The 232,886-nt window shown below is 42.9% G+C and overlaps 8 protein-coding genes across 16 annotated transcripts in view; 2 read left to right on the top strand and 6 right to left on the bottom strand.

Annotated features, from left to right (window-relative positions):
* grm8a (glutamate receptor, metabotropic 8a) overlaps positions 1 to 46,371 on the bottom strand; it is a 185,157-nt gene extending 138,786 nt beyond the window's left edge. The window contains exon 1 of the mRNA XM_076111791.1: positions 45,829 to 46,371. Within this exon, the coding sequence (XP_075967906.1) occupies positions 45,829 to 46,371 (543 nt within the window). The remainder of the gene's footprint in view (positions 1 to 45,828) is intronic.
* Positions 46,372 to 56,067: 9,696 nt separating this feature from the next.
* On the bottom strand, positions 56,068 to 87,737 carry znf800b (zinc finger protein 800b). The gene is made up of 13 exons (XM_076111586.1): positions 80,415 to 87,737; positions 68,886 to 68,986; positions 66,403 to 66,727; positions 64,290 to 64,385; positions 63,190 to 63,333; positions 61,954 to 62,128; positions 61,578 to 61,755; positions 61,274 to 61,436; positions 60,792 to 61,156; positions 60,449 to 60,628; positions 59,330 to 60,337; positions 59,042 to 59,157; positions 56,068 to 58,363 (listed from the first exon to the last, which is right to left on the bottom strand). The coding sequence occupies exons 2-12, from the start codon at positions 68,943 to 68,945 to the stop codon at positions 59,056 to 59,058; spliced, it is 2,796 nt and encodes a 931-aa protein (XP_075967701.1). The 5' UTR covers positions 68,946 to 68,986; positions 80,415 to 87,737; the 3' UTR covers positions 56,068 to 58,363; positions 59,042 to 59,055.
* A 135-nt stretch (positions 87,738 to 87,872) lies between these two features.
* atxn7l1 (ataxin 7-like 1) lies at positions 87,873 to 108,949 on the bottom strand. Of its 6 annotated transcripts, XM_076111582.1 has the most exons (12): positions 108,776 to 108,949; positions 108,230 to 108,298; positions 104,930 to 105,025; positions 98,246 to 98,432; positions 97,669 to 98,090; positions 95,647 to 95,729; positions 94,353 to 94,621; positions 93,321 to 93,537; positions 92,661 to 92,782; positions 91,585 to 92,115; positions 91,008 to 91,260; positions 87,873 to 90,830 (listed from the first exon to the last, which is right to left on the bottom strand). In XM_076111582.1, the coding sequence occupies exons 1-12, from the start codon at positions 108,870 to 108,872 to the stop codon at positions 90,813 to 90,815; spliced, it is 2,364 nt and encodes a 787-aa protein (XP_075967697.1). In that variant the 5' UTR covers positions 108,873 to 108,949; the 3' UTR covers positions 87,873 to 90,812. The 6 variants fall into 6 exon arrangements, with proteins under 6 accessions (XP_075967697.1, XP_075967693.1, XP_075967691.1 ...); XM_076111578.1 differs by lacking the exons at positions 108,230 to 108,298; positions 108,776 to 108,949 and adding an exon at positions 98,928 to 99,033 and having other exon boundaries at positions 90,963 to 91,260; XM_076111576.1 differs by lacking the exons at positions 108,230 to 108,298; positions 108,776 to 108,949 and adding an exon at positions 98,928 to 99,033.
* A 1,760-nt stretch (positions 108,950 to 110,709) lies between these two features.
* sypl1 (synaptophysin-like 1) lies at positions 110,710 to 119,061 on the bottom strand. 2 transcript variants are annotated; one of them, XM_076111585.1, is made up of 5 exons: positions 117,732 to 119,061; positions 113,949 to 114,067; positions 113,660 to 113,864; positions 113,383 to 113,574; positions 110,710 to 112,916 (listed from the first exon to the last, which is right to left on the bottom strand). In XM_076111585.1, exons 1-5 carry the CDS (start codon positions 117,801 to 117,803, stop codon positions 112,785 to 112,787), a joined length of 720 nt encoding a protein of 239 aa, XP_075967700.1. In that variant the 5' UTR covers positions 117,804 to 119,061; the 3' UTR covers positions 110,710 to 112,784. The 2 variants fall into 2 exon arrangements, with proteins under 2 accessions (XP_075967700.1, XP_075967699.1); XM_076111584.1 differs by having other exon boundaries at positions 113,383 to 113,864.
* A 144-nt stretch (positions 119,062 to 119,205) lies between these two features.
* On the bottom strand, positions 119,206 to 135,164 carry nampt1 (nicotinamide phosphoribosyltransferase 1). The gene is made up of 11 exons (XM_076111583.1): positions 135,006 to 135,164; positions 130,334 to 130,490; positions 128,949 to 129,052; positions 128,326 to 128,454; positions 125,345 to 125,503; positions 124,846 to 124,982; positions 123,008 to 123,233; positions 122,787 to 122,906; positions 122,559 to 122,699; positions 122,342 to 122,476; positions 119,206 to 122,246 (listed from the first exon to the last, which is right to left on the bottom strand). The coding sequence occupies exons 1-11, from the start codon at positions 135,057 to 135,059 to the stop codon at positions 122,136 to 122,138; spliced, it is 1,473 nt and encodes a 490-aa protein (XP_075967698.1). The 5' UTR covers positions 135,060 to 135,164; the 3' UTR covers positions 119,206 to 122,135.
* A 1,234-nt stretch (positions 135,165 to 136,398) lies between these two features.
* On the top strand, positions 136,399 to 165,337 carry gsap (gamma-secretase activating protein). 3 transcript variants are annotated; one of them, XM_076111839.1, is made up of 32 exons: positions 136,401 to 136,698; positions 137,708 to 137,778; positions 138,750 to 138,806; positions 138,913 to 138,982; positions 139,310 to 139,357; positions 139,454 to 139,542; positions 139,924 to 139,993; positions 140,192 to 140,241; positions 140,577 to 140,702; positions 140,831 to 140,887; positions 141,002 to 141,048; positions 141,205 to 141,290; positions 141,622 to 141,699; positions 141,782 to 141,868; positions 142,111 to 142,203; positions 142,413 to 142,581; positions 143,061 to 143,151; positions 144,899 to 144,968; positions 147,064 to 147,143; positions 147,364 to 147,444; positions 147,852 to 147,974; positions 148,188 to 148,243; positions 149,958 to 149,989; positions 152,136 to 152,197; positions 154,044 to 154,139; positions 156,639 to 156,709; positions 157,000 to 157,094; positions 157,859 to 157,978; positions 161,168 to 161,229; positions 162,493 to 162,594; positions 163,316 to 163,412; positions 163,588 to 165,337. In XM_076111839.1, exons 1-32 carry the CDS (start codon positions 136,611 to 136,613, stop codon positions 163,686 to 163,688), a joined length of 2,625 nt encoding a protein of 874 aa, XP_075967954.1. In that variant the 5' UTR covers positions 136,401 to 136,610; the 3' UTR covers positions 163,689 to 165,337. The 3 variants fall into 3 exon arrangements, 1 of the variants encoding a protein (XP_075967954.1); XR_012959343.1 differs by lacking the exons at positions 163,316 to 163,412; positions 163,588 to 165,337 and having other exon boundaries at positions 136,400 to 136,698; positions 156,849 to 157,094; positions 162,493 to 162,569; XR_012959344.1 differs by lacking the exons at positions 156,639 to 156,709; positions 163,316 to 163,412; positions 163,588 to 165,337 and having other exon boundaries at positions 136,399 to 136,698; positions 162,493 to 162,569.
* Positions 165,338 to 166,808: 1,471 nt separating this feature from the next.
* ccdc146 (coiled-coil domain containing 146) lies at positions 166,809 to 190,438 on the bottom strand. The gene is made up of 20 exons (XM_076111840.1): positions 190,395 to 190,438; positions 188,195 to 188,252; positions 186,186 to 186,268; positions 185,815 to 185,908; positions 185,449 to 185,522; positions 184,357 to 184,584; positions 184,150 to 184,239; positions 183,728 to 183,824; positions 182,799 to 182,891; positions 182,405 to 182,572; positions 181,650 to 181,738; positions 180,135 to 180,299; positions 179,775 to 179,850; positions 178,943 to 179,091; positions 178,625 to 178,853; positions 170,810 to 170,920; positions 170,554 to 170,691; positions 169,819 to 169,944; positions 168,286 to 168,408; positions 166,809 to 167,095 (listed from the first exon to the last, which is right to left on the bottom strand). The coding sequence occupies exons 4-20, from the start codon at positions 185,875 to 185,877 to the stop codon at positions 166,895 to 166,897; spliced, it is 2,220 nt and encodes a 739-aa protein (XP_075967955.1). The 5' UTR covers positions 185,878 to 185,908; positions 186,186 to 186,268; positions 188,195 to 188,252; positions 190,395 to 190,438; the 3' UTR covers positions 166,809 to 166,894.
* A 6,300-nt stretch (positions 190,439 to 196,738) lies between these two features.
* fgl2a (fibrinogen-like 2a) lies at positions 196,739 to 206,651 on the top strand. The gene is made up of 5 exons (XM_076111841.1): positions 196,739 to 197,604; positions 198,384 to 198,588; positions 203,161 to 203,380; positions 204,666 to 204,836; positions 204,925 to 206,651. The coding sequence occupies exons 1-5, from the start codon at positions 196,990 to 196,992 to the stop codon at positions 205,238 to 205,240; spliced, it is 1,527 nt and encodes a 508-aa protein (XP_075967956.1). The 5' UTR covers positions 196,739 to 196,989; the 3' UTR covers positions 205,241 to 206,651.
* Positions 206,652 to 232,886: the final 26,235 nt, after the last annotated feature.

Below are 232,886 nucleotides of genomic sequence, written 5' to 3'. Positions count from 1 at the left end.
AGTCATCCCTGGCTGTACCCGACAGGCCCCCAGGCTATCCAGGAATAATCAATGGATCTCAGCCTCATCGATCCAGGACATGGATACCAGCCATGCATAGATTAGGCAGGTGCGATTCTTTCCCCTCCAGTCCAAGCTCACTTGATTTGTAACATTACACTGAGATAACTTATACAAACACACACACACACACACACACAGCTCAAACTTAACAGAAGTAGATCATTTCGACAGCTCCAATCTTGTTCATGAGGGAACATTTACTTTGACAGCATTTTTTGAAACAATATTTGAAACACGGCTCCATGATTGGGAACCTCCTGTTTTATTCCCCCTCCTGCAGTGTCTCTCAACGTTTTCTTCAGGCTGTCCTCAAGCTGAAGAAAGATTATGTGGACTCCAGTGGATCAACTGTCACCTTGATGGATGCTGAACAGCTATTGTAGGAGCGATTTTTAAGCAAAGCACAAATGACTACCGATCTGACTACCGTTAGCAGATTGAGGTAAAATGATATGTCTGTGTACGAGAAGCAGCCCTATAGCACACATTGCATTCTGAGTTGAGGGGACACATGGGATGTGTTTATAAATTACACACATCCTAAAGTTGCCCTGATTTGATCACAGTGCTGCAGATGGTCCTTCCACATTACTGAATATTTGACTTCAACATGGGTTCCCTGCATTTTACATGTAATGTGTCTGTGACGGATGGCTGGGTGCTGATCCCGAGTGCTTCTGTGGGCAGAAACATCTACTGTATTTGACAGTTGTTTTTTTATTCAATGTGAAAAACGACGCCTGTATCCCTTGCGCGCGCACACACACACACACACACACACACACACACACACACACACACACACACACACACACACACACACACACACACACACACACACACACACACACACACACACACACACACACACACACACACACACACACACACACACACACACACACACACACACACACACGGAAATGCCCTTGGGTGAGCATGATGTCAGCCGGACTACCGCCTTCGACGTGTCAGAGAGAGACAAATGTATGTGTGTATGTGTGTCCCTAAAGATAACATCTTCCAGAAAAACACCACAAATGTTCACTTGAAGGCAAAGGAAATCTGTGTTTTCAAGGATTTGAGTGCATGTGTGTGTTTGTGCCCTCGAGGCTACGTCACACTATGCTATACACTGAAGCTACTCCGCATGTGAGGATGCATGTGCATCCTGTGCAAATATTATCTATTTATTTACACCTGTGAGTATCATTATGTTTCTCAAGATATAAAGTATTTATCATCATTAATAGTCACAGCGATCGCTTCACTGCATACTTCAAGATTTGTGCTTAGCCACCATTTAAGAACTGGGGTGGTGTGCCATACTATTTTATCATCCTTACACATTGAAAGTACTTGAACGCAGCATTGCAAGTAACCTTTTCTCTCAGTAATAACCCCTAATGGAACCAATAAGAGGCTTTTACCCCACATCATAAAACAGTCCTATTTGAGAGAGAAGAAGAATCGTGTTACTCAGGATGTTAGCCCGGTACGTTGTCCAACATTATGCAACATTAATTATCCTCTGGAATAAATATTTGTATCCAAGTGTATGTCAGGCTGTTCAGATGTTTGCGAAAATGCCACCGACGGATTCATGTTCAAAGAATGAAAGTATAGCGCTTACTTCCCAATGACAAATAAGATGATGAATTCAAAAACATTAACATAATAAACACGCTGCACCTATGTGCACACACAGTGTGTGTTAAAGGAGTTAGCCTAGGCATACACAACGCCCACATTCATACACACAAGGTGACCTCTTGATGTTTCTGGTAGCTGAAGAAAGAGATGAGATGTATGTGTGCATGTTTGGGTCACACATGGTACACATATCAATGACTACATGTTAGTATGAAGAGCACCTGCATGTGTCTCTGTGTTTGCAGAGACAAGGTGCAGCGGGCCGATAAACGGGGATGAGTCACCTGTGAGACTGACCTTTTAACACACACACAGATGTCCAGTATGTGTGTATCATCCCCAGACTGCTTCTCTGGATCTAGAGTGTGGACAGGAATATGTATTTTTTTTTTTTTGCATGAATGATGGATGCTCGCACAGTCGGCGTGTGTGTGCGCATACAGGTGCATTCCCTCCTGAGCACCAGCACCCATCAGACTGGTGTCTGCCCAGTTTAATGTACCTCGGCAGCTTGGCTCTGCTGGGCACTGAGAAACTTTCTGACGTCTTCTCCGGTGCACCTGCCTCCAGACATGAATATTTATTACAATGCACCGGGAAACCGAAGATACTAATTATAATATTGCGTCGACTCAGCAAACCTGGTTTGCATTCCCACCTGCTATCCTCATCTTGGAAATCTTTTGCCTCACACCAGCTTGGAATCAGGAAGCATCCTCCCGCTGCTTACCATCAATATTCATGCACAAGTTAACACACCAAGGAAACTATTTATTATAATAGTGTGCAGACTATTATATGGTTGCTCTGCTATACAGTAGCTTGTGTCCCCGCTTGAAATGTATCTTCTTGCCAGTTTTAGATCCAGAGATATAGGAATATATAGTACGTTCCCAGTGCAATGTTTTTTAGTGGTCACTGGTGTTTGATTCCATTCCAATAATAGAAAGAGAGAAGTTTGTTTTTTTATCCTAAAAACGAACAAATCCTCTAATCAAATCCACTCCAGCTCTTCCCTAATGATGTAACACATTTGTGCCTTTTGAACCCATTTAAATAAACCAAATGGTACCCACTTGGCTCTAAATAGTTGAGGCCGGTAAAGTAAAGTAAAGTAATAAAGGTCGACAGGTGTAGAACTTAACTCCACGGGGATGCCCATTTTGCTCCGTTTAACTAACATTATGCATTTTCTGATGTGTTTCGACTGCAAAGCATGCGACATCTGACTTTTACTCTCGGTAACACGTAGGGGTTTTTTTTCTCAAGCGAGTGAACAATCTGGCCTGAAGATGCATGAACGCACTCATGTTCAGACCTTAAATGCATTAAAAAAAAAAAAAAAAGGAAACACAAACTTTGTACTTAAGGAAAGAAGATGAAATATGCTGAGAGAATAATGAACATAGCCGAGGAAACCTCATTAAAACAGAACGGATCCCACCTCATATATGAAAAGCATCATGTCCTTCCTACAGGGTGAAACAGACTGCCACGTACAGCAGATGGTAAGAATGCCAAAGTGAGACAACAAAGCTATCAACAAGGTTACATGAAGGCCAAGACAAAGTTCCCGCTCCTTCAGTGTGTTTATCAGCAATGTCGACTATAGCTACTGGACGTGTGCTGATTTTTTCACGTACACCTGCGCATAAATCCACGCTTTGGACACATTCTCACCCACACAAATACACATGCAGGACATGCATATGCAAAACAGTCAAATGCTCTGTATCACACACAGCTAATCAGCATGACTGTGTTATTTTTAGAGAAAATAACAGGGCTTGTCGTGTTTTTTTCATTCTTTTCCCCCAAAGTAGTGAATATTTTGTTGAAGCAAAAGTCCTTCACAAAGGAAAGGAGGAACAGGGGCCTGCGGGAATGCTGAGTACAGTACATCTGACAGACAGATGGTGAGAATGCAAAAATGAGACATGGAGGAAGAGAGGAGAATCAAATGGGAATGGATGCCCAAAGTTGTTTACTAATCCCTGACGTGAACAAACATATCAAATATAAATTCAGAAAAGTGCATATTATTAAAGGAACTGAGTTTTAGAAAGGAGTCAGAATCTGACTCGCTTACTTACCACCATGAGGCAATGTAGGCTTTTGGTTGACTCTCTTATGGATCGACAGAGCAATAGCAAGATGAGCTGCACTATTGTACGTTACAAATTTAGTATGAAAAAGAAAATTTTAAAAAGGGAGCGGAAAGGAGAGAAAACGGGAACAGAAAGAAAACAAGAGTAGCCTGAAGACAAGGAGAAAGAATTCCACTAGTGGAAAAAACAAGTTAAGAAAAACAGCAACGTGGGGAAATAAGTTAAATAAAGAGTCTACAGAAGCTAAAATACGTTATTTATGAGGGCGCTTTGCGAGACAAAACATAACAGACTTGTTGAACTGTTGTTTAAAGCCGCATTTACTCCGCCATTAGCATGCGAGAATTTATAAACATCACTGTGTGCTACTAATAATGATGCTGTCACATTACCAAATCTAACCCTCTAATTCACCAGGTGTTGTTGCTGTTAATGAGGAAGCGAGAGGTGCGACTGTTTTGGAAGTTGCCGCCGAGTGCAGACTTCTTAAAAATTTAATTATCTCCCTCTCTTTGGCAGCTTTGTCACAGCTTGACTGTAAATGTCACCTGCTGTTGTTGTGTACATTTGGAAGTGAGGCCACGTTCACAGGTTTGGAGACAGGCCTGAAACAGACATAATGCATGTCTCATTTTTCGACCCTCCCCCCCGCTGTCAGTGCAACCCCTGAGCTGGTGGCGAGACACAACGTCTCGCTCAAGGACACTTCAGCAGGACCGACACCAGAGGTCAAGGATTTTAGAGGACGCCAGATTTGCATTAAGCATAAGCGATTATTTATTTTCGGTAAGTTTGCTTTTTTTGTAGGTCAATATCAGTCGCTTGAAAGGGGGTTTAGTTTGTCAATGTCAAGATGTACCAGGCTTTTAAGACAGGAGGACTGATTTGGTATCAAGATTGTTTGTTTTTTAAACACGACAGTTCTCAATTTGCTGCCAAATTATATAAAATTCAAAGAACAGCAATAATAATATTAAGGTCGATGCTATATTTTTGTTAAAGCCAATATAATGCAGTGCAGAGTGGATTATCGTACTACAAGTGTCTGTCAACCTAGAACCTTTCTTGGCTAATATAAAACTTCATCACTGCCAAGACCTCGAAAAGCATAGTGATCCCCACACATAAGGAGACTTTTGTTTGACCTCAGGACTTTAAAGACATCTGATCACAGCTCAGTTGACGTGTATTTTGTTTACCAAGGACCCGCACATTAGGTGAGGATGAGAAAAAAAAAAAAAAAAAAGATACCGAGCATCCTTTTGGGATTTTTTGGCCTCAAAACACCTGCGCATTTCTAATAAATGATGACTGCTTGCTACTTTTTGATATTCCTATTCATCTCTTTGAACAATAGCAAGAAGAAAGAAAAAGAGATAAGATGTGTGAAAGCCTCAATAAAACACACACACACACACACACACAATGCAAACACAAACATAAAACCCATGGCACCGTAGTGACACATACTGTAAAACATTTAGATGTGAAATGTGTGAACCATTTTGTGTTTGGTGATGAAAAGAAGATATAATATATGAAGGGCTTTCTTAACTTTTATCTAAACACATTTGTTCTCATGTACATTTCCACAAAAAGGACTACAGTAATAATATATAATTGTACGACATAAAACTGTATACAAAATAAAAATTCATACGACAAACTATTTGTCATATACCATGAAAAGTTATATATTGCCCACCAGTATGTGCTGTATGTCGCTACACTTATAATATCTTATTATATTATTAAATGATTACAAAAAAGGTGACACAGAGGGACAAACTAACAAATATGTCAAGACAGCAGCCTTACAGCATTAAATCCGCTGTCCACTTGTAAGAACGTGTCTCGCTTTCATCAGTTTAAATATCACATGAAACTGCTGCTGTTCAGCCAGAAAAGTCAATAATGCAGATCACCTCACCGTCAGCAGGCCACTCAAAAAAAACAGAAAGAGAAAATATTGAATTCCATCAAAACCCCCGAGCCCAACAGCATTTCCCCAAAGCGTGGTGGCTCAAGAGGAATGTGAAGAGAGAGAGAGAGAGAGAGAGAGAGAGAGAGAGAGATAGCTCAGCTGACACAGCGACATGGTGATTGCTGTGACAAGAGACGGACTCTTTACGAGTCCCACATCCACAAACAACCACGCATGTTTCAAAGCGAAGGCACGCTCCAACCCTACAGACAAACATGCAGTACAGTGCCCCTTCAGGGCTACAGGCGGATCAGAGGTCGCTGTGTCATCAGAGATGAGTGTCACAACAGTGAGAAAAGGAATGTGCATGCAGCAGAAAAAGTGGGAATCAAAGCGAGACGTGGAGAGAATGAAAAAAAATTACTAAAAAAATCACATGAAGCAAAAGCTAGGAAACGTGAGAGATGACTTGCTCAGCGCTATCAACAAGGCCCCCTGATAATGTGCTTATTTTCATGCTGCACCTCCAGATTGTAGCCAAGCAAGCTAAGGTGCAAGGTGGGGTGGACTGGTTTCTGTCCTATTTCTTCAGGCACGCTGAGGATGAAAAAAATCCCTCTTTTCAACGACTGAAACTTTCTGAAAGTGTCTCTCCAACACAAAACCCTCTTACCCTATCTCTGCTACCAAACTTCCAATCTAACCACTTCTGCTGTTCTCTCCTTCTCTCACAGGAATGATGTAACTCCTTCTCTGCTTTCTGTCATCCATCTATCCATCCATCCCTTCTTCCCTCTTAGTTCCCTCCTTCAATCTAGCCATCCGTCCTCTCTCTCCACTTCCCTCTCCCACCCGGCCACCTCTCCGTCCCCTTTTTTGCCTCTCATTGCCCCCTCGCAACCCCTCCTAAGTTACCCTCCCTCTACTCCTCTCAGCCTCTTTCCTCCCTGTCGGGGGCCATTAGTTCAGCCTGGCTGGTGATTTCCCCCCAGCAAAAACCCCTCTAACCCCACTCTGCTCCAGGGAGGAGGCTGGAACACCTTTTAAAAAGCAAAACATCCTTGGCTGGCCCACAACACACTCACACACTGGCGTGTCACACAGGGCTTCTCCGCCTCAACTCGAGTGCTGCTGCTGGATGACCATTTATCTAACTCTGCCTCCTTCCTTCAAGCAAAAGCCAGCATGGGACTTTGAATGAAAGTTTCAAAGTACAATATTGATGCGATAAGTGGAAAAGCAGGGTCGTCCATCAATCAGATGATCGGCGGTTCGAACCCCGGCTCCGCTAGTTGCATGTCGATGTGTCTGAATGTGATAGTGTGATGGGCAGGGGGTATTGTAGCTCCCTCCATCAGTGTGTGAAGGATGACAAGTAGTGTGAAAGCGCTTTGAGTGGTCAGAAAGACGAGAAAAGCGCTATACAAGTACAGTCCATTTACCATTCATTTACAGTAACTAGACACAAATATTCACAATATGAAATCTGTTTGCTACTTAATTACTGGACAATAAAAACACATCAGTATACAGTACTAGTCTCCATTCCCAGATACGTACTTGATGTCCAGAGCTGAGCGCCTTAATGTGCAGCCATTATGAGAAGTCCACAAGGGTTCTGCAGGGCATTCAACCACCATTACCGACCTGTTTGGTTTTCTCATCTCCCACAATCAATACTATCAAACTGAGCAAAATATGTGTTTGAAAGACATAGAGCTGTCAACATCGTCATCATGGTCATCAGTATGACCCATCATGAACTTGTAGAGACAAATGTACATTAAAACAGGAGAATAACATCCCGAACAGACAGCGATGGCCTTACATTGTGTATGTGTTTGTGCATCTGTGTGCTTACGGTCATTAGTGTGCAGAAACAGTCCCGGGAGGTTGCGCTGGGTCGTGGTGGAAACTCCACCGGCAGCATAATGACATGACCTATTGATCTAGAGAGGATTGCAGGTTGTTACGGACCTCTGGAGAGACATGGCAGAGGCTGGAGGAAGGGGTGGGGAGAGTCTGTGGCAAGCGTGTGTGTTTGTGACAGTTTTGTGAGTCGCTGACTGCAAAAGTAAGCGCATTAAGAGATGTCGATGAGTGATGAAGGGAGCCGATTGGCCTCAAATTTCCTATATTTCTTGCTGGTCACGCCGGCACACAGTGGCACGGACAGTAACGTCTCAGCCCCACACACACACACACACACCATGTCGTTGGTGCAGAAGTTCTTGAGTGTGGGTGACGAAGACATGAAGCTCAGAATAAGCCGCGGAGGAACAATTCACTTAGTCAAACACTTTTATTGTAACTCATTCCCGCGCATGCTGCTCAGAGTGATCGCATTGACCGGCTCGCCTGCTGACTGCGCCAGGGTTTCTCCCTGGCACAGTCCCGACATTCCCAACAGCTGACATTACCAGAGGTTGCATTGACTTGCATTATGATGCGTTCAAGCTCTGTTCAGTAAAACAATTGTTGCTCTGAGCAGCTTATAAAACATTTGTAAAACCAGTAATGCCAAGACTTATTTTCTGTTAATCATAGCAATTATTTAAAATGAAATGCAATAATTAATTGCCTAATCATTTGAATTGTATATTCTTTATGCATATAACCACTATAGATGGCAATAGCAAAGTAAAAGGATAACATTTAGACATTTAAAACACTAAATGTGACAAACAATGATTAGGACCCACACATCCAAATCATATACAGTGTACTCATCCCCCATCACTACTGCCTGACCTAATGACAATAAATTCAAGAACTAACAATAAAGTCTCTGATGGGGGTGTGTGACACCAAATCAACCAAAATTGTACTCGAGTTGCGTGGGAGTATTTAATTCAGGCTTCTGTGATGCTTGTTGAATGGCCTCCGAGGAGGAGGAGCATGTCTCAGAGTAAACGGCCGGCGGAGTCTGATCAATAAGCGTGTTGTCTCAGCTAATTGAAGCCGACACTCATAATTGGGAGAGCCAACAGTAACACGCCCGCTCCGCTGATACCTTTATTGACGCAAAGGCCAACGGCAAAACGCCGTATACTCACTTTGATAGGAGGTAACGGCAGTATGCAGCAGTCATTTTGTTTGATGAGGTCAATCCGGGTAAATGTCATTATCCCTTATTGATTTCCATTAGAACGGTCAATCTATATCAGCTACCAATTAGGAGAAGTAGATAAAGACATCCAGATGACTTACAGGATATTCCGGGGAGAGGCCACAGCTCAAAATCACATTTGGATACGTAGGACATTCATTGAAAATAAGTATACGTTATACGTTTGGATACTGTTACCGGTTGCTAAAGGGCTAAGGCTATAGATGCTGTCAGGATGGAAAGGAGGAACAGTGAGTAAAGATGGATTCAGTGCCAGGAGAGACAGAAAAGGGTAGATAAAAGAGATGCATATGGCGGTGAAGAGATGGAAGGAGGGATAAAGGGGCAGAGACAGCAGATTAACAGATGCGTCTGTGGAGAGTTAGGCTAAGCCGGCGGCCAGCACACAGTGTTATGATAGAGTACAAAATAACACCTCCTGTCCCCTGCATTGCCTGTGTGTGGTGTGGTGTGTGTGTGTGTGTGTGTGTGTGTACTTCTCTCTTTCATCATCCATCTCTTTCTGTGTCTCCTCCCCTTCTCCTCTCCTCTCTCTGACTCCACCCCCACTTGCATCTTATTACATCTTATCCTCTAATGGCCTTTTCTTTTTTATTGCCTCGACCTTAACAGGCAAACTGCAGCAGTGCATTATTGATCAAAATAGAAAAGTTCACATCGAGAGCTATTAGGAGGAAGAGCTGATGAACAGAAATGAAATGAGTCGGGGAAGCTTTTCTGTGTGACGATTAGAGCTACGTATGACTAGAGCCCTGAATAATCCGTGCTGCCGTAAGGTCTTACACATCTCAAGGATATCACCTTGCCCACTTACAGTTTGATCTTGGCATTCGAAGTGTAATCCCCAAACCGAAGGAAAGAAGTCTGCCGCTGGCACAACACGTTATTACCACTCGGTGATGTGTGCACTGACGGGGCCTGTCTCATTGTAACCTCGGAGGGTCGCTATTTTTGGATTACTCAGCCTTATTTGAGTGTTTTATCTTGAACCCTAATCTGTGGGGAGGTAAGTGCACAAAAATGTGGTGTAGGCATTTCACAAGATAATCTGGCCAACATATACTGTACTTAGGACGGTGGAAACACAAAGTAGGCAGAAAAGTAAGACAGTAAAATATGTACGAGATATGAGACTATGCAAATTTTGAAAGAAGAGATATTTACTGACTACATAACAAATGACTCGTATCTACTTGTACTACTGTTAAGCAATGTTGTGGCTTTTACTATGACACATTTTTAAGGGTAGGTTTAGAAAAACTGAAAAAATACCAGACAATTTTCTACAGCCCAAGGTGATGTCATCGAATAACAAATTTGGCCTGAGCACTGGTCTGAATGACAAAAAATATCAATTTACAACAAGGAAAATTGTCCTATTTGAACCTAGAACTATCAAATGTTTGCTCAACAAGTCTAGTCTCTCTGTGGAAACACAAAGAGGGATTTTGTTCTAGAAATACTGTAACTTTTGGGTCGATTTGGCAAACAACTGCAAACAACTGATACTAGCTTAAGCTGACCTTCTGGATGCATTTTGCACGGACTGGGGATGCAAGTTTTGCATTAAGTGCGTACAAAGCATTTTTTTTCATTTGTTACCCTGGAGAAAGCAATTGTCACGCTTTCCCTTCTCCATTTAGCTTTTCTTTTCAACCATCTCTGTTATCTCACACCTTTCTGCTCATTACCTCCTCTTCCTCTTTCCATCCCTCACTTTCAGGATGCGTTCCTCCTTTTCTTTAAACAGCTCCCCAATCCTCTTGACCTCCTTCCTGGTCTTTATTCCACTTCCCCCCACCTGTTTTCCTTCTACTGATATCTCTTACCCTCTCTCTCTCTCTCTCTCTCTCTCTCTCTCTCTTTCAATATCTCTCCTAGCAGCATCTCTCTCCTCCACCAGCACTTCTATCCGACCATCACTCATCTCCCCGAGAGCACAGCCACTGATGCCTGCCGCCACGCTGAGGAAAAAAACACATTTTCTGTCATATTGCCATGTCAGTGAAATTTAGGAGCTGCGTGTGTGTATGTGTGTGCTAGCGCGCGTGCGTGCATGAGTGTGCGCGCGCGTCTCCGCTTCAAGGGTACTTTCATCATCAAATTCCATTTCCTTTGTAGACAAACACTTCTGCCGGCAGGCTGGCAGACAAGAGGGAATGAGAGAGCGAATGAGTGTGTGTGTGTGTGTGTGTGTGTGTGTGTGTGTGTGTGTGGGGGTGTGTGTGTGTGTGTGTGTATGTATGAGTTGGCTACTCAGGGCAGGCATTAGGATGCATTGGCACTTGCTTTTATTTGTTTGTTTTCCCCTCCTACAGCTGAAGAGGACGGTATTGAAGACGATATACGAATTGGATTTTTCTCTTATTTAAAATTGCTGTGAAGAGGTTTTACATGAGGGGGACGCACTGCATGCACACACACACACACACACACACACACACACAGGCTCAAAGGATAGTACACTTATTGGAAAGACAACTACAGTACAATGTGGCAGTATAGTGGATAAATTCTCGCAATCACAGATACATACTATGACTACACAACAACCGCACTGCAGTATGACAAAACCACAGTGCTTCCCCAACCACAAACACACCCACACATGTATGGCACATATTTATCCCTACAGCACAGGGCGGAAATCTCCTCTTCACGAGCTTCATCCGGCACCACTGAGTGCGTTTGTCCTTTCTGCACGCCCTATGGCTTTTGTGGTTGTTGTGCGTGTGCACGTGCGCGTGCGTGTGCGTGTCCTGCAAATTCAGGTACAACCCTGTGTTGAATGACCAATAACTGACTGGTCACCGAGCTGGCAAAGGCTGGATATCCCCTTGGCACGCTGCCCTCATTGTGTGACACAGGATGTACAGAGCTGATACATGGGGAACACCACGGAGAGCAGACAGTTGGCTCTCAGTGATGCACGGACACACATAGGAAATATAAATATGTTCACAAAATGTTACTAAGCTGACTTTTTCAATGATTCGAAAAAAATAACTATTAGGCAGTGAAGCAAGGGATGAGTTGAAAAGTATCAGCAAGCCTTATGAAGATCATCTTATTTGAACGAGATAAGACTCGTGCCATGCCACGTATTCAAATGCACAACCACCCACCAGCAGAGGAGGGTCTTTCTGGATCACGCAGAGGAGCCCTGCGGAGCTCTGTACAACAGAACACCTGAGAATCACCAGAGAGAATCTTAATCACCTGGCGGAGAGAGGAGCCTGGGCGGTGGTGGGCTCCCTCGAGACAAAGCGGCACAAAGAACGAGGGAAATTAATGAGATTGTGAATGGGAAGAGGTGCAACGCTAAATCAGAGCTGAAGCGCTGCTTGGGCGAATGAGACGACGAGGATTATGGGAGGTCAGAACGGGGAGTCTGATCCAGCTGGTGTATAGTTTACATCTAAATGAGTAACTGGAGTGATTTGTTCTTGCTTCAAATTGGAGATATGGACCATTTTTATTAGAATGCCATAAAGGTCAACTTAAGCTGCCACCACATGTTCCCTCCACCTCCACCTCCACTCTCAATTTAACTATTTTCTTCCTGTTCAAAGGAAAAACATAGATTTTAATATCTCAAACACATCTTGCCAAGATGCAGGAAATAAAACTACATTCTCAAAATAAGATGGGAAAGAAGGAGCAAATGATCTGCTTCTGGGAAAGGTATGGAGATTGTAGAGGGGGGGGAGGCAAAGGGTAACACATATTGGCACTAAAGAGAAGAACATATTTTCTTGAGCAAAATCGTGGGAAGTGAAAAAGCAAAACAAATTTCATGAGTCCACAGAGAGATCATAGACAAATGAGGCTGGCAACGCTAGCCCAACACTGAGTTACACACTTGCCAGTGCTGGGTCTGACAGCCAATAACAAACCGTCCTAATTGTATATTGTATAAAATACAATCATATAAAGTACAAAAAAAAAAAACAAAGTTGTTCACAGGGATAGCAAATGGGAGGGGATTGCGAAAGATTGGCACCGACGTGCTGGCACTGGAGAGCCAGCAAACAGTTGGCAGCGGTGTGCCTGTATAAACACATCTAAATGCATATTGGATAAAGCAAAAAATAATATACAGTTGGAAACACGAACATAGTTTCATAGCGAGGGACACGCAGGCAAGAATAACAAGGACTGGCACTGAAAATTGGCAAACATTGTGGAGTAGTAGTTCTACCAGCATTCAAGCACTTCTAATTGATTTTTTTTTTTTTTTTTGAGGAAGAAAACTAATAAAATGTGAAATAAATGATTCCTCGCATCCAGGGATATATTAATGAAATTGCAGGCACACGGGTGGAAAACAGTTCACTTTGTTGTCTGCGGGCATCTAATAAGTGTTTTAATTAGAATAAAATCAAGTGAGGAAAGGCTTTGTTTAGAAACGGATAATGCAGCAGTGAGACGCTGAAATAAAGTGTCATTCAAATTGAGCTGCTGCTATTGCATCAGCAGCCAGTCTGCTATAGCTATGCTTTATTTGATCTACTTTAATATAATAAAGGCCTTCCATTGTAGAGAGTGAATATAAACGAAGGGTATGAAAGGAAGATGGTTGGAAAGCTGCCGGGGGGGGATATACGTGGGCGCATCTCACATTTCTAAACGCAATGCAATCGTTCGATTTGTTTACAAGTGAAATAACTTTGCATTAAAAAAAAACATATCTTCATGCAATGGATTTAAATAGTCAGTACATTACCCAAAAAGGTGCTTTTACTACACTGTAAGATCAACCATCATACTCCTACGCAGAGAGATGCATGTGGGAACACAATGCTGAAAGGTAAAAACTGATTTGGCACTAAAATGGTCGTGGGTCAGTTTGTGGGCATGTGATGTCTCCAGAACTGCATTCATATTTGATGGCGGGTAATGAAATATGAATGTGAGAAAGTGAGAGGATTACATGCTCAAACGCTGGAACGGGGAACCTTTATTTAACCAGACAGCTTTAGCAGGAAGCCTGGCGATGTTTGAGGTCTTCCCCCGGCTCCTCTGGGCATTTCGGTGCTTTGCTCAATAGCACTGAAACAGCATACTGGGAATCAGATGTTTCACATGAGGGGAAAGTTCTTCTATGATTGGCAATGCTGTTAGGATATAAACATCAACAGTGCCTCTTACTTCTGGTGCTTCAGCCTGGATCACAAAAACCACGTACAACCTGGTTCTTTTCTAACCTTCGGTGGATTTGATTTATTTCAGATCGTTTTACAAACCTAAACTGAAAAAAGAGAAATTCACATTTAAACTGTGTTTAGAACACAGTGAAGGAACAAGCTCATACACATTTTAGAGAGGGAATAGATCATAGAGCATGTTCAGTTGGCTCAACAGACCAGAATGCAACAGCAAGACCTGCTGTGTTTTGGCTCAACGGGACAAAGAGGTTTTTGACTTGCTCCAGAAAAACAACAACTGTTGCACTTTTGCTTCAACTTTGATGTTTCTACCATTCTCTGGAGACAGGGAATTAATTCTGGGATCTGTAGAAAGTACAAAAAAAAAATTGATTTATGATAAAATGACTCATTGGATGCATTAAATTAGCCCTGAATTATTAGCCCTTTTTCAAAAAATAATTCCTGCAGAGAATAGCAGAACAAAAACACGTTCAACGTTCTTTACAAAGTATACGAGCACATATTCAGTGCATGCGGCACGTGCACACAGACCCAGGTGCTGCTGTTTACCCTGCTCTCAGTTTGAGTTTGCATCATTAAACTGACAAAAGTGAGTGCACACCTTTGAAGATAGAGAGCAAAGGAAACTCCCGCTGCTATAATCCGGGGACACAGTTCCTTGTGTCCTCAAAACATCGTGTCATTCAGAAGTCTTTCCATGCACCCTCTCAAATCTTGATTATCACTGAAATTTGACTGAAAGACCTTTTAAGTGTTAATTAATATTAAAAAAACAGATATCATCTGCTCTTGCCAGCATATTTGGGTGCTGTATACTTGCAGCTGTGACTCTCCACGTACTGTATGAAAATATTAGTTTCCTCTCAAGAGAAGCTCTGCCCGAAACCCATCATTACCAAATGGTCAGTGCATCATGGGGGGGGGGGGGGGGAGCACTGCTTTTAAAAAGTGCCGATGTGGTACACTGATAATGCAGCTAATGGATTCCACCTAATCCCACACTGTCTCTGTGTGCAGCCACAAAAATATGTGTGATCCAGAAACATTGTGTTATGCATCACTTTCTCATTTTCTCTCTCTCTCACACACACACACACACACCTATACACACACACACATACATGTGCAACCTCCTGCAGACTGAAGCAGGGTCCCCGAGCTCTGTGACTGAGATAACCGGGGTCAATGTCTTCCTGTGAAGATATGGATCATGTGGGTAATAATAGAAACATATGGATTGCTAACAATGGGTGTGCAGGAAAGTGTGTGTGGTTGTGTGTGTGTTGTTTGCAAGCAATGCCGAAGCTCCGGCATTTTGACTCTGGTATAGTCGATGGATTTGTGTCGAATATTTAAATAAAGAATTGAAAATCTCAAACTGAAAAAGTCACGAGACTTTGAGCAACGTTTTGCTCCTGAATATGCAAAAGCAAGCTGTTTCACACAGACACAGATGTGTGTACACACACACACACACACACACACACACACACACACACACACACACACACACACACACACACACACACACACACACACACACACACACACACACACACACACACACACACACACACACACACACACACACACACACACACACACACACACACACACACACACACACACACACACACACTGCAGTCCCTCTCCCACAGCTGACCCTCAGAGTCGGTATCCGTCTCCCAGGGAGAATAACTAAGAGAAAGAAGAGAATGTTCTTTTTATTGGGAAAACAATCTGTCCTAATCTGCAGAGAGATGCTTCTCATCACCCCCTCTATTCATTCACTCCCATCCCTTGTTCCCATCAGCAGAGCTCACTACCCACCCACTCACTCACTCACACATACACACACACACACACACTCTCTCTTCCGGATACTTAGACAGAGATACTCTTTTATCTGTCTCTCCACGCTCCTGGGGGTAGGTAGATGTGAATGCTTTCACTGTGTCACCAAACAGGAAGGAGGAAGTTCCCTCCGGCAGCTTTTATATCATGTCTGCAGTCGGAAAAAAAAAACAGCACCACGGAAAATCTGTATCGGTTGGTTTCACTAAAGAACACAAGTAATGCCAACAAGCCATTTTAGAGATACTGAGGGAAAAACATTGTCCCTTCCGAGCAAATGCGGCAATACTCTCAGTGGCAGAAATTTCAAAATAGAACAAAGACCCACTGAAGACGTGCATCCCACGGGGACTCAGTCAGGACAACAGGCTAAATTTTGATTCCATTGGGGATTTAAAAATAAATTTAAATAGGATGGCTTGTCTCCCTCATCTTAAAGCTGTAGTATATTATGGTAGTGTCACGCTGCAATGAGGGCAGTAGGGTGGCCTTGAGCAAGTTACTAACAACTTCAACTCTCTTGTTCTGCTTTTCACTCCAACTTTACTTTGTGGGAGAAAGTCTGCAAACGTAGTATTTCTATTTGTCAGGGGGAAGTTTTGCGTCACATTAATACAATACCATAAATGCACAGCAGGTGGCTTGTCTGCTATGATTGTTGACCACTGTAGGTGTTGAACTGAGCAGGAGTATGCCTTTAAAATGGATGACACGCTGTCTGATTTCCTCACCCATATTTTCACCAGATGGTCTTCGGATTCAGGCTGTTGCTCGTTAAGTGGTTTTATTTGAAAAGTTCATTCACAAGTTTGAATGAACACTTCCTATTTTGGGGGTTGAATGAGTCACCGAGAATGTGAACGTCCAGACTGTGTGGTTAGTGTTGTGCAAAGTGATGGAAATGGAATGATTGTTTTCATGCATCCTTGCCCGTTATCAGTAGAATGTTACAAGATGCAGACAAACGCCATGATTCGCAAATAAACAAGAGCTGAAATCTATCTGTAGGAACAGAGACACACACACACACACACACACACACACACACTGGGCTTGCTTCCATCTCACCGTCAACGTCCAAAATCCCAGAAATCTGTCTCCTCCGCTACACACACACACGGGCACAACATCACCATCTCCCTGTGGCCAGTCGCGATAGATTTCCAAGCGCTTCCTATCTCAGGTAACCAGACAATCAATGAGCTATGTTCAATTAGCCGAGCCCCGGCACCCGGTATAGCTCAGCTCCAAGATGGGGTATGTGTGTGGCTGAGTGTGTGTGAGTGTGAGTGGCAGGGTGATGGGATGTGTGTTTCTCTGCCTCTGCGTTACCTGATAGGTGCTCTTAGGGCAGAGCTCAAGCCCCGGATCTGATGTATGACCAAGCTAATTGAATGGCCTCTGCACACACACACACACACACACACACACACGCACACACACACCTTTTTGAATTTCCTGCACATCTGCTCACTTCTCTTGGCTAAAGTCTCCAGCACTAATTCAGAGATAGACATATAGACACATTCCCACACAGTCAATCCAGCACACACAAACACAGATGTCCAGAGACGCTGGATGATAGATAGATAGATAGAGAGACAGTGCAGCTGTGCAACAGATATCCGTAATATTCGACCTGTAATTGCTGTTCGCACCAATTATTTTGGGGAATACACTGATAGAGGAGCTCTCAGTCATTCCACACTGCTAAAATACCTTTCACACATACTTCGGAGTTCGTTTTTGAGGTAAAGGTCTGTTCAGAAATGGCCAGAAAGATTTGCAGGCGAGTTTGAAGATTAAAATCCTGACAGATCCATAAAACTGAAATACAGCACAAAAAGAGAGGCGGCAGAAACACGATACTTAACCTTTTCCTGAACATGTGCGTTCATCACCACCTTTGTTAAGCTCTCGACCTTTTCAAAATCCTGTAAACGTGACTGAAACAGCCGTTGTTATTCAGTTTGATTCGGAATCAAAGGCCACCAATTCTGCACCGATCAATTGAGGAGACTAGATGGCGTGGCTGTGAACAGCTATAAAAGCTAAGATGGCATGCGCGGCCATCGGCAAAGATTGTTGATGCAAGACTGCGCTGCATCAGCACTGCCGGACATCAAAAGGAGAGAAAAGGAAGCAGAAGCCAGTGCTGCATCATCATCATTTAATTGAAACATCTTTTTCCATCAACCATCTTAGCCAACCACTATTTAGGCCATTTTGGTCAGTTCTGGCGTTCCTACTCGGTTCTCTTGTGTGCAAATCCACAAAATTGTCTTGATAAGAAGTCCTGAGTAATGCTTAGAAACCAGCACAATCATTAGAATCGCCAACATGTTCTGAACAGACACATTACAAACGCTAACAAAAAAGTAACATTCACATTTTAGAACATAAAACCAGCAAGCTTAAACGACGCAGTTGGGGCACTAGGCAGGCATGATGGGAAATGTGGGCCGTCTCTATTCCTACAGTACTCTCAGCACTGGCAGAGCGTGCGTCACAGCTGAGCAGACGGTGGTGCCGAGTCAAGCGGTGTCTTCACAGCAAAGTGCTAACTAGTTTGCAAAATACATTGCCGGGAAAGTGATTAAACAATGACCATGCACTCTGTTAGCGAGGTAGCTAACCAGCTATAGCTCGTCAATACAGTCACTCGGGCCTGTCGGGGGTCTTGCTCGTGCCCAGACTGTGGACAGGTTGCACATTGTGCCTGACTTCCATGAACACACTTACAGCGCCACAAGGGTAATAAAAACTCTGGATCACAGGCGCCGCCGCCTCCAACGCTGTATCCAGTTCTCTTTATACTCATGCTCTCGCTTCTTTTTTCGGTGCATCTCTAATTCCCTCTGAAGTTTGCACTGATATCGTTTTGGATGATAAAATGTACAGCTAAACTGTAAAATATCCTGCCACACATATTTGAGGGATCATTGCAAAAAAAAAAAATGTGTTTCATTTTTTACTCCCCAATATCAGTATTGGCAACAATAATCCACCATCAGTCAGGTTCTTATGATAAGGAGATATGTGTACCAGCAGGCTTGATGATGGAAATTGAGGGACCTCTTTTCCTCTCAACCACAGATCAGAGCAATTAACAGTCCCAAAAATAACCAACTTCATGTTGTTTATTTCACTGCATGAGAAAAGACTACATTTCGGCATATTCTGTATTTTATAAAAATGGACAGCTGTTATCAGGTGTTTGTTTTTTAATGACTTAGTGGCTGTTTACATATAGCTATGATGAATTGGGACAGAAGTACTGTCACTTCTGAACAGTCAGCAACTTACTGAAAAGTTAGAAACTAAAACAAGGCAATTCTATTTGACGGACAGGTCGGCAAAATGAGATCAGCTACAACAGATGGATGAATATGATCAACAACCCGGTTGCGACAAAGAGGAGTCAGAAAAGCCAGAAATATAAATGAATGTATTGAAAAAGCGACAACTGAGGAGGCACGGAGCAGATTGTGTCTGCAAAACAAAAGAACATCTGCAAACCAAAATGAGCCGGGAGATAGAACGTATATCTATAGAGAGTGGGCAGACACCAAGTCAGTGATGGACAGCACGAATTGCTATTAAGACAGACACAAATGTTTTGACAACATTTGTCAAAAGTAGTCACTTGACTTGCAGGTAGAAAACACAGGCTGACAGTTGACGGATCCCTCCTTTCAAAACGCACACAAATTTACCGTCAGAGTCAGTCCCATCCTGCGCACACACACACACACACACACACACACACACACACACACACACACACACACACACACACACACACACACACACACACACACACACACACACACACACACACACACACACACACACACACACACACACACACACACACGCTTAAAACTCTCACTTTTATTCTTAGGGTGTGGAAAATGACTCAGAAATAACTTCTTTTTTTTTTTCATTCACACACATGTACTCACACACATGTACACACACACACACACACTCAAAGAGGTGTAGCCAAACCAATTAAAGGCAAGCAGTACTGAAGAGAATTAAAGACAGGCGACAATATTTATAGCTTCAAAGTCTTTTGTGACGACATGACTTTGATATGACGATATGATGATATGACTCTCTTTCAGCTTGGACTACAACAGACTGTGGGATGTTTCATAAGAAACGGGCACAGTAATGCACGCACACACACACACACGCAGACAATCAAAGAGATAGACAGGAGAGAGAGCGATCGTGGTAGCAGTGCAAAGATGAAAGAGATATTAAAGAAATGGAGAGGATATATTAGTGCAAAGAAGGTACAGAAGTGAGCAAGAAATTGGAGAGATGTGAGGAAGACATCAGGAAGAATAAATCTGCAAGTATACCTACTGCATGAATTCATTTTGGCTCGACTGCACAAACCATTGTGGCGGGGGGGGTGACCGGTGTGTGGCCTCCACAGCGAGATATCGTCTGCTCTAACATATCACAATTTCTTTTGTTGCCTTGTGGAACAGAATCTCTGTTTCCTTTTTCTGGCTGACCGCCTCTCTTTGCCCCTCTGCGTTTGCACCGTGTTAGATAAATCTTTATCAACGCCAAGTGGTGTGGAGAGTCGGGGAAACAAACAATACAAAGCCGCAGCAGGTACGCACACAGCATTTGTATGCGGTGACGAGAGTGTTTTTGACTGGTTGGCACATCCCTACAGGCACGCCGCCGCCTCCAGCGACAGGAGGAAAGAGAGGAAGAAAGAAATATTGGATCCAAAAGGATTTTACAAATGCCAACATGTAGAAGTGCGACACTCAAATCCATAACTGTCAAGCAGGGTATCATTAACATTTTACGAACTAGTTCCAAGACATTACCCGAGTTTCTGTACTCATACCAAAATCACCCTTTTTTTTTAATATACTTTGAACTGTATTCACCTTTTCAAAACGTACCTAAAGAATGCAAAAATGATAAATCCGGTTTAAATGCAAGCAACTGAACAAGATCACAAAAATAAAGTCATCAAGACAACGAATCTGAATTCAAGAAGCGAGGCCAGCTCTGTCAGTCAACTGATATGCACACACTTGTGCAAGAACACACACACACACACACACACACACAAATGAACAAATCCCATCTAATGTGCTGGCAGATAAACCTTTCCACTTTCCATGGACCCTGTGTGTGTGTGTGTGTGTGTGTGTGTGTGTGTGTGTGTGTGTGTGTGTGTGTGTACACTAGTGATTAATCCAGTGTTACTTGTCGGAGGTGGTGATACCCTGAGGCTGTACTTTCCTCTGATGAGATCTTGACAGCTAAGGTTTATGCCCCGTGCATCTCTCTCTCTCTCAATTTCAACTCCTTGACTGCTTTCTATTCCAGCTCCCTCATTCTTTCTTCTTTTGTCTTCCTTCAATTGCTCTCTCTTTCTCTCTCTCTCTCTCTCTCTATCTACAGCTCTCCCCAGTTCTTGTCTTTCAGTTTAGTGCTCTTCCCTCCATCCTATCTTAACTCCCTACCCCCTCATATAAATAAATCTCTTACCATCCTAGCACTAAATATAGAGAAATACACTACACCTGAAATCTTAAGTAAATCTTTCTAAATAAAAAGGAAGTTCAGATTTATCTGCCTGCTTGTACTAATTGATTAAAAAGATGCATAAATACAGACAACTGAGGATGCGCTACATTGAGATGCAACAAGAATTGTTGCGCATTTGAATTTTTGACAGGTGAAACGTAATTGAATCATATCGTGAGTCCAGTGAAGAGTCACACCTCTATTCTCTGTGTTGTATTTACGCCTTCTATCTCTCTTCTTCATCCTCCTCCCTCCATCTCATTATCTCTCTCCCTCTCTGCAGGTGTTTAGCAGTGTAGAGGTCGAAACATGTGAACCAGTGAAATGAAAAGCGCTACTTCTAACCCAGCAGTGGGCGTGCAAATATGCACATGCACTTACTCTCTCACACACACACATACACATGCAATGAGGACAAATAACTGTATGCTGCTTTCTTCCACTTTTCCCCAAGCAAAATCTGTAATCTTCACAGTGCACCATCTCTCGAACAAAGCAATTAAAGAACAATGTGATAGACACCAACATCAGGCCACAGTCACAGTCTACAGTCATATTAGAGCCTGTTCATCGTACAAAAGATATATAAATCCATATCCAGCCGATGTGACATTTTTAAAAGGTCACGTTTTATGTTGATAGATGTATACAGCCTCGGAGCCGAATGCAGCGTGGATGGTTCAAAGCATGAGCACACTCAAGTGTGACCGACTCATTTGTTTGGTAATTCTGTGAGCAGAGGCCCCCCCCCCCCCCCCCCAAGCACAGAATGGGATTGAATGAGGAGGATCAAATCGTGGGTGTATTGATCGGTATCAGTTTGGGAGGCACCGATACCGGTTTTCTTCAGACCAAGTACAAGTACTTACATTTGTGGACTTGCCCATATACCAAGTACTGATATGAGTACTTAATAACACCATGGCAATTCTCACAATGACTTTGAAATCGTGTTTTATTTTCATCAGATCTTCCTAACCTTTTGACTTAAACTAACTAACAGACAACACGATGCTGTTGCTGACACCTTAACATCGTGTCCTGCTGATAGAGACTCAGTGCGGGACTTTTCAACTAAATTTGTTGACTCCATCCTTCTGGTTCACGCTAGCTATAAATACTAAATACTATACAACACTAACAATTATATATGTTCTGAATAATTTCATTGCTGGTCTCTGTACAGGCCAATCAGAAGAGCTGATCAGATGATGCATCGATTCTGAATTCCTCGCACTGAGGACAGACCACCCTGCAGGGAGAGAGGGCCCGGCGAGCATTAAGTCCACGGACCTGGGAAGCGGCAAAGGTCGAGTCGGAGCCGCGAGCCGAAGACAAGACAGACGTGGTTTTACGACGTTGCACGTGACTAGTGGGCAGGCCCAGCGCTGCAGAGCTCCCCTTCAGTGATAGTTTCATCGCTGATCTTCTTTTTTTTTTTTTTGCTGTGAGGAAATCTGGGCAAGAAAACATACTGATAAGTCTTAGAACAGTTTAAGCTTATTTGATTTATCTTTGTGGGTGGGTAAAAGCCTTTAAAAATGTGCACAGTAAAACAGATTTGTTCAAACACTCTGCCTCGCACGCTCTCGCCTCTCACGTACTCAACATCCCAAGTCAAAATTACAATCGTGCATAATGATGAGTTCTTCATTTCTCATCTCTCTCTCTCTCTCTCTCTCCTCTCTCTCTCTCTCTCTCCTCTCTCTCTCTCTCTCTCTCTCTCTCTCTCTCTCTCTCTCTCTTCTCTCTCTCCTCTCTCTCTCCTCTCTCTCTCTCTCTCTCTCTCTCTCTCTCTCTCTCTCTCTCTCTCTCTCTCTCTCTCTCTCTCTCTCTCTCTCTCTCTCTCTCTCTCTCTCTCTCTCTCTCTCTCTCTCTCTCTCTCTCTCTCTCTCTCCTCTCTCTCTCTCACACACACACACACATGCGCCTGTCTGTCATACTCTCCACCACATACACGGACATAACCGTACGGTACATAGTGGCCAAACTATGGTATTAGAACTTGCTAACTGCATGTGATGGATCGTCTTGCATGGCCAGAGGTGTAAAGTGCAATGTGGACTTGTGCGCCTTTTGGGTACATTTCAAGTGCCCTTCTGGTGTTTCCAAGTGGCCGTCTACTTGCCCGAGTGCCCCTCCACTTAAGGACCTCTGTACCCAAGTTCCCTTCTGGTACACCCTAGTGCACCTGTAGTACGCCTGAGAGTCCCTCTAGCACGCCCCCAAATGGCCCTCTGGTATCCGCTCTGATCTCAGCATATTTCCAAACCCTAAGTCCTTCAACTCAACTCGTCTCATTACTTCCTCAAGAATACCATTCCTCTCTCCTTTCCCTCCTGTGTTCTCTCTCCATATTTCTCTCTCTTTCTCCATTTCAAATTGATTAGCCACAACAAAAAGAGGGAACACAAACCATTCATGCTCTGAATGAAAAAAAAACAAGGAGCGGGAACTCTCATTTGCCAAAACAAGAAATAAAAGACGGGTGAAGGGAGAGAGACACAGACAAAGTATGAGATATAGATGATGACATTAGAGGAGAAAATGATGTAGAAGAAGAAGAACATTTTTTTTTTTATTTCTTGTTCTTCCAAAATTAATTTCAAGGCTCATCTACTCTGGTTGATGTTGGCGTTCACAGCCTAACAGCCTCAGATAAATACGGACTCAGGAGGACAACCAGCCATCATCATCCGTTAGATGGACATAGACAGACAGAGCGCTGGAGAGGGGAAGACGGACTGAAGAGAGAAATAAGGAGAAGGAGAGAAAAAATTGGTTAAAGGAGAAGGGAAGTGAGTGGATTACAGCACAGAGTGTGAGACAAGCATGGAGAAAGAGAAGAGAGGGATGAAGATAGAAGTTGTAATAAATTTAGACTTTAAACATTTTACAAAATCAGGACCTCCTCAGGTAAAACCAATCCCTTCAGAATAGTACATTTAGTTTCATGTTTTTAGATGGTTGGACAAAGAAATACATCGACTGAGATCGGCTACGCCTCCTATTTTACACCTTTTTGATTTCAATCATTTATGACTCTTCCTTCCCATTATCTCATAAAAGCTCATATCAGACACAGATGGTTTCAGAGACAGAAGGTAAAGTTTATTGCTCAATCTACTAACCCTTCTAAAGCTTAACTATAATGTCTGGGGCTACAATAAAGACGGAGCGAAGACACCGGAAAGCTGATAGGACTCAATTGCCTGAAGGTTGGCGGCTCAATGTCACACTCGCCGAGGGAGTTAGTGAAGCGGGCATGTGCGTGTCGAAATCTGTTCGAGAGAAAACGGCAATATCGCGGGGCCAAAGTCAAATTATGTGAGCGTGTGCGCGTCTGCAGATGCATGCCAGCTGTACTTGCACATCTGTCGTAAAGCCTGTTCTTGGAGTGGAATATAAAATCATCGTCCAATTTATTGTTGACTCATAGACGGAGAGTGTTTGAGTGGTACGTGTGTGTGTGGGGTCTAGTGTTTGTGGGACTGTGTGTTTTGTCTGTTTGTGTGTTGGCCTCGGTGGTGCCAGTCAGCCATGTCGGGGGGGGAGAGAGAATTAAAAGCCGTGGGCAACGATAGACCTTCTCACATACCAACTGGGGGGTGGAGGGAGGTGTTCGTGTGTGCGTCTGCAGAGAGTGACCTTCTCTACAGACTACTGTCACAGACGGTTGGTGTTGGTACCAGCCCCCCCTTTGGCTTCATGGTGGCCTATGGGCGACGTCTACTACCGTCTGGGAGTGAGTTTAAATGTGAGAATGTGCTCATGCAGGATTGTGTTTGCTTGGGCGCACGCCAGCTGTATTACAACAAGCTCTTCGCTCTTCCCTCACCAGACCACCCACACGTGGTTCACTCTCTTGCTAGCTCACTTCAACAAAAGTTTCCCTACTTTCATTTTTCTACAACATGGTCAACTGTCTTGAATTGCTGTTCAAGGATATAATTATTAAAACTGGTAACATGTCTGCACACCAGTGAGTGGATGAACAAGTAAGGGGAAAGGGATTGTAGCTTGTGAAAGCCTTGTAAAATAAGACACTTGAGGTTAACTGTACTTGGGAGCGACTTGTGAATTTTTCAAATGGATGTCTACTCTATTCCCTCCTTCCTTCCTTCCCACGTGTGACATTTTCCCTCGTCCAACAACCCGTCCATCCACTCATCCACCATGTCGTCTATAAATAGTGGTCAACTGGAGAACATTTGGGCAAAGCTAGAGGCTGTGAATCACTTTTATAAGGGTAACTATGTTCATTAATTGGCACTGGTCTGCGCCAATCAATGAACAGGGACGAATTTGAAGTCAGGGACGCATTTGTGAAAGCCACTTTAAATATCTGTGTTTCATACATGTCATCTAGTTATAAACACTCTGCTATTTCATTCGTCAAGCTTACCAGATAATTAGCAAGTACTCACAGTACAGTCGGCTATTTATTGCTTATAGTCTGCTCGTTCGATCTCGTGCTGAATATGCAGATTTGAATGTAAGACACTTCTTTGTTTGAAACAAACACTGTGGTTGTGAGCCGCCTTTGCTTTGTATTCAGCTCAAGTCATGCACAACCTCTTCAACATGCAGAAGCACTGACACACTCGGAGTCCTCTCTCCTCTCCTCTCTCTCTCAGAGCCTCTATAGGCCCAATTAAACAGCCATAATTACTGCCAGACAGGAATGAGAGGCTGGAACGGAAAACAGCATCCATTTTTTAACCCGGGCTAGATATTTCATTACATTACTGTCCCTGAACATGACAGGAGAGGAGTGTAGACAAGAGGCACGAGAGCAGAGGAGTAGGAAATGGAGGGAGAAGAAAGAAGAAAGAGGGGGACTAAATTAGAAATGTGTGTGAGAGAGATGGAGGGAGAAACAGAGTGTTGTGGAGGAGGCGGACGATATTAATAAAGGGGTGTTTATGTTGCGGAAGAAATACATTTAGCAAAAGCAACTCGTAAAATGTGTGTAACTTCTGAAATGTATGCACCAAAAAATGGAAATATTATGACTCATCCTTCAAACCTCGAGACGCATACGAGTAGAGTCACATTATGAGTTATTGGACACACTATAATGGATACAGGCATAGCTGGCACTGGGTCTTACTGCACATCTCTACAGGAAAACACCACATTTGGATGAAGGAAAGGAGTCCGCAGTAAATACTCTTGCTAGAATGTTACCTCATACTGAGCAAAAGAGTGATTTAAAGGGACAGTGTGTAGGATTTGGTGGCTAGCGATGTGGTTGCAGATTGCAGAAGCTATCCATACCATAATAACATTACTTTGGGAACAACAGATGTCAGACAGTGGCTGGCAGTACCACGGTTACCTTTACACTACAGCCCGGTCTCATTCCAAGGGCTTCGCAATGCAAAAACAAACAAAGTCATGTAAACACTGTGAACATTTTCTTTATCTGTTATGTGTTAAACAACTTGGCAGACCAGTTAGGTGGTCGGATTGACAGCCCTGAAGCTGTAGATTCATAGATTAACCACTCAGATGGTCAATGTTTTTATCAGTAGCTGGAAATTCTGTCAAAGAGTCCTTGAGCAAGACACATTTTAGGCAATTAGCACTTTGACATTCCAGCTCCTCTGACCTATAAAAAAGTCCAAGTCATCCTGTCACCTTGAATGTAGGATGCGACGGTATTTCTACTGCGACTCTGATGGCTCACCCTCTCCAGACCCATCAACATGTCTGAAAGACTTTCAATTGCCTGGAACATTTGGGAATTTAAGAGCCACTTGGTTTATACGCAGGGATTATTATTTTTGGATTTCATTTTTACTTCTTATTCAATTTAAGGAATTAATCACGTGATTTTTTTTTACAAATAAACAGTTGAAAATATTTGAAAAAAATAAAAATAAGACTTAAGCCTGTGTGTATACTTGTTTTAATTACTTGGAGGGCCCATGGCTGCAGCATAAGCAGCAGCTCAGTTGTGTTTTCTTGACAGTGTTTATTCTGAACAGTGTCATTAAGGAGGGTGGGGGGGGGGGCATACCTAGAGTCTGTGGTTGCTTCATATAGCTTGTTATCCCGTATGTGCCACTGTGTATATGAGAGGTTGCCATGTCAAACTCTACTGTTAAATAATGCAGAAGAACGATGCCCTTCCTCATACCACTCTGATGTAGTATGAGAACTGTTTTCTGAATGCTATTAGTTTAGTTTGGTTTAGTTTAGTTTATCAGGAATTATATTTCAAACACAGCTGTAAAAAATAAAAGCACATGATTTATTGTCCGGAATATAACACGACAAAGTCCAGGACTTATTTTCATCGTGGTGCCGGTTGGTTCATCCTTGCCACAACAAGATGGAGACAGCTGTGCAAAGTCAGCACAAAGGTCCACTTGCAGATAAATATGCAAATTAAAGAAAACAATTGTATATTGTATTTGTTTTGCTTTTTGTTTTTAAAAATACTAATATTTTGACAAAGAAAAAAAAAGTGAATTTAAATTGTAGTTATAGTAAATGGGTTTAATTGAACTTAGTTGAACTGAAATTAATCAACACTGAATTATACTCAAAGAGATGGAGCTCGGAGAATGTCCTTGTTTTATATTCTCTCTCTCTTTTTTGAAATATGATAACTTTCACTGTCACAGTGGTGAGTCTGAGGTGGCAGCTAATTCTGTACGTGCAATGAGATATGTTGGTTATGGCAATTCGCTGCACCTAGTGCTAAACCACACATTCACACACACACACACACACACTCCATCAAACACACACACACTCAACACTTGCCGTCTCTAGCTGCCAGAAACCTGCTAGAGCTGCAGAAACCTGACAAGGACTCAACTTGACACGTCTTCCTCTCATTTTCTCTATTTCTCGTTTTCTCTGTTGTTTACAATGTCTCTCTCAAAAGGAGTCTACACACACGAATAGTGCACTGCCAACCAAAAGGTAGGTGTGTGTCTATCTCTTTCAATGTTTCACTCTCCCCCAATTTATATAGTGTATATATAAGCACACATGTTGCTGTATCTGGCCCCAATTATTGTTTGTTTATGTAAGAGCACATTTCATAAGCCTGAATTAGTGTGTGTGTGTGTGTGTGTGTGTGTGTGTGTGTCCTACCCAGAGAGTCATATCTCAAGGCAGTGTTATTGCCAATCGCCTTCTAAATGAATCAGTACCCCTCGGGCCTCTTGACCAGACCCGACACACACACACACACACACACACACACACACACACACACACACACACACACACACACACACACACACACACACACACACACACACACACACACACACACACACACACACACACACACACACACACACACACACACACACACACACACACACACACACACACACACACAAACACGCACAAACACGCACCAGTCATATGGTCATATGCTTCGCAATTTTTGGCAAAACGCATCACTCATTGAGTCAAACAGGCCCAACAGCACCCCACGGAGAAATACTGAGACCAGGTGAGAGATATAGAACGCACACGCTCACACACACAAATACACAAACAAACACACAGCAACAAGCCAGGAATGAGGCGGAACCATCCTGATCATGTGCAAACATGTGCATGTGGGCAAACACTTTTTACAAGCAACATATTTAAGGAATAATACTATGTTTGAAGTCTGGGTCAAAGTAATCACTATTAGATATATTTATTAAAATTGTGTCTATAATGTGGATTCGATATTAAATGTAATTTTCCGTAATAGTCCCGTATAGGGCAGGGCGATAATTCAATATGATCATTTAATATCTTTCAATGGAATGATATCGTGATGAAATCATATATCGAGGTATCGTGATGCACAATTACGCCGTCTAAATTGATAATAACAAGCACACACTGGCTCAAATGTCTCAGAAAATCTGATGTGAAATATTTAAGGAATATCATTTGATGAATGCACTTTTGCTTTTACATCACGCTTTACACTACCACTCGTTGAATCTGATTAACAAACGGTGTTTATATGGTAATATTCATTTTGATCTTTATAATTTCACAAATTTTGAGATAATACTTTCCATTTGTCAAGTGTTTAATTCACACAGGAGTATACATATATATAGGTTTACCCATGTGGCTAGAACCACACATAGGGTACATGAGTACATGGGAGAATAGACACTTAAAAGTATTATATAATTGCTATGCAGTGTTGACAAGAGGAAAAAAAGAACTATACCTATATCATCACACTATACTGCAAAATATGCAAGTGAGTATGGACTTAACCTGCAATTTTTGTATTCTTGTGTGAGTGATATGCGTGTGTCTGTGTGCAGAACAGAAGTGCATGTCACTAGGTTAGTTATGAATACATTACCACTGCTGCCGGCACACAGCCAGGAGGAAATTACTGTGGAATCCCTGTGTGTGTGTGTAGGAGTGTGCGAGTGTCCAATTCACATTTCCATAATGGCCCCACCAACTGAGGAAAGCCTGCTCAGTTTCTCACTCTCTCTCTCTCTCTCTCTCTCCAACACACACACACAAGTGTGCAGATATATGACCACACATACATATATATTTCCCCCCCAAAGACCCAAAACCTATTTGAACATCCTCCTTCTCGTAAAGTACTTTGTTCGATATCACATATACACATAAAACACCTACAGTCCCAAAACACACACAATCACTGTGAGAAAAAGGCAGAGGAGAAATTCTACTTCTTTGTTTTGTTTGTCAGGCAGGACCCTTAACAAATATATAAAAAAAGGGTACACTTGAATGGTTGTTATGAATATAAAACTATCACACTGCATGACATTCATTCACAGTTGTGTGTTTCTGGGCACATGAGCAATTCAAGCCCGATACTCCCTCCTCTCCCCTCTCCACCCGCTGCTAACTGTCAGTTGGTCAAAATGTGTGCCTTTAGTTGTTAAAAATACTTCGTACAGAGATATGGTTTTAATAAGAGGTGGCAAGGTCTACTGTCCAATGTGATGGTACTTCCCACTCCAATACATTTTAGAGGGAATTATTGTACTTTTTACAACTACATTATTTGCATTGTTATAGAGTTAAGTATTGCATTGATTATATACTTACATACTCTAACTTAAACTTTACACTACAACCATCCATACGTCAGACTATATGGGTGAAGAGGTTTGTCCATTATAAGATGTGCAGCTTTCCAGACTGTTAAAGCTACACCATAATTCTCCTTCAAGGTACCGACTATGATAATAGCTCATCAATGCTCAGACTGTTCGTATAACCGTATGGTGAGAAGGTTGACTGAGCTACTTGTCCAGTAGCACATATACACCAGCATGTGACTGAAAATACTAGTGTGTCTGCATCTTTTCAAGATAAGCTTCTATTTTCCTCTTAGCAGTTTTAAATAGGACACGTAAGCTGACACTGAGCTGTACCCTGAAACCTCCAAAACCAGAATTTATTTAACTTTTTAGATTATTTCTGTAGAAATTTGGTTTTGTGTGTCAATTTGTGTCTCTTGCGATTTTCACACCCATTTTTTTAAACATTTAGGCACGCTACCGACAAATATAAATCTGCTTTCACCCTCAAAATAAATCCCGTTAAGTCGACAGCATTCAGGGCAGCATCACAGTCTTGTGATGAAAAAAGAAAACGAGAAGCCACCAAAATATAACTGTCGGTTCAAGTTATGTTGTTTAAAAAAAAAAAAAAAAAAACATCTTTCTCTCAGGTTTAATTATAAGCTTTAAGTTTTTGTACCTCCATCTCTGCTAACTTTTCATCCAGTGTTGTTTTTTTGTGCTGTATTTCTGAGCATGTTTTAGCATCATAAAAAGCCCGTATCTGTGAGATAGCGCTGGACATTTAACTATGACTGAATTACGTTCATGGCTCCTCTTTCTAAGTGTTCATCTTTCTTCAGTCCTGAGCTGCAGTTTTAAAACAGCGGATGATGAAAAACAGATCATTTATTTTCAGAATTCAGGCTGTAAGGACCTTTTTGCAGCGTGGACGTTTGCATTTTGATCTATTTTTCACGTTAAAAACGTTCGCACCAAGGCCGGAAAGTTTTGGATACGGTGTGGATACGCCCATAGAGACAGATGCAGCTGTAATATTTAGCATTAAATTCTGTCTCCATCTGCAGTAATCCTGACACTAAACAAAAAAAATCAGTGGGAAACTTTTTGCTAAATGCATGCCAGGACTTCTTGGTTTAGATTACAGGGTGAACCGTCAAACAATAAACCTGGTGAAGACTCTGGCGCAGCACCAAAAGGTCTCATGTCTCTCTAAAACCCTCTCCTCACCACAACCAAACAGCAACAGTGTGAATGTGACTCTGTGCAGTGTGTGTGTCTCCCTGCCTAAGCGTGCATCTCAGTGAGTACGTGTGTGTGTGTGTGTGTGTGTGTGTATTCATTTGTCTATGCATAAACCTTGGCAGGTGTCCAGCTCCAGTTGGACGGAGCTCAGTGAGAGAAGGGAAAGACTTGTCTTGTCTTAGCAGTTAAATCCCCTCTGAGACGGCAAGGGAAACGTACTCGGTGAGTTTTATGTATTGTTGCTTTTTATGGAGTTAAGCAGTGGTAAGCACCCTCCAGGGCTTCCTCAATCGCCTCGCCAACAGGTATTATGATACACAGGCTTCGGTTCACTGACGGACCTTCAGAAGAAGCTATGTCATCCGTTTCCAGAGGATTAGGCAAATACCTTTAAACTAAATTATGTGCACTACATAAGAACACGTTGGGGGAAAAAAATGATTAACCTATTCCTCCATCTTCAGGCAGTATGCAAATCCAATTATTGGCATTATATTCTGTACATTTCAATTCCTATTAAGTAGATGTTAAGGTTACTTTGTCAGAATCACTGACCTCACCCCTTTCAAACTTGATTTTTTCCTACATGTTACCTTCATGAGAGAGTGTTAGAAAGTGGTTTGATTAACCAGAAAGACTTATTGAAAAGCCCAAACACTGCTCATTATAGAAAACATCTGGTTACAGATCCTCTTCCCTTCATTCTGCTACTGCAGCACAAAGTAAGTCTGCCGCTTCTTTCCTAAAATAAATTTTTTAAAAGTTAGCAAAAAGCTACCAAAAGGCATGCATCCAAAATGGCTTAAAGGGTCTATTTTGTTATTTATGACTAAGTAGCTGATGACATGGCGATCTGTGTTTTAAACTTCAAAGCACTAAAGTAAAAGCGTACAAGGAGTGTGTGCAAACAGCAAGACTCTACCAGCAGATTCCCAGAGGGGGGACTAGTGACTGTGAGGCAGTGAAGTAACAGTTGAACATATTGTTTGACTTCAGAAGACTACATGCTGCACATTTTGAGACGCATAAAAGTGCATTTACAAAATGGCGGCTGTTAAATTCTACCATAAAAAGAGCAAACGTTTGCGCGCCAGTAGGTCGACAGGTGCGTAGGACAATAGACAACATAGAACAAAAACTCCTGCACACTGTTTTCTTCACGTGCATCCAGAGATATGTAGTGACAGTCTAAATACGACCACGAATAAATGAATCGCTAACTCTTCTATGATATTAATTATTACACTCCTGCAGCATGTTGGAGCATAGCTCGCTCTCTCCGCAGATGTACGCTCTCGCATTGCTCGGGGGAAAGCAACTTTGTCGTGGCAGGTGTATCGCTTAGGACCCAAGGAACACGCGCGTTTTGGACGGGCACTGCACTAGGAGTTGAAATGGTTGCCTGTACGTTGTATCGCTGGTTTGGATAACGGTCTTTAGCTCATTTAATTCAAATTAGAATGCACGGAGTACCCGTCTTGGTTGACAGGAGGATATTTATGAGCGCTTAATCATTTTGTATTGTCAAAACACTGCATAATCAATCATGGTAAATGGTTGATTAATCACCTGCTAAACATTGGGCAATTAGGCACATAAAAGTGATGTCACTGGAATGACTGGTGGACATTCTGGAGCAGCCAAAGCAAAGCACGGCCGCCATGGAGAGGAAGCACTTTTTGTCTCCGTGTTCCTTTCTTCGTGCTCCCTGACAGACGAGGGGAAACACATCAAAGCTTTTTTCTAAATGTCATCCCAATTATCAGAGACGTCGCGTCGAAATATCAAAAACATACCAAAATACCAAAGCCTCAAGGGTTTCTCTCATTATGTAACCCCTCAATTTTAGCTTCAGCTCTCAAAGCCCTATCAGCACCGGAGAGGAGTCAACAGTGGAGTCAGGCGCTGTGCATGACTCACCGTGAGTCACATCTTGACAGGCCGGCGGCGGTGATGAAGCCAAAAGTCAACTTTGCTGACTTCCAAGAACAGGCTACTTCTAGGAGTACTTGTACAAGTAATATATATACACACCACTACAAATAAGACGAGTTGGCTTGCTTCTAGCATTGCAATCATACAGCTACTACTAAATCTTTAATCTGCGACACAAACAAAAGTTCAGTTTCGACATCAAATTCAAAACAAGGCATTTCAATTAGAATTATTATACCCCATATTGCGGACTCTAATTATTCCACAAAGCATCAATTGATGGTCACTAGCCGGATGCTAACTACCATCAAGAGCAGAGATGGCAAATTTAGAGGATACTGGATGAGAGTTATGGAAGGAGTATTGTCTTAAATTGTTATTTTTGATTTGAGTCACGTAGAAAAAGCAAACAACCAAAAAAACGAAACATTTCAGACAATCCTCAGGTCACACGATATACAGTGCACTATATAGTGCTCAACATAGAAGTCCCAACGTTTTGGATTTGTAAAAAGATTAGGACTCATTAGGAAGGAAGAAGACTGCGATGGAAGTGTGAAAGGTATCGATTCCTTCATACACATGTGCTCTTATTGATATAGCTGTGCACCGTTAAACAGCTTTTTGTCTTGATGAAAAATAATAGCATACTTAAAATAATAGCCCTGTGTCACTGGCTGCTCCGCACAGTTAAATGCACCACCCGCCAGCTCAATATCTGACCTTCCCTGAGACTGTGTAGGCAGGAAAACACACTGGACTTTCATGGATGCTGTTGGATACACTGGTGATGAAACTGGCCTTTAAGTGTGCATGAAAACACACACATGTACGTCCTTTTACGTTCATGGGATGCTCCAAATTCTCAGACTTATAGAAGTTCCAGCTACTTCAAAAAATGTCCATGATGCTAACCAATAGTCTAAAGGTTTAGCCACGTCCGTCCTTCACTTTGTCCATCTCTGTCTGTCTTTTGCTCCCTATCTCTTAACGTCCTCCCCCTTTTCTCTTTCTTCACCCCTCCTTGCCTCCAGCACTCCGTTACCAAAGCTTAACTTTTCGGGAGGTGGAAAGAGAGAGTGAGATGAAGAGGTTGAAAAAGTAAAATAGGGAATGTGGAGAGAGAGAGAGAGAGAGAGAGAGAGAGAGAGAGAGAGAGAGAGAGAGAGAGAGTTGAGGACCGAGAGGAGTATTACGTTTTGGGGGAGAAAAGAGGGAGCGAGGGATGTAAAAAGGGAGAGATAGAGACAGATTTTGAAGAAGAGGTGATGAAATAGCGAGACAGAGAAGAAAGGGAGCCCTGGAGAGGAAGAGAGAGATGAAGGGATGCAGGGTGTGGAGGTGAAGTCAGATCCAGGGATGGAGAGAGATAAAATGAGGGCTTGGTGGAGGGAGGTGAGAGGTCGCACTCTCCTCTCCTCTGTCAGAGCTGTGATTATTCAAAAATACACATCCCTTTCTCTCTCTCTCTCATTCCATCTTTTTCACTCTCCCGGCATGTTTTCTTTTTTCATCCTCAATGATCTTGCATCCCCGTTCGTCTTTTATCCTCATCTTTTGTTACATTTCATACCATCTCTCTCTCTCTCTCTCTCTCTCCTGTCCCTCTCTCTTTTCTCTCACTCACCCTCTATGCATAATTCAAGCTGAGATTCCAGCATGACGAGCGTGGCCATTAAAAATACATGGGGACGCTGCGCCGACGCCGTTTAGCGCCGCCTTACCTCCGAGGAGGAGCGCTACCGGCTAGGGCAGCGAGGGCAGAGAGAGGGAGGACAGAGAGGAAGGAGGGAGGGAGGTGAGAGAGGAGCAGGAGGGGTGGTGAGATGAAGAAGCTGGAGTACAAGAGCAAAATCAAATAGGCATGAGGTATAGGAATGGGGAAAAGACACTTTCATTCAGAGAATCATTTCTCTTCCATTCTCTTTATAACAAAGGGTACACAGGACAAAGAAATTCAAGTGTTGCTTGTTTTGGTGCAATCCTCATCCGACTCTTATTCCCCATTGTTCAGCTTTGACTGTGCAGATGTGGCCAATAGAAACACGGCCGCAGTGACTTATAATACCATGAGACAGAAAATTACAACTCTTGAAGTTATCAACACTTATTTCATCATCTGTGTGGACAATAGTGAGGCAAGCAGTAGAATTACACCATCAATCCTTGTACGTATGTGACTGGGCCAATGCGGCACATTGCTGGATATTGTTGCATTGCCTTGTGGCTCTTCTTCTTCTTTCTTTTTTCACACAATGCTAATGTCGGTCTGAGCACGACCTTAGGGATGCTGGAGGCAGGAGGGAGGGAGAGTGATGAGGAGGAGGAGGCTGTTACTGGCAGGCAATGAATGCGGATTAAAGAGGAAAAAAAGAAAGATGTTTTCCGTCTCCGTCCTCCTTGACCTCCAGCTTAAGGGGGGTAATTGGCAAAACCCTGCAAGTAATTCTCTCTCTCTCTCTCTCTTCCTCACACACACACTCACACAAACGAGCACACATGCTATTGCTCCCAACTCTGAGCAAACCGATATCACACTTATATACCAGCCCAATACATAAATTAACTCTCCCATTTTATTCCTTTCATCCATCACTTCCATTTATATAGACGAACAAATAGAGGGGATAGAAATACAAATGTGTGTGTGTGTGTGTGTGTGTGTGTGTGTGTGTAAAAGAGAGAGAGAATGAGTGAGAGAAAGACTGTCATATCCAGCATATGTCATGTTCTATATAAATCTCCAAAGGAGAAAAAAAAATGTGTTTTTTTTTTGGCATGAGGATCAATGGCTTTCTGCTAATGTTCTTTCCATGTCTTCTGGCCTTGCTTTCATAAATAATACGCCGCAGCTATTAACACGGTCAGAGGAGGAAGAGCAGGAGAGCAGACAAGAAAAGCAGCCGCTGAAGAAGAAAGATGGATTGAGGCACGCCAAGAGCAGGAAACGCCAAACACTTTAACCTCTTTTTTTTTTTTTTTTTTTATTCTTCTTCCTCCCACCTGCTTTCTCTGATCTGATGCAACATCGCTGCGAGATGTAAAAACACCTCCCGCAACCCGTCTCTTTCCCTCGAGCCTTCAGCTGCTCTTTTACTGAACTTCTTTTCCTCTGACGATAACCGCCTTACTGCCCTTCCATCTCCTTATCTACCACCTTTACTGCCCTGCTTCTTTCCTGCGTATATCGCTGTTGGCCTCGCCTGCCTTTTTTTAGGGGATGGAAAAGAATATGGATGAGAGAAAAACAAGAAAATGACAGTACTGTGGAGGGAAAACAGATTAAAGAGGTTAATCTGACTAGTAAAGTGGAGAAAAGAAGCAAGGATTTATTTTTTAAAAGCTGCCATTTTCTCTCCAGAACTTGTTTTATATCTGCTTCTTTCATTGCCAAACATCATGAACCTCCCCAGCTGGTAATCATCGCTCCATATCAAACATACACTTTTGAGTTTTAGCTTTATACCAGCAGACACTTATCACAAAACGCTCTGCACCTCATTTCAGAGAGAATCTCCCCCCCGTCTAATTTTCTCTCCTCTGTCCTACTTTCACTCACATTTATTAAAATTAAGTCATACTGGGATGTGTTTTCAAATCTGTGAAGTATTCGGGGTGCTCTTGTTTCAACTTCCCAGCCGCCTCAACATGGGGAACGCTGCTTGAAAGATAAGGCAGATTTAATGAAGCGCTTGCGTCTCTCACTCCGCTCTCCAAAAATATTAAAAATGTATTCCTTCCCGTCTACGCCCCCCCAGTAAGAGACTTGAGAAACAATCCGTGAGTTCACATGTCGTTCTATTACAAAGACTTTCTATGAGAAACAAGTTTGAAATTTAATGACTATTATTGTCTCCACCCATGTTGAACTTATCACCCAGGTGTCACTTACGACGGTAGCAAACACAAGTCATACGACGCGACCGTTTAGCACACCCACACTCATCGATTACGGTGACACAAGCAAGCAGCCAATCAGATATAACGTGAGGTATTACAAAAGCAGTTTAAAGAGCAGTCGTCCAGCACAGATTGCGTTCTTGTTATTCCAATAAATGACAAATGCTGTAACAACCAACAAGAGCGTTTGGTCTTTTTCTTTTCAAAAAAACAGACAAAACACATCTAGCAAACACAACAGCAAGTCTTGGACTTGAGCTCTGTTTTCCCATTTCAAACACCTTGCAATTATCAGTCTGCCACCAAATTTCACGCCTGTATAGCAGCTCAATTACACTTGTGTGTGTGTGTGTAGGCTATTTTACAGGACTGAAAGATTACCCAAATAGTTTTGTAAGATGTAACACAAATATGACACACTCCCCTTACTCACGACGTGATCACGAGTTTGTGTTCTGAGACCAGTCTATAAGGATGCTATCCGTCCGTCTCCAGTGCCTCGATATGCAATGGAGGAAATAAATATAAAATACTAAGAAACACACGCATAAACAGATCTTCCCGCACCTGTCAGATGTGCACAGTTCTTATCAGCTCACTACTAAACCACAGGGGCCACTGGGGCCACTGACACAGTTTACAAATCAGGATTGTTTCAGCACCGCTCCATTGTTACAATGAACCACATATTCTAGTGAACTTTAGGATGACACTATGATTTTACATTCACATGAAATAGAAAGAAAGCACAAGTCGTAGATAAATCACACGTTTCTTATGCACCTTCTAAGCATTCATAAATATATATATATATAGCACTACTCTGCAGCAAAAAATAGAAATAAATAAAATCGGTTTGTGTCTTGTTTTGTAGGAGTCAGTCCAAAACACAAAGGCATTTCTGTTACAATGACATAAAATGGAGAAGACCAGCTAATATTTGGCATTTTTGGTTGATTAAACAACGATTATATCTCTAATCAAAAGAGTTGCATCACAATTAAATTTCTGTTGATTGATAAATCTATTCATAACAATATTTCTGGCCCGGTTCCATGTCGGTGGGACACAGCCCTGGTACCGTGCACGCTGCTGGCGAATGTTTTCAATTTGATTAATTACATTTGATTAATTACACCTGCGTGCAGCCTGTTTGCGTGTCGAAGCGGCTGCTTTGTGCAAACATATGACATCCACAGACTTCAGCTGCTGTAAACATCAACAAGTATAGCAGCGCGTGCATCAGACACATACTATATGTGCGCGAGCCAACTTAAAAAACACAACAGCTTCAGTGAGCAGCAGACAGAACGAGGCACAGACGCAGCGCATCACATTACCTTCACAGCACAAGCAGCTAAACAGCGAGGAGTCCAAATGCGCACGCACACAACCACAGAGAGGCGTTAACTTATTGTGTTGACTCACGTTATTTGACGTGGAAGTTCTCCTTTCTTTCTTTCACGGGGATGTGGTTCATCTAATATCAAGCAATGTCCAATGATGCTTCTCGTTGCAGTCCGAGTCATTTTGTTTGCACGTTGCCAGATCTATAGTCTACCTCATCTTAAACACACAAAGGTTGTGTGGTATCGTTAGGGGGCGCTATATACCTCATTTGAGGAAACGCAATGAAAAGGACTCCTGACGTGGCCAAGACAACAAAATGAGTCACTGTAATCTGTAAAATATGTTTTATTAAAAGTGACAGTTCTCTTCGAGCACATATTTTACACAAAAACTGAAATCATTTAATTAGCTTTAATCAAGTTTAGTTCATAAGATGGCAAATACCTCTCTTAAAATGATAACTCGTCAGCTCGAGTTTCCACTCTGCAAACTTCTCCCTCATTGTCTGTCCTTGTCGAGTTAATTCATTTCGAATGAGCAAAGCCATTACCGCTGCATCGTTCCAATGCATCTGCGCTGTCTTCCAAAGCGAGCGTTGGAATCGTGCAGGCTGAACACATTTGCAACTAGAAGTTCATGTTGGAAAGACAAGTTGCGATTCATCCAAGTGTTGCAACCATCGCACCCTTACATAGAACTCGGCACGCCGTTTGCATGATGGTTATTTAACGTGCGCGTTATGATGCGTATAGGCAACACACAGTGGGGGGAAACCCCAAAAAATGTAACATTTGTATTAAATTGAATTAAGAACATTTACGTGAGTAATCTACATGTTTGTGCTGTTCTCGCCAAAGAGCTCTTCCTCCCAACGGACATGTTATACCAATACCACAAACAAGCTGTGTGTGCCAGGATTCCGGTAATTGTGCGCGCTGGCTCGCTTGGCACGGCTTCACACCTGAACGAGGATGGACGTTGGCTGAGCGGTTCGCATTGGCATCTCGTACAAACCCCCCAAATCCCACCAGAGTTTTAATGCAGTTTGCAAATAATCCCCACGCAAACATGAGTTTCCTCGTATACCACAAACAAATAAATACACGATGCATGTTGTGTATCACTGCACCCATGGACCATGGCTGCCAACTCCTACCTTATTCGTCAGAACGGATCAAAGTAGAGAAAATGTTACCTGACAACAACAAAAAATGGCCTTTAATTCTCCAAGTCGAATTCATGACTTTGCATCACAGGGAAAGCACAGGTGTAACTAATCGCATTAACGTTGGTTTCGTTCCATTTTAGATGTGTCGTGGAATATATTTTGACATCGTTAGTGTGTTTGACAAGTTGAAATTTCCATTGTGAGAAAAGGTCTGTGACGTCATTGTGACAGAGGAGCCATTAATGTCATTAGTTACAACTATGCTTTTTCCTGCTTTGACAAGTCAAAATGGTCGGCTTTGTCCGGCTTGTGGTGTGTGAAAGCGTCGCCTGTGTGTAATAGGTTCACTTATCCCTTATCTGAGCTTCTATTCAGGCACCCAACCTGATGAAAGGAAGAGGAGAGATAGGATCTCATCCCACTCTAATGTACTCTATACACACCGGTCCTCTCCATACATGCACTAGCAGATAATACTCGCAGGCAGTCGCTATCTCTTTTACTCTTTCCATCTCCCTCACAAACACAGATTCCATGAATGCCTTTTTTTTTTTTTTAGGAAACCCTCTGTCCCACACACACACACATTGACGGTGAAGTCACAAATAAATCCACACATTAACACACACACACACACACAGTTTCATGAAACACATTTGTATTAACCTCTTGGTTCTTATCAGAGAACTTCATTCAACTTTAAATTACACTATTTCATCGCTGTACACAAGTGTTTATATGTGGTGATTGGGATCGTGTGCAGTTCAAGTTCAGTCTGCTGAACACACTAATGGTTTCAGTTGAATTTCAGTGATTTCGTCCCTTTGCACCAAAATGTTTCGTGTCGCAAAAGAACATTGATCGCCATGTACGTTAAAAGTTTGCACAGATCTGACTTGTTCAGTCTCGATACCAGTGTTTGATTGATGAAGCTGTTTGCCTCGCTGTGTGAAAGTGAGTGGGATCATTCTTTTATGTGTGAGATAATATCAAGCTTGACTTAATTAATCCTTAGTTTTCCTAACTTGGTAAAACAAAATGTAACAAATAAATATCCACAGATATCTGAATGGTGTCCAGATCAGCCCGTCCTCACAGATCCAGCTATCTGAGTCAGTATCAGACTTATACGATATCAAGATGTATTGTTGCATGTCTCAGTTAGAGAGCTCCTCTTTCAATGGAAATACTTCAGGTAAAAGGAAATCAATGAAAAATGGGGAGAAAAGGGTGAAAACAAACAGATATGCGCAAAAACCCTCCGAGTAAATAACAAACCACACACATAAATGTCTTTATTTTTGCATAAAAACAGAAAAAGGTAACCACTGGATTGTCTGGTGTCACTAATACTACTTATATTCTGTCATATTCTTCATATACAGCATTGCATTTACCTAATATTCCCATTCCCTTTCTACATAACTAACTAGTTATATGTATAGATGCCATATACAGAAAATGGCATCTAAGGAAAATAGTTAGTTAAGTTAGCTCTGTCTGCATAAGAGATCCTTCAAGGTATTTCCCCTGTTTCAGTGTTTTTGGCACCATTGAGCTGCAAACAAATCCAATTGCATCTGCGTTCACCCATTAGGCCTACATATGGCTCTACTAAATGAATCATCCCCGAGCAACACTCAACAAATGGAAAGTAATAAATAATTTCAGAAGGACAATTAAGTCCCCCTTCATTAACCATTTGCTCATTAAGGCTGCCTTCGTTAGGAGAGGTTGGATGATCGCGGTCCTGCTCGTCTGGAGCGGACCGCGATGTTTTTCCCGCTTCAGCAGCACTTCACAAGCACGAGTTGACACAAACCCGAGACCCACTCTCGTCCTAATGAGGTTTCCTGCTCGCTGTTCTAGTGTGCTCTGTGTGGCGTCATTACCATCACCCTCTCAATGCATAATGCCTCCGTGGAAGAAATCAACACCACATCATTACGCTCTCGAGGGTGCCCCGGTCTCCCCTGCTCACTTCGTCTTTTGTTTGGTCATTTTTCCCGTTTTGTCTCGTCTCTTCTGCATGTTCGTCTGCATCCTTTCTCTTTCGTCTTATTCTGTCTTTCCTCGGCCAGTCTTCTTCGTACTCTTTCTTTCTTATATCATCAAACACTCTTCATGGATTAGGACGAGACTGTAACGGCAAACTGTTTCTGACCTTGTGAATAATAGCACATCTGTCAGGGATTGCGTCTGAATTGGCATCTGAATAGAAAGGGGGGGGGAAAACCGCCTTTAATTGCATTTTTAATGCAGCTGTTGTCAGCCTTGTGAAGCCCCAGCCTGGTGTAACGTTCCAAGGGTTTGAGCAAACATTTGCTCTCGCTAATTTGCAGCAGAAAGTGTGTGATTTCATTCTCACGTGCAAACGCGAGCACTCTGTTTGGAGACACACACACACACGGAAAATGTAATTTTGTACATGTACCTGTAGATGTATAGATACTTTATACTCATTCAAGTGCCTCCTGGGAGTGGGGGATGTCACACAATGCGTGGTTCAGAAATACACCTCAAACAGTGAGAGCAGTGCTCAGGGAAAGCAATCATTGCAGTGGTAATACGCAGGCAGATGAATATATCAGCAATATCACACGGTGCGGCAGTTAATTCCCCAGACAGACGGAGAGGAAAGGAGGCCGCGGCTGAATTATGGAAGCAATTGGCGTGCTCGTCTGTAGCTATTGGTCCCCCCCCTCACGCAAGCGGTCACATAGATATACGCATATGTAAGACATACTTTACCAAGATGCGAACCTTGAGTAAAGGACCGCACAACGGCTCACACACCGGCTCACGCACGGAGTGTTGTATGCAAGTGTGTGTGTCGTGTGTGTTTCCTGAATTCCCTGAGGCAAATTTATCTCATGTGTTCTCACCAGGGGAGAGCCCCCACTTATCAACTCAGGAATTGAATTTATTTTCTTCTTTTTTTAGCTTCCAATGCACAGCACACACACACAGTCCATTATGATGTGAGGGCAGCTATCAGATCCTCGCTCTTTAAAAGACGTACACATTGTCAGGGTTATTGATAGAGATGACCCACAGTTTTTGGTGTTTATAAGTGAAGTATCAGCGTTTCCTGTGCAAACATTAGCGGGTTAAAATCGTTCAGCTATGGCCGAGGTTTGCCTCAAGAGGTGACCAAAATCGTCAGGGGTCAGCCGATCCATAATGCTGCTGTAATTACCAGCCACGCACGTGCAAAATCAATATCCTAAGATGAAGCAGTTATACTCTTTGAGGATGAGCGCTCATAGGGAAAAATTAAAGACAAAATGCGAGAGTGAAAATAAATATGATGTTTTTGACGAGAGGAGCAGAGGCGGGGCGGCAAACTGGAAACAAGTGGCAGGTGTAGTGATGGAGAGGATGTTCCAGGTATGTGCCCTCCATATTTAACTCAGAGCAGCACCTGTATATGACACAATAGTATCCTCATTAATTCAATTCCCCATAGAAGCACGAAACAATGCACACTGGAAACAAAACAGGGCTTAGGGTTTGAGAACTCACCAGACACGAGTCCAGGTGCTGTTCCACACACCTGTTCATGCAGTATCTATGAATGAGATTGTACTCATCATGTTAGTTAATCAGATCTGGGAATGTGGCAAGAAAAAAAGCACCGCTGGGCAGGGAACTCAAACAGATCTGACGATCAAACTGATTTTTTTTTTTACACAAACCCAAACCATGTCTATTCTGTGATCTATACATTTCCTTTTAATGTAGTGTTGAAATAGCCAGCTTAGAGCATTTAAATGACCCCCATTTGCGGCGTTCTTTTTACTAAATTCCTTTGGAATTTCCTCGGAGATATGCTGCTGCGCCGGCCCGGTTCCCCACGAGGATTAGCAAAGTTTCATCGTATTATATCTTATGTCATCCCCTCTCTCCGCCCCGTATCATCCCACAAAGCAGAAACGGTTACAGATAATCTTCAAAAGAGGAACCAGCGACAAAAGACACCAACAACTTTTGTGCGACTTGATTTTCTCTGCGACTGTCAGCACGCGGTTCCCTCCGTGTGCTGAGCGCGGTGGAAACAAACAAAAAAAGTCTGTTTTCCTGAGGATTTGGATGTGATATTTCTCACACAATCTGTTGTTTGAATCTCTTTTGTCTGCTGCTAGATTTAAAAGACACACACACACACGCACACACACACACACACGCACGCACGCACTCTCTCTCTCTCAGCTTTCTGAGCCCCTTGTGTTGAGTGGGCGACTAGCTGTGACTGGCACTGTCAGATTAGCCCAGTTAAAAAAGACATATGTTTATTGCACAATGTTGTGTGTGTCCTCCATACTATTTTCAGACTGTGACACATGCTGCATTATTCATGTTAAACCAAGCAGAGAAAGATACAGTCTTGTGTCATATAATACCACTGCCACGGGCACTCACTCACACACACACAGGTTTACCAAATACTTAAGACTTTCTCTCTCACACACACACACACACACACAAACAATCGCTGGCACGCTTAAATACTGACATACAATACACACGCATGTACGCAGACGCACTAAATCGTATTAGGCAAATGAGAAGGAGGCAGTGCGGAGCCAGAAAGGCGCTCTGTTCGAGTGCTGTTGCTGTGACAGATCCTGGCATAAATCATGTTTAGTTGTTGTTGTTGTTTAATATGCAAATCTTCCATTCAAAGCACGAGTTGGTTTGTTAACAAGTGCGTTCAAACACACACACACACACGCAGTCATACAATCCCGTGTGCTCTCGCACACTTTAAGGATTACCAAAGGAAGGGATGCGCAAAAATGTGCGGCTGCAAACACACACACACGTACAGACACACACTTGCTATGAGAGTGCATGGGATCGATGTGGATGTGAAATGCCATGGGCGTCATTACAGGACTCATATTTCATAATCATACGGCCATCCATCAGCCCTGTTCGGCTAATGATGACAACGCCAACACACACACTCACACATAAGCGCACTCATCCAATTGCACACCTAGAGAAACACGAGTGGCACAGATATATGCGGAGCTTCATGCAAGGACACAAACAAGAGCAGCATAAAGGGAGGAAAAAACTGCATGCATACACATGAGCACTCGTAAGCATGCTCAATTAGGCCCACACGTGTACTAGAAAACATACTAACACAAAGAGATGTCCCAACACACACACACACGTACTTTGCATTGAATGAAGTGGCTGTTGACAGATTTCAGCAGTAATTGATACCCGTGTTTGGCAGCCATTTTCATTTGGCCCAAGCACAAACCAGGAATGATCTAAGCTGTGCAGTACAAACACGCACGCACGCACGCACACACACACACACACACACACACACACACACACACATTTGAGCCGAAGAGATTAAATCTCACTAGGCTTCTAAAGGCAAATGCACAGGCTAAAAAAAAAAGTATACCCTCCATATATGTGCAGGAAGAAGTGGCACTGCTTTCGCTGCTGCTGAAACCTCCAGGAAGACTGACTACATTTTAATTGGTTGTCATCACTGAACTTTATCTTGTCAGTGATGATGAGTGAGGGTAAGTGTGCAAGCGGCCTAGACAGAAATGTACACACACACACACACACACACACACACACACACACACACACACAGAAGAGAGGAGATGAGAAGAAGAGAGTAGAGAAAATGATTCAATTTTTACAGTTAACTCTTACCTTAAACAGGCGCAAGATGTTGGCCACCATGATGGACACCGAGCTGGCCGCGGCTCCTATCACCCCTACGATTTTATCTGGCTTGGTGAAGATGGGAGGGTCCCCGTTGGCGCAGCGGACGTCGGAGCCGTCCCTCTCAATCAAGGCCTGCACAAAAGTCAGGGACTGCTCCAGAGCGTACGTGTCCCTGGAGCAGGTATCCAAGATGCGGGCCCCCAGCGTGATGTTGGGCAGCAGCTCGGGGTCCTTGTTGATCAGGTCTATGGCGAACATCATGGCCTCCAAACGGTGGATGCCCTTCTCCTTTTTCAGCTCCCCGCAGGGCGTGCCGCGGTCCCCCCGCGAGTGCACGGGAAATAATCCGCCGAGGATGATGTCGCCGTCCAGTCGGATGGAGTGGGCGTACTCAGGCGCCGCCTGGGGGTCTATTAGGATCCGCTGAGGGGCGGCGACGGGAAGGAGCCAAGTGTAGGAAGTAGCCATGAGCAGGAAGACGACAGAGGGAGACTGCGGACAGGAAGTCGGGTTCCACTGTGGTTCCATGATCAAGGATTGATTACCAAACAAGAGCCAAGTCTTACAATGGGGCTTTCTGATGGATATTCCAAAACTGAGGATGTGTTTTTGGGAATACTAAAAAGTAGGGCCTTCCTATTGGTCAAAGGGGGAGGAGTAGAGGACCCCAGGGGTGGAGCTAGCCGAGCCCCATGAGCGAATCATATTCCAGAATGGACCAGTGTGATAAAGAGCGAAGCTTAGAAACGTGGCGGCGGTGCAGTAGAAATATAGAGTTGGGGATGTTGAGCCTGTAATCCACGAGTCACATCTTCAGTAGAGCCTGCAGAAGAGAGACAGGGAGAGGATTTCTAAGTAGCAGTGTGGTGTGAACTTCAAGCTGCTGCGGGGATGAACGGTCCACCTGACAAACATGTGTAAAACCACCTCATGGGCAATGAGAAAATGCAGTCAGGCATACCCAAAAACAAGTTAAAAATACACACAACGCTCCTTCGCCTGCGCACGCTCACATGGGTACAGGCTTTTCCAGCAGACCTGTCAAAATGTGCACTGCCATTCTATAATTGAAAACCCAAAGTCTGTCGGTTTGTAATCACCTCTACACACACACACACGCGCGCGCACACGTGCACACACACACACACTTGTCTCTTGGCATATCGATGAGTGAAACAGCTGTTAAAATGACAGGAGAGAGAACCTTGGCAAGCTCCTTGGGGCTATTCGCAGGAAGGCGCAAACTCTCCGCTGCAGTGGAGGTGAGGAAGAGCGACGGAGAGAAGAGCGGAGCGAGGTTGAGGAAGAGGTGGAGGAGAAGGAGGAGGACGCAGCGAGACGGGGAGGGGGGGAGACAGAGGAAAACCACGTGAGAGAGGGTGAGAGAAACCGAAGACAGCAGAGAAAAGAGTGAGAGAGAGAGAGAGAGCGAGTGCCTCGGAGCCTCATTCAAACACCTGCTGTTTCTGCTGCAGCTAAATGAACACATTACATCCAGCAGCACCCTGGAGCTTGAAATCACAACAGGTAGATGTAATGTTGAAAGTTTTTTCCAAACAATAGACATGTTCCTGTTGCACCTCTATCCCTGGCAGTAATGCATATTAAGCAGCCGTATCCTTGAGAAAGTGATAGAACTTGGTTTGGGCAGGGAATTAAAAAATTGGTCTTGACAAAATTTCTGATTTTTCTTTTTTCATTTTCCATGGAGACTGTTGAGAGCGAGGAAGCAATTTTTTCCTGAAATCTTTACTTAAACTAAGAGAGCATTCATTATATGTCTAACAAGGGATATGCAGCTCTTGGTAACGATGCAATGCTCCTATGAATTAAAATATTAATTATGCTTCTGACGTGGCCTTTTTTCACACAATTTAGCCTTTTAATTAGCCCTGTAGTTCATTCCATTACTTATCTTCCCTTAAATAACAATCTATCAGCACAAATAGACTACTGAGCTGCATCCTAATGTTAAAACAATAGTTTGACACTTTAGGACATATTATTCACTTTCTTGCCGATAGATGAGAATTTGGTACCACGATAATGTTACGCCAGTAGAGGCTTAAAGGCTCCATTTTGCAATGGCAGCCGCTGGTGGGTTAATCCGGCCCTGCCAAAATCACGCCAAATGAGATCCGACTGATCATATAGGATAATCTGGGATCAAATCCTACACTTTCATTGCAAAGAGCTTTCCCGCTTAACTTAAAGAAGAAGAAGAAAAAAACAGGAAACGATTCCTAAAGCAAAGCATCATTCACATGACTTGAACTTTAAATATTCAGCGAGCCAGCCTAATTTCACCCACAAGGGCCCCCTAACAGGTTTCAGGCTCAGATCTGAGCAGCGTGAGCCGCTCTCTCGATGAATCCATTTATAACTCAATTCTGTCCCAATTAATGCATCAGCTCCTCTCCACTCTGAATGGAATTAGGTCAAAGCCACTCATACTCAGCCCCAGCTATGATTAAAAACCTGGCTCCTTTATATAGGTTAGCCGCTATTGTACTCGCCGCAATACTTGCTTATTCAACACTTTTTCCTCGGCTCCACTTGGCCCAGAGAGGGCCGGAGCCCCCCCGTTATCAATTCATTACACATAATCAAACAACTGCAATTAAATGTAATCTAACAGGATCCACTGTAGCTCACAGATTCAGCTCACTACACTGCTTTTCATTATTCCGGCTCTTAACATTTGGCATTAATCGGATTTTCCCAAACAGGGAGCCACCACGAGGACTTAAGGGACGTTTTATTCAGTCCAGGGAGCCGCTCTAACATTCATGTTATAAAAAGTTGGCGGAGATAATGCGTCAGGGCTTGTGTGTGTGTGCGTGCATGTGTCTATCTGTCTGTCTGTCCACGGCTAATCTTACACACTGCTGGACCCATCAGCCTAAAAAAGTTTCGGCATTTAGGACTGGATGAATTTCTGACAATCGGCTAAAAACACACCTTGCCCTGGCCTGTTGCAAAGCCACATTTCGGCATTTGTCGTGGCTCAAAAAAAACAACACCCGTTAAAAAAAGGTTTTGGTCTCATTTTGAACCACACGAGATCACTAAATCACTGTTTTTGCCGTCGACGCTGCCGTCTGGACTGTAAGGGAGAGCCAGAGAGGGACAATTGAGTGTGACTCTGCTCTTTTATATTTGGGAGGGAAGAGGGAGACACATCGGGGGCCGGATATCCGCAAACTACCGAGTGCACTTTTCAAGTTCAAGATGTAACTACATGCAAACGTCTCGAGAGGGGCACCGAAAAGTCAGATCAGTGCAACGTGTGAATGTTTCATGACGGAGCTGAGGCCCTGAGGTTATTAAAAGTTTCATTTACCCTCATTGGTTATTTCAAAAGAGGGTGAAAAGTCTCACACTACTTCACCTTGTCTGTATGTGACAGTAATGCACGCCTGCTATTCTTCATAACCTGATTGTGGCTATTGCTCTTCGAGTCCCATGTCTTTGTCTTTTATGACGCTTTACAAAAGTAAAACAACAACAACAGATATCTTCTCCTGTGTGGCAGCCTAAAGGAAGGAGGAGGACCTCCTGAAGAAGGAGGTTTCCTCCGCTGTGGTGATTAGTGGCTCGCAGATGAAGAGGTTTAAAAGCCCAAGAGGCTGCAGCTCATCACTCTCTTTAATTTACACCCACGGCTGGCTGTCTGGATGAGTGTTGCCCACTCGCACTGTGGTTTTTTTTCCTTCTATATCTGGCCTCCTTTTCTGTTTAATTCCAGCTGCTTCCTCTTCACTCCACACCTGACCTCCGTGCAATCTCCCTACTACCCCTCCACTCCTTCACCTCCCGCAGTTTCTTCATGTTTCCCTCTCTCCTCCACCTTGTCTCCCTTTCTAATTCACCCTCGTTTTAATTTATCCTTCTCTTCCACCGTCTCCTCCTTCTCTCTCCTCTATCGTCTTCTGCAGGCCTCCTCATTCCTCTGGGGGGCTTGCTGCTCTTTTCAGAAAGAGATAGCATTCCTGCCTCTCTCTCTCTCTCTCTAAAACGGTGTCTCATTCAACAATTGCTGCCTGTCTCTGTCACCATCTCCTCGGTCTCGTCTCATTCATACCTGACTTTTTTCCCTGTGTATACCTGTCACACTTTCTAGCAGCAAAATGATTTTAGCAAGATCGTGGGTCAATGAGGCAGTCAATACACCCTGTCCTCTCACTCACACACACACACACACACACACACACCTTCGTGGATCCCCCCCCCCCCCCCCCCCCCCCCATTCATTACAGGCTTACCCACAAATTATAATATAATAAATACATTAATATTAAGTTAAATGCATATATTAGGCATATCCATACATGTAATGACATCCATTTTAATGCAATATATTTCATATAACACTAAGACAATCTGTGTTTTCGAGCCATCTATACTAAATCCAGCATATTTTCCCATTCACGTTCTCTACAAGTGAAAACACATTTGCTATATTCTAATTGTTTCCATATATGGATAAACACGTAAAATCCCAGCTTCCAAGAGACAGAGTTAAGCTCACGCATGATCGTTGAAACGGATGCCTGTGACATGATGAGGTCATGTGTCTGGAGATAAAACGCGGCCCACAGGTTCAGAAATGTGAGAGATCAAAGTGTTGAGGGTGTATATGCTCATATGCAGCCCCGCGTGGCTGCTACAGCAGTGGTGGCATTCTGATTGCACCCTAATTAAGACAGTGAAAGCAGAGAAGCACCATTGCAATGGTGTAATTATGGAGATCGATGGTTCGTGTCTTCTTTTTTTTTTCAATACGCAAAACCCACGCAATTTTTGAGTGACTAATTGAAACATATATCTTCTACGTGCTGGGAAGACATTTACTCACCTGACCACTATATTGCACAGAATCCATGTGAAAATGAAAATGAGCAAAAATCAATAAAATCCCATAACACATCGGCAGCAAGACAAATTGAAACAATAAGAGAGTCTGCCCGAAATACACTGAGGAATGTCAGGATGAATGCCCCCAAAAGAGAGAAAACACCCACAGCAAAAAGAAGAGGGGAAAAAAAGAGGCAACAGCATTTGGTCAGAAGGGAGGGAGGAAAAAATGGAAATGATAGCATATGAGATACCTCAGAAAATCTAATTGATCCGACAGCGTGTGAAGGGTGAGAAGCACCGTCTCCAGACTCCTCCGCGGACTCCTGCTTGGGGTCCCTGTCCGCCTCAGGCAACTTCCTTGCGGAGCTCAGCAGTTTTCCCCACAAATATCAGCCCTCCTGGAGTGAGATTCTCCCCCCCCCCCCCCCCCCCCCTCATACACCAGCAAAGACAATTATACCATCCACAAGATGAAGACACGAAGAAGAAGAAAGAAAAAAAAGAAGATATATATATATACAGCCGATATTTAAAAGTGCTCCGTCGTGATCAGCAGAGCTGATTTTAGGGGTGAAAATGCAATTATTAACCCCGCACTTGTTTAAGGTGGCAGCAGAGGGAGGCTGCCTGTAATGAAGTCAATACCCAAGAATGAGTCTCAGATACAGAGAGAGGGAGAGAGCGAGAGACGGGGGGAGAGAAAGAGAGAGAGAGAGAGAGAGAGAGAGAGAGAGAGAGAGAGAGAGAGCAGAGGAATTCCTCATACACGGAATATGACAGCCATGATCAATAATGTTGGCAAAACGCACCTGATTTGTATCCATGGTCCTCGCTAAGCTCCCCGCACTTTTGCGCACGTAAAACCCTTTCCGCGAAAGTCCGCGCGCGCTCACTCCTCTCCAGCTCCTCCGGTCGTCGGTGCTGAAAGGGACAGCGCACGACTCTCCACAGCCGGAATGGAGACCAACCCCCCCCCCCCACATACACACACTACATGGAACATATGTATCCCAGGCATCGAGTCCAGCCCACCCGCAACAACTCATCGTCTAATTGCACCCACTGTCGTCCAGCGGAGTCCACACATTCAATCAAGTGTATTACCAATCCATCGGATCGATAGTTTCCACAGTAGAGGGCTTTGGTTATTTGAACACATTAATAAGTCATCAAAAATATGCTCACACAGGCGTTGCGCCACACTCTTTAATTGCCTGAACTTAAATCCATTTTTACTGCGCCCATTGACCCCCCCCCCCCCCCTTGTAAAACCATAGCGCCGTGGCCCTTTGTGGTGAATGGAATTAAATAAATGAACCGCATCCCATCTGCTGTGTAATAACAATTTGATAAGCTGTGTGGTGTGAGAAACCAAGCAATCGAAACAGACCCGGGTGTTCTCTCGTGTGACAACGGGGGAAGATGTGCGCAACACGTCCAATTTGGGGCTTCGCCGCTGCGGCGGATGGAGGAAGGGGGGAGGCACGCGGAGCAATGGCGCCATCTCGCGGCAATAATTGCGTTATTGCAACAGAAGAAAAAAAACAACACCCAACCCACCTTTGTGGCACGTCAGATAATTTGGAATCTTTTCTTTTTTACGAACAGGTAAATCGGCGGTTGAAGAATGTAACTTATACATGTACTGTAGTACAGTTTGGAGGTACTTGTACTCTAAGTCAGGGGTTCTTAACCTTTTTGACCTCGGGGCCCAACTTTTCAAGTACAAAGTGTCCCGGGGCCCATTCAAATATTAACACTATTAGTTTAACTAATTGATCTCACTCTTGGTTTGATTTGTATTCAATAACTATATTGTTACCTGTTCAACTCCACCCCTATTTTGGAGCAAAACCGCCTAAAATGACATACCCAAATTAAAATGGCTGTAGCTTCTGAACCACTGTGACTATATGCATTAAAAGTGTCAGAAAACCTGTAGGTCATATAGAAACAGAGCAGTGGGAAACAGATTTTTGTCCACATAAAATAAAAAAGTATCTTTCAGTATAAATAACTGCCTGTGGCTGTATCTGTACAGATAAATGACAGTATAGGGCTGTAACTACACTATCAGTGAACAACTGCCTCAAATTTGAAGAAGATTGGACAAAGTATGACGATTCTACAGTGTTTCTTCCATGAAGAGATCCAGGCGGAGCTCTAAAAGGATATTTGGAGACCCAAATGGACACATGGTAACCAAATGATATTCTGACACACTAAAGGTGTTTCTCCCTTTATATTTTGATATTATAATATTTTCCTTTTATTTTTAGCCTTTGCAAATTGCAAAACTATATATATATGGTCGAAGAAGTGGTATGTAAGTAGCGGACTTACTGTGCGTAATGGCTGCGACTGAGCGCACGATCGAGTATGAGGGTAGCTCAGTTACGCAAAGTTATACGTTGGTTGACAGCTTATAGAAGAGGAAGATAAGGTTTGTACTTTAAGTACTAGCGTTTTCTGAAGCTACTAGCTCCATGGTATCATCCGCTAGCACATTGTTGGGTCTGTAATGTGTCTTTTTCCGTCGTCGAAATGCTGCAAGATCCGACTTCCAGCGGTTATGGCGACTTTGGACAGTGTGTGTTTGGGCTCCTTTTGTGAAAAATCCATAAGAAATGAAAGACAATCGATGATTTCTTTGCAAAGATGAGGGTTTTGGGCATGCTGGGATACCAAACACGGCCATGTTTTGTGACGTAGTTTGCGCAAGCAAGCCGTAGGAACGGAACGGAAGGGGAGGGGATCGAGGACGCCGGCGTCCTCGCGGAGTTGAACAGGCAAAACCCTTGTCAAATAAATGAGATGATACAATGTGATGATCACAAAGACATTTATTTATCATGTGTATGTAAACCTGCATACACAACAAGAAGCCCAACAGGCTTTCCCACGAGCGTTGGATGTTTCGTCGCTAGGTGTCGCTTTATTTTTGAAGGCTTCAGTGCTTCGTTTGATAGCATTAGCCCACATTCCACACACTGAAAGTGTTAAGAAAGTCAGGATTGTACTTGCGCACACATTTAGACTTTTTGGGGGGGGGGGGGGGGTATGGCACCACTGTCGTCTTCATTTTTTCTAAATCGTGTAATGTTTATTTCTCATTCAATGATTTAACACTGCTGCCCTCTAGTGGTTAAATCGTGTAATGTTTATGACTCATTCAATGATTTAACACTGCTGCCCTCTAGTGGTTAAATCGTGTAATGTTTATGACTCATTCAATGATTTAACACTGCTGCCCTCTAGTGGTTAAATCCTGTAATGTTTATGACTCATTCAATGATTTAACACTGCTGCCCTCTAGTGGTTAAATCGTGTAATGTTTATGACTCATTCAATGATTTAACACTGCTGCCCTCTAGTGGTTAAATCGTGTAATGTTTATGAGTCATTCAATGATTTAACACTGCTGCCCTCTAGTGGTTAAATCGTGTAATGTTTATGAGTCATTCAATGATTTAACACTGCTGCCCTCTGGTGGTTAAATCGTGTAATGTTTATGAGTCATTCAATGATTTAACACTGCTGCCCTCTGGTGGTTAAATCGTGTAATGTTTATGAGTCATTCAATGATTTAACACTGCTGCCCTCTAGTGGTTAAATCGTGTAATGTTTATGACTCATTCAATGATTTAACACTGCTGCCCTCTAGTGGTTAAATCGTGTAATGTTTATGACTCATTCAATGATTTAACACTGCTGCCCTCTAGTGGTTAAATCGTGTAATGTTTATGACTCATTCAATGATTTAACACTGCTGCCCTCTGGTGGTTAAATCGTGTAATGTTTATGACTCATTCAATGATTTAACACTGCTGCCCTCTGGTGGTTAAATCGTGTAATGTTTATGACTCATTCAATGATTTAACACTGCTGCCCTCTGGTGGTTAAATCGTGTAATGTTTATGAGTCATTCAATGATTTAACACTGCTGCCCTCTGGTGGTTAAATCGTGTAATGTTCATGAGTCATTCAATGATTTAACACTGCTGCCCTCTAGTGGTTGAATCGTGTAATGTTGATGACTCATTCAATGATTTAACACTGCTGCCCTCTAGTGGTTGAATCATATAATGTTGATGACTCATTCAATGATTTAACACTGCTGCCCTCTAGTGGTTGAATCATATAATGTTTATGATTAATTAAATGATGTAACACTGATGTAACACTGCTCCGGTCTGTTCATCCTGCATCGCTCTGTTCTGTTCTTTAATGTAACGTTACTGGAGCTGTTAGCAGACTGTTGTGCTAGCAAGCAGGCTCGCGAGCGAGCTGTACCCAGCATGCAGTTCGGCGGTGAAATTTTATAAATGTACAATTATTAGTGTTACAAATTGTTTATGTCACAGACTGTTGATTGCTGTTGTGTTTTTCTCTGTTAAAGAGCATTAGTTGTAGGTTGTTAATTGTTGTGTTATAAAGTTATGACCATGCCTAGGGTTCCCTCTCAATACATATAAGACAACTAGCGCTGACCGCTGTACATTAGCAATAAAGAATACATTTAGCTGCCTGTTGAAAGCAGACAGCAGTTGTTTTAGCTATGCACCGGTATAATGGTGTGTGAAGAATTCATATCATACGGGAAATTAAAACCAGTATACTGCCCAGCTCTAGTCTTTATTATAGTTTGGACAATTTTGTACCAATATTTGACGGGCCGGATTAAAAAGCCCAACGGCCGTAGTTTGCCCATGCCTGTGCTAGCGGCTAGCTGAGTGTCTTCTTCTGCTTATTGTAGCTTGTTAAACAACTGACTGACGCATTACCGCCACCAGGTGGTGGGAAGCTATATTGTAACTGAGCGTCTCATGGAGAACAGTAATATCTCTGGTGTCTTCAATTGATAACCTATGCGGTCCCGCGGCCCTCGCGGCCCACAGGTGCAAAACTGAAGTTTTTTTGCGGCCCTCTAGGTGGCGTTCGCGGCCCCATCGTGGGCCGCGCCCCATGGTTAAGAATCACTGCTCTAAGTACTTCCACTTAATGCTACCTAATAGTACTTCTACTTCACTACATTTCAGAGGGAAATTGTGTACATTTTTTTTTACTGCTTTATCTGACAGTTTAATAATTCATAATTTACAAAAACACTAAAATATGATCAGTTCATAATAACAATCATTACAATGTGATGAATTATATCAAACTACAGCATACAGGCTGTATAGCACTTTGTGTGGACCATCACGGGTCAGCGGGTTCACAACTTATTTTTGGGGATGTGAAATTAAAAATCTCAGAAAAAATAATTCCTGAGAAGGCAAATGAAATCCCCTCTCTGCACAAGCAGTAAACAAACATGATCGATTGAAGTATATGACTCGTACAAAAACAAAAACTCCCCGGTGAGGTTTGAAGCAGTACATATTTATTCATTGAGTGGTTGCTTTTCAACATTCTTGTCACATCTGAAAGGCTTCTCTAGAAGGTGAGCTTAAGAACACATTACAGCTGATGAGGAAAAGAAATGACGAGATTTAAAAACAAAACAAAGAGTCTCCTACGGTTTGAATTCTCTTCGCACGTTCCAACAACAAAAAAAACCTCCTTGAAAAAAAAGGGAATGCGACGCAAACAAAGACAACTAATCGTGGAACGACGCAAACCTGCCTCGGCATTAACCGGCGGCGGAGCATCAACTAGTCGGACACGTCAGAAGCATATGGGTAACCGACAGTTAAGTACAAGTCAATAACTAGTGTGACTATTAGAACTATTATTTATAATCCATATATACATGTTCTCAAGACCGTGTCGCAGTAGCGCTTTCACTTATAAAAAATAAAGTTTGGTCTTTCCTTTCCTTTTTCTGCTTTTGTTCCATTTCATGGCTTTTCTCTTTGAACATTAAGACATATCTACATTTGGTCTTCCTCGATCACGCTTGTGCCAGTGTTTCAAAGACTACCTCGGGGTACCCGTCGCTGTCATCAAACAAATGCAGCCCCCACCCCCCCCTCCTCCCCCCCTTTTAAGTTTGAGTACAATTGTTGTGAATGGAACAAAGAAGTTTAATGTAAACTTTTACCTTTTGATAACATAACTGTTGAGCTTAGCAGGGCCTCGTGTGACAGCCTCCCTGCTGTTTTGGCCCTTTGTAAATAAGGAGGATTAGCACCCGAACACCTGCTGCTCATAGGCACTACAGCGGAGAGACGTGTCGCCTCGGGGTCAGCTTCCTGCTTCGTGACAAGCAAGATGACTGCGGTCGATATTTTGTTGAACAGAGAAAACAAATACTTCCAGTTAATGGTTTCCGCGGATGTTACTGCAACACCAACAGCAACCCGACCGCGAAAAAATATGCATTCAAACACAGATTACTAATTGATATTTTTGTGCAATCCCATATTTTCTGCTCCCTGTCAATTAGAGTCTCACACATTAACACATCTCTGCATGTGGGGGGGGGGGGGGGGGGGGGGGGTAATAATGGTGCTAATTTGATAGTGTGAATGTTTTGACCCTGTTAGTGCACCTTAGAGGTAGCAGTCAAACTGAGCTGTTATATTATAAGATAATATAATTAATGTGATTTCATCTACTGAGCATTTGTAAAAATGTTAAATCATAACTGTGTGGCCTTGATTTGTTTCATACCTTCATACTTTATGCCATCTGTTAATATAAAACAGGGTCGATCAGAGGATTTCTTTCTAAGCGAACACACCATTTTTAAGGGAAAAATATACTTTGGGGTTTCCCTTAACTCAACTACTCCCTGTAAATAATAAACTATTCACTCCAGTTGCTTTTGGTCACTACAGAGCAGATATAACAAAATCAGACTATTGACTGCAGGCATGAAGAATATTACAAGTGGACTTTTGATCAGTTTGCTTCTCAGTAGAAACACACGAGAAGATAATGGCGAGCAGCCTTCTGAAGCCGTAGAGGTGGAAACACTGACAGCAGATCACAACTGTCCTCTGACTGTCAGCGGGAAATGAAGGAGGGGAAAAAACATATTATCTGTTGATCAAACATAATGTTGAGCAAGTGGTCTTGAATGTATCCCTAACACCCTAAAAACACTATAGAAGTTATGAACATACAGAAAAGTGGCCAAGGACCCACATATGGTTTGTGTATCTGTTTCAGAATGCAACGGTCCAATCGAGTTCTGCTTTCTCCAATAAAAAGAAAAAAAATTCAACAATTAGGTTTCCAGTCGATTTTCTGTGGAGGTCACGATCCAGTTCTGATCCCACACTCACTCACTCACTCACACTCACACACACACACAGACACAGACACAGAGACACAGACACAGACACAGACACACACACAGTACAAATCAGCCACCTGCCTTTGGATCGATACACATGCCGTCGTAGGTAAATATACTGTATACAGTAGCAGTGAGTCTTCTATTCACAACAGTCTCTCTGTGGATAGCAGCGCCACCGTCCAGCAAGCTGGCTGGCTGCAAAATTAAACTATACAAAAAAAAATAAAATGTCCGATACCAACAATATATTTGGTTCTGAAGCAAAAGGTGGAAATCCGTTGTACTTCACTCCTGTATCGTACTCCTTCTGTTTGTTTCTTTCATCTCTGCTCTGTGCTCCTTCCGTTCGTCCGTCAGTTTTGATTGGCTTCTTCATTGTTAGAGGCTCGCTGGTCCATTATCCCCAGCTGACTGTGAGCAGAGAGAGAGAGAGAAGAAGAAGAAGAGTGATGAGGAAAGAGAAGAACAAGAGGAAGAATAGAGTCGAGAGTAAGGGGAAAGATCAAGAGAGAAAAAGAAGGGAGGAAAGATCCAGGAAAAAAAGAGCAACAATTAGAAAAGAGGAAGATCTCTTGTGAGCAGTGTGATACACGGAAAAGTAAAGCGAGAGGGAGAACGTAGGAAACAGCTGCTCAACGTGCTCAGTGGTCAATTAAAGCCTGCAGAATGATTGTGGTGTCTTATCTTTGCCCAAGGGAATGGTCTTCTACACAAACATACACACGCCTCTCTTGTAACAAGCGCACACACACACACACACACACACACACACACACACACACACACACACACACACACACACACACACACACACACACACACACACACACACACACACACACACACACACACACACACACACACACACACACACACACACACACACACACACACACACACACACACACACAAAGTTGCTCAAATACACACCACACAGCCGCCTCGCTTTGTGGTTTGTGACTACACAGCAGCAGAGAGAAAACAAGACGGGAAGAAATCCAGTGCGACTCGAGAGAAAACAGAGAGCAAAATGAGAGGAGGACGAGTAGACAGCGTTCCCGTACAGCAGGTACACCTGTGTGTTCTTACGGTGTGTGTGTGCTTCACCAGACCAGGGATTTGGAGCGGGTGCTGACTCCCTTCCTCCTGCTGGCGGCCGCCGTCACCGCGTTGCGATGACTTCGCTTGTGAGACTCCAGGTACAGCTGAGAGAACGAGTGGAAGACAAGAGCGGTACTTTAAATAAATCCACACAGTGCACAGATACACGCTGCAGTTCATTATATGGATCAAACTAGCAGCTGAGACATCTTTAATGTAACATGTGTGCAGAATGCAGACAATGAGAAGGTCGTCAGTAATTGAAAAATCAAATACCTTCTTGGCAAAGGCCCGTCCACACTGGTCGCAGGCGTGGAGGGAGAAATTCTTGGTGACTCGGACTTCCGTGGAGGACGACGACCCCGTGCCGCTACTCTCTGACGGGGCGTCGTGCCGCCGGGTGTGTGGGGTGTGGCTGCTGGGCGGGACGGTGGAGGAGGAGTTGCGTTGGTGTGTGTGTTTCTCACTGCGGCGGGTCAGCGGGGGGCTGAGGGGGCGAGGCTGGTGGGTCTGCTGCCTCTCCTGCTTACGGGTGACAGGAGGGGACGGGGCCAACGCTGGCGATGAGACGTCCTGCTGCTTCCGAATGACGGGGGCAGGAGGCTGGACGGAGGAAGATGAAGTGGAGGAGGAGGAAGAGGAGGAGGAAGCTGACGAGGTGGTGGGCGCCGCTGTGGAGCACTCTTGCTTGCGAGTGACAGGAGGCGAAGGAGGGGAGGAGGACGACGAAGAAGCGTGACGCCCGTTCACTTCCTCTTTGACGCCGCCTGGCCTCTTGTTGGGGGTCGGAGTGCTGAGGACGACCTCGGCTAACCTCTTCACCGCCCGGCTCTCCAGTTTGGGCATGATCTTGCCGAGGTACGCGGACGACTTCTTGTGGACCACCGTCACGTGACGCAGGACGTCGCGTTTGCGGCGTGACTCGTAGCGACAGAGGGGGCAGCGGTAGAACTTAATGAAGATGTCGTTGCCGTCCGTGTGCAGCTCGATGTGCTTGGTTAGGTTCTGGCGGGAGCTGAACTGCCGCTTGCACAGTTTGCAGAAGAGCTGCTTGAAGTCGAAACCCACCGACAGTTTGGTTGTTTTGGCGAGCCCGCCCCCGGCGGACGTGTTGCTGCCACGCAAGGAGGATGAAGGTACGGACGGCGTCATCTTTGGGCTCAACGGGGCCTCATCTACCTTCACCTTCGGGGCGGTCTGTGCCACGGGAACAGCTTTAGCCGGCACGGGGCTCTCGCTAGGAGACGGGGCCGGACTGCTGTCGGCCTCCTCTTCCTCTTCTTCCTCCTCCTCCTCTTCCTCCTCTTCTTCTTCCTCCTCCTCCTCCTCCTCCTCCTCCTCCTCCTCCTCCTCCTCCTTCTCCTCCTCCTCCTCCTCCTCCTCCTTCTCCTCCTCGTCTTCATCTGAGGGTTCAACTGCCTCCTCTTTCACACGGACATTGTTGCTTGGGCCTACGCTAGCGTCGCTACTGCTAGGAGTGGCTGCCGGAGTAGAGGGGGCTGGCGTGGTCGCGGGCTTGTTACTTTTCATGCTGAATATTTTGTGGACAATACGCATGTGCCTCTTCAACATGAGCTGAAATACACACAAGAATTTGAAAAATGAATACATTTTCCTCCACAATCATTACAACCAATTTAAGATGTTAAATAGAACATCTCTTCCTGCTTGCACCTGAGACTTTTAAGACAGCAAAAGCTAGAAAGGTTTGAGGCTGCCAGTAGGACAACAGACCAACCTGAGAGCTGTAGTTCCTCTTGCAGACCGTGCAGCGACACGAGGCCGAGGTCGCCTGGGGAGAGGCAGGGGGCTGACTCTGCGCTTTGGACGGGGTTTGGTTCGAAGGCGTTGTCTTAGGGGTCACGGGGGTGGTCTTGGAGTTGCTGCCGCGTGTTGGAGAGGAATTGTTGCTCTTCCTGGGGGGTGTGGCCTCCAGAGAGAAGGGCTGGCCAGGCCGTGAGGCGATGTTGGGTGTGATGGCGTCCCTCCGTAGGCCGCGATGCACCTCGTCGAAATGACGACGTACGTTGGCTTTGGTGGCGAAGGATTTGAAACACACCGGGCAGGACTTTCCAGTGGGGGTGCTCAGAGTCCTCGGCCGGCCTTCAGCAGCAACAACAACAACAACAACGTTTGTCGTTAGTTTAATATGTCAACCTCTTTGTTATGGTGGGTTCCTAAATCACCACTTTCAATCTTTGTCTTTGAATGAACTCTTACCTTTCACCATAGAGAGCAGGCTTGTGGGAACTGTGCGCGTCTCTGTGAACTTCCGGAGCTCTTCGAGTTTGCTCTGGTGCATTTTGCGGCAGTGACGTCGGATGCTGCGGCGCGAGTTAAAGTCCTGACCGCAGAGACAACAGGAGATCGTCACATCCTCAACCTGGACAGGAGGGAGAGAACCAAGAGGAGAGAGATTGACTGAGTGTGATAAACAAGGCAATGTGGGAAACTAGATCAACCTTTAGCATCTGAGAACGCATCATGTTTCGGCAAAGACAGGTATTTCTATCCAGTCACCTACCCCACTCGTGGACGCCTCGTCCTCAGGCTGTGGCTGCTCCTCGTTGGCCTCCTCCTCGGCCTCCCCTTTCTTCTGTCCCGGGCTGCTGTGGCTCTCTGGCCCTCCGAGCTGGCTCGGCTGGTTGTTGTCCACGCCCTCCGCCGATTCTCCTTCCCACGCTACCGGACTCTCTCTGGCACTGTGAAGGATGTCGAGACTAAACAGTCAGAGACACGGGACGGCTGGGAGAAGCCTAAAAACCCCCGCTTGCGTGGTGAGAGCTTTAGATGACAAGAAGTCGGGTCCATAGAGACCACATTGCACAAACTGGATTTGTGTTCATGACGAGTGTTGTGCTCCTCTATGGAAAAACTAACCAAATTGGCATAGCACCTACCTGGGTGTGTGCGATGGGAATCTAGCCAGCTCCTCCTCTGTGGAGAGGTACTGGAACACGGCCTTGTTGGTGGTCTGAATGGGCTCCAGGCGGACCACGTAGTCCGGGACTCTGGGATATATGGCTTCCAATAAATCCTTCATGGCTGCGCTCTGTCTGTCATCCCCCGATGAACCTGTCAAATGAGAAACAATCAAAAATAAATAAATGAGAACATTTAAAACAAGCATTAAAGTAACGAGTAAAAATTAAGTTACGTCCTTATAAATTATAAATAATAATGTGTTTACTCGTACAAAACTAGGGCCAGAACAAGCCTCTCTAAAGCTTCCTTTATGTGGACATTCCTCTTTGTTTACAGCAGGATGAAGAGAGAATGGAAAGAGAGGAACTGTATTTTTCAGGCACTTTAAAAATGGACCACCAATCCTCGCTGGAGTCTGCACTGTCGGGGCTCGATTATTAGTAACCACACAATTGATGCCCAGCGTCTCAATGCTGAAAAACAGACACCAATTCACCAAGTCATTTATCAAAATAACATTACGCTACACTTTCAGTCACTGGAAATGGACTCTTGATTGAGAATAATTAAGCCGATGGACAACTTAATTAAACACGCAAGCAGGTGGAATGAATTCATTTTTTTACAACGACAATCGCGAAAGTGGATAAAACGGTGCGAAAATATAATTGACCGTTTGTGTTGACATTGATTTCTCTTTTAGGAGGAGAGGAGAGTTAGAAGAGAGAAGAGTCTACCAACACTTCTGAGCAGCACAGAATAGAGGTGTGGACACATTTGGTGGCTAATAAGAAGTAGATAAAAACACACATGCTGCCACATCAAAGCCAATTCCCTTCGTGATACGTGGAGAGTGAGCGAAACGACTGATGGATTGAACATGTTACAGTGTGCATGTGAGCTTGTGTGCAAAGGAATAAAAAAAGAGTGCTGTGTGCAGACAGAGGGGATAAGAGGAGAGTAATGAGTAGGCGACAGATGGAGAGGAAGAATATGAAAGTAAAATGTGGAGAAGCCTGAGGAGATGTGAAAGTAATCAATGATTCTGTATATAGGTGTGTGTGTGTGAGGGCTGAGCTCAAGTCAGTTTGATTCCTGCCGTGTTCAAGGAGTCTCTGTTTGTCTGTTTGATGTGATCGGTACAAATCTGCATGTGCATGTTCTCAGCATGCACACAGGTTCTGGCCTTGGCTCAGTGCTGTATCACTAACCGTCGGGCTCAGGCAGCTGTGACAGGCAGTAGTACTCTTTGTGAGTGATGAGGTTGGGCAGGCCTCTGAACAGACTGCGACACAGTTTGCACTCAAAGATGGTGTCCACCTCCTTCAGCAGCATGTGCTTCAGCTGGCTGGTGCCTGCGAGAGAAAAGAGAAAAGCAGCGACAACTACCTTTAGTGATTCCAGGGAGAATTATAGGACATATTATTATTATATCACATACAGACTATCGCACAATTCATTGCAAAAAAAAAAAAAAAATCGAAATCTCCATATTTCCAGTGTTGAGCATGTGAGGAAAACAAAGGTGTTTTTCACAAATTCAAGGTAACACAGGCTGAGTAATTGATATATACGAATGATCATTCTGGGGGTGAAGTATTCCTTTAAACAGAGAGGAGATGATCAATTCCAGTCTGTATAAAATGCCCAAAAGGTACATTTTCCTGAACCTCTCTCACTGACATTTTAAAGGAGCCAGATGATGATTGCATCACTGCTGTCATCACCTTCCCTTTGTTCCGGTGTTGTTGTGAGCATGCCGACACGTTTCATGCAAAATCACTGAGTAAACACCGTTAGGGTGACTCACACAGCTGTCCGTACCTTCGTGATGTCACACACAAAATGCACAAAACGCACATTGTTATGTCCTCCCGCGTCTGTATATCTTTTTTTTTTTTTCTCTTTCAGAAGTGTGTGTCCTTGGCATCTATTGCTCTTTTGCCACTGGCGCAATAAGGATGACAGCAGGAGATAATCACGCTAACCCACAAAATGTTGGCTCTGCCTGGGAGCAGTGGCAACCAATGAGTGCCTCAACCCTTGGTCATCGCGCTAAAACTCAACTCGGCTGGCTCACAACATGCGACGCGTGGACGACGAGAGAATAAGATGCTTTGCGTACTTCGAGAGCTCAGGAATCGGAGCTGTTGGAGCTGCTGTTATAGAACGAATGGGTCTGCATCTTGGTGGTTCAGTTTTAGACGCTGCCAAATATAAAGACTGAGATCATTTCTGTCATTGGCAAAAACACTTGGGCCGGGTCTGCATCATAAATAATAATAAATACAAAAAACACACAGACACGAACCTGAGCGGAAGCATTCAATTATCTGCTGAATGCCAGATTTGGAGGTCTGTAGCGGCTGCTGGAGCAGAGGAGGATCTCCGGGCTCCACACAGAGACCTGGAGAGAGAGAAACAGATTGCTTTTTTTATCAAAGCCGGCGTATAATTACATGAGAGGATGACAGACCTGGAGAAACACACACACCGTCACCTGGGGATATGGGGGACCTGGTAGGACACAAAGTATACTGCAGAGGGGGGGGGGGTCCAACAGTGTTCAGAGTCTGTGTAGTGTTTGATACGACCTAAACAGTAATGTGACCAGGAGGAAGTGTACTGATGTGTATTGGAAAATGTTTTGCTTTGGCTCAACCTCAATCATCAGAGAGGGCGGGGTCAGCAGCACCGCGGTCCTGGTGCTGCACGGGATTTCATTTGATTCACTGACCCGCTTTTACGCCATCTTCACTTTTGATCCTTCGATTGCCACAATAACACAGTGAGGTCATCACGTTTCACCCTTCATGTTTCTGGTTCCTTGTACACTCTGTTGATCTAGGGTTGCACTCCCTGCAACCCGTACTAGTCCATAACAGGCCGAAAATAAAAAATAAAATAATCTAGCATTTTAACGGCCAACATTTACATTTATCCTTTGGACGAAACATTTAAAATAAAATAGCAGGCTTGGGTCCTGGTGCAAGCTGACTGTGTCTCCATGATGCACACACTGGGATCACCGGGTGGGGAGGTAAAGTGCTCTCATTCTACCCGTTCTCATGCATTTTCTTTGATTCAGCGTCAATGCTATGTTAACATGTCATGGCAACGGGCTAACAAACAGAGACGTAAACAGCAAGAGCAGACCGATTACACTCACACACATCACCACAGACCTCACGTAGCTACGTCTAGTTTCTAACATTATATTGATGTAAGAGAAGGTAACCGGGAGAACATAATTTAAGCTGCAACAAAAAGAGCATTTTGTAACAGAGATGTCGGGGACATTTTCGGACCTAGCACCTTGAATTAACGCCAACATAAATATTTGATGACTTATTTCTAATCAAAGATTAAATTACTTCTCGAGACTGGTGCACTTTTAGAGCCTTGTTGGCCCCATATCTGCTTAAAAGAACACAAACCCACACTACAGGGTAAACAGTGCAACATGACAGAGTGTGTGTGTCTGTGACTGAAGAAAAAAAACAGCAGACAGACTGACACACCCACTAAGACGCAGACAGAAAGAGAGCTGGAAGTGTGAATGACAACTGTGTGAGTGGGTGTGTCAGAGAGAGAGATGTAGATTATGTATGAATGTGTGGCAGAATGTCCCCCCCCCCCCCACACCTCTCCTCGGCTATAATCCGAGCGGGGCAGGTCAACGACCCGCCGACCTCTCCCCCCCCCCCCTCTGCCAGAAGGTCAAAGATCAGCCAATCAGAAACACCGGTCCACACAAACAGCTTCCTTTTACTATGAGTGGCGCCTTCCTTTAGCAGCACTGTTAGATTTGCATGTGAATCAAGACATCTGCATCTGTTTTTAGAGGAAAGCTACGGTGAAGGAAAAGCAGAGAGGAATATGGGTAAGCCAGGCCAAAAGGAAGGAAGGAAGGAAACATGTCAGCATTCAGGAGAAAACGTTACATTGTCAAAAATGTAGCTTTAATAGCCATGTAGTAGATTTTATAATCCAATATCAATGGGATAGCTCGGCTTCAGGGTCAGGAAACACACGAGCTGTCAACTGAGGGAATAAATCAAAGCGGGCGGCGCAGACAGCCTGTAGTCTCAAGACAAGATCAACCTCAGCAACATTTCTATGGATGAAGTGGTTACACCCCGGATAGCAATGTATCCATTCATTCAAGCAATATCGTTTAAGAATCTTCTTTTCTTTTTCTAATTCAAATTTTACGTTATTTTCATTATGTTTGACATGTTAGGCCAAGCAGCAGTGCACGCTGAACGCAGAGCCTCCTCCGGTTTCCATTTCCTCACACACACACACACACACCATGTGATGTCATCCGGTGAAGCTCCACTAGAGGCTGACAGACAGTTTTAGCGAGGACGGGGATGAATCAAAAGCAGCAGGAAGTCCAGTGGGAGGAAAACTTCACCCACCTGTGTTATGACCGCCACTGGCCTCGGTCTGGCAGATCTGGTCCCTGGTCGTGCCGGTGCCGCTCCCGTGCGACTCGGGCAGCAGAGGGGGGATGGGCTTCCACAGAGGCTTGGCCTGGAGCTGGGCCGCGGTGTCGTCCTTGTCCTGGACTTCCATCGTAGTCTCCGTCTGGTCCGAATTCTCCGACGGCGCCTCAGCCGGAGCGGAGGTCTGGAGCTGGGCTTGATCGGAGGACTGCTCTCCTCCTCGGGGCTCCTCCGGTGGTGGGTGCTGGGGGCCTGGCTGGAGCGGGCCTTCCTCCATCTCTGTCTGACCAGCAGCCCTCTGTGGGACCAGAAGCAGACATGAGGATATGAGCTACAGAGAAAGCATGGTGCAGATCCAGACACAAGGAGGAAAAGGACTCAAAGTAATGCCATTATAGTGTCTTTGTAGAACAACATGTTGCATCTAAAAACTGGAAAATGCCAGCTGTGCTAATTTCATCCCCTTTTTTTTAATCATCCAAGGTGCTTGAGACGTTGCGCTCCTGTTGCACCTACCGTTACTAAGCAACCCTAACCTGCGTGCTGTGATTGCGGTGATGATGAAGCTGTAGCAATAAGCCTCACTGACTAAACTAAACAAAGTCAGAACAAAGATGAATGGATTCGTAGCACTGTGAATCCCTCACAGTAGCTTTACTGCTCGATTTGGATGAACTTTCAACCAGATGTTGAGACGTCCTGTGTCCATGGGACGGATTGTAAATGTCGAGGTAGTACTGCACTAAAACGATGAACTTGAAACAAAAGAAAGGCGCTTGGGAAAGTTTGCGTGCTACGTCTAGGTGGACAACAACGTATTATCTTTCAGACGATAATCTCAGATGTGTCGGTGGTGAGGGAAGCAGCAGACATTGCTGTCTGCCACAGTGAATAGTTTCCTCACACTGCCACTAGGAGGCGCCAAAGTCAGAAATGTTCAAAGTCAACACATAGCGTGTTTAAGAAAGAGAGACGCTAACAATCTCGTTCAAATGACTAATAGATAAAACACACACACACAAATGGATCATGAATAAATAAAGAAACACTGGCATGAACCCAAGGGAGGACAGAGTGCCCATCTTAGATGAAATTAATCTACACCCTTTGCTGGAAAAACAAAATCCATATCGTTGGGCAGAATGAGGTGTCACAGTGTGTAAGTGTGTGTGTCTGTGTGTGTTGTCATGTCTCCTGTGCACCCACAGACTTTGTAGGGGGACATTAACCTTGTCACACAGAGCCACCCTTACATCCGTCTTTGCGAGTGTGTTGTCCGTGTGTGTGTGTGTGTGTGTGTGTGTGTGTGTGTGTGTGTGTGTGTGTGTGTGTGTGTGTGTGTGTGTGTGTGTGTGTGTGTGTAGCTGTGTCTCTTGACCAGACCTCCCCGGTCTTTTCTCCCTTCCCACCCACCGATTTATCCTCATTTTCTCTCCGTGTCCGTCTCCCTCACCCCTCGCGTCCCCCGCTGCCCTTGAAGAGGGATAAATGACTCCGCCGCTCGGACGCGTTACAGCACATCAGCGAGGACAAGTGGGCCACTTGGACACAAACGCACTGTGCATACCGCGGCGTAATCAAATGACCATTAAATAGCTGAACGGTGTGTTACGCTCAGCGAACCCATCCGTGCAACACACACGAACCATCACAGCCACTGAACACAAACACTGCTTACCAGTGGATCGTGTGGAATGAAACCTATTTCATTCAAATCTAAAACGTCTGTGTTACTATGGCAAGAAAAACAAATCTTCAACATCTTGACTGTCAATCAACTATTCATGCCTCATGTTATTGTTCATTGAGAGGGGCTGAGCATGAAGCATGACAAGGGCACTGATTAGTAGGTGGACTCACCATTAACTTCCACTTACTGCTCAATAAAACCACGAGGTGGAACAAAGAACACAGTGCTGAGACCTGCAGTAAACAGGGTGGATATTCTCAACTATTATTCAGTATTCACATATGTTCATATCAAATGGAATATACCTTATATCAAAGTATAATCTCATCTGATGTTTTCATTATGATCCTGGAAACAAATACTATCTGACAGACTGTAATGAATCCTTTCTGAACAAAGTGCATTACATTAAATGAGCAACAGCTGTCTCTGAGGTGCTTCCTAGAAGGGGAGTATGTGGATGCATCTCAATACTGTGACTTTCATCGTATTCTCTGGTGTTTGAGCCCAAACTGTAAACCCCTCGTGGAGGTAAAGGCTGTGGTATAAACAGAGCATGCTGTAATTCCCCTAAGAACAACAAAAAGTATTAAGACATGAATAAATAAAGAAACAAAAGTATTTGCATACAGAGCTGAGGGTTAATGACCCGGGAGGTCGAGTCGGACATGTACATGTTGGAAGTATGTTTTCCACAGGCTGACAGTGAAGGGAGTGACACTAGACAATAACATCCAGGCATTGTAGTCGGGTTTGTTTCCAGTACCTCCAGTCTGCGGAGACAGTGGGCGCTCTTCCTCCTGGTGGACTTCTGGACCTTCACCATGTCTCCAAGAGGGGCCTTCTGCTCCAGCACACTGCTGCAGCCTGCAACAACAACAACCCACATGAGCCAAGGACATCCACACTTCATGAAGCACTACTGCTGCTGGGTGTAGGGCTAACATATATGAAATAGTTGTTCATGTCTATACCTGAGCTTCTCAAAATATAGAAATAGATACACTTATGTATAGATTAACACCAAATGGCTAGCCGTTACCTGTCTGTGTGTACATATGTACGTGTATCTGCAGTACAACTACACACAGAGCACCTGTTGCATTATTGTAAGGACAAGAAGATAAAGCAGTAGTTATATACAACATTATTGGAGCCCCACAGGTTATAGAAGCAGTGAAAATGTTAACATGTCTTCATTCTCTTAACACTATTAGTGAAAAGAAACTCGGTACATGAACAGCTCATTTTGAGGTACTTGTACTTTACATGAGTATTTCCATTTTATGAAGTTGTTCAAAATAAGTCCACCTTGACCAACAACATTAAAGTACCGCTTACATATTAATACATCAATAATTCAATAGCTTATCACCGACAGTAGCCACTCTGCATTATTATAATGGAGTATTGTTATACTACATTGTTACTTTGATTGTAAATGAGCCAAACCTCTCACACATCTGTAAGACATCACAAAGTGAGAGTCCTGGCAGGTTAGTGAGCAGCATGTCATTATATATTCTTATGTATCACAACGCAGTAAAGATACTCTGCTTACTGAGGGTGTGTTTTACTTTGATATATTCTCACATCCACAGATGCACCAACCAGATCCCCTTCAGTTCAAACTATTTTACAAGTTAACGAAGTAGATTTAATCCTAGAATCAACGACAACGTTTCACTTCTGTTGCACAACTGTACGACACATTTCTGTGCAGATACGTCGTGTGAAAACATGTAGAATGCATCAGAAAAAACTCTCTCATAAGAACATAATTAAGTATTTTAAAAAGGTCACAGTAATTGTTACCCAGAATGCTAATTAGGCTGCTTGTCATATTGCTGACAGGACAATTAAACCCATGTTACACCCCCACCCCCCCCCACCCTTACTGTGTTTGAGGCACACTAGGGAGTACTCTGGCTTTACCAACAAACACTAATGGTATCTGGGTTTGTCCCAGGGGACCTTACAATGCTAGGAGCACTATTCCTGTATTGGGGATCTGCATTAAAAACCAATATACGAACAAGTACTGTTGTAGCCAGCATGCATAAATATGCATACATGTATATATGAAGCACATGAGTCACTTCTGCTGCTTCTGAATTATGTGCTGGGATTTGGGGTCAACATATAGCCTCCTTAGTTCTGCTTTATTACTCAGGAATATAACCAATGTCAGGATGGATATTTACATTTATAGTTATATATATGTTCTCATTATGTTGTATCCTCAGTAGAGTCTACTGGGCAACACATTCAAGACAGTGTTCATATGTAAAGCAGTCTATGAGCCCCCTTTATTATAATTACGTATCACTATTGAACCCTAACCTCCGACTTCATTAGAATCGATTTCTAGCACAACATCACCGGTGATGTAGTGTTTGATGCTGCCCTCTAATGGCTGTCTATGTTACAACAGCTTGGTCTGACAGCCACATGCACCTGACACTGCACTAGTTCAACATGATTTAGTAGCACGACGTCATGCTGAGCGGCACACGGCCATCATTATCTGTCACCAGGGTCAGCGGACCAACTGATAACTGAAAGAGAGAGAGGTGCTTCATGCAGTTTGTGTATAAACACCACAGGTGTCCTAAACTTATGGACATCTGGAATAAGCAGAGAAGCAAGACAACAAACAACTGTGCAGAATATCAGGGAAGCACTGATCTTTGATAATATCTCGTTTTCCAACTATGGGGAAACTTAGATTACAAAGTGAACTGGAGCGCGTGCAGCCTACAGTGAAGACACACTGACACACCACGATACAGCCAAACGTCTTCTGCACAGGCAGGCCTCCACTCGGGTCTATTTGTAGTCCCGCCTGATCTCCAGCAGAGGGAGACAAAGAGCACACTTCAAATGTTTTTTTCTAAAAGTTTTGTAGTCTGCTGATGACTCCAAAAAGACGAGACAGAGAGAGAACATGGGAACACAGGCAAGGGGCCACAGAGGGGGTTACCCCCAACGTATGTCTCACTACAATACAGCTGAACTGTTTCAATAACACGTGCACAGTCAGTACATGGGGCTCTGCTTGGTGAAGCAAAGAGGAGCAGGTCAGATGAACAAATTATCTTCCAGAACGCTGCCAACACAAAGACACCGCGTGCATGAAAAGACAGACGGACAGATCGCTCGTATTGCCTTGTGATGGGAAATGAAACACTTTGCAAGGTAACAGCTGTGTAACTCATGTACACAGGTACGCTCCTGAATAAAGAGGCATCGTGTGATTAGGAAGAGTTTATGCACAGAATTAAAACCACTCAAAGCGTGTAGTTTGTCCCTGAATTTAGAAAAAAAGCGTAAAGTGAAAGACTAATTAAGAACGGTGCAATAAAATAACAGCAGCGGCTACTTGCAGTGATGGAGACGCACACAGTTGGAGCAGAGCATCGCGTGGAGAGCAGACAGTGGAACGTTCAAAACAAATGTGGGGGATGAACGTAGCTCTTGGCTTGTTGCGCACTACATTCAGTAGATTATATTCTACATAAAGTGTGGCAGGATCTGACGCCGAGCACCACAAACCACAGTTGCATCAAACTATAAGGTGAAGACACCGGAGAGATGCTACAGGTGGAGGATGTGTTTGAGGTTTAACTGAAATCTAGACACAATTAATTTAAGAGGAACCATTAGATCAAAATAATTCAAATTCTAGAAAAATGAAGAGGAGGGATATTAATGCATTATGCGCCTTTCCAGGTTCTATTTATATCAGGGAGGGAGATTAACACTAGCCATTAGCTATAATGGGAAATTAAGTGTGTCGACCCTACCGACCACTGAAGTCAGGAAAGGTTTTACTTCCTCATCTAACAGAAATAACAGACCATTTGAGTTGGAATAAGACTTTGGAGTGGACTCATCCCTCGGTTAGCCCTCTCCTCTCACAGCAAAGATCTACCTCGGTAGATCTCTGAGGGGTCTGCATGCTCTCCTCATGTCTCATGTCCACTGTCTAAAGACATGGAGCTCTGCTGAACACTTAGCTTAAATTGTGAGCTTCAGTGGAATCGATGCTCTCATGTGTTAGCCTGTTAGCCTGTTAGCCCTGTGGCCCCTGATGACCTGTTGATGGTGTTGATCAGCGGTTCACCTAAAGCAGGCATGTCCAAAGTCCGGCCCGCGGGCCAATCACGGCCCGAGGTCAGATTTTATATGACCCGCACCTTCTGTCTTAAAATGCATTATTTATGGCCCGCCAGCACAGTCAAAACGGAATGAATAAATCATAAAAATTCAACATGCAATTCCTCTTTTTACCTCATGGTGGCAGCACCACTCTGTAACTGTCTGGCTGTTTGAAATTGGCTCTGACCCTTGAACTGTCATGTTACGGCAAGTAAAAAAAGGAAAGTCGATAATGAGGGCCGCCGCTTCCAGGAGAGATGGAGATCGCAATATTTTTTTCACCGAAAACCGAAACAACTGTGTCTGCCTAATTTGTCATGAGACTGTTGCCTTGTTTAAGGAATATAATGTAAAGAGACACTACGACACCAAACATGCTAATGCTACAACAAGCTATCAGAGAGCGACCGAGCTAGAAAAGTGAAGCAACTCCAAGATAACTTGGCCTCACAGCAGCGGTCCTTTTCACATGAAAACATCATCAAAGTAAGCTACCAAGTGGCCATGGTAATTGCTAAACATGACAAACCTTTTACGGAAGGTGAGTTTATCAAAGACTGTGTTATGAAAATAGCAGAAAACATAATTGCCCTGAGAAGAAGACAGAGTTTGCTAATGTTTGCCTGGCTCGTAACACTGAAGAGCTATCATCAGATACTAAGAGACAACTTGATTTTTTTCGTGAGCCTGTTTCATGTGTGTTGAACTTAAATGTGAGACAACTTTTCATTACCCTCACTAAGTCATATTTAAGATTGTCTTGAGGTGAGAACATTGATCGGTTTCTATGTAATTAGCTTTTAGATGGCTTGTTCTTTGTGTTATCTGACTTTCAAGATGTGAAAGAAAGGCAGAATAGTTGTTGAGATGTGGTCACACATGAATGCTTACATTTGGTTACATTGCTATTTGCTGTCATTGAAAACAAAATGATTAAATAACAATGTATGTATAGGCTACTTGTATTGTTTAAAATAATGTCAGCAGGGACTGTTGACCCTTGGGCATTTTCACATTATCAAATCTGGCCCTCTTTGAAAAAGTTTGGACACCCCTGTGGTAAAATAACAATGTCAGGAAGTAAAGTGACATTTTTTTATCAACCTGACAAAATTACGTTCTTGTGGGAAAAAAAGAAAAGAAAAGGCAACAATGTAACTTCTTTACATTGTAATAGAATATAAATAAGTTACATTGTATCAGAATGTAACTTCTTTACATTCTAATAGAATGTAAAGAAGCTACAGTGTATAGAATGATTCTATTGAAGTTATTCCTTTTTTAAATGTTTTAGACGAGTCACTAATCACTTAAAAATAGTGATTATAGCTGCTTACATTTGGTTACATTGCTATTTGCTGTCATTGAAAATAAAATGATTAAATAACAATGTATGTATAGGCTACTTGTATTGTTCAAAATAATGTCAGCAGGGACTGTTGGCCCTTGGGCATTTTCACATGATCAAATCTGGCCCTCTTTGAAAAAAGTTTGGACACCCCTGACCTAAAGCGTGCTGAGATACAATCCAGCACCCTGTCAAACTCATGAGCAGGTACTAGAGATACATAATGATCACAGATCAGATGAGTTGAAAATGAAGACCTCTATGCATCAATAGAACTGGTCTTTGACAGAAATCAATAAGCCTCGTGCAAGATAGTGTTTGACTTCTCAGCCTAAACCTCTCTCACGTGTTCCTGTGAGTTTTGCTCATAGGAGCGTTCCAACTCGTGTTCACCAAACTGTCCTGAACAAACTGGTCACCTGTTCATGACTCAGTGTGAACTTATGAGATTTGGTCATTATCATAAATCAAAAACATTACCCAGCAGTGAAAGGAAGAGTTACTGCTCCAATGCAAGTATCTCGGGTCATTGGTATAAATATTTTAAATTAATTAGAATTTCAGAATCAAACTCTAAATTCACTCAGGTTGAGGTGTTTAAAGTCAGACAAGTGTGTTTCCCTTGTGAAGAAAATACACATCTTCTGCACTTGGCTGCACAGCTTCATGCCGAAGAGAACATTCAGAGAATGCGGAGAAATTGGTGAATGCCACAGATTCTCTTAAATCACTTGTACATGCCATTTAAGAACAAATGTGACAGAATAAGAAATGTCAAAAGAGTGCTTTTGTTTACATCCACGGTGCCCTTTTACACGGTAATCAACTGCTGTGATTGTCCTGGGATACTTATTGGGAGTCTTATTTAATTGTGCAATGGCACCAAGAAGGTTGCAAATCCCAACCCAAGACCAACCGTCTAATTACTTTGCTGAGAAGGTGTTTCATAAAAACCTGACAGGTGCTGATCGGGGCTTAAAAAGCCCAGCGTGGACAACCGTCTGACCACATACACAACCCTTCCAGAGAGACTATATGTGCTACAAAAGGTTCAGAGCAAACACATTTAGACACACAAATGCGCCGATAATACGCTCGCACACTAACACGAGGGACTCTCCGGTTTCCGTAGCAACAGACAGCCGTGGTTGTGAAGTGGTGACTCCTGTTCGGACTCAGATAATGAGATCCAAGGGGTCCCGGGCTCAAACCCAGGATGGTGTTCATCCACAGTGCAGCCCCTCACTCTGCCGAACACTTCAGACGGGATGCTTTCTAATGATTTATTCTGTGATAGAATCTGAATTGTAAGTCGCTTTGGATAAAAGCGTCTGCTAAATGACTGTAATGTAATGTAATTCTATTTCTGTAACGTTGAACATCCATCTTATTCCGCTCCAAACGTATACTGTTGATTAGGTGTGGAATACTTGGAAAGCAGTGACTATTGATGTCCTGACCTTTGACTTTTAGGAATCAAACACATCCAAACAACAGCGGCAGAAAGAAATACATTGTTCTGGATGTCAACGGATGTGCTGTGGAAATATGAGGAAGAAAATACTTCGCTGTTCTACACGAGCTGAGAGACCAACTTCATAGAGATCAATGAAAACAGCTGATTTTATTTGAAAATTAACCTTCCTTCCTCCCCTTTGTAGTACTTGATGGACAACTGTTGATGAGCAAGGTAACACGGGAACAATGGCTAAAAGATGAATAATATGAGCCTGTATGAAATTAATGGGCGAGATGTGACTGAATGCCTGAGGCAATAAAATAAAAACATCTGAGACTGACGATCCTAAAAACTAATTATTTAAGGCTAAACAATGAGGCATCATCCTCTTCTCAGCGATACACAGCTATCACCCTGAACAGCCTGGTAACTGACCCGGCTTCATGGCTGAATTCAATCTATAATTTCCCAATTTAAATATTTGATCGTCCAAACAAGTTTATTTTCACACACTGAGCCTTCTTAGCAACAACGCTACTTCCTGAGCTCAGTAGTTCACAAATACACCCGATGACATCTTCTCCAATGTCACATACTTCATGAGCAAATATGTTTAAATTCCATCTCCACTGATAATCCAGAATGAATTTTATTTATGCCAACCAGAAATCAATTTGTCAAAGCGCTTCCCTTTTGGGAACGCCTCTTATTTTAGGAGGAAATTCGGAACAGCACAACTTCCTCCTCTCTGGAGCCTCAAGGAACCATGAGCCTGTCATGTTTCATCATGTAAGAGGGTGCATAATATATATATATACATATACTGTATGCTTTTATGCATGTTTGCTTTACATGTTTGTGTGGATCGAGAGCCAATAGATTGCCTGCAATCACCGCTGCCTCCTCCTAGTTATTTCCGATGGCAGCGTGGCGGTGGTCTGACGGGACTTCCTCCTAATGGAGGGACAACACAACACTCACTGACGTGATGCTGATTACTGGCAGACGCACCAGCAGCACCACCTGACCACGAGGTAGGATGTGAACGACTGTGCGGCCTGCTGACAGAGTTCCCCCGCGCATCGTATTACTGAATGGTACAGTCCGTGTTCTGTTTACTTCTGGTTCTCCTAAAGTTGGAAATCTAGGATATGATGACGCTGCTGTACTCGGGTCGCCTTTTCATTGTCGGCGTATCAAGTTAGACTTGACAAAAACAACAACGTATATATAAAAGATAGATGGCATATGTTCTGAAAGCTGAACGACCACCACATGTTTTCCCGAGGTATCACTATCCGAGTCCTCCAACAAGACTTTATCCTCACCCGGTGAGTCTGGCTGGTTGTAGTTTACCGCGTGTGTCAAATAGCACCTGAGGATGCTAGACATGCTGAACTGAGCTGACTGATGCACTTGACAATTGTAAAAATACATTAAACATAAATAAAATGCCACTGACTTCAGGAAGTGGTCACCCTGTATTTGTCTAATCGTACTGCGGGTGACGGTAATGTCCCATGTGACAACATTAACACAACAACAACACGTGATCTCATGTGCAAACACACACACCAGTTGTGCGCGATATTGCGAGTGTGGGAATATCACACCACTGTATTTGGAGAACTCACAAATAATAATCACTGTGGCGACAAATCGTTCTCTGCACAGATTTCTTTTGCAAATAGAGAATTACCTGTGGTGGTGCACATACACACCCACACATATGCAGAGGTGTGTGTGATGCATACACCAAGATTATACAAACACCAATTCAGCCTCCAAAAGAGCAACTTTCAGTATCTACAAAAATGAAGTGCTCAACGAAGTTGAAACAGATTGAAACATAAGCTGTTCTGAGGTCTGCAATAAGCTCCATCAGCTTGATTTACTGTGATGTACAAAGATTATTTTGAAAAAGCGAGCGACTGGAAATCTCTCACTGTACTAACCCTAACCATCAAAGAGTATGACGGCAGCGTGCTGACTGACAGATAACATACAGTAGTTGACTTCCTTATTGACTGGCTGGACACCTTAACGTCCGTCCCCTCTGTTTACCTCCATGAGCGGCAGGTTAATGGGTTTGTTGACCGACTTAACTTAGCACACTGGTTTGATGAGATGACTCAGTGACGTGAACACAACAATACATCATTACACTGACTGAATCATGCGGTGACATCATTGAACTGTTGCAGTCAGCAGCCGCTCTGGTACAAAGCGATGGTACCTGGGAAACTTTCATCAGGAGAGAGAGACGAGGACAAACTCAGGTTACTAAAAACCCACGAGTCTCATGAGGTGACCGGAGGCCAGCTGAGGTCAAAAGAACGCTAACAACATTGTAAATATGGAGCAACATATATAAAAGTATTTAAAATATAGAGGCCAGTGCTGGTAACTTCGGGCCAATCTGTCTTTCCATTATATTTGTGTTCCTTATAACCTACTTTGTTATCTCCACTCATGTCCTAGTTACCCATTCATACTCCTCCTCAAGGTTAGACTGGCCATCTTTGCTGTGTCAGAAGTACGAACTGATTAAATAACTTGTCAACACATGTACAGTAGAGCCATCTCTACATTTGAATTTAGTCTGAGCCAGGTTCTCTGTCAATGTGCAATGCAAATCAAGTTTCATCAAACAATCATATCCTAAAATAACAGCCACATGCAGGCTCCAAGTTGCACCAATGAACCTTGAATTGAGCCGTACATTATCATAGATTGTTTTATATGAATCTCTACCTTTGAGAAGATATTTTCAAGGTGTGGGTATTAATCTGTATTCCTTGATTTGGTTTTAACTGCACCTGGAACATTAGTGGAGACACTGCCTGACTGAATCTTCAGACTTTTTTATCAAAGCACAGGAAGTGGATACTGTCACCTAGATGCAAATATATAGCTGAGCCACATACAACAGCATTAGGCAAGATTACAATAAGGTCCAATTAAATGAAATTGCACAGATTAAAATACTGCAGTTTAACATATTCAAACAGTTCAGTCATATTCTCTTAAAGCCAGATAATATATTTGAATGCTTACCATAGAATGCTTTATATCAAGAAGTGTGAGTGTTACCAACCAACCGGTACAACTGATCATATATGAATAACATCTTTCCCCTCAACATAACCCTATACATGTTGTGCTTGCTGGCTGAATCTGCTCTTTGTAGTTCTGAGAATTTCGGGACTTTCTGCCTCGTGAGTAAGTTCTCTGAGCTGTGGTGGATGAAACCATGCGCAGTGCCCAAAAGCGCAACAGCAACAAATAAAACGTCCCTGGATATAAACGCCCTGCTCATCTCCATACGAGTAACGCGTGGCGCGCTGTGGATGCAACAACAACGACTTTCCAGTGTCCGAGACGTAATCCAGCCGTATTCTCTGCGCTGTTAGTGAAGGTTTTACGGTCACATCACGGTCCAGCGGAAAGACGTTTATCCACACTCGAGCGACTCCACGATAGCCACATGCACCGAGCGCCATGAGGGAGAGCCGGGCGGATATACTCAACTGTAGCGGGTTTAGCCAGCGTGTGTACGCATCCACTTACGCATCGCGGGCAGGGCGAGGAAACGTAACCATCCCGAGGAAACCGCGCGATCTTCCGCGTTAACACAGAATCCCAAATCGGAGCACAATTGGAGAGTGGAAGCGCACGGCGATCGTTGCCGCCCGGGTCTGTGTCTATTGGTTTCCTTTCAGCTGGGGCAGCGTCAGCACACGCACACACACACACACACGGTCTCCATTTGCAACTCCATCGCCCCCCATGGGCGTGCGAGGCCGCGGGCTGTGACGCAAATGGCACTGGGTGATTTGCAAATGACATATCTTCGTAATTCCGCGTCGCCGCCGCGGGGACTAGTCCAAATCACGAGATATTACACACGAACATCCATCCGGTGGTGGGTAACGGGTAAATAAAGGCGGATGAGCGGTTCGCTCTACGGGGATGCGGTTGCATAACTCAGGAAACTTAATAAAAATGTGCTCGGGTCGAGCGATGTGCAGCCTCCCCGGCTGATGTTTTGTCGGATTGTTTCGGTTTGATCGCGATGGCCCGCGCCGTGACACTCGGCACGCGATCGGCCCTCGACTTTAGGTCACAGGAGGAACCAAGCGGAGCGTACACACGGGGAACCGAGTGGCCTCGCTATGGTGGATGTGTGGCCAGTGCTAGGACGCATGCACGTAGCTGACGGGGGACGACAGGACAGCCGGTGTGGGACTTAGGACCGCATTCACAGGCCATAAAGGGCCCGCATGAATACTATTGTGCTCTTTTATCCAAGAGTCCCCAACTATTTACAAAAGGTTGGCCAACACGCGCGCACACACACACACACACACACACACACACACACACACACACACAAATATCGCGGCGAAATGGTGGCGGCGGTTACAGCAGCTGCTGCCACTGTGCCCTGCGCAAAAGCAGCGAGCACAATCATTGCGCAGCGCCGGACTTCCCCAGTTTTGTGCAAACTATGTGATTCGTCCAAAATACTTTTATTTTTTTATCTCATTCAGGCTGTCCTCGTCTGGCGGGCAGCGAACCAGAGCGCAGGGCAGTCGCCATTCTCATGGCACGATTTGCATCGCCCCCATTATTCCCGAAAATCTCTTTTTACACGGTTATATTGTCCGCTTAAAAACCACTATTTTGAGCCACAATGGGACAGCTTGACTTGATCAAAGGAAAAGCCAAGTACAAAATGTAGCTTTCGAGCCGTAACAGTGAGGCCCCTCGTACGGATTGCAGCATGGCAGGGGAGTGCGGCGTAAAAATGAGCTAACCCGAATAAAATACACACAAAGACAAGGTGCAGTGCTCCCACAAAGACGTCCATCGCCACCCTGGTATTAACACCAAAGCACCCGTGGTCATGTGAGTGAGCCTGGAGCCGGCGAGGATGGCGTTATTAGGAATATAAAACGCTGCGTTTTGCGGCTCCGTGCCACCTTTTCCAAGAAGCAGCTTGGCGCACAGGACCGGTGACCCTTCCATCTTTGCGCGTCCTTCTACCGAGCGAAACCACCAACTATCTCGCGTTTTGACGGTTTACTGTTGAATATAACACACTGCAGTAGGTGATTTCATCTTTGAGGGGGTAAACGCGACGTGTAAAGGCTGCTACAAGTCTCCGAAACTATCCCTCTCCCCGCCGCGGCCAGGCAGAAACAAGAGGGCGATGACGCCATTTTCTGCAAAAACAACCACGCTCGGGAAGCCAACGCGAAGGAGGTTTAACCCGCTCCGCAGCCCTCTAGTCCCGCTGAAACGTATTCAAAACAAGTCCTTACCTTGTGAACGTTGGATGGGTGGTGGGATCGTGTGTTTGACGAGGTGAAACTACGCGGTCGCGGCTACTTCGTGTCCGGAGGTTTGTTTATTTCGCCTCCCAGCGTCCCCGGTTCACTCTGAACAAGTTCGTCTGCGAGCCGCTGTCTTTGTGCACCCAGAGGAGCCTCTCAGCATTGAAACCGGTCTCTGCGCAAAGGTGCACCCTCTACGTCCAATTCCAGCTAGAAATGTCGGTACTTCAGGGCGACACTGCGAAGAAAGGAAGGGTTTGACATCTTTCAATTGAGAAAAGTTCAAGTATTTTCAAGGTTTTAATCAAAGGCCACGGTTGTAGCGCCGATTTGTCCCCCCTCGCCCCCCAAACGCGCAACCTTTGAGGACACAGAGCTCTCCACAAGAGTCCACGACGCAGACGCAAAGATAACACCGGGGTGGATACACCCTTCCCAAAACTTCATAGGCTACAAAAGCTGAAATACTTTAAATCACCAATTAAATAAATACTCATTCGCCAGAGTAACAATTAGATGCATCGACCAAAAGTGACGTTCAGAACTTTGTGGGCAAAAGTAAATGGCATCTACACGTAAAAAATATAGGCCGACACATTTGGTATATTGTATAGTCCAGGGCATCACTATTATCTCCAAAACATCATTCACGAGCAAAGGACACATTCAATATTGAAATATGATATTTGAACGTCCTGTCCACTTGATGTGGAAGCAGCTGTTGATGAACTATCCCTCATTAGTGTTCTCTGCAGACCTTCCACGAGGCCCTTGACAAAACCTTTGCAGCTAAATTAATCACAATACTGATTCCAGTTGTTGTTGTTTTTGTCTCTAAGCCAATACAAATAACATCGCCACTGAGTCTATCAATAGTTAAACCAAACACACTCATTTTTGGCCAATTGAGAATACCATTAACTGTTATTGACTATTTGTTTTTAAAGTATGCCTAACACACAACTCGAGACCGTAATATTAATAAACCTAAGTGGATTCTGAGCTAACGCTAACTATAGTAACGAGTCACGGATAGCCATGCTGCTAATGTAAAGCTAGCTACATTCATTTAGCAGTAGCAGAAGTAACGTTAGTTGTAACGTGAGCTAACTTAAGTTATTTATGTCGGATAACGGTCACTGTTTAGCCTCACTCCCTCATGACTTTCCCTTTCGTATAACCGACCCCAGAAAACCCAAACCACGATGATGTTTAGTGGTGTTTAGATGAATAAAATGACAGGTGTTTTGGGATATTTTCGCTGTAATTAAAATCACCTTAGAGCCATTTCACACCAAAGCTAACGTCAGCTAGCTTAAGTTCAAGAGCCAAGCAACAGCTACAAACGTAACAAAGCGATGTTGTTTTTACACTGAGAGGTGGCACTGCCTTTTATCAATGTTTTTAAGATATAATAACTATACTTTGTAATCTCATTCCAGTAATTGTGGACACTAAACTAAATGTAATACCATGCCTAAAACACCAATTGCCTTACCTTGTTTCCAGGTGACTGAACAGAAAGGTTTATGTTATGTCGTTTGCCTCACTTCTTGTTTGCAGAAAGATAAAGGACATTTAAAATATGTCCAAGAGATGCACAACTTTGACAGCAACTTAGCTGAATACTAATTCACTTTCAAAAGTAAAAAAAAAGCTCCATTGGAACCAAAATATTGAGCTAAAGTTAGCTAGCTAATGTATTGACTAACCAACAGGTGTACTTTTTAATGAGAATAATTAGGGGCAGCTGGCTCAAACATTGTACATGTAACATTTAGGTAAAAGATGGTTCAGCTGAGTTTATGCAGGTGTGGTGAGGTTATTCTGGGCTGGTGATGGAGATAAGGATGAAGGGGTATAAGCAGTATTTGCAGTGACTTGATGAAAGTTTTGTAGGAAAGGGAAACATATGGAGTGAACAGAAGACTGCGGTCAAATAATATGACTTATACAACCTTAATAGTATTAGCTGTGTTACCACACTTTTATAGAAGCAATATGTCATTTCCCTCAAAACATGGCATCTCATGGACTACTGTTAGTAAACTAAAACTAAATAATTAGGCCACTGAGAGTAATATAAATTGTTACACAAGTAGGCCTACTAAATATTTACTTAAGTATCATAGTGCTGAATGGTGATACAACAGAGTAATATAATTGTACACGGTAATAGTACTTTAACAAAAGCATTATAGTCTAGATCCATCATACATGGGAGTTCACTGTGTAGCATAGTTTGTAGAAACAAAAAGTTGTGTTAACCATTGGAGTACTTTAGCCTACCACTATGTATATCATACTGTGGAAGTTATGCAACTTACTGTGTTTTAGTAAAATCAGAAAGTATAGTACTAGGCCTATAGTGTAGTAGAAGAATGACATAAGGTATAATGTACTAAGTCAAGTATAGTTGTGCAGTATTTTAAAAGTCTTGATGGCGTGAATCCAAACAAAACCACTATGACCGTTAATAAATACCAGATTATTTTCAATGGTATTTCTTTTATAGTAAGGGTTATTAACTTTTTAGTATATTTGTATATAATGCTATGCTTTTTGATTTAGTACCTCAATGGTATGCACTTATCATTAGTGATCGAGGACAGCAGGCTTTCCTCAAGCTGTTTGCGGGATCTGAGGTAAGATGTGTTCAAACCAACCAATGAGCAAGAGAGTCAAACTCATTTGAATGAACAAACTGCATTATCTAAGTGAACTCAAGATGCTAACGGTAAACACAGTACACAAACCCATTAAACTGTAATTGGAACTTTACGGTTCGAGATTGAATTAGAGTATAGTTAAGAAAAGTGTTCCGCTTAAACAAAGCAGCTACTTTAACCAGAACAAGAAGGACATTTTGATTTGGACCCATTGTGAACAAATTGATGTGTTTCACCTGTTGTAAAAGATCTTTCTTCAACATCTTGAGCTACTCATAAAAAAATATATATTTTATCCAGCCACCAGGTTAGGCAGATTTTGACATGTGTAAAATAATACAAACATGCTCTACCTATCCTGAATACATCCTACAAGTCTAATTTCCAATAAAGAAAAACACTCAACTCATTGAATGCAAAGTGAGTAGAAAGTGGGGGGATTTGAGAAGTTCTATAAGAGTTATAATCCCTGCCAGCTCTTTCCTTTGGGCTCATGAGAGCTCACAACAAAAGGTGCCCACCACTATCGCCTATGCACAATTAACTAAAGCACCAGCATTATTCCATTATCATAAGAATGCTGTTTGCAATGGGGGGAGAAACTCCTCGGCATTCATGGACGTTCGACCGAATAGAGCCCAGAGCTTTTATCTTCTCAATTACATGCAGGCTGCATTTATCACAAAACCTAGTGACATGTTTTGGACACTTTTTGTGCATGACAAATAATTAGTTGATGCTGGTAATTTAAATAGCCTGTTTATAATTACAACGTGGACTACAAGTGGGCCAGGAGGGACCGGTGAAGATGCGGGGGTGTAGAATACAACTTGATTCCAGTGGGATCCCCTTTTGTAAAAGACAAACAAGATGAACTGATTTAACTGGGGGGAAAAAAATGTTGTTATCGTCTATTAGGCTTTCCAAAAGTAACACGTTATATTAAATATCATGATTGACAAATTTGTAAATGTAATGAGAATGTTCAACTTTCTTACAATTTGTGGAAATAAGTAATATTTCATTAAAAAACGTGATACATTTCCTTGGATGTGTGAGTTTCTGACATCCTCGGCAGTCGGCGTGGTGGCTCCCGTGATTATGAATTCAGAGGACGACCTGTGCAGTAATTGTTCCTCCCAGCAGGAGCCTCGGAATAAATGAAGACTAAATAAGGGTCGTCCCTTACTTTGAGGTTAACATCATTTGTTCTGCATTGCATGTCTTCCTGAGTGCTTTTGATCTGATACGTGGCTGATGAGATTTGGGGTCGTCTTGGAGTTAACTGACCACAAGGTGTCAATGTTGTTAATAATGTGTTTTTCTCTCATCTCGGTCCCCCTAATGTAAGAAGCAGAGTGAAGCAGGGGGTAGAAAATGCCTGCTGGATGTCATGCTCAAATTAATCTAATTGGATGTAGCGATTTGTCTGGAGAGCAGTAAAAGATGGCAGTAGAGCCATCTGTACATGTAGCCACAGTTACACAGGCCTCTGTATTTCAGACTTTACACATACATAACCTCTGTGACGACATTCTAAAACTACCATGATGGTGACATAATGAAATATATACAGTGTGTTGAAAGCTGAATCTTTCCTCTTAAAAGAACAATGATGTTTGGAAAGGGTGCAGGCATATATGAGCGACATCGTAGCGTGCTGTGCAGAACAGGGATCATGAAAAAAGAATGCAGCAGCTCCTTTTGTGGAGAAAACCTCATAAACTCCAGCCTCAGATGCAAACGTCGCAGCACGTCTGTGGGGCTACACACACATTCAGCACCGCTCCTCCTGACCATGCAGTGTTGTACGTTTGGGCCACGGTTTCCTTCTCTTTCATGTGTGATTTTAACTTTTCTTCCCTCCAACTTAGATTCTGTTTCATTCTGACCTTTGTCACATGCTATCTCCATTTCTCAGAAAAGATAATTACCATTCAAAAAGGGCCAAACGGGTGTCTGTCTAGACTCACTTGAACTATACGGGAACTTATGAACGACTTGACTGTTCTATCAATCAAACGGCTCGTAGTTTGCGGCCTACAATTGACCCTTTTCACATAATCCCCAACCTGGACTCTCACAAGCCAGAAAAAAAACATCAACATATGGGTTGATGAGAGACTGTAATCATCAGATTCATCTGTTGGGCCTGTTCCAAGAAGGTTTAATAAATGATCAGGATAACTTTTTGGACTAGTTTAAAGAGACCTTTTTGGTTCTCAGTAAAGTCAGACATACAGTAAATTCCATTGAGGTTAAATTGACTGACACTTTAAATCAGGCTACAGTATATTTATAGATAGCTGAACAGCAGAGTCTTGGGTCAGGGGCTGCTCCAAACAACCCCCTATACAGATGTTCTGAAAATCACACAATCTTACATTTAGAAATGAAAAGTTGAATTGATAAGCAATAAAATGCAGTCTGACTCACAGAGCTTTTGCTGTTATAGTCTTACTGACCACTAGCTTACAAGTGCTAACGTTATCATGTGACAGTAAACTTCAGGTAGATGTTGTTTAATCTGTCACTCCCTGTGACTTCCTTTTGGACGCTGCAGCAAAAGTTAAATAATCTTGCTTTAAAGTTTATTACAAGTATTATTAGTGCTAAAATGCGGGAACAGTCATTTCCAATCTCTCCACGCGGATCATGTTTCTTTTCTTGCTTTTCTAACTCCGTCTCTAGTCACTACTCTCTGGGGGTCTACAGTCAGACTTGGGGACAAATTGGTTGTTCTCCACAACAAGAGGCACTTGCAAAAGCTGAACAGACGACAATTCTCAGTCATCGCTGTTGGAAAAATGTTGACAAAGATGCATAATGACAGTTAGTGTTAACGAATCTGGGCTACTACAATAATCATTATTTTTACAGTACATGTATGCAATAACTGATCTCCATCATTCCAGGGATGGTGATAAAGACTGGACTTTGACAAAACAAAAATGGCTGAGCAGATAAATCCAGATAAATGCTGTGCTCCCTTTCTGAATCAATCTAATGTGCATTAAACGTAGCAGACGGGAAATGAAGCGGGTAAATATTACAACATTTACTTAATCAGCAAAATTATCAAAAACTAGCTCCTTTGTAAGGTTGATTTTAAATGTAGTTGATTTTTTCCCTTTAGTTAATTCGTTATAAATGATATGCGGGTTCTACCCCAAGACACACATTTCTTTATCTAGAAAAAATGGCGAATAACTGCGGCACAGTCTGTAAATAAACATGAACAGAAGGAATGTGTTGCTGAAATTCTGACGAGACAGTCACTGTTCAATATCATAACAAAAACGCACTATTTTCCTTTTTCCTGACTTCTTTTCAAAAAGATTCACAGGTAAGGACAGGCAGAAACCCACAGGAGTGTGTCAATGGTCGGCGTTGTGCTCATGTCTGATTACTGCCCGCAGTGTCCTTTCATTTTGCTCAATGACCGACCAGAGCAGAGATCTCAGTTGTCCAGCTCTCTCCACTGTAAACAATAACAACATAACATCAGTGCTACAAAGAGAGAACGGCAGTCAAATGGGAACCACAGAACAATGTGGTTCCCATTTTCACAGTACATTAGAAAATCATTATCGACAATTTGATCCATGTTGGAAGTTGCATCATCAAAGAGTTGCCAAATGCCGGAGCGAAATTATCTCACCACCTTCATTGGAGGTCAAAAGTGACGGGCGACGTCACTAATGGGGTCTGGTCTGGGAATCAACATCATGCTCCAAAACGTTGAATGTGCACCAAGACAGAGGATTAAAATACTGTATTTAAAACTAAGAAGTTGGTCGCTAATAAGCAGTGTTAAAAAGCACTAAGATCACTAGTTATGCAAATAATTATGTGGTGCAAAAAAAAATTTGTTTTTGGTTTCGCTTCCTTGCCAACATGTGATTTCGTGGTGAGCAATATGTCTTTAGAGCTGAACCATAACCTGATAAGTCATCCTGCTGTGGAGGAAAAGTAAATTAAATATCCTCTTTCCCTTTGTTGTTGATCAAGCAGGATTCTGGTTACACAAAAATACAATACTGCATACTGTGTGTGCACCGATTAGTAAACATGCTTCTCTTTAGCAACTATAGATATTAACCATGTTCATCATGTTAGTTTAGCGTGTTAGCATTCTGCTACTTAGCACGAAACACAAACTACCGGAGGGTCTGACGGGGACGTCTACAGTATTGGACAAATTGGATTGTTGAGCTGATGATTGTGCTACACGAAGCATCGGGGGAATCTCCAAAAGTCATGAATATTTGTACCAAATGTTATGGCAATCCATCCAATATTTGACAAGCTATTTCACGAAAAGCCTCAAAAATGTCAACCTGCTGGTGGCGCTAGTCAGTAGAATGGATCCTCTTCATCCAATAGTTTCCGTCTGGACCAAGGTAGTGGACTGACTGATCGACATCTCCATCACCGGAGCCAGGATGCTGAGGGGTGGGGGTGGGGGGGAGGATGTTGCATGTTCTCTCAGATTATAGCATGGAAGCAGACAGCGCTCATTAGTGTGTTCAAGAATAAAAAGGGCAGTTAAAGATGCATCTGGTAAAAATGTAAGCATAAAATACATAATTGAAGCTCCTTTTTTTTGAAACCCTGAGAACCACAGAAGTCTTATTTGCTCTGCTTCAATAACACGAACATTTCATGTCTCCCGTCAAGGATCACTCAACACATGCAGAACAAACACTCATCATCTGTGGGACCTTCCCCTCCAATTCAAAAGCTTACATCTTTGATTTACAAATAAAACGACATCCACCTTCATTCATTTAATAAAAGCTTGGATATAAGACATTTTTTTTGTATACAGCAAGTGTTCAGTTGTTTCGATGGGAAATCCATTTTCTGATCCAGTGATGCAGTGAGAGTGAATACACCGCGACTGTTACACGGCATTTCTTCAGACATTCAACACAGTTTGGATCAAACGGTGCGCTGGTTCAGAGGCCGGACTCACCGGGGGGAATATACTCTTCACCTTCTTTTACTGTAGTTGCCAGAAACACTTTTTTTTACAAATATATAGATATAGATTTGCTTTTAATATCTCAAATATTTATATAAATAGAAGTTAAAGATTAAAGATCTGGGGCATTATGACAAAGTGCAAAAAGATGTAAGGGGGAGGCTTTAAAAAAAAACAAAAAAAAAACTGTTAATACCTCCATAAAATTCAACAGCAAAAGATAATATACAACTGCTCTGAAATTCATGAACTTAATTGTAGCTGCAACAGACTGTAACTTCCCGTTTCTATTACTACAAACAGTAAGTCAGGGTGGGACTCCCCACAAAACATCTCAGCTTTAAGATCGTCCTCCTTGATCCGTAGATACACGCGAGAAGATACTGAGTGGAAACAAATCTTTAATTCCCACCCAAACCACGGTTCTCCACCATTAAACCCACACAAACCATCTATATTGTGTTGGTATGTTGCGTTAAAACAGAGAAAAAAAACCAACTGTATGGTGTAATTGCAGGCATGTTAACGAGTTAACTGTACACCGCGGGTACCTGGATAAACCACGTGTCCGCCGTACAATAAAGACCACCGAGCCGGTATCACCGAACCGATCCAAGAGTACTTTAGACGATCGCACACGTTGATGAATAAAGTGTCATCATGGGAAGCACTTGGGAAACGCGCAACACGAAACACAACTGATTATGTACAATTCATTCATCATTAGTGCGTAGAGGCTTTTGAGACTAATTCAAAAGACACATTTTGAAGTAGCTGGCGAGTACCAGGTGCTTCGCTGCTCTCCACCACATCGAAATGCTCTCAGTTACTTTGGCTTCATCAGCAAAACACCAGACCAACTAGAACTGGAAATTACATGCGTTTGTTTTGGACACCTGATGCTACAGGTATGCATGTTTTAAAGGTATTTCAAAGACAATCAAACGCTGCGGAAAGAAACGGTACCGAGCTTGAAGGGTGCAGCAGTAAGTGAAAGCATTTTGACCTGGCCTTGATTTGTACACACACACAAACAACCAAGAGTAATCACACTGAGACGAGACAAAATGCCTACTGGAAGATAAACACTTAAAAATAGAGCTATAGTTTTGAACATTGGTAGACGTATGAAAAGGGGCGGGACTGCAGGCAAACAGGTGTGTGGGGCCCTTTCTATGAGAATACTAAACCATGGCCTGGTGTCACAAAATCAACCATTGTTCATCACATGATAAGAGCGTGAAGGCTCGACCAAAATGTGTTTAACTGATGGTCCAGTAACTAGCCCCCTTCCTCATGTGATGAGCCGACTCCAAGGCAGAGGAGTGATCCCCCTGCTAGTGAAGGCTGTGGCTACGTCCCAATTTTAAAGTACTCCGACAGGTTTAGAGTATTTAGTGTATTCTCACTGGGAAAGTGACGATTCAGTAGACTTAAAAGAAGTCAGCGGGCACATTAAATTCCTAAAATGAAATACTTTTTTTTTTTCGGTTCCGTTGATGGACCTTTACAGCGCAGAATAAAATAATTTTTTTAGAACTGACCACAGGTTGTTGTTACCTTCGTGTTTAGCTGTGTTTGAGTATTAACTGGTATTACTTGAAACACTCTGTAATGAACAGATTCTGCAAGATTTGGAGAAACCAGGCCAATCTCATCAGTAAACACAGACCTGGGTAGGAGGGCAAAACACTCTGTTGAGCTCCTATTGAGTAAAAAGGGACAATTATTAATAAATACAAAAATAATAACAGATATGTACACAATTTCAACAATATGATCTCTCATAATACTTTCAGCATTTCTTCAAAATGCCATAGAAATGAAATGTTTTGCTCAAAAAGTCTCTGTAGCTCAAACATCCAGGGTCAGTTAGAAAACAAACATTTAAGAACGATAAATTATTGTACAAAAAAAAAAAGATCCAACACCGTAGTAATCATTCCTTTTTGGATGCAAGTCCTGACACACACACACACACACACACAAGTTCGTGTGTCAGCTTGTTTCTTGCAACATTTAAAACAATCTTCAAATAATATCGGATTTCTTCCTAACTTAAAATACAATGCATTGACGTGGCATCGTTGGTAACACAAACGTTTCTTTTTTCCTTCCATTGTGTGAACAGGTCCTTGTGTGGCTCTCCTCGAGACTGCTCTGGAGTCAGTGAAGAAGGAGGCGAGGGCAGTAAGGGCACTTTGAACACAGGCATGCTGGAGTGGAAAGAGGGGGCATATATAAGAATTGTAGAGAGAATTGTGGAGATGTTGACAAAACTCTTCTCTCTTCATCTCTTCCATCTTTGAGGGAAAAGCTGAAATCAAGCGTAAAACAGAGAAAGTGATGGGGGGGGGGGGGCAGTTGAGGTGGTATAGATGAAGGCTGAGTCCTACAGTAGTCGTATCAGTAGGTCCTTCAACCATCTAACTCCCAAAAACAATCTCCGTCCCCATCAGCTGACCAGGCACAGCAACCAGGAAAATGGTCAGCACAACCAGTTTAAAAAAAGTTTTCCCCCAAAGATTGTACAGTGGTGGTATTATTAAGAATGCCTTCTAAAACTTTGCGAGGCCAACTGTGGGCAAAGTCATTGGATGAATAGGGGGTGACATCGCCCGAGATAAAGCCGTCTGATTGGTGCCGGCAGTGGAAGAGTGGTGAGGTCAAAGGTCACAAACGGTGGTGGTCTGCACAGCTGCCCAACATTCTGTCCGTGAGACAGGTCTGTCAGTGATGCAACTTGGTCTGTGGGCAGAAGAAGACAAGCGATTTATTAGCTGCTTTTCATTTATTATTATTTACTGTATGCAATGCAACTTCTAACAACTTTGAAAAAATATATGTAAAAATTAGCAGAGAGCAACAAATTCCACGTGCCTTTGGAAGCCTTGTTTACAGTCTTTTTCTTTATGTAACACCTACCTGTCTCGGGGACTCGGGCCCCGAAGACAGTATTCCCACGGTGTCGCTCCCATTCCCAAAGAGGCTCTCCAACCCGCCCGGCCTACTCAGCTTGCTGGCCTTCCCTCTGTAAGAGCCGGAACTCCTCCTCTTCCTCCCCTCTGCTCCTCCCCCATAAGCCAAGGGTCCGGAGGGGGAGGCCAGGGGCTGATGGGGGGCGGAGGCCGGCTCCCTGCTGGGTGAATACGGTATACTGGTCGTTCCAAGCTCGCGACTGGAGACCAGAGGAGGATGGCCATTAATGAGATATATATATATATATATATATATATATATCATCACAGCAGATTTCACAGTGCTGTATATTTTAGAGGAAAGATAAACACCCGTCATCACAGCCTTTGCACTGCTGGCACTGTCCTCTCTGTTTACACACGGCTCTCCTTTTAATAAATCACCCGCTCATGTGTGTCTCTACACCATCTCTATTATGTCGCGTTGAGCTGAGCCGGCATTGTCCGGACTTTTTTTTAAGATCAAATTTAGGATCAAATGCATTTCTATGACTGTCCAAACTTTAAAACAGCCCTGTACCCACCTGTTCTGCGAGCTGTGACTTTGAGACCCATCGGCACCGGACAACCAGAGTTCTCCGCCGCTCCAAAGCCCACTTCCCTCGCCCTTTTTCCTGCCTGGGTTTGCTGCTGTCCCCCCCGAACCTTGTAACGCCGGATGATAGCTGCTACCGTTCCTCCTACCGTTATCCACAGTCGGAAACAAGGAAGAAGGAGAGAAGGAGGAGGAGGAGGGGTGGGAAGAGTTTTTTCTCCTCTTAGCTCCCACTGCAGAGTCCTCCATGTCTTTGGATGGCCGGCTGGCTTTATGCGTGCCGTTACGGGCTTTACCCGGCGCGGAAACTGGGGCGACGGGCCGCGGAGCATCTCGAATGCTGAACATCCCCGCCACGGATGCAGACTGAGGAAATGTGGCGGGGTGGGAGAGGGAGTTGGAGGGGGCCGAGAGGTGAGAAGAAGCGGCGGAGGAGGGAGAGGGGGTCTGTTGTGAAGCGGCGGGGGAGGTACCAGAGGAGGAGAGGGAGACGAGGCTGCCGGCCGCCAGAGGCACCTTCCTAAAACAGGAGGAGGATATTTCAGAGGATAAGAAATGTACCACTTAAGTTGCTTCATTGCTAATATGGATTCAGAGTACTAAACCTGAGGTACCGATCAATATGTTGTGTTTTACTGAACAATGGTCTTCTGTGTTGACATGAAATAGGATTTTCTTGCATCTTTAACATATTTGCACAGTTGCTCCTCTCATGATTTTATCTCTATAATAAAACTATTCCTTTCCCAAACTTTTTTTTTCACTCATGATTCCTCACACACCTATTTTTAAACTTAAATTTACACAAGAAACTTAAACAAACACTTCCTGCCGTCTCACTAAAGTGTATTTCTCACCTCTCATAAAACAGGATATCAAACACGTCACTTCCTTTCTAGTTACACCTGTTCAGTGACAGTAAATCTGGTGTAATCAAATCACAGTTATACCTGTGTATAAAGTAGCTGGGAAATAAATTCCATGTGTGTCGAGTACATTTAAACATGGACTTTTACGTAAAAAAAAAAAACAGTTTACCTCGAGTGTACGTTCTTGCACACTCACCTCCACATCTGTGCGTTGAGGTGTTTCTCCACCATGTTCTGGAGCGCCAGCCTCATCCTGTCCCATCGCCTGTCGAACACGTAGTGACCCCGGCCCATGAGCCTGCTGCTGAATACGCAGAACTGGAAGGAGAAAGAAGAGGGAGTGTAAAGGGGAATCGGGGGCCAGGCATGGAGAGAGATGTTGAGAAAGAGGAGAAGGCACGTGAGAAAAGGAATGAGGAAAAGACGAGCAGATGAATGAAGAGGATGGGATGGATGAATGACAAAAGATGTAGAGAACGAAAGACAAGTGAGAGAAAGAGGAAGGAAGTGAGAGGTGGGTCGACAGAAAAGGATGTGGAGGGAAAGAGGCATCAAAAGAAACGCGAGAGATTGATGGAAAAGATCAGATGACCAAGAAAGAGCAGATGGAAAACTACCAAAATAAAGACAATATTTTAATTTATTATTTTAAATATTAGAATGTGCAATATAGTTAAGACAGGAAATGGATATCCTTCCTGTGATCACTTTTTTGGTCTTGACCCAGATTCTGAACAAAAGCTTCTTTCCTCTTTCTTTTGTGTTGCATTGAAAGCGCTTTATCAGAGCCGAGTCTGAACACCAACAAAACTAAGTCCTTTAAATGGCATCTAAAAACAGACCTCAAACTACTCACCCCTGAAGGCTGCGGGTGGCGATTGGAGTAGTGAAAGGCAGGTCTGACGGTGCCCTCTGGAGTCTCTGCGTCTCCCTCGTCACTGGAAAGTCGACCTCCGTCTCCTGCCGCCGCCACCCCCGAACTGTGGGGAGAAGGCTCTGGGTTGGGGGCCGGGGCAGGTGCTGCTGCTGCTGGGGGCAGAGGGCCGAAGGTGGAGGTGGTGGAGCCTGGAACCCTGGGAAGGAGAGGTGAGGGGAGCAAGGGGAAAGGGACAGAAATGGAAAGGGGAGACGGAGGGGAATGGAAATGAGGAGAAGAGGAAGGGGGAGAAAATGAAATGGGATGGAGAAGCAAAGAAGAGATTGGAAGAGAGAAGGGACCAAATGGTAAACAGAGAGCATCTTCTAAATAGAAAGAGGAAATCAGTTTCTAGTAAGACTTTCATGAGGGCAGACAGCTACTGTGTCTCCATTCTAGCACTGTTGTTGTTTACAGCATCCCCTGGTGGGACAAACATGAACAGACAAGGATGTCCCGTGCATCTGTGCAGGTCCAGAACAGTTAAACTCCAGTGATGTGAGAGAGTATGAAAAGTCATATTTAAGTAAGAGTAAAGATTGATTGCTGAAAAAAAGTGAAAGTTATAAATCATTGGGTATATTGTGTGCTAAAGTATCCCAAAATGTATTGATGAATAAAAAAAGTGTTTCTAAGTACAGCTTAAACTTAAAAAAAACGTATAATGCAAAACCAGTTGGAAAACTAATCAATTGTTTGACTTATTGGTAATAAATATTTTCCAAAAACTTTTTTTTTGGGGGATTTATGAGGATTGAAAGTTTTGTACCACGGTTACTTCTTCTCCTCATATGCTAGGAAGATCAGACACATGGATCACATGACTGACAGAACATTTAAAGGGATAGTCCTGATTGGACCAAGGAAGGATCTCATCCATCCTTGGCAGCCTGGATGGTCAGGTTGTTCTACACACGCATAGTGAATACCGTATGTGTGTGTGTGTATGTGTGTGTGTTTTCTCTGTCCTACCTGGGTATGTGTGCATTTGCCAGCCTGAGCTTCAGCCTGGACAGAGGTCGTCCGTTCGGACAGTGAGGCTTGCTGGGACTTGAGGTCTCTTGTGGCGCGATACTCTGGCTGCCGCCTTCCTTCCCTCCCTGCGATCCGTCCCTGTCTTTCTCCTTCTCCTTCTCCTTGGCTCCCTCGTTGAGCTTCGCCCGCCCCTTGTGTTCGGCCAGGAGGATGTCGAAGTGTTTCGTTCGGCCGGAGACGGCTCGGCGGTGGGTTAAGGAGTGAGTCTGCGGCAGACAAAAAACAAACAAAACAACACAAAAGGTTATTTTACAGAAAGACTTTGTCAATGAAAGTATTGATACGTGGAGCTAATTCAGCAGGGCTGAGGGGTTGCATTCCCAGGGGCTTCAATCGTGGCTCTCTGGTTTCAGGAAAGTTCCCATAATCGCTGCACCATACTGCTGCCCACGTCACACCACACTAACATGGGTAAATATTGCCTGTTCGTGGTGAGCTAGTCTACCCTTCCGACTACTTTGGAAGGGAACCAGCTATCAAACATTTGGTTTTCCAACAGTCCTCTAAAGGATGTGAGTGTGAGGCTGATGAAATACTGGTTAAATAATAGGTAGTGTGTTTCCTGTACTCATTTAAAGGAAACATGTAGGGTAGAGGCCTCTGAAAATGCTTTAAGACCTGACGGATCATTTCAAATTGAAGACGCTTTTGGTAAACAAGGAGTCATTTTCTTTATCTTGTGGTGAAAACAAACACATAGAACATATGATACAGCACAAGACAAGCCGGAGAACTAGACTCAAAGTAACCGAAAAAAAGAGTAAGCTACAAAAGGGGCCAGTGGATCAGTGGATGGGTTTTTAAATGGGAAATATGAAGATAAATATACGACTAAATAAATAACATACTGATTAAATCGTTGTTCTCATTGGGACTGCCCGTATTAATAGAGACATCAACATTGAAAAACAACCAAAAAATAATGAAAACACCATCACCCCAGCCACTCCGAACAATATCAACACACGAGCGCGATACAGCGCTAATTACTTAATAACCAGATTGAAGTGATTAGTAACGCTTGCTAGAAGTAATTAAAGGGCAGTAAAACACGAGTTTTACAGCTGAAAGATGTTGCAGCCTCATCCAACATCTATAATTACCTCATTAAGGGAAAAGTGTGGGCCCTATAATGCCTCCGCACTGCTACCTTTGCGTTGACTGAGGAAGGGGAAGTGCAGACGGAGCAGAGAGACGGACGGGGAAGTGCGAGTGATCGTATTTGTGTTACCTTGCAGGTGAGAGACCTCGTGCAGGGTCGCTTCGTTTCGGGGTCCTGGACTCCACAGTGCTTGTTCGGATCAAAGACTCTCCCTGTAAAAACATGTATACCCATACACGCATTAGACTGGCACTTAAGGACATAATTTTTGTCATTTCTTCCCTCCTTCTTTCAAGTATCTAATCATATTTGCTGGGAGTGGGAGCCTCGCAGTACCACAAGTGCATTAATGCGTCTCTTTTAAGAAAGCATTTTGGCTCACTGACATTTGTCGCTTCACATATTCCTTTGATCATTCAGACATTCAGCTGTGGTTTAAGGCTCCTGTAGTCCAATAGTACGATTCTGTGTTACACTATTAGAAGTGTTTCCAGTTTTCCCAGCGGCTAAACTGGAAAGATCCCCGCAAGCTGTAACAAATCACGGTTGACAGGACAGACTGGCAGCGGGACCAGAGTCAACTGTGACCGACGGGCCCCGGGAAACTCTCTCCTGCTTTAATGAATAGCGAATTTGATTTTGTTTGATGACGAAATGCAGCCATTCACTTTTATGTGCCGGTTTGCAGCCAAAGTCTCTGATGTCCATCGTAAAGATCTGCTCCTTGGGCAAAATGTTTAGAAGATCCTGGAACATTCTCATGATGAACTTACAACCTCAGTCAGCTTCTTACGGAGAGCGATGGGATTTGGTAAAACAACAACAACAACCTCCAGTCAGCAGGTTATCTTAAATAGTGTTGCTGTCAGAGGGCTGTAATCTAGTGTCGACCTTACCCATAATCCCTGTAATCGGTGTAGACCGACAAACACACACACACACGCATGTGCGTCAGCGACGTACAAGCACTCTCACAAATAAACAAACTCATGCTCACTCGCACACAACCTTAAAAAAAGGAAGTTGAGATGAGTTAGTGTGAACACGGACTGAAGGAAGACACTGAAAAAAGCAGAAGAGCAAGACGGAGAGAAAACACCAACAAAGAGGAGGAAACGGGAGTGTGTGAAAGAACAAAAAAATGAGGCCAGACCATGTGTGTGTGTGTGTGCAAGAGAGGCACGATGGAGGTCGAGGCAGGAGGTGGAGAGTGAGAGGATGAAAAAAAATATAGAGACACAGGAGGTGGGGGAAATCGCTCAAGAAGACGAGCAGCTTTTTTGGCAGCGGGAGCTCGTGAATTAGACGGTGTAAATCAGAGGAGCGGAGCACGAAGGAAGAGGGAAGATGAGGGGAGAAGAGGAAAAAGCTGGATAGAGTCATGACAACAACCAGAAGTGTACATCAAAACCTTTTAACTTTATCACTGTGCATGTTTTTACCTTTCTTACTTTGAGATGACCACGAGAATAAGTGAGGGGATGGAGAAGAGAACACTCAGTGTAACCCCATCACTGTCTGCAGCCAAACATTCACAGGAGTGTTTGTAGCCTCAGTTTTGAGACGTATAGGTTGATGAAAACCCAGCCATGAATATGCAGACATTAGAAATGATTCAACCATTTAACCCTCAGGACCTCAATCAGTTTCGGGGCGTTTTTTGCTTCTGTGTGCTTTGTTTTTTACTGCAGAATATAAGTTCTGCACCTCTATGGAAACGGCACAATCATGGCTAGAAGAGGAGAGAACTTAAAAATGGCTTTTGTGCAGTATAACACAGTTACTATGACATTAATCAAAAAAAAATAAAATAAAAAGTTAAAGTTATATGTTTGCAAGTGTTATTAATGTTGGAAAAAAAAGGATGAAAATCTGACAATAATAACGTTTGTTACAGCTTCTGGTTCTGACAGACGGTGTAGTTTTGGTGATTGTTGAAAGAAAACATGCTTTTCGATCCCGCCGGCAGGTTGTGGGGTTCAGAGGGTTAATGTTCTTCAACACACATTTCGACTCCAACTGCACCCATTGGTCAGGACTGTGTATTCACTGTTGCGCTGAAGATAACATGAGAGTCACTGTGAAACATGATGCATGCATGCACAAGGATGTCATCTGGATCAATGCAGAAATATAATCGGAGAGGCTGACCTGAAAGTCTTCTCTGCGACCTGGAGGAAGTCTTAGTCCCGTTTTGCTGCTTCTTCTCCAATGGCGACGACGACGGCGGCAGCAGAGCGCCGTGTCGTTGAGAGGGGGAAGGCGACGGGGAGGGTTTCCGGTCCAGCGTGGAGGGAGAAGGAGTTGACGGCAGCCGCCGGTCCAGTGGAGAGCGTGCCGGACTGGGCCGCCGGTCCAGAGAGGATGGAGAGGTGGTGGAGCGCGGTGTGGTCGGCCCGCCGGTGCCGCGGCCGTTCATGAGCTTCTCGCTGGACCGTTGGGAGGCCGGGGGAGTGAGGGAGGGAGGTTTAAGGGAGGAGGGAGAGGAGAAGGTGGTGAGGCGCACATGTGATGCAGAGTCGGCATGGCTGAGGCAGGCCATCTTCTCCAGGCTCACGACAGGAAGCGATACACTGCAGAGGGGAAGAGTGGAGTTAAAACACTGTACGACTCAATGTTCTGGAATCAGCAAAAGCAGCATTTTATGAAACATTTTTTCTGAAAAAAAAATGTAGCGGGAATATGTGTAAGAAAGTCATCATATTCAAAAAAAGAAGTATGTGCCCACCACGGCTTGATCCGGGCCCCCTTTGGTGGGTAGACCGCAAGAGGGGCCTTACTGAAGCGTGAGTGAGGGAAATCTTTAGGGACCCTGAATGTCAGCGTGTCCCCAGGACCGGGGGCCACCGCAGGTGCTTTGGGCTTCATGGGGACCAGGAGGCTCCTGGAGGGAGCGGGGGAGCCGTGGCGCTTCTCTGGAACAGGTCGAGACAGAGACAAAGTGTGTGAGGTCACATAGATGTGTGAGAGCTGAAGACACACTCCTACTATCAAGACCATGCTAGTGGGTACTGTTTGGATCTGGTTTTCACCAGGCTAGAAGTTATTAGTGTGGTGTAGCATTTACACCAACTTGTTTCTCTTTTTCTACCCGGTTTAGGTGCCAGATGGCCGTGTTGTGACACAGGAGAGACGAATCTGTGCCAGAACCTTTTCCACAAAGAAAAGAAGCGTCTACAAATCAATTTAAAGTACTTTTCTCTAATTAGCAACATGCCTGACACCATCTGAAGTGTCCTTGTCTGATTAACTCCACCAGTTTGTTATCATGTGCAGCTCGAACAAAACAAGAACCAACAATTATAAATACTTTTGACCCAGATCTGATCAGAATGCACAAGTGAAAGGGTGCTGAGACACAGAAAGAGAGGGGAGTAAATAACAAGGCTGGGGTGGGGGCTCACACTTACGGTTTTTGCTATGCATGTCTTTGTGGGAGGAGGGTGGGGAGGGGGTGTGGTCCAGGACTGTTTGTCTCTCTCTGACTGCCTCACAGGGAAACTACACCCCAGCTACCTGAGTGAAAGCAGAGGGGTGAACATGTCATAAAACACAAGAGAAAGGAGGCGAGAACACACCGCACACACAGTAACACAGTGTCTTGAGTCGGTGTATTTCAAAATATACGTAACATTTAGCTCTAAAATGTCATTATGGTCATAATTCAAAACAAAGTTATGTAAATCTAGCAGCTGCTTCAGGAAGTAAATAACCAACATCTGCCAGATCGACCAAGATTAAGTTGACAGATAAATAAGTTATTTTTTTTTAAAGAGACCAGCCCGTGTGTTTAGCTGAATTTCCTGTCTGCTGATAAGATGCAAATCTAAAACTGAAGAGAGCAGTGACATGATGAGAGCCGCTCAGGTAGAATATGGAACTGCTAAATGTCACTCTGAAGCTTTGGTAGCTATTTAAAATACTTGACAGAGAGTAGAAGTAGAAGCCAAGGTCAAGCTAAAACAACTCAATAATACAACTGTATTCTCACGCGCACGCACGCACGCACGCACGCACACACACTAACAGGGTCAGGCAGACTAAATAGTAGTTCTATGAGCATGTGGATGCCCTCTACCAGCTTCCGTATATGTAAACACTGAGGTGAAGGCCGATAGGGATGTGATGTAGTCCCAGCTGAGCCCAAATCTTTACATGCATACAGAAACTCGGCCCGACTCGGCAAAAAGGCCAGGTCACTGTGCACTGCACGCCTGGGGGTCCCACAGCCTAAGCACATGCCTCAAGTTTAATATGTGAATCCCAACAGGACGGTGCTCCCACAGACTTCGTATTTCCCTGAGGTATGACGGCACAAAAATGTAGAGACGGGAGCCTGCGAAGAAGCCAGGCAATGTCTCCCATTGGCTTGTAATTGTGCAAAATTGCACCGCACGACCGACAACTAGCCACCGAGCCATTAGATAAGCACTCTCTGCACCCGAGAGTGCTTATCTACCCATGCCGGACGAAGATTTTACCCCAAAAACCTGGAGCATCTGAGGGCACGTACAGGACACGGAGCAACGGGACCTCTAACCATCATCCAGTGTGATGAGGGGGATAATCCAACTCTGACGAGAGTTAGATTAGAAGACTGATCCACTCTCATGTCTGTAGGGGGAATGTGTGTCCACCGCCAGCAGCTGGTTAGCTTCCCTTTGCACAGAGACTGAACGCAAGAGGAAACAGCTAGCCTGGCCAAGAAACAGGCACACAAACACAGCGAATAAGTGCCTTTCCCAAAAAGACAAACTATCCCTTTAAAGCAATGCGAAAGCCTCACAGAGGTGTCTGTATCCGTTTGGTGCCTAAGTGCAAAAACAAAAGCCTGGAGTATAATTTTAGAAAGGGTTTCCTTAGTGTACAAACCTCAGTAGGCAGCATCAGGGTGTTTGTGTGTGTGTGTGTGTGTCACAATGTTGTACAACCCGGTTAATGGGTGTAGTAGTAGTAGTCTCCCAACAGCAGCAGCACGTTGGAACAATAAGAGCAGGGCAGACAGAGGGACTGACCCGGTGTGTTTGCTCAGAGTGCACATGAAAGTGTGCTGCAGGTGACTGAGGGGGAGAGTGTGTGTGTATGTGTGTGTGTGTGCAATGCGTGCGCAAAGTGTGTCTGTGTGTATCGAAGAGATTAACCACTGCATGCATGAGTACAACAGGTGTGCGTGTAGGTATACGACACCGCATTGGGAACTTATATACTGCCAGTGTATGCGTGTTTTTGTCCAAAGTATAGGCTATATGTAGTTTGTATGCATAGCGAGTACGTATAAGCATACTTTGCAAGAGCATAATTAGCATATGTGAGAATGTGTGTGTGTGTGTGAGTGTGAGACAGGTGTGTAAATAGGCCAGTGGAAGCAGAGGTGCAGGGAGGCAGCTGTATTCAGAGGAGCAGGACCAAAGTCCAGAGCCACATTTGCAGGTATGCGGCTACAACAGTCGTGATTTCACACTTTAAATCACACAGAATTTGTAGTCAGCTCAACTGTCCAGTTCAATGAAGGTGTACAGTTGAGCATATAAACAAAATCAACCCAGAATGAGATGTATTTTGCTTTGTAACAGAGCTCATCCTGTGAGAAAACCGTGCTAACCGCACTGATCTACAATACATGGACGGCTGCCCAGGCAAGGTCACTAAGCCACTCGACCACAAGGGCACCCTCGCTACTACGCTCTCCTGCCTGCCTGCCTGTCGTTATGGCAATGCTGAGAGCCCAGCTGGTTGCCGATTGGCTGCTGGCTCATCCTGTGGGTGGAGCCATTGCACAACGAGGAAGCAGGAGGCTCTCAGCAGCTCAGCTGGGTTTGTTTACATTGAGCAAGACGAGTCAGAGAGAGATCGACATGAGAAAAGCATCGATGAAGATTGTCAGTGATTCAGGTTTTCTAGAAACGCTGAGTCAAAGGCAACTAGGTTTATATTAGAAAACAGTGTTTAGTTGTACACTTTCTACTGGCAATCTATAAGACAGTATGTTTATGTCTTTTGTAAATTTAGGTGAACAATACGACAACTCCCTACATTAAAAACAAGGAAACATTTACATGAACCATAATGTATACTGTGTATGTGTATATAGATATTATATTCTGTCATCATATCTTAGAAAACAAACTAAAATCAGACAGTAAGGCAGATGAAGAGGTTAAAAAAGTTGTGAGCCTTTGATCTCTTGGATAAATACTATTATGCATTTACTATTAAGCAATCTAGAAAATAAATATATAAATAAATCATCATCATAGAAGATTACAATGATTTCTGAGCAATGTCTCCCCTGGAATGAGGTTTTTTTTTTGATGCCATGCACTTTGCATTTCTGAACACCGTACAAATGTGTAAGTGCAAAGCAACCACGTCTGATGTGAAGCAGCAGCAGCTGGAGTTTTAATTGTCCCGGGCCTCGGTTCACGCGCAGCCAAGCTGCAATAACCGTAACACAACAACGGAATGAGCAACACTGTGGTTACGGGGCAAAACTCTCCAAAAAAAAAAAAACAGACAAACGTCACACTTCAGCTCAACAAACTCAGACACGGGAAGCAGCGGGCTGCACACACACACACACACACACACACACACACACACACACACACACACACACACACACACACACACACACACACACACACACACACACACACACACACACACACACACACACACACACACACACACACACACACACACTTGTTAAGGAGCGAAAGGAAACAGGATATTATTGTTTTTGACCTGCCTCAGAGCTCAATTAATCCACCACTACACAGACAAAGTTGGAGGTGAGTAGAGACAGAGAGACACTTAAACAGCAACAACAACTTTATCGTGCACTCTGCTTCCACACAGCAGGGCCACCAGCAGAAGAGACGGACTGAGAGAGTGGAGAGAAGAAACAGCGATACATCGGAAAACACAGCGGGAAGCTCTGATTTATCCAAACACACAGCTTCAAAAGCACGACTCACTCACACACACGCACACACATCTGAAATATTGAATTGTCCAGTATGTCATGGTGTTCAGGGCTGAACAATGACTTCAAAATGTAGCCCAATGTAGCCTGCAGTAATGTTCAATTTGTAAAAGGCGACGCGTGTATCAAAATAAATATTGTTGTTCTGCAGAGATGTTCTGGCCTACAGACTTAACAAAGCATCTTTGTTTGGTTGAGATCCCCACAAAAAACATCCCATAATCATGTTTTTCAATGAAAATGACAATAATGATGTAAAAATGATCATTCCCTCTAATATCACAATTGACATACCGGTACAAGTCAAAAATGATCGCAACTATTCAGGGCCCAAATGTCCTGTCATACAAAATGCTATTGAAATACCCTCATTCTCATTATACTAGCCCTTAGAAAACACATAAATATGAGGTAAGTTTCAATAATCCTCCCACGTTGCTTCAAAAAAAAAAAAAAAGAGTGGTGAAATCAAATATGTCTTTATAACATCCTGTTCTGTCCAAAATAAGCTTTGGAGGTTCAACCACGAGCATTAAAAACTATTTCTCTGCACGTTTCCTCTCTACGAGCTCATAGGAGAGAGAGAGAGAGAGAGAGAGAGAGAGAGAGAGAGAGAGAGAGAGAGAGAGAGAGAGAGAGAGAGAGAGAGAGAGAGAGAGAGAGAGAGAGAGAGAGAGCACGGTACGAACGCTGCCACTGTGAGGGGTTTATCCCACCGGGGCTACTTATGCTAAGAATATACGCGCTTGCGTTCCTCTGAGGACATCTAAACGAACACGTCCACGACATGGAGCAGGTCTCCGACATATAACATACAGTTAAACCTTCTTGAACACGTGACGTGGTAAATATTAAACGTCCACGCAGCGCAGGGCCCGAGCTTAAGTTGTGACCACTCTCTTCGTCACACACGGCAACGCTTGAGCAGCAAACTGGGCGTGTATAACTCCGAGCCGCTGACCCCTGAGGCAGCCAACCCCCTCCTCCTCTGTGTGTGTGTGTGCGTGCATTTCTGTATATCCAAGGCCTCAGTGCCGATTCGACACACAGGTCAAGCATGAAAGCAGATCCCGTGATGGATACACACAAATACAGGGCCATTGCAGGGAATAGAAATGCACAACATTTAATTTAGAATCCCCCAGCAGGACACTATACTTGTGAGGACATTACAGTAAGATGAGAAATAAAGCGACAACGGGAGGAAATGCATAAAACATCGTAAGAACATCTTGACGGGGCCAGTTCAAATTTAAGAATGAATGGACGCTGGACAGTTTGACTGAATTACAATGAATATGAGTTTTTAAAGTATATGGTGAACCTCGATGAAAGTGACTCACACATGCTGCTTTTCTACTTGTCAGCATGTGACTTGGCCTGCTGGCCCACCACAACGCCAGCTTGTTAAAATACTGTGGCCCGAGGATAGCTTTGTTTTATGAGGAGCTCTCAGGAGATTCCCACTCCTGACGGTGTGTGTGTGTGTGTGTGTGTGTGTGTGTGTCCGTGCGCATGAGCATGTTTTAGACCTGTTGTTACCCGACCCTGTGTGTGCGCATCAGCAAGCAAAAAAACACCAGCGTCTGCCAGGAGACTGTGTCTTACAATACCACTGACCTCCTTCTGCTGAGAAACAGAAAGTGAGAAATGTGTGAGCATGCAACTCCACTGGCCTCTTTCCTCTCAGGGAGAAGTGTGTGTGTGTGCTCATTAAGCGTGACCATGTCCCCCCACCCCACCCTCTCCCCGCCCAAACAGACGGCTATGGCTGGTGCACGTGCCGCCAACAGAAGGAAGCAGCAGCTCGCGGGGCAGATGCGAGCGCGCTCAGTGGAGCCCTGGTCAAAAACAAACAAAGAGGTAGACGGACGGGCCGGAGGGCCAATGGGAGCCGGGATCAAGTGCTTAAACGACAAACACTCTTAAAAAGGTGAGATTTAACAGATGCATGTGGATTACATTTTTATTTTTATTTTTTTTAAATCAACTCATCGGCCTGTCGAATCTTCCTTTTGCTTCCACATTTTTTCCGGAGTACAAGAATATTATTTTAATGGTTATTTCTCTAACAAAATACACGGGCACAATGCTACATCAGGTCCACTTCTCTGTAAATTATTTAGTGTTTTCCAGTTGTATCAGCCTGCTGAGTATTAGACAGTATAAACAAGTGGTGTGTGTTAGTTTGGACTGGAGGATAAGTTGTAGATAGACTATGTTTCAAAAAGCCCTGCAGGGATAAATAGAGATGATTGTGTTGATCTGGCTGCTCTGCGTGTGTGTGTGTGTGTGTATGTTCTGTGCCTCCATGTGACAACTGGAGATGCCGCGAGGTATGGCCTGAGGTTTTCATGTGTGCCTCTGGCCTGTGGGGTCGCTGTGTGTGTGTGTGTGTGTGTGTGTGTGTGTGTGTGTGTGTCTTACCATAGTGTGAGAGGATGCCCTGAGGAGTGACCACCTGATCGCAGACATGGCAGACAACAAGACAAAAATCCTCCAGTGCTCTGTAGCCAAGCATCTCTGAGAAAGACATGAAGAAGATAAACAACTGAGAACCGTATAGAACAAGAGAAGAAGAGCTAGAAAATAAACAAAAGTAAAATACATTGTGTGTTTAAATTAAACTAAAATCTGAAAAACAAACCTGCCAGACAGAAGCTTACAATGCTCAACATGTTCATTTAGCTTTGGAGCTGCTTTTACAAAAAAAATGACAGTTCCAGATAACGTGTGTCCCAATCACTAAATAGGCATAAAAGACAGAAAGGACAGACAATCCTTTCAAGAAAGCAAACAGCAACAACACTGTGCCACTAAACAAAAACTGATTCATAGAAATAAAGAGAAAAACTAATTTCTCCTCATGGAAATTAGCCAATATCTGTTTTGACTAAGCTTTAAGAGCCTGATCTTCCTGTAACCAAACAAGCTCCGCTGACAGAAATCGCAGCACTTCTTAGCTCGGGGCTTAAGCCAGACTCACTGAGGGGAGGTGGGGGCGTGTACGGATGGATGTGTGTATGTGTGTTTGGGAAAAATTGAGAGAATGTGTGTGTGTCTGACGGTGTGCCGCGGCGTCGGGACCTCGCATTGCTGGGGAGTTTTGTTGTCATTTGGGAAGTCAAAGAGAGCGTCAGTCATGCCTCGTGCACATCAGTGTGTGTGCAGGAAAAGGATCTGCGAAGGTTACTGAAGGTCTAAGTCACATCACACAACCGTGTAGACAACGAGAGCTGAGGGTGTGCATGTGTGTGTGTACACACTGCAAAAGGTCAGAGTGGGTTTCATTACGCATGCAAGAAGTGTTCAAGGACACAAACAAAAACACTGAGGTTGTCGTGATCGCTGGCAGGAATATTTCTTTACTTTTGAGTTATGTTAATACTGATTGAAGACTGAATCAAAACGAAGGGCAAGAGAGTAATACCAACGCGGTGAAATAAACTGTTATTAGAGGAAGTGGCTTTCTCGTCAGGCCGACGGTTGGTTTCAGAGTAAAGCTGCACTGAGAGGCAGTTATAGCGGGAAGATGCTTTGCACAAGTTCCCCTCGTCAACACAGAAGAGGAGATTATCTCTCGCTCTTTTTTCCCCCCATTATTTCTAAACATGCTGCTGGATTTAAGCCACAATTCAAACTCTCGGATTCCAGTGTTTGCTGACTAAAAACTGCTTTCCCTCACAAGCAAATAAAGCGTGTTTGTTTTTGACTTAACCGAAAAAGGGGGGGGTGGGGGGTGTAATAATACACAAATAGAAAGTTTTGGCTGCGTGTGGAGAAGCAGCTTTTGAATGTGGTCATATTTAGTGAACGGCTTGTTAGGCGGTTAATAACATTGTAATGTGAGCAGTGAGACGCCGCTGCAGGTTAGCTCGACCTGCAGAGGGCTCAACAACTTCAGCAGTTTGCGTCCCGGCCAAAACAAAATATGCAAAGGACTGTTAGTGGGAGTGAGTAAGAATGCAATTTCCTCTGCATCTGCCAAGTCAAATGCAGACTAAGTGCGTCGTCTATTTCTGACAGGCCTGAAAATGAACTACAAAAACAATCAGTCACTGGCGAACAAACGTGTTTGGAGCTACTAATGACAATAAATCATCGGACGTAATTACAGATTTAAAAACTCAACTAGTCTCTCCAGTTTTTTTTCACAAAACTGCCAAAGATACAATTCCAGCATCTTGAATGAAGACACTCCCTCGTCCTTTTTTTTTTTACTGAAATAAGAGAGCGAGACTTTCGGTCGGCGTCCAGAAATAGGCGTCAGGTCTTATTTCTAGGAGGCAAACTGTTTGCAGGAGTAACTAAACTGGAAAGACAGCGTGTCACAGGGAGAAACCCAACAGGTGTGCTGGGTTATGAACAGGAAAAAAAAGTTTAAACCTAAAAATAATTCCACAGTCAAAAGGATTTAAATAGAGGAAACGGTTCATGTAGAGACATCTTCATCAGAATATACTCTAAGAATGCTAATACATACTACATTATCACCTAAAGCGTCACAACAACAACGTGATGGCTCCCATCCCCACTAAAGACAGTGGTGGACACACTAAATAGAAGCATTACATCACCGCCTATTTCCAGTGAGGTGATGACACCCGCTGTCAGTCCAGCCCGACAAAGTTGCTGCTGGTTGTCATCATCTCCACTGTGTGTGAGAGTGACAAATAGACATAGATACCAATCACTACACACACACACACCAATTACTACCAACCTGGCCTCCCCATCTACAAATACGTTTACACTGAAGTGGCAAAGTGAGTCTGACTCTACGACAACGAGCCACGCTACTCAAACGTACAAATAAAGCTTTTAAGACGTGCTTCCCCGCGTGTCTGTGAGGCTTACGGGTGTCTGTTTTTAGTGTCATGTTGCCAACGGATCAGCAATTCTGGAAACACAGCTGGAGTTTGGCTCGGAGAGAGGAAGATGAGGTGTGTGTGTGCGTGTGTGTGTTTCGGTATTTGACCAGTGAGAGTGAGAAGACGTTCCCCGCCTCGGTGTGTGTGTGTGTGTCGGTGTGTTTGTAGGAGGGCTGCTGCAAACTTTTCAGGGATGACTCAAGTGTGTGTAAATGTGTAGCGCGTGCTCCTGGGGGTATTTATACATCGTCGGATATGGAGGAACTCCCCAGGGCTCTGTCCCTGAAGGGGGTTGGGGGTTGGGGGGGGGGGGGGGGGGGGGGGAGGGGGGCACCCACACACTGCTTAGGGGCACCCCACAACCCCCTCCACAAATAAATATATATTTATATATAAATAATTTATTTTGCCAAAAAGAAAACATAATTAAGACAATAAATAAGACAGACTTTCAGCCCTACGGGTAATACTGAAAAACACATGGGAACCCCTGCTCTCCGGCTACTGTATATTCATTTATTTCCAACAGTGCAAAGGCTTAGCTGGATTTTTTTTTTGATTTTTTGCCATTTTATGGGCATAAAGATTAATCGTTTAATGGAGAAAATAATCATTAGTTACAGGATACTTACTGTATGACAGTTGGGTTATTCAGACACTAACATCAATATGTCCCTCCTCATATCTCAACTAAAGTATGCATTTAAAAAGTGCATGATGCCCGTTAATGGCGGTTTTCTGTATATCAACATGTCGGCATCATTCGATGCTGCAGAGCATGTACAAACAAAACAATAACAAACATCACCGTGCGAGTGACAGCGTATCTGAGTATCTGTCGGTGCAACTTCCTCACCTCCTTTGCCGAGCCTCGCGGCTTCACCGAGGCAGTAAAGCTGTTTGTCGCGGTTATCCAGGGACGAGTCTGCGTCACAACAAGCACAAACAGCCGCTTACAAACACTCGGCAGCAGTCACAACAAAACTTTGGGGGGGCCACGCGCGGAGCCACGCTGGTCCGAGGTTGCAATGCTACCATGGTTAGCATTAGCTCGCTAGCAGCAGCGCGAGCTGGCTTTTAGTAAAAGCAAAGTGAAGCTGTCAGAAAGCTAACAAAACTTACAGCTGTGGGCGCGCAGGATATGCATTACTGCACGCGCCAGTGGTACAAACTCTGCAGCGTAAGGGGTTATAAGCTTTTGCTCACGCGCCCCGTGCACGACTATTAAAGCGACCTATTAATATTGCATTTGGTTGTAATATTTTTTTGACAGTTACTTTGCTGCGCTTTGACAGACCCTGCATTGTGGGGGCTTGCTCAACTCAATCACAGACAGTTGGAGCACGCACTTCCCGACAGTTTGTCCGTGAAAACAACAACGGCTACCGACGTGCGAACTTACTGTCAACAAAACGTAATTTAGCCGCACTGACGAAGGAAGACCAAGGCTCGCAAAGGAACGTATCCGGACTTGGTATTTGGCGATCCAGTGTCGCCATTGCTCTTCCTTCTTGTTGCTTTGCTGAGAGACGGGTTTCCCCCCCCCCGTCTCTCCTTCGCACGCAGCAGGCAGAAAAACGAAAGAACGAGATATGCTGACGTCGTTGTCGCTGGGCTTCGGCTTGGTTCGGCTTCTGTCGGACGGTTTAGGGGTTGAGACGCTGAGCGACAGACAGCGGAGCGAACGTTACTCACGAGTTGAAAAGTTCAGCAGCCTATGGAGGTGGCCTATAGCATGATAACATCCCTCTCACTGTAGGACCGTTACACGGTGATGTTGCAAGGGAAACATTAGGTAATTGGTCAGGCCCTAGAAGGCCGAATAATAACACAGGGAAACCTTCATATACAAGGGATCTATGCTACATAGATCCCTATAATTAAATATAATTTAAAATGGTGGCAATTAGGTATTTTGCAACCTAAAACAAGTGTCGGCTATGATATCAGCCCTGGCAGGAAAGACCATGTGGATGAACTAGATACCGCTTTATGCTTTACTGTAGGTTGAGGCTGGAAATATAAGCCACGGGTCGTTGTACCAACGCTAGATTTAAATCTTCTCTCAGCTTCATTACAAGAAATTAGAGTACTATGAGCTCTTGCCAGGCAGTTGCAAAGTAATGGGTGTAATGTATTTTGAAAAGAGAAGGTCAGAACTATGAATAACATTATGGCGTTAGTAGATCAGATTATATTGGTTACAGCTGCAGTTTAATTTCGTGCATATAGTGAAACGTTTAATTATTGGCTTCACCGCAACCTTGTGCAGGTTAGGGTCAGAGGTGAGACTCCACTGCAAATAAAACACCAACAACAGCAACATAAATCATTTTATTTTAATAGTAGTCTATGTTGCAATTTGTTATATAATGGCTCAGCTTTTACAGTAACAACAAAGCACTGTAAATGGGGTCAGATAGACACTGGTCAAAAGCAGTGATTTTTATTTAATTTAATGCGGGACATCATTAATTAAATATATGAATTATCGAGCCATTGAAACAAACTGCGCCAGGATGTTGAGATTGTCAAAGTGGCTCAGTAGGTCACGCACGTGGCACTACATTGACCTCCTGTGGCTGAAAACAGAACCTGCATTTCAAGTGCAAAGTGAGGCGAGATGACAGTCAAGACACTTTCAAGTGGATCACAACTCCTCTTCCATCACGATGATACTGAACAAACTGGTCACTTGAGTCCAGCTTTAATGCAACACAGAGCAGCTCTTTTGGTACAGCTGCGTGATGTTTACATCTCGTGGGTTTAAAACCTGACAAAAGGAAGAAGAATCCAGAAGCTACACGCCTGCGTCTCAGATGACGCAGCAAGAAGTCAAGTGTTTCAGCTGAATCAGAGGGAGAGCGAGTGAGACAGAAGAGGGTGGAGATACAGAGGAAACGAGGGCAAAGGAAACGACTTTGATTAGTTTGTACTGATGTGTCAAAGCCACACACACTTCATGTGGTTGAATGCAATCCTTGCTGTCTTTCCCTCACACACACACACACGCACACACTTCTCTATTCTCTCCTTTGTCTCTCTCACTCACACACAGACAAACACACCATTTGTTCTCTTTTTTTTCACATGAGCAGTTGAATTCAAACAATTTCATACTTTTTGTTCTCCAAGATGTTTAAACCTAATCTGTAAAATCTCCTATTTCACACATGACCAGGGAGGAAATGTGAAGTGAAACTAAAGTTGAATGGATGTTTTTGTAAAAATGTTTGGCTTCCATATAAAGGCCTGACAGAAAAGTGCCAGACAAACACACCCACAGGCGGAGTGCATGTTGTGCACTGAACACATACAAACACACAAAGAGATTAATGACAAAAAAATCATTCATTTTTTATTGAAAAAACAAAGGTACATTGAAATTGTGCATGTCACAGAGTGAATGTATGTCTCTCTTGAAGAAGACCGTTTGGCAGGTTAAATGCTTTGGAATCATTGACAAAGCTACACAGCTATGGTCGGATGATGATTACGAGAGTGCAGAGGCATAACCAGTACACCACACACGCTTTAATCCAACTCTGTCTTGCAGCAGAGTTGTATGAATTCATCATCACTTACATTTTTATGATATCAAAAGGCAATAGATAAAAAAGAAAATCAGAAATTCCTTCAAAGAAAATCATCTACGAATAGTTCAAATGAAAAATAAGACAAAGAAGTGACATGAGGTTTATTAAACACAACACCAGCTCACTGTTCGGTGTCTCATTAATGATTTATAAAAAAACTAGACAATCAAAAGACAGCTGTTTTGACAACAACAAAATAACTGACTTAACATCATATAGAGATAAGGAATACGCTTAAAAAGGAGTAAAAACGAGAGCTTTGGCAGAGTTGTTTCTGTTTAACAGTAATGCAAAAAAATGAAAAAGTCACTTCGACATTCAAAGTGATAAAAAAACAACACTATCAAAGAAGGATTTAACCTTCATCTGGTACCGGAGTTGAGACCAAATAAATCAAAGTCTTCGGACGCAGAGGAATTTAAGGATTACACACTTTGGTGCTGCAACATTTTAATGAAGTAATTAAGTCGCCAACTTTCAGTCAAGTTTTCTTTATGGACTCACACCTCTCATGGTACACCATAAAACCACAGTCAGCACCACGTGAGTGCACTGTGCATGTTGTGATAAGAACGCCGCGTGTGAACTAGTCTCCTGATATTTGGGTCGGAGGCCATTTTACACAGTGGTCAGGTTTCATACATCTAACCTGTCTCCTTGTCCGCACAGACTTAGCTTCCTGAGGAAAATCAGTGACGGATAATGACTTTATCGTGGAGTCACCTCATCAGTGCGCTTCATGAAAAGAGTACCTCTCAACACTAAATTTCAATTTATAAATTTATCATCCTAGATTTAGCTTTGTCCAGACATTTTAATACCTGCTAGCCACCACTAGAGGGCATATGAATGAAATAATGAATGAATATATGAGTGAGTCATTTTACAGATACACAAGGGGCTTTGAATCTAAAGAAAAATATATGAAAGAAGTCAACACATTCAACACAGATGCAAATATATTGCTCAATGTCAAGGCCAATATTAAATGCAATATACTGTGTGCCAATAAATGACAATGAAGGTCATTTTCTGATAAGGTAATATGGTATATAGAGTATTATGCTTCATATTGCACCACAGACAACTGTCTTTTGTTATCCGTTACCCTGAAAACCTTGATCACATTATCCTTATTGCGGCAAACTAATTAAATCTTGTATTTTACACTCATCGGTACACGATAGAGCATGATGAACCAGCCGTTACCCCAAAACAAGTAAGAAAACCTATCTTCCTGTAACGTTCGGTCATTGTCTGTGCATGTATCTGCTTACTAAAGCATAAGAAACCGTATAGGAGCTATGAAAAAACACGTTTAATTGCACCATCGCATTGGTGTTGCGATAGTATATCAAACAGGTAAGAAATATAAAGTTACAAAGACTAATCTACACATGAAACCGTAGTTAGAACACGTTTTCCCTCCCCCCAGCCTCCTACTGCTGCAGAAGAAATCTTTTTGGGAAATTGACATTGCTTTTTGAAGTGTTCTCAGTTCAAGTTAAGCCATGAATGTGCAAGGAATTATATGACATGTTGGGTTACAAAACGCAAATTCGTCTCTGTGTACCTATACAGCTGCTAGCGTGTTGATAAAAGTCAAAATCTAATACAGAATCCATCAGTTTTTCAACTGGCCATCTATCAAAATATCCTTCATTTAGTCTCCCTTCGTCACCTTCTCAAAGCTTTTTTTTTTTGTACGCGTAATAACATCTGCACACGTGTGCTCAAATTGTGTCTGTCTGTGAGCGCTCTGTGGGTGGTGTGCACGTATGTGACGGTGGGGTTTGTGTTGCTCCGTATTGCGTGTTAGATGGGTGCAGGGACCTGCTGCCTTGCAGGTGCGGGCTGAGAAGAGAACTTCTGGGAGTGCCAACGGGTCTCCTTATACACAAACCAGGCGTTGCCCGCCCACACTAACATGTTGAGGAAGCCAAACACCTGGAAGAAAAACAAAAAACATACATATATAATACAGGAGGTTTCTTATAACATACTGTGAATCTGTGAAATGTTATGTGATGACACAAACAAATTACATTTTATGGGTTTTATATCGATCACAAAGCGCCACATTTGCTTTAGACCTGTGACGCAGGTCCACAGCAACAGTGCCTGAGGTAAAATGAAAGTGTTACTGCTCACTGTCTCATGACTGTGAGTCAGGCCGCTTAATGTTTCTGCTCCGGTCTTCTGAAGTCGTATTATATAAACATGCAGGGAGGGGACACTGCCACAATCAGTGACTCTAATCGGTCTAGAAATAGCCTCTCTATTGGCCAAGGATTTGGATTTCATCCTGGAAAAGAATGACAGCCGAGGAAGTGGACGCTGACTGAGATCGGTGAGCGAGTGTGCCCGAAAACCTTCTCGTTTATATAAAGCCGCTCTGCATTTTCTTCCTCACCACAGAGATGTTGAGGGTCCTCATGCTGGCGAACTCTGTGACCTCGCAGGTGACGTTGCTCCCCTTGCAGAGTGCCAGCGTGGCGCCGATGCCCGCCGTGTCCGTGGCGTCCTTCACATTCTGCAGGCCCTTCGCCCAGGCGGACGAACACACCAGCCACAGGAAGACCAGGATGGCCGTGATCACAAAGTCCTGCAGACGAGGACAAGTCTCTCATTTGCAGAGTTGGTTTAAGGTGAACTATCGGCAAAACGGACCAAAAGAGATCAATACTCACGAAAATGGGTCCAAAGTCAGAGTCCTTGTAGACGTGCATGTAGCCTAAATACACCAACAGAGCCACCATGCTGTACAGGAAGCAGACGACGGCGATGCCCACAAAGAACTCCGCTGAGGAGGCCGAGTCTCCCACCATGTGCGTCGCCGTGACGGAGCGGTTGCAAAGAGTGGCGTTCACCTCGACGAGCGGGACCTGGCTTAACCTGGCCACGATACAAGATGGAGAGGTTTTATTTTGTCGTCCTTTTGAAATTGATTTACGTGTAATAATGTGTCGTGAATCTCACCTAAATGGGTAGTGAAAGTTGGCATCGAGAGTCTCATTCCTGCCGTCGCCGCAGAAGAGAGATACGATGTTCTTCCCCGAGTATCCGCCGCAGCATCCAAAAGCAAATATGGCCGTGAGCTGTTTAGGACGGACAAGAGAGAGCGAATGATTAGGGAGATGCTTGAGACTGATGTTAGGAAAACTCTGTTCTACTTTTGGGGGAACTATCGGAGATTTGTTCAAGCGGAAGGGAGGATGTTCTTTCTAATAGACCTGCAATGCCAAAAACACCAACTATGACACATTGACTGGAACATGAACGCCATAACCAATCATAATTTGAATGTGACCCTCCCTACATGCTTGTATTATTGGGCAATGAGCGTAACGTCACCAGAACCTCAAACTTAGAAGAAAGTCGGCAACCTAAAACCGCGTCAGCAGTAAAGAGCCAGAGGGAGTACCATATGGCCAGCAGTTTACTCTAACAAACAGCTGAAAATAAAACTCACGACTCAACAATTTTTACAAGCTCATTTTTTATTTTTTTCAAGCTTCTTACATTTGTTTGTCTCTCATGAAAATGCCTAATCTAAACCATAGACCTTCCTCTCACAAACGAAATATAATGTGATTTGCATGGCCGCACTAATGCTGCCATTCAGCTCTTGAATTCTTTCTTGCAGGGGCAGAAAGCATCTGATTCAGCGTGGAGGCCATGTGACACTAATACTCTCCTTAAAACCAACACATACTAAATTCTTTTAGTCAGGCTGGCTGCTCCTTAGCTTAACCCTCAAACTGCAGCAGGCAGATCACATTATTTAAGGGGGGGGGGGGGGGGGGGGTTGAGCTCCTTCACTGGTATCGCCATGGATCTCATTTGTTCTGCTCAAAGTGTGTTGCTAACAGTTTTCCCACATTCTCAACATGCATGTCATCGTCACACATTCTCACTGAGCGGCCGGCAGCACAACAGACAGCTGTGTATCACAGATGGGAGCTAAATAGCCGTCGTAACAACAACTTTAAAAAGTTGATTTGGTGAACATGCAAACGGTGGCTTATTTGCACATCTAGCAGACACGGGGCAACAGTAGCATTCATTTAGAGTTGTGTTTCTGGCCCCGTGTTGAATGTAAGTTTATATACATATCCCCTCCTTTTATCACCGTTTTGGTCTCCACCGTCTCTCTTCTGGGAAATATTTGCCTCTTTATCTGATGCTCCACTATGTTCACCAGCCAGTCGCTAACTATGTCTGTATGTCAAGATGACCTTTTGTCCCCTTTGTACTGCGACTCCACAGGCTGACATGTGGCCCACAACACATCAGAAGCAGCGCCTTTCATCAACCGTAAGATCACCAAAATGGTGATGAAAAAAAGAAAACGAAGATTATGTAAATGAACACTTGAAGGCATTTATTTTGTAGTAGACAGCATGCAGTGGACAGGAAGTGTATTATGACAAAGTAATGATTTGATTCACAGCTCCCACTGCAAGGTAATGACATGCATCGGTCTGTTCATCTATCAGGGAATTAACAAACACACTTTTATCTGAACTTAAACTCGGTTTCATAGCACCTCAACTTTTAGCCTTTAGCGTCACACCACAACACCCACATGCACACCCACATTTACTGTACATGATCCACACACAGACACACGCACACACACCTCGAGGCCCCTCTCCAGATGTTTCTCCAGATGTCACTGGCAACCACTTCCTGTTTTTCGGGCTACACACCACCATTAGCTCCTTCTTTCACATTCTTGTTTGGCTGATTCTGTCACTCTCCCACTACAAGGTCATGGAGCCTCAGAATGAATGGAGCATATCAACCATGAATGCAACCGCTCACAATGTGTGATAGGAGTTCAGTTACAGGTTCCTGCATGTGATGCAAACAATGACAAAAGAGGACATGTAGGACAAAGAAAGAGTGCTTCTCGTGGGAAGGACCCTCTAGCTGTAAAACAAATATAACTCATAAATCTGAAATATCTTGTTAGGAATAATCAGCAATGTTCTTACACAAAGGTCGTTGAGTCCAGATCAGTTCGAACAAAAAGCCACTGGAGCGTGTGCTCATTTTGAATGTGGGTTTCCTTCAGACGCCCATGAAACCTGTTTCTCCCTCTTTTGGCAGCGAGACCTGCCATCTTTATCATCAGTATTCAGCATGTTGAGTGAATGGGGGGCTGCATTGTAGCATTTGTTACTCCAAACCCTCCTTCCTGTTTACTACTGCGTGGCAGATAACATCGAGCGAGGTATGAGTGTTTACGCTGAACAACTCTTGTGCCAAGTAAACAACTTTTTCTTAAATTTAGAACGCTCAAGAGGATTACAGGTTAAATGGACAGTGGGCAAAATGTTGCTCTTTACAGGAGGCGACCTGAAGCATCTGTCAGAGCTCAAAAAAATATATCATTTTTATTTAACTGCTGTGTTAAATTTATGTCCAAAATCTGTTGGCCAAACACGTACTCACTGCAGCTGCCCAGAAGTAACTGATACATTATTCTCCATGCATTGTTTTAATAGTCATGTTATTTATTAATGGAAGGCTTGACACCGCATCTATGCACCAGCTTTGTGTTCAAATGTGCTCTAAATGTCAGAGATTTGAGTCATGTTGTCGACCAGAATTTAATAGTTAGCTGTTCCGAAAAAAAGCGCAGCTAACTATTTTCATTATCTATTAATCTGCTAATTATTTTCTCCATTTATTCGAAGAACATCAGAATAGTAGTGACACAATTCCTGTCACGGTTCCCTAAAGCCAAGGGTGACATCTTCAAATACTTTGTTTTTTTCAAACCAACTGCCTGAAATAAAAAGATATTCATGTACTATCACATAAGACAAAACATAATAGTAAATCCTCACAACTGAGAACTGAAAACAAGCGCATGTTTGGCATATTCGCATATGGGCTGGGATGCGCACAGGACATTCCCAGCATTAAAGGCGGGAAATATGCACAGGCAATTTACCATCCGGACCCTTGTGAATCACAAAATATGCGGTACGGTTAGGTCAGGGTTCCATAAGGCCAACAACAGTGAAAACACACTCACACGGCCTCCTCCTGAGTCAGATGACTGGGTGTAACTGCGGCTCTATAGCTCTGTATGCGTTATGAGAAAATAGAACAGCTGAGCTGCATTAACCAGCACTGGATTCCTCTGACCCACTTCTGAAGAGCAGAACTGATGACTGGACGTTCACATGAGAAACTGTTGCAAGTCTCTCATGATACAAAAAAAAAAAGGGCGTGTGCTCGAGTGCATGAGTAGCCAACCGTGTGCACAGTTATGTGTGCACTGGACATAACTCAGCTTAACTCCCATTAGCCAAGTTTTCTTCGTCAAACCCACACTTTTATTCTATGTATGACAATTCAAATGAAATAGAACATATTTTTAAGAAAGGTTTATTGCGACAACAGGCATTTTATTGTGTATAAGCGTGTTTATACAAGTGTACATTTGAAGTTGTACTTATTAAATCACATAACTGCATGCATTTTTTTCATTCTTATAGATGTGAAAACTCAAAGTTTGATAAATGCAGAAAGAGTCATGTTCATGCTTTATGTATAAACATTTTCTGCCATCTGCATTTTTAACAAATTCCCCCTAAAACTGTTTACTTAAGGTTTTTTTTTTTCGCCGGGAAAAGGGAAAATCCAAGAAAGGGACTGGACCTCCCCGTCTTCTGGGTATGAAATGCACACGAACATGCGCGCACACATATACACACGCACATTCAGTAGAGGCATCTAACTTACCCACTCCACCAGTTTGACGAAGCCCAGAGGCTCCTTCAGCGGCGTAAAGTTTAGTCGAAATCCGGTCATCATGATTTGCGTCTCCGATCCCAAAAACCTTATCCAGTCGCTCCCAAACTGGGGATGTTGGTCCAACAGGGAGGGAAAGGGGAGTTGTTTGGCACAATGACGTGGGTTTTTACTGCCGACGCTGCAAAAGATGACCGGCCCAAGTTGTTTAAAGTTTTTTTACAACCCGACTTTGCGACCGAATCAAATTTCTGCCACGGAGGCGAGAACAGTCTACCCACTGAAAATGCTGTTTTACGCGTTTCAGGAACTTTTAACAACAAATATCAATGGAAAAGAAAAACATCATTCGTTCAAGCGGATATTTTTTTGCAGTGTAGTTTGAAAAACGAGTGCCCGCCGCTCCACTTGGTGATGCGCAAAATACGCAGGCGTAAAGTGCGTAAAGGGTGCCAAATTACGCTCCGCTTTTTGGTGAGAAAGCGTCGCGTGTATTTAGTTACAGGAAACGGATGCTAAAGGAAAACGTGTGACCCTGTCTGATGGGGTCCACACTGTTGTCAAAAAAGGTTGCTCTTCTACTGGGCTGGGGGAAAAAAAATCTCCAACTACCAAACGATCATTCTAGAACATCCCACAAAGACAACTTCATACACACGCAGCTAGTCGATAAGTTACAAAAGTACCAAAAGACTTCAGAAGTGTCCTACTTAGTTTTTTTATTGGATCCATCCGCAGGCTGCCTCCTCCTCCTCCTCGCTGAGTTTGCAGTTACTGTGAAACGCCTGTTCAGTGCTGACTAGGTCATATGACTCTCAGAGCAAACCACAGACTCCCCAAATTCTTCAACCAAAGAAGAAGAAAACCTCAGAGACCAGCTACAACCAACTGCGTTAACACAAGATGAGGATCCTACATGTCAAACATAAGGCGGTTTGAACTTGAAACTCCTGTTAAAGGGGGAGCTCCACCGGCTTTACATGTTAGGATAGGTCCATCATCATAAGACTGACTTACACGTTACTGTCTGCCACTAATCTACAGTGTTATGATGAGACAGAGATGAGATTTATTCCTCAAAAAATAGCATTTTTATTATAGGGGAAAAGAAATATGTGCTCTCTGTTAATGGAGAAAGTTCGGGATGCGTCTTAAAACAAAAGCATACAAATATTAAGTAGATATGAGGACAGAATGATTAAGAAGTTAAAGACTCAAAGTGTTACCTAAATGTCATTTAGGTAACACTTTGACAATTTTGTACAAGTGTATCATTTTTGTTATGTTTACATTTTGTAGACTGGACTCTCAGAAATATGTTTATTTGGCAAAATGCGGCTCTTAAAGATGAGCGGCTGATGACAGACGAGCTAACTGAACTGAACACGTGATTTCTAAACAAGTGAAATAAAATTTCAAATCAACCCAAATACAAAAGTAGGCAAAATAAATCGACCATTCCAAATTGACAGGGTGGCATCTTTAATCAATGTATTGTTGACAATATAGCAAGTTATGTTCGTTAAAATATCAGTTGTGTTGGGAGAGAATTTGGGACAACCAACATATACATATGCGTAAAACAACAACAGAAAGAAAGAAAAAAAGTATTCACAAACAGTTTTGCATCCATAACAAACAAGACATTCACACACACTCACACACACACACACAGAAGCTAACAGCTTGACAGTCACACTGCAGTTCAGTCAAGCAGGTTTGGATAGTCCTATTTGTACAAAAAAAACCCGGTTGTTTCGACAAGATTAATAATATTACCATCTACTGTGGTCGTCTTCCTAACCTGCCTCCAGTCAAACTAGTTCTTGTATGTACAAGTGAGAAGGCAGTATGGCCACATCGTTTGTAAACAAAGTTATTTACTGCAATGTTTTCTGGCATTTTCTTTTTCTCCTTTGTCATACAAAATAATATTTCTCTGAGGTAAGAACCGAGACAATATCAAAACAGTCAAATTAGACTTCAATGCACCCCATCATTGGAAACAAAAGAACTGTACTGTTGTGTAGTAACTCCAGAATCGGATAACTAAGTATCTAACAAATGGTGACAAAAGGGAAAATAAAGAAAACACACACGACTAGCTGTGTTGTTTAGCTGCTCGGCTGTGCTCGGGCTGGTTGGTCTGGGCCAGAGGAGAGAAACGGGAGTCAGTGAGATCACAGGGCTTTCTTTCAAGGTCTCTCCTGAAACCACAGAAAAGACTAGCAGGGTCAGAGCCCATGATCTAGACGTAGTAGAGCTGCGGGGGGGGCAAACACTGCGGTAGCCGCCTCCAAGGTGAGAATATGTGAAGCTTTTTGAATGTGAAGCAGCTGAACGTCTGAAAAAGAGTGAGCAGGCAGAGAACATACTAATACCTGGAGTTTTAAACGTCTTAGCAAGACACTCTGCAGCTATGCTAGCAGCTCTGAGAGACTACACTTTGAGCTAAATGCTAACGCCAGCATGCTAACGTCTTAAGTTTTAGCATGTTAGCATGCTAAAACTTTGCTAATTAAATGCGCAAACAGGGGGATTTTTGTTAATTTTTGCAGGTATTTAGTCATAGACCAGAAATGTAGACACATTCAAATTTAGATAGGCAGGAAGGGACACTGTCTGACCTTAAAATATTTAGTCAAATATTTAGTTTCTAGTCTTAAACTATTTGTTTTTCTGTGATGTCACCAGCTCTCAGCACCTCCTAAATCCTTCATCCCTCAGCGATGTGACTAAACACACCGTCACACACTGAGATGCTCTGAGCGGGAAGATAATCAACTCCAAAAGGCTTTATCAGCAACACCCCGTTTCTACCTGGGCAATAAATCCAAACATCACTGGGCACATTTAAGCTTCTCCAAAAACAACAACAACACAGCTGCTTTATACGAGTTAAGGCAGTGATACCAAGGGCAACGTTTTGCTTGATCAGCAACTCTGCACCACCAACGTGCCAAAGCACGGGCGGTACAGCGCTGTCACAAAGTTATTCCTGATCCCGAGTCTCACTTTTCTGCCTCTTGGTTGCTTTTTCTACAAAACACACTCACTACTGTATCGCCACCTGTTTGTCACAACTCTGTGTCCTTTCAGAATACAAGGCCGGCGAAAAGGAAAAGGAAGTGTTCTCTATTCCCCCTGTCAACGAGAAGATTTGCATAAAGGAATACTACACAATCCTTTAAAGGAAGAGAATGGCAGCACACACACACACACACACACACAAGCACACACACACAGGTCCAAGCACACATACAGCAGAAACAACATTTAACGTTTCAGGAGCCACAGAATCTTTCATAAACACAGTTAGATCATCTTCATTCCAGTGAAAACAATGTCCGTTAATTTTTTTTTTTTTTTTTTTTTTTTTTTACATCAACTCTTTGTCTTATCAGCAAAAGTTTCCAGAGCATTCGCCATCGTGAAGACCCAATCGGAAACGTTTGTAACTTTGGAAAGATTTTAGGGCTTTTAAAAATTATTTTAACAAATGCTGGAGCAGTACACATACGTGAACAATCTGAAATTCAAAACAAACATTAAAAATTAATCACATTGAGGCTAAATCCACGTGAGCAGACTTTGCGGTGTGGTTGGACCTTCACGATGTGAATGCTCTGTGGCCAACATAACGGCAAGTAGATGATCATTAATATACCTTCAGTGATGCACCCAGAATATGGTATTTGGCAGAGTAACGGTACAAAATATTCAGGTAGTACTCGCTAGATGTTTATAGTTTGGGCCCTGACCTCTGATTAAAAGCCGGAACATTGGGGGAAATAAATTCTTTCATCCTCTATAATTACAGCCGGAGTATACCATCCTTCACATAAGAGACAAAGCTAAGTAGATTCAGAAATGTAGTTTTTTTTCCCTTCATTTTTTTTAAACAGTACTGTGCACAATACAAGGGGGGGGGGGGGGGGGGGGGGGGGGCGCGGTCAGTGGCGTGGGCGTGGCTCTCCATCATCATCATTCTCACTTTGACTCGCCGTGGGTTCACTCCGCATGGAATCAGCAGCCAATCACGTTCTAACGTTACGATATGTCGGGGCTCTGTCGGTGCAACACGGCGAAGTTCTATTTGGGCACATGGGAGTGAACGCACGGCTCGTCTTCATATTCGCAACCTCTACCCCTCTGTCGCTTACTGGACCTCCCCCCCCCCTGCCCCCTTTGGAATTTGACGCGGAAGAATCATGGGTTTTAAGGGGGTCTCACGGTTTTTTAGGAACGTTTCGGGGGGGAATCTCAAGCTTTGGAAGTGGGGATCTATTACCAGTGCACACCGCCTCCATTTTCTGAGGTGGGCGTCGGAGGCCAAAAGGTGAAGGGTTGAGGGGAGCGGGGTTATTTTTTGGGGGGGGGGGGGGGGGGGGGGGGTTAGTACCATACTTCCAGCTCGCTCTCTTTGACCTGAGCATTTTCTCTGACTTCGTCGAACGTGTACGTCTTCACGATCTTCCCGTTCTGAAAGACCGTGTGCAGCAGGTCCTGGAGGTGAATAGAGAAACGAGCGTGTCTTTAGACTGGAAAACACATCTGTGCACCAAAGTGTCTGCGTGCTGCACTGTAGGCATTGAACTCACCGCGCCGTACTCCTCCAGGTCACCCTTGCCCTCCTCCAGGGTGACAAAGTCACCGCTCTGCGTCCGGTGCAGAGACAGGCGGCCTTTCTTTGACCTCTTGTTGGGGTCGGCCACCGGGTCCTTGAACACATTCACCTTTTACAGACAAACAGAAAAAAACGGTTACAAAACGGACAACGAAACACAAATAACTACGTTCTAACGCATCGGTACTCACCCCCAGTCCGTTAGTGACCACATAGCTACATTTGAAGGAGCAGTTGAGCAGATCTCTGGTCAGTTTCTGCAGAAGAGCCCCTCCGGACCCGAAAGAAATGTTCTCAATGGACCACTTGTGCTGCTTCATGCCCTCCACTATCTGTGGAAAAAGCACACGGAGAAACATCATGCATGCGACCTAGTGTTCTCCTTGTACGTCGCATCAATACGTGGCACGCGTCTCTACCTCCTGCAGCGTGTTGATATCGACTCCGTCTCCTTGTATGACTCTGATGTAAGGAGGCAGCACCTTGTAACCTTTGGAGTTCTCAACTGGAGGGAACTTCTTACCCAGGATCTCCAAAACCTGACGGGAGGGAAATGAGAGAGGAAGGGTGGCACAGAGACGTTAGTGTCCCGGCTTCGATTCTAGTCGAATAAAAGGCAAGCCGTCCAACGTGAACGCACCTTCAGAACCGTGTCGAGCGGGTCCCCCGAGTCGGGTCGGACCACCAGCGGGGCGTCTGCACTGCGCGACACGATCAGCGCCCGCAGGTCCTCTCCCCAGATCTTCTCGCAGGCGTTGTAGATGTCGTAGCTGTCGCTGACGATGGATACGGGCACGTTGGGAAACTGCTTGATGATGTGCTCGAAGGCGTCCTTTTCATGGTCCTTCCCCCACGCTGTGATGGTACTGCAGAGGGAACAGCAGATAACATCATTATGCTCCGCCTACAGTCAATTCTTCACAGGCTAATAGCACAGATCGTCCAGAAGAGGGCAGTGCACTCCAGGCTTTAGTCTCACATGAAACCAGACCTGGGCCAAATTGTATTTCCTTAAGTTAAAAACGGTCTGTTGAAGCTATCTTAGATACCAGAAGAAGTGTTGAAAAATAGTGGAAAACTGTTCATTTCTGCACATTTATTTAATGCATGTTTGCTGAATGTTGTGATAAATTGCTGGTGTTTCCTTCCTTACTTTTGAGGGTTTGTTGCATGTGAGACAACGACAGTTCTCTGCATCTACTGGAGTAAAAATGTCGCCACACTATCGATATTTTTGCTCTCTCTGCCTACACTACTAGTCTCTGAAACTAGCATCTCTCTATTTGAATGTACATTTCTGTACAGCGTATTTGTAAAAGTATTGTATTTCTCTTCACAGGGTATTTCTGTTCCATTGAGAGTTCACAGTAAACAACGGAGGATAATCAAAGTTTGTCCTGACAGCGCTTTGGAGGCGACGCACCTCTGCTCTAAAACACCCGCCCGTCCCTTTCCTTCAGCACCGACACACGTCAAAGTGGAATTTCACTGCGACTCCTCCCTCTGAGGTAGAAACCAAACCAACTTTAGGAAGGGGGGGCATTACATAATGGGTTACCATGGCAACTTCTGCCACCATCCCACAATGCACTGGTGCGAGGAAGAAGGGTGCACCGGAGCGGCAGTAAGTACCCTGGTGGCAAGGAAGAAGCGCCCGAGTGCATGGGAGCGAAAGAGAGAAAGTGTGTGTGTGTGTGTATATATATATATATATATATATGTGTGTGTGTGTGTGTGCAGGATAAATGGATCAGAGCCATAAAACAACAACAGAGACATGTGAGAGGCATGTGTGCGTCAGGGCAGCAGCCAATCACAGCCATCACCTCCAGCCAATCACAGCCCCCGTTAACGGGAAGCAAATTAACACCAGACTCAGCCAAACGATGAGAACCTTTTTGAATTTCAAATCAACAGCTTTCGGCAGATGAGCCGCTGCTATATGAACGTTTATCTAATTTGAAAATCTATTTAGCTCGTGGGTGAGAAGGTTTGCTCACCCCGAACCTGGCTCTTAGTCAAAATGTGGCCTCTCACCGGAGATGAACAGAGCCCGAGACCGTGCCTCCTGTGCCCCGGTGCGTTCTGGGAATATGCTGATCACTGGCATTGTTCACAGGGATTCAGCAAACCTTCCAGAGGCTAAATGTCCTGCATAAAAACATTTCGGAGAACCTCGACCTACGAACGGCCGTAACATTTCCCCAGTCTTTTTTTGCTGTGTAATCTGCCTCCAAAGACCTTCTAAATACAACACATTTGTACGTCGTGACTGTGAGTAAAAAAAGGAGCGTTGAGCACGTTGGCAGTCGTCCATGATTACTTGGAATTGTTTCAGACCACAGGTTCAATGATTTAAGTGAGGGGTGAACCTCTGCCCTACATCACAGTAGAAGAGCCAGGAAACATCCCGTCTCTACGCAGGGACTAAGCTCCATGAGCAACATGAAAATGGAGCGTGTGTGTGTGTGTGTCTACCTGTGCTCTGCAGCAGGCACTGAGAAGCCCGGCACGGGGTCCTTGGTGCCGTAGTACTTCTTAATGACTCCGATGCCGGCAACCGTGTCTGTGCCCTTGAAGTTGACCAGATGGGCGGAGGCCCCGATGCCCGCAGTCTGCAAAATAAGAGGGGGAGGGGGCGTTATGGGAAATAAAAGGCAAAGACGTCCCAATATACGCAATTTTTATTTGATACATTTTTTATGCCTAGAAGCGTTACATTTCTGACAAAACAGTCCCAGCTCATGGTCCACTTACTAGCTTTTTGCAGAGCTTTCATTCGTACCATACTGTGTGATATGGTTGAAAGGTCCGGGAAAACAAAAGCGAGTAAGTGGACCATGAGTTGGGACTGTTTTGTCAAACCTGTTTCCAAGGTTGGGAATTCCCTTTCAAGCCTCCTGTTTGTAAAAAGGTTGCGTTTCCACCATTGTGTACAACTTCCCCCTCAGCACCAGCTACTGATGTATACGTGTACCTCTTGTGAGGAGACGCCCCTGTAGCCGAAGTCATGCAGTTTATAAGACAGTCCCTCCAAGTTCCCAGAGGTCTCCAAGAGGTACTTGGCGATGATCTTCTTCTGCTCCCTGGAGTTGGTCGCCACAGTGATGGGGTACCAGATCTGAACTAGAATGGTCTGATGGAGGGGAGAAAGAGGTATTTGAAGTCCAGGGCGTCACAACATTTCACCGCAACGGTTAATTCCTTCTAATGTCCCACGTGCACCTTGTTTTCAAAGCCTATTGAAACAAGAATTCCAATGTGAACATTGAGTCAAAGTCAAACAAAAACAGCAGAAGTTGCTGCCAAAGCGGGTTTTTTTCTTAGCACTGAACTGACCGATGAATGTTTGGTTGAATATTCCTGCTTTCTCAGCAGTCAACTGGTATTAAAACCCAAAACCAACTCTCAGAGCGATCAAAATACATTCCTCGATGCTTTAATGTCAACTCCGGACCAGAGTCTCAATGTCAAAACAAGCGGCTTATCTGTACTCGCCGCCACCTAGGAAACCTCATGAATACACACGTTCTACCATCAGAAGTGTACAATACGCACGTGTGTACATATGGACACATATATAGGCATTCCATATATATATTGTATATAATATTTTATACTTTTTTTCTTCTCCTGTTTTTCCTTTTTTGATTTTAATTTTTAATGTTTCTTGTAAAAATAACTTAAATGTTAATGCAAATGCCATTTTAGCTGCTTTGTATATATATATATATATATATATATATAAATAAAATAAAAATAAAAAATAAAAAATCAATCAAATATGGTGAATACTACAACATGAAGCTGATACTACTAGTATGCAATTAACACATTTTATGAGTATATGGACTTGTAAACTGTGTATAATATAATAGCTAGGTGCATGTGTCAAACCAGAGAGCAAGCATGACAAACATGTCAAAGAGCCGACAGTGACACAGCTGATTCCTCACTTGACTTTGTTAATACGATGCATGCAGCGTTTGTTTTCACCCGACAGCCCCGACCAATCACATGCAACCTCAGACGAATCATCATCTAAACCATAATATGGACTCATGTGACACACACACACGGTTGTGTGACCTCTGCCTTGAAGACCTTTAAATGAGGAATCTATATGCATTTAATATTAATAATAGGAACTAGAGCAAATAACTGTACTTGTGGATTGTATTATAGTATTATATATATATATATATATATATATATATATATATATATATATATATATATATATATATATATATATATATATATATATCTATAATACAATCCACAAGTACAGTTATTTGCTCTAGTTCCTAGTTTAAAAAAAAAAGATCATGAAACTATAACACATGTAACTGTGTTTTGTGTGAAATGAATTACTCTTATAACTAAGATGATTGCAACATTTCCATAAAACATCGTGTGATCATCGTGTGTCTCTAAAATACAACACACACGCACACACACGCACACAACTTCTCGGTCAATGTCCCAGAACAAAATGGAGGGAGATAAGGAAGGAAAGAAGGGGGGTGTGGCTTATCCAAATTTATCAGGACAGTGTGTGTGTGTGTGTGTTCATAAGTGTGTTGAGACTGCGCTCCTGGCTGTGGGTGACCTATGTCCAAGCACTGCTCCCTTTCATTGCTGTATCTGTCATTATAGTTGAGGGGAAAGCGTATGAAGTTATAGATATATATACAAATATCCAAATCTAGTCAACATTCAGGAAGCAGTGGACTTGGAAAAACCTGCTGCGATAATGAAACAAAAGCTTTTCTTTTTGCATCAATGGATCAAAACAAACACAGCTTGTTGTTTTATGCGGCACGATTCCGTGGTGGCAGAGGTGAAACGGCGTATTCACGAACGCGGGCCGACACGGTGAAGAAGAGCCGGAGAGAGCATCAGTGAGAGAGAGCAGAGAGAGAGAGAGAGAGAGAGAGAGACTGAAGACATCGCTCATGCAAAATGAATTTAGTTCTGCCGAGTCATTGAGGACAGTCTGTTCATGCGGCATTAAGTGCAGGAGATGGTCCTTGTCCCGGGAGGACTCGCGCATTAGCTCAGCGTAATAAACGCGGCACCGAGGAGGCCGAGACACCAGACCGCCTGCTTCAAACCACAATAATATACCTCACCCCCACTGTACTTCTTCCTCACAAAAACAACAACAACACAAACCATTACATTTGGGGCGATTGTGGCTAAGTGGATAGCAGGGCCGTCTTTCAATCAGAGGGTTGGCGGTTCGAACCCCGGCTCCGGCTCCGCTAGTCGCATGTCGATGTGTCCTTGAGCAAGACACTTTACCCCAAAATTGCTCCCGTAGCTGTGCCTACGGTGTAGAAATGTGATAGACTGTAAGTCGCTTTGGATAAAAGCGTCTGCTAAAAATGACTGTAATGTAATGTAATTTGTGTGTTTTAAACATGCTTTGACACGACAGACAATCAAGGAATAGTTTTTAGGAAATATGCTTATATACCAAACAAGGGTTTCTCTAGTACCTGGCTCTCTCTTCTTCTCAGCCAACCTGTATGAATGACTCTTTTTTTATTTTCAGTCACAGCACATCTGTGAGCAGTGATTAAGCAATAAGCCATGACACGGCCGTAATTCTGTGAGATTTAAAGCAGAGATAAGAGGCGTAGTGAGGAGTGCTGCCAAGATAAATAGTTAATGGCTTTTATAAAACCGTTAACTCTCCATTGAAAAAAAAAAAAAAAAAAAGGGGCATAAATGTCATGAGTATATTTTGTAATCAATAATCAAATAAAGCTAGCCATTAAAGCTCAGAATTAGCTTTCATTGCGATACGAGTAGCACATTAGAATCTGAAGCGTTAGACGAGGGCGTACGGGGGACTTTGGAGCAGCTGAGGCCGCGATTCGCTCACCTTTTCGTCCCGTGTGGGGCCAGCTAAAAAACAACAACACACATTTGCACACAAAACAAACGTACCTCCACCCAGTTGGTGAGCCAGTAGCACTCCGGGTCCGTGCTCTCCACCGTGAACAGGACATTGCCTCGGGGAATGACGCTGCCCTCTGGCACCGCCTTGATTTCAATAGGCAGGTGTCCATTGTGTTTCTGCAAAACACACACACACACACACACACACAAATATATCCCACTCAAGAGAATATACACATACAGAATTCCAGCTCGGGAGCTCATTCAGCAATGTGGTCGGAGATGGCACAGCTAAAAAGCGATTAGCAATAAGAGTTTATTATTTTCACCTGAGGAAATACTTTGGCAGTGGAGAGCGCTGTGCTCTCTCCAAGGTGCTGAAACAGCACCTCTCAATAACACAACTATTGCATGCACATCTTCTTGGCTACAGAAGACGACTGTGATTCATTTTTAGTAGCTGAAACTGAATTTTAAGAATGTGACCCGTATGACTTATCAGAAGCTTGCCCTGTTGCACTATTTGTACGTATTGCATGTTCCTGAGCACGTCTCTCTCAGCATGTTCTGGCACCTGTGAGTAATATGTACACCTGTATACCTCCCACCAGCTTTTTCCTCAATAAACCCATTCTAGAAGAAAAAAAAAAGAAAAGTGTTTTCCAAAATACCTCCAAAATGTAATTCCAGCCCTTCTCGTTGAAGACGTCATCCTGGAAGTGTTCTCTGTATACCTCCTTGGCCTCCTGGATCTTCTCCGGGGTCACGACCTTTCCTAAAGAGGAGGAAGGGACCCAAAATTGTAAGCGTTGATTGTTTTTACACTTCAGTTTTTTGTGTGATTTAAAACAAACAAGATATACGGTGTTAAGTCTGTGAGCTTTGAAGCTGCTGGTAGGAGGATTCTGTTACCCTTGGACAGAGCCAGGCTAGCGGTTTCCCCCTGTTTTCAGTCTTTGTGCTAAGCTAAGCTAACATGCTGCTGGCTCCACCTTCAGATTTTGCCATACCGATAGGAGAGTGATATACATTTTCCAAAACACAAAACTATTCCTTTGACTTCTTGGTATAGAACACTCTCCATATAGGGAGAACAAATGACAGAGCGTGTCGCTTTAATGCCAAACGTTAAAACTCCCAGTCGTGAAGTTTCTTTTGAAACCTAATATGGTGATATATATATGCTTTCACTTTGACTCTTCCTTTGCTGCACCTCTCCCTCGACGAAAGTACAGTCGGAGAGATTAGAGTTCACTCCCTGACCCGATGTAGAACACTCATGACGCACACTTTATGGTTTGATGAGCCGGAGGACCGCGGATGCGTCTCTAATAGTCGGGCTAATCATTGAGCGCTGACGGACGCTCTGCGCGGACAGCTGGTCTTTCTCCCTCATACGGTGAAAGAGCAGCTGTGCTTTTGTCTCTCCCCCCCCCGGCACCTCTGCTCCCGCACCATGAAATCCTCTTAAGAGACAGGAGGGAGATGCTTTCTCTCTCTCTCTCTCTCTCATGCCCCTCAGGATCACACTGGCAAACTTAAACATTCACCTTTTACAAACTTGAGTTAATTAAAGCATAAAAGTTGAATGCATTATACTTTGCCTCATTTCAGCCTTTTCTCCTTCTTAACCTGCTGGCTTTGTGTTATTCTCTGCACAGTCTAATCAATGTGAAGCACATTGAAACCTTCTGTTTTGTTTTTTTAAGTGCGTATAAGGACTGTTAAAAAAAAAAGCACCTGCCCTGAATCTTGAGCCAGCTCCAGGCATGCACTTCTGCATCTGACCCAGCACTACTCTGACCTTGTCCCGGATGGGGGGGAGGGGGCTCCAACGGGGACCAACAATGCATCACAATAAGCTTTTGGTATGCACCCTGATTGCAAGCTGTACTGGGCAGCTCCCACAGAATGTTGGTGAAAGCATTATGTGCAGAGTGGATTTGGTTATGTTCCCCTTATATAATCAGCTGACTGGAAACACATTTACATCAACACAAACAGGAAGAATTGGTAACAGCGTTGGTGGCTTCATAGGGGAAAAACCAGGACTCACCTTTCAGGTATTTGTTGAGGATGTACTGGAGGCCGTAGAAGACGGTCTTGTCATATTTTACTTTTCTGTTTTTGGTGGGGTCGGTCCTCCTCTCGCGGCACTCGAAGTAGGAGTACACTTTACTCGTGTTGGGGGGGTACTGTTTGTAATGCGTCACCTGCAGGGAACACGAGACACGATTAAACACGATAAGCACGGCGAATTTAAAATTTAATTTTCTGCCCTGAAACCTAAAAAAACAAACCATCGTCAATGAGCAAATGTTTGAGCTTACTGAGGAGGTAAGAAAATAAATAAGCTCATAGTATAAAAATACTGGATTGACCCGCCCTTCAGAGGAACTGACGAAAGCTTTTATGTAAACACTGAAACACCTTTAACATTGCACAGTATCGCTAGAACGTTGATTACAAGTCCGATCACGCACAGTTTTTTGGACGCAAATGCAACTAAACATATGCCAAAGCAAATCAAATTTGAATTCAGAAGCTCACTGCCAACAGACACGGTCCCGAGAGCTATTCGGGGTCACAACTCAAAGATTACGGAGCGCTGCCAATGTGGTGATTATCTGAGATTAGAGCAAACATTCCAGTTCAACAAAAGACCCATCAATCAATCTATTGTATTGGACCAAATAATACAGTGCTAAGATGTCACAACCGGGGCGAGAGTTTTCCCCACACGTGCACGCTCTCCATTATTCTGTATTATTCAGAAAATGAGAGCTTCCTGTGATCTTCTTATCCACTAAACGGACTGATCCCTTAAACATCTGACATTTAAAATCAAATGTGTGTCATCAAATAGTGCGTGAGACGTGTGTCCAGGCATGTTTCTCTCTCTCTCACACACACACAAAGAATAAACTGTTTCAGAGGAGCTATATCTTAAAGATACAAACGCGTACAAAAAATCCCGGCAGAAACGAAAAAAGATGTGTCAGCTGTCATCAGTTAAATCCAAAAATGAGGGATTTCCACAGAGCACACTGGAGCAACTCCCACAAATAAAGTTAAAAGTCGACACGATGGTAACAGCTACCGCTCACTCTGCCATTTTGTAATCCGATATTTGCTTTCAGGCTGATCTGCTTTCAATATCCAGACGAAATGTAGATTAAAAACAATTAACGGCAACGCATTTACAACCACAGGAGTCTAGAGACGCCAAATGGGTTTAATCTCGCTGCGTAATAAGCTGCACTCACTGAATATCAATGGCGAAACATTGCAGGTCTACCAGTTGCCTTCAGGGGACACTATTGTAAGAGGAAAGAGAAGGTCATCGTGGGCCTTGTCCTTCTTTTGAACACAACCTTGGGGGAAACACTTTCTTACTGTTGTAAATACATAAAAGTTTATGTTGGAGCCACAGATATAAGCCTGTGAAAATGGTCTAGAGGAACATAGAAGAAGGCATTATTCAAAGCGACTCCTGGCCGTTCACAGTTTGTGGAGAGGAGAAGACATAAATGTCAATGACCTACTCAGTTTCTTTGACCCCTGCCTCTGTCCTTTCCTCTGGGCCTTTGAGGACTCAAAATAGAGTCAAGACACACAACATGACACTAGGCCTGGCCACGTGTGTGTGTGTGTGTGTGCAACATTCACTGGACCGCATGCCAATGTATACACACAAACAAATGTAACAGTGTTGTTTGCAAGGCGCAGACACTAGCCAGGCCTCTTTGTGTATTATCTAATGCAGTTATTCACTTATTATCTGATATAGTAGTATAATGACGAGTAATAAAATGGAAACCTTCACATTATAAATCAGACGATGTAGCCTCTGTGATTTGCGAGTTTTGATGTAAGGAGATCTGGCATATTTCAACGTGCCAGCCATTAAAGCTGCACAAATCGATATGAATTATATTATCAATGGGTAAAATAACTACGTGCATTCTGAAAAGGAGTTGTTTAGTGACAAACCCGCTGAGGTTCATCACCAAAACTCTGCAGTTCCCTTCGGCTTTAAGCATCTTTAAGCTTTTACGACCCTCGACTTTGCGGTTTTGGTCCTTTCCAGGGAAAGATGCTCGGAATGACTTTAAATTAGAAACACCTAAAGCTGCAATGATAAGACAATTTTCAGGCGATTAATCGAGAAAAAAAAGAAATCAGCAGCCTAATCGATAATGAAAATCACCGTTAGTTACAGCTCTAGACAACTGAAAAGCTGACTGTCTGAACTTTATGGTGGTGAGGTAATTAAGAATGCAACATCACCCAAATTACTAAGTTATACTGACTGAAATAGAGACACACACAGTACACAACAGTATAGAAAGTCCAGGTGGAGTCAGTCATCTTCTGTTATTTTAAAACATGCTAATTATTTCACTGTGGCCCTTGTATGATTTACTGCTATGTCTTGAACATGAGAAGAGAAAGAAATCCTGATCTGACCACCAGAAGGGATTTCTCTCAGGTGCATCTGAAGCAGTAGCAGCTGTTCCTGTGGAATAAAGCCTAATGGGACCGCCCCTTTACCTAAATGTCACAGCTTTAACCCTCACTGTAGCCATCCTGCTCTGTGAAAATGTGTCCTCCACCCCCCCCCTACCTACTTACTCACTGTAATTCTCTCGGGATTTAAGAGTCACAAAAAACGCCATGTTACATAAATGTGGTCACATGCAAAAAAAAAACAACAACACAATGATACTTGTGTATCCAGACAAAAGCTTGGCTTTTGGGGCTGAGCCATAGGGCATTCAGGTGCAACTAGTTTTCACGTCCTGTGGACAAAGTGTGTGCACCTCTGGTTGTCAACTGATCTTTCTCTCTCTACAAATGGTATCACAAAGTCATGCACAGACAACATACCGTAATTAAGGCACACCCAAACGCGTGGTTAACTACAGGTGAATTTAGCACACTATATGGAGGACTCCTGTCCTGAGACAGCTGGGCCTAAACGACACACATACCTGGTATCTACAGGGAGCAAATGCAGCCTGCTTACCGCTCGAGAAAGAGCACTTTGGGAGAAGTGTGTTTCCTGAAGCGCTATGAAAAGCCATTGAGGGGTAAAGAAAAGCGATGTAGACCATCCCAATTTCTATGAGGGAAAAAAAAAATAATAGATGTTTTGATAAATCATTGTTCTTTTAATTGCTTTTGGTAGGAAGATTGTGACTGTGACACCTTCAGAAGGAGTTAACGGGGAAAGTCTCTTTTCCTAAGCAACTTCTCAAGACTAATCAGCAACCTTGACATTCTTTATGGAGATAAGCTAATATATCTGAAAAACCATGAAAATGAAACCAAGACGGGACATTTCCAAGAAATAGAAACCGAAAGTGTAACTGCACCTTGTTAATAATAACTAAGTACATATCCTAGAATTGGAGTCCAGGCTACACAAATATGTATTACCATTCCAACGGCAACGCTACTCACCTACAATAAAGAGTTTCCTTTATGAATCTAAGAGCTTGTAAAAAATGTTAGACTATATCTTAATGGTGGAAGGAGATCTTAGGGGAAAGCAATAGCTCCATTACACGATAAAGCACCCGTTTTAAATGACCAAAACCTCAGACACTCTCAGAGCCTGGCTGAGAACCAAAAAGAGTGCATTACAGGTTCATTAACATACACTTGTTCATCACTCTGTTAGAGAGAGATATTATAGAAAAGACACAGCTTTCAACGCAGTAAATGTGCATGCATTTAGTTACATCAGACTATATTCAAAAGTTCATTCTGCATTCATGCAGTTGTTATGTGATCTTATTCTGGACCTTTCAGTTTTGAATGTGTTTGTCGCTTGTACTTTGTCCTTTAAACTCAACCTCTGCCGGTGTCCCTTCCTTCTCTTTCGTTTCTGCCCTCCTGTCCCATCAACACCGTCGCTGATTACTGTCGCGTGACTACTTTACATGGAAACAGTCCCGCGCCCCCACCACCATGCTACGTGCGATGGTACAAGTGCATTTGTTGCCCGGCTTTCATTGTTATTTAGCAGTAGGACTTATTGCACTTTAACGTTACCCACTGTTATATTCGCCATTCATGCTTTAAAAGGCCTGCAGTCGTCTTAAAATATCGTTTGAGTCCATTCGCCTGAGTCACACAAGCACATATAACCTTAAGTTACGTGAACACTGACTCCTTGACTTTCGGTTTTGATTTACTGGAAGTGAAGCATTGCCACTTTTTGCGGCTAACCACATGCCATCGGCTAACATTACGCCTCGGCTGGGCTCTTGAATGAGACTTTATCCGTGTGCAGTTCACCTTGCTATCACCCAGCACTTGCTAGCCAGTCGCTAATATTAGCTCTTTTTTAAATATCAATCCCTTTGCGCTCCCGGTGAGCTTAGCAAGCTAGCTAATACAGCTAGCTTGACACCGCTATGAGTAGCACAGCCGATGGCGAAGTGTCCTCGCAATAACCTGATATACTTATTTTAGATATAAGCTAGCGTTAGCTCAAAGGGGGATGCCAGCCTTTTGAATTTGGTACCCGAACTCTCCTCCTTTTCCTCCTGCCCATTCGGCCTGATGTGATCCGACGGAGACCCGGCCACAGAGAGCGGTTTGATGGCCTTGGGACCGTTGATGAAACCACCTTGACTTTATACATTTTCATCCATCAGCCGCTCCTCTCACCCCGGCCTCCCTCCGTCTAAAACCGTCGCCGAGTATGCCAACATTACCTTGTATGAATCGGTCGCTAGCAATATGCTGAAGTCGGTGTCTCTGTGCTCCATCTTTTCCCCTCCTCGGTTGTGAGTCAGTCGCAGCTGTCAGTGTGTTGCGTGCGGTGCTGCCGGGGACTCCTCCAGCCTGCTAGTGTAGCTGTGTGTTGGGGGGAAGCAGGAGAAAGGGAAGGACGAGCCGAGAGAACCGGGCGGGGGAAAGGGCGGGCGGACTGTGTCGTCACAAAAAAATCCGGCATCACTCGGCTATATTCGGTTATACTCGGGCCAACCCAGTTCAACCAAAGACTGTTAATACTTAAGATGATCCCTCACCCATGAATGCAAGACACCCAAGGGTAAATAAGATATTATTTATTTTTCATATCATCCCATCATAAAGAAACTGTACACTTAAATAAACGAATCAGTCTTCAATATATGACTATTTTCATCGACAAAGGGTATACATTTTGGAATTTTCTTTATTCTCAAGCAACACAGCATTTAGGAGACTTTGTATATTAGAAGAAAAAATGACAGCTATGTATCTACTGGAAATAATGCACCAGTTGTGGGTTTCTTAGTGGATTATTCATATTATTCTATGTAAATGTAACTAACGCAATAATATAATAATATAATTAAAAAATGTAATAGTGACAAGTACAACATATACAATTACAACCGTTCCAAAATAAATTCATTTTGAAACATTATTTATTACAACTTTCAAATTGTGTGCCACCAGATGGGATCGTGTGGGGAAACTGAAGAACATAAAATCAGCTAAGTAGCTAATAAAATAAGTAAACACCTTTTGCTTTGGCACCTTTGGATATGAATGACTTCTCCCAAAAACAGATTAAAAAAACAATATTCAGTTTGTTTAGAGCACGGTGAGAAAGTAGAGCAGAAGGGGGCAGTGTTGGTCATCAAATACTGTACAATACCAGAAAGTACATTATAAACCTCCCTTGGGGTATCTTTTTTATGTGTCATATCTATATCATAGTGTCGAGGTAAAAATACACTGAAATTGGCTTTTTTTTCTACATATATTTCTACTGTATGCATAAAATCTATATTTGTGGCACTAACGAGCTTTTCACCAAAAACCACAAAACATACACACACTTTCCATACTTTTATTGTAAAGCTCAAACTGTCAGGCTTCCAGTGAATTACATATATCAACAGCTAGTCCCCCGTCTGTCAGATGCCAACCACTGTGCACACCCAACGTGAAGTGCCTGGCTGAGTCCCGCACCCATTTAGCGGGACGGTGACAGATTCCATCCCGCTGGACCGACCCTTTCCTCGGCCTGCGGGCAGCGACTCTCCCGACCGTCTGCTCCCTGAGAAGGGAGGAGCTAACTGCGGGACAACGTGACATTTCCGCATGTCAATTAAAAAAAAACACAAGAGGAAGAAGTGGATATGTGCTGCAGTGCTTTCAGTTGTACAAGTGCCCAAAGTTTAACATGTAGTTTCGGTCACATGATGCCAAGCCTGAACAGACACCGTGCAAGGTGCCACCTCTTCTCAAGGAAAACTCACTCCGGAGTGTTTTTTAAAGCTTTTTGAGCTGGAAGCAAAAGGAGAAGACAGAAGGTGTAAACAATGCTGAAATTTAAGCCAACATTTGAGCTGCAGAGAGATGTGGTGTCTGACATCTTCAGGAAGGAGGCGTCGGTGTGCAGGGTGAAAGGTGAGGCGTTCAGGTGTCCACGGTCAGATATCTGCCTTTTCCGTGTCAAACTGTTTTCTAAATATTGTGATAGTTTGTATCGCTTTGACCAATAGGTAGCTAACAATGCTAACAAGAAGTGTCTTGGTTTAAGTCCGACCTGCCACTGTTATTACAGAGTCTACAGCGACTCTGACTGTGTTATACATTTGTGTCAATTGTGCGAAATTGCATCACAAATATCTCGGTGAAAATCTATCTACTGTCCCATAGTTTAAGTTTCCAAAGTAGAAAAAAAAAATCAGAATCACTAAGTAGTTAAATGTTATTACGTATGTACCAGTAGATGGCGCTATTTACTTTTCACATTTCCCTTCTAAATACTTTGTAAAGAAAGCAAGTCAATTAAGGAGATATTACGTCATGATGGAGAACAATTCCAAATTGAAAGATTAACTCCAGGAAAAAGTTGTAAAAAATATAATGCATTTCACGAATATCCTGAAATATCTGAAGTTGCATGATTCCAGCACCTACCATCCTATATTTAATTGGAGAAAGTTTAATATGAATTTAATGGAATACAGATCATTTCATTTCCAGTGTGTACAATCTCAGTACCAGTTACTGGTTAACATGAATAATACCACACTTTTACTAAGCAATCACACGTTTACTGTGACATTATAAGAAATAATAGCTCTACATGTATGACACTTTTACCCCAAACTTCCTACCGAGTACACAGACACACCATAACACACGTGTTGAAAGTGATGCGTGTGACAGTGGTGCGTATGCAGCATCACATTATCATAACATTAAGCGGCACATATAGAGATTCCTGCTATGTCGTTCATCTACACATCTGGGCACTTTACGTGTGTAATAATAAGTTATTATACAGTGGAAACACACCAAATAATTATTTAACATAAGACTTAGTACGTTCACCATGAGCAGTACCAGGGATCCTAAAATACGACATGATGAGATGTACAAGTTCATAATAATGATGCTGTGTCTGCAGAATACTCTGCAGCAGTGGACACTTGTATCCTAAACATTGAGAGAGATGGGGGCATCCTTTACTCATGGAAGGTAAGTCCAAAGTGTTGGCACTGCATTTCAAGTATTTCCTGTATTGAATGTATTTGTTAAGTCAGAGTAATTATTATTTGAATCTACTGCACTTTCCAGTTTAGTTGTGTGACAACCTGCATTGGTCTCACTTCTTTTTACTGTCGCTGTCATGTCGCGTGCATTGTCTTGTCTTTTGTTGCACTTAAGCCATGGATTACTATCCAATGTTTCACGCAAATATACTGTTTATTTGTTTGTTTGTCTCTGTGCAGTGTAACATCTGAGTAGCTCCGTGTACGTTAAGTATAACACTATATGCATAGTGTTTGCCTGACTAGTCTGTATCTGCTCTCCCGGTCCTTTTATTGAAGTCATAGCGAGTGAAATATTCAAATCCCAAATGCCATTTTCTCCACCATTCATCATCAAATGGACACGACCAAATGAAAAAAAAAAAAACTCTATTCTTTTATGTAGATTTCTCTGTAATTCTGCTTGACATTTTTCGGAAACCTTGGGATCCTTGCTTGAATTTAAAATATAGTTCTGTGTGCTGAACCGTGTTTCTCTGCACAACATCCATTTTTAATGACAGATCCACCAAAAAGTCAGTGGGTTTAGTAGGTTAAAAAGACAGTGTGCAGCCTGCAAAGAGGAAATAATCTCTTTTTTTGTGTGTGTGCAAGGTTCACAACTTCATGCATGTGCGGCTGTGCCTTGGGTTTCAGAATAGACTCCTTCCTTTGTTTTTTAAAAATCTTCTGAACCCCCCAAAACGTGGTGAATCGCTGGTTTGAAGTGAAGCAGGACTGTTTAGGATAATTAGCAAGGTTAGGGAAGGTAATGAAGAGGTCAAGCATGACGTGCCACACACATCAATGTGGTGGAAGACACCAGAGGGACAGTAGGTTGACCCCGGTCGAGACAGATTAGGATTTTCCATCTCCGAGTTTGATCGATTTAATGACCTAACTACTCTCCTCTGATAGGGAGCAACAGGGACCACCAGGATTGGGAAATATGACTCCAACACTAAACAGAACAAGGTACAGTGTGTGTGTCCCACATCGCCTTCACTTTAGTGCTGCAGATTTTGCTTTTGTGCACGTGTGCACGCCTGTTCCCATGTGGCTGTGTATTCTCTCCCAACAGCTCCTGTACACATTTGACAAGCAGGTGTGTGTCAGCAGCTGTTCCCTGAACAGTGAGGAGACGCTGTTAGGTGAGCCTCTGTAGTGCACAGTTAATGAATTACCTGCAAATAAATCTGTCCTCTTGACCCCCAAATTAGGGAATTAAGTGAGCGACCTGAATTCTGGTCTAATTATCACTTTCTTTAGAGCAGTTCAGTATCCTTACAACATTATGATTATGCAAAGTGGGGACCCAAAAGAACGAGGCGAGGGACACAGTTTGGTGCACATTATTGACTGTAATGGAGCCAAATCATACTTAAAGAAGTGCTGATTTAGTGTAGTCTCTGGGAAATACATTTAAATTAAGTCACAAGACACCTTGACTGTGCTTTTTTTTTCTTCTCTCCTCTCAGCTGTCAGCTTGGCACAAAACACCAGAGGAGAGGAGCGCCTCAAACCAAGTAACACCTCTTTCTCTCCGTTTCAGTCACAGACCATGACATCGACCCCCTCATGTTGCCTTTTTAATCTTTCTTCTCACAATCCTTCTGCCTTAGTATCCAAGTGTCTAACTCTCCTGATTGAAATCCATCCGATCAACAACACTAAAGTCCTGAAGGCAGTAGACTGCAGGGTCAAAGTGCAGGTAGAGTTTGTGTGTGTGTTTTTACGGCAGCCACGAGCTGATGTTGCAGTTTCGGTGCTTTTGCGCTAACAGTGTATGAGTGTTTATTTTGCAAGCTTGCTGAAAGTGCTCTGACCTGTGGTTTCCGTTCTCTCTCTTACTCACTTTATCACATTTTCTCTCTTTTCCTCAGCTATATCTTTTTTTTTTGTAAATATTATTTATGTATATTGATCAACTCCTGCCTGTTGGTTGCTCGTCATATTGCCAAACCACAAATGTAATTATATGCCAAGAATGTTTAAGGGCTGCATTAAAATATGAAAATCAGCAAATAGATTTCTCCATCTGGTAACTGTGAACCACCAGATGCTGACTCATGCTTTCTGTGGCTGTCCCTAGTTCCTCAATTCAGAGACTGACAGGAGATCAGTGCTGGAGAGCCACCTGCTGCTGCTGACTGAGGACGGATGTGAGTCTGCGTGCCCTTATGCTCGTCTGCCAGTGTGGGCTATGTTTCCTTAATCTGTTACGAAACAGATCATCAAATTCAGAGATGTATACATAATCTGGCTTTTTGCATTGGGAGGGGAAAAAAATCAGCATTCCCCGGTGAAAACACGACATTGGATATGGCTGTGTTTATGCATAATCCTTCTGTGCTTTTCAGATGTGGATCTCTATCACGTTCTGCTGACAAAACAGGAGGGGTATAGAGTGGTACGTTGGACTCTACATTCACCACATACATTCTCTTTCTTTTCTTTTTTATCGTGGATAGTTCCCACAGTTTAACTATAAATTGCATAGAGGGTTTTTTTCTGGTTAGTGGGCTTTGTGCAGGTTTCTAGAGGTATAAATCCTGCACATATCTGGTAATTGATCAGGAAAAAGGTTGGAACGTATTTACATAAGCCAGTGCAAAGAGTATACATGGTTCTGACCTAATTCCCGGAACATAAAATTACACTGTGTGTTGTGCCCTCCTGGGGAGCTTTGCATTAAGAATGCAGTGAGTCTACAAAGCTGAATATCAATGCGTTTGTGTGAACCAGGTGATGGCGAATCCCGAGCGTTTGTCCAGAACGACAGAGAGAATAGTTGAGGACTTCTGCTGGGCCCAGTGGGACGGACACGCACAAAGAGTCTACTATGTCACCCATGATTTGACTCACACACAGGCATGTACAACTGTACTTGTGAGGACAATGCATTGAATTCATCCATAAAAAGACTGTTATATATATATAGCACACAACTAATTTACTTTAGACAATAACACGAGATCTGTATCATGTGTGTTTCACAGGACAAGTTCCTGATGCGATGTGTTCAGTTTCACCCCAACCATAACTGTGAAACTGTGGTAAGTCATCTCCATGTCTTTTGATTTTATGAATTACTTCTCTTGTGCACATGTTTTTACCATATGTTACCATTATAACATACAATTGTCTTGCTTTATATTACTCTACCACAGTTGGAACTCCCATTAGAGTTGCCTGCTAATATCTTCCACACAGTCAAGTAAGGCAACAACTACAAGTACAGTTTAAATATAGGAATATCTTTTCTCTTTTCCTAATTTATGAGGTTAAAAGACCCCAAATATTCTGATTTAGTTTACTGTGTGTGTGTGTGTGTGTGTGTGTGTGTGGGTGTGTGGGTGTGTGTGTCCGACAGGTTTGTAAATTTGGGTTTTGACCATTATCACGTGGAGAAACCAGAGCAGGAGCCCGTTAGGATGAAAGTGTTGACAAACAGATTAGGTAACACATCCACACACACACACACACACACACACACACACACACACATCCTTGCATGAATTATGTATTTATTGATCAAATTGTTGATTGAATCTTTGATTACTGTATCAATCCCTCATCCCTATTCCTGTCCTCTTACTGATCGATACGCCTTTAAAAATCTATTAATATTAGGTATTAATATGTGAAATATTTTTCCATCCAAATGTATCACAACTGATTGAATTTCTCATTGATTATCTTGAATAATTGCCACAGATGTGCATGATCCATTCTTGATGTCACGTACCGTGTGATCCATAACTACTCTGTCCCTGTGGTTTCATTTCAGGAAGCATGTGTGTGTGCTACAGCCAACCTCTTAAAGACAAACAGGAACTGATCTACACTGTGGTTTTAGTCCACAAAGGTGTGTATGCTATCTAATGCTCTCCTGGCAAAGAATCTATAGTACCTATTTTTTTTTATTGCATTTTTCTCGCCTCCTGCAGACTGCAGCAAGACGTTCAGAGTATCTCTGGGCGGCGACCAGTCGCCACAGAAAGCCACACAGCTCCATCCGCTCTTCATCCCGATAGGTCATTGCACACACACAGAGATGTCAAACAGTCACACACACACCTCAGAATCGTTGTAAATTCAACTCAAGTGTGTGACCGTTTAAGGTTGACTGCCAAACATTCATTCCTTACCCTTTTGCATTCAAACCAAACAAATACAAATGAGCGCATGTATCCTCATGCGAGCTAATAAAAGGTCTGTCGTGCATACTGCATACCGATACAAAATAGTAGTGATTCTGTGTTATTTCTGTATGTAGGTTACCACATCCTGGTGTATCTGCAGGGCTATTTCCTCCATTGTATCAACACCAGGCAGCAGGAGATGCTCTGTCACTCCCTTTTCCTCTCAGGTAAAACAAATCCTGTCTGCTCCACAGCCATCACTTGGCTCACTTTGTTTACCTCCTGACTCAGCTGCAGTACATGCTTCTATTTTGTCCTGAAATGTTTGTTTTAAAAAAAACAACAACATAGAACCTGTACAAACACAGAACTGGAATTGCTATTTGATCATAGAAATAGTCTTATTCTCTCGTCTGTCCCTCTCAACAACCTCAAGGTCGTGACGTGGACTTGGGCCTGAAGGGTCAGTCAGCTAACGTCACGGTGTTGCATGCAGAGGAAGAGTCCAGCGGTAGTCTGCTGGACCTGGCCAGCGGGAGGATCTACACTGCTGAGCTAAGCCCTGCCTTCCTGCTGCAGATACTGCGGTCAGACACTCCCTCTAGGTGAGCATGATTCAGAACATTTTGTGGAAATGAAGGATTTATGTATACTGGGGTTGTTATTTATATACATAGAGGCCTCCTCTATGTATATATATATTTTGAGAGAAGAGGGGAATATAGTTAGGCAGGAGGCAGACAGGTGGAAAGGGGACATTATTTTTTGAGGTTATTTTTGTGAACACACACCTGCAGAGTCTTTCTGGAAGAGAACAGCTTGAGCTTGAACCGTGGCCAGCAGATTGGATTCAATCCATCCTGCCCAACAACAATGCATCAGTGACCCCTTGCTTGAGTTTTTTTTTCTTGCTTGTTTCTGTCCTATTCATTCATTTATTCACTCTACTTTGAAACAGCACATACATCACAGTGCGGCACCTGACTGTTGGCTGTCTGCCTGTGTCGCCGGCCTTCGTGCCTCTGTGTTAGTATTCGCTTATGTTGTATGAAAGTAAATTTGCCGTATGTCACCTCGGTCCAAGGTGTCCCAGCAGTAAGGCTGACCCCCAGCGCCTGGCCGCCCTCCACTGCCTGCTGGTTTACATGGGAAATGACCCAAACCTGGAGCTGAAGGTACAATGAAGGCAGGACAAATGTACTGACGTTTAAAGTAAATTTACTGAGTTTCTGTGTCAAAGTCAGCATCAGGTAAACCTTAGCTCAATAATATCTCCTTGTTAAAGGGAAAGACTAAATGCAGATGTGAGAGAAGGATAAAAAGAGGCAGAAAATGGAAATCTGATAGAGTCATCTCACCTTTAATAAAACCTACATGGTTATGTCACTGTAAGGGGCTTTCCCTCAAGGAAAATGAACAGCTAAGTAAACAGATAAAGGTGGAGATGGCAGCTCTTGTGCGCTTCTGTGTGAATTCAGTGCGTGTCAATCTTGAGTTGAAGGTGAGGAGATGGAGGGAAGGCAGAATGCTGTGATAACACATGAGCGGAGAGAAGACAAGTGGACAGAGATCACACAGAGTCCAACAGAGACAGAAAGGGGCAGATATTCTGTGTTTGGGCGCTGACCATGACTCAGAATTTATTAGTACACCTAAATTAAGATGTTCCAGCTGCTCTGATAGATTGTAATACATTCTTTCTTTCGAGGTTATGTGAGTCACCAGCTTCATTAGTGCGGCTAGCACTGAGGAATCGGACACCACACATACCTTTTGTATTCTTGGCGGACTCTGTTAATGGGGACAGCAAGCACAAACAGTGGTGGCTTTAATATAGGTGATTGCTTGTTAATACTTTTTGTTTGTTTGTAACTTTAAGAGACTGCTGTGCAAATTCAGTTCTTCTACTCCTACCTTTCTTTTTCTTCCCCTTCACCCAATTGTGATACAGTATTGCTTTTTCTGGACTCACACTGACTTTAGAAACGAGATATTTTCAGCAGAGAAATGGGCGACATAAAATGAGTTTTCACTCTAATGCACTGTGGCTGCGAGATATTCAGGGATTCTTTGAGGACATCATTCATTTTTCATGTTTTTTTTTCTATTCTTTTGGGGCACTTTCGCCTTTATTTGACAGATGAAAGTGTAGAAATGGGGAAGAGAGAGAGAGAGGGGTGAGACATATATTAAATGGCATGCGCTGTAACCACTGGGCTAGCAAGGCGCTCCATTTTCATGTTTTCTAATGTAAAAATCAGAATACCCATCATCCCAAAAAGTAACTACAACTGTATTATAACCAAACAAGATACCCACTGTTTAAACAAGAGTCTACAGCTGCTAGCCATTTACATCATCATGCTCACAATGACAATTCTAACATGGTGATGTTGGGCAAGTATGTTTACCATATTCACCCTCTTAGTTTTGTGTAACCTGCTTTGGACAGAGCAAGACACGCTGTCTCCCCAAGCTTCCAGTCTTTATGCTAAGCTAAGCTAATCGGCTGCTTGCTGCTTCATATATATTAACAAGAGTGGTATCATCTCATCTAACATTTCAACAAGAAAGTATAGAAAGCTTATCGCAAGCCAATCAGAGCACACTGGGCTTTTTCAGGAGGAGGGGCTTAAAGAGACAGGTGCTAAAACAGAGCTTTGTAGACAGAAGCTGACTACTAAGTATGTTCCGACAGACAGTATGAGAAAAATATTGCGTTTTTCAAACATTAAAGTATGTAAACATGTTCTAGTTGAAACCCAAAATACAAGTACGAACCTTAAAAGGAGCAGGATATGTCTCCTTTAAAGGATAGAAAATAAACTAAGGATATTGAAAGATGACCATGTTGTACAGCTGTCATGTTGCGCTCCCAACACACTGACACCTGTCTCCTCTGTGTTTCTATCCTGCCTCTAGATCATCGAATGGCTGTGTGACAACATGAACGCCTTCGAATCCTTTGATCAGATCCAAGAGTTCATTCTAGGTCAGTGGCAGCTGAAGCGTGGGGACGCAAGTCTCCCGAGTTTCCCTTCTTCCTTTCGGAGTCTAGCTGCTCTCTTGCCTTTTTATGTCTCCTTCTGCCTGTGGTTACTAGACTGCTTACATCCTGTCTACACAAAACTGACTTCTTTCATCAACTCTGTTTGCCTCTTAAAACTCTTTTCTCAAACTTTTGCCCGGCATCCAACGCTGGTCTGATGAGTCTGAATTAGAGAGAGACTTGTAGCTTGTACAGAACAGTGTGAAAAAAATATGGCTAAGTCCAAGTAGACACACAGCAACACATTTGAATGTCCCACAATGTCTGTCTGGAAAAAAAAATAGAACAGAACACCCTATTCATTTAGTAGTTACGGACACACTCATCACCGAGAGAGTAGATGATCACATTAGATGTTGGGGCACCTTGCCGCATACATTTGCATAGTATTGCTGGAGCTACTTTGACTTGCTCTAAGATACAGAGTTCATATTAATACAGGTGTTGCTGCACAGCATACGAAGACCATTAAGTTGACCTCATAAATACAAGATGAGTAACCTGTGCTCACTAATATATCATAGTGATTGTGGTGGGACCCGAAAACAGGCCAACTGATGCAAGGGAGGGCAGAGCCTTGTTTGTGGGCCTTCTTCCCCAGTCCCTGAATAATATAATCAGTTTTAACAATATAGAAATAGACAGAAGTATGCCTACTGAATCCTGAAGAAGTCAGGACACAAGTCCACACTTCATCATTTTAGCCCTGTATGATATTATTATGATATTCCTATAATATCTCAGTCGGGGCTTAGAACACATGTGGCAGAGTTAAGGGCCTTGCAGTGAGCTTAGAATACTGTACCAGTTAAAGCACCACATTCAAGCATGTCATTTCTAGTATCACTTGATGATTTTGCTCCGTTGTTCTTTTATCTCTTGGCGTACCCAACATGATCTTATCATTCATATCATATGAAAAGAAATATGTTCAAAATACATAGCTTCTCAACAGTGAATTTGGTATTTTCTCATATGAAATCAGTGTAATATTATATGATAGCGACTGTGCGCCCCAGCGCTGGATCACCACATTCAGCCCGGTGTTACTGGCTTCACGATGGAGTTTAGAAACAAAAGGTCACGCAAGGCAGTAATCCGCACGATAATCCACCAAACGACGACAACATCAATATCACTTGAGCACAAAGGAGAGCTCACGCCACGGATCTGAATTCATCAATAAACAAGATTTTACTCTGTCAACAAAGCTACCATCCTCACTGTCAACAATTCAGTGTGAACAACATCAGCAGTATTGCCGGCTTATCCCCTGCGCTAAAATTAGGAGAGCGGTTTTGCAGCCATAAATCCACCACAATAACTGTGGTTTCTGTGTTACTGTCACACACAAAGATATCTTTTTTTTTTAAACTTGGCTCTGTGTGTTTGTCAAAGATGCCTGGTTCAACAAAAAGGTAGAAAAGCGCAAACACGTTCTCTGAACCGTAGCACAGTATCCCTGCCGTGTACAGTGTTCTGCAATTTATGTAACCTACTCATGTGTGTCGAACTAGATTCACTACAAAATTAAGCATATTCGAAAACAAAGGTCAGAGGGCCTCTTCAAAGGGGTACCAGACAGACAACGCTGCAGGAACACCACAATGCCACCGGAATAGAACGGTGCAACAGAACGGCACACGCAGAGCTCACTGCACGATATCAGATCTAATAGCATGCAGTGGGAGTTCTAATAAAACCCGCCATTGGGCGGGACCTTGGTTACAGGGCCTTGTTTGCCTTGTAGTTATTCTAAGATAATCTTTTCGCTATCAATAATCCAAAGCTTCTTGGCCTTTTGGCTAAGTATAGAACTGCTTCCCAGCAGCCCACTGCTCTTAAATAGTTAGGGTGGATTAAATGCAGAGATCAAATTTAATGCATACCTGTATGTGTATAACTATTGAAATAAAGTTTAGGATAAGAATTCTGCATAACTGTGATACATTAAATAAAAGTCTGACTGTACTCTCTCGCTCTCTCTCTCTCTCTCTCTCTCTCTCTCTCTCTCACTCTCTCACACACACGCACACAGCCTCTTTGCACAGAATAAGCTATGAGAAGTCCCTCAGCCTGGACAAAGTCCTGCCTTACTCCTCTGTACTCGACAAGAAGGTACCACACATACACACACAAACACACACACACACACTAACACAATTCAGCATGCATAAAGACATAAAAAAATAAACCATATATGTGGATATGAATGCCAAATCAGGACACACTTGCAGTTCTATTTCTTCTTTTTTGCCTTGAGTAGTACACACACACACACACACACACACACACACACACACACACACATGCTTAAGTCTGTCTTTGTGTGTTCTAGGAGATACTAGCGTGTCTGTTGGAGGTCCCTGGTGTGTTGTGCACCACTGAGCTGCATATTGAACCTGTGTTCAAAGGCAAGGTAACAACATACATTTTTAAACACATGTATTATATTAAAACTGCTCTTAAAGTTATTATGAAGCTTTGAGAGTCTGACTGTCGACTCTGTTTCCAGAACCAGTTAATAGAACTTGCCCTGCAGGTTGGTGATTAAATGGAGACAATTGTGTGCTTGTTACATCGCATGTTACGCATACGCTGGGTGCACGTATGATGCAATGTTGGGAAATGACTGCAGCTGACTTCATTCAGACTTTCAAAAATACATTTATATGTAAAACAGTGTGATTTTATTATATCGTGTCTACTTGCGTGCAATTTTTCCTCAATTGCTTTGCAGCAATGACCTTGCTGTGTCACTGACGGTGTTGTTTGTGTGTGTGTGTGTGTGTGTATGTGTGTGTGTGTGTGTGTGTGTGTCTGCAGGCCAGAAGTCTCCAGGGTTTCTGGTTAGAGCTGCAGTGGAACACAGAGAGGACAAAATATCTGGATGCTGTTCCCAACCCCAGATACAGAACCTCACACATACAAGCTGACTGGGAGAAACTGGTGAGTGTGTGTCTGTGTGCGTGCGTCAATAAAAACCTCTCATGCATACTAATGAACACAAAGTGAAACAGATTGACGGTGATTGTTTCAACATGCTTGTTGTTGTGACGGATCAGAGAACGTGCGTGCGTTTCTCTCTGCATACCTGTGGGGTCTTTGCTAAACAACGAGAGCATGTTGTCAGCCCTCCCATGATGGTGTTGCTTGTTTCAGAAGTCCGAGAGGAGACCATCCAGCCACAGGAATAACATGGAGGAGAACACTAAGAAGTAGGTCTGCCGTCCACCGGAGCTTCGTTAAGAAAAGCACATCACTCCAGACGCAGAGAGGAACGCATGACCGCCCCCCCTGCACGGTGTTTTGCTTCACTGTTTTCTCAAAATTGGGTTTGAAAAAAGTATTCAATTTGTGCACTTTAAAAACCAACAGTTGCTATGAAACTGCTCCACGGACTCTCCCAGGAGAGGTATAGAAAAACACACTGAGCTGTATCCATCCATTTATTATGGTCAGTTAACCCCATAATAAGATTGAAACCAACAATGCGTTACTCCGCTTCTCAATACATTCGGACTTCATCTGTGGCACTCGGCACACTGGTTCCTACTGAAGATTTAAATCTTTTAAACATGGGTTTCATTTCAAACAGATGGGCACTGTAGTTTTTAGCTAATCTTACTCATACAGGAGGAGATTTGTTGCGGACCATTTTACAGCTGTGGATTAATACACAATTGGTGCTCTAAAGAGTAGTTATAGCAGCAGGGCGGTGTAGGTGGGATTTATTTAAAATAAACTACAGTGGCCATGTTCCTCATAATGAAGGAACATGCCCCTCAGGGTTTGTTTTTGTAGTTTTTTTTTGACAACAGTGAAGCTCTACGGCACAGAGGAGTAAGAAACATCAAGCTATGTCTACACAGACAATACGTGTTAGTAGAATCAATTCATTATTGGTTTTGGGCTTTTCATGGGATTTTTTTTTTTTTCAATAACAAAAATACTGAATATCAACAGCATTACCCTTTAACTATGCTTAAATTATGAAGTGGTGTCCCAGCTCAGTGAAGTTCGGAAGCATAATCAATCAGTTGAAGAATAAAACACAATAAAGATGTGAAATAAGTTTAAAAGCACTTTTGGCTCTTTACATTAGTAAAACTCCCTAACTTCCCAAAAAAAGAATGATTAGATTATTTGATGCATCCTGTCTGGACCCAAAATATGATGAATTCTCCAATTTTAATGCCCCTTTGGCAGCCTTAATAGATGTGCTTTTCCTCGTAAGGCAGAGTGAATTTAAATGTGCAGGAGTTCAGTTTCCATAACCCGAGTCAGTGTAAAACCACTGACTACAGAGAAGAAAAATGTCTGTTCTCTGTCTGCTCACAATGTAAATGTCCCAGCGTAATTACGTGGGCTCTTACTTCTGCTGCGGATGCTTTGCTCTCTTTGAAATAGACTGTCTTTTACCACTTTCACTTCTGATTGTAATTCTCTGCACAAACTCCTAAAACTAACCCAGTGCTCTGTCGTATTATTCACAGGAATGACCTGTGTAAACCCTGTTTACTGGTTACTCTTTGACTGTGATCCATCCCCTTTCATTTGAAATACCTTAGAAATGAGAGTGCAACTGGAGCCCCCCCAACCGTTTATGATCAAGTGACTTGATGATGTATGTACCTGTATGCACCACTGATGTAATACCTGCCTTCAACTAGATATAACTCTGTCCAGTTTGTAAATTAGGGATCAAACCAAAATCCTTTTTGGTTCATAATTAGCTTTTCTTCCTCCAGGCCAAACTCCAGCACCTGCAGACATACTTTGTGCTTTTATAGTTTTGATATATTTTTTCGCTGCAGACTGCAGCAGTGAAGCATGATAGGTCCTCGGCTTACAGCGAGAAAAGTAAGACTCTTATTATAATGCTAGCTTGAGGGATTGTTTTCACACAAAGCTTCTCTTCTTATTTTCTAGAGTTCTATCAATGGTGGACACCTGGTGTCTTGGTAAGACGGCATGAACACACACATGCACTCACAAACATAAATCTATAGATGCAACACGCACACAGGCACACAGACACACACACACACACACAATGCAGGGAGTGTGAATGTCGTAAATAACAACAAAACCTTGGCATATAATGGAGCTCAAAACTGTGTGCGAGTGTGTTTGGGTTTGTGTGTTCTTCTGAGGTCGCATTCTTCATGCCCCCTGGAGAATTCAACTAAACAGAACCACCACACTAATTTATCTTGGAGGTTGAGAGGAAGAAAGGGAGTAGTGGGAGAGGTGAGAGGGTGAAAGGGAATTTTAAAAGAGGAGAATTGAAGAATGCTACGACTATATAACGGTGGGGATTTAGTTACCTCCTTCACCTCTCTCCCTTCTTCTCTTTCTGTCTGTCTCTTGTCTCTCATGACTCCAGTGCAGATGTTTTGTGTCAACCACAACACGGGACCTTCCCTCACCTCAGTTAATTCACGCGGATGATCTCATACACCCAGAGCCTCCCACAGATTCACTTGTAAAACACACTCTCTTCATCACTTTTGCACAGATGATAGCACTCATGCAAGAAGCTGCCACACTGATTCCCAACAGTTTATCAATCTGCTTCCATGCTGAGGCCTTTTTGATCATTCAGATTTTCTCATTCTGCTGTTAACAATTACTACAAAGTCCTGGCTCACCGGAAAGTCCTATAGACACGTTACGTTATATTTACATCACAAATAAAGTGAGTGCAAAGTCTGCGGAATGAAACATTGTAAATATAGTGCGTACAAGTCTGGGGATCACCAAAGTTATTGCTATTCATCTCGGGGGGAACATAATCGTCTGTTCCAGATTTCATGGCAACCCATCCAATTGTCGTGGAAACATTTTGCGCAAAACTAAAAATGTCAACCTCATGTTGGCACTAAAGGAGAAGTCATGGGATCGTCAAAGTCAGACATAAATCGCCCGGGAACCACCAATGTCTGTGCCAAATGTTGTACCAATCTGTCCAGGACATGTTGAGATATTTCACAGTGAAAATCTCTACCTCCTGGTGGCGCTAGATGAAAAATCAGAGGATCAGAGTCATTAGGATTCATCCTCTGAGCCCCATAGATATCTGCACCAAATTTCACAGCAATCTATCCCAAAGTTGTTGATATTTCAGGACCAAAGTGGTGGACTGACAGCCCTAGAGCCATGCTGCATGGCTAGAAATGCCAGTCACAATGTCCAAAAGCCCAAAGTGACAACTTCCAATGGCTAGGATTTGTTCGACCAAGCAAGCAAAACCAAAGAGATCCCATTGACAAGAATATAAAGTCGAGAGAATCAGCACATTCTCATAATTAAGTTGTTTGAACAAGCATATAGTTGAGCACTTTTACTTGATAAATGACTTAGAAAAATACAAACAATTTTGATAGTGTTTTATTTTAAACTAATAATTCATTATTCTACAATGCTTCAAGTTTGATGAATGAGACCGTCTCGTAACGGAGAGGTCACATGGTCAAAGTGTGTGTGTGTGTGTGTGTCCATTGGCGTGAAAAGCTCAGAAAAAGAACATCAGCCAATTGTAAAAGATATTTAAATTCAAAACAGTTTGAACGTCTAACAGGCATACAGCAAATCTGGCCTGCCGGCTAGCTGTGCCCTGCAAGTGCTATTATAAATCTGTAACATATTACACTGTAACATCAAAACGCCAGCTTCTTGCATGTGTGTGAAAGTGATCAAAAGATGGGTTGTGTTTGTGTATGCAAGTGTGCAATAATTCATCGAAAGTGACCCAGCTAGATGGTCCACTTTAATATGGCTGATATACAACAACAAAAAATATACACACACACACATAGGACACAGCAGGATTGCAGCCATAACCCCCCTAGGCCTTGGGATGTATTTTTAAAGCGAACAGTCATCCAAAAGAGTCCATTAATGTCCTCTTTCTTTGTTCAGGCCATAACAAGTCAGAGTTTGGGTTCATCCATTCCTACGGATGGCCTTTTTTAATAACGCTACTGCACTGACACACTTGAGGCTACCTGTAGTGTTCAGTCTAGCACGGATGCAGCATCAAAGGTTTCTTCAAACGTCTCTTTTATGTGCAAGTTCCCACTATTGCCTCGTGTCTCTCTCCTCTAGATAAGAAGCTGGTGCCACTTTTCCAGGAGGAGGACCATCAACAGAGGGCGCTCATAGGCCTGGTGAGAGACAGAGAAGCTGAAACCTTTCAGTGGCTACAACACACTACCACGCACACACACACACACACACTGTTAAAAGTAGCTTTGCTCGTGGCTTGGGCTAGACGCTTAGTTTCTATAAAGGGAAAATCATAATGCAACGTATACTTCCACATTTCTTTTTCTAACGTGACAGTGACCTTATGCACAAAGGCAGGTGGATAAAGAAATGTATTTCTTTATCTTGAGTGTGGAGAGCTTGACTGGCCTAACCTGACCTCAGCCCCATCCAGATCTTTGATGAATTGGGAAACTGGCTCTGAGCCAGGAAGTATGTCGCGTTAATGGACAGAACACCAACTTAAGACGATTGTGTGACTACAGAGACTTGGTAATATGAGGGTTGAAAATACAGTGAGTTGACAAGGTAGCACTAAATTAATTGAATTTGGGTTCAATTACCCCCGAATGACGATCTTTTGGCAGATATGAGGCATCCATGTTTGATTAGCTTTCAGGCTTTTTCTCTATTATTAAGCGCAAGGCGGATGTATCTTTCAGAAAGACGTGGTCCCAGTATACTATACACAATCAGCTCTGCATTCACATGCCGTAACGTAGCACCAGAATCCTCTGGTTTAAAGTAAGAAAGCCATTCAAAAGATTTCAGAAAGGTTTTTAGTCGTAACTTGCACGTTTTATGAAAAGCATCGCTTGTGAAATGCTGCTAAATGAATAATTCAGCAAAAGGACCAGTCATTCTGTCAGTCATGACAAAACAATCAGATATTTCAAAAGCAGGAAGTCCTTAAACCTTCCAAAAAAATAAAGACTGTAGTTAACATCCTACCACTCAAAATCAAAAAGGCAGTAGCAGAATAGAAAATAATGAAACACTCATTGTTGCTTTTGAGATACCACGCTGACTTTGAGGTCCTTTTAAAAAAGAAATTTGAATAATTGCACACCGTGTGTCTTTTTCCTCTCCACTGACACTCACTGTAGTAGACGAGGCAAAGTCAAACAAAAAGTGTCTGCATCGTAAAGTGCTTCATTGTTAATTTCCTCCGTAGATGCATTGAGCATCCCATATTGTTGACACAACAGTTTACCAGCCCCTAGAGGTGGGTTCTCCCTCTAACATGTGTTGATATATAGACCACTAAAGATCTGCAGTGAAATGCTGACAGCCGACTCTTTCCCGCCATAGTCATCTTTTAAGGTGAAACTCCTTTTACGCTTCAGATGAGTCAACACTTTAAAAAAAAGGGGCATCTTAAGGTTTCTGTCCTGTCTTTTTTTTTTTACTGTACGCTGTTTGATGGACATTTTCATATCCTCCACTTTTCCCTGTGCTCAGCATAGTTTTTAAAGAGCAGATAGCTTCAATTTAATGGAGTTCAGGCGAGATGCTAGCAGTCTCTCAGCTATTCTTAGAATGACCCAGTCCTCCTGCCTTTCTCTCTTTATTCCCTCCTTCACTTCGTCCATCATTCTTTTACCCCTTCCTCTCTTTCCTCTTCGTTCCTGTCACTCCTTCTTTCTCTTTCCCTCTCTCCTTCTGTCTCCTCCTCATTCCCTCTTCCCTCTTATCAGGTCATTCTGTCAACTGTTTTTAGACTCATCTTCTGTACTTCTTCCACCTCTCACATCCACAGGTCTCCTCTCTTCCCTCCTTTCCTCTTCTCTCCGTGGTTAAATCAATTTTGGGACACTGTAGTCGCGGGGAAAGTCGAGCTGAACTCAATTTGACCCTGCTGAGTGCACAGCAAAGTATACTTAAAACACACAAACACAACATTTAGTCCAGGCTGCATACACGTACACACACACCGAAAATAATCAGTGTGTTTTTTTTACATTGCAGACGGTTGACAAGCTCCGAGAGCATCTTAACAGACACCTGCCTCGTATGGGGAAGAAGAAGATCGACTCGCTGGTTGTCAACTATGTCGCCAAACTGGTTGGTACACCGCGTTTGTGTGTGTGTGTGTGTGTGTTGGACAGATAGAGAGAGGTTCAGGACCAGCGTACATACTCCCGTGAACCTTCTTTTATTTAAAAGGTACATCGTTCTTCGAGTTATGTTTATTTAATGCTTGCCCTTACTCTTTTTCGGCAAGGTTAAGTGCTCTTCACAGCGAGGATCGCTCAGTGGAAGAGGCAGCGAGTTCTCCACTTTAGTTAAATGCTCTGACAGATGGACATGTGCTCTTCAGATTAGAGAGGGTTGCTGGAAGCCATCAGGTCGCCGCTTCAGTCCTCTAAAACAAACACTTCTACAGTTAAGACATGTATCCTCAACCACTCAGGGACTTTTTGTGGGGGGTGGGGGAGAACAATGTGTATCCCAAATATATATAGATATGAATATCACTACGCCCCTTTGTATCCACCCAAAGAGCAGCAGGTGGAATGTGCATAACCGAGCGGAAAGACGTTACCACTCTCCGTCTCAGTACCCTATATAGAGGTACTTGGTTCTGTAAAGTCAGTCTTTAGTATTCCTGGGAGGTAAATCCGTTCACAGCTAGGAGCCGCTGAAAGCAGACATAGAGCATATATCAACACAACAGTATTAAATCAGGCCAAGGGTAAGGCTGGAATTGAATAGAAAGCAGGAAGCACCACGTTTCGGGACTTTATGGAATTGCAAATGACAGAGTAACAAAGACAAAACAAATCCTGCCTGCTCTCAGCTGGATAGGTCGGTGGCTCAGCTCCGTACGACAGGCTTATGAGTTTTTACCTGCGCCTTCAGACTCCGAATGAAAGTAATAGAAGAAGGCACGTCTGTAATCGTATTTGGCATCGCCCTGCGTCCCGGCAAACATGGTTATTATTGAATTTATTCAAGGGAGTGAAAATGAAAAAGTCTCTCATCCGGGGAGCGGGGTTTATTAAAACACGCACACTCAAAAGGACCCATAAGGAGCCTCCTTCAGGGACGTTTTAGCTCAAGAACAGTCGAGTAACTCAACGACAGGGTGATGTGCTTACACATCAAGCTGACTCATGCTTTAAAAACTCAGAGAGGTACATTTTCAAAAGAGGGCTGACTTCCCCTCCACAAATAAAGAACATCTACCCCTCATGTCGGTGCTTATTGAGACTAATGGCTGCGTTGACACAGGGGAGAAGTTTGGGGTGAAATAGATTACAGCTTTTAAGAGCAAGAGAACTTCTGTTATGATAGATTACAGCTCCGCAGCACATTATTGTCATTGTTATTTATTTCCTCTCCCTGTTGCTACAGACAACTGAGATACATTCCTTTTTATAACACAGCCAACGTCAGAGCAAAGAACAACCCGCTAATAGCTGAATGTGAATGACTAGTTAAAAATACATAATAAAAGCAATGGAATTAATTGAAATAGGCTGAAATATTCACAACTATGCAGAAAATGTTATTCTATACCCAAGGTTGTTAAACTTTTCCTCAGCAGGGGAGCCACACTGAGTAAATCCCGTCTCTTTCTGGGCCGAGGCTCATTAAGACAAATCGCTGATTTGAGATTTTATTCGCATAGAAAGTCACACTGGGGATAGTGTGTATGAGTCTGTGGCTTTAAATCACTTGTTTGACTTTTTGTTTTCAGCACAAAAAGTCAAACACATTTGTATCCCTTTTAATGCAGCAACGAGCGCACGAGATGTTAGTTGAAGAGGAAAGAAATTACCAATTAATTAATTAATTTTAACAATGCATATCTGATAACGCAAATTGTATGCTGTGAACCAAATTGCTTGCCAATTAAGAGCAGTTTTTGACTTTTAAAGTATTACTTTCTTCATCTGTATTGATGGAGAAAATTCCTCTGTGGTTATTTATTTGGGAATCCATTCCCTAACTTGTGTACAGACAACATGAAAAATGTTGCATAGCAAATGTGCTAATTAGACGAAGAAAACTGTGCAGGAGACGTTAAAAAAACAACAACAGGGAAGCTGATTATTATGTTCGTCTCTTAATTTTGGGCATGTTCGTTACATAAGCGAAGCTAATTGAATTTCCGAGAGGTCAGGGAGGACATTGGTGGAGGGTTTCCTACTGGTGTGCAGGATGTGAGTGAGGCAGCTCGTCTTCCTGTTATTCGACAGGAGATGAGAGAGGGGTCATTCGTGGAAAGAATGAGTGCGTAATGTGCGTGTGCTCCAGCATGCAGTGGGCATGTTTCAGATGAGTCAAGTGCGTTCAGATGAATCCTGCATGCTGAAACATGTGTTGTGAAATGATGTGTTCACATCCGGAACCACTGCTCTCTTTTTCAGTGGAAATGAATATGGGAAGTAGGAAAAAGAAAAAGAGGGAAGCGAGGAAACTGATCATCTAACAAGTGTTCATTTCCTCAAAGAAAACAACGTCGTGGCAGAAAAATGTCTCGTTTCATTGGAATCTAACCGAGCATCTCCTTCCCAAAGCACTAACGTGTGTGTGTCTCTGTGTGTGTGTGCTTAGCTGGAGCTCATCAGACACATGCTGGAGTCAGTCTGGCTGAAGTACAAACTCGGCCCTCATGTTTTGTGCCTGTGAGTACTCCTCCCTCGTCAGTGTGTGTCTCCTTTAAAGTTTCTGATTAATGTAATGTAAAGTATAAAGCACTTATAGTGTGTGTGTGTGTGTGTGTGTGTGTGTGCGTGTATTCATCTTCACCCATGTGTGCTGCAGACCCTCCATCACTCCCCGCTGTGTGTGTCCACATGAGCAAACTGTCGATTACCCCTCTTCACGTGTGTGCTCACATTACATAACATTCCAGTCCAAATTCTTCTGTGTGTGTGTGTGTGTGTGTGTGTGTGTGTGTGTGTGTGTTTTCCAGCACTCAGCGGGGCAGTCCCGCCGAGTGGTCGGTGTTTCACTTCATGTTTCGGATCCTGGAAGCCACGAGGGGTCTCTGCCTGCCCCTTCCTCCAGGTACCATCTCCACACACACACACACACACACACACACACACACACACACACACACACTTTTAGTTGTTTTAATCCAGTCCGTCTCTGTCTCACCCAGAATAACAATGTGTGTTTGCACTGAGGGACAACAGACCCGCTCTCTTCAGCACTAATGTAACCAAAATTATGTTAAACATTAGCATAGCGCAGACATGGACAGAGCAGAGTGTGAATACATTTTCAATAATTTGAATTCATTTTCCAGTGTTTGCCATATAAATCCCACTTTTACACACTTGATTTTAGTTGCTTGTGAGGAAAACTTTGCAGGTAAGAATCCTTGTTTGGTAACGGGAGGAAAAGACAAATGCCCTGAAGCAAGGCAGCACACCCTTGACACTGAGGCTGCAGGTGTAAATGTGTGTAAATTGGGTGTGAAGCTGTAAAACAGCAGGCAAACTGAGTCTGTGTCCCTTTTGGTGAATACAAGTTGAGAAAAAAAACAACCCAATTACTTGGCCATGCTAACGGCACAGCTCTTTGTCCAATACCTAAACGTCTTCTTCAGCATTGTCAATGTGAACATTGTTGCTGGATGCTGACGATAGCATGAAGCTCAAAGCACGGCTGTGTCTAAATACGGCCTCACAGAGCCGCTAGCATGGCTGAAGACTCTTAGTGTTGTTTTACTGTTTCGCCTCCTTTGTTGTTTTCAGGAACATCAAAAGTTTCTCCCTCGTCTTTCTCTTCATCTGCCCCACTGTTCTCTCTCCGTCTCTCTCCAGGCTATCACACCCTGTTAGCGGTGTTTGCTGTGCGTTGCCTCCCTCATCACACCTTCCTACAGTACATTGATCACGGCTTCCTGCAGCTCACTGAGACCTTTGTGTCTCGGCTCATGACAGGTACACACACACACACGCACACACACACAGTAAGTTTTAAAAAGAAAATTCAATCATGTCATCATCCCCCTCTTCATTCCAGACTGAAATATCTATTGGATGGATTGCTATAAAACTGTGTACAGACTTTCATGTTCCTCTCAGGATGAATTGTCTTGCACCAATTTGTCCAATAAAAAACAAAACAAACGACAACATAAAAAAACTAAATCAAATAATCATTGTTTAATTGTTTTATGACATGCTGTAATAATGAAAATATATAAGCTTGCAAGTCAATATAGTAAAAGATATGATAACAAACGACAGGAGAATAACACAAAATCATTGTTGTACTTAAGTTGATAAACGCAGAGCGGATTGCACGTTAAATCAGAAGGCTGTATTCAGTATTTCTCAACCTATCATCGTTTTACTATCAATGTCTAAAAAACCACATTAGTATGACGAAGTTTAAAACATGACATCATTCATAATGCAGAAACTATATTAGAGGTTGTCGTTGGGGAGCATGAGGCTCGTTCTCTTTGTGCTGCTTTCTCTTCTGTAATGAAGAGAAGGCAAATAAATACAGGAAATGGATTCAGACAGGGATGTAAAAAGTAAAAACATTCCACAAACGTCAGCATCTTACTAAAATGAAGGAGTTTGTCTGATGCCGAGAAAAGTGCAGCCACATACTAAGTAAAAGCTGAGTAACTCTTGGCTGGTTCTTGTCGTCGGGCATTTGGGTTTGTTTGACCCCTTTTAACGAGTAGCAGGTAGAAGGAGAACACGATTAGATGACTGAGAACTATAAAAACAGATGTAGAATGCTTCGAGCTCCGGCATGATTCGCTGACTCTTGCAGAAACAAGGGCCAGTTCGCTCGCCCTCGGTTTTCACTTCTATTAGTAAAAACACAGCTGGACGAGCCAACAGGGCTCCAGGCATATCCACGCAGTGAGCAGTAAAAGACGCCTGCCCATTCCGGCTCAGCCTGGCCCACTTCTTGGGGGTGAAGAACCTGGGAAATGACATGGACATTTTTTTAGTTCGATTTTGCATTTGCATGTAGAAGTGGAACGGAAAGAAAAAGTTGTGCATCATCTGCAAACTAAGAATTGTTCCAGCTTTGAGCTGTAAATTAGAGGTCTGCTGGAATTTGCAGCGTCCAAGGTTTGTTGGGATGAAATTTCATGCTGTTTATGAACATATGAGAGTCATTATTAGGCTTAACCATGCATTGTATTGAGGTAAACAGTGTTCCTTCAAATACAGGACCAAATTAACTTTCAAATAGTCTCTCTTAAATTAAATTATTCATTATTTTTTTTTACTTCTCAGCATTCAGCAATATTTTCAGCATTTCCACAGTCACACAGGTGGCTGATACTACGCTGCACCTGTTATGAGTTACTGTGAATTACCCCAGAAACCCCCAAAACCCACAGGACAATTGGTGGGATGAACAGATGCGAACAGCTCTAATATGAACACCACATAATGCCAGAATTATGATAAGTTATTAAAACTCAATTACTTATTTGTTGCATTTCATCTTTAAATTTTCATTTAATTTTACCTGAATTTTTTCTTGCAGTTTATTTTTCATTTTGGAACATCTGTTATAGAACCAGCTAGCTAGCTATTTGGTAGCATGTGTAGCCTCATTAAGTTTAAGAATGATTAAGAATTTAATTCATTAATTCAGAATTATTTGTTATTGTGCTGAGGTGAGGGCCAGGAAACATCTCCACTGTCATGGAAAGGGACATTATGAAAAAAAGAAAAAAAAAAGCTGAATATATTTTGTATAATAATGAGTTCACGTTTTTTTGTTTTTATTTTAAACTGTCTTATTTATTCATTTAATGAATGCTTCCCCCGTGCATGCAGAGATACAATATGGCGCTGAACCTCACATCACAGAGCTGTGAGCAGCTGTAGAGCATGTTGGCGGCTGACTTCACTGGTTATTATTGTGTGTGAACGGACTCATGAAATAGGCAAGACACGTCTTCTTTTCTTTGTCTACCTTTGTCATCGTTTGTGCGGAGAGGTCAGCGGTTCTGGTTAGCTACCATGGGGATTCAGTGCCGTGCTCAAAAACATTGATCTGTCTCAGTGTGTATTGTTTCAAGGCTAAACTTCGGCACTGAGCTCAACGGAACCAAAATATCCTCGTCGCTCTTGTGGTTTACATTTCTCATGAAGAGAACAAACAAAGATGAAAAGACTATTCAAAGGAGCCGGTCCAAATGGTTTTAAACTTCAAAGTGAGAGAAAAGAATGTTTCAGGACTTTGAAGTGAGAGGGTTCATGCGTCACTTCTCTCAAGGAATTGATCAAATAAGTATATATTTATTTAGATTTCTACTAGTTTATCCTGGACAGTTGGCCGGGCAGGTGTGCTCTTTCTGCCTCATTACAAACACACACAAACCGTCTCATCTAGAATTTCCCACTCGAACTCTAAGATGATCAAAGTCATTAAGATTCATCCTCTTGGGAATATGAATGTCTGTACAAAACTTTATGATAATCCATCCAGAAGTTGTTGAGATAGTTCAGTCTGGACCAAAGTGGTGTACTGACCAACTGAAAGACATCGCCATCCCGAGACTAATAAGCTCTGCTGGTGGAGGAATTCAGGTCATTCTAACCACAAAAAGATAATCAGGTGCAGCAGCTGCAGTAATGGTGCCAATGTGTTGGACTGTATTGGTGCAGAAAGTTTAAGAAAGAAGATGAATAATCTGGCTAGAACTCTGAATTTATCATCTGCTCGCCTTGAGAAGTCAGGGTTTTTTTTCTGGTTCTTATAACATCCTGGATGACTTACATCTCCCAGAATTCTTCTCAGCACCGAGGAGCCATCCGGGAGTTGCCAAAGCATGTCAAAGGATGTCAGAGGCAAAAAAAAATACATTCTGTGAAAAGTCTTAAAGTGTTGCTGGGGGATCATTTGTGAAGCCTTGATTGTCAAAACATTTTCTGTTTTCTATCAAATGGAAATTTCCCTCTAATTCTTTTTTTATCCGTGGAAATCAGCATGGGAAAAAGGTTTATAGTAGTCATAGCAATCTTGGATTTTGTTGATTTTATTTGCATTTATTTTACATGAATTGTCTCCAGATAAAGAACATTTGTCTTCAGAAGAGTAATTGGCACCATGTCTCCTCTTTTCACCTCTGTCTTTGTGTTTAGATTTGGACAACAGTGATGCCAACGAGAGACTGAAGTTCAGCATACTCAAGAGACTCCCTGAGGTACTTGTGTGTGTGTGTGTGTGTGTGTGTGTGTGTGTGTGTGTGTGTGTGTGTGTGTGTGTGTGTGTGTGTGTGTGTGTGTGTGTGTGTTTTCACCCATGAGGTTTTTATGCAGGGCCAGGAATAGTTTAGAGGAGTCTGCCATCCAAATGATAATATGTTGAGCGTACACACTCAGAGGACAGGGCTGAGAGAGGTAGCAGTTCGTGGCCGGTGTGAATGTCTCAGCCAGAACAATGCACGAGGCTACTGTAATCCCATCTATTAGTGAGGGGGACAGTTTTGATCTTTTCTCTAATGGTTCTCTCCCCAAACTTCCCATTCCGGTCCAATTAAGAGTTTGAAGTTATTTTGGGTCTCATCTCCCTCAAGCCCCCCTCAAGCCAATCACAAAGCCCATGTGTAACCGGCTGCTGTGTGTGTGTATGCGTGTGTGTGTGTTGAGGATGGGTAGTGTAGGCAGTTAGTACTGAGTCTGTGTGTCCCTAACACTTGTGTAACTGCTTTGGGTTCCCGTGTGGACAGAGTATTATTCCTCTGTGTGTGTGTGTGTGTGTATGTGTGTGTGTGTGTGTGTGTGGGGGGGGGCGGTGGGTTCTGTCCGCATTGTGGTCAGAGGAATGTCGAGTGTTTAGTGTCTCTGTTCTGTTTCCTGCCCATCAGACTTTTGTTGGGTGAGTTTGGCAGGCAGGAGAGATTTAGCAGGTACAACACACACACACACACAGCGAGAAAACAGGAGACGCTGGCAAACTGTAGGAAATGTATATGTCTTGGCTAAAACCAGCACCCACATCCCTCTTATGATATACATCTTTAAAGCCCATGGAATGCCGGTAAACCTCATATTGTACTTCACACTTCCGCAGTAACAAATAAACAAGAGATACACCAGCTGCTCGCAAGTTCAGACTATAGCCTTGTGTGTTGATGTCAAGGTATTTGTCTTCAAATATTTCACAATGTTTAGGTTTGCCAATCCCATCTCATCTATGTCATTGTCAGTCACACCTGTAGTCTCTTATTTGCTTGAGTGTTATTTATTACTGTTGCATGCATTGCTCAACACCGGAAATGATGAGTTCTCTGGAATGCCTCATTAGCAGTCAACTCCTCAATACTGGCGTTGAGTTCCAAGCAGCAAAATAGAAGGGGACAGATGTTCACTTGCCCCAGGGATTATTTTTTCTCATGACAACATGAGCTACATGTCTAAAATGTAAACTCTTTTGTGTGTGTGTGTGTGTGTGTGTGTGTTTATAGCCTATGGAGCAGAGGATCTACCATATGTGGGACCATCCTGTCAGCTCAGCTTCGATCTCCAGAGATTATGCCAGGACGCTGCTAGAGAAACACAACAACAAGGTAACACAGCACAGTGTGTCACACATGCCGCAGAGAGTGACGCACACACTAAAAGCACCGAAGACTAGCAGACACAACATTTGCTCATTAGAAATAAACACAAAGTACAGCCGAGGCTTGTGGGAATGTCTCTAGTTGTGCAGGTATTTGATCATAAACCACAGTATTGGATGAGCTAAAAAACGCTGGATCCAGCTCCTCAAATGTGAGGCTGTTGTGTTTTTCTCTGTTTCACATCTTTGTTTGGGTTTTGGACTGTTGGTCGGACAAGACAAGCTTTTTGAAGTAATCCCCTTGGGCTCTGGAAATGTTGTGATGAGCTATTATCACAAGTTTCTGACAAGGAATCCTTGCTGCCCTAAAAATATTAACTTCAGAAAAAAAGCGTTTATTTCTGCAGTGTTACAGAAAAAAGAAAAGAAAAAAAGTCCTTCATTCTTCATCAAACGTGTTTAAACAGTGACCCCAGCTGTACAGCTAACATCATCCACACACTTCATGATGCTATTGGCTGGTTTCAGTCAGCTAATTGGCCAGCGGAGCCAGTGGCATTTCGTGCTATGACATGATACGAATTTATGGCTGCCAACTTCATTCAGAAGAGGAAACGAGTGAGTTAAGGTGACTAGTTTGGGGATTTGCTGCAGATTTCTCTCGACTGTGTGCATCCTTGAAAACTGCAGAGCCCACAGTTGTGTTTTTTTGTCTTCCTCCTCCTCAGGGATATGCGTTCACCAGCAGAGACAAGCCAGGCTTCAGAACTGAGTTTCTGCCCCTTACCTACTTGGCAAAAATACTCTCCGATATCGAGGAGCAAGGTAGTGTATGTGCGAGTGCGGGTGTGCGTCCTGCCTGGTTTAGATACCTTCGGACGCCTTTGGAGGATTTAGACAGAATGTGTGCGTTTATGTGCGTGCTTTGGAAGGAAGGAAGCGTTGCATCCTGTGTACAATAATCTAAATCTCTCTCTAACTCCTCCTTCCTGTGTTGCAGCTCTGAACCCTTTCGAGGAGCAGGAGAATGTGGACGCCAAGTTCGTGGAGGAGACGGCTCTGAAGCAGACACTAATACTGCTGGGCTTTGAAGAAAAATGAAGCATGAGAGGGTCCGGGGATGGGTGGATGGATTGAGGGAGAAACACATGGAGGGGGGGGGGGAAATGTGTTCCACGGAACAGTCATCATTGTCTGGGCCTCGAGGATAAATAACGGATGGATGGATGGCGGAGGGGCGGAGGGCGGGAAGCGAAAGATGAATGGAGAGATCGAAAAGGCTGAGCACTCATAAACAAGCTCTCAGTGCTTGATGAAAGATTAGGACGGGACGGAGGGGTAGATGGATGGAGACGCCCCAGAGAAGGAAAGATGGGGAGGGGAGAATATGAGGCAGATTGGAAGAAATAGTCACCATGTTTTTCCCCCCACAAACATTGAGGTGTTCAAAGGGACAATATGTAACAGTACCAAACATTATAACACAATAGGATCTTCAGTTAGTGGTTTAATATTTATTGGAAATCAATGACTGCAGGCAGCTATTTACATGAACTGTAGCAGCAACAATTCTCTCCACAACTTCCCCATTTTCTCTCAAACTATTTATGAACACCGATGTCAAATTCTGCAAACGGTATTTATAAATCAAACACTTGTTTTATCCTCCTGCGCTCGCCGTAATGCCGCTGCACCCCATCAACTTGATTACATGCTGACAAAAGCTTTATGGACGGAGTAGCTTGATATGGCCAGTCAATGACTGCTGTACACTCAATATGACATTAACTCTGAGTTATGCGCAATCTTTGCTGCTGAAAAAGGGGGGCTTAGTATAACTTAGCAAGGCGACCCGGCGGATTTAAAATGACAGCCCCAAGCAGGTATTTAGGTGTTGTAAACTGAATGTAGGAATTAGCATGCTGTTCATAGGAAATACACGGTGGCTTTACACCAAAGCCGTGGATTTTGAGACAACTGAATCAGGAGCATGTCCGAAATATGTAGAGAATTCACTGATATTGGCTCTCGTATGGACAATAAGGACCGGGCATCATTTAAAATGTTTTCATACTGGCGATAGTAAGATACCTGTTTCTGATTTCTTTATTTTTGTGAAATATAGATGTGTTTTTCGGCAAAATTCTTCGAATGTTAAACATTGTCACTAAAAGAGTCTATAATTGTCTAAATAACAGATTCGTAATACAAATGAAAAGTTGAATTCTGCTGACATGGTCTTGTATGAGCTTTAGCTTATGAAGGACGATTCATTTTCGATACTCTGCTACATTTGGTACTAAAAAAGTATAGTTACCCAGCAGACATCAATAACTTTATAGTAACTTTATTTATAGAGCCCATTGTATAATCAGACTACAAAATGCCTTTCAAGTAGAACATGACAGTACATGCATTAAGAATTAAGAAGTTTGTCCACACACACTCTCAAACGTCTGGTTTTAATAAGGTGCCTGAGTCCTCATGATTGAGCTCTTACAGTAAATGGTGAAATCCTTCCGTAGTGGTGGGGTGCGTGTGTGTGGCATGTGTTCATAATCCTTTTTATAGTGTCTGAATTTTGGCATCATCTGAGACTAAATGCCAGAGATTATTTACACGTTGTGCTTTCATTTGAGGAATTACAACATTCCCTTGAAAAAAAAAGGGACTTCAGAATCACCGTGTCTTATGTTTACACAAAAGAAGTTTGAAAAATGGATTGTAAATAAAGAGATTTTTTTTTCAAATTGAGTGTATTTTTCTTGCATTACTGCCATACTTTTAAAGAAAATGGTGTACAGATACGCTTTGTGGCCACAGCTAGGCCTTGGCTTTCTTTGTTTCCACTGAGTTTCCTTTGAACCCTGGCAAACCGAGTTCCAGTGACATCGTTGCGTTTGGGATTAATTAGGCAAATAGCTTGAGAGGCTCTGCGCGGTAGGCAATAAACTCTTTTAGATTCTCAAGAATATGGAAGTGTTTTAGACAGATGCAGGAAATAATCTCAGTCTTCATACATGCTGCGTCACGTTGAGGGAAGAACACACCCATCACGCATTTATACAGGCTTGTTTTGCAATACCATTAGTGCCAAACGACACAGTCTTTTCTTGTTTACCACCCATCTCAAATCATCTCTCTTCTGGGGAACTTCCTCTTTTAAATGTTTTAAATCCCTTATTTCCCCTCTCTATTGCCTCCTCCAGACTCTGTTATGCAGTCGGTGTTATGTAGCCGGCTAATAAGCACAAACAGTTAGAGGCTACCTTAATCTGACAGCTCTCAGCCTGCAGTGGATGATCACGCACACACTCACACAGACATCATTATGATTTATATTCGTCCACATTGGTTGGGCGACACACAGTAATGGCCTTCACATGAACTTGGTTCACAAACACAAAGCGTGCTTACAAGCTGCTTAACGCACATCGACACCAAGACTAGTCTCCCCTCAAGCCAAGATCAGCAAATAGAACGACTTCCAGTACATTTGTAGAACTTTCAAAAGGCAAATGACTTTGTTTTTGGTCACCAGTAACCATCTCTGAACTCCTCACCCCATTTAGAGTTCCACTTTTATCCAGTTTCTTTTTTCCACCGATTGCCATCTCTCGTTCCCCTTCATTTAAATTCTCCTCTCTCTTTGTCATTCACTATGCTCTTTCATTGCCTGGTCTTCCTCTCTATATTTACATTTATCATTTCAAGCATTAACAGGCACTCTTAGCCTGGCTTACAGCTTAAACCCCATTCGAATTTATTCATCAGCAGCAAGATTACAAGTGTGCAGGATGAAAAGGCAGCAAGAATATGCAGAAATATTCCAGCATCTCTCAAAAAAATTATCTTTAATAGAGAGGAAGAAAAAAACCGAGAAGAACAGAAGTATATATATATTTTTCTATTGGAGGACATGATGCAACAACACACACACATTTCATCTCCCCGTGTCACCCCGTCTTCCTTTCCTCTCTCCTAAAATATGTTGTGTTACTGCAAGCACGAGTGTAAACAAGCTATTGCCAGTAAATTAAAAAAAATACGGAAAACAAAATTACAACCAGATGTAGTACACAAGTACGCTCTCACATGACAAAACAGCAGTGGTATGCTGGACACCAAGGACACAAACATACACGAGGAGGAGGAGGAGGAGAAGGAAAGGTGCTGAGAGTTGTATAAAGAGCAGATGGATCAATAAGTGTGAGACAGAAATTAGTCAAATCACTGAAATATATATTTGTACAAATTACAAGCATTGACCAACATCCACAGGTTTATGACTACAGGTGTCTGGTTTTCTATATCTCTAAGGGTTTGAGCGTTGGTTGGCGGTAGTGTCTCATGTTGGCTCCCGGTTGGGAGGGTTTGAAGGGGGCCTGGGCGCCGTAGGGTTTGGGCAGAGGGAGCGAGTCGTCCTGGGGGATGTATGCGGTCGGACGGGCTTCAGCCGTGGTGTACGTTCCATTCGGCAGCTGGAGCCACTCGTCTTCTTCAGCAAGCTGCACGCACACGCACACACACACACACACACACACACACCAGAGGCAGTTTTAATATTTGATGCAGGACTGCATGACCTTGGACTAAATAGTTAGAATTCTTGAATTTTAATCATGAAAATGGAATAATTTCAAGATAATGCACAAAAGAACATGTTGAGTGCACGGGCCAAGACTCACAATCACTGATTAAAGTTTAAAGGATTCAGTGAGCTGCACGTGTTCGTCTATCTGACTGGCAGGTTATGATGCTCAGATCAAATGAAAGCTGCTTTTTCTTTTCTTTCGTGAACATGTCGAGTAAACAGCTGGCTACTGTGGTTTTTAGTCAATCATACAGTTTATATGAATAGATATATCATAAAATTACTTTTTTTTTTGTCACTGACAGTGGCTGGCAAAATTGATGTGAACCCAATATGGATGATGGATCAATTTGTAACCATGGCGGACTTCTGCTGAGAAAACAAAAACAAAAAACCTCTTCCAGTGTGCACATGTGCTCACGACACGACAGTCCTCCCTTTGACTTTCACCCCACAACAGCGAAATGCAAATGAACTGTGCCTAAATCCAACTGAGACTTCAAAGAGACGGCGATTTTCTCATGCATATGAACAGTTTATCCGCTGGCGTGTGATCTAAGGACTGCACACAAAAACAAAGGAATAATGGCTTTGAATGCAAACAAATAGCAGGAACTGGCAATAAATAAAACGGGACAAAACACATTCTCCCTCATCAGGTTCATAAAACACATTTATATTTCAAGAGGAACCTTGAAATGCATGACAAACACTAAATCTTCAGAAGAAGATTTATTGGTTATGCATTGTGCATGCAGAGAAATACAACTGAAATAAACTGGGGGGAGAAAATACAAGTCGCCATAATAACAGACTGGTTTCAGACACAACGGATCCCTGTTTGTGTTCCTTGTAGACTGGCGTCTAATTCTGTTTGTTTGCCAGTCTGCCTCGTGTTTGTGCATGTGGTGAAAACAATCCTACATCCTGTCTAATCTCTGTGTGTGAAGAGTTTCTAGTCACTTCTCCGTCTGAGTCTGTGCATGACCAGGTATGCAGCAGCCCCCATTGACCCTCCTCCTCCATTCCATCTTCTTTTCATGCCCCTCAGTGCTTTAATCAATTCTTGACCAGTGATGTTTGTGTGTGTGTGTGTGTCTTTACCCTCTCCCTCTCCTCTTTGTCCCTCTGTCTCCTCTTCTTGTCTCGGAGCATCCTCCTCCACTCCTCCTCTAACTCAGGGCACGGTGGCAGGCCCTGCTCCAGCTGCCGCTGGCACCTGTCCATCTGGAAACACAGGGGCAAGCGCGACAACCGTTCACTTTGTATTCCTCTCACTCTGCACTCTCCTGGCTCAATTCAATTCTAACTGCGCCTGAAAAAAAAACAGATGCTCGCATTACTGTCAGAATTTGGGCAAAGTTATGCCTCTGCATTTTCTAGTTCTACTTGTGTCAGCGGCACCCTGCAGGCATACATCAGCTGCGAGGGTTCTTCAGGTTACTAACATTCGGAAGGCATTTTGGGAAATCCTCTCATCTTAGTAGTTTAATCTTTAATTGAGACAGAAAACTTTCTGACTTTCTGTTCAAACCAGTGTCAGAATTTCAAAATGTTTTGCTTAAATTATGATTTAGCTGATGGCTCTTTGCCGTCTCTTACAAAGGCAGAATAAGTAGGATTTGTTGGTTTTGGTTTGTAAACACAACATTCGAAGTTGGCCCCTCCTCTCTGGCTCAACGACACCAAAGGCGCATGGCCTGTCTCGCCCATTTGTGTAGCTCCATCCTGGATGCGTGCTTAACGATCTGGCACCTGGTTACTACGTTTTAACGCTCAGACACAACAACACAACAATATATGATTTAACGGTGCAAAACAAAGGGTGTATTACGAACGATTGCTTTCTACTAGCCAAGAGAGACGCGTGGGATGGGTTCAAGGCAGAGGTGGAATAAAAATAAAGTTTAACGTTGAAGTACTGTAATTTCACGTCACTGTGTTTCACACCTCCACGTCTCATTCGATAAGCAAAGAATATTCAGAGGTTGACTTACTGTTAATATCAATATGGGTAGGAGCAGACAGCCAGGTGGGTCAATTGGCTGGTTAATATTTCATCACGTTATGTGGCTTAAATGGAAACAACATTGGAGCTTTTCTTGGTTGCTATGGATATGGCATTTGCTCATGGGCTGCTGGTGCCAGCATTTATATATTTCAAAAATATCGTTTTCATGAATTATTTCGGCTAATAATAGTGTAAAAGAAATCTGACATTGTGACAGCCCTGAATCCTGCAGATACCCAACCTGTTTAAAAAAACACTCACAGACTGTGAATGCTCCTGGACCCGTTCGTTGCTTTAATTAATTTGTTTATTCTTGAATCGTTTATTTTTCTTTCACTGACATGTCATTTTCATGAACCCCTTTGGAGTTTTCTTCATGAAAACTATTAATGAATATTATTTTGTCTCTCTGTGTTTGCCTCCCGATTCGTTTTTACCGTGCAAAATAAGCAAAAACAAATAGGTTCGAGGGGAATGATGGGACACGGTGAGAAATGACTGTTCTTCGCTTGCGGTCAGTGGAGAGAGAGACAGGAACAATAAGAAAGACAGTGGGAGACTGAGGGGGTGAATGTGCATCCAAGATCCCACTGTTTGAGCTGCGAGCGACCGGGACCACCTCTGACCTGGAGCTCTCTCTCTTTGATCTCTTGTTGGAGAGACAACGCAACAGCTTGCTTCATGGCGAGCTCTGCAGAGACAGCCATCATGCGGTGGTTGGTGTCGATTATGTGAGTTCGGAGCTCGTTTAACTGGAGGGCAGACAACACAAAACACACACACACACACAAACACACAAACACATACACAGATGAATCAACATGCATTTAGACTCAGAATTAATGACTTGATACACATAAGATACAAGTGGTGAAGCTAATTATTCAAAATATCTGATTTCATTTAGATCTGTCTCGATGCAAAATGATCATCGTGATGCCAAATTCATCTTCATTCATGTTATTATTACATTCCCTGAGTTATTACAACCTTGTTGAACCTTGTTCTTGAGGCTATTTATATGTCTATATACAGACAGCCAATGAGGGATAAAGAGAGACGGAGTAGGAAGGAAACTGTAATGCTCGGTGAACTCCTTAATGCCCGCTCTGCGTGCTCCTCACATGGACCGCACATAATCCTCAAACAATGTGCGAGTGTGTGCGTGAGAGAGACACAATGGGAGGTAAAAAATAAAAAACATGTGAAGAAACAGGTGAATGATATAACAAGTATCTTTGCGTGTGTGTGTGTGTGTGTTAATCTGAGCACTTATATTCCGTTGTGTGTGTGTTTCTGTCTGTGTGTGTGTGTGTGTGTACATGGGCTAAGCCTCGTCTCAAGTGGATCTTGCCGTCTACCTTCTTTGCCAGCGAGAGTCTGTCCTGATGGCAGTCCTCAGCCTGCTCGCTGAGTGGCTTCGAGAGCCGGGTCACCTGGTCCACGAGGAGTTCTTTTTCCAGCGACTGCCTCTCGCTCTCTGCTAGCTTCACCTCCAGCTAAATGCAAAAGGACACCGTTATTATGGCAAAAATCATGAAAATATCCCCGAAATTCATTCAAGTAGATAACCATGATTGCACGCACACACATAAAACACCTTGTGATGTCGTGTACCTGCTCAATCTTCTTGACCAGTTCCACAGTCGACAGGTCTTTGCCTTTTAGTTCTTTGTAATCAACAGTCCGGCTCAGACCTTCAAGTTTCTCGTCCCGGGCTTCTGACAACTGAGAGACACCGAGGGAATTAGAGACAAAAAACAAGACTATAGGTTAGCACTGTGTAAGTAACATTGTATGCATATTATAGACCTATACTATCAGCAAAACTGTAGTCATGTCTCTGTCGTTGCGTGTAAACAATACAGTAATTTCCCACAGGGGCCCACTTCACACAAATAAAGTGAAAAGCAACACATCTATAGAGTTCGTCAGCTACTGTCTGTGTTTCCAGTACCTTGTCCTCCAGGCATTTAAGATCCTATTGCACCGGGGATTTAAAAAAAAAAAAACCTGCTTAAGACATTTCTCAGCTAAACGTAGTGCCTATATGGGAGCTACTTCAGACTAGGTGACAAGTCACCGGCAAAGTGTGATAAAAGAAACCAAAATCTAAAATGCCACCGGATCCCTCTAAGGAACTGTTTAGACTTTAAAATATTCTGGCATACAGCAGAAATAGAAAGGGGAGTTAAGGATACACAAGGAAATAAAAAAAAGAAGATGAGTTCAAATAGAAGGTAGGAGGACAAGAGATGACATCAAATTGAGGGGACAGTGACAGCATTCAAGCCCTCTCAAGCCCCAACACACTTATTCTGAAACTAGTGAGGGGTCGAGAGTGTGAAATGTAGTGCCGACATGATTTATTGATTGAAAGTTAAGATGAATGACAGAAAAATTAACATCTAATACATTAATTAAAAGATACCCCTTGGAGTTTTTGATCCCCGGTAGCGCTGTGGACCGGTCTTTAAATGATTATGAATGTGGAAGAACAAGTCCGCACGAACTTGTGTTGTTTGTCCAGGCTTTGTTCAAAACACAAAAGAACCCTTCGTTAAAATTCTAGTGGCGATCCCAAAGCTTTGAAAGATACCAAATATGTCAGGCTGAATTTTGGGAAAATGTGATTAAAATGCACAAGACGTCGAGACCATTTTCATTTGATGGAATGTTGCAGCTGGACAAAAACCATTGCTGTCTTGTATATACGGCTCATACAGCAAGAGCTTGCTGGTGCTTGGAGGAGGATATGGGACTCATAGCTGCACCTGAATTCACCTGGTCAGTCCGCTTCACGTAGAGCATTTGGTTCTAATATCCATTATTTAACGTAGAGACAAAGACAAATATGGAGACAAGTGGCCTCCTAACCTGTGCAAGGACTGCAGATGGAAATGAGCAATTATAAAGTAGCTGCAATATCTCAACAGCCAATGGCCCCATTACAGCAAAATAAAGCGGGTCTATATATAAAAACATATGAAGCTGAGATGATCAAAGGAAGTTGACAGGGACCATAAAAAAGGACGTCAGCAGAAAATAGAAAGACGGCAAAGATCAGATGACAGAAACGAAAGAGCGAAGACATGAGAAAATAGGAATAGAAGCCTGGAGAGAAAGGAGACAAAATATAAGTGAAGAAGAAAGCGAGTGGACAGGGCAGCAGAGAGTAAAAGTGAGGAAACGAGGAGCAAAACAGCGTGTGGAAATATGTTGTACGCGGGGGTCTGACCTGCCGTGACCTGGCTTATGAAACAGCAGCTTCTCTCCACTCAACCGTGCGGCGTGTGTACGTGCGCACTCCTGCGCATGTCTATGTGCGTTCAATCCAACGTGAGAAATTATGTGCGAGACTTGAAAAAGACGGCGTGGAACAAAGCGGCGATTCCCGTTCTCCCCCCCCCTCCATGGAAGAGATTAATGAAGCCCCTGCAAGCAGACAGTGAGTCTGATTAAAACGGACTCCGGTGTTCAGTGCTCCCTCAATGTCATGTGAACCATAAGTTTTAATTTATTAGGATGACTGTCATGTGATTAACTGGAGGCGTTTGTCAGGCTAAAAAGTTACAGAATGCTCTGAGAGGACAGACGGCATTGACAGTGAGCATCCGAAAAGTGGAGACGAGAGCGGAGCATGATGCACTCGGAGAGTCTGATAAAAGGCTGACAGATAGAGGAAGATGAAGTGCAAGAGGGAAGACAGCATGAAGTCCAGAGTGACGAAAGGGAGGGAGAGATGGGATGTGAAAGCAGACAAGGAAGACGGAACCAGAGGGAGATGGGAGATGCAGAGAAACAGGAATTGAGGCTGACCAACAGGGACCAGGGTTATCTGCAGCTTTCACAGAGAATAGAACTTTGACAACAAAACCTTGTTCACGGTGCAAAGGAGTCGAATGCATGATTGAAACACATTAAAACGAAGTGATCATAGTACCACAGCAGAGTGCATTTTGAATTCTTCACACTTTTTTTGTGGAAGGAAATATAACGCAGCTGCAGTATTTTGCATATTTTTCGGAATGCTGGAATTTAAGTGACACAACAAACTATTTCTCGTGTCTTATCCACAGATATTTACTAACATTATAAAAATGCATGCCCTCAGAACACTATCTTCCATTTCTTCGTTTGGTATTTACAACGATCGGCATATAAATCCTCGGCGTTGGTGTTGACTTGTGTGCCGATTTGGTCAGCCAGCAAACCTGTGGACCAACTGAAGAGTGAACATTGGGTGTAAAGAAACCTTTAAATGTTGATAAACTTCTCAGACTACATTAGAATCCGCGTGTGCCCAGTCCTGCACTTTTCAATCTGACTGATCTGTGTCCCAACATCATTCGTAAGCACTTAAACACTCCATGATGGATGGACTACAGCGCGTCTCTGTCACTCTCCTACCCCTCTCTTCAATCTCTTCTTTTCTCTGCGTTGTGCATTCGCTCCTAGCATTGTTTTTAAAACCCGTCCTCCCTCTGTTCGTCTGTGCTGATGTTTGTCTTTCTCTTTGTATCCATCCGTCTCTGTGTCAGTGCTTCTGTTCTGCCTCTCTGTTTTCTTCATCTGACTGTCACAAATAATTGCTGCTTTCTTGGCTCGTGAATGCTGTAAAATGCATTCTGCGTGCGTGTGACAGCATCCACGCAGAATCCAATTTGCATACAATTTCCATAATTTCCGCTCAGTTAGTGGTTTAGCATGATGGCTTAAAAAGCCACATAATTGATGGCACGCCGCATGCTTAGCAGTATAATAATAAAGATCAATTATCACCTGATTTACATAGCACTTCCAAAAATTAGGTTACAAAGTTCCTCGCAATTAAAAGAGAAAAGGGACAGATCAGTAAGGCAGAAAGGTCAGTAAAGTAAAACCGAGGCAGAATCATAATAAGGTTATGTAAGGTTAATTGGCAGAACATGTGATCAGAGGAGCTGAACTGAAGCTTTCATAATAAATTATAATCAATTTGAAAATGTGCATTTTAACTGATTCAACTTAACCTTCAGGACCCATAATAGGTCACATAATATCAGATACACACGTATCATTAGCTAACCGGTAATGTCAAACTGAAGTAATGTTGCTCTGGAGGACGCCCAAGTCAGCTGTTGTTTTCAGATAAGGCAACTGGGATAAAAAAGTTGAAGGGTGTAAATGATCTTGTGGTGAAGCAGGGATTCGGAGTATGATACAGGCTGTGCTGGCCTGAATTCCTCAGGCAAATCACTGCACAGTCTTGAAGACCTCTGACAACAAAAGCCCTCGCTTTCACCCTCTAACTGGGACGCAGGAATAGTTATACGGTACGGTTCCTGCCTGCAGAGGACCTCAGGCTACATCAGGCTCATAAGACATTAAGAGAAAGATAACTCGGGGGCCAGACTGCATGACCTTAAGTGACTGCCTATGATTTGGAGCTGTAACCCCAACTATTAGCAACCAAAGTGTACGATGTGGGAACAAAAAGAGCATTTTTCTCTATGTCTGAAAAGCCAGTGCAAAGATTCCATGAGAGATCTGCAGCGGGACTCTTGAGCAGAGCTAATTTACTGGTGGTCCAACAAAAATATGTTGTGGAGTTACTCTCGTGACTATATTTGGGACACATCCCAACTTGTCTGAAGACACGCCCGAGTGCGCTCGCAGGGTGTTTAGGCCGCAGGGCGAAGATAACACAGATCGAAGTGAGTCACCGAATGACTTTCAAGGGTTGTAGAGCGAAGTTTCATCAAACTAGTCAACGAGAACAACAGTCAAGTAACAGTATTATCAGCCTTTTTTATTTTCATGCTCGCCTTCTCTGCTTTCTCTCTACCCCGTCTATCTTAAGTCTCTCACATGCAACACAGTTACTTGCACACATCTATCGAGACGTGATTGACGGTGGGTTTTTCCCATGGTAATGAGTCCAAGACAGGTTAGACAAAGATTTAGGAGAGGGACAGACAAACAGCATGACTCACTGCCGTAGGGACAGTGCAGTATGACATCAGCCTCGTACCCATTATAAATCCTTCTCCATTAGCGACTGTGTGTGCGCTCTAGAAATACCTCTCTGTTGGTGAGATTAGCTTTGCATGTAACTTTGTGCAGCGGACGTATAGCTTAGTCATTAGAGCACCGTCGAACAATATTCAGATGTTTGCCGCAAGGACATCATCGCAATTTCACAAACACTGCACCGATCTCAGCGTGGGCGGCCGTGCGCGCGCACCTGTGTGTGTGTGTGTGTGCGTTCTAGATGTCGACGTGCCCGGCGACTCATAAACAAGTAGTAAATTCAGAATCCAACAGCAACCGCTGTTTACATTGCAGCAATTAAAATTCCTCAGAGCAAACGAAAGCCTCAGAGTATATTGAACTTCAATAGTGTCACAGATGGCCCGATCTATCTTTGTCAAAATTCCCCATCACAGGGAGGGAGGGAGGGGGGGGGGGCTGTCTGCAATGAGCAGATAAACTGGTCACAGATGAATACAAATACACAATATATATAATGAATCGACAGCGAAGGCAGTTACATGGAAATTGAATTCGCATATAGAATGAATTCACAAGGAGGATGAATTGATTCGGCAAGCTTCCCGCCATAGGAGAAACCCCGGCGATTGGCTTTTTTTGCACCCAGTGGAGGATAGACGGCCGCGTGAGGGAGAACAGTGATTTGGAAAATGATTCCCCGAAAAGGAGAGGGAGAAATATGGAATGTGTGGATGGATGAACGGCAGACAGTGGAGCCGATTCACTAATCAGGGCCGTAACTGTTGATTGTTAAGGAGAGTTCCAGGAGTCTGCAGCCAGGCGAGCATGTTGACATGCCGAAGTTTAGCAGTATACACCTCGTTAACCATCTTTAGTTTAGTGTGCCAGCATGCTAACATTTGCTAATTAGCACAAAACTCATCGTACAGCTGAGCTCACGGGAATGCCATTAGGGATCACTAATGTAACAAAGATGTCCGTACCAACCCCATCCAAATATTACACTTAAAACCACTGATGACAAACCTCATGGTGGCGCTAGAGGAGAAGTCGGGGGAATCATCGAAGTCGGTAGGATTTATCCTCTGGGGATCATGAATATCTCTGGCAGGACCAAAGTGATAGAGCGAGGGTCATTGTCATGCTGCTGGCATGGCTACGAAAGGACAGAAGGAAGGAATGTACTGTATTTACAGCCAAATGCAAGGTCGGTCAGCAGTGGGAAAAATGATGTGAAAAGGGAAGGGAGGTTGGAAGGGACTTTCTACTGAAACAAATAGCTTCTTCCAGTGAAACGAAAACCCAGAGGATGCCTGGAGGGAACAATGACGGAAGGATGTGAGGAAGGAAAGAGTTAAGAAACTAACAATCGCAGAAACAATAGAAAAGAAGAGTGAAAGAAAAACAATGTCAGTGACGAGGGCTGTTTGTAGCAAACAGATGTACAGCAGAAGGAGCAAACAGATGGAGGAAAGGGGAAAAGGGGAAAAGCAGCACATGGTGAAGTCTGTTCCAACGCTGCGTTCATCCAAAAGAGCACAAGACTTGCATCAGAGAAGTCCAGCAGCGAGTCAAAACCAGCCACTCTGATCCAGAGCAGCGACACACCCAATCCCCCGACGCCAGGGAAACTCAGCGTGTGTGTGTGTGTCTCTCAAATCTCTCTCCTTCTATGCGTCAGTCACTCTTGCTATCGCAAAGTTGCTTGCGTTTTCACGTTAGTTATTCATGCGCGCCTCAGCCTGTGTCTGTGAAACTTGTGCAGTGTTTGGTTGTTTGGGTTTGTCCCTCTTGGTTTAGATCTTCATCTCCTCCTTTTCTGCATGTCTGTCCGTAGAGTCGATTTAGCAAAAGCACCGCTACCGTCTTTATTCAAACCTCTGAGAACGCTCAAACACGGTCAGCTCACCTGAACAAAATGAAGTCGGAGGACCCGGCTCTGAAAAAAACGAGGCTGCGAATCGACCGCTTTTGATGAGCGTTCAAAGGCAGCTTAGAGACGCACAGTAATGGTGCGTGAACCGGAAGAAAAAAAATATGCAATCTCACAAATTGTGCTTTCTTCTTGCAATGTGATGTGTTGCATGTGCATGCTCACAGTAGTTTCTGTGAGGAGTCTAGAGAGTCCTCGGAGAGAGCAAGTCAAATTCATCTGGAATACGGTCAACAGAAATACTTTTGCAGCAAAGTAGAATAAGAACATTGAGTCTGTTCATTATATTGAAAAGGAAGCCCCTCCAACACAGTACATTTACAAAGAGCAATTCAAAACAGAGATCTGCTGATTAGTGGTGCTCTTCTGGTGTCTGCATGTTACAAGTATTGTCTTGATGGGTTTGAACACAGCTGTTCTTTTTGGAGTTCCCCTAACTTTACAAAGATAGTTGAAAAATAGTCTGCAACGCCAAAGACACATCGGACTCCCTTACACACACAACCATCTTCTTCCAAAGATCCTATGAGGACTCCCACTGACATCTCATAAATGTCTAACAGTGTTCTTTTTTACAAGGTGGAAACACACACACACACACACACACACACACACACACACACACACACACACACACACACACACACACACACACACACACACACACACACACACACACACACACACACACACACACACACACACACACACACACACACACACACACACACACACACACACACACAGCTGGACAACGGCCTGCACAGAATTTGCCAGAAGATTCCAAAGAAAATCTTGCAGACACACAATCTGTCTTTTGAGTGCAACTTTGATCATCTGATCAGGAGGAGCTAATTGCCTGAGCGCTTCCAAAATAGGATTTTGAATCCACTGAGTTCGGCCACATCATGATGTAGGCAAGCTGTGATTGGACACTGGGGAAATGTGGACAGCCGAACAACTGAAGGCAAAATCTGCACAGATAAATGGAATTATGAGCAAATGCACTTCAGACAAGCTGTGGAGGCCTTATAAAAAGTTATTAACACAAGCTGCTACGTGCAATTCTCATCCAATACAATCAAATACAATCGGAGGAGGACCTCCCTCTTGCAACAAAGAAGCAGCACAGAACTGTTCAGCACCACAGTGCACCTTTGCTGTAACAGAAGTAACTAGACAGCAGGCTCTTTTCACAGCAGACAATAGTTCAACTAAAATGTTTATTAGTGTTTTCATTTCCTGTTGGCAAGGACTGAGAGAAAGCACAGACAAAAGGGGAAGTAGGCATTGGGAGACACTGTCACCGGGACACTGTCATCACTGTTCGCACAACAGAAATGAATATTAATGCATGATTTATAAGAAACATGTCTATTACTCATCCTCAGCTATTTTAACCGTTGACCAAGTACACACACACACACACACATCTATCTGTATCTGTTAATATCTGTGTATGAATGTGAGGGTTTTATGTTGGTATACACGCACACTTTCCCCACCTCTATCTGCAGCATGGCGATCTCTCCCTCCAACCGTTTGTTGAGGGGCACCTCCTTCTTCTTCAGGTCTATCCGTCTCTTCTCCTCATTAATCTCCAACTGGAAGTCTCTTATCTCCTTTTGCAGGGTCTCCAGTGTCATGTTTCCCTCAGCGATGGCGGCCTGCTGGACGTTCACCTTTTCATAGTAGCCGAATAACACCTCGTCGTGCTCCAGGAGCTGGATGCCACTGTAGGCGACACACACACACACAAACATTAACACATGTAATTTAGATCCGCTAGTTAACGTTATGTAAGCTCCAAATCGTGAACATACAGAAAATTGCGGCGCTGTATGGCCGTTTCATGATTCTTGTTTATTTCCAGAAGTGCCTGCTCCTGGAGGTTGATGGTTTGTGCGAGTTTCATCAACTCCAGCTGGTTGTCTTCATACTCCTGACTGACCTGACGGTGCTTCCAGGCAACCTAGAAGATGGGAGGGAAAGAAAGTAATGTGATATATGTTTTTCGAGCCAACACTTTGTGCTGATGTAGGATACTTTTAAATTTCATTCTGATCGGTTGAACTTGCACTGCACACATCCGACTCAAAAACTGTTGAACTGTTGTTCAGTGATATGAATACGGATGCACAAACCAAAAAAACACCACTCACACAATTTCTAAGCGTCATTGTGGAAAAAACAGTGTTTTTCATTAGCAAGAAAAATGGAAAGAAAAATGTTTTTGCTGTTAAATGCAATGGAAAGCATCCACATGACATTAAAACTACTTCGACAGAAGACAGCAGAAATGTTCACAAACGGTTGTAAACTATACATTTTTTTATGGCTTACTGTTTAAGAGTGTAATGAAATACCAGGGAAACTGGATGTGGGGTTTGCCTCCTTAACATTTCTAGAAGGGCTCTTAAATCTTGTTGAAGACTCATTTAAAACAACTCAACAACAGCTTTGTCTCCATATCTCTGTTCCCCCCTGGATCACGTTATTCTTAACAACATATCAATTAGCATAATTAAACTGCCAAATTAGTGAAAGTAGCTTGCGGCAAAGAAGACCCACAGTGTGTTTTGACTGGTCTCGTCTCTGTGTTTGTGCGTGTGTGTGGCTGTGTCTGTGTGTGTCTGTGTGTGTGTGTGCCGGGACCTTGGAGATTTCATTGTGCAGTTTGTCTCGTATTTTGGAGCTATTAGAGATCTTCATACGGGCCTTTGTGAGTGATCTGGAATGGACACAAGTAAGCGCACACACACAAAGATAAATATCAGAAATAGTACGCACAATAAAAAGGACACAGATGATTACCAACAAATGCACTAGTGGAGAAAAGTGCTACAACAAACTATCTTAACAAACTGAACCTTACAACCTTTACAGACACAGCATTTGTTGCGTTGCTATTAAGAGCATTGTATCATGGATTCCTATGGCCTTTTTTTCTGCATTAGTAGGTATCATTCTACTGGACCAACATCGACCCTCCCTCTGTAAAACACATGTACATACCGGTCCTTGTTGATGACAATGGTGCGTTGGATCTCGGTCTCATTTTCCATCACTTTAACCTGCTCCGTCAGCTCTGTGATCGTCTGTGAGGCGATCTGCTTCAGTTTGACGTACTTATTCTTCTCATCCGTGACCATGTTGCACAGCTTACAGTACCGTAAAACTCTAAAGGGAGAAAACACTGATAAGCAATGAGCTCATTTTTTTATCTGGATTATACGATATCTGGCTCCAACAAAGAGCAGGTTTTTGACATGTTTGTCATTTACAGTTATGTTTCTTTTGATCATTTGCATTTACGTAGCCAGCGACAGCTGTAAAACACATCGAGTTTATTCTCTTTTTGTAGCATCTTGATATCTACTGTAGGATTTATATCCATAGCCAAGTTGTCAAAGGCTGACTAAACTGACTCAAGGCAGCAGTGGCTCAGTCTGTGGGGACCAGAAGGTCGCCAGTTCAACCCTGCGTATGGACTATGGACTGGCAGCTGGAGAGGTGCCAGTTTGCCTCCTGAGCAAAGCACCGAACCCCCGAACTGCTCTAGCCCTGTATAGAGGCTGCTCCTAATGCTGGGATGGGTTAAATGCAGAGACTGAATTTCACTACATTATGCTGTGCACGATTGTGTGCAATAATAAAAGTTGATTTTACATGTTGCTCAGATAGACATTGTCTGCTTTTACGGGCTTTAGGTCTAGGCGTGCTTAAAATAAATGAAGTCAATGTGGACAAAAATGGTGCAATCTTAATATCTAATAAATATATAAATCTCATCTGAAGTATGGTAAACATAGTAAAAAGCCATATTCATGTGCATCACAAATGATCAGTGAATCAAATAATGACAGAACTTAAGTCTCATGCAGGATGACATTTCATTACATTTCTATTTGTAAGACATGAGAGTTGTGAACAGTGACTGCTAAATACGAGAACGTTTGTTTGTGTTACAATGACAGAGAGAGGAAACACAATATTTAATCATCATCCTGTCCTGTCTTTGCCCGACTAGATGCAGTTTGCAGGGCGGATCCATATCAGACTGTAGTCCATGGTCGTGAACTAATTGAATGTAGAGGGAGTCGGCTGTTGTACTGGGTGGTGCCAAATGCATTAGACTCTGCCCGAACACTGAAGTATGACCAATTAGTAAGTTAGGGTTTTTCTAGCCTGACAACATGTGCAGATGTCTGAATTAATTGTGATCCCAGCTGTTGCACAGATCAGAGGAGCCAAACAAATAAACTAGGGATTCAATTATCAGTCACATCACTATACCGTAGGAATTCAATTTGCTCCCCACACTGATGGCAAACACCATGGAGATCTTGTACAGGTACTAGTAGACCCTGGATGCAGGAACACCACTCCTACCGCTCATGGACGGATTATGAGATACCTCTCCTACGTAGGACGAAGACACACAAACTTTGTAGTCGTTCAGCCGCTTTTTGTGGACGTTTTGCGTCGCTTTGTGTCTGGGAAATTAGAAGAGAAAAACAACAGTGACACCTGCGCTGCAGCATAGCGTTCAGCTTGTTGTGGTCCATGATGATGAGGTCTTTTTCTCGCAGCTCCTGCTGGATGTGCTGGTTCAGCTGCTGTGGATAGAGTTACACAGGTGAAACCACAGTATCATCACTTCTGTGTGGGTGTGTTTACGAGTGTGTGTGTGTGTGCTCACAAACGTCAGCCTTCAAATCAGATTTGTGAGCATGCATTTTTCAGTAAAGCAGCTTCTACTCCGACACTTTAAGACATAAAACAGCTCAGGTGACCTAGCTGTCCTGGTTAAGTGTACAGATCTGTAAGAGTTTTCAGATTTCATTGATTCATTTTGGAGCTAGTCATTGTCATTACTTACTAATCAGGCAGGAGATAAACTGTAGTTACCAGTGGTACTGTTTCAGAAAAGCAGATAGATTTGATTCCAGCTGACAGGGAGAATAGAGTACCAAAAGCAATTTCAGCCAAAAATTGTCCCCCTTACACTCTTCAATTTCTCCGAACTAAAACTGCCTCGTCTCTCTCTTTTTAAATCATTCTGAAATCATCACATTGTAGTGACAGTAATATTGTAAGGGCTGAAATTGTGCTTTTGTCATTTTTGGTCACATTCATTATTAACATATGAACCTACTTTTAGCTTCCCTTTGATGTGTTTGACACTTTGGGGTGAAATACGCATGTTCAGTGTCTGCGAAGGTTATTCAAAGGCACTAATGATGACATTAAAACCTATTTTACATTGTGTGTGTGTATTGCACCTCCCCTCTAAGCAGTTCCCGGTGCTTCTGGCCTCTCTCTTCCACTTTGATCTGTGTCAGACATCTGAGGTTATGGAGTTCTTCTCGGAGGCAGTTCGACTCCCTCAGCAGCCCCTGAATCATCCCATGCTGCTGCATCGTCTGGCTCTCCTCGACACAGACTGATAGCTGGTTGAGAAACACATTTAACATTGTTTTCAGCTGAAGAATCCCACAATTTGACTGCAACTGAAGGGTTACTGGCAGCAGAATCGGACAGCAAAGTGGACTGAAAGTCCTTTACTACAAGGAAGATGGTTATTGAAACTTTCTTCTGTGTAAAGTTTGTACCTTTCCCCAAAGGGATTTTTACAGCTGCTAATGATAATGTGTCCACCCACGCACATTTACTCACCTGCATTTTAAAGCTGACTTTGAGAGCATCCACCTCTTTTTGGAGCTCCATCCTCTGCTGAACGCTGGCCTCTTGTTTGGGAACAGCATCTAACTAGAAGTTGGAATCAAAAGTCTGTTCAAATTTTCAGCGTGCAAGCGTACATTGGGTGTATGTCAGACCCTGGTCCTAAGTAAAAAAGACATAAAAATGTGTTATCGCTTGCTCCCCTGGTTGCACATTAGTCCAATAGACTTTATAAAATTCTAAAACTTCAAATCAAATCCCATATTAATCATTGATCGAAAAATAATGAATACTATACATGTATCAGAGTTTCTCTGAGGCCTTTCTGATAGCCGTTGGATCCAGTGACACTCGACTCATTAAAAATGAACGTCTTTAGGCGTTGGGATTGCCCCGCTCTGCAGGGTTGCCAGGACTCCTGTTGAGTGGTACGAGCTACTCCGCTCCATATTTAAAATGTGTCATCCATAGAAGAGGGAGAAGTTGTCTAAATCAGTATAATGTGTCAAATGTTTGTGGTCCAACGCTGTCGAATCCTCATCTAAACCGCCTTCAAAGACAAATCAGTTATTAGTTATTGTTCATGTGATAGTCGTTATTGATTGGCAGACCTAGTGGAAATGAATGAATCATATTTTATAACTGCTTTGCTTTCAATATCTCCTCAATGCATGAATTCCCTGATGTGTCATTGTGATTTCCTTTCATATTGTTATGTGCTCGTGATATTTGCTGATGCATTTCCCATGACTCTCCCCTCTGCTCTTCTTCTCTCTTTCTTTTTAAAAACTGTGATCGTCAGTAAAATTACAGGAAGCTCAAGAAATTAAAAAATGCTTCTGGTGTCTGCCAGACTACTCATGAATACTGCGGCTGCTTCCAATCTGAGAAGATGTTTTCTTCTATATGGACTCATTGGTCACCTGTGCCTGTAACTCATCGTAGATAGACTGCGTGTGCTGTAGCTGCTCAGTGGCCATGGTCAATGCGTGCTCCATCCTCTTGAGGGCTTGCAACTGCCTGATGAGACACACAGGCATATTTTAAACATGTATTATTTTTACGAGGCTGTGACTCCTTCAAAAGGAGAAGAAGCTCAAAGTTTGGCTCATTATATACACATATTAATATATAAAAACATTCACAGAAACATTCCATGTACGCACTGAAGAGTACAGCCACACTGTGGAAATTAAAACCACAAGCTCTTTGACTGAATATCAAATACATGTGAAAAAACACATATATTTACTGTATATTTTACAGTGTGTACTTATTGAGGTGTCTTGTTATTCGTGGACTCATTTACTTGTGCGATGGAACTCAGTTTGACGTCACTCTGTACCTATTTTTCTCCCTGAGCTGCACAGATTGGCTCTCATACAGGTGCTTCCTGTCGCACATGATGCTCTGCAACTTCATTTCCAGGATTCCTCTGGTGGTGAAAGCACAATGACGTGCATGAGAACGCACAGCGAAAGCCTCTCTCTTCCAACTTCTAAAGCTCTCGCCTTAGTGTCAAATTTTTTCGGACTGTGTGAGAAGTTTGTACCGGTTCCCCATGAGTTCAGCCTCGTCCTCCCTGTTGACCTCCCGCTCTTTCAGCCGCTGTCGGCACTCCTTCTGACTGGCACCTACTTGGGGCCTGAGACCCTCCAGCTCCCCGTTCAACTCCGCCTTCTTCCACCTCAGAGAGCGGTTACGCCCGTCCACCTCCTTCACCTGCTGCTCCATTTCTGATGCCTCTGTATTTAGCGCTTCTATCTTCTTCATTGCAGATCTAATGTGTTTAGGAGGGTGATAGGACAAGTGTAAGTGTAAGACCAAGAGAAGAACATCTGTTTATTACTCTTCACTTGCACTGTAGGAGTGCATATCTCATGAAATAACAGCTTGTGTGTATCCTCCATCTTTTTACATACACTCCCAAGTACCGCTCCGCTTTGTGAATTTCAAATCACAAGTCACAGCTCACATAGCTCATGCAGGCAGTTCCACTGCATCACTTGCAAAGCCAAATATTCATTTGAAATGAACATAAAAGAGACTGCAGTGTGCCAGTGGAACCATTCTCTGGTGACGAAGGGGCTTTTGAATGCAGCTAAACTTGAATACAACAATGAATGATGTCTGATGCATATGTTTGCAATGTGTTTTTAAATTAGAGGGATTGAAACCTTTAAATTCTCGAGAAGAATTTGACTATAATAGTGCACCTTTTTGTCAGTTCTTCACATGGACTGAAACACACTGTGCATCAAAAAGGTTGTGACTGGAAAAGATATGTTAGCGGGAGGAAACCGAACAAGTATTAACCTGGGAAAAGTGATGCATCTTGCAGAAAAATAAATGAAGAAACTTTGTTTAATCTGTTCCGTATCAGGCCCAATCAAAAGTTCACACTGAGCGAAAACACTTGCGAGTGGAAAAGTACAGCTCTTTCGTGTGTAGGAGTTCAAGATGAAGGGAAGGAGGTAGATTACAGAAGGATTTGAGCCAACTGACAGGGAGTGACTTAATTTTCTAAATATGTCTCTGCTGTCTTTTCTTCCCAGTGTTGTCTGACTGAAGCGCCCTTACTGGCTCATTTTTATTCCTGGTGTTAAAAACGTATGAAGAATATCAAGCGGCTACATGTACTTACTCCTTATTTGAGCGTTTCCTCTCGATCTCCTTAAAAACCTGGTCAGGGATGCTGATGAGCCTGGCTTTCTCAGCCTTATTAGAGACAAACACACACACGAATGTAAGAAAATAACATATTTGTTATTTCATTGAGGGTATGCTGTAAACTATGTCCGTCCGTACACGCACACACACACACACACACACACACACACACACACACACACACACACACACACACACACACACACACACACACACACACACACACACACACACACACACACACACACACACACACACACACACACACACACACACACACACACACACACACACACACACACACACACACACACACACACACACACACACACACACACACCTCTTTGAGCTCTATGATCTCCGTCTTGTCTTCCAGCTCTTTCTGCCCTTTCAATATCTGCATTTCATTAGTTTCCACATCTTCTGTCAGACGTCTGTGCGTGGAGTGAGGGCAAGATGCACACAAAAAGAACCCGAATTATCTGAAGAATTCTGATTAACAACCACTGAAAAAAAAAAGGTTCAGCTGCTCTGCTTCTTTGTTGAAATGGACAATGAGCACACTGAATGAAATGTAAAAAAAGATGGACGCACAAAAAGACAACGTTATGAAGAGCTCCACAGAGTGAATATGAACACCTGTATCAATCTGCAGGGCAAGCGTGAGCGAACTGCATGCGCGCTTCTCTGAACAGCAGCAAGAGTAAATACCTGACTTCCAGTTGTCTCTGGTAAACCTCTTTCTTCAGATCCTCATATTTGTCTTGCAGGCTCTTTGTTCTGCTCTCCAGCTCCTGGAGGACCCACCAGCAGCATGAGCATTAGGTCACAAATCAAGTATTTCAGGGCTATGATGACAATTTAATTGAGCTCAGGCTACATACCATTTCTTTTTTCTCATTTCAACTCTCAGAGTCAGCTCGAACAGCTTCTGCGTTGCACGTGGATTTTTGCTTTCAATGTGACGACAACTACTGTCAAGTCTTCTGATGTTTCAGTTGTAAATCTTATTTTCAGTGCTGTGACTAGTTCTAGTTTGATGAAAGCACGAGCATGAACTAAACCAGCTGTTTTTAATTCAACTTAATAAATCGAATGCACTTCAAAGCTAGTTTGTGGTTTTTCTCCAGTAAATACAGCAAAAACAATCAGAAATGTATGCGAGGACTCTGTAATTAAACGCATAGTTTATTAATCATGTTTGACATGTAATGTGTGTTTGCGTCATATAATTAATATCACACTTAATGATGTAGGCCCCTAATAGCATATTGTTTCAATAACAATGGGGGAAAAAGGACTCTTTACACTAGAATAAATGGCCCGAACTGCTCTAGTAAAGGCAGCAGCTTCTGCTATTCAAATAAACAGAAGAAGACATCGCATTTGACCGCACGCTTCTGATGTTGTACATTTTGAGAATTGCTCATGAGTCCTGGTGCTGTGCGTGTCCGCAGTGGTAATGCGATGCTTTTGCCCACTCGATACTTCCACTCGATAATTCATTCTGAGCAGTCAAAATGCTGCAACTGTTTCACTGCAATACTGGCTCCCGAGAGAGTAGAAAACCAGCTTGTAAATTCTCTTTTTCGGAGCCCTTCTTCTCTTACTGCAAGTATCAACATGGGCATGTCCGTCTTCTTTCCCCCCCCCGTTTTGTCCCTTGAAGGGTACTAACCAGGGGGCACTGCAGTTTTTAAAACACGATGGGAAAGATACCATCCAGAGGCATGAAGGCAGAATTGTAACACATTTGAATTGTTTTGTCTTTGTGATCAGTAATTAAACAGTAGTTGCACGACATTTGAACCCCCAAAAGCATTCAAAATCAAAAAGTTAATTAAAGCTGCGGAATTGATTCAACGAGCCAAAGGCGTAGGTTTTGTTTCAACGAGAGGTCTCGGGGTCCACCCCCAGGAAGTTTTCAGCATTCTGATTTTGAGCCTTGTTTTGTCATTAGCGGTAGAGGCAACATTATTCTAATGAAGTTTGATGATTATAGAATTGAGAAGGCGATGCTCCCTGAGACTATACCCTAAGTGTCTCATGTTAGTATTCTTGTTTTAGTGCTGGTGATTAAACAGTTACTGTCCATGCTCAAACTGCACTGCATCGGGGTAGACTTCTGACAAACTAAATAATAAACGTAATACAGTATTAATACACCCCGCAGCATACTACAGAGCATGCATCAAGAAGATACTGGGGTTCTAGTATGATGTGCGAATGTAAAAAAACCTTACATTTGTTCATTTTAATACAATACTCAGATAATCATGAATATCATAAGACAGTGTGAGCATTTTGACATTGCATTCTTTGTGTTGATTGGGAGCAGATATTTATACTGGAAGAGACTGTGCTATTAGCAACTGTCCAAACACCAGCCTATTTTTGGCTCTGACACTTGTATGTTGTTATGCATTTGTGGACCAGCCTTTAAGAATTTAATTTCTTAGTTCTCAAAAAACAAAAGTTAAAAACCTCTCTCTAGCTGTAACAAGGATTACAACTTTTATAACTTGTATGCCATCATTTTGTGGGAATTGGAGATTGTAAAATAAAATCTTTCAGCTGCTAATGGCAAGTCCTCATATAGAGGGATTAAGCCTGGATGGAGGCTTAAAGTAAAACTCATATCTATCCTCCCTGAAGACCGTTGTTGCAGTGGTAATCCACGCCTCTGAAACTACACCTGGATGGTGCAATGATGAACTTACAGCAGGTTTCGGCTGAATCTCAATCTCTTTCTCCAGATACCGCTTCTCTTCCCAGAGACTGCATAGGGGTGAGGTGAGGTAGAGAGGAAGTAAATTGGAAAAAAAACAAGTGTTATTAAGAGCAACAAATAACATGTTTCAGTTCCTGGTTCAACAGAAAGAGGAATGGGTATTTACATTTTCTTTTTTTAAATACACCGATGTGCAGTTTCCAGTTAACCAAATGTCATGCTTAATTCCTCTAAATTGAAAGAGAAAACTAATGAAGCCGTAGCTGTCAAAACTTTTGAGTAAGTTGCTATGAAACCTTTCAACTATTAGTGAGTGAATAATATATACAGTATATATATATATGCCATTCCTTGGACACACATAATGTATAAAAGAGCCAGTATATATATACACACGCTTTCTCATACATAAACACAGAGAATCATAAATGAAGTACCCCACGTAGTATAAATGTGCATATAAAAACATAATTCCTATGAATTTTTCATCACCCTGAGGCAGATGCTTTTTGAGCAGTTGATTAAAGTTTGTATGAAATTATTTCGAGTCAGCTCTGTCATTGTAAAATAAACCTTACAATAGCACATAGTGTCCAGCCGCACGTTTCACAAAGCAAATTATATTAATCTTCCTGACAAGTGTGATGTATTGGATGTTAACTGATACAGAGAAAGCTGCATGAATGCTAAAATATGTGACTGGAAAAAAAAAAAAGTGCTGAATTCCTGTGTGTCTGTTTGGCTAAAGATAAAAGACGCATAGATTTTAAAAAGGCATATTTGCATGGTGAACATCTGCCTGTCATATGCAGACCGCTGGCCATTTGGACAAGAGAGGAGAAAAAGGGGAAACAAAAAGAAGAAAAGTCAGGAAGGAGGTTGGACTGGAGCGGATGAAAGACAGGGCAGAGAGAAGAAGAAGCAGAGAGGACAAGAGAGCTCACCACCAAACACTGTCACAAATAATATGCACACTCAGTGTCTAATCCTGTCTATTACAGCATCCTCTGAGAATGCTCTGTAAGTGGTTTTCATTTAATATTTCAATTACCACTGGGCCTTCAACTCTCTAAATCACTGTATCACAGGGATCATATCTTTGCAACACAGTGGTGAGAATATGCGCTGCGAGTGGTTTAATATATGCCGATGCAATCCAGGTTCAAATGCGGTGCGGAAAAGACAAGAAAATAGATCTGATTCAAAGGGCATTAGGCTGTTCGGTAAATAAGGAGCATTGTGAGCTTATTACTTACTGACACTTCAACAGTTTTATCCGCGGTGCTTGTACTTCAATGCAAATTTCAACAGCTTTCCGTGCTACACTGAAGCTGATATTTGAAGTGATTTCATCGCTAACCCTTCAACTGATTTCAACTGCTTACATAGTGTACAGTTCGACTACTTTCATTTCAAACATACAAACCGACATGAAACTTGACTTCCTACGGGGCAGAGAAACTTGCCTATTGCCTATTACCTGGAATTTCAGTTGCCTTCATCATTTACAGTTCAACTGAAATTTGAATCCAAGGAGGAAAAATTCCACGATGACATATGCAACCTGTAACGAGGGGTCACGTGTAGACGTTGCTATGTTTTCAAGGATCAGAAACCAAAATGTTTGGGAGCCACTTGTCTGTGTTACCATGTCTCTTAGCAATGTTCCAGTAACCTCCATTTGGCCCTTGAAAAGTAGAGTTTGGGTACAGAAAAGCGGGAGATCCTCGAGTGAGTGTTATTTTTCTATTTCTGTGGGTGTGTTTGACCCGTTGGACGCACTAATAGCGGTGTTGAGTGAGTTGTGGAAAGGAAAAGAGAAACCTGCAGCAGAAAACAGGAAAATTGGTTGCGAAGAGAAAAGAGACTCGTGGGAGCGGAGGGAAAGGATTAGAGGAGAGGAACAGAAACAGACTCCAGGACTGACGTCAACAAAACTAACCAGCGCGCAGTTAAAGGCAAGTTACACCCAGAGCAAACATAAAAATCCACTTAAACCTGCTATTCGTATCGTGAACTGCGTACATCACGCTTTCCCCATCACATAAATACTTTAACAAAAACTACGTTTAATATATTGGCAATAAAATACCCAACAGTAGCAGAACTTTTTCTTCTTATAACAATGAAAAATTTCAGCGGCACAGAAAAAAATACTGTAGGCTAAGCAAAACACACACAGTACCAACCCAAACAGTGTGTGTCCGTGTGTCCGTGTGCGTGTGTTTCCAAGCATGCATATGGTCTCCTACTGTACAGAAACTTATTTTCACCACACATCAGTTTCACTTCTGTGTTTTGTCCTTACTCTCCTCTGTCTCTTGGGTTTCCCGTCAGTGGCGTGTATCATCCGTGTGTGTGTGTGTGTGTGTGTGTGTGTGAGACCAAGTTGCAGCCGAATTTGAGAAGTATGTAATAGATGTTTTTCTTGACTCAAATGTCATTTTTCATTTGATGCATTTGACATGTCATTCAATATCTGCCTGAAAATTCAACTTGCAGCATGAGTGATCACAATAATAACATGCATATATATATTCATATATAATATACACACACAGCTCACCATTTCAGCTGGTACCGTGTCTTGTACTCTCTGTCCTCAGAAGCTTTCAGTTCATTGTATGCCTGGAGGAGTTGTTGCCTCAGTTCATTGACCTCACTTTCAGGCTCCACAGAGGCGCCCTCCTCCTCTGTTCTCTCCACCTCAGCCTGCAGCCTCTCCAGCTCAGCACGACACCTCTTTGCCTCTCCCAAAAGGTGGATCTCAGAATCCTGGGTACTACAGGATGAAACAATAATTTTAGTGCAGTATACAGATACTATTTCCTAACTGCGGTCCTACAGTACCAAACAAGATTAAAACAGTAGACTTATGTCATTATTTCTACATGACAGTACCCCCTGTTATCACACGTTTTCATGCCATATTAGAAATCACTATTGTCTGGATCTTCAGAAAAACAAACCAATAAATATAAAATAAATCCATATTAACATCAGTTAAACGGCATATAAGAACAAATAATCATATCAGCCTGAACTCTCGTCTAATTCAGATTATTCACAAAAGCTGTGGTACAATACACACATAGACAAACATATAGAGGCCGCTGATTTCCTTGATAGACTTTTTAGTACTGAGCCAATTAGATGTGCTGTAATGTGCGCATTTCCACAAGAAATTGGGGTCTCACAAGTTAATTTCACTTCATTTATTATGTGCCTTGGTGGCAATTTGGAGAATCAGTGTTCCATTAAGGATTTGATGAAGCTCAAAAAGCAGTAAGTTTTTTGATTGACTCTCGGCCTACTGCCGTCAGTTGTGGTGGTTAATACTGCCTCAGATACATCCTTGCTTTCACCTCTTGGCTCACATTAGATAGTCTGGCTCCACTAAGTGAGTGAGAAGTGACCCCAATCAAAATGTCTCTTCAGAAGCCGGTGGCTTGTCACAGATGCTACTTCCACACTTTCTCAACAGTATACGAGCGCAGCACAACTAGATCTGATAATGCAGTTCTCTTCAAGGACACTTCAGTTGGAGTTTGGCTGTCGCAAGATTTCAACTTCTCCACCGTGCTGTATTCTCAGCATCTTTGCAGTCGTAACGCACCTCCAAAGTATGACACACACACACACACATGAGGGTGACGAATGAACTTGTGTTTTAACATGAAAACATACCTCTTCAGAGTGTCTTGGAGGAGCCTGTAGCTGGATTTCAGTTTGGCTACTTTGGTCTGGCTGATTTTGCCCAACGACAACAACTGAGGAGTACGAAAACAGAAATATTACAATTCATTCGACATGAAAAACAGTTCGTAAAGAAGAATTTGCAGGTAGTATGTAATATGATTGATTATTTATGGTTGATAGTGTGTTACCAACGTTTCTAAATCTTCCTGCTGCAATAGATTTGTGGCTTTTTTTTTTTGAACAGATTGTCAATCATCCACATCAGAACAGTCCAGCTCCAGCCAGACATTACAGCAGTCCTAAACAGTTTGGCTTCATTCAGCTACGTTGGCAACAAATCTCCCTGCATGGGTGTGCCAGCTCAGGTTGCACCATTTCAAAGTCTTTGATGTGACCCAGAGCTGCCTGCATAAAAGCTAAAATATTAATACAACATCACATTCTATGGGCATCTCTCTGTTTTTTTTCTGCACAGAATATGCAATAGGACGATATTGCTTTTAACCAGATACAACTCTGACCAGTAAGCACTTTTGTAATATTGTTTTCGGGAGAAAATTAAGTTCCAGAAGTTGAAAACTAAATCACTAGGCTCAAAAAGAGTTTCAAATTTCACAATAGTCAGACCTTTTTTTACAGAAACGTTGCTTTATTTCTGTTGTGATGTGCTCAAACTTCAGTTACGTCGTAAGAATATATCTCGCCGGGCAGATATCGACCATAACAAAGATCAACTCCCTGATGTCTGTGAAGAGGATTTGACCCAAGTTGGGCTGAATGAACCTTTAATCATCGCGGCAGATATCACACTATCAGAACACCAGATCACAATCTGTATGAAAAACAAACCCCCGACTATCTGCAATCTCCAAAAAAGGAGAAGAAAACTCATTGAGAACTGTCCATGCTTAACGATAAGTAACCACAGTTCTTTAGATTACAGGTCCCATTAGGCCCGGGGTGATTTTTAAAAGTTGATAGGAAAGGACACACAGCTGTGAAACCTTGGTAAAACAAAACACAGCAAAGAGAAAAGGTATCAGGTCAACAGCAAATGATCACTAAGAATGTCTCTCTGTGGCAACGGAGTTGTGTGTGTGTGTCAACAGTGATAGAAACGGTGTTGTTGCCTCTTATCTTCAGAGCCAGGTTGGTAGAATGGGGGAGAAATGAGGGATCGCCTCGTCTGTATCAAAGAGCTGCAGAACTGAGGATATCTCAGGTCAGACTGTGTAGCAGGTAATCTAACGGCAATGAACACACACAAACTCCGATTATACACACACAAACACGCGGGCTGATAACTCAGCCAGACTTCAAACATTTAGGGATAGCCGATTATGTTTTCAGATTAATTTAATTATTTTGTTTATCTGGCTATTGTCAAACGCTCTAACAAGTGGCCGACCACGTTCCAAGGCTGAAAGGACGGAGATACGACTGTGGTGAATGATGCAGATTAGGGCTCTCGTTAATATGATTTACTCAGATGTTTTTTTTCCCAGTCAGTTCGCATTAGCAGTCGCCCACAAGGTCACGCCACCACAAGCAAAAACACCTGACAAGTATTACATGATCTGTGTTTAAAACATCTGAAGTGTGCTTAGATCTCTCACTGTTGCATCTTGAAATGGTATAAGTGGGCGGAAACTGAATTTGAGGCCGAATGACTCATCAAATATGTTGTGTTTTCATGCAACGTAGAGGACACACCAGCGGTTGCGACAGAGATCCTGGCCATACACCGGGCATTTATCCGAGGGAAGCAGCTTGAAGCTGTTTCAGGCAGCCTCTCTAATTACGCTGCCAAGACTTATCTTCAGCAGTATAGAGTATTGGGGTCTTTTCCTTTTATTGAGTGGCTGCATAAGGCTCACATGTGGTAGACCATCTTTGATGTGCGATCGAGGCAAACACTGGAAGATATGTATGCAGGCACACGTGGACACGCATACCTGTCCTCCCCCCCCCCAAGCATGTGATCTGTACTGCAGAGCGGCAATAAACCTTCCAGTAAAATAGAGTGTGTGGTGCTGCAGGTATGTGAAGTGTATAACAAAAACAACCTGTGGGCTTTAATACTCCGCACCCTCAGGGAAAAAAATAATGACCACTGAGGCACAGCAGTGGATTCACTGTGTGATGGAGAGGGTCCATCATCCCGCTCTGTGTGTAGCTCTACCTTCATGTCTTTATATTGGCTGTTTGAACTGGAAACGAGCCTACAGCTAGATTAAATCTCTTTGTTAGAAGAGGTTTTGTGCTGTAATATTTTCCTTTCTGGCGAGTTCCCCCCCATCAGGGCTGAGAGCCACTTCGGTAGATGAAGTCAATTATTCGAAACTGTGTCACTCCTCTAGAAATATGACATGGGCATGAGACATCCAAAGAGACATCCAGAAAGAAAATCTAATTCCACGAATCACATAAAGTACTGGAACAATAGCCATGTCCCAAAAACAAATAATCAGTGCCAAGTTATGGATTTTTACTCCAAGTAGGGCAACATCCAGACTGTAAAGGTCACTGAGGATCCAAAATGAATCGTTCACTATACAGAACAAACTATTTGAATAGCTTGTGTTGCTTAATAACGTATTTCAGATGCTCAATGAAATTGCCTTAGGTATGAATAATGTTTGTGGGAGAGTATGACTGCAATTTCAATTAAGTCTATCTAAAAACCACCAGAAATGACCACAGAACCACAGCCTCACTAAAGCCAAAAACAAGCGTATTGTTTATTCATTATTCTTTATTATCTGTTCCGTCAATGGGGACATCACAGCAATTCAAAGTTTTAATAAATGCTCCTCCCGTTGGTAAATGTCACCCATTGTGTAACTTCACACAACAGCTGGGGCCACAGAATGGAGCGGCGAGGACGAGGAGACGGGGTCCAAACTTGCCTGTCAGCCTACATCTGCCATGTTGAAGTATCTTTGAGCAAGGCACTTTCTGTAAAATCACAATTCAATATTCCAGTTTTCTGGATATGCATGTATAATAAGTGAAATAAGAATTGTCATGTGTGGAAAATGACATTTTGAAGGATATTCTGGGCAAGTTATATAAAATGTATATAACAGTATAAACCCCTTTGATGCATGACGCCCCCCCCCCCCCCTCTCTTTCTTTCTTTCTTGTCTTCAGTTGTACTATCATATAAAGGCAAAAACCTATTCCACACAGTGCAAAATGCAAGAGAATCATTAAGCAGAACAAAATAAAGAGCAGCCAGCAGTTTCAATTAATGATGATACTTTGTCAACCTGTGAGGCGAGCAGAGCCATTTGGAGTTTAAAAAAGAAGAGAGGCTCATTTGCATCTAATTTCAGGGACATGTTGCAGGTGTACCTTCCTGCTTTTGGTTTGAAATAACTATTTGTATTTTCATATGATATTGGAGAGAGGCTGTCTAAATTAAGTCCACATTTTCCTGACACAACATGGGAAAGTATTGAATCAGGAAATCACACTGACAAAACAAAGAGGATCCATTAAAGATACTATGTGATGTAGGGCTTGTTTTCCTTCTGAAGCACAATGTGTCCATCAGAGCATATCTTATCTGTATTGATTTAGCTCTATTCGGAGTTAATTGTGCCATCTGCAGCTGTATTACGTAGGATAAAATAAGCATCAAATGAAGACAGAGTACCGGCAGGTGCTCAATAGTGTAGATTGGGATTCAGGCGAAACCGATTCTGAAGTCTATGTTGCTTCTCTTTCTTAATTTGAAATATCATAAGCCTTGTAAACAGGCAGCAACCTCTTCGAGTCTGAAAAGTGAAGGCAATGCAGGCGTGTCTTAAACTTGCATTCTTTTTAAATGGTAATAAAGGGGCGACTCCTCCGTCATTAGGCAAACCCTATTTCTCACTTGATTCATTACCTCAGTTTATTTATGGTCTCAATCGATAGTTTAAAGTCTTCAATACAGCACGAGGTTCATTTAGTAAATTAAGGTCCCATTTAGAGTCAAATAGGCAATATGCTTTAGGGCGTGGCCACCTTGTGATTGACGGGTTGTCTGGTTTGGGAGTTGTTTTAGAACTTTCACCGTTTTCACAGCGTGATTTCGGTTCATGTGTGTAGTTCATAAATCATGAGTAATTGCAACATTTTCGTCTCCCACCATCACCGAGCTTCACCCTTTCGTGTCACTTTCTAGCTCAAAAATACTAAGACGGCAACGGCCAAAAACCAAGATGGCGACCATCAAAACTTAAGGCTTCAAAATTGAGTCCAAAAACCAATGGGTGACGTCACAAAGACTTTGTTTAATTCTCATTATACCGTCTATGTAAATCCAGAAAAACAGGTCGTTTGTCGTAATTGAAACAAACCCTCTTCATCGCTGCTGTTGGCCATGGATTTGACATTATTTGTACCCACCTAACTTTGGAGAACTTTAAAGAAGGCTTTAGAATCTGAACTGGGTCAGGAGACAAGGACTTTACTTTTGTGCTGCGGACATACAAAGTTACAAAACAACATAGCGTTAAAAATCTGTTGAGTGGATAGTTCCTGTGCACTGTGAGTCATTTTCGCTCTTCAGGGAAATGAGCAGACTCGAGAGTGAGGCGGGACGGCACCATGCACCGACTGCAGGCAAAGTACCTTCTCTCTCTCTCTCTCGACGTCCCTCCCTGCCTCAATTTCTTTCTCTCTCCCACACGCCACAATGCTGCTGATATGGTGTTTTGCATTACGCAATAGTACTGCCCCTCCCATCCTCTCCAACTCAGCACCCTCCCTCTCTCTCTCTGCCTCTCTCCCTCCCTCCCTCCCTCTCTCACTCGTCCTGATATTAATGACACAGCTATCTGAGGCAGCGGCAGTTCCTCTGCACTCTCCCTCCCGCAGGCTGTGCTCATACTCACATACACTCTTTACCAATAGGACACTGGACATACATTCACATACTCCTTCACTTACAATCTGCAGCCGCAGGGCACAGACATACACCACTATACGCATTCAGACACTTTGAGTTCATATCAGAGGCAGTTGCAGACACTTTCACTTCACACACATTTATTTCTCCTTTTACAAATCTCAAACGGGAAAAAAGAAGAACAAATGAGGACAATTGTGCTTTGCGTTTGTGCCAGCCTCCTGCTTACAACCACCTTGGTGCCGCGCATCAGCCAGGCAGCGGACTTGCCCATCAACTCACACCAGAGGTGGGACGCGAGAGGACCCTATTCTTCAGGATCTGAAACTGTGACTCCCACCTCCTGCCCCATTAAACTGAGACCCTCGGGCCAGTGTGGGAGCTCCGGGGCCGGGGCAGAGGAGGGGGAGGACTGCCCTTACCAGCTCACCCTGCCTCCCCTCACCATCCAGCTGCCCAAGCAGTTCAGGCTGCTGGAGAAGACGATGAAGGAGCTGCAGAGTCTGAAGGAGGTTGTCAACAAGCTGAAAAGCGGGTGCCAGGAGTGCCGCGGGGCACGGGGCAGTGGAGCTTTTGGAAATCAGCAAGCTGACCAGGGACAGACGCAGGTCCCCATTCAGAAGGATGCTGAGGGAGAAGTGAGACTGGACCTGGCAGGACAGGACGTGCAAGGTGGGTCCAGCCAAGAGGAGAGGGGAGATGGGATGGTCCCTGGAGCTACTGTGGACGTTGCTGGAGTGGGGCATGGTTCTATTTTTGGGAAAATTACACCGAGCCCGAGCAGTATGCAGGAGATGCAGGTAAGAGGCGCAGTTCAGTCTCACAAAAAAAAGAGACACTTTTTTAACACTTTTAATTGGAAAATGCAGCACTTCATTATGAATGGGGGCATTTTTTTACACTAAATGCAAAGATGAAACCTCTGGGCATATTGGCAGTATGTACATTCAGAAAATCCTTCCGTCAATACATTATTAGTTTTCTCAGCCTAATCTAAATTCACATAATCAATAGTTTAATCATTGTTCAAACGGTTTAAAATCAGTAGACAATCTGTGCCACAAAAACAATATTTAGAGGTCTGCACAAACAATAGGGGCACTGCACCAATTTCTGTATCTCCATCAAAGGCCATGTAATTTCCCATAAGCCAGTGTCATTGTCAGCCTTGTGAAGGTTTTAGTGACATTGACCTAAACAAACTACACTAGAGTGTGCTTTATAAACACTGGAGGAACAAAGTCACCTAAATTTGCCCAGTCAAGTGTACCCAGCTGGAATGTAAACTGGCAAGATGTTAAAAGACCTGTGAAGTCCTACATGGCATCAATCCACCAGGGAAAATGACTGGTACTGTAAACAGGGCTTCAGCGTTAGACGCCAGCCAAAATGGCCACAAAGTTGGTTGACTCTCACAGACACTTTGGCAGACGGCCAGCCATCACGCAGACGTGCTTCTATTCTAAAATTCTAATTGGCTGGTAAAACAATGAAGTGGGGGGGGGCTGGCGACTTGGGTAATCCACCTGCTTTGTATTCTGTGCACAGAAAATAATTTCCTTCCTCTGGCTCTTCCCAGGTGAAGCTAAATAGGATGTCAGCCAGCCTGCGCAACGCTAGGAACCAGATCTCGGCCGTGCAGGGGCGCCTCGAGGGGCTCAGTCTGCTCAACATGGACAACGTGCAGGCTATGGTGGATAGGCGGGTGGAGAACATCAGCGGAGTGGTCAACAAACTCAGCTCCACGTGCACTACCCACTGTCCCGTGCAGAACACCCCTCAGTGTAAGCCTGATCTAATTAAGATTACTTTGATTGTATCCTTTTTTTTTTTGCTATATTGAATCCATCTGAAAGGCCTCTCCATCTCCTCGGCTATTTACTATACATGTATTCTCTTTTGACCGAAACCCTCTCTCTCTGTGTTTCCTATTGTGTTATATTCCATTCTGTTCCATCTTTGCTATCTTTCTGAGCATGATCAAGAAGACCTCTCTCTCTCTCTCTCTTTCTCTCTTCTCTTTATATTCTTTTCTATTTCCTTGAAATCACCACAGATGTGATGTTGTTATAGTAATGTAACCCACGCACGCAACCATACACATCCAGCAGTTTGAGGTTGACGTGAGGTGAATTCTCTGGCTTTGGGATCTATCCAATCATGCCCAAGTGGACATGGTGACTTGTAATCACTACCAGCAACCCGACTCTGGGTGGTCACCTTCGCCCATTGAGGCCTTGCTTTTCTGGGAAATGGGGAAATGAAAGCTTCCAGGCTGACGATGACATTGACAACTACACACGGTGGTTTGTTGCAAAACGCCCCCTCTATTACCGATACGAGCAAGATTACGTAAAAATCATGAGGAGAGGAATTTTTCCATCAGCTTCACACTTTGCCAAGTGAGGGTCTGCAAAAGCTTCACATGTCCACTACATTGCGATTACAGCGCCTCATTCGGCTAAGTGCAGCCATAACAAAAATGACCACAGCAAAATAGCTCGAGGTTGAGGTCACACTGTACATGCCGTCAACGTGAGAATTCAAATGACCTCTTATATAACAAATTCAAGTGCCTTGACATTCCGCTGCTCTCCATATGCAGAAGCTCAGAAAGGGGAGAGGAAGAGAGACAGATACTTGGCGCCTACGCTACTACGTAGTGTGAACATTAAAAAAAAAAAAAAAAAGCCCACAGTTTCAAGATTCAGTTCTGCAAAGAAGAAGGTCCAGATATTCATGGGAGTAGAACGTCACGATGGAGAATGTGTAAAAACATATCAATAGGGATTGCAAACTAGCCGAGCATACCAAACACTCCGGTTTACATTGATGCAAAAGCTTATTTGGATGAGGGCACAGTTGAAATGCAGGCCCCTTTTCAGACTGGAACTGAATAATATCCCAGTATTGCATGAGTGAATGTGAATGTGACACCATATTGGGGCTTTTATGTAGAATTCCTAAATAGATTAGCTGGGACAGTGGTGTGAAGGGAATCCCAGCTTTCTTTCTTCCTCTGTGTTTTCTTTCCCCCTAAACTTGCCACTTTCTCCTTCAAACTCTCCTTTAATCCCGTCCTCTCTCTCTCTCTCTCTCCCCCCTCATACATCCATCCTCAGTTTATGCGTCATCTCTCCTTCATCTCCGCTCTTTTTCATTTCTTCTCTTAACTTTTTCCCCGTCTCCCTCTCTCTTTTAATCTCATTTACCGGTGCCTTACCCCTGCCTCTCGCTTCCTCTGGAGGTCATGCTCTTGAGTGCTCATTCCTGCATAAAACAACTAGCTCTCGTTATCTCTTGACAACAACACGAGAAGTAATGTAGGCAGCTTTCCCCAACATTAGTCACGGATGGCACGCAGGGTCAGTAACACTTGTCTTTGTACATCAATCTGTCATGTTGCACTCAAGAACCGGCAAGTTAGGAAATCGTGCCTGATGGGAGTCTAAAGTCAATCCAAAAAAAAAAAAGCAGATATGAGACAGCTGTTACCATGGAAATAAACTGTCTGTAATGATAAGACTTCTGCAGTTTCGCAACATGAGTATAAACAGTTGCGGTAATTGCTGTTTTTACCCAAGTGATATGTCTTATCACATGAGTGACGATTGATATGAAATTAACACTTCGGAGCTTTTAGAGAGGTTTCCCTCATGCTACTCACTCATGTCATACACAATCCTATTTTATTTACAATGTGAAGTCTTGTTAATCCTAAAATTGCTACACCACAGATGCTTGATGGATATGTCCCTCTACAGTCCATGCCATGAACACTGAATGTCATAAGTGCTTAGTGAAGCAATTCATGGTTAAATGGTTTCCCTGCCACGTTGTGGATAAATCATCGTAGCATTGCTAGAGATTTGCACAAAACCAAATTTAAAATTCAGTTTTCATCCAAAAGCAAGCAGACCTGAGGTGTCTGAAGATCCCATCAAGATAATATTTCCAGGAGATATTATGTGAGACAGATGTGTATTTTCAACCCAGATAGGAGTTGTAGCGATGGCGCCTTGGCAAGCAAATTTTAATAACCACTCACACAGGCACGAGGATTTATAAACCAGCCACACTGGTACGGCTCATTAGGCTACACTACACAGTTCAAAACAACATCTACACTCAGTGGCTTTAGAAAAAGGCATCTGAGGACGCTAAAAGAAAATACATTTTTCTAACTTTTTCATCCCAAACTTCTTTGTTCCGAGCTCAAAAATACAGCAGCTGATGAGGAGAAGAGCTAATAAAACACCGGCATACATTACCCAGACATTTTAGGCCGATGCAGAATTGCAATTTCACCGTCAAGCAAGACTAACGGTCCGTTTGTCAAGATGCTTTAACCACTCGCAGCTCACTGCTGTAAGCATTCATTTCCCCCCACTTTGCCCTGCTGCAAGCACTAATCTTCACTTTCACTCCTGTCAGATGTATAAAGGCCTTGAGGTGACTGGATGATAGCAATTCATGTTACTGTTCAGCTACATTAACTCAAAAACAAAGAATGGATGCCCCAGTCCGCTACGCTGTCGGAAACTGCTTGTCTGCAATGTGATGACGCGCAACTTCCTCGAAAGGAAGGGTGCTGCTTTTTGATGAGAAATTCTTTCTGTCAAAACAGACAGTCGTCGATTTAAGCTGCTTTTGCTGGGAAAAGATAATATTATCACTTTGGATACACATTTCCTTCCGGTACAGGTGCTAATCGTAGCAGACTACAGGTTGTCACAGAGTATGGTTCCTTGTCAACAGAGTTGTCTTCCTCTCACGCCAATCATTTATCTGTGTGCAGTCAGCCAAAACAGGCAATGCGGGTTGGTCAAGAAGTCAGTTGTCAGCCTCTAAGATAGCAGGCTACCGCTGTTTGTGGACGTTGGTTAGCGAGCAAGAAAGCAGCCAAAGCATCTGTAAGTGGCTGATATTAAGAGTTATTTAGGGCAGGCAGTGAGCCAGAGGAAGTCAAATGATATGGCTCTTGTCTGCCTGAGAGTACTGGCTGCCCAAACAGATGAGGACAAATAAAGAGGGCAGGATGTGAAAGTGAAGGAACTACAGTCACTTCAAGTGAAGGAGACATTGAAAGAATTTACAAGACAGCACTTTGAACGCCGAGGGCAGACAGAGCAGTTAACGTGACAAGGACACGCTTTTTAACCTCACGCTCTCCATATGGAGTGATCTACCGTCTGCAGCCGTTTTGCACACAAATTATTCTGAAGATTTAGAAGACGGCTGCAAAGACAAAGCACCTGAAAATCTGAACGGTGCCTTTATTTTGTGCAACATATATATATATACACAAATACCTTCTCGTTCAATCACAAAACTCTCGTGCTCACAAAACACTACTCGGTCTTCTCTTCCCCTCCCTGTGCTTCAAGAAACGTGACGTCTGGCCCTCTGCAATCAGTATGGTCCCCCACTGCCTTTGCTCTGTTATAATCTACCAAGCCACTAAATTGATTTAACAGTATGACAAAACTGTATCGGCAAAGGCATGCGTCAAACAAACTCAGCAGGGGGTCCACATGCTGCCTGCCCAATGTCAGGATGATTTAGACCCCAGGTGCCGAACGTGCGGGGAGGGGGTACGTCTCTCTAATCCAGTTTTACACTTTCCCACGTTTTTTGACAAATCTGTTCCTTTCAATTCCCAAATGTTAACTGACGGGAGCCTTTGGACCTCGGTTTTTGGATGGGGTCAGCAGCCTGCAGCGCGACACAGGAGCAAGCGTTTGGAAAATAAGTGGACAGGTATAAAAATATGGGGGAAGAAATCTTATAAAGTAGTGGCGCTGTATGGAATGGGCCTGTGGTGCGGCACAGGGGAAGGTCACCGACTTTTATCCTTCAACAGTGGCCCTTAGTCTTTCGTTTACTTTCTTTGATGTTGGAGTCCTGCTTGTGATTTTCAGAAAGGGGAACATCATGTTGAGAGGCTAAGGATAGGTGAGGGTGCTCTGCTTACTGAAAGGTAGTAGACTATACTCTGTTTTATGCTTGATGACTTGTTGAACTTCAGTTTGATCCACATGTGGAACAGGGAATAATCTGCTAACACGCTGGTTAAAGAACATGCTGAACTGTTTTGTGTTTCAATACACTGCCCCGGAAATGTATGCAGGAATGAGAACTCGGTTTAAAGCTGGATTTCCTGCTGATTTATCACATTTTCTCTCCCTTTCTTCAGTCTTCGTCAGCCTCAGGGGCCGTTGCTAGTACTGTCTCTTGGCCGGGCAGAGACAAATGCCAGAGCAATGTGAAAAGAATATTTAATATCGTCCAGTGTCATCCCATTAAAACAGCCCTTTTCTTCTCTACCTCCTCACTCTCCCTGTATCTCCAAGCAGTCATCTTAGCCCCTCGGGATTGTTCAGACTACAATGTGCTGGAGGCGAGGAAGAACGGTGTGTATCGGGTGACCCCTGATCCCCGCAACGGCACATTTGAGGTCTTCTGTGACATGGAGTCTTTTGGAGGTGGATGGACCGTGATACAGCAACGGCTCGATGGGTCTGTCAGCTTCAACCGCACCTGGGCCGAGTATAAGAAAGGCTTCGGGAACCTAAGGTAATGGGGCTTGTGTAGCATTCCTAGGCTCCTCTCAAAAGATGTCTCAGGATGGGGGAAAATGCTTGTTATAAACTTAAGTGTGTAAAAGCTCAATTTCACTCTATTATAAACAATATGAGGCTTAAATACCACAGACAGTAGGTAGAAGATGGTGGAGTTCAGATATGACCACAAACAGGTTATATTGTAGGGTAGTTGATATGAGGAACTGGAAAACTGTAAGTCTGAGAAAATGTGATGGTCATATTTTTATTTGTTTCTTGTAAATCTCCATAACTTATGGGAGTGAATTACAAAATCACCTTTGACAAAAAAAAAGAAACCCATGACAAAACACAAACCCCCCAAAACAACTTTGAACTCAAGAAACTCATCAACTACACTCCAAAGCTTCACAGCATGCTGCACTTGCTCTCCCACAACTGTGGGAGCCAGAAACTGCTCTTTTATCAACTTCTCAGCCTTACCTCACTGGAACCTACCATCTGCTCAGGTAACCATGGGGGTGAACTAGACCGATACACATCTTTTAAACAATACTCAAAGCATTAATTCAAGATTCCTCTCTTACTGGAGACAAGCAGAATCCATATTTAGGACCTACGCACACTCATCAGTGCACCAACTTTAACATAATGTCATTTGTTACAAAATAGTTTTACCCTTCCTCCCCGGTGCCTATCACTCAGTGCTGGGAGGACCTAACTATGCACACCTGTTCCCGCTATCACTGATTGTTCACCACCTGCTCTCACAAGCCGTGATTGTTCACCACCTGTTTTCACCATCACTCAAAACAACTAAATGAATAGAAGTTACCACCTTAGAACGTTTTTTACAGATAATAAACTTGACTAAAATTAATGATTGAAGTTTAAAAATTTAACAAAACAAAAACGTGTTGAAGAGAAAATGGAGGGAAGCAGCTTTTTCATACTGACTATTTTGTTTTAACGCAGTGCCTCTACTATAACTGGATTCAAATTTCAGCAAATTTTCTCTATTCCTCTCTGTACTCCTGTCGGAATAACCAATAGTTACCTCTTGATATTCATGCCTACAGATCTATCGTAACCTCCCACTGAAAGAATAATATCTCCTCTCATCCTTCTTTTTCTGACACATCACTCTCCCCTTGCGTCTCCTTCTTTCCTCTCCTCCCCTCTGGGGATAAATTAATTCAGATGTACTGTAACCACTTTCTCATCAAGTATACAAGCATGTGAGCCTGTAAATAATTTGTCCTATCTCCTCCTTCCTCTACCTTTCCCCTCTGATGTAGAAGTGAATTCTGGCTGGGCAACGACCATATCCACTTGATGACGAAAGCCAAAGACATGGTCCTCCGCATCGAGCTGGAGGACTTTGAGGGTGTCCGGGAGTATGCAAAGTACGACCAGTTCTATGTGGCCAATGAATACCTTCGCTACAAGCTGTCGATCAGTGGATACAGGTACAATATTAGATTCTGTGTGTGATTAAATATTCATAAGTAGGACTACATTATATGTATATATAAATATATCCATGTGTCTTTGTAGTGGGACAGCTGGGAACGCCATCATTTTCAACAAGCACTTCAACCATGACCAGAAGTTTTTCTCCACGCCCGACCGCGACAACGACGTGTATCCCTCCGGAAACTGCGGCGCCTACTACAGCTCCGGCTGGTGGTTCGCTGCCTGCATGTCCGCCAACCTCAACGGGAAGTACTATCACAAGAGGTACAAGGGAGTCAGGAACGGGATCTTCTGGGGAACATGGCACAACATGTCGACAGAGTACTACCCTACTAACTACAGGCAGGCCTTCAAAACGGTCAAGATGATGATTCGGCCCAAGAACTACTCTCCTTAGGAGGACGGCTAAATATTTAATATAGTCAGACGAACAGATAGATGGACGAACACAGACAAAGACAGACAGAAAATGGATGAACAAGTAGAAACTCAGACACTCATACACATGAGCATAGTCAAGCATTTGCACACATTTACACGTGTACACCGGAAAAGCAACTTTAAGCCCTTTAGACCGTTTGAATGCAGTAACAACAACAATAATTGAGAAGAAATGTAACTGTGCCATTACTTTTTCCCACTGCAGTGAGTGTGGCCTTAAAAATGTTGGATTAAAATGATGATACTAAAGGACAATGGACTATGAATGATGATGGACTAATAAAAAAAAATAAAAAAAAGCACATGCAGTGTAAAGGCCAGCCTCCTGCAGGGGGCCATAATATTATACGGAGGGTTACCGTGAAAGATTTTTCACTGTTTCTCTGACATTTTTCCACTTTGTGTCCTGCTGCCTCCTGCTATAAACCCAACGGAGACACAGCACAGCACACAGTAGCAGTAAAAACTAATGAGCTGTCATTTTCTCCGCTCTAAATGGTTTAATAATTAACAGCAGCCACTCAAGTGAGGGATATGAGAGCTGATGAAACAGTTTTGAGTGGCTCTGAAATCCATTGTAAACGACTTCATGCCGGGGTCAGAGTCAAACCGTTCAAAAGAAATTTAAAAATAACTACAGCAAGTGATGTACTACACACGTTGGGCAGCAGTGCACTTAATGGCTTCTGTGTCGTTTGTTTAATTACACTGGGACACTTTGCTAATGTACTGTCATCCTGTACAATATAAAACATCCCCCGTATGAATCTGCAGCCTGAGATACAAATTCCATTGGATCATTTCCGAGTACATTCTGCATTATTGATGCTCAAGTAAATTCTTCGTGACAGCAGCACTACACTGCTGCAAGAAAAAACTGTTCCAATTGTATTTCCACCGTTATCTCTAGCGGCACTGAACTACTGCTCATCTCTGGATGTCGCACACCAGTTTTCACATGTAGAAAAAAAAAAAAAAAAAACATCCCTGAATCACCACTTGTACAATACTGCCGCCTAATGTTAGAAAACTGTATAGCATCATTTAATCCATTCTATACACACACACACTGTGAATGGGAAGGATGGGGAGAGAAATGTTTCACTTTAAGGACGTGTACAGTATTTATTTTATTTTGTGAGGTATGATAGCTTTTATATAATACATAGGTCATACAATACAAGGTCTAATTTGTTGACATTTGAGCAATGATAAAGTGTGCATTGTTGTGACCATTTATAGTAATTATGTGTGTATTTGGAGCTTTGTGTGTACAATATTGATCTTTTCTATGATTCATATTCAACTGTCATGCCAAAAGATATGCACTTTTTATACAAAAAAATAATAATAAAGTTCTATCTACATGGCTGTGTACATTGCAGTGTTTGGTAGGTTGAAATCGTATCCATGCCCGCTCATCTTTATGCAAGCATCTTTAATGAATGTATACAAAAATGCATACGCGTTTAACATGAGTATCCATGAGAAGAAATCCCAGAAGTGTGGGCTTATTTGACGGCTGTAAAAATTGAGGGATGAGGCCCATAATAAATGGGTTAGTGAGGCGCTGACTCAATAAAACGACCCAGTCAAAGAATGAGTTCACATCAACTTCACAGAAGATTAATGACCAAACTGTGGGACTGTGAATTTAATGTCAGTCCATTAAGTTAATAAAAAAGTATTGTGCTCATCCACATGATGATCTCAAGTTTCGAGTATTCACTTTTGCTTAAACATTAAATGTAAGAGTACCAAGTGATATTCTACACATCAATTTAGTTGGAAAATGAAATGATTGGGGATTTTTTTCTTTTTTAGTTAGAGTAAATACTGCAACTGTCAAACGTGACGTCTGTCTTTTCTATTACAAGAAATGTGATCATTTATCGACATGCAAGAGTCTTACCTCATCCAGGCACTGGAAAGCAGGGCTCGCAGTAACATCAGTACTAGCAGAGGGCTGCTCCTCTGGGAGTGCAGCATCAGGAGCCACTAGAGGGTTGTCCTCCATTCCCCTCTCCTCCTCCTCTTGTTCTTCCACCTCCACTTCTCCTCCATTGGGATTGCTGCTATCCTGCTGCTCCTTAAATAGACTCACTAATGCAAAACATAGAGAGAGATACAGTCAATCAACCAATCATCTATCAACGTACACATAGAGAGGTAGATGATTGGAGGAAGCTGGACAGCAAGGGGAGAGAGCAATCTAATTATAATATGGTACTAAACAAACATCAGCAATACGCTACGCTTGATGGATATCTTGCAATATTTGTACTCTCTCTGTCATTTACTGAGAGGTGAACAAGGCTACTGCAAATAATCAGTAGAGGGGTCACAAGGTAATTTGATGCAAAAGGTGCTGTTGCTCAACTACCTGGAAATACTAGCAAACCGGAAATACTAGCAAGTATGGTACATTACAGTAAGTACATTTAAATTGGATTTTTAGTCTTTTTTTGTATAAACGACACAGAATACATAATAATAATTATATGACGATAAATTACAGGCAGAGTAAACAGGGGCATCACTTAAATAAACAAGTGTTACATTTTTTTGGCTTTTATTGCGAAGGATTAGAGTTGGAAACCTGTTTCCGGGAGATATTAGAATCAAGACACTTGTTTTTGTGATTATAATTTTAAAAATAAAAAAGTAGACAAATGTGCTGTTCGTTATATTACATGCAGTATGCAATGTCATTCGACCGACAGACAGACATATTGACATGCACTTTCACACATTTAAAAACCCTGATAGTGATTTTCTCTCGCGTTTTAATGAAAAAAATATACTTATAAAATTGTGAAACGTGTGCACATACCGTTAGCTCAAAACTGTACGCGCTATAGTTTACGACTTTTATTTGCAAGTAACGTTACTGTGTTTGCGTCGGTGTTCGTCGTAAACAAAGAAATAAAAGATTTACGCAAAAGTCTTACTTTGGAATGTCTTGAATCCTCGCGCACGTCTTCACGACTCCGTCCCTTATTTATTATGAAACTTCAAAACCAAACATACGCATTGAATAACGTTACAGCACGCAGTTAATGTTTGCAAAACTCAATCACGGACTTCTTTCCGGCTGAATGGTTTGTTGTGGTTATCTTAGCAACAAAGTCAGACGTCCCTAATAATGTCCGGTGAAGTCCCTTCTTTTCACATTGATTATTTTTAAACAAGCAATATTTAGCTTTTGTTCCTTAAAGTTACTAGTTAATAATATACAAATATGTAAAAGTTTAAAACAACCCAAACATCCATCCATCCATCCATTATCCAAACCGCTTATCCTGTTGAGGGTCGCGGGGCGCTGGAGCCGATCCCAGCTAACATTGGGCGAAGGCAGGGTACACCCTGGACAGGTCGCCAGTTCATCGCAGGGCACATATAGAGACAGACAAACATTCACGCTCACATTCACACCTACGGGCAATTTCGAGTCTCCAAATAACCTAAGCTGCATGTCTTTGGACTGTGGGAGGAAGCCGGAGAACCCGGAGGGAACCCACGCTGCAACGGGGAGAACGTGCAACCAAACCTTATTTCCACACTTGCAGTGACTGTCCAGCAGATGGCGTGAAACAGTAACTGTGGTCTCGCTGCACATCGTGTGTCCTGCTTTGCCAACAGAGACCAGCATCAAAGGTCAGCTGACAGTGAGCACTCTGAATGGAAGCACTAAAATTAAAGTGGATTCAACTGACCTGAATCCAAGGTGAAAGGGATGGTGATGATGCAATACTGCTGTTCCCCTGTTAGCTTCTTTCCCACAGTGCACTCTGGGAGCTGGCACGACCCATTACTCACTCCCTGCAACAGCTGCAGGGATGTGTTATCTCGGCAATGTATGTGTGCGCTGCCCAATATGTGTGTGTGCAATGTGCATACAGTATGTATGAAAGCAAGAAGCACCTTCTCCTTAATATCGTGGTCATCCTTGAATCTCTGTTGGTGATGAATTATGGGAGACTGCTCTAGACTGTGTTTCCTATAGTATGTTCCGGATTTACCTTGGATTTACTGGCTGGTGCACAAATGACCTTCCTCTTCAAAGGCTGTTTTCAGTCTTACTTATTTTTTGTCTACAAAAGTTTAGAAAACCATTTTGCTTAGCATTTGGTACAGAGTGCACTTACAATGAGGGTGAGTGGATTATCGTGTGCAGGAATAAAGGCATGCAAATGAATATGCATAATCTTTTACAACACATGCATGTGGAAAAAGCCCTGGTTGGTTGAGTATTGGTGTTTGCATGAACACATGATCTTGCTGAGTTCAACTGATATCATTACAGTAATGCCTTTCACTATTGTGCAACTTCAATTCCCCTTAACCTGGACCAATACTGATGGTACACTCCGATGCAACTTGGTTGTTTTGGCAGACAAGGTATGCAATTGTTTTGTGCACAAAGTCAACAACGGACTAACACACCAATAATGGATTTTCTAGTGATTGCAAATGAGTTTGACACATTATTCATAAGTTGGCTTCTGTTATAATGGCACATTTTGTTTTTTTAATGTATAGGACAAAATCTCCATCTGCTGTTTTTCCTTTTGGAGCCAGTATGAATGAAGGCACACTCCAATTAAACCTGTTATTTATGTAGACCTTATATTACCGCCCCTTGCCGAACAAATCACACAGGCCTTTTGGTTAAATATTTTTTGCGGATGTTTCCAAAATGAACATTGAATCCTCTCCAAAAGTCTGTATATGATAACTTCTGAATCCTGGCAGACTCTTGCTTACCTTGTGTTGAAAACGTGCCAATTCTTGTGCCAGTAGTAGGACCGCTTTTGGCTTAAATAAAGCATAAGGCCCAGTTTTATAGCTATTTTGAGTGAGAAAAAAACGTAGAATTGCAAACGTATGTGGGAATAATAGAAGGACCCTGAAAGAGTTTTTGCTTCAGGTTACTGTTTGTTGTAAAGTCAGTTATTGATTTACATAAACTGTACAATTCTATAATCCATTAATTACATATTTTCTGATGTTGCTTTACCTTTTCAACTCAGTTAAACTTATTAAATCTGACTGTATGTTTTATAAAACTCTGTTTCACCATGTCAACCAAAATTGCTGACTTGAGATTCATGAGTTCGCATGAGTTGCAGTGCTGTGAAGTTTAACGATCTACAGCAGATGTTGATGATGCATGTGTCAGTCACCAGGGGCAGTTAGCAGGGTGGACGACTGGGATAATAGATAGTGCATGTAGTGGCATGGCTTTAGGCAGTCTGTTGGGTATTCATGCCCCCCTTGTGATGAATCATAACAACTAAGGGGATCCTTTGCCTTTTCATCTGGCTCCACCATCAGAACAAATGTTCAATTTTTCCAATCCTTGGATTCATGAGTAAATACCTGCAAAACTAAATCACCATAAGTCTCAGCTTTACTTTGTGTTTTGTGCTACATTAGCATGTTAGCATTATCATTGATGTACCATTAGCATGCCGGCATTAGCATTTATGTCAAAGTATGGCTGTACCTATGGTATAAGTACAGTACAGCCTCACAGAGCCACTAGCTGTAGATCCTTAGCCTTGTCCTTAAACATTAAGCAGATTTTTATCCAAACAGTATGTAGATCTGCTGCCACTCTTATTTTGTGAACTCAGAGAGTAGGTCGAGAACCACAGCAACCATGGGTGTCACATTATGTGAGTGCACGTCCAACATGTGTTTGTTTGCTTACTAGCCCGTGCACAAACCAGGCCTTTGAAAAAAAGTTTACTGCTGTATTGGAGTCATCACAAATGCAAATGGTGGTTGGGGGTACGTTTTTACAACCCCCACCACCTCCAGGTTCCTCTCTTTTATGTGTGGTTGGTTGTTGGGATTTGACTGTTTAAAATTTCTTAATTAACCCCCCCCCCCCCCCCACACACACACACAATGTGCAGTGTTCTTTTTCCATACACAAAATCTGCTGTTACAACATCTCTTGTCAAAGACTTTGTCCTTCAGACAAGGCGTCTGGAGGGAGTTTATAAACAGATGTTTAAAGTCTCTTAAAACCTTGAAACCAGCTTTTTATTGAAGCCCGGTCTGAATCTTTCGTGCACTTTAAAAATACTATTTGTGTCTTTGAGAACGCTTTCCCTTTTTATTCGAAGGCACAGTAGAAAGCAAGAGATGAAACTGCATGAGATGTTGTGATTACCGTTAAGTCATTTCACCCGGAGGGATGGAAACGGGAAACTTAATACAACTACTCATTGTTGGATCCGACTGCATACTGCTGAGTTGACATCCTGTATATATATTTTAGCACCATCAAATCTGAGTTTAGTACACTAACCTAAAACATAAATCACTGAGAAACTGAGAAGCGCCTTTGGCAATCTGAGAGAGTGATGTCATTCTTCAGACCTCTGTGGAGAGTCCAGGGCATTGTTCCTCGGTGTGTCAGTGGGCAGACCAGAGGCATCAGAGCCCTCCAGCTTGGACTCCTTTGACTCACCACTGTCCACGGTTCTCCCAGACAAAAAAATAAAAACACAGGTACTGAACAGCTGTGTCTGTGTTTTCAGTGTCCTTGTGTTTAAGAATTATCAACTAAAGCCAAATGTGTGAGCAGCAACAAATGTCAAGATCTTGACTCATTTGGAACAAATCCTAAACTTTGAAGAGACTTTAAATCTTCAATTACTTCAAGCTTGAACCCAATGCATTATGTGAACACAATACACTGTGTTGAATTGTAATGTATCAGATTCGACTGTAGTAAATAATGCGATTCTTTTGTTATGTCACTTTTCACCATGTCATGTAGGACTTTTATTGTTATTGGTATTATGTGTATGAACTCATTGTTTTTCCTCATATCAAACAGATAATCATTTTCACTGTATAATACTGGATTATGTGATACAATATGCCGTGCAGGATATACTGGATCCTTACTGTGGTTTTGTTTAATTACATTTACAACTGGCTAGACGGCTTCGTTTGTTTTGATAGGACGGTATTCCTGTCAGCACCACTAGAGCAACACCTGGTCTGGATATACAGTAGTTGTGTGTGTGTGTGTGTGTGTGTGTGTGTGTGTGTGTGTGTGTGTGTGTGTGTGTGTGTGTGTGTGTGTGAACATGTGTGTATGCAGGGGCAAATTCTTTGGATGATAGATTTTTGAAGCCTTTGATTGTTGAGATTTGCCAGTGCAGATCTCTTGGATAAAGTAATGTTTTCATACCATTCCTCGTTCAGAAAGTCAGGAAGAAAATACGATCATTTTATGGCCAGTTTTATGGTATTCCTGCAGTTCCAAAAGAAGAAGTAGAAGGTTTAACGGACAATGGAGGTCAAGAAGTATATGTTCCTGATGTATTTTAAACAATGATGAAGTTGTATTGAAACAAATTGACCTTGCTGTCACATGGTCACAGACTGATCTTCTCCATGTTATCAGTCTTAGTCAGTATATTGGCCCCTATATGAGAACCTATTTAAAAAGCCTCTTCTCCTCCTTTTACCTTTCATTTGGTCTCTCTTTTTATTTCACAAAGTCAGATTCTGCTCATCACAAGGCCTGATATACTTCTAATGGAAGTATACATGTCGTGCCGCTCATGTAACAAGTATAATCATCTGTGGTTGAGTCCATACATACACCAGGCTGATGTCCAATAAAATGAAACAAATTGCCAGCTGCTGCACGTATAAGCTGAGAGGAAATGGATGCTTACTTCTGTTTTTTGAGCTACAGTTAGTTTTTATGATGCACATTCAGCCTAAGAGCCACTTTACTGATACACTGAGAACTAGATTGTTCTTATTTTCTTCAGTGTTTTTTTCACATCAGTATTATTGCGTTTTGGTTCCCATTGTGTCCACTAAATGGATGCTTCTGCTTCCAAACAAATTTGACTTTATCCTGACTTTTGACACTTGAAACAATGATTTTATTTATAGTCAGCGTACATAAATCCTAATTCCTGGAGACGATCGATGAAAAAAAACATCCTGTAAAAGATAATTGCAAATCATTTGGGAAGTCTAAGCTCCATGCTAAATGAAGAGCTGAATCAATTTAACCTAATGCTGTTCACCTTTAATGCCCAGTCAAATTATAGATTCCTGGAACCGACTGAATCACTGTCTTTGTTCACATGGATGACGTTGGATTGTAACCAGTTGAACAAAGTAGAGCCATAAGTGGCAAAGAAAGAGACTACTGTCGCAAACACAGAAAAACAAGAGCAAAACAAGAGAAAAACACGCTTTTAATAGATTCATTTACTGTCAGATAAAACCCTGCTTGTAGTCTGACAACTCATGGTAAAGCTTGTACTGGTAGTGCAGAAAGTGAATTGATTCCAGGTGTGTGACCCTCCAGGACCTTTGAGGTGGAATTAATCCAAGGACACCCTACAAATGTCCATGGGGATTAGAGTAAAACTACCACCACCTTCTTGTTTCCACTGAGGAAAGGATAGAGTCCTGTATCTATTTTACTGTGCTCCACAAACCTGTATGGATTTTATGGTAAAGGATTTGGGGGGTAAATTGGACACAGGTCACACTGAAGAGATGGTGAATCGAAATAAACACAGCGGGTCAGGTTGTCTCACTGCACCGCAGCAAAAGCAAATCAATCTGTCACGAGTGCTGGGTCACTTTGTCTTGATTCTCACGGCGATGCACTCAAGTTACATAAACATCTTTTTGTTTGGTTTAGGCTTAAAGTTGATCCAGGTGGCACTATAGCTATTTCTGCAGCTGTGGCAAGACTGTTTTCCTTCTCAATCTTTATCTACACAAAGAGGAATTACGTACCGGATGCAAGTTCTCCATTCCTTCAAACTAGCATCCCACCAGACTACTGCTGGTCCAATCATGGGCGGATTATATACGAGACAAAGGGCCCCTGGGCACAGACGTGCAAAAGGTCCCATAAGACATAAAAGAAAACACAACAGATAGAAAAAAAGCTATTGTCAAAACCGAGACATGCAGGCATGTTACATCACGTCAGAGATTTAATCACACACAAACATCTGTAGCTGACCTATCCTTGAGGGTATTCACCTCCTTTATGGGTAACTCTGGAATGTCTAGTGAGAGGAGAAGGAAGGAAGGAAAGAAAGAAAAGCTCCATGATATGTGTCTGTGCCATGGAAGCTGATTTCTCCGAGAGTTGCACATAGGCCCGTCGAGAGGGATGGAAACGATTAACTCCATCTGTTCACCAGAACCAGAGGATAGCCTCTCATTTACATACATGTTGACTTTGTGAGTATGTGTTGGTGTGTGCGTGTTCCCCACAGATCCAGGGAGAACTCCTTCAGGGCCGCCTGGCTTCCTTCCCTTTCATCCCAACCACAGACAGCCACATCCTTGGAAACGCAGCCCTCCCCGGTTAAGATGGAACATATACGAATCAAATCATCCCCCACTTTCTCCATTTCTTTCTATTTTGGTCTGTTTCTACCAAATACTCTGTCTTTTTCTAATGTTTTACCTTCCATTTCTCTCTTTTACTATTTCTTCTGTGGTTTTGAACACATGTTTTCTCATCATAAATCACTGTCTCTCCCTTTCACTTGCACACACACACTCTCACACACACACACACACACACACACACACACACACACACACACACCACATCGCCAACTCGTCCCTGATCACCACTAATAAATAATATCAGCAAAATCTCTGAGGGAATAAGACGTTTCACAATCTCAGAGTAGCTATATTAGGCTCATGTTGAAAGCGTAGTGGCTGAGGTTTCCCATTGGAAAACTAATGTTTCGTATTATAGATATATGTATTTGTGTCTCCAGCACAGTGGCCACACAGTCATACAGTAATACCTCTTATTAAATGAAATCATACGGCATATTATGAGGTTTTTCAGAAGAACGGCATTGAATAGCACTCAGACTTTTACTTGACCAATAACATCAAGGACTGGATTTAAAAAGAAATGAAAGCAGCAATAACAGATTTTTTGCCAAAATAATTGCTTTTATTGTTGTTTGTTTTAGCTCAGATTTGGGCTCCAACAACTCCACCAGACTGAGTCGAAACACTACATTTGTGTGTCAGAAAACGATGAGCTCAAAGAGGCTATAAAGCTGTGTAGGTCTTTACTAAATGTACAAACCACAGAGACAGACTATAATTTTCCATGGTTTTTGGTGCCATCTTGAAGAAGGCACAGTTAATTATTATTGCATGATATGCTATATCCACAACTGAGCTTTTCTGTGTTTTTCCCCCGTCTGTGGTCAGAGACAGTTTCTATGTAGTATGGAGCCTTTTCTGTTTAGTCCTCAGGAAGAAGCCTACACCCCAAAACCAAAATTACAGAGTAGGGAGCTCAGACTGAGGGGGAGGGAGGCGGGTATCGGCAACTACAATAATGCAAACGTCTTCAGACATTCAAACGACAATTCGGCTCCTTTAAAGATCTGAAGTTAATAAAAAAATGAATCTGTCTCTCTTGAAAACAGTCCCCATTTAAGAAATGTGTGTGTTTGTGTGTCTACATATTTCTGTTCAGAGGTCAGGGGTTTGCTGAAAAGGTGTCATGACTCACTCTGTCTCTCTGTCTGCCGAGTCTCATTACTACCCCCCCATCCCCCACAGCTACCCAGTCCTCACGTAGTTGCACACATTCTCAAATCCTCCAAACTCCACTGTTAATGGCCGGGTCTTTCAACCTCGCCATGGTGAAATGAAGTGATAACAGTTAGACCATAACAGGGGCACAGGCCCTCCACTGAACCAGATGACTCGAACCAGTGAGCGTTAAGACAGTGAAAAAGAATGAAAAATGGACATTTAGATTAAAAAAAAAAAATTCTTTAAAAGCTGCCAATGACACATTCATTTCATGACCAAGTCAACAAGTCTACACATGTGCTCAGTTGGTGACTGAAGGTGAGTAAGGCTGAGCAGATGCCGCAGATCATGGTGAAGCTATGCAGCTCCGGGGTCAGCTGCAGGCTCTCTCTGTGACCTTTGAACCCTCATTCAGCTGTGTGGGACGTTGGCCAGCAATTGAGCACGTGTGTGTGTGATGGCTGTGCAATTCACCATGCATGCATTCACACACAAAATGCAAGCCTGTCTGGGTTCATAGATATTTAAAACATCACAGATATTTAAACCATCATTTGGATCAGTATTTAATGAAACAGTTATAGCAGTGAATGTAATTATGCCTAAAAACAAATGCCACACCGCTTTCTTGTTGATTTGATCCTATTTGTACTGCTGTCAGCCCAAACTCTGTGAAATTAATATCAAAATGTAAATTTTACGAGTGAAATTGTAGTCATACAATAAGAAAATTTCAGTATGTCTCCATGAATAATATCCTTGTTTCACTGCTGCTCTGTGGCAGATGTAGTAGTTTATACTGCTAACTGTTGTTCTCTGTGACCAGACTTCCAGAGGTTGTAAAGTTTTACTGTGTGCACATGTCCGTTTGTGTGCCTGCCTGTGTGTTCACAAACTCAATTAAAGATAGCGAGACTTGAATTTCGATGAAAACGCTGCCTCAACCGGTAACACGTGGGACATGTTTCTGGGTTGTTCAAATACCGCTACACATTTGAACTAACCCTCGTTTTGAAAAAGATCCTTTGCCCTCTTTTACTTGTTTGATTTATATATTTTTTTACTCAACGATGCTTGCAAAACAAGACCAAGTGGAGTTTCCTTCACTTCGATCCTCTAGGTTGGCCCGTCTCTCTCTGCTTCTCTTTGTAACGCTTTCCATCAAAAAGCATGGAAACTTGTGTCTTGACATCATTGCAACCTTTGACCAATCAGCTGCTCTCCTCTGGTGTCGGAGGCATGTACAGTAAATGACTGTAAAACGGACCCAAAGAGCTCTTTCCTGTCTTACTGCTGTTTTGGCTTCCCACCAGGAGCTGAACACAGAGAGAAGTATAGTTCCAGTAAATTAAGTCTAGTGGGAGAACCTGAGAAAACAGGAGGAACTGGAGACAAAATGGCAAAAAAAGTTAACAATTAGCATCTTTACATGCAATGAATAAACAGCCTTTGGATGACCATATGCCAATAAGGGGTGCACATTTGAATAAACTCTATACGTACAGTGACTTGGAGGTGCCGAGTGGGTGTTTGAGCCATAACATTCAAGGGCAGAAAAAAAGAGTAATAAATAAAAGACAAAACAGTCAGGCGAGCTTTGAAGCTGGTGCCTCTTCAGCACGCACACACACACATACATATAAACACATACAGTATACACACATACATATCATTATCACACTGCAGCTTGTCTGTGCTGGAAAGCAGATGTTCCAGTGAGAATGAATCATCTTAGACACCCAATCAACATATTTCATTCAGACATACACACACACACACTGACTTGGACCGGGATTTCAAAACAGCACAAAAAGGATGCTTTGTAGTCAACATGAATCAGGGAGATTTCTTTGCCTTACTGTGGAATTATATAAAAGATCAACAACTATCAAGGGCCTCTCTGTCATAGATGACTGTGTGTACGTGTGCATGTGTGAGCAGGCATGTCTGGAAGAAGACTTAGAGACAGAAAAACACAGTCGATGAAAAAAGCTATTTATTTATTATTTTTATCTGAGGTCTTGCAAACAAAGGAAAGAGATTTAAGGGAATCTGTGAGAGGCTGAAGAAGTTTTTACAAAAACAACAACACACATTGACATCTTGAATAGCATCCAAGCTCTAAACCCTAAAAGGGATGCATTTATAAAAGAAACAGCTTTTTTGGTTAATTGATTAAAACATTGATGACTTGGCGCATGAACTACAGTTCAGCCAAATTTTAGAAAGGAAAGTGCAGATGGGTTGCAGAGACCCTCTAGCACAGTAGAGCTGTCCATCAAGCCATATAAAGAAGTGCTTTTAGAGCTCTTCAAACTCTGCAAAATAGCAGTCGCAATCCCAGTGAGTGCTGCTTCTCGTGAGCTGTATTTTTCTACATTGAAAACTTACCTCAGGTCCACCATAACCAATGAGAGATTGCGCAATTCTGGGTGCACTGAGTCTAGGAAGGACAAGGCTCTGAATCATGAGTCATTTGTTGATCGGTTTGCCAAAAAGCGCACAAAAAAAGAAGCAGAATCCAGTTGCTGTAATGTGAAATCCTAGAAAGGAAAATACAGACTTGGATGCAGAGCCCCTCTAGTACAGTAGAGCTTGTGCTGTTCATTGAGCCTTATAAAGAAGTGTGGAGGTTCTGTTACTTGAGCTGAAGCACACAAATACCAATCTTTTTATACGATTTATTTTTGTGCTGTTACTTCATACACTGAGCTAAAAATGTTGAACATTCTGTTGACTCTTTTGTCCTGGCATGAATGTGCCCCTCCAACCCGTTCTCACTCCCAACCCGTCAAATACACACAGTTGGTCGGTATCTCAGCATCAAAAATCGACACATTGCGGCAAGCTTTAGCAGCCTTATGCAACGCACCAGGCTTTCAATTTACTCTAATGAAATATCCAGACCTGAGAATATATTATGAGATGAGTAAATTGAAAATTTAGATTGGGGAAAGGAGTAGGGGAAGAGTTGGCACAGATGCAGAGAAGAGATTAAATAAGAAGGTTTTGGTGGAGGTTTGGAGAAGGACTGTATAGGAGGATCTTGTGCAGTCATATTTTATCCCTTTTTCAATTGAATGAGCAGTAACATCATGATTGGCTTCATACAGACAAGTTCGGAAAATATAATAAATCTACTTACACTGTCACAGCTTGTCAACACAGTCATTACTTAGTTGTTGCAAGTAGTTGCACATGAAAAATATAGTTGTTCCTCACTGGTATTTACTGCAGTGATGAATGATTTGTTGCATGTAAAATACCAAATTGCCAAATGGAACATTGATATCGAATTATTACATTTAATAGAAAACTTTTTCAATGATCACTCCCAATGAATTATTCCAACAGTATCCATGCATGACAACTAAAGTGGTGTTAAGGTATGGTTTTAGGTAACTTAAACTATGTACAGGGGAAGTCATTATCAAAAGAAGACAGCACAAGTTTGTGAGTGTGTGTGTGTGTGTGTTTATGTACTACTATGAAACAGCTGCTATAAACAGTTGTCGACATTAATAAATGGCCCACAGAGTGGCACAGCATCAGAGCATTGTGACACACCACCCCTATTTAGCAGCTGAGGTTTATGACGCTGTCGTCCTGTTAAATCACAGATTGCAGCTCTAGAGAGAAAGTTAGAACCTCTATAAAAGATCCAATTAAAGTAACATGCAGTTAAACAGATGTTTCTTCAACATCTGTTTAACTGTTCTGCGTGTCTACACAGAAAGTGTTTCAGTCGTCCGAAACACGGGTGACCCACCATCAACACTGTGCCTGAATGCATCCTGTGTAGGCATGGAGGACTGAAGCAGCTGCTGTGCTAACATGCTACTTACGCTACGCCTCCTGTGTAGATACATTGTGAGATTGAGGTCTATTTGTACAACAGGTTAAAGATGGAGTTGTTCTTGTGATAAAAGTTAAAAGCAGAACATACCTGAGTCAATATGAGTTTTCACTGAAAAAGGGGCATCCATATGTTGCCTTGAGAATACAAATCAGTCTAATAGATGGATAAGACTCCAGCAAACTTCAAGTTAACACAACCCTCTTTCATGCTGTATAATGTGCATCATGTCAAGACACTGATCCCTGATCAGATGTTGACCTTTGGCCTTTGTTGCAAACTTTAAAAAATGCATAAATGTGTTTCAGGACACAGAATCCCCAATGTATTGACATAGATTTAATCATGTGGTTCCTCAAACAACGTCCTTGATTAAGTTTCTACTTGTAATAGGATTTGAGGTTGCAGCTGCATGCATTTTAATATAACATCTACTCATCCATTACTTATTACATCTGACACAGCTGTGTAAACAGGCTCTATACTTTGAGGAAATGATGCTCAAATTAGCATGTTATCATTTCAAAGCTAAATATAGTGTTGCACTTAGCATGGGTATAGACAACCTAAATCCTAAAATACTGCTTATGCAAACATCAAGTAACAGTAGAAAGGAAAATCATATAAATTGTGCTTTCATTTCTCTCATCATCTTCCTGTATACAGATTCTTAGTCATGCTTTTTTTCAGTAAACATGCTTCACTAATTTGCAAAATATCAAATGTAGTTTTTACTCCAAAAACTATTTATGATATCATAAAAAAAAACATGTTAAATGAAGCTTAGTTTGTGTGTGTGTGTGTGTGTGTGTGTGTGTGTGTGTGTGGATGTGTGCTACACGTGCAATACAGTTCACTGATCTATGGAAAACATAGCATGATGTGAGATAATTTTGACTCATCATTTTGGTTCCCCGGGGCGGTGACATGCCACAGAATATTAGTCAGATAAAGAGACAGAGAGATATGAGCTTGGTCTGTTATTAGCAGGCCAATGCTTGCGTTGTGTTTGTACGTGATCCGTGATTATGGTGACACCTGGTTGTTCTGATTTTATGTACACTTTAATTTCAGTCCAGCTGTTTGCTACAAATGAACTAGTTCAGAGAGGAAAAGCTCACTTGCTTACTTTCTCACTAACGCATACCTGGCCCTGGACGTTGCAAAGGTGTAAGGGATACTGCTTTACAATCCCATAAACACTTTGCCTGAAGCACAATAACACCTTTAAGTCTCTTCCACTTCCTTCACCACCTGTGGAATTAAATCTACAGGTGGTGGCTACTGGATAAGAGCCTTATGGGTAAAAAAAACAATCGTGTCTGCAATTTGCGAAGTGACATGTATTACGAAATGGGACACTGCTACCATTTGCAATCTACATGTAATCATTGCGCGCAATATCGGTTTGTGAAAGGGGAATAAAGAATATGCTGAAAAACCTTAACTATATGAAAGGATCAGAAGGGAAGGGAGCTTTTGTTTTTATTTAGACAAGACAGATGGAAGGGAGAGAGGAGACAGAAGGACATAGCAACACAGAACAGGATGTACAAATGGCCATTTATATTCAGAACATTTGAATCATTAAAAACTCCACTTCTAATTGATGTGAAATATTATAAAACAAAGGAACAATAAATACAGTGTTTACTTTCAGATGACACATTTGGAAAGAAAAGTGCAAACTGATCACCTAACCCTTAAAATGGTTCCACACCCGTGTCATGCTGCAAACTCCTTCTAGCTGGAGGCTCCCATAAAGCTACCTCAGATTATAAGTTTACACGAAGTCTGAGAAGCAGCCAAACTTGCTTTGCAAATGACTTTAACGTGAATACATCTCTATTTTCTTCCAGCCACTGAAAAAATGATGCTTCTTTGGACTAATGTTTGCTTGGCCGGGGGAAATTTCCAGTGCATGATAAACTTGTCTTGGTGACCTCACTCTGCACTCCCCTCAGGGAGAACAGCAACATATACCCTCGGAGCTAACAGGACTTTAATTTAGGCGTTTGTCTGGTCTGCTAAGGGTTACACATGCAAGTTATTTTTGACCAGGAGGCTGTTGTATCCAGGGTGGAGGTCTATTTTGAAAAGCAAGACGAATGAAAACTGTGGTGAGATTGTAAGTAATGTTCAGCAACAGTAAAGAAGTTCACAGGGGAGAGTTTGCAATCATTGAATCCTCTCCACCCCCAAATACTCCCTCAAGTTGTAGCAATAAATATGAGCTTGTTCTTGTTCAGCATAATCTTTTCACTTCCTCTGAGAGAAGAATGCTCCTCCACAAGGAGACAGATGAACTTATCCTCGGCCTTGTTGTCTTATTACAGTAGGGAGAAGAGCTATGCAGTATGGTAAAAACTCCGAAATGTGATCCGGTCATTAGGGGCTGGAAAGAGCATGGTGATAAAAATGTTGACTTTTGACAGCTTTAAGCCGTTAATACAGGCATTATTTTCTGTCTGTCTGATACAGGGGAGTGAGGGGTTTTATCACTGGTTTGTTTGTGTGAACTCCCGCTAAACAGTCATTGGATATACAGTAGCCATAGTATATGAGAGATGTATTCTACTTTCATAATAAAGCAATGTTTGCGTGTTTGTACATTTAAAGACCAATTTCACACACACACACACACACACACACACACACACACACACACGCACACACACACACACACACACACACACACACACACACACACACACACACACTTGATATTTCCCTGTATTTGTCTGGCAAAATAAAACTACAAATTCCAGTTTGTTGAAGAAAGTGGACAGACCTCAGTCTGATGGGATTCATTTCTCAGTTGTGGTGACCGTAGCAGATTATTAAACTGTATGCAAACAGTCACCTTTCCACCCTCCCGTTAGCCTGGATTAATGGCAGTCATTACTTTAAACACACAGTCAGTTAAGTCATTTTATTAGTCATTACAGCACAATAAACTAGAGGTAGACATGTTATTCTCTTCGTTGACACCTATTTAGACATATTTAATGTCTGTCTATTTATTATTTCTACATCCAGCCTTCATTAGTCTGGGTGCCATGTTGGATCCTTTCATCCAACATGGCACCCAGAAACAGATTGTAACAGACACCCAAGTTTATTATGTGACGCACAAGTAGTCCTGCAGATACAAAGACGATGTCATTGATTGTCTTTGTTGATTTCTTTCTCATGCTTTCTTTCTTTTTTGGATCCTTTATTTGTCTATCCGCGGACACATTCCAGATGTGTCAAGATTATTTTGATTAGTAACACTCCGTGATTATCCAGCGTAACATGTCGCTCAACATAAACTCTTTTATTCTAGTCCTCCCATACGTAGCGTCTAGCGGCTAGACTCTAGCCTTTCCTCTGGCTCAGCGAAGAAAGAGAGGAAGGGAGTGAGTGTTCGAGAAAGAAATTATGCAAGACAAATAAATCACCAGGAGTGGGAGGAAAGGACACACAGAGCAAGAAGAAGGACAGAGATAAACAGTGAGAAAATGATGAGAAAACAAAGCAGGGAAAGAAGAAGATGACATTGTTTCCTCATCTAAAGATTGATTAATGCTTGTTGTCTTTGACGTGAGCGTTCCCGCCGAGCGTGGACTCAATCAGTGCTCCGCACTGTAATGGGAGGGATTCAGTGTACGGTGCTTTGATTAAATAGGATTTAAGTTTGTAGCCACAGAGATATGAAGTCATCTGGTTTGTCTAAATAGTTGCATCCGTACTGCTGCGTTTGTGTGTACACGTGTTGTTCCAATGAGTTTCCAGTCAGTCATGGATTGTGGCCAGGTAGAAAAGCATGGGACACAGACTGGGAGCCGTTCTCCTGTCTGCATCTCTTTCTCTCTAAAAAAACAACAACAAAGAAATGCAAAGAAGAAAGAGAGAAGCAGAGGTAATTGATAAAACATGTATGTCCAGGATCAAATAGTGTCCTATAGCTGGTACGCTAAATGAAAACCTCTCATCTCCAACCAGAAAAGAAAGGAGTTCTCCATCGATTTAGCATCTCGTTTATCATAACAGACAATGAAGATCAAAAATCGATGCAGCAGAACCAGAGATTTCGGCTTGCATTCTTCCATGTCAAAACCTGGTGCCTACATTACCCACAGATCAGCTTGATTGCTTATAGACAATAGCTTTCGTTACTGTTTCTTGCCTCTTGATGAATGTAAGTCTAATATTCACTCTTCTTGTTGCTTTGGCTCGGTGTCCATCAACTCCTCCGGGAAATATCTGGCTCTTTAGCAGCTAAATGCTCCGCTGTGTTCAACAACTGGTCCTGAACTTTGTCTGTCTGCTGTTTAGTTTGCAGCTTTTCCCAACATGATTTAGGGAGTTGATCTTTTACCAACATGTTTTCCCTGTGGCGAAGGCTGGAAATGCAGCTTTAGCCTAATGAGAAGGCAGTTTCTCATGTTTGGGGTCACCAGTTTCCAAAGCATACAATTAGAATAAATTATAATGACATTTATATTGGATTCCCTACCTCCCAAGAGGTCGTGATATATTCATATATTCAGACTTGAACCTTGCCTCAGATTCTGTAAGCTTTGTTTTTTTGATGATATCTGGCATTGACAGTGCATTTTTTTCCCCTTGCCTTAAATAATTTGCCATGATCACACGTTGTGCCTTCATCATAGATATATTTAGACATTTATATAGCACACAGAGGCTATAAATATGTCTTAAAGGGATGCATTGAGGTCAAAAGTCGACCTGGCTCTTTAAAGAATGTCATTTGAAGCATTTTAACAAGGCGCTCATCCTTCATCTCCCCACTGGCACAACAGCTGGCCTGGCACACGAGCATCATCCCTGGGCACGGACGTAAACACAAACACACACACACACACTCATGCACATGCATGAGGTCAGCTTTGACAGATGGTATGCAGGCATGCTCTTGCAGATGTGATTGTACAGTAGGTGCTTGCATGTTTGAGGAGCGGATTACTGTCCGCCGTCCGCTGCTAAACAGACAGGTTGACTGGTTTACAGCCTTTTCAGAAAAGCCCCCCCCCCAGGTTTCCATCGCAGCTTCTCGCTACTTACTTAAAACAGTTGTTCTGGTGTAAGTGCTCTCAAGCTGTTTGAAGTGTTTGCCAGTAAGCAATCCAGTTAAGCCAGCGCAGAATGGTGGCCCTAATATGGAGCTGTTTCTCTCCCGTGTTGTTGAAGAGAAGAGAAGAGAGGAGAGGAGAAGGACAGAGCAAGCAGCAGTATGTTGATTATCGGGGATCACCGTCTTGTGGCTCCATAAAATTACGCAGAATCGCCCACTTACTAGATGAAACTATTCGTGTGGGAGCTGACAGGCCAACTGGTTCATGTTAGCAACAAGTGGTAGAGAGTGGTGGGGAATCTTCACTGCCTCAGAAGTAAATATACAGATGTACTGCAGTGCAAAACAATCACACAGAGTTAACCTCAAACAAGACACCAGAAGCTCAAACATGATTTATCACAGACATGTCAAACAAATCAACACAAGTGTTTGGTCATAAACCAAAGTGAAGAATTGGAACATGTTAAAAATAAACACTTCAGTCACTGCAAAACAAAAATGACGTCCTGTGGTGCTAGAGGAAACATCAGGGGATTCACCGAAGTCTCTCAGATTCATCCTCTGGGGACCATGAATGTCTTTTCAAAATGTCAGGGGAATCCATATTTCAGTCTGGACCTCGCCGCTAACAGGGCTAAAAAAAGTGTCAGGACAGAATACATCACTGTATTAGTGGCTGGTTCCACCTCTTGCACTTCTGTAAAGCGATGCAGTCCAGATGACGGGTGGCAAACTTTTTAGAAAACCTTGTGAAACCACAAGCGTTGCCTGTGACATCGTTCAGCATCAGATGTTGGAAGTGGACTGAGGCTATGGAGCAATGCTATGGTCCTGCGTCCCCGGATACCGATATCTGCGCTTTGGGTTTGCGTTTGTCATTTGCACACATTGTAGGTTTTTCATGTCATTTATACGCAACTTTTCACGTGTCGTTTATACACCACGTTGTGAAATGGCTTTACATGTCACTTAACGCCACGTAGTTACCTTGATGGTCGTGGTTACGTTTAGGCAACAAAACCACTTGGTTAGGTTTAGGATAAACATAATGCTTGGGCTTGAAATAATAAGCAAACTAAGTGTTCTAACTAATGTTCCAAATAGGTTTCTTTACATTGCGTTATAATTTGATTTACTCCGAGTGTTTGGCGAGTATGTCTATCTCTCTCGGCCCATAAGGCCGGCTAGCATGCATATCCTGGAGGAAGTCTACCGGTTTAACAGAGGGGGACCAGTGCAGGGTTGCAGCCCTCATACACGTGTATATGAGTGTGTGTGTTTGTGTGTGTAATGCTAAACCAGACACAGCCTCGTGGCTCCTTTGAGAATCAGCTTTACTTTGCTCACAGTCTCATTCTCTCTCCTTCTCTCTCCTCACATTCTCAGTGTGATCCAGCTGAGTGGGTGAAAAGCAAGAGAGGCAGCTTGCATAAGGCAGTAGTCAATCACTCAGCACAGGCAGCCAGAGAGAGAGAGAGAGAGAGAGAGAGAGAGAGAGAGAGAGAGAGAGAGAGAGAGAGAGAGAGAGAGAGATTGGAAAAGCAGCCAGTCACTCGTCCCTCACTCCAAGCTCTAACTTTAAAGGCAGACATGCAGGTTTTCTTGGCTTAGATGCAGCGCTCATGACAGGATTAGGAGCCGGGGACGCGGGACCAACCGGAGATCTGCAGGTCCTAGTGGACGAGCCTGAGCCAGATTCTCTCCCTGTACAGGTAGGACTGAAACCTTCATATTGAACCGAAGTGCATTAGATCTGTCTATCTACTAAAGATTATTCAGCTGAAAGAAGCAGCAAATCCCCAATCCTTCCTGATACAATATTCAATACGCAAGAGGATTTCTTTTTTTCTTCTTTTTGGCAAGTATTGCTTGGCACCACAGTTAAGTTTCCGGTGACAAAATCTGATTCCCTGAAGTCTTGGAAAAGACCACATCATATTAAACTAATCTTAATGTGAAATAGTTATTAGGTTGCACTGCATGTAATATTTCTGCCTCTTTTACAATCTTTTCTGAAGGTTTTACAAGAAGAGTGACTTCCCTTCTTTTTCTTAGAAAAAAACAATAAATACAACTTTCATTTAAAGATACATTGCAGCAACACAACATCAGAGCACCGCGTTCAGTGTCAGACATTGATTCAAATACCTGCAGCTTAGATGTATTTCGCACAAATGATAAAATTCTGAACATGTGAAGATAAGATCGGACAAACCTCCATCCAAAAAAAGCCACGAGTTATTGTATTCATTACCGTGAAGTTGCATCTTTTGCCTGCTCAGTATACTTGAGGAACTGCTGAAGTAAGCTCTCTTTTTTTCTACTACAAAATTCTAATTTGGAGTTTTACTGTAGAAGTTGGGATAAGTTTATAGAGGGTCACTGCACCTTGACGTTGATAAATTACAGATAATATCTTGAGCAAAGACAACATTCAACGGCTAATTTTAGATTCTTCCTTGCTGTTTTTGTTATGCAACTGACTGGTGGTCCCACACACCCGGAGTTATAAGCACTCTGCAATGATTAGGCGTTACGTTCCCTTTGTAACTCAACATACAGAGCTACTTACACTTCTGGTAAAGTGATGGGTCAATTTACCCACTTGGAACCTCCTTGTACTGTAAGTAACTCTAGACAGTAATGGCTCATGTTCATTGAAAACATAGACAACAGTTTATCCTGTTAAGCATGAATTTGGTGGGATTTAGGAGTTTTGTCAGACAGCTCCTTTTGTACAGATTTCAAAAAATTTGAGTGCATAATATTACCAAAGAGGAAGCGAGAAGGGCTGCAGCGCTTCCTGCAGAGTTTGCATGTATAGTTGTAGGTTTTCTACATGCCCCTGTGTACGTTTCAGAAAAATTCCACATCCATGCAGAGCGGAGCAATGTGTGGTTTCCCTCTGGAATCCTGCTGGGGAAGAGAAAAAGCTTGACTTGCAAGTTCACTCTGATTACAAAGAGAGAGAGAGAGAGAGAGCCTCTTTTACTAAAATTTCTGCTGTTTCAGCTTGCCGCAGTTAAGTTTAAGTGCAACACCTTGTAGAGAGAGGAGAGACAGAGAGAGTGGGAGTGTTTGCTGTGCCTGTTGCATGTATGTGTGTGTGTGTGTGTGAGTGTGTGTGTGTGTTTAAGGTGCAGATGTGTCTGGCACCAACACAAAGCAATGGACATAGCCGGTTGGTTGGGGGAGACATTGTGTGTTTGTGTGTGTATGTGTAGCTCTGCTTAACATCTCATGACTCAAGACTCTTTTTGATTGAAAAAAGAGTAGAAAACTGAAAACACAGTAGAGTATTACATAACAGAAAAATGTATGTAATAAATCTGGCTCAGAATTGATAAACCTGAAACATTTCAGCTCTACGGCACACATACCGCTTTTATGACGGAGCCGAGTGTTTTGTAGTTAGTGTCAAAACAGCCAAGAAACAGGGGGGAGACCACTCTGATGCCTGCATAACGTCAGCTGAAAGCTGACGTTTTTGTCACACATAAACACACACACACACACACACACACACACACACTGGAGTTACATGGACTCAGAAACGCACGCGCATGGGACGTTGACCTCTTTTGAGGGTTGCAGTTACTATTCTTATGGTCTGGACTCCAGAGACTTGTAGAAATCTGGTTTCTCATGGGTATATAGAACACAAACAAAGGCACATTTGGCCTGTTTCAACCACAAAGGTTCTCCTTCTGAGTCTACCACCTCTGACCCTCTGTGGGAAACCAAATTGTAATTTTCTTTTTTTTCCCCCCTTCTTGCCTCTCTTCTTCTTTTCTGCAGAAGTGAACATGTCTGTTTTCAATTAGGCTCTCAGGGATGTGTGAGGGTTCTTCTCTATCGCCTGCTCTCGCTCCATTCACAGTATATGTCTGCCACTGTCTCATCCTCTGGTTTTGGATTCAGGGCTAGACGTGCTTCTCCCTCTTCTCTTTACCCAATACTGTCATTCTTTCCTCGTGTTCCTTTCATTGTTTAAAGCTGGATGCTGGGTCTGTTGCATATTAACAAGCCACAGACCTTCGGGCACACTTGCACTCCACACATGAAGGGAATTCAGCCCAGAGGAAAGTCGGGTCAGCTTGCTGGGAGGTTGGCTCGCAGAGGAAAACACGCTCACCTTTAATTAAGAGTGCTCCGTGTGGCTTTGTCACTGTTTCTTTCTGTAATTAGCTGCCTGACTGACCGGCACACTGACTTTCTGCCTGCTCCTGTGTTTTAACGTGAATTTTTGACATTTTTCTATTAGTAGTTCAGGAGAAAGGGCTCATTCTTGTTTTTGCAGCCTCCCCTGCTTGTTCTTGCTTTCTCTCTTTAACACAGTGGCCCCTTGTGTTTCCGAACAATTTCCTCTGGAGGTCTGAACTCTTTCCATCCCCAGTTGCCAGTCCAGTGTTATTGGAGCATGGAGAGTCTCTACAGAGCGCCAGTGCAGGTATAGCGACTGCTGACTCAAGGTTTTGTGGGTGAGAGGTGGGACATTGGGTTTTCAAAGGACTTTGTCCTTTACAAATGTATTAATAAGGAGCAATATGTTTGGCCACTTGGGGGCAACAGAACAAGTTTGACTTATTATATTACCATATAAAGTTGATATAGCTAATGTGTTAGCAAACCATTTGTTATTAACACATCCAGCCTTGGTTTAGAGTTGAGTTTCTGACGATTTAAGTGAATGTAAGTCCAGCATTCACTCTCCTTTTTGCTCCGGTCTCGTGTCCACCATCTCCTGAGAGAACATCTTGCTCTTAAATGCTCAGCTATGTTTACCAGCTAGTCGCTAACTGTGTCTGTCTGGACACGACGTGCCCAACAGGAAACGGCAGTCATGATGAGAGCTGTGAGAGTGAACAACAATAGTAAAATTGTGGGCCACAAAACCAAAACAATGAGCTAAAAGATGCTAAACTGCTGCGTAAAGAGGAAGGAAACTCAGTTGGATGATTTGGTTCACGAAGACATGAAAACAATAATGTGATAAGTGCAGTTGTTTTAGCGTAATTGTGTAATGTCCCTCCAGTGTTGGGGAAAAAATAGGGATGTTCACCAGCAGTTTAGGATTCAAGTCTTACCACCGGACCAGTCGGAGTCAAAGCATTTAACAGAATTAACATAGCAGCTAAGAACAAGTTCAACAAAGCGGGACAAATAAAAGTAAAGAATAGACAAGACAACTATATACACATATGTTGAAAAATAGTTATATTGCATATTTCATATATATATATATATAATGTGGAATGGACTCTGTTTTTTGATCCACAAATGTAATCTCAGGTCTACTATGCTGTTGGCTCTTTCTTCAGTTGGTTAGGATTTTTAAAAAAACAACCTCCCTGGGTGTTCTCTCTACAGAAGCGCAGCGGTGTGAAAACTGAAACCAGACAAATCCCTCTCCTTTCCCTTTGGCATCATAATATTTTATGACCCATGTAAGTTCAGCTTCTAATATTAATCTCATCTTTAGGACTTTCCTTCCGTCTTTCGCTTTCCATTCTGAAACACTGTGGTTTTCAATTATGTGTGCTTCCTCCGTCTGTATTTATCTGAAGGTCAGGGAGTGTCTCTTCTCTCACCGCCTCTTCCTGATGTACGTGGGTTGTGATGGTTTTAGAGGCCAACATGTCTGTTTCCCCTCCGGTCTGCTGAGGCCAAATTACCCGTTTGGAGCCCAGAGACAGTTCAGAAAACATACACAGATGCAGAATGTGTCAACATTTGTCTATTTCATATGTTATTGTCTCTCTTTGTCTACATTTGCATGAATATACTGTTATAATATACACTTTTATATGTGTTCAGCGTGTGGAGGTTTTCCCAGCTTCATTCACACTCATTTGCACTTTTACCTTTGGTTCTTTGGAAGAGCGTTCTAACTTCCTCTCTGCCTGGCTAATGTTACCAGTGAAGTCATGCCAAACCTGGTTAAATGATGCTTTCCACTACATTATATTATGTATGTCTGTAACTTAATCAGTCAAACAGTTATATCTGAATCTCTGAGCCTTTAGAGGAAATGCTCTCATCAAATTACAAGATTGTGTAAAGAGTGCAGGAATCTAAAGAATGAAAGTTTCAGATAAAGGTGCACTAAAACTGGTGCAGCAGGGAGACACATGATGTTCAGCTGGAGTTTAGTTCTAAGTCTACACTCTCTGCACACAGTCCCCCAAAACAAATTCCACACATAGAAACACTCCAGACGTGAGCATTTATTCAGCGGTTTGTTTTGATTGAGAGCACTCTTGTGCTGGGTACTTGCTGTCCCTTACTTGTCTAAAAGACTGGTGCATAAACTGTTTTGGTTTTGAAAGCCATTACAAAGATTTAACACAAATCCCCAGATAACGATTACTCCCATTTCAGACACAATGATGCAGTGTTAGTTCAGTGCACGTTGGAAACTTAATCTCTATTATAACTGATGACATAATCATACTCTCACTGGTAAAAGTAAATGTATCCGATTGTGGTCTCCCTGTGAAATCCACCTAATGTGGTTGGAATGTGAAAGTATTGAAATTAATCCAGGAATGTTAACAAAACATAAAATGTCTGATAATTAGCACCCAATATAAAAAACCAAGCAACATGCTTTTAACCGAGCGTGACCCGATTCCTGTAAACTACACTCTTAGCACTCACTAATCTGTGTGCGGACTGATAAAACTGTCAGTCAAATACGACACTACATAAAGCTCTGAAGGCTAGAATATGAATGATGAGATAATGTTTGACATTCAGAGGTAAGTCATTGTTTCCGTTCCATTAATCTTTTATCCGACTGAGGTTTGTGCAAGTAAGAATCTACATGGCCCTCTACCGTGGCTCTGAAATATCACCACGCCGCTGTCCTTGGTGCTGAAGCAGTAGACGGATTTCTAATTTGCGAATTTCTCTCGGAGTCCCGCCCTTCTTTTAGTTTCGTCTTAGATCTGTAATATTCCAACCAAAAGAGCTGCTCGTGGGGCGGTTCACTTCGCTAATTGCGGCTGAACCCCCCAAAAAAACTCTCCCCCCCCTGTTACAAATGAACAAATCGGCTAACGCTATCGTTCACGCTTGCACGTACAGGGCAAACAAATCACCTGCCATCTTTTCATAAGAAAATGCCACGGATTCTTCCCGCTGGCTCATTTTTTTCCATTGTCCAAAATGAGAAACATATTGCTGCCACATTCCATGTCCAGACAAACCTTTATTCTGGTTCAGCACAGATGGCAATGGCAGCAAAAAAACCAGTCTGCATAGAATTTAAAGCAATATCCCTGCGGAAGTGCCTGAAACCCTGAGGTCTTTCTGCTTGATGTTTACAGGCACAGGGAGACTGTTCATTTGGAGGGGGTTGGCACAGACTTACCAGAAGGAGCTGGTTTGGGAAATAATACTAGACTGGGAGGGCTAATTTGAGCTGGTATGGGCTAGAGGTGAACCACAGGGATGGGTTTGGCCTGATTGGGCTTGTTATAGTCCCAGCTGGAATGTGTCATGGATATTACAGGCTGACCATGGCCATCGTTTTTTTTTAAGAAGGGCTGGACCTTTCCTGGTGAACAGCTGTGATGTGGAAAAGATCTGAGAAGTACCAGCACTGGTCCAAATGGTTTGGAGATGGTGCATCGATTATAGTGGGAAGGAGAGAGAAAATGTTAAAAGCTTTTTTTCTGTGCAATAAAAGTGAACCGTTTCACCAGCTTCTTTTAAAAGTGAAATTCAATTCTTTCATTCTTTTTTTTGTTGACACCAGTGGACACTTCACTGTGGTGGAGTGTGTGTGTTTGCTGAGCTGAACCGATAGATCTTGCAAACGAGCTGTTTAGGACTACATGCAGAGTTGTGTCTGGGTCCACTCGAGAACCCTCTCCATGCTTTCCACCTCAGTCCAGTCTAGTCTGGTGTTTCGACTGGCACAAGTCTTGCCTTGTGTTGAAACATGTCTCTCATCAGCTGCACAATCATGCAACACAGGCACAAGAACGTGTGCTCATAGTTGTACCTGTGCACACAAACAGACCCACACACACATATTAATCTATGAGGGCATGCTTGTATATA

The sequence above is a fragment of the Anarhichas minor genome, unplaced genomic scaffold (genome assembly GCF_050575085.1).
Source record: "Anarhichas minor isolate MPS153535 unplaced genomic scaffold, ASM5057508v1 ptg000045l, whole genome shotgun sequence".
Lineage (NCBI taxonomy): Eukaryota > Metazoa > Chordata > Actinopteri > Perciformes > Anarhichadidae > Anarhichas > Anarhichas minor.
Note: the sequence above shows the minus strand (reverse complement) of the source record. Positions and strands in the feature narration are given on the sequence as shown.

Excerpts from the sequence above, each read along its gene's own strand:
- znf800b (XM_076111586.1), bottom strand. The coding sequence starts at position 68,945 with ATGGTGAAGGTCCAGAAGTCCACCAGGAGGAAGAGCGCCCACTGTCTC. Across the intron at positions 66,728-68,885 it reads ACTGTCTCCGCAGACTGGAG|AGGGCTGCTGGTCAGACAGA; the intron begins GTACTGGAAACA and ends CTGGTCCCACAG. Across the intron at positions 62,129-63,189 it reads ACAGCTGCCTGAGCCCGACG|GTTCATCGGGGGATGACAGA; the intron begins GTTAGTGATACA and ends CTCATTTGACAG.
- atxn7l1 (XM_076111582.1), bottom strand. The coding sequence starts at position 108,872 with ATGGCGACACTGGATCGCCAAATACCAAGTCCGGATACGTTCCTTTGC. Across the intron at positions 94,622-95,646 it reads CGAGGTCTCTCACCTGCAAG|ACTCACTCCTTAACCCACCG; the intron begins GTAACACAAATA and ends TGTCTGCCGCAG. Across the intron at positions 93,538-94,352 it reads GCAAATGCACACATACCCAG|GGTTCCAGGCTCCACCACCT; the intron begins GTAGGACAGAGA and ends TCTCCTTCCCAG.
- sypl1 (XM_076111584.1), bottom strand. The coding sequence starts at position 117,803 with ATGATGACCGGATTTCGACTAAACTTTACGCCGCTGAAGGAGCCTCTG. Across the intron at positions 114,068-117,731 it reads TCGTCAAACTGGTGGAGTGG|CTCACGGCCATATTTGCTTT; the intron begins GTAAGTTAGATG and ends CGTCCTAAACAG. Across the intron at positions 112,917-113,382 it reads GGACCCTCAACATCTCTGTG|GTGTTTGGCTTCCTCAACAT; the intron begins GTGAGGAAGAAA and ends TTTTTCTTCCAG.
- nampt1 (XM_076111583.1), bottom strand. The coding sequence starts at position 135,059 with ATGGAGCACAGAGACACCGACTTCAGCATATTGCTAGCGACCGATTCA. Across the intron at positions 128,455-128,948 it reads GCTGGAATTACATTTTGGAG|AAACACAATGGACACCTGCC; the intron begins GTATTTTGGAAA and ends TGTGTTTTGCAG. Across the intron at positions 124,983-125,344 it reads GGGGCGTCTCCTCACAAGAG|ACTGCGGGCATCGGGGCCTC; the intron begins GTACACGTATAC and ends CTTATTTTGCAG.
- gsap (XM_076111839.1), top strand. The coding sequence starts at position 136,611 with ATGCTGAAATTTAAGCCAACATTTGAGCTGCAGAGAGATGTGGTGTCT. Across the intron at positions 148,244-149,957 it reads ATGGAGGAGAACACTAAGAA|AGTTCTATCAATGGTGGACA; the intron begins GTAGGTCTGCCG and ends CTTATTTTCTAG. Across the intron at positions 163,413-163,587 it reads CTCCGATATCGAGGAGCAAG|CTCTGAACCCTTTCGAGGAG; the intron begins GTAGTGTATGTG and ends CCTGTGTTGCAG.
- ccdc146 (XM_076111840.1), bottom strand. The coding sequence starts at position 185,877 with ATGCAGATATTGAAAGGGCAGAAAGAGCTGGAAGACAAGACGGAGATC. Across the intron at positions 183,825-184,149 it reads CAGCTCAGGGAGAAAAATAG|GCAGTTGCAAGCCCTCAAGA; the intron begins GTACAGAGTGAC and ends GTGTCTCATCAG. Across the intron at positions 170,921-178,624 it reads TCGCCATGCTGCAGATAGAG|TTGTCAGAAGCCCGGGACGA; the intron begins GTGGGGAAAGTG and ends GGTGTCTCTCAG.
- fgl2a (XM_076111841.1), top strand. The coding sequence starts at position 196,990 with ATGAGGACAATTGTGCTTTGCGTTTGTGCCAGCCTCCTGCTTACAACC. Across the intron at positions 198,589-203,160 it reads CGTGCAGAACACCCCTCAGT|TCATCTTAGCCCCTCGGGAT; the intron begins GTAAGCCTGATC and ends ATCTCCAAGCAG. Across the intron at positions 204,837-204,924 it reads CTGTCGATCAGTGGATACAG|TGGGACAGCTGGGAACGCCA; the intron begins GTACAATATTAG and ends GTGTCTTTGTAG.